We start from the raw sequence: 243,647 nt of genomic DNA on the forward strand, positions 1-243,647 counted from the left end.
AATAACCAAGAGCTCACGTGCCACGTGAAGATAAACTCACAGTGTATTCGAATCGACATCAAAGAACCTCGGATCTTCTCTGCAGTGGTGACAAGTGCTTACCAGAAGCGGACTGCCCACAAAAAGAAAAGAAAACGGATCAGAAATTGAGAAAACGGAAGGAAACACGAATCGATGAACGAATGATGACACAGAAGTGCATGTACAAGATTTGAGGCAAGACTGTCGTTGTACCGATGATGTATTAACTCTTACTATGCAGTTTTCACCCGGAAATGCCAACTTCAAAGCTACAATGAGGAGGGAGGGAAGACGAGTGTTGAAGCAGCTGCTGCCTCACATATCTGTTGTCGGTAGCTATGTGGCCTCCGGGGTAATCACTTAACCTCGTTTCAAAACTACTCTCTGGACTCTGAGGGTCTGACAGTTCTAAGAATCTGCTTGACACTCTGGTGCATGCAAGAAACATCATCAACAACCTCGGCTGCATCACCGACAACCGGGAAGACGAACACCGTGAGTCATCACTCACAACAGCGTCACCAGCTAAACGGACTTCTGCTCTGACGACCGCCGTTGATGCAACCATTTACGGACTTGGCATCGACAGACCAGCCGCTCGGGCTTCCTGCTTCCTGTTTTGTATATCTGGTAACGACCGGAAGAAGGTGTCTCGGCGACAGAGGCTCGCCAGCACTGTGTGGGGATGTGACGTCACTGTCACCCTCACTGTGGCGAGTATTTCAGTTGACCAGCTCTGACAGCCTCGAGAAAACTTCAAAACTGATGTTGGTGAAAGCCAGTAACCCCAGCACTGCAGTGTTTCTGTAGACAAGTAGGTTTTGGAGAGTAAGAAAGAGAGAAAGGAAGGAGAGAGAGAGAAACGCCTCCCCACCATCTATCCACGTGTACAGAAATGTTCAAACTCGGGAAACCACGTCTGTAGACAACCACGCCTTATTAATCCCACAACCAGAAGTGTATGAGATATGGTTCCGGGTCACCCGTTGTCATAGACCTTGACAAGGCGAATGTATCCTGTTGTCTAATGTATCCTGTTGTCTGTGTTGTTGAAGTGTGTGTGTGTTTGTGTATGTATGTGTGTGTGTGTGACTGTCATCCCATTTCTTGATTCATTTTATTTAGTCTTCGTAAAGTTTCTCTCCGACACCGTCCCCAATCTGCACAGTCTCCATAATCACTTTTTTTCTACAGTTTACTGGGATCAGACTGGTGATACAGACATGATCAGACACAGGGTTCCCAGGTCCTTGCAAGGTCCTTTTAAGTCCTTTTAAGTCCTTTTATGTTGAATTTTCGCCAAAAGGCCTTTTAAGTCCTTTTATTTGCCATGCGGTCCTTTCAAATTCTCACACAGGTCCTTACATTTTCTCTGTGACCCTTTTAAGTCCTTTTATCGATAAAATATTACCACAAATTTATTTCCGGAGTCGACTTTGGCGCAAAATACCGACGATTTTTCGCCGCATGTTTTGTCTACACATCTGTACAACACTAGTTGCCCTTCCGTATTCGCAAAAAACACTCTTTTTAAAAAGTCTTTAGAAACTTACTCTTTCTTGAACTTTGATCTTCTAGTACTACTGTGCATAGCTCTATTTCTCTCTCTCTCTCTTCCCGTTAGAGTGTGCGTGCGAGAGAGAGAGACACGTGAACTGACTTTTGTATTACACCAAAGAATGGCTTTCAGGTTTTGCAATTATTATTACTTAGATTTCTAGAAAACTTGGAACATTAACGGTGTATGTTATCAGCGCGCTAAGGACACTTTTTAAGTTATCTAATCTAAATATGGCAGACAGGCATCAAAATTAACTCTTTGATTATTTATTACTAGAAATACATGTATTTGAGAACATAGAGAAGACCACAGATCATAATTAATACATCTTTCCGACCACACAAGAGAAAAACATAAGCATTGATGACTGTCACTTAGGTCCTTACGAATGCATGAAAGGTCCTTTTAAGGTCCTTTTTTGGCACCATCCCTGATCCCTGGGAACCCTGAGACATCTGTGCCAATGCATAAATAGATAAAATGATATATTTATAGCTACAAACATTTGAAGAGGTGGGTGATGATCAGGATAGATTTTCTGTCAGGAGATGCTTTGAAGTTTATATACTGACAATTTGTTTTGTGCATTTATTTTGGGGTGTTTTTTTTCTAAGACTTATAACAACAAGAAAATACAAAAATGAAGTAATCTGTTGCAAAATATATGTTTAATTAGTCTAAGCACATGACTGACAAGCACACAGAGCATTCTGTGTCTGAGTTATCAGCAATAGCAATAGCAATTCTCCAATAGACAAAAGCACACATAAAAGCTGGTGCACACAGAGAACACAGTGGACATGGGTACCCGGGGTGGACGAGCAGATGAGGAAACCAAAGCAAACAGCTCGTTACAAGAGAAAGCCACAACCAAATATCTTTCAGAAGGAAAACTCCTTTTTTATGTTTAAACGAATAATATTTTCCTTTTGGAATAAACGAAATCTCACTACACCCGTACACCTGTCAACTCAACTTGAATACAACTTAACAGCCATTATACACATTATTTATCTCCATAATTATTGTACAGCTCACACAACTCAGTACTCATTGTACAATTTACACAATGCTCGTTGTACAGTTTGCACTGCTCAATACTCATATACAGTTTCCACAACTCATCATGCCACTCACACTTTGCACAACTCCATATTATTGTACTTGTACAATATACAACCCAGTACTTACTGCATGTTGTAGACAACATTTAACTCATTGCATGTTGTATATACTTTAGTACTCTACTGTACCTTCAGACATCCCAGTACATGTTGTACAATGTACATAACTGAGTACTCACTGTAAGCTGTACACTACTCATCACTCATCATATTGTGAGATCAACAGTACTCTTTCCTGTTGTAAATAACTCAGTTCTCGTTGTAATGTTGTACACGATTCAGTACTAGATTATGATGTACACGATTCAGTGTACTTTGTACACTACTCAGAACTCACGGTATACAAACTAGACTCCCTGTCACAAACATGAAACCACTTTTTCAGTCACTGTCACCTTTCAGCAGAGGTTCAAAAAATGTTAACAACATTAGGAATGAACATAAGAACAAAATAGGCAAAAGATATGTAAAAAAAACAATCAATAACACTTTAAAATTATATAAAACATTAAAAGAATAATAACAATTATCATCAACAAATTGTTCTTGAAAGTCCAAAAATGTGTTTAATTATACTATTAGTAAATCAAAGAGGATTGTTATTGTCAAAGACAGTCAGCCAGAAAAAATATCCCAAGATCCTTGTCCCGAATAACCCCATAGTCACATCAACAAGATCCCTTTGAGAAAAATGAGTCACCAAGTTTTCTAGTCAGAAGGTCGGGTGTCCCACCCATTCTATGACCATTGTAAGAAATAATCTCTCGTCTATTGACTAGTCCGCCTGCTCGTCTTCCTTTAGCAATTTTCTCAACACTCAATCCTTACTGTTGGTTCACTGGTTCTTCTGTGTCTTCTACATTTGTTCTTTATTGTCTACATGGTTGCTTCTCCTTCTGTCCTTCGTATGCTGTTCTTGCCTCGTTCTTGTCCCAAACTGAGTGCATGTTTCTTCATGAACATGATCAAGCTCTACATAAATCACTATTATTATTATTATTATTATTATTATTATTATTATTATTATTATTATTATTATTAACTAACCAGATTTTCACCTAAACTCCATTGTAAAAGCTGATTCATTGGTTTCTCCTGTCAAAGCAGCTCAAAAGCACTGGAAGCCATTTCCTACACACGAAAAGCATGTCGTGATACTTCCCTTCCTAGAATGCGGTTTATCTCTAATATATATTTATATGTCTGTTCATGAGTTGACTCAATCACGGACATGGTCATGTTCAAACAGCTCACACACTAGCTGTCTAGTGATGTAACTCACGAGCAGGACGTACAGGAAAGGTTTCATCAGCAATGCACGAAAATAATATTGAATACACAAGAGGAGCGTTCATTAGTTAAGTGTGGTCACAATGCAGCTAAAAATAACTTCCACATCATGATAACCTGATGTAAACAAACATGTTTCGTAAATTCACACACCACTGTTAACAGTCGAATGCGTGCGCTAACGTGAAAGTAGTCCGTAAATATTGTTCAAAGCAAATGGGACGGACTTTTTTTGGATGACATCTTGTGTAGCACAACACTGCAAACGGGATGCAAAGGCGCTTGAAAAAAACCCACACCCACTGTTGCCAAATAAAGTCAGGAGCACATGAAAATGCTCCGAAACAGAAGTTTGTTGTGGCTTTCGACTGAGATACTTCATTGTAGTCTCACTGCTAACTTCATCTCGACCTAAGATGTCAACATCTCTACAATACTGTGTTTCGCCAAAAATAAAACGGGGGGATATATTAATCTGAAATTATTTTCAGGAGATGTCTTATTTTTCATGTGAAAATCGACATTTATAGAAGAACAAAAATCTACATTTATTTTCAGGTTATCTTCTTTTGAAAAATCGTGACAGTTCATAACATTATTTATTAATATCATAACTTCATAATTCAATAGGTCCATCTGTCAACAGATGAACGAAATCCATCTGTCTGGCTGACGATCTTAATTTCCATTAAGGCTTATTTAAGGAGTAAGGCTATATCTTAAGCATCCTGAAAAATCATTCTAGGGATTATTTTCGGGGCAACACGGCAGTAGAGAAAACCTCACAAGCTTCCAAGAATGGATAAACTCTGATATGACTGCATATAAACTACACAATTGTTAGTATTGACTAAGAGAAAAGCACACATAAAAGCTGGTGCACACCTGATCAAAACATGTGGCTATTATGACCTAAACAATCATTACTATCTAACCAAAATGAAAGATTGTCTAAACACAACATATATCCACGGTTTGCCTTATCCAAATTAAACATTGTCTGGTCCTAAAATCTAATCTAGACAACAGATGACAGACTTGTAGTCAAATCATCACAACAATGGCACATCAAGCATCAAAAACATTAATTATCATAAAACACAGTTGTTGTCTAGATTAACCTCGTGCGAATACAAATACAACCTCGGTCTAACCCTCGAAACTTCACAAGCTATTGGTCACGTGTCGCCATGATCTGAACAGGAGTCGGTCATGGCCAACTACTGTTTAATTCTGATTGTGATATACAAAGGTTTGAACTTTATATTTCTCCTTATGTAGTTTATGACACTGATAATGGCTCTTTTGGAACCAAGTCCCTTGTAATAAAGTACCTACAACAAAATCTCAAGAGTTCTACTGAGTATACTATCTGCATCTATGATGTCACGTGCTACCTGAAATAGACTATATCAACAAATTTTTAACACAATCCGATTGAGAGAGGAAGGAAAAGGGAGATGGGAAAAGATATTATCTATATATGCATATCAGGATAATTGTTTTTCAACATTAAATGTACAAATACTTGCATGCTATGCATTATTCCTAAATATGATATATATTTGTATAAACGAGTCAAGTTTCTATGTAAAGCAGGGCTCGGTGGGTGCGAGCTTCGAGGGATTAAAAAAAAATTCTAGGAATTTTTTTTTCCCAGAATTTTAAATGGTCGTGTTTGAAGGTATGTCTAAATGTCTGCGGCAAGATTTAATCTTCCGCCAGAACAGTCGACATATTGGTTGTAGTAACTGAAAACTCAACAGACGAGTGGCTGCGGAATAAATTCTCGGGTATTCAGCGCAGTTCATGCGCAGTCGAGGTGTGGCACTCTCGCCCCTCCCTCGCCAGCACCATTACCACCCCCTGGCACAATAAAGGGTTGCAACAAAAAACATTTCCATCGTCTTCAATCTCATCTAAAGGTCTGATGTGAACAAATCCAGCTCTAAACATCGAGTCAAGAGGATCCATGGGGGCAAATAATGGGACGCAGGAAATAGGTCGGTCAATGCCTCTCGACCGTGGGGCTCCACCTTGACCTTACGACACGGTGCAGCTCTCTGGCCTCTCGCTGCTGCTCTCGGTAACCGACTTCTCGTTGCCGCCCAAAGTGGCTCCGGCGCTCGCCCTCTTCTTCGCCTTCTCCTGCTGGACCTCGGATTTGTCCCCCTTATCACACTTCCCGCCTGCTTCCGGGTTGTCACCCTTCAACGCTGCTTCCGCTTGCGCGGACCTCTCGTTCGAGGGGGCGCCACCGGTTGCCTGTGGTTGATTGGCGTGGCCTTGTTTCGAGCAAGATGGCGTGGCTGCGGTTGGTGGGGTAGGTGGTGGAGGTTTCTGATTGGTGGTCAAAGCCGCTGCCTCCATGTCATCAGGTTTGGCGGATGCCGCGTTTTCTTTTGTTATTTTCCTCGGCTCCTGTTCTTTTTCCCCAACATCAGGGGTCTCTGCTAGTTTTTCAGTGACAGCAGAATCTGCCTCGGGTTCTAGGTCGTTCTTCTTGGTTCTCGCCTCATCATCTGAGCTCTCGCGCTCAAGCTCGTGTTTCTCGTTGTCCTCCAGCTCTTCCTTGGACATGATGAACTCGTCGTCCGACATTGTCTTCGCTTCTTCTTTCTGGTCACCTTCAGAATCGTTCCGCGCCGCCGAGAGAACGAGCGAGGGCTCCCCGCTCCCTCCCTCCACGTCGAACCCCAAAGATTCGCATCTCGCGTAAGTGAACCCTAGCGACTCGAAATTTCCGCCCTCAAAAACTGAAGAGTCCATCCGGCTAACATCTGTCGGAGCCAGAGCCTCGACAAGCTGATCAGCTGCGTCGTCGAAGACTTGCTCAACATCGCTCGTGGCCTCCAGGGACTCTGGGTTCCATTTCTCGCCGTCTGCCTTGCCGCTCGCTTCGTCTGCTTCCAATTCTGACTTCTTTTCTGATGTCGATTGAGACAAGTCCTCCAGGACAGTTTTCTCGTTCTCTCCTTGGCTACCTATGGTTGTCGGCGTGTCATCCTCTTCACCGGAACTTAACACCAGGACAGGTGTTCGTGAACGACCTCCGACACCATTGGACTGGTGCTTCGTGTCTTCTGGAGAGTCTGGCGTGGTCTGGGGAGAAGCGGGCGCCATTGCTATCTTTGTTTTCTGGGGCCGGCTCTTCCAAATGTCTTCGTCCATTTCTTCGTCGCTGAAAAATCCAACGCAGTGGTGGAAGAACGATCCGGCCATCTTAGAGTGGGTGTGTTTGTCAAGGGCGTCAGGATCGATAAAGTCTGGAAACAAAATTTTAAACTGAATGAAAATGTTTTATCTCTAGACTCACTCCCTAAACAAAGGTTGCATGCTGTGTATGGCGCAATGAAATCTGTCGGGTTGTAAAGGATAAATCATGTCCAATTGTCTTCTGGTAAACACACTTCATAACCCTATTAAAAGTTATTTGTTATTATTATTGATCTTTTAACTTATCAGAATGAGTTGCTTTTCGTGGCGACAGTTGATTTGATTTGAAACCGTCATGACGAGAGAAAGTAAGTTTTAGTAGCCTACCTGCGTCCACTAGCTTGAGGACTAAGTGTCCACTACTAGTTGGCTTCAAGTCCAGCAGATTACCTCCACCAGACCACAGATTTTGTGTCCATTAAACTGCCGACAGCTATCATGTCCGCTGTTTTATTTATTAGACTGCAGGTTTTACTGCAAATAATGCTTTCTCCCTTCTTTAATTATTATTATTATTTACTGTCACGGCAATTGTAACAGCAGTGATTTTTTCCACCCATCTCTTTACATCCTTTTATCTGGTAAAAGCAACTGAATGCCTAACATACTGACCCCCACATCCCTGAAGGCTTAACACCAGCATTTCAATCTCAGTCTTATGATCACCCTCCCACCTCGATCCACCCTTTGAGCTAATGGGTGCATTCATGTAATCTGTATCTTCACCCTTGCCACACAATTTCTCATTTCCCTCCTCTCCAAAAATCAGTTTTATAAAAGCCTGTCCTTCAGAAAAATAAAAATAAAAATCAAATCCCTACAGAAAGATTTAATCCCTGACAAACTCCCACACCCCAGTCTCCCAAACCACCTTTCCTGTTTATTGTACAGGTTCCTTATCCGGGAGCTCACAACATCCAATCTCTCTGCCACAGCTCCCAACTCCCTACTTGAGTACATAATCACCTTCCACAACAACAATCACAAAGCAGTCTGGCATTAAAAGATTTATTGCAATAGCATTTCCAATGTGCCCAGCTCGAATACACCAATGAAGAAAACAACGAGACAAAGAAAGCAGCCAGGATTCAAGGGAACATTGTAGTAGGAGCCTTGCAAACGCTGGTATTGTAAAGTTTGTTAACTTGCCAGTACGCATGCTTTAATTTTCAGCCAATCTTTACACGTTGGATCTACACAACTACTTCAAAACCACAACCACTAAGCTCGCAAAACCACATAAATACTATGGATCATGCGCATTCGTTTCCATCGTCGTAAATTTGGAATGAAGCAGCTGATTGATGGAGAAAATGATAAGTAAGGTTTTTATGACTAAATGTCATTAAGGTTGCAATATACAGTTAGACTCTCCTGCATGGGATTTGCATGGTTCCGAGATATAAACTGTACAAGACTGAAATGGAATGAAATGTCTAGAGTTATTTAAAGCGAATTGTGGTTTTTTTCTGAAAAAAATCTAGAGTGTCATCAAAATAAAACAAAGTTATTTTCATTAAAAAATTGCTGGTCAAAGGTATGTGAAAGACGAACTTGGTCTCCTGATGTTCCCGGATTACAATGTATTACGAAATATTATAAAAATAACTACTAGCCACAGACCAACTTCTGGGAACTGTGGTGACACGGATGGTAAATGATGGTCACATATACATTTATGACATTGGTGATGATTTTAAAATAGTCAATTAAAATGACATGAAAGGGAAGTCTGCTACTTCACTCATAAATTAAACAGGACTCGCATTTCTCTTTCTCTTCCAACTTTTCTCTCTCACTCGCTCTCTGACATGCAAGTCTACACACAACAGTCAAACAGCAAACCTCTACCCAGAACGTGCTGATCAATCATCGGAAGCCCAATCCAAAATGCAATGGTAATAGCCAGCAACTAGCTATGGTTCATTAATTACAAACACAAGTCAATGCCAGTCTCACACTAATGTCAAAAACACAGAGCATGTAGCTTTGTTGCTCCTAAAGATCAAACAATCTACTCTTGTATGACACTGTCAACTCTGCTTATGCAAGTTCACAATGCCTGGCAGTTTTCTTGCCTTCTGTTTGAGCAAGCTAAAACAATCCCCTCCCCTGTATGCACCCTCTCACCTCTGTTACCAAACACGTTTAGCTCTTACTGCAAACAGCCATTACGCTACAAATGTCACTCAAGTGTCCATCACTATTCTGAGATTTCTGGGTCAGTCAGCCTCAACATGCCTGGTAAAACCCATTCTAAGGGCAAAGTGCAGAGTTTAGAGTTCACACAAATTTTCACTGACCAGTGAAATATAATAATGGAAATAAAAATATAACATATAAATAAAAACTAACAATAACATGCAAACATGAAGCATGTATCACTCTTGGTTTTTTTTAAAAAAAACTTACGCTCATCTTGGTCTTTCTGTATGCAAAAGGATAGCCACAAATGGTTATGTAATCAATTCACACACTGGACAGCAGCAGGCATAGAAAAGCAAAGGGCACCATACATCAAAACAACAACCAAACAAGCCCATCAGCATCAAGCAAGATCACACCAGAAAACCAAAATATAATCTACAACACAAAGTCCCACGTAGCATAAACTTCTTACATCTTCAGACAGGACGAGTGAAAAATGACATGTAGGCACTTGAATTTCAATACTTATATATTTTTTCCCCAGTAAGCCAAGGAGAAGGAGAAGAGGAGCCTCAGGACAAATGAAGTAAAAAAAATGGTAGAAGGAAGAAAAAAGCTGAAAAGCTGGTGCAGTGCTAAGGAGAGTGAAACTAAAAAAAAAATACATTTCATGACCTGAGAACTGGTTCATTATTGACCTTTAGAATACACGAAAGGCCAGTGCACACAGAACTGGTCACCATAGAAATCTGTAGGTAGCCCCATCAGCATGTAAAGGCATGATACCTCTTTGATCCAAGTAGTTAGGGATTCGAAAGTGTCGAAAATCTCATCCAACTACAGCTAGCCCAGAATGCATTGGGTTCGAATGACATGCTATTTTGCTTGACCTTTCCTTTTTTAATTAAAAAAAGTAAATTAATGGAATATAAATAGAATAAATTGCTTACTTGGTTATAAGCTGAAGGATTTCATACTGTAGATGAAGCTGGTTTAATCAGAAATTCTTGAAACATGCAAGCCATATTCAAACTACAACTCATGCAAATTGTGCCACAATTCATAAAGAAACCAAATAAAAGTTGCATGCATAAAAGTCCAAGAAGTTCTAGAGTAGAAGCAGAGGAGTAGGCAGAGTGCTTACAACATCTTTGACAGACCCAAGAAAGCCTCCAGACAAAAGGATGCACACTGCATAACACAATCTCTATAACCTCAGCGGATGTATGCTAGAATACAGAGGAAGCAAAGTCCCAGAATGTGTGAAAACATTATGAGTACTAGTCATAAAAAAGCAAAAAGCTGTGAGGATAATGGTCGAGTTTATAAAGTGATCATGTTTCCAGGTGAGGTAGTCGCAATTCAGCACAAGCATAATTTTTGTGGAGACGAAAGCAGCAGACAGAAAGCAAGCGCATGCAGGAAAAGATGGTGATGCAAGAACAGAGATCTTGTGCAGAATTACAGTAGTTATAAATACACAATGGTAGAGTTGGGGAGAGGGCACTGTATGTTTTATCTAATTTGCAATGGATACCACAAACAGCTTACAAAAGTTATCACAGAACGAGCACACCAATATAGCCAACTGGAGGTTACACAAGACTAACATTTCATAACCTTTTTTCAAATTAATTTCTTTGTAACATTTTATTTCTTCGTCAAGTTTAAAGAACTTGGACATAAATGATGATATCTGAATATTTCCAAAGAAGTGTAATAGCACCAAAATGTACAGGATCTAATATCATTGACAACGTGAAAATTTACCCCAACCCTTAATTTATGACATCGGAAAAATCCATTTTAGGAGAATTTGTGATGCCTTTGTCCCCAAAACAATTTGTTTATATTCTTTTAGTTTTTCAGTATTAATACCGAAAAAATCATGCAAACTTTAAAATATCAGTTACAATGAAACTGCAAGAAATAGACCCAGCAACAATTAGTATGTCCATTCTCACAAAAGTTTTATCTAATGGCTTGGCATTTTAACAACAGTCATGAGTTCTAAACTATTAAATGTTATCAAAGAGAATAAAAACTATTTTGTACAAAGCCAACAGTTTAATATCACCAAATAAATAACAGTGGCAAGTTACCAAGGTTACTGGAGGAATGAAGGTTCTATGAGCAGGGTTGCATTAGCAACGGAGCAGTTTAGGAATGCTCAATAAACTGTGCATTTTTTTTTAATGTCTGCACATTTTCTGATTTATCATGTTTCTTATCATTCATAGCACATTCAGGATGCAACATTGTCTCCTGGGTCATTGCAATGGTGTGTAGTGCAGAGTGCTGCCCTGAAAAGCAGATGGCACTGAAGCCTCAGAACCATGACCACATCAAAGCACTGAACTTCAAAAAGCAAGGGGAGAGAATCCAAGCCAAGCTGTTCTCAGGGAAATGTCCACAGGCAGTGAGTGACAAACACTGAGTGATGTGCTTTCACTTGGAGGCAGACTCTTTCACAAAGTATCCCCCTCCCTCATGTACACATCTACCTTAAAATGCTTCATACTGCTTTTGTAAAATAAAGCATGATTTTTGGAAATGGATCATCTTTAAAGTGCAGACAGCTTCAAGGTATGATCTTGCATGGAGATAGCGGTGATTCCGACATGACAGCTGACCCTGGCATAAAAACATCATGTTATTTGTGATGGTGCCAGCATGTTAGTCTGGCCTGAGACATTTGAGATTCTGTTTGAGGTGGTATTAATATATCATTGTCTCAAGCAATGGGTTAACAGCTAACACTTCACACTCCATAAACCTTTGTTGCGGAGTGACTTGGAGCCAAACACTGCACTCCATATTGTGTTTCTTCTGCTTTCAAAAGAACAAGCTTTTGTTTAGATTGTTTTGATCATTTATTAAGTCTTATCAATGGTTGATTTCACAATAATTGTTTTAGAACCTACATAAAATAATAGCAGCAACAAAAACTCATTAGCATCATCACTGTGGTAGTAGGGGTGGTGGTGGTGATAGTAATTATTATTAGTAGTATTACTGTTGTTTAGTTGTAGCTACTATTGCAGTTCTGTATGTCTTCATACAGATGTGGGCAATTTTACAGCTCAGAACTGGCTGTATGTTGCTAGCTGCCTATTCCTTACAAAACTGCAGATTTTGCTTCGATGCAGATTCCTTCCTTTTTACCCACATCTTCATTAACTGCTCATCATAACACAAAAAATATATATATTATCTGACTTCAAGAATATTCTACTGAAACCATAGCAGAATGACTCCACAAGATATACATCCTGAAGATGATTCCAAACATGATGCTGATGCAGGTTGTGCCACTCTATGCAAGGTATGATGCTACACCACTGTCTCAATTGCACCTTAAAAATTTTCCATTTCCAAGTCCCTTTTTTTTTAAAATGGCTGGCATTCTCCATGAGTGAGAGGACCAGACAAGTCATCGAGGTACAAAGCTAATGCAGGCTTGATTGCTCCGTCTGCACCGTGCAAGCAGCAGGTTCTGCTCCTGGTGTGCATGACATGACGTGAAACATGATGCATGCTGTCAGGAGGAATGGATGATGAGGGGTGTCAGAGTGCACATGAGCACCATCTGAGAGCAGAGCACACAAGGGATGCAGTACAGTCTTGCCTCAGAATGTTTGTTCGTCTTCGCACTTGTCAGTCCAATGGCCAAACACTGTGCAGCAGAAACAACAAAAAAAAAAAGAGACATGCAAATGATCATGAAGGCTGGTGATGATTCACAACAACGGAAACTGTTAAATGAACATGAGCATAAACATTTCAAGCTCAAACCCAATCAAAACAATCACATTGTACTAAAATGTTAAGAAGTTCATTCAATTTATGCACCAAGAAAACATTTACTTTAACTCATTCTCTTTCATGCACGTATACACTTTGTGGCGGCATCTTAGACATGCAGTACACATGTGACTGACTTCAACTTTATGCATACATATTCTAGCAGAATTTCCAAACACAACTATCTCTATCAGGCCATAAAGGAAACAATGACAGGACGTTTAACACTTTCACAACCCTTCTTTCTATATAAAAATGCTTATGGTCAGTAGTTTAAAGTTGAGGCACCAGACTGCAGAGGCTGGTACCTGTTAAAATCAATATTAAAGCTGGTTTTCATCAGCATGAGTAGTGTTAATTTGTTTCTGACAAGAGACTATGTAAGTCTATCGCCTGCAGCAACAGACTATCAGAGGGTGACATAATCTGCACAAAAGACTTTAAAATTCCACTGAACATACTTCATTCCTTTTGAATTTACCAAACAGTGCACTTTCATGATTGATCTAGGAATAAATGGTTATTTCTGCCAATTTCATACAATGAGCTCAACCCTGTTCTTGTGTCTCCAATGAGTTAACAAAAGCTACAATCTTGATGGACATTTGCACTTTAAATGTGAATGTTAATAATTTGTTAGTGTGATTATTTTGTTTATACTCAAACATGTACAAGAATCACCTCCACATCTTTGCAACTTTTAGCATGATGCTGACTGATGCACCAAAATGCTCACTAGTTCATAAAATTGTCCACAAGTCTTATTTTATCATTCTAGAATGCTTTTAATAAATTTTGTTCATTTTTCTGCACCTTTATTGTGTGCTGCAATCAGATAAAAACCACATTCAACGAGACACCCCTAGCAAATCAGATGACCGACAGGACCAAGACCCAAACTACAATTTTCACCTCTTCACTGCTAACCAAACCAGCATCCCTCTCATCTTGCCTGTTTACTAGTGAGCAATGCCCAGCATCTCTCTTTACTCCCCCCTGCTTTTCCCTTTACTCCAGCTACCTGGCCTTCTGATCAACAATATATCCAAGAGTTTGGCAAATCTATTTACCTTGTTAATTTTAAATAAGTATCTTTTGTTCACTCTTTCCACAACCATCAAACTTATTTGCAAGCAAGGGATGCAAATAAAGGATGCAAAAGTGTGCATCTTTGCAAGCACAACTACTGAAAATACCCTATAGCCCTTGACACATCATGTCAGCAGGACAGCTGAGGTGTTTAAATGGTTTTGCAACTCTACTTAGCTTTACCAGTTATGTAACCAGTGTAACCCAGTCTGTAATTAGGAATGAATACTCACTGTAAAACAAAAAAGGGGGTTCAATTACTATCAATCAAATAATAAAAAATCCTTGCACTTCCATATGCAATATGTTTACCAATGCACAAGATGCATGATTCACAACACATCCACTCATTCATGAAAATGTGGGCTTAAGAACCATGGGTTCTGTCACAGCACTAGCAATGAACTTAGTGTGGGTAGAGCAGGGTAAATAGTAGGTGACATAAGCAAAACGAAGCACAACTAAAGTTCTTTTTTTAATAATTCTGTACCACTCTGGCGTTATGACTCCTTGAAAATTTAGTCTTGCCACCTCACCTACATCCTCTACTTTCTTCATTCATTTGCAGGTGTGCGTCTGCACATCCCCAAAAACATAAACCCTCTCCCCACGCCTTTTCTCACACCCTCTCTTTCTCTGTCAAAAACACACACACAAAAATCCTACCAAGCTATCAAAACATTAAGAGATGTGTACACATTTATGTACTCAGGCACACGTGCCCATTCACACATAGAAAGACCGCATCCACACATGCACATCCACACACACACACATACACACCCAAGATACCAAATCTCGTTTCCTTTACATTAATGTTATATTCTTGGATTATTTATTAAGAAAATGACAGCAGGATTAACATCCAGCAGATGAGACAATCTTCTCGATCAGCTGAGAGACATAGACACCCACATTCTGCCAGAATCTTGGCATATATTCTATTTTACTCACTTACAAAATTCATATTAAAGCATATAAGTATATGAACTCTAAGCAATGCTGAAAGAAATCTTACATCCAGTGCTACTTACATTCACAGATCTCACAGTAGGGCCTGAGAGATTTGCGGTCTCCGTGATGCAGCGATGGTGGTGGGCTGTCTGACATCGCTTGTTGGGGACAATCATCAGTGTCGTGCAGATCAAATTCATCGCATATGTCACAGAACAGGCGAGGTGCTGGTCGAGATCTGCAAATGTACAAAGCCACTTCAAAAGTCAGATGTGTGCATGTCCATTTCCTATTTATTACATTTTATAATGTTCATTAAGTGCATTCTAGTTATGGTTGTGCACATGCTTTCTCTCTCCCTTACACCCTACAACACACACTCCCACAAAACACACATGCACACGGGATTTCTTTTGCAACGACCATTACTGGCAAGCAGACCCGACCTTGAGCTAGGTGTCACGGCTACATATCCATCTTGTAGTCCATCACATATGCCACTCTCCTCCATAGCCTGAAGACGTAATGTTACCTCTTGGTTCTTTCGCTGCAGGTCCACAATCACAGAGTTTAGGAACTCGATCTGCACCAAGCATTGCAGGAAATAAAGTGGACCTGAGAAAAGTGTTCCATAAATCTCAGTTACAAGTTCCAATAATAAAGTATGGGCCTTTAGGTATCAAACAATAGGTTGAAGTATAACTTATCTAATTAGTTTTCTGTTAGTTGTATGATGCAAGGGTTTGAAGGCATCCCACAGTTCTCTTTTTCCAAATCCTACTGTGCATCGTACATTTTCAGCAGAGCACCCTTTATATCAAGCTATAACTTCAAGTGAAACAAATCTCTCCAAGGGACTAAATTACAGTAGGCCTGTAACTGAAGTAGCTTCGCTCAATGTGATTAGAAAATATTTTGATTATATAAGCTTTAATATGATCACCAGAATAGCCTTGCAAGTTGGTCAACCCCTAAGTAACGTGTTGCTTTGGGCAGTTAAAAAATATTCCTTATGCCTTCAAAAAAAAAAAAAAAACTAAATGTATTTTAAACATGTGTTACATGAAACTGCTTTACCTTTGTTATATTTTTAATTTTAATCTGCCCCAGCACTTTCCTATCAATAAAAAAAGCTGGTAAAAATCAAGAGGTGTGAACTTTTCTAGGGGTAGGAGCTGGTGAAAAGTGGGAAGATTAAATGAGCCTTTCAGTCCTGGTGAATGAAAGATCTCGTAGAACAGCATTATAGTCTAAAAACTTCGTTTTCTACAATGTCTTCAGCTTCAGCTGCAGCAATGAATAAATCAACTTCACTCTGTTGCTCTCATTCATGTGAAGAGTACAGTGTGAGAAAGAAGGGAGAGAGAAAATGAAATGCCTTAGTTTTAATTCATTATTTTTTTTTTACTGTAATCTATGGTTATTTAATAGACTAGATATGGGTCTTGAATGTACATAATTTTGAACCGTGTGGAGGGGTTGGTGTGGGGAACCAACCGTGTAAGGGACTATTGTGTGACTGATTGGGACTTCTGTACAACTAGTTAAGTTAAAGGACCACTGTACAGACCTCTTTCTCTGCTGCATCTCTTCCTTCACGCTGTTGGTTAAAGTCTGGTTCTCCTGTACAAAAAATTGAGATGAATGTGAGCTTAGACTGCTGTCATATTCCAAACTGGAATTCAAACACCTTCTGATGTTTATATGTTCTTAAAACTATTATGTATGAAATTGAAAACAGATGGCTCTGAAACTGGTCTAACCCTACTAATGGCCACAGGCTTTTTAGGTGTTCATAAAGTCAGGTACCCATTCTTGACAGCTGGGTCGACTGGGAAAAGGGCATCAAACCAGGGAGTCTCTGGGTTCTTCAAATGACAATGCTCTGACCACTGTTATCCACTTTCCCCTCATCACAAATTCTTGCATATGCACAGACTGTTAGTCACAACTTTCACTATCAGTAAGATCTGTTGGCTGACTGGCTGATCTCTCTTAGCTTCAAAATCAAAACCTTGGGCTTGAAAACCTAAAACCTCTTCTAACTTAACATGGCTTTATGTTAACAGGTGGCTCACAAAAGTCCAAGACTAAACAAATTTCTGAGCTTCTGCACGCCCCATTTTTCTCCTTTTTCTAGAGTCACATCAGCACATTTCAAAACCCAGAGGTCATTTTGCTAGTCTCATCCAGAGCTGTCCTCAAGCTCTTTGCACAGTTGTCACCACTCATGACTCACCTGCAGAACTGGCCCCAGGTTTTGCTACCAAGGCTTTGCTTTTCTTCGCTTGGATCAGCTCAGCCTCCAGCTGTGTCAAGGATTTTACAAGTTTCTGCTGTTCTGCAATGTGACCATGCTGAAGTTTTTCCAGTGATGACTTCTCTTCTAGCAACTTCTGCTTCTCCTCCTTGATCTGATGCAGCTAAAGAAGGGCATATATTTGACAATGACTAGTGGTTCCATTACTTAATTTTTTGCATATGCATGAGAAGATGCATACAGATTTTCCCTCTTCCTCTTGCACACGCAAACAAATGCATGCTTGCACACACTCTTCTTGAAAATCTTAATCTTTGTTCAAAATTTTTATAAATTACATAAACTGCATACACACCTCCACCCACACAAACACTCGTGCAACACCCACCCACTTCTTGTTTACCTGTTTATTTTGCTCCTCTATGAATTGCTGTTGCTTGCTTAGCTCTTGAACAGAGATCTCCACCTTGGCAAGCAAATCTGTTTTCTCACCCTGGAGGGAAGCCACCTGCAGTCTATGGCTGAAAAAAAACCACCATACTATGTGACAGTTCTATGTACAATCTTCAAGTTACATTTCACAGTATTTTTCCCATTTCTCTCTGCCTGATTTCTGAGTGACAACCAGAGTGAGTTTGAAAAACACTTAAAGGCAAGGCATTAGTGTGACTGTTTTAGTGTCTGTACCATCCCTGCTGTTGCCTTCTTTTCCAATCTCTAGTCCTCCTCAACTTTTCACTCTCTCTCACATACTCCCACCCCCAACCCTATGACAAAGACAGAGGTTCTCTTATGGGTCTATCCTTATTTCTTCACCACTGGCTTGACACTTTATAGAAGACTCAAATGTGACTAAGCCTGTACCTCTTCAATGTCCTTAGATTAAGAGATATCATGTATTACAAATATCAAACTTTGATTTACCTACTGTGCTTTTCTAAATACTATGTCTGTTATTTCAGGACAACACACAGTAACTGATAACAACATGAATATGATCTTTTTAAAAATGGACCTATTTGTTGTTGGCAAAAATGTGAAGGAGGTGAAACAAAATTTGAGCATTATGGTCCTGGTCATCAAACGTCACAAGGATCTAACGCAGTGGTTCTCAAAGTATTTCGGACCGCAGACCACTTTACCTAAAGTAAAAAACACCGCAAACCACCAAGGCCTAAACTCCCTCTGTACTGTGAATTTGGAATTTAAATTACCACATTTGTTTCATTATAATTCAAAACTAAATGTAATTTTGTGTAGTATAGAGATAAGTTTACATAAAATTATATACTTCGCAAAGTTCTCTATTAATTAAAATGTTAATGCGAAGAATGTAGTTTTTTTTGATGAGATGTTAGGGGGATAATCTGGATCAATGTTGAAGAGTTTTAGTCTTGTCAGATTCCACATTCAACCGGCTTCTCTTATTTCAGTCTCACAAATTGTGAAAATCCAGTCTCGCAACAGTAAGTTGCTGGAAATGCCAGTAGATGCTTCATAGTGATGTCAGCAAAGTCCACCGTACTCAGATCCTACATGATAATTAAAAATAAGGAAGTGCTATGCGTTACTAAGGGTAACAGATGATGTGGTTAAGTGACACAATGCTCGCACTGTGACATAAAGACTTGGTAAGCAAACGTTTGAAGTGAACAAGCAGTTTGGGCGTCAATAAAATGAAAACTCGTGTGAAATCAATACTGAACTAATTAGCATCTCTGGGAATTTAAACATCACTTTGCTGACATATGATGACTGTCAACCATAGACCACCTGACGTATGCATGCGGCCCACAAGTGGTCTGCGGACCGCTCTTTGAGAACCACTGATCAAACGGAACACATGAATTCAGTCTCTCTCACATTTAGAATTTTTCACACAATGCTCTATATTTACAAGCTACAAGACTCACAGAAACGGCCTTCTATAAACAGCGCTAGCCATAACTACCATCTCCTGCTGCTAATAAAACCCAGCACAGCAAGGTTACAATCACTAAAGCTTGCAAAAGAAAAAAAAAATGTTAATTTTGCGCTCTCAACAAATAAATCTCAAGAGTTCTAAGAGGAAAAAGCAAGTTTAAAAAGATGCGTGCTGATGGAAATAAAAAGAATAAAGACTAAGAAACCCATCTGTTGATGTGAACTTAACAGCACCTTCGCTTGATCCTCAAATCCTCTTTCTAGCAGTAAATAACACCAAGCTTACATTTCTCTAAAGAAGAAGTAAAGGAAATATGAAGTGGCATCTGCTGTCATACTGAAATGGAATTAATGAAATGAATCTAACCCAAGGAAGACCAAAGAGCAAAACTAAGAAATCAAGCATGCAAATGTAGAAGGATAAACACAAAAACTGTTCTGGATTGACTGCACAAGCACACAACCACATAAAAATATATAATTTTTTCTTCTTCCTATGTCTTCAATACCTTTGCTGTTTGGTGAAGCCATAACCACCACCAACAGCCAACAATAAATAGATAAAAAGCTGATAATCATGTGAAGTAATAACACTAATGTTTGCAATCATACCTCGTGTTTACAGTTCAAAGAGCAAAAGCTACAACAGCAAACACATTCCATGGATACAATCTTGTTTTTCTCTAAACACCTTTGTCTTCCTTGCACATGCATTAACTAAAGGGTACTTCCACAATGGTACAATTTAGAGAAAGCCACGTTTACATACACAAAAGATGAAAAGGACAGAGGTCACTAATGGCCTGACTACCAGACAGACTATATATGTTTGTGCACAAAAGCACAAATATGTTGAAATCCAAGATCAAAATGCAACTTTGCCTCAAGATTTTAAGCGATATCAAAGTACTGTCTAGAAATACCAACTACAGAAAAGCTTGAATCAGTGTTAACAAGCAAATCAGCTGCTCTGTGCACGCAATGCACTAATGGTGGGGGCAAAAGTACTTCATGTTATCTTACCATAAACATTTCATAGTCGGGACGTTTGTTGTGCAGAGGAAAGGACCTCAGTCAGGCAGTGTAAATGGAAAGACAAGGTAGAATTTAAACACATCAAGTCACAAATTCTGCTCTACAATATCAATGTTTTCTAAACACATTTAGATATTAATGGACTGTGTCTGGTATTGACCACCGTTTAAATGACACTGAAATGTTGAAAATAACAAATGTTAATGTTAAGATTGTTAATTTCAGCTAAGAATAATATTGCCTTAAGTGTTAACAATTCAAAAAGATAAAAACTACAATTCTGAAAGCTGAAAGTGAAGATGTTACTTTTATAACAAAATGATGTTTTTGAAGAAGTCAAAATAAACATGACCACAGGTATTTTTTTTTTAGCAAACAGTGTGCCTCAAAAATAGATATGATTGTTTTAGCAAAAAAAAAAAAACCCAAAAATCCCAACCAACAATGCAGATTAATAATTTAAAATCAAAAGCAAACCATCCTTCACGCATAAAAAGATAAAAAGATTTAAGAAATAAAAGGGACATAAGGTACATAAGGTAAAACATAAGGTACAAGATATTTATCAGCTGGTTAAGGATGTGACCGGTGAAGATCTGCTTAACTTTGCTTCTAACTGGTCTGAAGCCAGCTTGTTTTGCTAGCCGTTCCTCCACGGTGGTGCTGATGAGGTTCTGTATTACTTTCAGCAAAACTTTGCTAAAGTGGATGACAAGGCTTATGGTTCTGTAATTCTGGCACAGTTTGCTGTTTTCTATTTTTGGGAAGGGTATGACTAGTAACTGTGTCCTGCGTAACCGGCCGCCTTGCCTTACCCCCCACTATGGTCTGGCATTGGCTCTCGATTCTTCCTTTCTTCATTCCTTTTTTGATTGCACAGTTCACTTTGTTTTATTTGGAAGCTACATAACTTAGTCTCATGTGAAAGTGTTTTTGAAAGTTTCCTTTGCAAAAGTGTACAAAACATGAATGCCTCTGATAACATGCAAAAAACTGAATTTCAGACAGCACTTTGTAGACAATTTATTTGAAACCTAACATTTGGAGTGGAAATGATTCAGAACACCAGAATCTGTCATTTAAGCAAAGCTTGACAATTCCATAAAAACTTAAATAATCAGATTTATCATAATTATTCCTTACCTTTCTTTTAGTTCTTCCACATTTTTCAGCAACTCTTTCTTCTGCTCTTCAAGCTGATATTTAAAAAAAAATTCACAGCATGTTTGAGAATAACACTGCCAGATTTTAAAATTTTAGAATTATGAGATCTGTGAAATTGGTTGTTGTAGAAATTAACTCAGAAATTTAGGAGAAGACCTATATTAATAAGTACATTAAAATACTGCAAATATTAATAGTTTATGGGCAGGAGGAGAAATGATATATGGAAGTGAAATCAGTTTTGTTGCTAAAGAAACAGAGACAGGCCTACTTCCAGGAACAAAATTTTAGTGTACAAAACTTACTCTCTGTCTCTCCTCTGCCTTTAACTTGGACAGCTCTAGCTCTGTTTTCAGTTTAACCAGTTCAGCCTCCTTCTGCTGTAGGCAGGCCTGGGTCTCATGTAATATTTTTTTTGATCCTTCCCTGTGGATATATGGAATGCATAATGTCCGCCTTTTAAAACCTCTCCCAGACAATATGCTCTATATTCTGCCCTATTTATTGCACATACTAACTCCTAACATCATCACTACTAACCAGGCTTTTCTACTTTACAATTAACCCTTTATTTTAATTCTTGACTATTTGAATAAACTGCCAAAAACAGCATTAGAAATGTACATCTCAGTTGCCAAACACTACGGCTTTTTATAGTTAGCCTTTGAGATAAGTGAGTTAAGGATAGTGAGTGCATTTTACAACACGTTTAAATAAGCTGAAAAAAATGGGAGTGAAAATCATGAAGGCAAAGTTTATTTCTGCCTAGTTTGAATAATAATTCTGACTCATCTTCCTGTCATGCTTAGTTTAATTTTAAATATTTCTTTTAATATACATAACAATGCATGGTAACTACCACTCTATCCTCACACACATACACACCAAACACTGCCCAAATACTCACAGTTCTTCTGTCAGCATGTCGGCCTCGGTCTGTGATCGCTGCATCAACTCCTCTCGCGTTTCCTCCGTCTGTCGCCGCAGTTTCTCCATCTGCAAAACATGCTGCATGTGTGGTTCCAGAATAAGCCACACCACACAGGATGATAGTGATGAGATGAAAGACCCCCTTACAAAGCATTCCCTACACAGCTGCAATAATCTATAGGCACATAGTGAACTGGCATGACTCTTTTGCTGTCATTATCACTACACTGGAGAGTTTACTTGTACTTGGATTATACATGCTGTCCACAGGGTATGAAATGTAACACAGCACAACTACCCTGAAAAGCATACTGGTACAGGTGAATGCCAACAACAGCAGAGGGCCATAAACTCGCATAGTATGGTTCCATAGTTGACCATTGCTGTAGGGCCATAAATTAGCATAGTATGGTTTTGTAGTTGACCATAGCTGCGGGCTACCACCTCAGCTTCTCTTTTTGATATCCTTACCTCCTTCTTAATTTCTTCAATCTGGATATCCCGCTTCTGCATCTCTGCTTTCAGCACCATGCTTTCTTCTCTTGTTTTCTCACGCTCTTGAGTCAGTTTCTCCTTTTCTGCCAGTAAGTGGTCTCGCTCTTTCTCAGCCTGTTAAAATAAATGTTAAGTGAATAAACTAAGTGCGTACACATGAACATGCAGGTGAATGTTAGCTGTTTTAACACACCGTATCTCATTTTATACTTTAACACAGGCCATCATTGCAGCAGCAAGTGAAAACAAACTTAGGTGATACCTACAGCCAGATGGTATTAAGCATGTCCACATAATGCAAACATACAGCCTGTTGATGCACTGATAACAGCTATCAAACTTCGCTTTCTGCAATTTGACTTTTTTTAAAACTCTGAGGACACTTCAGTGATGCAGTTACACAAAATGTACAAGTAAATACGAATTGATCTGCGCACACTTGCATGCATTTGCACCTGAAGTTAAACACTCATTTTGTTCATACCTTGTTACACACACATATTTCCCTTTTGCATTTGATATCAGTACCTCATGCCTGTAACGCTGGCTTCGTTCCACCTGCTCCTTCAGATCGTCAATTTGTTCTCTCATCTGTGTTACTTCCTTGTCGGTAAAGGATGACTGTGACTGCATCTTGCTAACATCAACTCGTGCCTGTATCAGCTCTGTATTTAGCGACTCCCATTCGCCCTCCACTCGCTTCAGTGCCTTCTCTGCTTTCACTTTCTCAAACTGTAAACCCAAATTTTTTCAAGTTCAAAGGAATATCTGTCAGTGGTCTAACACTTGCTGTCTAGCACATGAACTATGCAAAGCATTTAGTTTGTTCCAACATAACAGATGAATTATCATTAACAACCAAGCAGAAAGTGGAGGTCTCTGAACAGTTAGTACTGAGGACTCAAACCTGTGTAGGTAACAGTTGTGGTACAAACTACCAGATGTACCATTACCTTTGAATAAAAACTAATACTTAGTTTACTACCAAAAATGTGAACAGAAGATTGGCTTGAATATGGTAATGGGGGTCTATAGGCTAGAGCAGGGGTGGGCAAAGTCTTCTTTTTGTGGGCCGGTATCAAACTTTTAAGCTATGCAGTGGGCCGGTAAAACCCACACCGGGTGACTACACAACAAACCTATTGACAATGGAATGGACAACAAATGAGTACATAATGGCGTTCACTTACCGAATATATCGTGTAAAGTGAAGCTGTTCGAATAAGCTCACAATAAAACTTTAAAAACAGCATTTCCTGCAGCCTCCGATGCTCTTTAATGACTCCATCAGACATGTCAGTTGTGTTATTTGTTATCTTTGTACCTTGTCTGTGTTAGAATGTTACGGAGAGCCGATTTTTAACGCTGTTGTACTTGATAAATTAAATTTGAAATTAACCGAGGCTGAATTAAAAAAAAAAATGAAAAGAAATACACTTTACATTTTGGCAGACAAGCCGGTCCAAAGATGTACACAGGCCGCATGTGGCCTGCAGGCCGTACTTTGCCCACCCTTGGGCTAGAGGCTACAGGAGTAGTAAATGAGGTCCACCATGTCAAGGGCAATGGACTGGGCAGGTGGTATCTAACCCTCTCCTTCTGCTACCTTCCCCTCCCCTGACATAAATGTTGCCCACTCTTGCAGAATAAACACTGAGTGGGCAGCGATCTGAGCTGGCCTTGAACCTACTACCTTATGGTCTGCAGTGGAGTGCACAAACCATTAGGTTACTATGCCAGCTTCCACATGATGAAATGCATATAAATATCACCTAAGCCTTGCTACTACGTACGAAAGTGGACTGTCCTAGCCTTAAGTTAAACGTCTGACTTTCACAGTTTTGATTTTTAATGTTGTTATAATGACTACTATGCACTGATCCATTAGCATCAAAGTGAACACTTGCAGTCATCATGTGTGCATGTTTTTGTGTGTGGGGTGTGTGTGTATACATGCATGCAAGTGTGACCAACTTCTCATGCCTTTGTCTGATGTCCCTATCTTGTTTTTAATATTGTATGTGCTGTGCACATGTACCTACAGCAGTGTGAGCCAGGCTGGTGCTGGGGACCAGCACTTTATAGTGTCATTCATTATTATTATTCATTAGCTGAATCTTGCCACTACCAGCAACAGCTGACTATTCTAGTTTTAAACTAGACTTTAGACTTACTACTTATCACTCCCTCAGCTGGGTTGCACCTGATGAGGTTAAGTCCACATTTTTTGGCCTAACTTCCAGAAATTAACACTGGCTGATGCACAAGTGAGATCTTGAAAACAACAAGTGGCAAGTCAACCATTCAAACCAAACTTAGTCGACCTAAACTTGAGACCAATGATTTAAGACATTATCATTTTCATTTATTTTATTAGCAATAAACCCACGGGGCATTTTTAGCCAAACTTCAAAACAAGAAGAAGCTAACAGATATAAATAATAAACAATAGGAAAGGATGATGAGTACCTTGAGGGTCTCCAGCAGGGCATTCTGTTTCTCCAAGTACTCTTTATGTGCTTGCATCTGCAGCTCCTGTTTACTCATGTCCTGCATCTGAGCTTCCAGCCTTTCTCTCAGCTGCTGGATCTCAGCCTCTTTTAGTCTCAGCATCTCCATCTGCTCCTTCTCTCCTTCCTCCTTAACCTTGGTCAGCTTGATCTGTGATTTGTCTAACTTTACATGCTGTAAACATTTAAGGCTAATGTTAAGGCCTTTCAACCCTAAAATGATGACATTAGACAACAGATTTACAGAATTTCTCCTTCTCCTAACCTGAAAAGATTTATTTTAAAACATGTTTCAAAGTCAAATGAGATGCATAAGAACATAAGCCGGCATATAAAATCCCACATCACAAAATGAATTAAAGCTTGTCCACTTCATATGCAAGGTAGTATTAAAGATTCTTAAAGAGCATGAGATGGAAAAAAAAACAAGAAATTTAGAAGCAATGGATTACCATATCCTCCAGTTGGCTATGTACAGACTTCAACTGCTCCTCAAATTTATATACAATGCCCTCCTTCTCCTTCTCCTTGGCGCACAATTGTTCTTCAAGAGTTTCATTAAGCTTTGCTATTCGCTGAGAAGAGCTCAACAAGTCGTTTTGTAGCTCCCCTAGCCTTCTGCAAAAATACACAGCCAAACAGTTCAGTCTTCATAGATGTTTTAGACCCAGTGTACCCCATTTCTGAAAGAGCCGGATACACAAGGTCTCAGTCAAGATAACACCCTACCAACTTTCAGCACATACAAATGACTATACAAACTCTTTGAGCCAGGAAGTCCATTAATGTTTCACCCCAGACAACGCCAACACATAATAAGCTTATTGTCACTGAAAGAAAACAAAAAACTGGAGAGAAATTCCACATAATCACCATTACATAATGGTCAGAGGCAGTGGACAGTTTTTTTTTTTTAACTGTTATTGCTCTTATGAAATTAAACACACTACCACAAATTCATATTAGACTTGAAAAGTCAAGCAAAAATGTTAGTCCAGCGAACACAACATATACCTCTGCCTGCCTTAAACATAAGAAATATTTTGCAATTCTTTTGAAAAATACACAGCTATGCAGGTACTGCATCTTGCACACATTTGTTGTTTAGCCCACTACATACTTACAGCTGTAGTACATGGAGATATGTATCACCATTTGTAAAAAGTTTAAGATGTAATGGAATTCTTCTGCACAATATCAATGTTAGAAAGATAAAGCCCACCACCTCAACCCCACCAAAGAAAAAAAAAAAACCAGTCCACAAATCATGCTTGCTTTTGCAAAGTTAATGTCCCATGTTTTCCAATTCTATGCCTTCAACATGGTCATAAGCACGATGCCAACAAGGAGGGATGCACAATCCTATGTAAAAAGTCTCAGACATTCAAAGAATGGATTCAAACACAAGCTTTTGCTACTGTGTCAAGGACAGATGACACTGAACTTTGTTTCCATGCAAAGGTCAGCTGTCTTGTCCACGTGCTGTGAAACAAGATCATGCGACAGCAAAATTATCATTATTTTTGTTAAAACTGTCTAGGATTTTCTAGAAGGATAGATGGCCCAATATATTTTCGACACCTGACAAGGTTTGCACTTCTTAAAAGTCATGACACCACACACAGAGGTTGTGCCAGGAAGCAGAAACCTCCTTTCCAGAAAGGTGTGAACATAATCATTTTTGTGTTTACTTTATTAATGAGGCTGCAACAGATTGTCTTCTTTTTTCTTTTTGTTTAGCAAAGGCTTTTATATAAATCAGTGCCATGGGCTTATTATCACAGGTCAGTAACTGCTGTACAAAAAAAAAAAACTGGTGGAAAGTCTAAATATGTCAAGTGTGTGTTGGGTGGGTGCTGTTGAGGGTAATTTCTGTGTGGATACTAAAGTAGACATAGCCTGCAGAAGCAAATTTGTGTACTGCGAAAGAATATGAGAATGCTGATTTGCGTGTGTGATTGAAGGAATGTTGAGACATTAAAAAAAAAATTCTTTATCTACTAGGCAAACTCAAAAGGCTCATTGTAACTGACTTGGTGAGAAAACAAAAGAATGAGAGAAAAAGTGCTTTGCTGTGGCCACAATTTACTCACAATTTATTATCATCTAAAGCTAATTAGAACCTCAAATTTTATAAGAACATCAAAAGCATGCAAGATACTCATTTACACCAAACAAAGCTCTTCTCTCTTCTATCTTTACAATTAAAATAGTCTCTACCACATATAATGCTCACAAGCAAACCCAGTTCATGACTGTCTTCACATGGTAAAAATATCACATTACACTTTCTCATATTTTAGAAGACATGCATTTATCATCTTCCATCAATTACAACTTTCCTTAGTCATGCGGTTAGTCCACTTTAAAGATATTAATTTTAAGATCTCTACAAAAATGCATTAATCAAGCTGTGAAATGTATATTCTGTTGTCCACTGCAAAAATTAAATTTACAAGCACATTCAGCATGCTTAATAATAATAATAGTAGCATTATTTTAAATATCACAATACCATTAATGCAACAAAAAGATAAAGCACACACATTATTATACGGCCTTTTAAACTGCTCAAAGTGTGAGGGAAACAAGCAAGACTTCAAACTCATGCTATGAAACACGGGAAAAAACACATACAACACTTTAAAAAAACAAAAACGAAAAAAAAACTATACACTAAAATTTATGTTAAATCTAGTTTCCTCTGTGAATATGTGTATACTATATGCATCTCCCCCAACCTACTTCCATTTCTGTTTCAACATATATCATTCTGTGAGAGTGTTTTTCTTTTGCAAGCTAATGACAGATTTTCAACAAAGCACGTCTGTCGAAAGAATCTCTTTCTTCTTTTTTTTTTTCCTTCTCTATTTTATTTGCTCCTCAGTTCAAAAACCTTTTGAAATGTTTTAGGACTATTAAAGCTTCCCTCCCTTGTCCATTTCTTTCTCTCTCACCACCCTCACCTACCCCACCCACTATAATTTAAAATAATGCAAAACCAGTGGATTAAACCTAGACCAATATCTTTTTATATATTTCAATATCTCAAAAGCCATTAATAAAATTAAGCGATTCATTTTCCAATGACAGCTGTGGGAAATGACTGGGATTTGACTCAACTTGAAAGGAAAGGTCACAGAAGCCAGTGCAGAAATGAGTAAAATAATCATAGGGGAAGCAGCCTATGAGCAGGACCTGATTATTATCAGTTGCCTACCTTTATTTGCTCCAGTGACTCAAAGGAAACTGAGATCAGACCTCATACTATTTTATAAATAAAACAACAAAGTTTACACTAATTTAATCACAATTAAACACTCAGTTCATTTGGCAACAAACTCAGCAAGGTATTACACAGGTCAAGGACACAACAGTAAAGAAGGCAAAATGCTACAAGCATGAGGTTAGATGTGCTTGCACAATGCAAGCAGGTGACATAGGGACACACGACAGAAGCTTAAGGACTATAATGAGAAAATGGTCAACAAAATATGTGCTTCAAAACTTTATTCTGTTTGGTCACTGACAGCAGATTTCTAGAGAACTAAACCTTGTCATCAACGATCTGTCTTCATCAAAATGCAAGCAAAACACCCTTCCCAAGGGAACACTTAAGTACCCAAACAATTACCACATCAGTCCCAGGCCAAATATTTGAAAGGGTTATGGACTAAGGCAAACGAAACCTTTTTATTCTCAATATTAATTCAAACTTTAATCGTCTAATCCACAAACAAGTGGTTTTACTGTAATCAGATACATTCAAATTATAAAATGTTATGCTGATATTTTGATAGATCAGTGCCACTAAAAAAGAAACACATGTGACTAGCTGAACTTCTAGCAGTGGTAAAGCCATGCTGTTCACATTGTACTCACACTGACCGGCTAGATAGAAGGACTATTAAAAAAAGTCTCAGGTGGGATCTGTTAAAATTGCACACAGTGTCCAGGCAAGCCAAGAAAGACTACACACTATGCTAAGGATATTGCTGATTCTGCTGATTTCACAGCTTGCAGCTTGGCCACTGATTTTTTTTTATTAAAAAAGTATGTTGACTGGGGGATGCCTTGCTGTGGGCTATAAAGTGTACATACGATGCATGTCATACAGATCCTGTAATAGCTGCAAACCAAAGTTTTGCAGCTGTTCACAGGAGCATGGTCAAGGACACAGGCAATATATTTATGCTTGAGCTGATTCTCCCATTTTTTTCTCTCATCTACAAATACTGTTTCATGAGCAGGGATGATCCAAACATTCATGACTAAAATAATCAAGGCCCCTATGCACTAAGTATCCTAAAGGTTTCAGGCAAAAAACTGGAAATCATTCCTTTACCAACTTTCAAAGAACAAAGCCCCCTGTGCTAAATCTGAAACAATTGGCAAAGGGCAACAATCCAGCAAAATGCTGTAGTGGTTTGACCAACAGAAACTGACAAAAGATCACACCAACACACAAAATTTTAAATAAATTCAAAAACATTGAGAACAAAATTATGCAACAACCAAATTGCACTTGATCATTAAACAAGGTCCAAACAGAATATTTCACGTTTGATCACTTTTGCTATCAATAATCAGTCTGTTAACTACTTTTTGAATGTGAGGAGCTTTTGAAAACAAGTTAAATGCATAGAAAACATGATCAGTAAGCTCAATTAAAGAGAACACAGTCTACACAATAGCTAAATTTAAACTAAAAATTTCACAAACTTATTAAAAATGTTAAAGCATGCATAGTTCGTGCAACTTATTATAAATTAAAGCATGCAGCAAGCACAAAGGCAAAAATAAGAACAGAACATTTTATAACATTTTCTGAAGTTTAAAAAAAAAGTCTCTTCACAATAAACTTAGAAACCTTATTTTAAATACTAAAAACCAGGCAAAAACAAGTGTTAAAAGCACACCTTTAAGCAAAGAATATGCACCAGAATGCAAAAGCAGTCAATAAGCATAAGCAAAAACAAGGGTTAGTTAGCCAATTGGCAAAACCATGCAAAAATGCAAGGGTGGCAGTTAGATTGGGTTACTGTTGATACACACAGGTAAGGATGACTAACCTAGTTTTCTCCGCAAGTTGTTCGTTCAAGGTAGACAGCTGTTTAGAATTATCGCCTGAGTTTTTCATCAGGTCGGCTATTTGCTGTTCCTGTTGGTTGCAGCCAGGCAAAACCCAATGAATGTGAAGAAAATGAAATAAGTAGAATGAGAGTAAATGATAAGTTGATCAAAGGGAGGTGAATCAAGGAGAAAACTGTTGCAGCTCATGTGTCACTTGTTTCTGACACCCTCATCCCCCCTTAAAAAAAAAAACAACAAAAAAAGAAACCCCACAATTACTGCTGAAATAATACTGATAGTTTGACAAAGGATGCATATCCCCAAAATTGCAGGCCTAAAGTCAAGAAACTGAACAACAAACTTGATGACTAGAGTTCTACACTGAACTTCTCAACCCCTCCGAGGCTTCTTTTAAACACTGATAGTTTCCATTTAAATGTTCAGAATTTTTTTTTGAAAGTACAATCTTGCCTAACACATTTTTTCCCTTTTTGTTTATGCTTTGTTTTCTATTATTATTCCCTCTTAGTCTTCGGAAAATACTAATCTGTCGACTGATGAGTCTTCTTGAAACAAAAATTGAATGCATGTTTGCACCTGTGTGCATGCATGAATGAATGTTTTAGGGGTGACAGTGGAGGTAATAAATATGTGCATCTCACACCAGTTCACTAGGGTGTAAACTACAATTTTAATCATCCAAGGGACTAATTGCCTAGATACTTTCCTGCAACACCCATTATGGACTATAAGAACTGTCACATCTAACCCCTATTGCTAGCAGAACTGATTTTCAAATAAGTGACTAAGCGACACATGAGCTTCTGTTCTGATGCAATCCATACTTATTAGAAAATCTAGATGAAAGTAGCTGCTAAACATGAAAAATTAAAACACAAAACAAATGCCATATAAAGCATATCAGTAGGAAGGGCTCATGTAATGACTGTATAAATCATCATGAGTCATTCAGCCGCTCACTCCGTCATTCCAAATGCTCACACACAATGAACTAATAAAAAAAAAAAAAACCAAACTCGTTACACATGAGCAAGGGGTGAATTTTGCAGCCTCCAGCACATCAACACATAAAAATGCAGCCATGGGAGACCAAAGGAACTGGCCAAAATACATACGTGGACAATAATGATATGATGCATGATAGCAGACCACAACATCAAAGTGGCAACTGCTACATCTAATGACCAGGAGCAAACAATCAAACAACAAACAGTTGGGGTCAAAAGTCTGGTTGATACAAGAATAATGCTGTGAAGGCAATGCACAACAGCTCTTTAAGAAATGCACGCACGCACCCACGCACACATACATACAAAGCACACACAAAGTAAATGACCTAAAGGTGGAAGCCACACTGACCAAATGACATGATCTGTGTGGTCTGGTTAATAAGATTATTATTAAGATGAATATGGATCTCACACCAATACACTTAGGTAAATGAACATGATGCTAACAACACACTATTATATTCTGATGAATTTGCCACTCATAATCATATACACATGTAATGGTGCATGGGTGTTAATGGACACCTGGTAACATGTCCTAAACAGTCACTTTCAACTAATGATTTAATAACTACTATGACCAGAAATGGAAAATGGAACATGAGAAATATGACCAAACCCCAAAAGTCAAAACATCAGCCATGAAAATAAGAGTTCTGGCAACTAGTCCTTCTTTTCTTTCCTTTCCTATTGCTTATTGTCAAGACAATAGCATTATTAGAGCCTTAAAGAGCCAAAAATGCTTTGTATAGAATGAAGTGTAGTTAATATAAATGTTCCTGAACCTATTTAAAAGTTTTGTGCTGAAAAGGAACATCTGAATATTTTCTGCATGGCAGTTTGACATGCACACTGGAATATTAGCAACAGGAAGGAAGCAAAATAGGGGGGAATACAACCAAATGATGCCACATGAATAATGAATAAAAGAATTTTTTTAAATTACATTTGGAACAACCATTAAACATGTTTCTATGCATAGAAATGAAGAGTGAAAATCATGTTTACACTTATATTACCTTTATTTTGTATGGTGCAATATTATGTTTGGAAAATATATCAAAAATAATTTTTGAAAAGAAACATGCAAGATCACAACTCAAACATTAAATAACTTTTTAAAAGTAGGAACTACAATTTATGCCATAATGCTACTCAAAACATAAAGAAAATACAACAGCAATCTCCTGCTGTCTATAAGACATCTGGACTGGAAGAAGTATGAGCTGGACACATAAATCTTTTTATCATGCAACGAAACTTTTGTCTGTGTGAATGTATGCACATCCTCAAATATATTCATGAATGTTTTTAAAACTCATAATCAGATAAATATTGAAAAGAAGACATACTTTGTGTTATTTTATAAAGGCAGTATTAATTGCAAAAAAGAGAAAAAAATTGTAGATTCTATAAAAATAAATTTAGACTTTCATATAAGCTACCAAATGTTATCGCTATTTACCTACCATGAAAGGGTGCAAGTGAAAACTTACCACACTACTTTGGTTTTTGGTTTTTGGCTTGAATGCCAAGGATTAAACAAGAAAAATAGCATTATGGCTCTGGTTATATAATGAGCATTGCAGGCTATGAGGCCAGCCAAGGGCCCATTGTGACAGAAAGGTGATCCAAAAGTGAAACAAAGGAAATAAAAGCTTAGAACTCACCAGCCTGTTGCGATCTTCTGTCAACTCTGCATTTTTCTCCTTATTGGCGGCCAACTGCCTCTGGAGGTCTGTTAAAAAGAATTATTTTTTAAAAACTTAGTCTTTTACATACACTTTATGAGTGCAGCATCACTTTGGTCACTTCCCATAAGACAAGTGGATCAGAACACAAAGGTGAATGATCACATTCTCTTACTGAAGCCAATTTTTTCCACAGTGTATGGACATGACACTTTTTTAAAGACCAGCTGAAAGGATATCACCACATTCTTTTGCTGATAAGACATGATCTTTAATGTTTATTTTCATTGTACAGTTGAGACTTTGATCTTATGGATGTTCTTCAACTACTCATGCAAGATGCCAATAAACTTCCATCAGGCTGCCAATTCTGCGTACCTGCATATAGGAAGAGCAGATTTAGGCTATCCTTTGTTGTTTTGGCTGTGCAACCTCTGAACGCTGCCGTGTTTGAGTAAATGTAGATCATATGTAAGCCTGAACCATGATTGTATGAGTCTATTTGGACGACTAGACATAAATGTGTTGTGGTTAGTTGTTTATTGTTGTGCTTCCACACAGACCTGTATCTAATTGTCCTCTGGGATAAATAAAGTCTTAAAGACAAAAGACTGGAGAGAAGTGTGGCTCTTGTAGGCTGTATATTACCTGTACAAGCAGCAGGTTTTATTTTCTTTTTCTCCAACATTCTCAAGTTCTCTTTCCACATAGGTTTCTGCTTTATAAATTACAGAAATTTGCCAAACATTCTTTTAACATACCCGACGTGTTTGATTTCGCAGTACGCAACTCATCGTTGACTTTAGAATGGTTGACTTCCACTGCCTGCACTTTGTTAGTCAACTCTGGAAGGGAGACAAAGCCACAGCAAAACCGTTAGCTCTGCACTTCACTCACAGCAACACAAGGCAAGTTAGTAAATAAATTAGAAACAACAGAAACAGATATTTGCCAGTGCTATAATGAGTTTACTTTTTTTCATGAGAGCACATACAAAAATGTGTCAACCAGTTACCAGTACATTCACACACTACATCCAGTCTAGGTGCCCCTGTATACTTACAGTCATGGATGCATGCATGCACAAATATATCCTTTATCTTTCAAATTTCTAAAACAGTAATTCAGTAGATAATCATGCTAGAGAATAATGAAATTCTTTAACTGCTCAGGTATGCAAATAAACTCTTTAACAATTTTATACAATAGCCAGAAACAGTAACACTTAAATGATGTCATAATTTCTGTTTACAACCCTATAAATTGTGGAAAACCATGACTTTATATCTATAAACATTTGACTAGGAAAACTACTTTGCAACAATCTCTCACTGGACTGAAATCACTAAAACATGTCCATCAATGCTGACATGTATTTTTGCTCATTATGGAGTGAAAGTTGTGGGTGCCTGTTCTTGTGAGATTGTGTGAAAGAGCAAGATTAACACTATTTTTGTTAAAACTGTATAGAATGTTCTAGAAGGGCAGATGGTCCTATATATATGAACCAACTGAAAGCTTTGCACTTCATCTAAAACCATGAAACCACACAGACTTTGTGCCAGGAACCAGAAGCTGTAAAAAATTCCAGAAAGGTGTGGCAAATATAAGCATTTTTTGTGTTTACTGTTATGAGGGCACAATTTGAAACTGAGTTTTTAATTGTGATAACATGATTCATGGAAAAGATATGTGAAGTTTACTGGTTGTTGCTGTTATGGTGTGTCATTTCTTCTCTGCATATTAAATACAGACGGATTTAGCTGTTTCTGTGTAGTGTTAAGGACACACAAATATCAGACTGCATGCCTGGTTGAGAGGAAGAGTGTATAAGAGCCATGACAATCTATAATTTACAATATTCTACACAGAAGCCAAAATTGGGCAGAAAGCAGGCAGCTTATGTCAGGGGTCACTACACTGGATTGCTGGCCTCGTGTCTTGACATTTACGTAAAGTTCACTACACTGGACCACATGTCTTAATAATGTGCCTTAGTCTGAATTTATCTGTGCTTCATATTGATTCATACATTCCATGCATGTCCTGAGACAGACATATGAATGAAAAGGGCTTCAGCATTAAGAAGAGTTTTCTGCTCTATTTATTATAATATGATTTCTATACTATGTAGTACATTATAGTATACTTCCACATATAGAGGTAAGATCAATTGGCTTCACAAGAGATGAAGGCAGTAAAGGAGGAGGCTGGATGAAGAGATGGATATTACCATCAGATCACAATAAGGCCATACTCACATGCTCAGTTAACATTTAGCTATACTGATTATCTGGTCACTTCTGCTTTTGAAAATGGTGATATATGCATCATGAGAACGCAATCCTTACAGAGAAACAGCTTTCACCCTTTGCAGGACACAGTCCGCTTTATGCCACAAATAAATGATCCAAATTATGCAGAAAGATCTGCCAGAAAGTGAGCACACACACACAAATACCTGTCCCCCCAACACACACACACAAAGCATAATTACTTTTTTTTTTTAAAGTCAAGCTTGACCTAAAGCGATAAACATAGATCACACCTACCTTCCACACATTCTTCCAGCTTCTGACATCTAGCATTTCTTGTAAGGAGCTCTTCTTGCTGAAAAGTAGCAAAAACATAAGCATTATGAGATTTTTCACTCAGCATGACAACTAAAAGCTCTCTCAAAGTGACACAAATATGTAATAGTGACAAGTACTCTGGGTACAAAACCTGTTTCAATTTAAACTTGCTCGTCTGCCCTTGCTGTCTAGCCCTGAGAATAACTTAAACCCTATTCTAGCAGCAGCTTTTGCCAAAAGCTAGCTTTTGCCATGCAAAGATTTAAATTATAAAAAGGGAATTACTATTGTAAGAAAATAAAAAAAAAAAAATTAAATAAAATAAAGTTGCAAAAGTGAACATTAAAACAAAAACACCTTTCCTTTATTCAGCAACCAGATCTTTAAGGACCTAACTTTCCCATGGAAAAATTACTTTAAAGGAAAAAACCCTTAAAAGATGTTCTTATTCTTTAAGTATTATCTGTTTCCCTATCTTTTCTTTTTCATGTAAGTTTTAAATAAAAGTATCATAACAATTCAATCACTGAAAGCTGTCCTAATCAAAATAGGACAAAATATTTTGTGGGTTTCAGAGGAAAGCATGCAAACAGGCCACTGGGAGAAAAAAAAAAGCTAAATGTGAAAATCTGTTCATAATCCACACCTGCACTGACGGATTCTACAGTTTTAAGTAGAATAATACAGCCCATAATAATTACTAAATAATGAATAAATACAAATACTTAGTAATATAAAATACGTATCAGAGTTATCTGATGATTTTGTTAGCTACATGTCAGATGAATGCAAAACACTTCCAAATACAGCCTACTTCCTGTCACCCCCAAAGCACATTAAAACCTTAAGAACCAATAGAGGCATTTTATTTTCTTTCTCTTTTAAATGCAATAAGGGAGAGACCACACATTGAAAATAAGTGGCAGCACAGACTGTAAATAATGAAGTCAACACCAAAACTTAGATGACAGATATCCGTGTCAGAATCCCCAACTCAAATGACCTTCACCCAAATAAAGGCAATAAGTATAAAGCATGCATTTTGCAAAGAAATCAATGGTTAGCAAATGCTCAATAAATAAGACCTATAAATCTCAAGCAAGCTTTCAGCAATAAACTAAAAATAAACACACACCTGAATAAAAATGACTCGGGGACAGATGCACATGGATGGACACACACACACATGCACACACACAGACCACAGCTGTACACTTCAGTTATATGTAACATCCCTACCCATACGATGTTCAGCTTCACTATAATGATTTGCACTTGTTTCCTTTTCTAGCCAGAGGTGTAAATTTCATGTCTTCCATCAGTCTAATTTCTTTGTAATTTTTCTTTTTTGAAATACAACAAAACCCGAACCATCTGTCAAACTATCTTTTGTGCCTACCAACATTATTTTCAATAAAAAAAATGGAGATCTTAATGTCATTAACTAAAGTTGCGCTTCCTGTTGAGACATAAAATACTTAAACTTAATTATTCCATAACCAAAGATGTGTCTTAGCGATTAATACCTGTGTAAAGCAACAACAAAAAAATTCCTTAACCATGTACATTTTAATATTTGCAACAAAGGGATCTTTGATACAGGCTGAGGAAGCAAATTTATTTGCTCTGAGAAAATAAATGTAAAATCATTAGCTAGCATGAACATAAACAGGGAATTGTGGGAAGGAAGAGAGCTGCTTACAACATTTTAAAAGAAATAACTAAGGTTGGACTCAACATGCTTTCATTTTTACATAAAAGATACTTTTAAAATTTAATGGTACAGCTGAAGCTCTAACAATATGAATATATTGAAAAAAAATTTCTATTACATTGTGAAAATAAACAGCATCTTCTTCCTAAGTTATGATAATAATAATTCTTATATCAGGTTTTAGCTCGAAGCCATGCATAATGCGGTTACAATACCTGATCCTCCTATACAAAACATGCATTTACATATTAACATTGCTATACTATAAAAAAATTAATACCAGTGTACCAAATACTGTTAAAAACAAAAACTTTTTAACATTTGTAAATAAACATATAACTCAACTGACTGTTTGATTTTTAGTTTTTGATTTAGAAAAATAATGTAGATGCTTAAGCTTTTAGAATGCAAAGGATACAAGCCAAACACTATGCAAACAAAGCTTGCAGGTATGAAAATATGAAACAATTTTACAAATCAGCATTTTAGGAAAAAAAAAAAAAGGCCAGCTACTCAGTACCTCTCATGTGTGGTCTTTCCCTTACCTCTAAGCCTAGCCCACAGTGCAGGGCCAAGCACGCCGAATCATGCCACAGTGTCGGTGGGAGACGACAGTGTTAGTGACATGCACTTGCTCATGTAGTGTTGGAAGCGGCTATGATGAATGTTGGGGCGAGTGGATGGGCAGACGGGCAGATGGATGGACGGACAGACGGAGATTTGCAGCTAGAGACTAGGTGAAGGAGGAGGGAAGTTTTAGCAGGTCCTGAAGCTGTCGTAGGGACGACAGCTGCCACATCACCATACACCAAAATATCATGGCCAGTCACAACAATGTAAATTACAGCTTTAGGAAAAAAATGGGCCATGTCTCAATCACTTCTTAACATTTCATTGCCTACTTTTTAAAAAAAAAAACTTTGCTACAATTAAATTCCAATAGCATACTGTGACAAAGCCTATCTGTCATTTCCTCCTGTCCCCAAAAAAGTATCTTCGTGAATGGACTGCCTTTCAGGAACAAAGGGAACTAAGCCTGCATCCGTGTAGGGGCAGGAGTCAAAATTGACTTCAGTAAAACCTCTTTATTAAGACCTTTCCAATTATCACTCCTTATTAGCTATGACCCGAAAAATTGTCACAGATGTCTTTTGCTATATGAACGTCATCTCTATTACATCTACCTCACCAACCTGACTTGTGACCTACAGTTTATGCTCTATTATGAGATTTTTAATGAAGCTGTATGTTGAAAAAAAAAAAAAGACGTATATTTTAAAAAGATTGCTTCGGGCCGATCGTTTACCCTATATGATGATTTTCTGCAGAAATCACATAAAATAAATTTCATTTTAAAAAAGATTGGTCGTTCACTGGATCACCAGTCATGTCAAATACGCAGCCCACAGGCCGTATGAGGCCCTTTGCAAGAACATCTGTGGCCCACACGAAGGACACTGTAGCGATTTGCAAAATCTGTTCATTGGGTTTAGAATTTTAAATACTGCACGCAGCTGACTAACGACAAGGCATGATGTCTTCTGAATATGTGTTGGGATGTCCATTGTCAGGACACGCTTGCAGCTGGCCAGTGCAGGAGCTGTCAAATGTTAAAGTCTGAGTGACACTTCAAGCTAAGCATTGTCGAGAGCCAAAAGGGGATGACCCCGTTAATGCATCACAACGCAGGTACAAGGGAACGAAGAGCCTTGCATTAAGTTAGAGAGTTCAGTTTAAAGAGAAATACAGAGTATGCAGTGCTTTGCAAGTACACCTGCGGCTCTCAAGAAAGTCATAATGGAGCAAAAACTGTCTGTCGCATTGAGGACATAGTCATAATAGAGATGACATTTATATAGCAAGATATGTCCATGAAATGTTTGGGTTGCAAAACTGAAAGTCTTAATGAGGCTTTATTGCATATCTTTTCACGTATTCTTTTATCAGTCGTTGCCTATTTTAACTACTGGTGTGTATGGCAGCAATGTACACTTTCCAACAGTCTGTAATCTATGCCAGGCTTGCCCACGTCTTGTTATTTCTGCTTCTGCTTAAGTGTCTTGTTATTTGCTAAGCTGGCTTCTGCCTAAGTGTCTTGTTCATTTTTGTGTGGGCGTCCACTTAAGGCAAAGGGGAAGTAGCCATGGAGACAAAGCATTACAAAGTCCTTTTCACACAGTGCAAAGAGAGACAATGAAATGAAGAAAAGCCATTTTGTTTCTCTTTGTAGAGAGGGAAGGAGAACTTGGAGAAGTAGAGAAGAGTAGTTACGTTTCTCTTCCCATAGGGCAAAGCTAGAAAGCTATTCAAACATCATTCCATATTAAAACAGTAACAATAAACTCACACAAGACTTTTCTTTGACCATCTGGTTTACATGCTGTTAGCAAGAAGCATGCACACACACACAGCATTCTTTCTGAAGCTCTTGTCTAGGCCACTTTAATATCCAAACACTTTAAAAAAAATTCCTTGTTTCATAGCTACAGCTGTTAAAATCAGGAGATTTTTTTTTTTTTTTTATCTTTTGCTCAATAAGATATTCAGACAAAAGCATTTTAGTTGGTGGCAGACTTTGCTCCTTTGATTTGAAACACAGTCCATTCTAAATATACAAAAGACTGGGAAAAAAGCATGGAAGGCAGAAAGGAAAATTTTCAAGCCATCCATTTCTTCCCAAGGAAAGAAAAAAGGACAGAAAGGCTATCCATATACACAAGGCAGCATGTATGCATAAGTTTTAACACTATACAAAAGGCTGCTGCAAAAAGAATGCATCATTAAACTATAGCAATCTAGAGTATTTGACTGATTTTTATCAACAAAAGAAAAAGCATCATTATGTGCAATTCTATGTTATCTGCAGTTGCAAACTCTCAAGAAGGTATTCAAGAAAAACCCCAACTACTATGAGAGAAACTATCAAGATATTTTTTTTAAAAACCCCAACAAACTGATGTACACTTTACTGAGACAAAGGATTTCAGAATCAGTACCTCCCCATACCCCATTAAATGTTCCTATTTCCTCAGGAAGGCAAGTCTGTTCACATGATTGTTAAATTGCTAAAGACAATCAAGCTGTTTCTTTATGAGGTTCTACAAGTAAAAGCCATTATAAAACACTATCGGATGTCAGAAAACAGTTAATTTCAAATTTGAACAATAGATCTGCTTCTTGGAATGAAGTTGTTGGTCTGAAAAACTGGAACATTATATTTCTATTCACAAAGGTATTAGGTTCATTTACACTTTTTGAAATAACAAGGTGTACTTAGGTGCATGTAACTGTTTCTAGCCCTCTCCCTTTGTGTGTGCATGAGAGAGAGAAAAAAAAAAGAGAGAGAAAAAGAGAAAATAGCAGAATGAATGCATGAAACATTTCCACATAATTTTCACCAACACCATCATAACGAACTATCTGACAGAAAAAATCTATGAACAACAGAATTTCTTGCCTAAATTTCAACAGAATCAAGAAAATAAGGCTCATGCTAAGAACACCATGCCTGAGAACAAGCAGAAAGAGAAATTATTTACCACTTCCTGCAGTTGATCATGTGCATGCTTCAGTTCCTTGCGCTGGGCATTAACCATGTCCTCCAGCTCATTGATCTTGTTCATCTTCTCCTGAAGTTCTATGTTCGACTGGCTGACCTGCACAGTATGAACAAATACTTCCATACAGATAAATCAACAAGAAATTTCCAAGTAAGCTTATGTACCTGTAGGTGATTCCACACATATAAAGGCACGTACATATCATAATATCACAATTGCATGTACACTTATAAGCATGTACACACACAAGAAAAATTAATGTATTCTTACTTTTACTAAAAATGGTAAAGAAAAACTAGAACAGAAATATATCCTTACCTTTGCTCCCTCTTGAAGGCGTGCAGTCTCAAACTGTTTGATGCGGCTCTCAGCCTGAGACAATTTGTGTGTTAGCTCCTCTATCTGATCAAGGTAAGTGGCTTCTGATGATTCTGCTGTTTTCAGCTTCACTTGTTGTTTTTCATATGTGGACTGATTAATGAAAAAGAAATCACTATCCCCGCACAAAAATAGATTAAACAATGCAGAGTTTTCATTATTTTAATAAATAGAACATTTTACATCTTTAAAACATAATATCACAAAAATGTGCTTCTTTATTTTTTTCCTAATTAGATATAGTCTTCAAGCATCAAAGGAGAAGATAAGGAGATAAAGTGCATTCTGTAACAGAAACATGAAAATGGAGGTGGGGGCTGAAGGAACAAGAAGTACAGGGGAAATGGGAGAAGGGAATGCAATGTGACTAAGACTTTCAAAGGCCAATTAAAAACACTGATATACATTATGGTTTTCAGTTAAATGCATTGCAGTTCTCAGTTTAGTTTACCTAGCACAATTAAATACACAATGGTTCTCAGCCCAGTTTACCTTTACAATTTCTAATTCTTTTTCCAGGGCAGAAGCCTTTGCTTTTTCCTTGCTATAGTTTTTCTCCAGTTCCCGCATGCGAAGTTCATCTTCCTCCTTTGTAGTCTGTTAATTAAAAAAAAAACAACTGACTCATGCTATTTTAAAAGTATTTACTGCTAACAGGGTTCACCGCGCTCAAAGTGATGTAGTCACAAAGACAGTTATAGTGGACAACAATCGATTCAAAGACATCAGTGCATTTATGGAAGATCTATAACCTTGTAGTTATTGTGCTGGACACTGGAGCAAAATGTCCCCCATTTGAGATTTGTTGGGATTGGTAATCTTAGACTACAGATGGGTTTTTCATCAGAGGTGGTAGAAAGTGACTGAATTCTGTAAACATGGAGTAAAAAAAATTATTCAATAAAAATCTTAAAATAAATACAAATACTGGAAAGTGGTCCAGAAGTCAAAAAGTAAAAAACGTTTGTAATCACCTCGAGGTCATCTTTGCAGATTACTTCTTCTTCAATCTGGAACTGAAGATCTTCCACTCTCCTGCAAGCACATTCACTACAAACTGAGAGAAAATCTTGAACAGTCTGATTTACTTTCTCAGACATGCAAAAGTCAGTCTGTATATAAAATGAAAAAACCAAAAGCAGGAAAACTAGAAGGATTAAAGAAGGAAGGAAAGAAAGAAAACAGTACTTATTTCTCTATCTCTTCTATAATAATTGAAGGAATATTCCAATGCCTTACTATATTACCCATGCAACAAATGACTTGAGCAAGCCTTTGAAATTATCTGCTTTCCCCTTCTGATAATAAACAGATCTACCTGTCCAGAGCTTATTGCAACTGCAGCTGCAAACAAAGGCTTAGAATCTAGCTAAAATGCTTTTTCATATATTAGTAATTTAGCCGACTGGCATTAGCATACTCTTGCTCAATATTCATGACCTGAATAATACTAATAAAAAGTCATTTAATCAAAAATTAAAGAAGAGCGTCACATTGTAAGCTCCCGCACCCTAGGTACCATCAAACTGCTCACCTCTTTTCATCCTCTAGTCTGGCAGAAAGGTCCTCTTTCTGTTTCTCCAAATCTGAAATCTGGGCTTTGAGCCGAGTGATCAGCTCTTCTGCATCACCACGAAAGCGTTCTTGCTCTGTGCGCAGGCTTGTCAGCTGAACTTCAGCCTGTTTATACTATTTCAATTAGCTTGAGGCAGAAGCTTAAAAGTAATTTTACACAGATCACCCTCAAGTTCATGAAGATGTCTCACACATTGGAAAAAGATCAAACACATTTACCAAAAATACACACACATGCAAGGGGGTTACAGTCAATTTTAAAGCAATGTTTTATAAAACGCATAGGATTATTAAAACAACAAGAATAACCATCACTACAACCACTTCCACCACTTCACCATCATCATCACAACCACAACTATAAGCAACTATTTTTATCAACACAACCAGCATCTGTTTCAACTCGGATATCAAGAGATTCTTGCACTTTTTTCAAGAAATGGGGAAAATTAATGCAAACTATATAAATTTTTTTTCATCATCTTAAAACACCAAATACATTTTTTCTTCTACACACCTCATCAACCTGAGCAGCTGCCCTAGCTACTTCTGACCTCTCAAGATCCCTCTCTCGCAAAAGCTGTTCTATGTGTTCTTCTTTCTCCTTGAGAGCTTTCTACAACAATTAACAATTAGAATATAAACTAAGCAAATCTATTACATCAAGATCACATTCACATAAAATTATTACTAAAAGTCAAATAAATGCAAATATTTTTAATGACATTAATAAGTGACTACATTCTCTCTCTAGGCTGTCCTCTTCTTGCTCTCTTACACCCGCACCTTCAGTTAAGCTTAAAAAAAAAATGCTGCTGCCGTTAACTGCATTATGAGATTATGCTTTCAGTATGACCATGCTGAACAATAAAACACGCGAGAAAATACAAAGTCAAACTTTTCTTCTGAGTAGAGGTTAATGTAAAAATTTAAAAAATTTAATGTAACTTAAATTAGCCTATAACTCTATGTTGCTTTAGTGTCATTAAAGACAGTAGTTTATTTATTTTTTAAATAGTAATAATGTAATTCTGTGTAAATGTATTCAGCTCTTCATGGCAGACACTTAAGAAATAACCTTTACACAAATGAAAGATTCCAAAGTTGAGTGAAATGACAAAAACTTACCTGGAGGGCAGCAGTGGTAGCAGACAGGTTTAGAGTGCTGGGTCTTTGTCCAGGTTTACTGGTCTGTGAGTTATTAAAGTGAGCAGGAGGTGTAAGTTAACATCAAGTCCATCATTGCAAGCTAATATATGCACACTTATATATACAGGTAGTCCTCGACTTACGACGTTGATCCATTCTTACGCGGCGTCGTAAACCGAATTTCGACGTAAGTCGGATCATACGTTCATATAGTACTGTACCATAATAACAGAACAGTACTGTACTGCAAACACTTAGCCTATCCAAACAACTATCCTAACACTGTACCCTACATAATTATCAATAAACATAAGTACAGTAAAATATTGTGCAGTACAGTACATGACTTCCGCCACACGTGGAATGAGGCGCACGTACAGTTTGACTTACAACGCTAAACCTCGTAAGTCAGAATGAGCGTCGTGTAAAGCGTCGTAACCACAAAACGACGTAACTCGAGACCGTCGTAACCCGAGGACTACCTGTATGCAATACTAATGAACAAGCCATGGTATGCTCATTCAATCACTCAACTTTCATAAACAAAAGTTTTTAAACAAAACTAACCAGTGTTTACTGTTTACAGATCAGCTGGCTGACATATATTGACATCTTTTTGCTTTCACTTGCAATATTTGAATGTTATTTATTTATAAGTTAACACATTCACAACACCTCGGTCATTGTTTGTCTCACAAATTTTGTTTCCTTGCACCCATTTTACACAATATTTTTTGAAAAAAGAACCTATATCTTCACTATTTCTGAGATGAGTTGAAAAAGAGAATCAGTTAGGGCTGCTCATTTCACAAAAGTAGCAGTAGGCCAAGATATTAATGGGAAGCAACATATAAAAGTGCTACAAATTTAAAATTTAATTTTACCTCCAGGAATGTTCTATTTTTATCAGAAGGTTAGAAATTTTAGCTGAAATTAGATTTTGCAATCACGACACAGAAAGCTAGAAGATTTTCTCATTACCAAATCTAACACTGAAATTGTACAGGTTTCACAAGTAAATGGAGAAAATCTAATAAACACCATTCCTGAATCAGATAAACTAAGTTGCTTCCCTTCATAATTTGACCTGCTGCAACCAAAATGATTCCTTTAGTGACCCATTTCAGCTGCAAACAAACATCTTGTTGATGAGCTTTAAATGTGCTAAGCTAAGAATTATTTTCAAATCCTATGGAGTTTACTCTTTGTGTATAAAACAAAACAGTTTCCTTAGGTGCGATTTGGTATATTTTGAGTCCAAATAAAGAAGCAAGTAAATATTTGATATGACAGACATCTGCATGCACACGCACTTGCACACACACAAGGATGCATGTGTGCAAACATGCTTGCACACATGCATGTCTTGAATATTTAAATTATCCAATAAGAAAGAAACTGAGAAATCATGGTTATTTCTCATAACCATACCAAAATACTAGGTTACAGTATGCTACTCTTTAAAAACAGGTCAACAACATTTTGACAAGATCAAAAAAAAAAAAAAAGAATTCCTAACATTTGGATGCAACTGAAAGGAAACTAAATATCATTAAATGTCAGAACAGCATCTCATAATAATCCCTATGACCAAAGTATTTATCTAAAAAATACTGCTTTGAAAATCCTTGTGGAGTTTTCTAAATAGAAGAAACCTAACTTGTCACAGATTAGTGTTAAGTTAATGGCATTAAAAAAAACCTTTATAAAGCAGTTTGCCTACATTTCTCTTTGTGTGCATTGAGTTAGTGAATGCTTGAACATGTGTGGCAGTCGTAGACTAAATTTGTGTGTGCAATTTTCCCACACCAAATAAAAAGTATTAATTTACCTTATTACATAAATGAGAAAAGTAAGATATAAAATCTTCATTACGACTTTTGTTAGTTTAAAAACTGATTTTTACAATAAAATAATAATAAATTGCTATAATATTGATTGTTGTGGAGGCTTCCAAGCAAACCTTATAATTATTTTAACTCAGATTAGCAAGGTTATATTCTAGTCTAGTCTTCCTGAAATAGTTATGAAGCAATGCATTTCTATCAAAAGCTATTTCGAGAATACTTTAACCTTACAATGGCATTTCAACCTTTAGAGCAATAGTGAGAAACATGACATTCTCTGCTTGAAAAAAAAATATATAATTGTTTACAGATATTAAATTAGATAAACTATCAAAAATCTTTTTTTGAAAAGATGAGCTGCCTTTGCTAGAAATCAAGTTTTTATATTTATACCCTAATCAGCAATACCCCTTGCTTCAGCTACAACTGGAGAAAGGGGAAGTGGGAGGATGATTATGAAATTATCGAAGACAAAACTAGTGGACAGAATGAATATTACAAAAATGAGCAGACTGATTAATCTAATGAACATAACATGACAGAGAAACAAGCCAGCAGCTTGTAAGTAGGAAAGTCATTTACCTAAAATATTATTTTTGCTGTGGTGCATTATAGTATGAAAATCTTAGTCCTTTAATGGCATGTAGCAGGAGAAAGCCCAATATAAAACAAGCATTGAAATGGTTAAATAAAAGAAGCTCCCCAACAAGCTAAGTCCCCGATGTATATTATTACAGAGAAAACCACTAAAACAAAATCAATCTGGGCATGCATGCAGCTCACTGACGCATAAATCTGAGCAAAATATTTTCTCTACAACAAAATGCTCCAACATAACAATCACTAACAACTTTCACATTTTCAACTATTAGAAGCCACCGTTGTCGCACTTTTTAACCAGCAGTGCAAAATGCACAAAACCATAACGATTTTAAGACCTTTTAAAAAAAGCAAAGAGACACAAACAAAATCGTGCCAATGAAACAGAAACATGTCACTTTTAACAGCTATGACCAGACTTGAGAACAGCAGATGACCTCTGGCTCAAAATGCAAAATGCAATAAATAGGACACTACGGCTAAACAGCCAACAAAAGCCACATTTGGTAGAGTTTATCTGTTTACAGAAATGTTGATGAAAAGTTATATGAATAACACATAGACACTACAGGTATTAGGACATTTAAAGCCATTAATAAGGTAAGACAACTTTGCAGATATACATTGTATGGTTTTAAATAAGCGATTCTATAAAGTGTAAAATAATGGTGTAAATGTTACTTTTACTGAAAAAACTATTTTTCATATTCTGACAGTATTCGTAATCTTTCTTTTAAAGTGCTTTTGTTCTCTTTATTGTATGTTGTAAAGCCAGCAACAGTTTTTCAATCCACACAAAAAAGATTTTACTCTAATTCTATTCTTGTGAAAGGTATTAAACACACAAAATGAAGCATAGTATTCAAAGAATACTGCAGCATTTTTTAAAATGTACTATGTCAAGAAAAGTGCTTGCTACTTTTTCCCCCAGCTGATTTTGCAATTTTCTTTTAAAATTTTGCACTGGAAAATATATCAGACTGACAAAATGTGAGATAACTTTTGTAACCTTTGAGTCTGCACAAGAGGTGTGCTTCATGTTATAAGCTAAAAGAATTATTGTCATTGTAAAAAATACACACAACTAAAAATTACAAATCATTTAATAAACAGAAATTTATGAATTTTTTTGCCAGAATGAAAATGATGAATGAGTTCCAATTTAATAATTAAGAGTAAAGGAAGCAAAATATGTGAGTGCTTCACAATTTAAAAGCTATAAACAAAGAGTGAACTCTACTCATAAGAACATCTGCAGCATCTCCAGAACATTAAATTCTCCTGAATTTCCTGCTCTTGAATTTTCAATGACTTATAAAATAAAGTTACATGTTTACTTCATTATGCAGATCATGTTTAACGGAAATGGAGCAGTGCTAGAATGTTTTCCCTTTACTATCTTAAGGTGTTAAGGTGCCGGTTGAAACAAACATCAAACACAAAAACCAGTTAGTGATGCCACATCAAGTCTGGCAACAAAAACTAGATTGGAAAAAGTACAAAGCACTGCTAATTATATCAATAAAAGACTGAATGCTCTTGCATGTAACATCTAATGTAAGGATATTATGTTCTTAAACTGGTCAGTTAGAGCACATTTAACAACCACATAAAAATGTTGCAAACCTACTTGGCAAGAAACTGAGAAGTGAAGATCTCTTGACGTGACAGAATGAGCTAGTGTTGCTACAAATGGCATTCTACTACAACAAAAGTACACTTAAGGTGAAGAAAGCCACTGCTTAAGTGTAATGCTTACATTTTGTATGCAAACCACATAAATACTACAAGATAGAAATTTAGTTATTTATAATCATTTATGATAAGAAAAGATATCTGTTGAGACTGTTAGCAACACACACTAATCAAAGCTGATATAGACACTACAGTCAACCAAACAGGTGGATGGTTAGCATGTATCAATGGCATGCTATGGTATATGTCTCGAAGGTTACCCAAGGAACATTGTTTTCAATGTAGCAATCAGGGGTCATTTGATGTGTTCAAGTCTGGTCTTATTCAATGGCAAATAAAACAGCTAACATCTCTTTTCTGTCTGCTGCAATAATCTGGCTCAAACTTATGACATTTTACTAGAAAGATATTTAACTTCAACAGCTCAATTCCTTTATTACATGCACGCAAAATTGGAATAAAATGCTTTGAGGAAACTTTGAAGGAGAAATTGCAAGTTCTTCTCATTTAAAAAAAAGAAACCCCTGAATTTTGGCGGTGATTTAAAAAAAAAAAAAGCAATCCACTGCAGCATGATTATATTAAGAAGACGAATGTGCACTTGAAACACGAAACATCAGGACCAAAGTAGGTCGCACTCTTTAATCCACCATAATTTCACTTTTGGAAATTTCTTATTATACTCAGTCTTAGCCATGTGTGGCATCATTCTTTTGTCATTGTTGAGCCAGATGGAACAAATGCAGCAACAGGAAACAGGTTACGGCAAAAACGAGCATAAGTGAAGCTGCATATACCTGATTTGCCAAGGATGTTACGCCCAATCTTACCCGGCTGCGGCTTACGCTACTGGCAGAGGAGCTGATTGAGCTGACCGACTCCTGGCTGCCAGAGCGCTCACGAGCTGAGCGAAGTCCTGAAGTGAGTGAGCGAGACTGAGGACTCGGGGTGCTCAGTGACATGGCCCCAGCCAATCTAGTGATTTTGTGCACTGGGGCAAACAGCCCATGCATGGCTTTACAGTCAAAGTAGCTATGAACAGAAGGAGGAAGAAGTGACACAAAAAGAAAAAAAAAACAACTTGTGAAGTGAAACAAAATTTGGCTGTTTCATTCAGATTAAACTTTGACCACTCATAATGTAATGTATAAATATGTGCAGTCCCTTCACAATACATATGCAGATGTTGCATATTCAATAATTTTTACTCCAAAACAATGTAAACAGGGACAAAATCCAACATTTGACTAGGTGAACCATTTGTGAATGCAGTTAATCTCTTAACACAGAAATAGGAAGAAGCTGGTTTGAAGATCTACATTTTTTTGGGGGGAAGTAACTTTCTTTTAAAGAATAAAAACTATGACAAGAAGAGGACACAGGCCAAGAAAGATGGTAACATTTTTCTTCATTTTGGAACCTATTTCATACACCAAAGTTATTTTTCATCAACATAAGTTATGTTTATTTATTTCTATTCATATTTATTCATGTCACTGCGTGACCAGCCAACAGGACTAGACATTGCAATCAGCAAATATTTCATGTAATACCGCATCCAAAAACTATTTTTTAGACCTGCCATTAGGCTATACACAAATTCCTTTGAATTTACAAGTGATGTTTCACAATGGACGGAGATAGGTACAGTTTATTTTGCTTACTTTAAACACTGGCTATAATTTTGATTTGTCCTCCTGTCACGTTCAATTTATTTTTCATGACTTTTTTTTAAATGCTAAAAATTTACCATTTACTTAAATATCTATTGTGAAGGATAAGGTCACAAAGCCTATTTCCATTAAAAAACTAAATTGATCTAGCATCAAGCCCTCAAATTTGATTTTAATTTAAACTGGCAGTAGTCACATAATGCCAAAACTCAACTTTCTGAAGACAGTAACAATGTTCACTACACTTTTCCCCTACATTTGCCAACCCTTCTTTCATCATTTTACAAATCACAAAAGCTAATGAAACTTGAGTGTTTTTTAAAATCGTACCGTTTGCCTGCAACAGCACCATCATTTTTTCCCAGAGCCTCATCAAGCTCCACTCCTGCCCAAACACCCTTTGCAAAGTCTGTCTCGCCAACATACTTCAGAACCCCTGGCTTTGACCCACTGACCAAAACTCGGTCACCAATTTTTAGCCCAGGTTTGACACCAGCTGAAGAAGAAGAAGGAGATGGAGAAGTCTGGTGAAGGTTAGTAGTAGAGGTAGGAGGTGAGGCCTTGTGTAGGCTTGAGGAGGAACCGGAGGGGGCTCTGCTGCCCCCTAACCCTAGCCTGGGTGTGGTAGGCCTTGCTGTAGGAGATGTAGCTGCTGATCCATATGCAGATACACCATTTGTAGCAGGTGCCTGAAAAAATGAGAGAACAAATCACTTTCCCAAAAAAATACTTGAAACCAAGGAGAACTCAAATAGCATAAAGGTTTTTGCAGCAAACTACTCACTCTCACTGTCTCTTCCACTCACTGGTTCTATCTTAGACCTCTCAGTCTCTCTCACTCAGTCTCTCTCTCTCACACACACACATATATATGTTGACTTAATCCTAAATTCTTATTCAATCCCATCTTCAGCGATTGGTTGAAAGAATTAATGTCAAGGAAAATAGACAAACCTGGTTTGCAACTGTGTTTATAGATTGTGTGCTGGTACTATTGCTTGCAGAGTCACTGGCCTGTGACTGCTGTTGTGTTTTTGTCAGTTTTGACAACCGTGAAAACACCCCACGCTTCACCTCACACTGAGATCAAAGACAGATGTGAAAACATGATTGTCAGAATAGGATTCACTAAGACTGATTTTTACCTGCAAGGCTTTCAGATGAAAAGCTGTTTCTAAATTCACATTAAAAATGCTGTAAGAAAATGTGTAAAAAAGTTTTTAACATGGCACTTCCTTTTCTTTCTCTCCCACTCATGCTCTCATGCATGTTCGCATGCACTTACACACCCACACACACTCTTTCTCCTTGAAATGTACAGGCTGCCAACAAGAAAGAAAGCATTGATGTTTACCTGGAAATACCTGATACCCATGACACTACCATCATTTTTGCCGACAGGGTCATCTAGAACAACACCTGCCCACTCGCCAGGAGCAAACTGTGTATCCCCAATAAAAGCAATGATGCCTGGTTTACTTCCACCAACCCAAACTCTGTCACCAATTCTGAAATCATCACCAATTATGATGCTGCTACTATCCGACTCAGGGCCTGAAAAAATGACAAACAATAAGGATATATTAGGAACAAATTCAAAAAATATTTCTAAACAAGAACTGGTACCGTAATATAGTAGATTATTAGTAATAGAACATATATATATATATCATCACATAGTTTATTAAAATTATTACTCCATTTTAAAATAATCTGGATAATTTCAGAAATATTTAAATGCAATTTAAAATCATGCTTTAAGAAAGCAAAAATGTCCAAACCCTAAGAGGTTTATAATATGCACTAACAAATGCAATGAAAAATTATTATTTGCACATATATATGTGAGGTTTTAAAGAAATCTAACAACACCTGTATCTGAGATTTAAATAAAAAATAAAGGAAAATACTTTGTCGGAAGACCTTAAAGCCTGCTGGCTGTATTTTTAATACAATAAGAGATACATGCTTTGTTTTTCAGTTGAAAAATAAAATTCACCAAAATTCTGAACGTCTCACATCTCCACCTAACATCTTTATGTGTACGTATGTGTGAGACAGAAAGAGCATATAAGTATGCAAATATGTATACATATGCAGACAAGCACATGCCAGTTTATATACATGTGCATGCAAATACATATACTTTACACATTTATGTGCACACATGCATACGTGTATGCGCGCACACACATATAAAAGTAATTTTACAGTTCTGATATAAATGGAAGGTATCAATGTAACTGGCTTTGGGAAGATAAGCTGCCATTAGCAAGGAATTGGAGCTAAGCAGGCATGTGCTTCTCTGAAGAATCCATAATAGCTTTTTTCATACATAAGCAAAAAGCTCCTGATTTCCTTGATATCACTTCTTAAAAAGACCAAAATCCTCAAAAATTTTTCATCCTTCACGAATTTATTTAGTGTATCATCTTATCTGTCTCTTGTCTCTTTATCAAAGGAAACTTTCTATCTTTGATCACTCTATCTCTACTAAATTAACAAGAACAAAATTTCTCTCTAGTACTCAACCAACAAATATTGAACAGATACTATGAATGTCTGAAATTATTTATTTCTAGCAAAAATGTCCTTCACCATCATGTTAAGAACTTAATTTAAAAATATGAAGAAAATTACAACTGTCAGAACTATTAACACATATTAATACCCAAATTTTATTTTAGCAGACACACTCTTTCTCACTGAGGGATACACAAGTCACCTCGTAGTAGCGGTAAAATCTCGGCAGCGTATCTCTCTGCTGAAGACGAAGTAAGCCCAGCAGCACGGGCACTTTTTGCTATTGCGTCTTCAAACACATGCAGGGAGGGGCAAAAACCAAACCAATCAAAGGAAAAGCAACATAAGAAAGTCAAAATAGGTAATTACAACAAAAGCAAGAAAAATGGTGAAAATAAATTTAAGGGAAAAATGCAGATTGCAAGACAAAGGAGAAAGAAAGCAAAAACCAAAAGCAAAAGGCAGGGAGGATAAAAATAAAACAGTTCCTCTATTAATGATGCCTTACTAAATTTATATTGTCAAAATCTTCAGTCTTTTTGCATTAAGAGGTTTGCATCTTGTCCAACATTTACTTATTTGCACAAAAAATCTTTTCATCTGCAGTTAGGGTACTTACCAAATTTTGTAATAAAATTATGTTCAATTTTCTCCAGTAAATGCTTTATATTTCTTTGTACACATTATAGCACTCTGGCAATATGAAAGCATTTGCTCTATTTTGCAATGCACATACACAAAAGCACTCCTCTTTATGCATGAATGTACTCTATGGATTTGAATACAGGCAAGTATGCACACATACCCACCATCCCATAAACAAATCTCTAAAACTGGCCATGATAATATTCTTGACCAACGCTGAAAGAGTTTTAAATGCTAATCTAGGGAAAAAGTAATGTGAACTACATTATATTACTTTTTAAAATAGATTAAACAAGACGCAAGAATCATAACTGCCTCTGCTTCCCTTCACCACAAGTGTTCCATGCAAAGGGTACTATGCTCAAAGGATGTGTTTGACAAACTGGAAAATAATATAATAGCTTAATGGAAAAAAAATATGGTTTACCTGGTCTTGTTAATGTTTCTTAACAAATGCACAGAAAAAGGTGAAAATAAATTTATTAAAACATGCAGGAAACATTCTATTTCAATAACATAGCCAAAAACAACAAAATAAGTTTACAAAACACTTGCTGTGTGTGAATAAAATTGGCTCATCAAGGAGATGAAGTGTAAAACATACAAAGCAAGCCACATCAGAAACTTACAACAACAAAAAAAGAGACAAGGAGAATGAATGTTTTAATAATTTAGCAAAGGCCACTTTTATTAGATGGATGTTTCAACAATTCAGAAATGCACTATTTTAACAGAAGAAAGAAACACCCAGAAGCTAAATTTGTAGCTTAAACATTTATGGATACAGCACAGAGCAGATGGTTTCAGGAAGGACAACTTGCTGTACACACAATTACAGCACATGCATTCTGCTGACAGCATTTATTTTAAAAAAAATAAAATTGGTGTTTATGCCAAGTCAAACAGCATTGGCTACATCATGGAAAAGCAGCCAGTCCTGCAAACAGGTGCCAGACGCAGATAAAGTATGGTATCAGAGACAAGATGTGAACACCGAATCCCCAGAGACACTGGCCTGGAAGAAAATGCTTAACCCGTGTCGCAACAAACCACCCCTGAACAATTTCAGCTATCATGAATGACCAGTGTATATGAAGGCAATAAAAATAAACCAGTTAAAACACACACATGCATACAAAAACCTATCAAACAAAAACTACTCAACAAAAAGCAAAGAAACATCTTTCTGACACTGGAAATTAATTTCTGCAATTTAGATCACCAGTTTTCACGCAGATTAACATTAAAACATGTATATTTACACTTGCATTCATATTCACATGCTTATTAATGCACTTTTAAGAAACTTCCTACTTTGTGCTTTGGCAGTTGAAGGAATGCCCGTTGGAATGCCCGACTTTGGAGTTGTTCCTGTTGCCGGGAGTGCAGAAGCTCGTGCGATCTTCGATGGGGCCTTTAGCCCAGAGGGTCGAGGTAGACTCATGCTTCCTCTTTTAACGGATTTTACTGTTTTATTCCACAATTTCCTAATGAAGAAACAACATAAATCAACAAAGCATGATATGCTGGAAATGAAAAAGTGGAGAAATATTTAATTTAATTAAGCAACTGCAACAAAGCAGAATGGACAATCATTATAGCAGCCGATCAAGTAAATGAACTAAAATAAAGAAAAACGGTCAATATCTTATAGCAGACATAAAAGAGACCAAAAAAAACAAAACAGAATGGACGAAGTTCAAATGTGATACGTTGTACTTTTCAAAAGCACTAGCTGTACAACAGCCAAAAATTAACCATTCTTTCAATAAATAAATGTAGTATTTTAAAACAAATTCCTTCTCTTTCAAATTCCTACTGAGCAGAGGTTTAATCCCAGTTAGGTATGGATACAATGGGCCCAACCCAAACCTCACAAAACTACACAATGTTTGTGACTGGACACGTTTGCCCAAGCTCATGCTAGCACCTGCACACTGAAACTGGGAGTCTAAATGATTGCAAAAGCAATTTTCAAAGCAGTTACCAAACCTAGCCTGAGGTAGAAAGAAAAAAGTGAAGAAAAACCTGGTGCCTGAATATCATTAGGCATGACTCAAAGAGAGATAGAGGTGAGAAACTGGCTTTTGTCTGCTTCACCTCCAAGAATTTTTTTTCTCTTTACCAGTCTTTCCTATTACCCAATGTTTTAGAGTGTAGATATTTGATTGCTAGAAATGTGTACACGTGTGTGGATAAGCGTGAGAAAATGACACAGCACACGTACCAGCCTTATTCTTTCAGAAATCTTTGGTTCTTCTTACAATCAATGAGAAAATCTTTCCAACAGTAGTGACTTTCCTATTCCTAAACTATAAATTTTATAGCCATTTTTTAAATAGCTCATCTGATTTTGTTGTTGTAATAAAACAAAGACAGTAAAGACAGTAGCAAGATTCCATGCTTCTCATCACTGGAGGAGCAATCAGAGCTCTCCCATAGGTCATGCTCTCTCCAGGTGCCAGGCATTCCATCTTGAGAATAGAGTGAAGAAAACACCAGTGGTATTCAGCCACAGTTTACAGCACGTGAAAGCAAAAGTTTCACACAGGATGATGCCTGGCAGTAGGCAGAGAGAACCAATGCTGAAGCATAAAAAGCACATTCCTTCTGACAGCATGGATTCCCTGCAAGAAGATGGTATGAAAGCATGCTGCTAAACGCTCTGACTTTATAAAACTGCTAGGACTCAATGAGATGCTAAACTGCTATTCACCATTGTGTATCCTTAAAGCAGTGAAGTGTTGAATCACAATTTGCTACAAATGAAGCCTTTCATTTCTTGGGTTGTAGTCTGTTATTTGATGTGACAGTACTTTTCACTGGTTTTCAGGAATAAAAACTAACCCATGATCTTTAGGTAAGAAAAACAAAATATTGCATACAACATGCAATGCTAGCAGTCTGTAAGGCAGTGTTTTCTTGGTACAAAACACAAATTAACAGATTCAAATAAGGTTGCAAAATAATAACTTTTAGTGGGTTAACTCCCCATCAAGCATCAATATACAAACACAAACTCTTGCTATTTCTATTTTCTTTGTATGCTATCAACATAAAAAAGACAAAAGAAACTTTTTATAGAACAAAACATAATACCTTTTCCACAGGTTTAACAGCCACATTTTGAAAGGCCTTTTTTTAAAGTAATATTTAAAGCATTTTTTTCACCAAGTCAACTTACAGTAATCTAAAAATAAAGTTAACAAAATAATTATGTTAAAAAAAATGCTTACATAAAACATCACTAAATTAAAATGCTTAACAGTATTTTGCAAGGAGAATAAAAACTGTGTGTGTTGGGGGAGGGTAAGAATTTATTACACTGTACATCCATGACACTTCCATTTCCTTATATCTGCACACCATACATTTGTGGTTTTCCCTATTTCTGAACTATGCACACACCAATAAACATGCACAGAAAAGTACTTTAAAAAACCCAAATGCCTCACCTTTGTCGCGTTTACCTCTTTAGTTCTTCTAATTGGATCATTACCCTCACCCAGTCTGAAACAAAAACATTTCCACACTCCTTATACAACTCACACACCAGCATGCTCTTTTGATTTCCAACAATACTACTAAAATACAAAGGTCAAAACAAAACAAAAAAAAACTTTGTTCTTAAAACTTCTCAACTTTATGTCAGACTGAACTTTGGCATGACATCATTTTTGATATTATGATGATAAGATTGTTGTGAATGAATGACTGATATGTTTTGAGAGATTACTGTGGTATGAGTGCTTACTAGAAAGATTTCTGTAATAAATGTTACTCTTTTTTTCATGATAACTGATACTGTCAAAATAAAGATATTAAGAGAATATATGACACTACACACATGAATTTAAAAAAAAAAAAGGACACTGATTAGTACAGAACAACTTTTGTGTATTACTTTCAGATGTATATGCACAGATGGCTGCACATATACATAAAAAATATATATTTAAACATTGTATTCAGGTATCTCTCACACATAAACAAAGCCTGCACATAGCTGTAGGAGGGAAAAGAAGGGCCAGTGGGGCAGAGAAGAATGCAGGACTGACAAAACCCATAAGGCTGCTGAGGGCAGACAGTGGAGGCAAAAAGCAGCTGCCTGGAGCATTAGACCACATCAAGAGTAGGTAGCTGAGGCAACTGGCAATCATTCCAGGTGCTGTACCGCTGGGGAGCCTCAGGGCTCCCATTTTTTTACCCAAATATCAACATATGTTTCTAGCAATCCTATCCTAACCCTCTTGTAACAGTAGTTGTTGTAGCAGCCACATGCCACAGTGTGATGCTTAACAGTAAACTCGCATGTCACTATAGCACTAAATGATTTTTAATCCCTGCTGTTTTCTTAATATACCCGCTAATTAAAGCATTGCTTTCAAACAAACAATCCTACATGCCTCTCACAAATAGGCAAGGATATCGTGCTTTTCCTTTTGTCAAGCAGGCTTCTTTGGCTAAGACAACACCTGAGTGCAAAAAATGCTGGATGTAGTGCTTCAAAAAGTATTGGTAACTTTTAACAATACCAATGAATAGCTGAATTCATGTAGTGATTCTAATGTGTACTGTAAAGATAAAGACTCTCTCTTTTTTCCCACATATACACACTCTCTCTCTCTCTTTCAAGAAAGCCACATCCATACAAAGAAATGGAAATGTCTGCAGGTTATTTTATGCATATATAACCACTATTTTAAATGCCATCAACTGCAAGTTCTGTGTTAGAATAGCTGCATGAATCTAGTTCAACATAGTGCATTATCTGTTTACACATATTTTAAGAAACAGCTATTGGACAACGCCACATTAGTTAAGCACTAAGAAGCTTGATATGTTTGCATACCATTTTGCTAGTAGGACTGGCCATTTTGACTAACCTGATTTGTTGCTGCATTCAACTTTAACACACAAAAAAAGTATTATGGGTTGAAAGTCTACCCACTGTTTATAGTGTCACTGTCATTAAAATGACAGCTCTGCTGCATATATCTTACCTGCACTGCCTATACAATAGCACAAGGACTTTAACCAGAGTTTCTCAAAGATAAAACCACTGCACATATCTGACTCCTCCTTACATCTAACACTTTTATGTCCTTAAGCTACAACAGGGCCCTAGATGATTTAACCAAGTGACTGGGACTGGTGAGTCATACCAGAAAAAAATTTTGTGAGATAAAATCCTTAACACATGCATACACTTATTGATCAGACGTGTATTTTGCCTGCTTACAAAGCCAAAGGTACAACAGGTTGAATGAAGTCATAAGTACTTCATATCTATTCTGTGATATATGCAAGAAACTTCTCCCGATTTATTACAAAAATGCAACACTGAGTAATGTTTATTCTTTCTGAAATTTTAATACATATTTAATTAAAGCTAAAGGATAAAGGAAAATTAAACAAGTACAGAAAGTCTGATCATACCTGTAAACAAAGTGCAAAATACTAAAGACGGTCTTAGCTGTGCCCATACTTTCTGCTTAAATTTGAGTGTGAGAGAAAGAGACAAAACAACCTCAGCATCTTTTATATTCTTCAAATTAACTGGAATATATTTTCCTCCATTTTCATTTTACCTTTTCATTTATTCTTTGCTCAGGATGTGCTAATACAATACCTGAAGGCTAGGTTATTATATTAATGCTTGAATGAAACTTTTGATATCAGGTATGAATTGACAATACCTTAGTTCTCAACTCATATTTTCCTTAACTATACAAAACAATATTCTACAAGGACACTGCAGTAATGTGCACTGCTGGTAAACACGTAAGTTATACATGGTTACACTTTGCATTCTACTTTTGAATGTAGAATCCTTAGCATTGTTTAAAACCTTGTTATTATTATTATAATAAATGTCCCATTATTTGCTTGAGTTAAATGCATGCTGTGCTATTGCAAAACTGAGAAAAAAATTCAATAAAAATGCAATGTAAAGCCTTAATTACTGTTTATTGTGAGAGGTCATAAACAAAAAAGGGACCTACACTGATGAAAAATTATGGACAAAGTACATTAAATATGATAAAAATTGTAAGTACTGGCTATGAAGAGAAGATGGCACCTACATCAGCATTATTTCACCATCAGCCTTTGTAAAACCTGGACCACTTCCAGTCAAAAGACCACATAAAGCTGTGCTTATGTTTCTAGAAGTTTCACTATAATGATGTGTCTTATCCAACAACCTTAGCCTTATGGCTTCAGGCTTGATTCTCCGCATTCTTGGGCTTTTCTACATGGATCTAATTACCTTTCAGATTTCAGATTTGCTTTTTTTATCATCTGCTTCAGCTGATGTACATTTTTTATGTCAGCCTTGCCATTTTGGACTACTGTGATAACTTAAAATGAGACTGACAATATCAACACAGAATCATGGCGTGCTCCACTGATCCTAGATTTCTGCCTTCCAGCCATGGAAATTGTTGTGGGTCTGCACTAACCTCTCACTAGTGATCTATTTGATCATTTTGCTCAATCTGACTTTGTTCTTTGCCTGTTCCTTGCATCAATGTTACATTAAAGACAAACTCTTGGATTTAGGCAACAATACCCCATCTGACAATATCTGATGTCTTTCTCTCATTATTGTCATGTCTCCTGACATGATATTGCTGTCTGCTGCTATCGCGTGTTTGCCTGCTATCAACTGCATTGTCTACAGCAATGGCTTCAACCAAAGGAACATAAAAGGCATTCAGGGACTGTGATCAATGAACCATATTACATTTGACACTAAGCCCTCAGTCTTAATCTTAATCTCTCTCTTTTCATCCACCTAACAAGACTATAAAAGTAATAACATTTAGTTTCATGATAACTTATTTAGTGTTATTTATGGTATGTGCATAGGGATTGTCTACAATAATTCATTAAGCTGTGGACATATCTCTATAATGTGTGTTTCTGGGAAGGGGTTGGTGCATAAAACATAGTTTTTCTCGTAAAAAATTATGCAGTGTACAAGTCTAATTATGTAAATTAGGTCTGGCCATACAAAGAATCCAGCTAAAGTGTGATATTTTATCATTTATCAGGTTCTTGAAAAGAAGAAGCAAATACATTTATCCATCATTCTTTGCATCGTGTGTGTGTGTGGGAGTGTGCCTCTAGGTAGTGATATGCCGGCTAAACAACACATTGGAAACAACTATAACACATTCACAAACGACTAAAATGAATCAAAACATAAATATTTTCGTTACCTAGTACATGTGTACTTCAACATTTTCTCTCTATCGACAAACGCATTTTGTTATTTCCTGAGATTAGTGCCAGATTTCGGCAAGTCGCCAATTTACACGTCTTACTGTTTATTGACAGTCTACTCCCCATAGGTGCAACGGGCAGAATGTATTTCACACCATTAAGAAACAAACATCTCACAGATACAAAAGCGACAGAGCACTTTTGATGTCCATTACGTAATTTAAAGTAAATATCTTGCAGTCTGCTTAATAATTCCGTGTATGACTAATCCCAACACTGTTAACAACAATACTACTGGCCCCCATTACTCCGAGTTATCTGCACTTGAAATGCCATTTCCACAATCAAACAACACGTTCGGAAGCAGAAGTGGTAAATACATTTTCAAGCAGTGTGACAATCATAGACGATTTCTCTCAATTTAAGCAGAAACGACTTACCAGTCTGCTTTCTGAAGCTAAGAAACGCATAGCTCTTCCTTCTGCTTATCGTTTTGCAGCTCCTCGGCAATGGCTGCCACTGAGTCATGTGCGCATGTGCAGACACTTTCCCAAAATAAGGAGGTGAGTTATGCCGGGCGCATATCGTATGACTTCAGCCAGCGTGGGAGAAAGTGTTGTTATTGTTGTTATTCTTGCTGCTGTTAATGTGTGTCTGTGTGAGATAGAGAGAAAGAGCTTCGACCTCCAAGACTGGCCAGTTGAACATGCCATCTACACTTTTTTTCATACGCCATTTTTTTTACCACTGCGGAATTCCCACGGTTTTATATACACACACCCCATTTAAGATAGTAACTCCACAAAATTCCTAATTGACGAAGTTCTCGATGAATATGAATACTAATATAGAAATAAAATACAAATGCCTAGAGAGCAACATAATGTACATACTCTCAATTTGTGTTCGCATGAGAGAATCCATGTGGGGCTTTGAACTGTCATGTTGGCGTTCTATGGAGTTTTTATATTGATTGTGCACCAATATATATATAGGCGATGGCTATTAAAAGAGCACTCAAAGTTCACTCAATACTTTTTATATAGTTATAGTTTTATATGGGTATATATAAAGTTGGTCCCTGTTTCATGTACACCATCGTGAATTCGTGTACCTCTCCGACCGTGTGTGGGATGGAGATTGTTTGAGATGCATATACTGTACATGTGAAATACGTTCACAGAACGGCTGTGAATAAATACTTCAAAAAAAAGTAAGGTGGAGATGTTATTTTGCCTTCACACGAGCAAATAGCGACATGGACCCTAATTTTGAAGATCCCACCAAAATGTGAACCTCCCACCCCATCCGTCGGAATGAACAAAGGAACAATTACATATAGCTTTCTTGATCAATATTGGCTGATGAAGCATATGGTGGTCTAGAAGTCCTATATCCTTCTAAATCTTGTTTTGAATTCGTTTCTTTACCAAGTCGGACAGTATACTCTCCCCCTCTACCCTTCACACACACAACACTGCTAAGCCAAATACTTTGCGGTACTCGGGCATCTAGCTGTTCAGTATGCACGCCTTCTGCGTTTTAAACCCTTTGTTCTTACAACTTTCTTTCTCTGTTTTGCGTTCTCTAGTTGGCAAAGCAACGTCGTGAAGCTGATGGCTTCAAGTGGAGTACGTTTAGTGCCTCTTGTGCTAATTGCTTCTTTCAGAAAGTATAGCATCTACTTGCAGAAACACGTACATACACACACAGACCGAGTGTCTCATGTCAACAGTCATGTCAAGAACGTCGTGGGTGGGTATGATTGATATAATTTTATGGCGGTATATGCTTCAATATATTACAGTTTGCATTGTGTTCAGTTTAGTTCGACACTGAAACATAAGCTAATTCCTTTTTCAGAATCAGTAGGACAGTTCATTCACGGAAGTCAGTCACACTGTATAATGTCGGTGTGCGCACAGCATCTGAATCAGCGAACTTTTACCTAAACAATTAAACATTCATCTATTGTTTGAAGAATGTTAGTGTGCGCGTGGTGTCACAGCACGAGCGTACGTGTGTGATATGTCATGCCAGATCATCGTCTAGTAGCAAGTTTTATCTGGCGAACGGATCGACTCAGGGTTATTTTCCCAAACCTGAATGACCCCACTTGCCCTTCTCGAAAACGCTTTTAGAAACATCGCAGGACGGTCAGAAACTTTCATACTCAAATACCCAAGGACACGTTTACGTCATCAAGTCTACAGCCAATTAACGGATTTGACTGGGTTACCCGTGGATACAGAGACGTCATTATTTATTTTATTTTATTATTATTTTTTTTTTTTTTTTTTTTTTTGCTGTACATGGGGACGTTTGTATCTGTGTCCTCTACCTCCTTCCTGTGCCGTGTCGTGTAGTAGGTACAACGTAACAATGTATATGTCATGAGTTTTCCTGGGTTCTGAATGTATCCTTTGGCATTTCAGCGCGAAGCTCAAGCGGTTTCAACTGACATCCGTAGTCCGTTTCCGCGTATCCTTTTGTTTCGTGCTAGTTTCTTCTTCTCTATCTTAATTTCTGCCCCAGCTGCACGTAAAGTTGTTTTTTTTTTTTAATCAGGAGAAGGTCGGGCTGTTATTATAAACTGTTTACTCACAACTTGATAAGGGTAGAACCTCGTGCAATGACGCAACCAAAAGAGTAAACTGACGGGAAGCTACTTCAAGGAGGGGACTGGTTCAAATGATTTCTTTTGTAGATGAGTGGCTTCTTTCTCTCAGACAGACACAAGGTTTGGTTGCATTCAAAGCAATGTTTATAAATTATTTTTCAACTTTTACCTTATGTCATTTGTTTAATTTCTTTGTGATGATACATATTACCGAATTTGTGAGTTCAATTATGAAAGAGAAGCGTTCAAGTACATAATAAATAACAACAGCAAAGCACAGTCAGAATGAGCAACTATTTCAACTGGAGTCTGCCTTCCGGGGGTTTCCAAAAAGTGACATCACGCAATGCGTCCGTCTGGTTGAGGTTGAGTCATAGGTAAAAGGTAATCGAACACAGGTGTTAAACAGGACAAAAAAATTAAACAAAACAAACCCCCCAGACAACGGGAATGTTACATACATGTTTTAAACGCAACAGCTTGTTTATCCATCAAACACAAACTTGGCCCTGTGCCAGCACCTGCTCAACTGGCAGAAGCATTAAAAGTCTTCAGGATAAAGATCGCGCATCTCGTCGACTGCGAGAAAAGGTCAAAGTGTGCCGACGTTGTCGCCATTGAAGAAAGGCGGTTACTATGGCGGCGAGTTGAGGAATGCCATAATGTTACTATTTTTTTGTTAGATGTTAGTGAAAGGGCTGAGAAGTGTAATCAATGGCGTACTCTGACCCTTACTATAATAACTGGCAGATAAAACTGTTCTGCGCCTTTTTATTTTTTAATTTACGTAGTCTGTACTGTACTATCAGAGAAACCATTACATTCCTTTTTCCAACATAAACTTCATTCTTCTAATTCGCACGGTCGTCCATGATCTAATTAAAACAAGTATATATACTTCTGCGATTATTGTAGGATTTCAATGTTTCCCTCAATTTCACTGTCTTTAATTTCTACATATTTGGTGGGGGTGTGTGTGTTTCAGTAAGCTCTGATGGATGCATTTATTATTTTTCAGCATTGTAAGGGTGTACAGATTGTCTGCTGTTCTCTAGAACACATCTAAGAATTGGTTATTGGTCTCATCAAAACACAAAACTAAAGTAGCTTAGAAAATTATGCATTATGTTCATATTATCAACTTCTCTGTCATACACTAAGTAATACAGTTCTGTCCTTAAGCTGTTAAGGCCTGCCAGATCACTCTCAGACATTATTCTTGAACAAAAGATTTGTTATAGCAGAGCTTCTGCTAAGGCTAAATTCTTTGGGGTCCCAGGGACCCCTTCTTCAGATTTTTAAGGGGTCCCTGTTCTTCGTCCAAATTTGAATGGGACCCCATTGACGAAAATTGAAGGGGTCCTCCGAACTTTTAATGTGTACTGTACGCAATTTTTTTGCGTAAGCAGAAGCCCTGTATAGTAATTGTTTGTGGCTTCTAATAAAGCATGTTTGTTCTATGCTGACAATTGGACTTCTCATTAGATATCTTAGACTATATGCCACTAGTGCAAACTAAAAATATATCACACACACACACACACACGCATGCATACACACGAAACAAAAATAAATATTAGTTGATTTATTCATGAAGAAACACCTATTTAAACCAAGCTAACTGGTTGTACACAAATGTGTGCACATTGTCTATAGCTTTGTAAATTAGTACACTTACACTCCACAGGGTTAAATAAATATTCACATACAAAGTACTTAAGTATATAAACACTTGCACATTCTCTCTCTCTCTCACACACACACACACGTGCAAACAAACAGCACGCTGCTATCTGTTAGTAAATTTGATACCAGTTTAAGTAAAGCATTCAAATAATTTCAGAGCAGTAAACTTCAGTCTTCACCACATTATCACACTCCGGTTGTTCAGAATTATGATATTTGATAGTCTGACAGGACTCTCAGTTGAATAAGTCTTTCACAGATAATGTCACTTTTTGGTATACTGAAACAAAGTTTTCACAATCCTCTGTTATGGTTTTGGAAAGCAGTACTGCACTAATGTGAATCATAACGATTCAATAACCACTACAGAAAGCAAAGTTTTAAAAACGTCCCACCTTTATATTGTTATGCTTTACATATCATCTTGCTATTGTTTAAAAATACTTTTGCACTGACTTAAAGTAAAATTAAAAAAACAGGGCATAATTAATTTGTATATTTCACTTAATGAAGAAAAGAAGCTTTAATATTGCTAAACATTACTGCTGCAATATCTGTATAAAAGAAAGAGTAATTTATTTCTGAAGACTAAGTCCTATACACATTAAATAAACGTACTTTTCTTAAAAGCCACTCTGCATCTTCCACAGCTCGCATTATTATCTGTTTTATCCGCCCAACATCTGTTTCGTCTGAGTGACTGCGAAAACCCTGAAACAACAAAAGGGCGAAAACTCAACATGACTCCAACACGGACTTCTCAGAGGAAGTCAGTCTGGCATTGTCGTATTACACTTACAATTAAGTAAAGTTTTATAATATTCCTACTAATTTAGACGACGTAGAGCCCAAGTGAAGTCAATTAATTTTGTGGTTTCGGTAAAGTTCACGTCGTTGCCTTGTGAAGACCTCACAACGTACCTGTCGTATGTAACCCTTGTAATACGCTTGTGATTCGTTTGGTAGTTTTCTCACACATTTCAGAAGATGTCTGTATAACTGTATGGGAGTTTGTACAGCCATTAGTGAAGCAGACGCCGTTCAAGTTAAACGAAAGTTTTTCGCGTGTTGTGTGTTTTGTTTGCACCAAATATTATTTAGAGTGGTTTCCCTTGGATTGATGTTCTGTCAGGGTGTACCGATACCTCTCTCTTTTACGATACAATGGTATATCGATACACTTGAATCGATGAGGTTTCAAAACTAAATATCGTAGATTACGGTCGATTGAGCTAATCTGTAAATCTACATTTTTCACAAATAAGCGAACAGTTAACTCTGTAACAACGTTAACAGTTAACACTTTAACATAGAGCTCTTCGAAAAATTAATTGGAATCCGAAAAATCCGCGAACAATTAAGTCACATCGCTGTTTAAACCGCAGGGTTTAAAGACCAACCTATAACCGGTTTGCGGTTTTTTACAGACGTCAGAAGATATGGGAGAAATAAAACTAACCTGTAAATTTCAGCCTCAAAATCCCATCCGTTAATTAATTATCCGCTACGTTTCGCACCTGCGATCAACGATCCCTGATAACTGAACTATGTCACACTAGTGCACTATTCACAAGGTTGCCAGCAGTCAACACCAATCAGAGAGAGAGAGAGAACGAGTGACCGTTTGGATTATTCAGACGGTGACGGTCTCACCTTGTTGAAGCAGCACTATGATCGAGGGCCAATAAGACTAAATAAAGGACAACGGTCACTTGTCTGACATCTTCCTCATCGACAATGGCGTTAAGAAAGACTGCGCGTCATCGTGTCCACACTCTTTGCCATCTTTAGCCATAATGCTCAGAAAAGCCAAAGAAGATCTGTCAGAGGGTATCTACATCACAGTCAGCACTGCACTGATGGGAGTGCATTCGACTCCCGCCACATCCAAATACACATCAACACCATTGAAAAGCTCTCCTCGCCCTCCTCGCCTGAATTGTCTCAGGAAGTCCTCGGGCTGATACAGCCTCGTTATCGAAAATCCTTGTCTACTATAAGAAATGTAGGATTTTTCAAACCCTATCTTGTTTTTGGAACAACTAATATGATCCAGCTTTAAGAAGCTGGGATAGGAAAATGGGACTTGACAAATGGAAATGTGCATGAAGTGAGAGAAATTGTTCCATACATCTGAGTGTCGGATATACGGGTGCAATAAGAAGTGGTTAGATGACAAGTTGAGCCACATTATGTGCCTTCATTTTATATTCTACACTGGTGTGGTGACTGCACTGGTCGGTGATGTCTTACTCGTTTTGATGATAAGTGATGAGAAGATTGTAATGGCTTGAATACGTTTCTCTCATCTACATAAAAATACTTAGTAGTTTTTTTTTCTCTCTCTCTCTCTCTCTCTCTCACACACACACACACACACGCACACACGTGTACAGGTGCAGGGATGATGATTGTCACCTGTCGGCCTCCGTAAGGCCTATCGATCTTCACGCACACAGACCATCGCACACGTGCGCATGCCCAGACCAGCGACTTCCGTTTTGTGGAAGCTGGTCATTAAGCCTCTTACGTTGGCGAGTGTCCAGCATCGTGCCAGTCTTGCTGCAGACAGAGCTTGTGTTTGGATGGACGGCTTCATGGCAGGACAGTGGACACATTGACGGTATCGCTACATTCATCTTCTTCACATTGATAACATTTGTCTTCTTTTTCTTTTTCCCTTGAATTTTTTTAATTTTTTTTAGCGGTTTCTGTATTTCTGTACCTTAATGAATATCCACTTACCAAAACACTTTGTTATTATTTACTTTAATTAGTTTCTCTTTAATATGCTTAATTTTTTTAAGTTTTCTTAAGTTTTTTCTTGAAAATATGAGTAAGAGAATTTTTTAATAATATTATATGCACATCAGAGAACACACACACACACATTTTAAATTTACAGTGCACGATAAGTGGAATTGACTTATCGTAAAACACAACGACTGTCGAATATCAAGAGGAGCTGTTCATACCTGAACAACCCCATCATCTCGAGTTTCTGTGCTCGATGTAATGGCTCTTGATGGGGCGGGGTGAGGGCAGGGTAAAGAGATGCAGGAGCTCAAAGCTATTGCCGAAAACTGGAAAAGCATTCTATATGTATAAGAAAAGTTAGAGCCCACATTTGAAAAGACTTTTCGAATTCTTTAACAGCTAATCGTCTGAAAACGGACTTCATTCCTCCATGTTCACTTTCCGTTGGAGATGCTGGTAGTGTTTATAAAGGTTGTATGTTCTATACGTTCTATTGGATTAATCTGGAATGACATTTCGGGAAGTTAACGGTCGCAGGTATGTCCTGTTGTGCATGTTTGTACTGCCTTTTCTCTTTATGTCTTCATTGTGGCAGACATAAATGTTCTGACATATCAAAAAAGTAACGGGCGTTATTGGTACACAGCTTGTGAAAGAACTCAATAAAAAGCTATCTGTATTTGACAGAACTTTTTCTTTGGTATTCTTTGAATTTTTTCTTTAATTCTTCGGTATTTCTTTGTTTTGTGACAGGTCTTTGTCGTGACATCTTGGGTGACTCCACAAAAAGCGACCTCGGATGTAGGCACTGGTACCAGTAGAGACAGGGTGACCATGAAGAAAATGACAGGAGGTGGACACGTTCACGGATCGGACTATGTGCAAACTTGGAAGAAAAATTCGATCGAGGAGCATCGTCTGCAAGACAAACTGCGAGATCTGGTTGCCAAGCGCAACAGTTGCATCCAGCACCTCTGTGAAAAAGAAAAGGAAGTGCGACTCAACGTGAAGTCGCAGGGAAGGCTCGGGACTTCAAGACTCCCTCAACAGAAAAGCCTGGAGTCGGATGGCATCCTCACTGACACATCATTTGTGAGCTATGAGTAAGTGGACATTTCTGTCATTTTAAGATGGCCTGGTGGTGGGGTCGACGACGACGATGATGACTATGGTGATGATTAGTAGTAGTAGCTTAAGAAGAGCAAATGAGTTATGTGGATGTGATGGTGGGTTGGGGGTGTTCTTGATCATTTGCTGACATTGGTTCCAATTACATATATTTCCTTCCAATTCAGTCGCCAACGGCGAGCCTCGCTGCAACTGGACCGTCAGACTCTGAGCACCATCAGACCCGCGGACGCCCGCACCAACGACATGAACGACCCATCATCATCGTCTCCATCATCTTGTCATCGTCGTCGTTTTTCTATTCACCACGAATCTACTAGCATGGGAACGTGGTTCGGACCGGGCCTGGCGGAGCACAGCAGCACGAGAGACGCCGGGTCGCGACAAAGACGAGGCAGTCTGGACGGAAGTATACCATCTGGCCTGACCTTTGGTAGTCCTCCAGTCAGAAAGCAAAGTCTGACCCATGGGTTTGGTCTACAAAAATCAATGGACACAACGTCCCAAGTAGGTGCAATTTATCTTTTGGAGGTCGCCGGTTCGATTCCTTGCCTGGGCCTGTTGTTTGAAAACATCCTTTTCTCCCCTCAAATGTGTGTATCTGATTTATCGAGGAAAGAAAAAATACGGCGGAGGAAGAGGGTTAGCTTACGCATTGTATGCGCTGTACTTTAGAGACAGTGGACCACTTTTATTTCCCTGCCCTGATAGCAATCGAGTTAAACCTCTTTTCGTAGACAAAAAAATCTATTAAAAATATCCGCTTCCAACATAAACAACCGGGAAAACCATGGACCTAAAAGTGCGCGCGTGCTGTTTTGATGCAAAAGCAAAAATAGCTTGAGGTGAAGAGTATGTTGACAACAGGTAGAAATGCTTGCAGAAGACGAAATCAATAAGCAATTTCCTGTCTTTATTGACAAGAGCGGCAGCTTCTTTCGTGCCACCAACGCTGTCGTAGCTCGAATTAATGCTTTTGCAATTGCTGAGCCGATTCTGGAGCACTAAGATGTTGGTTTAAATGAGTTACAACGACAGTGGAACAATCAATCCCTCTCTTGATCATGTCCCTCCAGAGGTGGACAACAAAAGGTTTAAAGAACACGCTGTTAAATATTTCTTTTTTTTTTCTCTCTCTCTGCATCTAAATATTGTCGAGGTCAGTTGGTCAATCCAAAAGTTAGGATGACCTGTGCATGATGCAAGGGAAAGTATTTTTAGAATGCAGGCTGGTTTGTTTCCCTTTCTTTATTTTCCCACCTTTGTGTCTTGTTTTGTATTCGTGGTCCCACGACTATATATAGACGCCTGATGGCATGCCAAAAATCGAAGCAGGGAAACGGAGATTTGTTGACTGACTGGCTGAGAGGCAGACTGGTTGATTGATTTTAGCAAGCATATCTGTATCCTTGAAAACCTATAAAACAAATTGGTAATTATATTTCTCTGTGAATTTTTTTTCTCAGGGTTCCTCTCCTTCAACACCAGATTCCAAATCACGAGATGGCCATCACTTCGTGTTCCCGCCACCAGCTTTGCCGCCATCGTCACATTTACGTCCGAGTCAAACACCAAACTCACAGTTTCTGCGAGATTTCAGCGAGACCGGTGGCGCCACCCCTCTGACCTTTTCGCCTCACGCATCGGGTGCCTACCATTTCTCCAGGCACAGTCGGAACTCCCCAGCGAAAAATTTGCTGCCAGGAATGGCTGGACACCGGAAGCCAGAGAGCGGAGGCAACAAGATGGCCATCATGCATCACGTGATGCAAAACTCCGCCATCTTTGCCATGGCGGGTGCAGAAGAGAAGGACCGTGCCACGAACAAGTAGCACAGGCTCGCAGTGTCCTGTATACTAGCTGTCGTGTTAGCTCTGTGTAATGTGGATGTAGAAGGTACCTAGCCTCGGTCAAAATAACCAGTCAAGTGCCTAAAATACGACATCATCTTAAAAAAAAAACAACAAAAAAAAAACAAACAAACAAATTTTTTTAATTCATTTTTGAGGAATTAAGACTAGGCTTTATTTTATTCGAAACTGAAACGTAACACCAGGTTGGTGAGCACTGGCTTTCCACGATATTTCGTCCACCCGACTTTAAATCCCAGTTTCCCTGTTCTGTCTGTCGGTTGAGTGAAGGTAGTGGGGTGAAGGGGTGAGTCCCTCCCTTACAGCCATACCCTGCCAGCCACCACCCCTACCTACAACCTCCTCCATCCTCTCACATTAATTGTGCATTCTTGTTCAGAAGCGATTGCATTATACTTTCTTACGGGGTGGATTACATGCAAAAGGCTTTCAAAGCTATTTGAATATGGATTGTGCAACCGCCTTGATGAAAGCTAGGTCAGGTCATGTACAGGTCAGAAAACCCATTATCGAGTGTTAAAAACAACCCCTAAAATAAATGCGGTATTACATTTTCAGAAATAAAAGGTATGGCGGTAAGATTGCAAATATTTCTCCCAGTATTGTTTCTGAAGTATAAAGACTGCTTCTCTGTCCTTTTTAGGAAGTGTCGTCATAGAAACCATATCTGTACTTAGCTATTACCCAAAGAAATCCCTCACACCCTCAGCTTTGTTCAGACATCCTGGAGTTAGATTACACTGCCGGGTAGTGGAGACCTTTATCAAATGTAAATATGCATCGTCTTGTTTATTCATGTTTGTGAAAACACTACAACATTACTGTGAGATTTCAATGTAGTCAGATTCTTAACATTTTTTCAATATTTGGAGAAAAGAACTTAAATATTCAGTTTGTTTGGTGTTCTTATTGAATATTTGTGGAGTAAAATCGTGCAATTGTTGTTTTGTTGTCAGGTGACGAGAGTTTTCAATGTAATTTAGTGTTGCTTCTAATTGTAGAAACTTTTATACCCACCCACCCACATCTCGCTTCGTACCCACAGTCCTAGCTGACCAGGGTTAGGTGGACAGGTCTTGATGTCCACAGCACCAGGTAACAGTTCTAAAAGGTTAGGTAGACAGGTCTAGATGTCCACAGCACCAGGTAACAGTTCAAAAAGGTTAGGTGGACAGATCTTGATGTCCCCAGCATCAGGTAACAGTTCTAAACGTCTACAGCAGCAGGTGTGTTGTGCAGTTCAGTACATTCACATCACCAGGTGACAGATATGCACACCTGCAACACCAGGTAACAGCAAGCTAATCAACAGGCTTTATAGCCCGCGGTCTTGTAAATCTCATCTCAAGAGTTTCAAAAATTTGGGACAATGGCTAGGGAAAAATATTACTCTTTGTCCTCAATGAGTTTTAAGTGACAGAATGTAGGAGCTGGTAGAATTTAGGACTGAGGAATGTTGCTGGCGATGGGTATACAGGGCGTAGCTTACTTTGGAGGTAAGTCTGTTCTCAATGACATCTTGTGACTGGACCACCCCCTCAGCCCCCTTGTTTACACACCGCCGTCATATACTTGATGTTGTGTGGTAAAATATTATCTACTCATATGGAATGGACACCAGCACTGACAAGAGTAAAGTCATGGCCATTGGCGAGTGCCTTAAGTACTTGAGACGTCCACCATCTCCAGACCTGCTCCACCACCAAGACCTTAGTCTCACCCACTGTACAACCCCCTAACCCTTCCCCCTTCCCATCCCACCCATATTTCTAATGACTAACCGGGGTAAAGGCGAAAGACGGGTACATGGGATGGGAACAAGTACAGTGCGCACGTGCCGTTGACCTCCCGACCTCTGGCCATCTTGGCATTGTAGTCTTCAGCTTAACTGCATGCAGTCACGCGGCGTACAGTTGCACTTAATTGTCGTGCATCTTGCTCACCCCAACAGCATGATTGTGGCATGATTCTCTGTGGGTCTGCCTGGAAGTTGTTGTCGATATCGTCAACCACCGACTACGTCGCCAGTGGGTCGTGACGACGTAATAGTCTTCGAACAGAACACGTTCCAAACAGCGGTTATTGTCAGTTATTCAATGCGGGCGGCTGTTTTGTTCTGTGTATACATGGTGTAAAATAAAAACACAACAAAAGCTGGTGAACAGTTATTGTTACAATGTGAAAGGAATTTTTTTTCCCAGAGTTATATAAATATATGTCAAGAAAATCTAAAGATAACATCGGTAGATAAAGTTTGATGGGAAACGGGATCATTTTTAAAAATCTTCCTGTTGGTAAGTGCCAGCCGAAAAGCTTTGCTTTTGAGATATTCTGTAAACTATCTAAATATCTTCAAATTTCACGTGAGCTTTCCTCCTAAAAGAAGACATAAATATAGGCAAACTTGTCAAGATAAGTACGGACGTGTAAAAAAAAGAGTGTACCTTTATCGTGTATCATTCGATACTATTTTGCAACTATTTCTGAAAGATGTTCCGGTCTGATTACCTCAGTATACTAACCCAACCATGACCCTAGCAACAAAAGTGATGGCAGAAACGACAAAATCTAACCAAATGCACTTTAAAACACAAAAACGAATAAATTTAATTAACACTCACTGAGGTCGGATTACAAAATATATAACTTTGAAGTTTTCATTCAATGCAAAGACATAACCGCTGGATATGATAACAAGACTTTATGTCAGGTGTATGTAAAGTTCATGTAGACATGACTAAAGTAGGTTAAATTCTTATCCTCTCTCTCTCTCTGCTATAGGTACCCTTGCACCTATTTCCGACCTACATTTCAAGGCCTTGTGTGCACTGACCACCTCAGGAGAGTGGATTGTGTAATGTGAGGTTTGGGGGGAAGGGGAGGAGAGGGTAATTGGTTTACTCTAAGCATACAAAATGTAGGAAATTAAATCTCATTATGACATGAAACAAGATACGAGACGAGGTTTCAAACTCATCTCGAGCAGGTACATGTAATCGAAAAAAAGTATACAGGCTGTCACGAGGGAGAGTCAAGATCACCCCCGACTGACGCATAGGTCTAAAAATAAAGTCCACAGATGGAAATGAAGCCTGCTTGCACGTGGACTGTGTGGCAAACTGGAATGTTAATCAGTTGCCGAGCATGTGACGCTAGTAAATTCTGCTAGAAAAACATTGTTGTTATCAGGTATGGCTCAGTAGTAGCTTGGGGTGGCCGAGCAACTTGTGGTCCAGTATTCTAGCTACTGTCTCCTGCACAGCCAAGTGTAGCCACTGAAGGTAATATATATAGAAAGTAATAAATATATATAAACACGATCTATCTTGGACAAAAGAATGTTTAATTCAGAGTACAGACAAGACTGTGTCAAGACAGACAAGCAAACAAATCGACAGAGAACAACAAAACCCAGACAACAAGCAAAACGGTATCAGGTCATGACCTCGTAATTTCTCATCGTGTGCGAGAAGGAAATGCTTTACATGCATGATTTGCGATTCCAACAATAGGTAGTTAGAACTAAGGAAGGACTAAGAAACTTGTTTCTTTTTTTATCTTTTCGCAATTTCTCTTATTTGTCTATATGAAGCTTTGTCGTCTGGTGTCTGGATTTATCCCCCCCCCAACCTGTACCCATTGATGCTACTTTTCTGTCATCAATTTTTAATAATATTTTTTATTATTTGCATCTTTTAAATCTCTTCCTTTAAAATCTGTACTTTTTTTGCTAATTTATTAAAAATGTTGCGATTTCCTTTAAAACTTTCCACAGATCAAGAGAGTGCCCCAAGTGCAATGACCGAAAAAGAGAGAGAAGCAACCTTTTACCCGCAGCAAACAGCATCACCACCCCAATATCAGACCAATGTGGGTAGAACGGTGGGAGTCACCTCTCCAGCTGTCCCAGGCACCTATGGAAGCAGCCAGGTTGGAAATGGAATGTATCCATCAGCAGCGGCGACCGCCACCGCGACGACGACGTCTCCTCCAGTGAATCCAGTGCAGATACCCTATCTGGAACCTCATAAAAAGTCTCTGCTGGAAGCTTATCTGCTGTGCATACCGCTGGGCTTTCTGGGAGCCCATCACTTCTACCTGGGTAGGTGCTCCAGAGCTGTAAGTAAGCCTCAAATAAAAGGCATTCTGTGAAAAGCAGTAACGCCATAAACAATAAAAATAATGATGATGATAAGATGATTACGATGATGATGATGAGGAGGAGGAGGAGAAGGGGGGGGAGGAGGAGGAGGAGGTTTACCATTTAAAATTGACATTTATTTCGATTTATTTACACAGCGATTGAAGTCAGACTATAAGCGCTTTGTAAACAAGTAGACATGACAATGGATGGATGCAGTTACACTATCAACAGACATCACATAGGTCTTACAGAGTAACTCTCAATCATGTCACAAATGTATAACACACACCCACACACACCCAGGGGGCCTCTGCCATTTCAGATGTATTTCGCCTTTTTATTTTTGCTGCCATCTGCATGTAGTAAACATCTAACGCTTGCGACACCTGTAACTGATGTGCCGGTGATTTATTGCGTTGTGTAGTTCACGTGCATCATATGTATTCCACATGTACATATTCTACATTCAATATTTTATAGTACTGTATATTTCTATATATATATAGTTTGTATATTTTCCGTATAGTTTGGTGTATCCCCCGTATAGTTCTTTATCTTGGCATAATATTTGTTGTTTTCCGTACATTGAAGATATTTCCAGAAAATTTAGAGTATTTTCCGTATATTTAACGCATAATCCTGCAACTAGCGTCTATTCCGTATATTTGACGCATAATCCCGCGGTTTTCACATATTTTTTCTGATGCGCAGGTCGTCCTGGCTTTGGTGTGTTGTACTTCCTGACCCTCGGCCTGATGGGCTGCGGCTGGGTCGTCGACATGTTTCGGCTGCCGTGTCTGGTGCAGCAGGTCAACCGCAGGAACAAAGAGAAAGCCGTGCAGCTGGCGGAGACCCGGATGCAGCGACTGCAGCAAGGGCTGAGCGGCGCCGTGTACCCGTGTGCGGAGCGGGACCCGAGAACTCTGGCCGATGCCTACGTGTTGTGGTTTCCTCTCGGCCTTCTAGGTAGGGTGGGCCACCCACACCGATGATGCACCTGGAGGTTCTTGGCAGAAGTCTCTCTCTCTCTCGCCCGCGCGCTCACACTCTCTCACTCACTGAACCACTGCTCGTATTCCTGCGTATCTATCCTGCTATCTTTTTGTGTTTGTGTTCGTTCGTATCGTAAGGATATAAATAAAACAATAAAACAGGGGTATAATCGAATCACTATTTGGTGAGAGGTGAGGGTAGAGAGAAAACGGGGGAATATATCATCCATAACTAGCGAATCCTTCCGCCACCAAGTGCAACTGGCAGTTAACGAGATAACGGGTGGCGCGATAATGAGATGAGACTTACAATCAGACCCACAGCTAGATAAACCCATTTACAGAGTTCTGGGGCAGTGTTGATGAAGCGAGGATAAGTCGTTGCCCATGGTTTAGATGGGGAAATCAAAGAGAAACTTCTTGTCTACGTAGACGCTGCACTCAGTACTTTACTTCATCCCGGGGAATCTTTGCTTTATAACTAGGGTCTGCTTACCCTTCATTTTTTTTACGGGACATTTAGTTTCATAAATGCGGTCCGTTGTGGTAGTAAAGGATGGAACAGGGTAGGTTAGTGGAAAGGGCGCTGTACTTTCTGTCTTTGGAACTTCACTCATGTTTCCAACCCTCAGGTGCGCACCACTTTTACCTGCGGAACTACGGCTTCGGCGTTCTCTACCTGTTCACCTTCGGCCTGCTGGGCTTCGGGTGGCTCATCGACCTGTTCCGGATGCCGCACCTCGTGAAGATGGCCAACGACAAGACAGCTCAGCGTGAGTACCACTCGTGCACGGCGCACATCCTGGCCGTCAGTCCCGCGGGTCTGCTCGGGGCTCATCACTTCTACCTGAACCGCCCTCTGTGGGGCCTCCTCTACCTCTGCACCTTCGGCATTGTCGGAATCGGTAAGCGGAAATTTTCCTTTCTTTTTTTCTTTATTTATTTCTTCACTCTTTTTTTTTTTTTTTTTTTTTTTTGTGTGTGTTTTTTTTTGTTTTTGTTTTTGTGTAATTTTGTTCATTTTATTATTATTATTTTTTTTTGCTTACTTCTTTCCTTCCTTTATTTGTTTTTTCACATTTTTATTTATTTATTTATTTGTTCTTTCCCCTTTTCCATCTTTTTAATTTTTTATTTCAAGTTTTTCATTCATTTATTCGTTGTTTCTTTCTTCTCAATTTTTTTTAAAGTAGAAGGGAGTTTCTCCTTTCTTTTGCTTTTGTTTACACTAAATGAAGTTCAGTTTATCAGTAACTTAATAATTGTTTTACTGAAGATATATATCAAAAAGAAAATTACAGTAGCGTGGAACGAAAAGAATGAGCTAAACTCAAAAGGAACTTAAAAATCAGCTTTTATATCCTTGATCTGTCTGCAGGGTGGATCGCTGACTGGTTCCGTGTCCCGGCCCTCGCCCGTCGTGCCAACCAGGCCGCTCGTGGAGAGACGGACCCTGAGACTGTGTACATGGACGACGCGTACCTACTGTGGTGTCCACCACTAGGCCTCCTCGGCTTCCACCAGTACTACTTGCGTCGACCCTGCTGGGGGGTGGTGTACACTCTGACCTTTGGCCTCTTTGGCATCGGCTGGCTGGTGGACCTGTTCCGTTTGCCCTTCATGGTCCGAGACTACAACGCCAGAAAGGATGACGTCAGAAGGAAGCTTGTCGACAGGCTGTCGTCACCAGGTGGCGCCGTAGCAGTGTTTCACGGGATCGGGGGCAACGAAAGGGTCACGACCTTCTATGGACAGTGCGGATATCAAGCGGGTGGCCCGGTCATGGTAACGGTTTCTCGCGCGCCACCCAGTGCACAGCAAGCAGGTGGCCCGGCCCCGCTGGCACCGATTCCTCAAGGACCGGTTGTGTATGGGCACCCCGGGTACCAGAATGGCGCCTACGGTTCAGCCTTTGCGTACCCCGGTCCCTACCCCAGCTATTACACACAGCCGAGCGGACTACAACCCCCAGGAGCTGAGAGTTTCGGTATTGTTCATCCACCCGCTTACACCCCGGAGGTCACAAGCAGCCCAGGTAGGTAGAGAACATATAAGTGTGAAATAATATTTTTTTTGTTTTTAAAGAGGCATGGAAAGGGGAAAACATTATGTATCGTGTTTATGCTTCAGTGACCTGAATGCAAGTCATGTGATTTTGTGACAAGGAAGGCAGAAGCAGTAAAATCAGTAAACATCGTTATGTTGAAAGATTAGAGAGCATATATACAAACTGGAGAAAATATTTGACAGTCGTCGTTTTAGTCTTTTTTCTTTTTTTAAAAAGAGTTCAAATTTCTCGTAGCTTTATTATAATACCTGTGTTAAACATAAGGCGTGTGTCTTACAGGACTGAGTATCGAACCTGTGTATATCAGGTTTTAATTAGGAAGAATATTTCTGAGACCTAACAGTAGAGAGATGTAAAGCGTTTTGTGGTGTTAGTTATTGGTTTAAAAATAAATATTGGTGGCATTTTCTTTTATCGCTTCTTTCTTCCTTGATCTCCTCCCCTTCCTCTCTCTCTCTCTCTTACGTAGATCTGATGTTATTTCTGCTCTGTTATTTCAGCTCAACCCGCCATAAGCCCTCCATCATACGAGGTGTCGGTTAAGAAAGACCTCCAGTGACACTACCCTCGCCCATGAAACACGAGACCAAGGAAAAACTGATCCAAGGGAGGCAAGCTATCCAAAGAAGAACGTATTAAAGAAAACGGAATTCTCTCCCATGACCAAAGTCCTTTCCCTCAACGCCCTCCTTTTAAAATAATGATAAATTCATGGCTCAGCATATCAAAGAACAGAGAGTAAGGATACACACTGGAATGTCTAGCTTTAGAGAAAAATAGTTCGATGGGGAGAAGTTTCTCATCAGGTAGGCGTCAATGTTCATGTCTCATTCTGCGAATGCGTGACAAATCAGTCTTAAGCCGTTGTTGTTTTTTAAGCACGTTACTTATCATATAATTTAGTTGTACTATTTTGATTTTTAGATAATCTATTTTGCTGGACGCGTGAACGGTGTTAAAGTGAATTCTCGTGAGGACACAAACATGTACCTGAATGTACACGTGTAAGAGAATGTGCACACGGCAGCGAGCCTGTCACTGCGAACAAGATAAAATATTTGTTCCTTGTTTGTTACCAATGTAAAAGAAATGTTTGTGTTAGACATTTTTATGTGACCTTTTTGGTATGCACTTAAACTCTTGTTTGGGAACATCCTGTGGAACGTGTCTCATGCTAACCTTTGAGATGCTTGAAGTACTATTCACAAGATGGATGGGGTTGGGTGTGTGGGTGGTACTGCGTGGCAAATTTCATGCACAATTGCAGATCGTAGTATTGTCAAAAAATTGAAAATCTTATTGGTAGAATAAAGCTTGTAGGTTCTAGAACCTTTGTCGATGGTTTATTGATAAGCTTCCAGCGGTGTCGTTGACCTGCAGTATGAGAGAGAGAGCAAAAAGAAAAAGAGAAAGGAAGGTCATGGAAGTAAGAGAGTACGATACATTATGTTGATGGAATGTGATATATAATGTTGATGGAATGTGGTTTATAATCAAGAAATAATTTAGGTTTAAAAATCTCATAAACAAGTTTTATTTTCCGTATGCCTTCCAGAACAAAACAGAATGAGATCTTTCGTAACTAACACCAAAACTAAAAAGGAGTTCAGTGGCAGGAACATCCCGCCATATTGTAATTAAATAAACGGGGCAGTAATTGTGTCGTCCCTTTGTTCACAGGGTGACCCACAGTTTTTACAATAATGAGCAGCACGTGTTCAAAAAGTGTTTAAGTTAATCACTTTGCAATCATTGACTATATTGTGGAAGTAAAAGTCAAACTCAAAGTGTTGAAGTTACGGAAATTGGGGAGGAACCGACAGCAAGATGGCGCCGACTGCACGTGAAGACGTGTGGCATAGACTGGACACAAGGCATGAGGTGTGACAGCAGAAAATGGACTTTCATTCGGCACGAAGTCAAGTTCAAACAGCAATCAGTAAACAGTTCGTTGAAAAACGTCTTCAGATTGTAAAACATTGATACTCAACAGGTGTGTAGTCAGCAAGACTCGGGTTAAACATTTTTGGACTCATCATCCGAAGATTGCAGGGATGAAGTAACATGAATCTGGTCAGACAGATAACGAAGCCAGCCACACTGAGTTCCGGGTCAAAAACAAATAAAGAAACAAATACACACGTGAACAAAGTACGGCTTAGCGGGGTAACACCTGTACAAGAAGTATTGACACCTGGGAGCATCAGCCTGGACCTTGGTACGAGATCGCGAAGCTCGTCGGCAACACTGGGTTCATCAGCAAACTCTCATGACAACTCAAGGCACTGACCTGCAGAGAAATAAAGCAAAGAGAATGAGCTAGAACAACCACCTTGCTTGATGCCCTGGTATTACAAGTTTAAAAAAATGATTTGATGTCAGCAACATAATAATAATAGCAGCATATGTAGAGTCTACATGTCTCTGTCGGTCTTTTTTTTTCTCTCATTTTTTTGACACATACACATACATATACAACAACACACACACACACACACACACACAACACACACACACACACACACACACACACACACACACACACACACAAACGCACGCACACACTCTGCTCGTGCATTAGCGATTAAAGCGATTGCCACCGGGATTGTGAGAATCGCAGGCTAGAGGTTCAGGTCTCGGTCCTGGCAAACACCATTTCTGGATGTAGCTCGTAATTACCATGCCGAGTGCTAGCTCATAGTCTTCAATTTCTGATTTGAATGAAACACGATTCAAACTCAAGCTAATACAAATAAATTACCCTCTCTTAGTCTCCCTTGCTTTTCACATCCTCATCTTTTGTCTTTCTTGTCCTACACGCTTATAAATCCAACTGTCAAAGACTCGGACTAACCAATACACAGACAGGCGGGGAAAATGATGGAAAGGATGAAAGAAGCACTGAAGGAGAACGGTTTCAATATCTCCATTTATCTGCGACTAATCTTGTCTAGCGCCTACACTTCGCGATAAACAGCACCACGTCATCTATATTGATGCTCAACAAAGAAGCCAAGGAGCAAGAAACAAAGAAAGGGAAACGGAAAGAGAAGACAGAGTGCTGCAGAGCGAAGTCGCACACCCCAAAGTCTTCCCCGTTTGGGAAAAAAAAATTATATCATCTTTGATTAACATCACCAGGACTCCTTCACAAGAACAGACGGTGGTGAAAACAAAGACAACTTCTTGGGAGGCTGGGACTGCAGGATGTGGTGGCCCTGCCTGGCAGCCTTTCTCTGCATCGCAGTTCTACAGTGTGGAGGTGATGAACCCCATTTACTGGTCCCTCCCCTGTCAGGACTACCCGAAGTATACGACGACTTGAAACAGAGGAGCAAACACATCGACTACTACTATATGGGGAAAACAGAAGGAGGTTGGTGAAATTTTTTGAGGCTGTTGCAGTTTGGATGAAAACATTGTGAAACATGGACTTTAAAAGTTGTTAGTAGCTATAATCATTTTTGACTCAGGGGAAGAGAATAGTCTTTTGGTTAGAATTTATACTTCCAAGACTGGATTTACGATGCAGGATATATAAGTGAGAGTCTGGTTTTACAATGTTAGATAGCTACATACGGGTTTTTAGAGGGGTTGGAATGGGGAGAAAAGGAGAGAGGGGAAAAAAATGAGATGATTTGTTAATACTTCTGTCACCAATCCCCGTGAAGATTTGGAAATCCCTGTCCTCGTGCTCTCGAAAGACGCTCGGGAAAGATCGCTGGTTGGAGTCCCCAAGATCTGCTTCTTTCCAGCAGTCAGCCCAAATGAGGTGGGGAGATCATCCATACCACATCCACTAGTTAAGCCCTCATCTAACATCAGTCCTGCTATCAACCTCTGTCATCTGCGAACATCAGCTGAATCATCGTCCATCAACCCTGCCATAAATCCAGCAATCTTCTTGATGTCATCACTGTCGCCGTCTCATCATCTGAGTTCATCGTGCTTGTAATATTCCATCTGTTATCTGATTTCTATTTTGTCATCTTTCTTGTAATATCCATTCTGTCAGCGCAGTGAGCTTGCCTGTTGGCCAGGAGACTGTTTTAAACAAATCATCATCACCATCATCATCATCACCATCTGCTTCTTCTTCATCAGCAAGTTTCTATTACACGGCTGTCCAGTAGTTCTGGATAAGTGGTCACTCACAACTTTATCTTTCGTCGAATAGGAAACTTGCTTTGCTGCTGGCTCTCTCTTTCTCGAGAAGAAGAAGACTTAAAATATGCTGCTGGCTCAATGCATGCTTGACCTCTGACCTGGTGCAGGGCTTTTCGCGGAACCTGATGCTGCAAATCGTCTGGAAACTCGCGAAGCAGGAAAACCAGCTCATCACCTCGCTTATCACCCAGTTTGCCCTGCACACTGTGATGACCATTGGCATCCAGAGTGATGAGATGTAGGTCTTATTGCCTGTCTGTTTGCTAGCTTGTCTGCTCGTCTGTCTGTCCTTTTGCCGGACTGCCTGCCTACCTGTACCTGTCGTTGTCTGTCTGCTTGACTTACTGTCTTTGTTTCCTCTCTATCTTGTATATTCTCTCTGTTTTAAAGAAAAGTTTGTGTTGATTTCATCTTCCCTCCCTGCCTCCAGCGACTTCAAAGGTGTGTTCGACATGTTTCCCCCCACATTTCTGGAGTCTGAACCGCCGGAGTTCTCCCGAATTGCTGCAGAATGGTTAATCAAGACCAGGTGCCTCCTGACAATCGCGTTCGGTGGTTATGGCAGAGGTGTCGCCATTCCTTTCTTCAGCGACCCAGGTTAGCATGTGTTATCGTTTTATTTTTAAAATATTATTTTCTATATATAGTCATGATAGTGTTGTGTTGAGTGAGTGTAAGACAACATTCGAATTTGATGGATGGATTGATTGATTGATTGAATGATTTTCTTTCTCGCCATGGACAGCCGATATCTATGCATTCAATGCTGCTGGACACGTTATTCGCGATAGGAGGGAGCTAGAGAAAGAAAGTAAGAAAACCGTTAACCCAAAGCTCAAAGACTACGATGAAGATTATACTCCACCCGAATACGATGGCTCCATTATCCAAGATATCCCTATCCAGAACATTCTAGAGTCCTCGTTCCTGACACCTGCAGACAGGAATAGAACCAGACGGTCGTCCACCTCCTTGGGGTCTGATGGTGACGGCCCACGAGGTAAGACAGGTGAGGACAGGTGTGTGAATGCTAGGTGGGTGAGAGAGACAGAGAGTAACGAGAGAGACAAGGAGAAAACGGAGAGAAGAAGTGTGTGAGAAGAGAGATTCAAGTCCATGTCATGATGTCCTGTGGTTTGCGAGATGAAAAGAACAGAAAGACCAGAAAGTGGTGCAACATATACCACTGGGTAGAACAATAAACATCGACGTTAGCTCTAAAGGTGACACTACATCTGACGTCACGTCTAAATATATATATATCTGACATATTGATATTAAACTCTGACATTATCTATCTACATTCTCTTGCACGTCGTACGTCCGTCAGTCCTCAACTCTGAAACTGCCGAAGACAAAAAGACCTGGGCACAGAGAAAGTCACGTGACAAGGACCTCACTGGCTCAGGGAACTCGGCGACCGGAACTGAACACGCGCTCAACGGAAACAAAAATGGAAGCGATGCCATGACACGGCGCCATGGCAACGGGAGCCAAAGCCTTGACAACATCACCAGCCCCGACGATGGCGCGTACGGAAAAGCGAAGCGATCCCTTGAGTTTCCGAGAGGTGGGGTCTGGGGACCTGGGGACCGGGAGGTGGGCTTCCAAAGAGGTGGTGGAGCTTCGGAAGAGGGTGATGGGAATAGACGAAGTCCTAGAGCTCCTCCAGGAAGGGGAAGACCTCCCAAAAGAGACAAAGAGAAAGACAAGAGAAAAGATAAAGAAAAGAAAAAAGAGAAAGAAAAGAAAAAAGGGGATGAAGGGAGCGAGGGAGAGGTAAAAGTGTGCTTGAACGACACACGCACGCACCCACTTCCGCCCTTTTATGCGCCTGACCACGAAGACCTCGTCTACCTCGCCAGCAAGTTCTCCGACGCCTTGCAGTCCATACACTACCCGCAGTGCAGCCTGGACGACAAGACCGTCTGCCTGCCATTGAACAACACCGTCTTCACCGGCCGCACCTGGAGATACGTGGCAGGTGAGCGGTAGTCCACCTCCTTGTTTCCAACAAAACCCTTCAGTGTTTCGTGTCCTGTACTATCGGGTATGTCGCACTTTTAGCAAAATAGGATTTGAAAAAAGGTTGAGGAAAAAGAACAAGAACAAGGACAAAAGCAAAAAAACAATAACGAGACAAAGCAAAAATAAAAAAGCCAAAAATAAAAGACAACCAAAAGAAAAAATAAATAAATAAACAGAAAAAACAAACAATAAGAACCAAAAAAAGTCAGAATCAAACAACTACCAAAAAACCTAGAAAAAACATTAATCAAAAATAAAAAATAAAAAGAAATGAAAACAAAAATAAACGACATAAAAACTTACAAAAAAGATGAACAAAATGGCAATGAACAGCAACAATAACAAAATATAGCAACAAATACAAAAAAAAAACAACAACACAAGAACACAACATAAAAGAAAAACAAGAAGAAAAAAAAAATCAGAAAGCTTTAGACTAAACTTATTTACTTTACTACTCTGCCACCCGCCTCTGTTTATTTACCCTGTACCCTTGTCAGTCAGAAACAACTGGATTTTATTTTGTTGTTTATTTGCGGGAGAGGACTGGGCAGATGCCCCATAGTCTTCGAGCTGTAAATAATTAACGGCATTATTTGTATGTCATGTCGGACAGGTGGCCTGGCGGACTTCGCCTACATGAAGGCGGGGACACTACCCATGACGATCTTCGCATACTGTGCCAGCGATGTCACCGGCTTTGGTTTAAATCCCAGTGTCTTCGACCAGGTCGTGGACGGCTTGACATCCCTCATCCTCTCTACGCGCTACGGCACGTGACCCTTTCTCCTGTCATTTTATTGGCTGTTTTTCCGCCAATAGGAAGATCAGTTCAAGAGGTCATACTTCAAAATCACGCGAGTCGCAATAACGGAACTAACAACCGATTGCTCTGCCGTTGCAGGTGTGCGAGGGATAGTCAAGAACACCAAGGACGAACCCTTGATCAACGTGTCCTACACCGTTCTGGGTCGCGAACAGGTTGTCATGACGACAAACGAGCACGGGGAATTCTCGCGTCTGTTGTTGGGCAAATACACCATTCAGGTAAAAACCGTTTTCCGAGGAAAGATCCTGAGCTTGAAAAGAGAATAGGCTTTTCTGACGAAACAGCTAGGGTAACCCCTGATGTATATTTCGGGTAAGTAAGACTCAAGGGATAGTGTAAACAATCTGTTGACAGTTCCGCAAGGACGGCTACCACGTGGCCAACAAGGTCTTCGTCATGCCGGACAGGGAAATCCTCCTCAGCAACGTGACGATGTACAGGTTGGACGAACGCTCCCCTGACCACAACAAGGACGAGAACGAGGACGAGGACCAGACCAGGAACGGCCACTCCATGCCGGCTCTCGCTGTCGCTCCACTCGTCGCTGGCCTTCTGCTCTACATCGTCATCGTCCTCCACGATGACTGACTGTCCTCGTCGCTCAACGTTGCTGGTGGCCTTTCGGTCACGTGACCGGACACTGTCGTGCGATGAGGAGAAAGTCGCTACTATCCTCCTTGGAGAAGGGTTTAACCTGACTACACAACCCGGGTGTAAACATACGTTCACCGTGTAAACATAATTTTTTGTTGTGTAAACATTTGTTTACCGTGCCAACATTTCTTTGCTGTGCATAAATTTCCATGACAACGTGTTTGTTTTGCACAAAAAACTCATGTGGCAGGTGACAATATTTGTTTATTGCGTGTAACCATGGGTTTATCATGACAGCAAATGCGTATTATGCGTACAAATCCGTTCAACGTACTCAGAGGGGTGTTTATCAGGAGTTAACATGCATTTATTGTTAGTGGGTAGACATCGTGACTACATACACGAGTTTCGTACGTACACACGTGACGTGTTCGTGTTGCTTTGAGACATGTTTATAGTCTGTAAACACACGCCTAGCATGCACTAATACCTGTTTATCGTGTGTTAGTATGTTTACGATGTTAAACGACGCGTGTATCATGGGTAAGTACAGTTTTTTACGTCTGTATATAAATACGATAAACGCATGAATGTCTGATAAACTCCTGTTTATTGTGCCTGTGCGCTCTGTTATGTCCTCAAACATTTACAGTCCCTCTCTTAGAGAAACCTAGCACACACACACTGATTCCATCATTGGAGGGGTGACATCCTTCTTGCCAGAAGACACATAATCACGAGTTTGGAAATGTTAAAAGACTGAAATTCGTCATCGAATTGGAAGCAGAAATTTGTGAAAATGTACGTGGAAATAGAATAATTAGAACTGTTTGGAAATACTTCATGGAAATTAATAAAATGTTGTTTTTAAAATACGTTTTACTCATGCATTCACTTCTAAAGCACTTGCGCAACACTCGAGGAGCTTTCCAGGGAAAAGAAATGAGTAGAGGAGGAGGTTAGAGGAGGTTAGGTCCCCCGCGGACTAGCTTTAGCTTGTTCGATACCCGTTTGGCGATGCCTGCTTTTTCCAGTTGACATTTATATGTTGACTGGCTCCGTACAGAGTTAGCAAAGAAAGGCAGGACTAAAAGATGGATTATGAATGTCTGTCTGTACAAATATGTGTATTATTTATAATTGAGTATATATGAGTGTATATGAGTATATATGAGCAAGCATAGAGGGAGGTAAGTAGAAAAATAGGCACACATGTAAACAGTAATACGTAAACAGTAATAGCTAAGTATAACTACTTCAACATCAAGTTGATGTACCACCAACAATGCTTGACTTACCTGCCCCTGTAGGGTTGGAACACACTGAATCTCGGCAAGGGCAGGTATCGACCCCACAGTCTGTCGGTGAATCAATAAACCAGTCAATCAATATGCAGACACAGACACTGTCAGATAGGTACAACATAGGCAGATGGCGGGGAACATTGGCAGAAAATAGTATGACTGAGAGACAGACAGACATTTACCTGGGATAGAAAGATAAACGGATACATAGGTAGACAAAGATATGATTAGAGATAGGTAGACGACTACTGATATTGGAATGGAAGGATCAACTCACAAATACGTGACACGAAAGACAGGAAGGAAGGTAAAAAAGAAAAAAAAAGAAAGAAAAGAGAGAAAAAAGAAAGGAAAGAAAAACTGTAATTCACAAAAAAAGGACAGAAAAAAAGTTATGGGCCAAAGAAAGACAGAAAAACGAGAGAGAGCAACAAAAAAGCAAACAAGAAATAAAAACGCTAGAACAAAACAAAAACAAACAAACTAAATGAAAGAACAAAACAGAAAATAAAGAATCAAACACATAAACAAAAAGAAAGCAAGAAAAAAAAAAGATAGAACAACAACAACAAGCCTCACCATCTCCTGCAGCAGGACGCAGACGACACTGCACGGCTCTGAAGCAGCAGAAGAAGGTCGTGTCCAGACACTGAGAGTCCTTTGTGCACTCGCCGACGACGACTGGCGTCGTCAGTGATGTCGTTGTTGCTGACGTAGCGGCGGCTGTTGACGTCGCCTTCAATGTTGTGTAGAATGGCGACGGCGACCTGTTGGTGGTCGTCGTCCTCGCGGCTCTGCACAAACCTGTGAGTGGCAAACATCAAAGGTGTGTGAGCATCTGGCGAACGTCACGCGCTGCTGTCACGTGACGGGCGAAGGGTCACGTGGCTTGTTTGTTTGCTTGCTTGCTTGTTTGTTTGTTTGTGTTTTTTGTGTTGATACCTAACCTTTTTTGTTGTCTCGCGGTGAAGCCATGCACAGTAACCCAGGCGAACAGGGACAGGTGACAGGCAAGACTTTGTGCAGGTAGAACCCCAGGAAGCAGGCTGCAGAGAAAATTTTAAAGTGGAATCGCTTACTAGGTGATCTAAAAATAAGTTATTTGAAAAAGAAATCGGATGCACTAAAATAGTTGTGTTGATGTTATTGTTTGTGAGATACCAGAGGCCTGTGGTGCCTGCTGTAAACTATCGAAACATTATGAGAAGAATATATCTCATTCAAAGGATAAACATTAGGATGCTGGAAGATAGATAGTCATAATAACAACAAGAATAACGAATTTCCTAAGCAGATTATAAAAAAATTCTGTTTGGAAATTTTTATCTACACTTAAAAATATTGGATGAGGAGGAGGAGGAGGAGGAGGAGGAACAACAATGACAAAAAAATCAATGAGAGAGCTTAATAATAATAATAATAATAATAATAATAATAATAATAATAATAATAATAATAATAATAATAATAATAATAATAATAATAATAATAATAATAATGGGTATTTATAAAGAGCAGCACCACGACCAAGACAGATCGCACACCAAAGAAAACGATTTTGAAGACTGTTTACAACGGGACAGAGAGAAGAAACGATGAAAACAAGGAGGAAAACTATTTACTCACAGTCGCCCTCCTTGCCGTAGCCGCTGCACACGCCCCGCTTGTTGTGGTACCAGTCCACGCGACAACACTCTCCCGGCATGCACTGGGCGTCCGACAGGCAGTGACGTCGCCGCACGCACAAACCTGTCAGCCAGTCAAACCCTTCGATAGATGGACGTGCGACCCGATTTGACCAATCAAAACATTTGATATCTGAATGCGCAACGCTAAGCAACCAATCAGACGTCACTAAGTAGCTAGAGAGAGAAAATTTAATTCGACAAATTATTTCTAAGATAATGTAAAGCTCATTAAAAGTACACATCTGTCTCTGTGTGTGTGTGAGAGAGAGAGAGAAAGAGAGAGAGTTGTTAAATCGACAGATAAAGATTCTCCTTACATTTATTTTAAATATCGCAGCAACCAAGATGATGACGAAAAAAAGGAAGACAATGATGATGATATTTATGAAGAAGACGAAAAAAGAAACAATAAAACTAGCAATAAACCTATTCCTGATAGTGGAAGCTTGTGTAATATAATTATAAAATTACAATTACAATAATTACAATACAAAAGTTCAAAAGGAAAGAAAAAGATAAATTCACTATTTAAAAAAGCAACAGAACAAAGCTAAGCGTGTAGGAGAGGAGGACCATACCTTTGCGGAAACTCGCAAAAGAAATTTCTGTTCCTCTGTGGGAAGCGAACTTACGAGTGTTTGTGTCACGTGCCTCGCAATGGCCCTCCACAGAGAAACTGGCGTGTGACACCTCCATCTGGCAGCAGAAGCCGGGGTTGCAGTCCTCATCCCCGCAGCACAGGCGGCGGTTGAAGAGCCTGCGGACCCCGCACACGTTCCAGAAAGGTACGAACCCCGCCCCCTCCTCCATGCTGCCGGCGCCAGGGATGGCGGTCTGAAGACAGAGATAGAGACAGAGATGCACGTGACTGCTGTGAGTGGGTCACGTGAGCGCACGAGCTCACCAACTGTGTCCATCTCTCCCACGTCTAGAAGTATTGTAGTTTGAAGTGTTTCCAGACCAGTCATAGTGGCACATTCATTTTTTAAAATTATTGTTTGTACTTAATAATGACAAAATGATGCATTGACTATTGTTTTCACTGTTTATGTTTAATAATTAACAATACAGTAATTATAAAGTACTCACTCTTGATACAACCATTCATTTCGCGAAGTACTTACTCAGATCTGCTCACGCACATTTCCCACAGACCAAAAGAATGACAAAAGAAAAACTTCTTTTTATCCTTTCTCTATTTTTCCCCCTTTTTTGGAGGGGGAGTATTATACCTCTCCTTCTTTTGTGGAGGGATAGAGTTTGGTATGGTTTTTTTTTTAATCTCTTTCTGCCAGGACACAAGACACATGGCATTGACGATGACCAATAACAAGACAACCTCTGTTCTCTTTTTCAACAACATCCTGTCAAAATTTTCCGAACGTGAGACTTCTGGAATGATTTATGTTTGAATTCACAATTTTTTTTAGGCAATACTTTATGGGACAGCTCAGACCTTGCAGGGACCGTATTCATGAAGCTGAGGTACATCGTTGTCCCGGGAAATTCAAGAGCATCCATCTTGTCTCCATAACTAGTCCAGACTTCGCAGACAACAGTTTACTCCTCTGACCCTAGTTATAAAGCAGGTGGCAACGATTCACTGAGGTAAAGTAACATCCTGCAATACCTGCCGTGTGTGGATACTCTATTGTAACTACAGCAACAAGAGAGTTTGTTCTTGATGTTCCAAGTTTACTCCTGGGCAACGACTTACCCTCGCTTCATGATTGCGGCCCCTGTTTTACTACAGCAACTAAACAACATTACATTTTTTTAAAAGCAACAAGGAAGGTTATAAAAATGTCCGATTCCTGTCAAGGGAATTTTGGATGAGCTCACATCACTAAAGCAGTCGTCTTCATTTCAATTTTTTTAGTTTCCCGTATTTTGAAAGAAAGATTTTTAAACAAATTATGGATGAGCTCCGTCACCTCCTCTCTTTAAAAAACTGGCTATTTATAGACATTAGAGTGGTTGTTGAGAGGCTGTGAGCAATGACTGACAACTTGATGCTAAATGCCCGGATCTTGAATGCACCGAACACTTTTACTGCGGGGTCATAGGCCTTGCAGGTGTGAGAGGAGAAATTCATACATTAAGTTCAGACTTACATTTCATTTTTTATTCATTTATATGTGTATATCCACATGATACTTAACTTACATGTCGGATTCGCTGAAGATTGATTGATTGATAGATTAAAAAGCAATTAAAAATTTCAGACATTCCTACTTTCTTATAGGGTACACAGCATGATGTGAGAAAGTTAACGATTGAGAGGAAACAAGAGAGAGAGAAAAAGAAAAAAAAAGAGAAACAAAAAGAGACAGAAGTAGAAAAAGATAAAGAAAGGCTAAGAACTGGGTTTAGAAGATGAAAGCATAACTGCTCGTAAGATGGTACCAGTTGAAGAATGAATGAAAGAACTAGTAGGTAATTATGTAAAAAAAAAAAAAAAAAGTTGATAAGAAAAACATTGTAAATGAGTCATAGGATCCTATCAAGGAGACATTGTGTAGACAACACTTTGACACAACAGGAAATAAACAAAAGGAATAAGTGGACAGCAACAGAAAAATAAACACAGAAAAGAGATATGTAAGAACACAAATGTGTGTTTTTGTAACAAGACAATGACACCATCCTGGCAGTGTTCAGTAAGTAAAGACTTGTGAGTACAACTGTGGAATATGTTACATAACCACAACCACAACCATAACAATTTAGGGGAATTTATGAAGAAGAGTTGTATTTGGTATTAGTAGAACTTAGAATGTTGACAAAAGTTCATTATTCTTCTAGCAAAAATTTTTAATTATAAATGCAGATTCCTGAAATCCATACCAACAGTGGATAAGTTTAAACCTTTTCTAAAGTCAAGAGAAATATTATGTCATCTATTAATAGCACAGTCATGTAATTTCTTAAATAACGGTATTATTTGGAATTTAAAAGTAACTCGGGGTAGTCTCCAGATAACTGAGAGTAGGGTGAGATGGCAGGTTAGTAAACTTTTGCCTATATTGTAGCAGATAGATTGCCTTATTATTTGCTATTCCTGTTATGTTATGTGTATATTATGTTGTGTATATGTATGTTGCTTACATTTTGAATTATTTATGTATGCATTGGGAAATAAAAACTTTAAAAAATATGGTATGGTGAGAGACTGGCACACAGTAAATTTTCAACTGCTAAAAAATTCGAATGATGTGAAAATTACGTACGAAGAAGAATATGATGAAGACTGCAAAGAAGAAATAAAAATACAAAAAAAAAATGTGAAGGAGAGCAGCAAAAATGTGTTCAATGTTTGCTCACCGATAGCAACGCAAGGATGTAACAGATTCGACCGGTCCACATCGTGTGTTTATAACACGACCACTTGCAGGCGACGACAGGTAGCAACCAACCGTCGACAGGTAACAACTCACCAGTCTGTCTAAAAAAAGTGTCACTCTTCCTGACAACGCCAGACGTTGACAGGTGAAAACAGGTAACGACTCACAAGTCTGTCTAAAATAAAACTTCCCACTCAGGGACAGGAGTCGGCAGGTAACAACAGGTAACCCAAGAGTCAGTCAGCGCACGTGCTGTTGTTGTTTACACCGCCACAAAACCAACAACAGGGGGTCAAGTCTGCCACGTCCACGTCTCCAGAATCAGATGCCGACTTGGGTGAAAGCAGGTAAGTGTTTGGTGGAGTTTAGCCAGTACTCCAGCCACTCTTTTCAAGAAAACAGGCCAAGTCAACTTCAAAGGCCACCTGGCGGTTCGTGCACCCTCCCCGACACGCATGGCCGGACACAGTCACTTGCAGCGCGAGGTGATGCGTGCACGCGCGTCAAAACGGGTTAAAGACCAACATGAGCGCAAAATTATTGGCAACTGCGCCATTGTAAGATACTCAGCTTAGTTCCAGAGGTTGCAAACATCGAGCTTGGGCAGAAAAGGTCAGGGTCTCAATTACTGGGATGTCACAAAAGTAGGTTTCATGACAGTTCATTAGCATACGATCAAAGCTCACTCATTGGCCACCGTGTTCGGTGACGCAAGTAGTTAGAATTTAGGGGAATATATGTCTGTTTTTTTTTCTAAAAAATACATATTCATATAGCTTATATTGTGAAACCTTGCAAAAGTGGAATGTTCTCTAGACCTTCAGTAACTTTCAGTTCAACAAGTTTAACTCGCTCTTCTCTTCATGCCACCAGGGTTAGTCCTCACTCGCCCAAGGGTAGGCGAGGATGTTGGGGGTAAAGGATGGTCTGTGTGTAGATATGTACACATGTGTGTGTGTGAGACAGACTGACAGACTAAAAGACATGACATAAAATAAGCAAGCAAGCGAGTATGGTAATGGCTTCCCTCAAAAGTTGTGCTCTAATTGTCAGCCATGATCTGTCAAGTTTAACAAGGGGCATCAAGAAAACAAGTGTCTCGATGTTTCACTACACCGACCGACGCCAATTATGAACAAGCCCGACTCAGATAAAGGAACAGATCGACTTTGGAAATAAAATCCCAACTGGAAGAGTCAACCTCAGAAATCAACCCAGGTATGAGAAAACAAAACCCGAAAACAATTTCGCCTGTCTGAATATTGGTGAGCCGGAAAGACTTGTAAAGTTATTCAATGCATCGATGAGGATTTGACTGACAGACGGTGTCGGGATGTAGGAGGATGCTACACCTGTCTATTGACGTCACTCATTTTTTCACACCTTTCCTTGACAGTTGGCGATAGACATCTGATTTCCTCCCGTTAGGTGACGCAGTGGGCGAGAGAGAACAAGGCCACGAAACTTCCGGTCCAGAAAAGGTGACGCCCCAGACCCTGAGGGCTTACAGACCAGGGAGAACAACCCTCTCCTTCCATCGCAATTATCGCCCTTGACATAATCAGATAATTATTTCAGTTTAGCAGTGGATGGTCTTAGTAAGTTACACTCTTTGACCTTATTTCAATCGAAACTTAAAACAATTTTTTTTGTCGTGATTAGTCGTCGTCATCATCATCCTCATCCTCATTCTCATCATCATCATCATGCAAACTTTCACGACAGAGTCGGTGAGCAGGTGGAAAAGGTTCCTCGATCATAAATTGACTAAACCATCATTGACCACAAATTTTTATTGCGTTTTCATCGAAGCGGAGTGAGGAAACAGACGAGGAAAGTCATCGAAGATGTTTACTTCCAAGTTTGACAAGAATCTGCCTCGTTGACACGATCCTTGCCTCATCGTGACAGGTCAGCCCGACTCATGGCATTGAGTGAAGTGTGCGTGCTCATCCTGTCCACAGATCTGTATACATGTCTACCCTCCCTAGCCTCCCCAACCCCTCGCCCCTCGCATCCCGAGGCTATGACCTCTGGCTCACTAGTCTTCGTGTGACCCTGTTTGCGTGTGCGTGCGCACGGGTGTTATCGGGACCTTAATGACAGTGAAAGAAGAAATTTTTTAGTTTTTTGAGAGACAATTTGGAAGGTATCAAACCGCATGAACCTTTCCTAACTCTCATTGGTTCAGACAGAAAGGGAGCCAATTTTCACTTACTTAAGAAAAATGGGGGGTAACCCTTCCCAGATCAAAGAAAACCCCTAAAAAAAGAAGAAAAGAAAACAAAAACGAATAAACATAAGAAAACCTCAAAGGTCGTCACTGTGAACAAAAAAACAAAGCGAGGGCCTCAGGCGCAAACCTATTTACGCACAGAGGTAGACATGTTTATCACAAATCAAACCGTTATCCCAGTTTTTATTCGGAGCCAAAGGGAATGCGATGAAGGATAAGCATCAAGCCGGAACGCCCCACCTGGGTCAACCAACAGTCACGTGATCTCCATCTTGCACAGCAATGTCAGCTAGGAGTGACGTCACTGCACCTTGTCCTCTCCTCAATGGCGCCTGGATTTGAGCGCACGTCGCGTTCCAGAAAAAAAATGGTGTGTTCTGATTGGCTGATATCGCTCTTCTTTCTTTTATTGACCGGTGTTTATAGTTAATGATTTCAAAAATGTAATGAAAGAATCTCTCTCTCCCTCTCTCTCTCACACACACACTGTTTATTAAAAAAATTCACTGAAAACAGTCATAAAAACTCATTTTTATCTACATCATTTCCTGACAAGCACAAGAAAATTCGTAGTAAATCTTTGGAAACAGCATCGAGACAACAAATTTCGAACTTAAAACCTTAAACGCAAAAGCAAAGCAATATCTCAAACATTGCTATATGTAATGTACAAGTCTCACATCCTAAGCAGAATAACAATGAGCTGTAAGTCGTTTATTATGTCTAAAGCACGAATGTGGAAAGCAAAGCCCACCTCTTAACCCCACTACAACTGATTGGTTGGTGCCATCGACACATCTAGAAAATGCTGAAGGAACCGAAAGTCAGAAATGTTTTACCAAAGACGAATTGATAACAGTGAGCAAAAAATATTTGTTTAACTATTAAGCCAAATAAAGCCAAAAGGGTTAATAATATCCTTGTATTCATCGTAGCCTGCTTGGGGTTAACAGTGATTATTACTCGTTTGGAATTTTTTAAAAATAAAAAACGGTTCAACCAGGTTGAACCCAGATGCACCGAGGGTGGAGGCAGTGGACTGGAGATAGCTCATGGCAATGTTTTTGCATATTTTAACGGCGATGAGGCGAAGCGTGACGTAAGCAGGTCAAAGAGGAAACGACAGTCTCTACCTCAGGCGCACACCACATTCTGGGTCACAGCCGCCACCACGTTCGGCACCACAGATGCCAGTTGGTCGTAGTTGTTAACCAGAAAAACCCTCGAGCGGAACTTCTCGGACGACGGGGACTCCCTCAGCATCTTAGCGATGCCGCTGCTGTCGTTGCCGTCCCCGACGCCCACGACGATGACGTTGACCTTCTTGAACATGGCGCGCATGACCTCTCGGTTGGCGGGCATGACGTCAGCCACGGGGGAATCCAGCACGAGGAGGGCGGCGCTGGACAGCGGGGTGCTGCGGTCGTTGGGCACGAGGTAGCGCAGCTTCCTGATGAGCGGTGCGTAGTTTCTGCCGCCGGAAGTGCCGCCGGTTACGGGACAGTCGTTGAAGATCTGCGCCGTGCGGATTCGCCAGGCCGTGGTGGAGGAGAGGGTGTCGGTGATGGCGCTGATGAAGGACAGCACCTTGTTCTGGTCCGTGGTGGACATGGTGCTGGCGTCGACTCCGGACAGGAGCAGCACTTCACACAGTGCTGGAAGGTAGGGAGAAAAAAAATGCTAAAACGGTATAAATAAATAAATAAATAAACGAAAAAGGAGTAGAGGAGGAAAAATACAGCAAGAGATAAAACTGGGCAAAATTATGAATGAATAAATGAATGAGAGCAGAAAAGAAAAAATATGGAAACAAATTACAATATGAAAGAGTTTTAAGAAAAAACGAATTAACTAATGGTTTTCAGAAAAGATGGACAGATACACAGAATATTAATCTGCTTCCAAAAATAGTTCCTGTCTGAGAAGTTTCTCTCTCCTTCAGATTTTGTTAACATAGCCGCTCTTCTGTTACTTCAGGACACAGACTGTAAAAGAACTCTAAGTAATGCAGTGATATGACCGGTCCGCAGTTCTGGTCCTGCTTTAAGGTCTAAAATGGAAATAAAAATGTCTTCCTGATGGTACAAGACGTTAAGAAGCATTGAAATAAATGCTTCAATGTTAGTTATTTATGTGTAAGGCCAATCACAACAAAATGCTCGAGTATCAGGTTGCCAGTATTTCCGATGTATTAAACCAGAATAGACAACAAACCTTCGTTCTCTGCTCCGTCTCCTTGCGGTGGGATGTAATCAGCTGCAAAAATTTTTTTCTGTCAGATTAGTTCAACTGATGACAAAGATGTTAAAAATAAATCTGTTTACATAAAAGAGGACTGCTCACCCAGCAAACGTAATAACAATTATGGAAAAGTTTATAAACTTTTTTTCTAAGGGTATTCACACCCCACTATCCTCAACTCTGTCCTTCTCACCGCTCTCCACGACCTGCTATTCACTCCTCCAGTACAATAGCCACATCCTTTCCAACAATTCCCGAGTCTCATTGGCACTAATAATTAGTGACCTATAATTTTAAAAAATAAAATAAAATATGAACTAGGTGTGATCCACACGCCACACATTGCCGTTCATTCACCTTCGCAAGTCAGGGAGGCTAGCTGCAGTCTGACGGACTCGAGGGCATTGTAGTCGGTCAGCTGTATCAGGTACTTAGATGTCGGGGTGGAGGCCACGCTGGCGAGCTCCGATTGGTCGACCTGTGATCCTATGCCGATGACGAAGGTCGCGACCCCTGCGGCGTGCAGTGCTTGTGCGGCCTCGATCGTCTTCTCGCGGTTCTGGGACTGGCCGTCGGTCAGGACCAGCGCCACCTTGGAGACACCAGGTCGCCCTGTAAAGATGGCGATTGACAAAGTGCGATTGTGAGAAGGTGGTTGTTCACCCTACGTTGTAGTACGTGAAGTGCGTTTATGAGATGGTGATTGTGCACACTGTATGTTTACAAATAACTAACGAAAGTTAAAATAACAAGAACTATACAAATTTTCTTTGCCATAAGAAAATATAAATAAATACTAAGCTGAAATTATGCAACAAAAAAAAATGAAAGGAGAATGAGAAAGTTATTCAAAAATAAAAACAAAAATCGAAAATTAATCAAAAGTTAAATAAGTTACCAAAGGCCAGAAACTCTTTTTCCAGGACATATTTGAGTGCGTCACCAGTGTTGGTGCTGCCACCTATGTAAGTTATTGCCTTGATCGCCTTCAGGGTGGAGGCCCTGTCGAGAGTTTGGCCCATGCTCAGCTTCGGGTAGATGGCATCGCTGAAGAGGGTCACGCCCACGCGAGTTTTTCCGGGTGAGAGGTCAAACATCCGGACTACATTCTCTGTGAATGAGATCTAACCAAAAAAGCAGTTAAGCTAATACAGTAAATGTAACAATATCTACAATAAATGTCTTTTCATTCGTTTAGCTCACCCTCTCAAACCACTTTCTCATCCCTTTACAAATATGGAGACAAGACACTTGCCCTTCTTGTTGCCCCGGGAGTAATGTTTTGCCCTCACTTAATACGAAGAGTGCAGCTATGGCCTCTGGGTAGGGATAAACGGGATTTCAAGAAAAGGGAGATGAACGATACCTGCTTTCGAAAATCTTCGGGGAGGATGCTGCTGGAGGTGTCCAGGATGAAGACAACGTCTGCAAGTTTTCCTTCACACTCCCCTGCAACACCAAGGTGTGATGGATGGTAGTGGGGTAGATGATGATGATGATGATGATGATGATGATGATGATGATGATGATGATGATGATGATGATGAAACACTCACACATATACACGTTCTCTCTCTCTTTCTCTCTCTCTCTTTCTCTCTCTCACACACACACACAATTTAAAAAAGTCCAGTCCACTACGTTTCTCTACATGATTTGGCCTGCTCACCCCCGATAGATGTCTGTCCGTATGACACCTGCAAAATGCACAGAACCTTAATTTATTACAGGATATGCACTCCTAAACGCTGAATTAATAACAAATAATAATAATAGTGGATAAAGATGCGGAAACAGCTGTATTCGCTGCAGGAGATACAGTCTGAAAATCATATTAAAACCTCGGCAGTTCCTGATAAATGAGGGAACAGAGACAAACGAATAGAAATATTTGTAAAAATGTCAATAAACACAATTGCGACGATGTTGGATACATGGATGGAGGGAGTTGTGGAGAGGATAAGTTTCAAACTTTGAAGTAAGACATGTATATAAACAAACTAACAAAATAATACAAAGGATGATTTTTGAATATTTTAGTGTGTGAATAAAAGAACAAATGGATGAAAAAAAGAGAAAGAAAGAAAGAAAAAACAAATTAACGAACCAATGAAACAGTAAAAGCAAGAATATATAACCAATCTGAACAAACTCACCGAGGGCCATGCTGCCCACAGGGCCACCACCATGGACAATGCACGAGCATGCATGTTCGTCTTTCCGGTCTTCGACAAGATCCACTTCTTCAGTCTTGGTACCGAACGACTTCCCCCAATTTATAAGCTGGCCTAATGGCCGCGATGCAGACTGCAGATGACATTTGGAGGCGCTAACGACTAATTAGTCTGGAATGAGCTTAATTAACGCTGCATCATTACTGCGACAAACGTTTTGTCGTTTGAAGTCAACAAGATGGCCGCAGTCGCGAATTATGGTTCTCACGGTTTGCCACAGTTGTAATCTTCCTTTTAAATAAAATAAAAAATACAAAAATACAAAAATAATAATAAAGTACATATTTGGGTGGAGGCATGGTCTAGCGCCTTGGGTTGGCGTGGGAACATTTGGGAAAAATTTGTAGTTTGTATTCTTCGGCACCGAAAATAATGGCTGCAGGATCTTCAGATGGATCCTTCTTGTCCACAGCTTCTGTTTTGCGTCTTAACACTCCTGGCAGGTACTGGAAGCACAAACTGTAATCTGTTTATTGTTTCTGTTTATTGTTTCTGTTTATTGTTTCTGTTTATTGTTTCTGTTTATTGTTTCTGTTTATTGTTTCTGTTTATTGTTTCTGTTTATTGTTTCTGTTTATTGTTTCTGTTAAAGAGGGAGAAGAGAGACTTTCAAGACATCCGCGACAGTTGGCAAGTTTCTTTGTCTCCTCATTCACTTCTTTCTTTGTATCACTCTTTTTCGTTGTCATTATCATGCTCCTCGTTATTTTCTCTGCCTCCTGCTTGTCTGTTTTGCTTGATTCTTTTTATGAAACAATAGTAGTTCTTGTTTTACATGTTCACCTTTATTGACAGAAAGATATACAACTGACGTGTTCGTTCTTTAATTAAATATATGACTTTGGCTGTAGTGTTGGTGACCACCCACGGACACGTACTCAAACCAAGCCACAACATGTCTGAAGAAAATCTGATAAAGTCATATATCAAGAGATAAGCATCCACAGACACATACACATGTTGTGATAGATGGGAGCAGTGACTAAAGTGTCTATCACTGCGACAGTGAAGTATCGGTGTTGTGGGTTCGGATCTTGGCTCCGACAGACGAGAGGACGGTGGGGAGAGAAAGAAAGATTGAAATCATCGTCGTCATCATCATCATCGTGAATAATACTGAAAGGCAAAAAATAGAAGCATAGTAGAAAAATTCTTTAAAACAGCCTAATCCTATCACGAACAACACGATTCTATAATCTAAGCTTACATTTAAAAAAATCAGATGAATTATTTTGTTGTTGGGAGCACCGTCTGCATCCTTTGTCCTTTCGAACTCATGCACAAACAGCTTTGCAGGAAGCAAATGGCAGACAAAGGAGCAAAGGAGATAGACAGAGGTGATAACCAAACAAGTCCTAAGCGTGGGAACAACCCGTTCAAACTCCATAATAGTTCGTTTAGTTTGTTTTTGTTTTGTTTTGTTTTTTGTTTTGTTTTTTGTTTTTTTTTTTTGTTTTGTTTTCTGTTTTTAAACATTTATTCCAAGGCAATGTTGTTCATGAACACAAGTCACAGTTCAACCGCTGTAGAAAACGACATTTCAAGACGAGTAATCCAGCTTTCGATTCCCATGGCGCAGGAATAGGAAAAAAAAAAAAGATTTACCAAGGATTTACTAACAAAGTATTTGATTCCTCGCCAACAGACTGGCAAGTAATTTAGGAGTGTTCCCTAAATCAGAGCTCTTATATAGTTATCCTCCCATTAATGCGTTTAGACACACGGTGTCAAGTGAAATAAACGAAGTATTCACGACCTTTGACCCGAACATAATATTTTGCCGGGCTCGAAATTCAGCTTGCCCGACCTTTCCTGCGTCGTCTAAATGGCAGGGAGATGAAAAGTGACGATAAGGATGCACGCCCATGCTCTCCATGTTCGTTAGTGTAGGATTTCGGGATTTCCAGTGTGTATGCACACTTAATTTGACTTCTGGAGCCACTGAAGGCTTGGAGGACATGCGGCATTTGGTAAAGTGCGACTGTCTCCGGTTCCAGACTCCAGGTTGTCGTGCAAAGGCTGGCTGGAGAGGAAATAGGAGGACTGAGATGACATCATGGTATGACAAAGATAAAACCCATAGCCATAACTTGTAAAGTTTTGTCCTGAGTACAGAAACACATGTACATCATCATCATCATCATCATCACACACCCATCATCATTTACCTGGTCTTCTTACTAATGTATTTTTATACCTGTGTCCTCCCAGCCCCAGGATGTCTCACATCCTCCCTATCTGACCCCACACTCACCCGCCAATCTCCTTTGTCACAAAAGCACCAAAAACAGATTGGGGTTTTTTTTTAGGGCTACGAGGATCGTGACCCGAGCAATGGCTACAACTCATCGCCTCTCTCCAGACTGACATTTGAAGTCAGCTTCTTCTGTCATCCACGGTCCTGGCCTTTCTGTGACAGATAAAGACAGATAACCCGTGGAATGGGAGCGGTGACGTCCCATACCTCACTGTCCACCTCCTCTGTTCTCTCTCTCTCTCCGTCTCTCCCACCTTCCCTTTCTTACAATCATCGGCCTTTCATTCCCGTATTTATTTTGTTTGCGACACTCACCTGAAGACATCTGCAAAGGGACGACCAGTAGCCAGGTAGGACTGTCCACTTTCATTTGTTCAACTGGTGTCTTTGGTTTAGTATGTGAACCTTGCCGGACGGAGACAAAGGTATTTTATTTAATGTTTGAGTTTCCTACTTTTGATTACATACATGTGGATGGATGGATGGATGTCCTCCTGTTTGCATACAAAAGTGAGATTTATTTGCAGAAGAAGACAGTCTTTGTCCCACGAGAGTTGTCCACGTGTTGCTCTCTGTTGTGAGGAACCCACCAGCAGCGATGACAGCAACAGTTTGTGTCCTCCTCACGTCCTGCTTCTTCCTTCTCACGTTCTCCACCACGTTAATTACGTCACAGACGTGGAACTTGCCTTTTGGCTCATCGTCTTCGTTACGTGAGTTCTACGTCGTTTGAGTTACATTGAGTTTCAACCCTGTCTGCTTGTCTGCATAAGTGGCGGCTGTATAATTTTGTATATGTGCATGTTTTTGTTTACATACACTATGTGTGTGTGCTTTTTTTCTTTATATGTGTGTGTGAGTGAGAGAGAGAGAGAGAAAGAGAAAGAGAGAAAGTAGGATGGCCTGAAAAAAATGACACAAACGTCATCATTCTTATTAATCCAAAAATGACTTCTTGATTTTAGAAAGGACAGACAAAATTAACAAGGAATGAATGAACCAAAGAAATTACAAAGAAAAGAATGGAAGAGAAAAAAGACAAGTCATTGAGAGGATTAATATGATCACTCATTTCACCGACTGTGATTAATCAGTTGAAGCCGACTAGCGGCTGAGTGGGTTGGTCTGTCTGGGACTGATGTATAGCTCTTGACAGGTTGTAAAGAACAGTGATCACTCTTGTTTGCTTGCCTGGTCCAAAAATGTTTGACCTTTCCTACAGGGTCACTTACCCCGTCTGGGTCGTCTTTTCAAACATCATCATAATGATCACCATACTGAACATCTAGTGTGCAAATAGCCTGAACTCGGGGTTGGCTGGAGGTGGTGGAGGGTGCAGCTCATTTTTATAGGAGCAGTCCCCCCTTTTTTTTTTCTTTTTTGTTTACTGAACTGAGTGATCCACTGTTTCTAATATGCACCTTTCAGTCCATCAGTGCGAAGATAAAATTCACGATAATGACATGAGAGTGTAAGAAGGGTTTTCAGGGCGGGAAAAGTCATAGGGGATGATATTGATGATTAATATTGAAAATACAATTTTATTTATTTTCACTTTTTGGGTAAAATGCGTGAAGACAGACCGCTGCAGTACAACTTAGGTGTATAACACTGAAAAATGCAATTAAAGGTCTAGTAGGGTGCACATTATTGTCTAACGACTAATGTTCAGTACAAGATACTGTTTCCAAAACTGTTTAAACTTGAACATGGAGTGTTACTATGGTTGTCACTGTTTTTATTTTTGCTGTATTTTTGTTTAGGAACGATGTTCAGAAACCCTAACATGCTGTCAAGTAGCCTAGGCGACCCACCGTCCCGCGGGCAGATGGTCATCCCTGTGACTCGAGGAGTTGTCGGCGTTCGTAACCAGCTCTCCCCCATGCAGCAGGAAATACGTCAGCGACAGCAACAGCTGGCACAGCTGCAGCAACAAAACACTCAACAGTCCTTGCGGTGACTGAATATTTCTGAGTGAAAGATAAAAACTTAAAAAAGCCACCAGAAAGTTTGTCACTTCAGCAAGCTCTCTAAATTTCAAAAAAAAAAAAAAATAAATAAAAAAAAATAAGTAGAAACACAGTAAACTGTAATCAATTCAGGTTTTTTGTGAAAGTCAGTGTCTGTACAAGAAAAATTAATCTTTGAATTTGATGTGAGCTTTAGTGTTGATGGCATCTCATATTTTTATGATGTTAGCGTACGCACGCAGCCCTCGGGACAGTTCGACAGATCACGTGACGTAGCACGGCCAACGTTCGCCCAAACCGCTGATGTGCAGCAGTTCAACCCAAATGACTATAGAGGTCAAGGTACTTTAGTTCTCAAATTCTTACTGGTCTCCCTATATTCATAAAAAAAAATCTGTATGATAGTGAATCAGATTTGAATGGAAAGCAAAGTGTCGTTGCTTTTTCGGGATATTTTTTCTTTTTAATTACCTAAGCTAAACATAGACGCATGTGTGTCTGCGTGTATGTGTATGTGCATGTGTGTGTGTTACTTGCAGATAACATCGCTTTTCCAAGAGACTTTCAGCAACAGCAGCAGCAGCATCCACGCCAGGTGCAGCGCCGGCAAATGTCGGAGGCTGGGTTGCAGTACGAGGGACCGCAGTCTGTCGACTATAAACAGGTTTCAGTGTCTGTTGTTCTCGCTTGATGACAGTTTCTCAAATGTCTATCATCGTTACATATCGAGAATGCCATTGGCATTTTTTTTCACCCGTTTACAGCAGCCATCTTTACTATTGTCATTTTCTTATATTTTTTATTTTGTCTACTGAGATATTTTATTTACACTTGTGCGTTAACAGGTTGAAAGGTTTGTGTTTAAAGTCGTTATTTATTTTCTTTATTTTTGTCAATGTTCAAACTGTTATGTGGCTTATGTCAGCAGCTGCAACGGGATCAACAACAACGGTTCCCACGCCGGAAAATCTCAGAAGAGCCGCAGTTGCCTTTCTCTCCATACTCGGATACATTTGCTCACCGTGTTCACAGCAACAGGGTTGGTGAGCAGGTGTTCACTGAGGCCAACCCTTACGTCACTGGACCAGAACCGCCCGTTCATCCAAATCTCCGACAGCAGTCGTTTCAATCAAGAGAAGATACGGTTGGCATCTATGTTGTGGTAGTTGTAGCTGGGTGTGACTTGAGTCCAACATCAGGTGTGTGAAAGGATAGAATGCCAATGTGTAAGTGTGATATATATGAACACTTCCCCACACTCTATGGAAGTAGCTTGGCGTGGTTCTGTGTTCTGTCCGACATTTTAAATAATTTCTTTGTTTGTCTTGATGTTGTCTGCTTTCAGATTCCGCAGGTGAATCCCAGCAAGCGGGCTTTTGAACAAGGCAATCAACAGGTGCAACAAAACAGTCTCACCTCACCATATCAAGGTGTGTCCGGTTCTCAGACGAATTTTGTGGCGCCACCTATACCTGGGCAACAAGTGGGAATAATGCACAGTAAGCAACGAGAGATGAAGTAACTTTTATATACATGTAAGCAAATATATAGATAATAGTATGAAATAAATAAAGAACCTCTGTGTGTTGACGATTAAGCTCGTCGAAAACTTTTTCATTTACAAAGAACCAAAATACGAAAATATTTTGCAACATCATTCCCGCTTGTGGCAGCAGCCATCTTTATTGTCAGTTATACAAGTTCAGGAAAATTCAGATACATAGATTGTCGATCCACACAAAACCACTTCGTCGGATCAGGTTATTAAGAAGGAAACTTGGACTGCCTGAACCCAGAGTTAAAACACGAATGATTTCTCAGTTAAGATGACATTTCATGAACTCGAATACTTCATTGACCTGTGACCTGTGACCACGACAGGTGGCCAGGCAGTGCAAACATACCAAGCAGGTCCAGGGTCTCCGGGAATGGTTTATCAAGTTCATCCAAACCAGGTGATGGCACAGCCGCCCTTCCCTCCCAGTGGACCGAACGTTCAGCCAAACGTCCCTCAGAACTTTGTGGCAGGTCCGGTGCAGCAACAAACTCACCTGTATACACAGGTATGTTGTTTCAGTCCATGGCCTTCTAACTAGTTTCGAGAAAGTAACCTTTGTCATACAATACTTTAATTCGCGAAATAATTTCTTTATTTTATCATCGATTCACAATATCCTAAGCATTGTGAGTATGCAGAGAGATACCCCTCATTATATGCTTCTCGGGTGTTTCCCATTGTCTGCAGCCACAGCCTGGTCAGCAGCCGCAGTACAGTGCGATACCCGGGGTGCCATCCGGTCCGTTTCCTAACGTACCCCAGTCTGGAGGAGCGCAGGGAGTTCCAGCTTACGCGATGCCAAATCCAATGGCTATGTACTCGATGAACCCTGGGGGCATGGGGATGGCCATGCAGCCGAGTGGTATGGGAATGCCGATGAGCGGCGGTGGAGTAGGAATGCCGTTCAGCAACCCAAGTGAGTTTACTCAGCGATCTCAGAAACAAAAGATCTTCGCCATCTTCTGTCTGTGGCATTGTCCGTCTTCCTACTTTCGAGTTTTTCTCTAGGTTTTCCATTTCCGGATTTTTTTTGTGCCTGTTTGTCTGTCCTTGTATCTGTCTTCTTGTCTTTCGAGCATACAGACATGGGTTTCGTGTTTATATATATATATACCTCTAGAACAAGAACACATATACTCACGCTTGTCATTGCGCAGATAAACGTAGTCACGTGTGCAGCTGTGAGATCTGACACGTCACAATAACATCTGCAGCTGTATGCAGCTGTCGAATTTGACAAGTGCTAACGAGCCTTGAAGTGTTGATGTCTTGGTCCGTTCTTGCTTTCAGTGTTTGGCATGCCCATGGGTGGCTTTCCTTTCTGGATGGACATGGAAAGCCCCGACTCTCCGGGTACGTTTTGCTCTACTTCATTCACGTTGGTGTTCAGATAATAATCGTTATCATGGAGGACGACAACTTGAGGCATTTGAAATGCAGATTCAAATCTGCAAAATAAGTCTTGTTCAGTGTTTATTTGACAGAATAAATTATTTTTTATAAATTCGTGTTTCTGCTTTGTAAATAAATTGTTGTATTGAGAGCTCTCTTTCGATGACTTGCAGATCCTGTACAACCAGCTGCTCCTGCCCCACCACCGGCTGGTAAGATAAAACATTAGGAATCTGAGTATGAAGGTTGTATGAACTGTCAACTGTCAGTCTGATATATTCTATGGCGCCACAACCCCTGAAAGTCTGATGTAATCTAAATCAAGAAAAACTGTAGAACAAAATGACTGAGTGATATAAATCTTTGAGTACATATAGAAATTATTTGAATTTTTTCAGGTTAACACCCGTTTTACTACATATACATTCAGAGAGTGTGTGTGAAAGAGAGAGAGGGGGTATTGGTGTAAGGTCGTGTGTAAAACTCAAAGATGCTGATATGTTTTTCTAGCTGCTCCAGCTTCCCCAGCCTTGACCTCACAGCCGGTCAACACAGCCCCACAGGTTTCTCAGGCTGCCCAGCCCTTGTCCACACTACCACAGGCCCCAGTGCCAGCTGCGGTCGCCATACCAACGCCTGTTGTTAGTGACGTAGCAGCGCCCATAGCGGTAGTGCCAGTGCAAACCGGAAGTGGATCAGGGGCAGGTCCTTCTCAAGTTCAAGTACAAAGCGGAACGCCAACGATTACTGCCCCTGCCACCGTCGTGGCGTCGGGGACCAGTGCAGCAGTTCAAGGGTCTGCAGGTAAGTAGAACAAACACTAGAAAACTGCACACACGTGTCTATTGGCCAAAAGTAATTTGATTCACGTGGACAAAAGATCATATATACCTACATCATCATCATCATCATCATCATCACCACCACCACCACCACGAACGTCAAGAACATCAACACCAACACAAACACAATAATCAACATCAGCAGAAGTACCCCCAACAATGTCGTAGGAAACAATACCTACAGCAACAACTTGTCCATCTCCATCTCTGTCCTTCTCTCTCTCATTTCCTCCCTCCTTTTTTGTCCGCCTGTCCATTGCTCATTGTTTCTCCGAGGTGAACACCATCAGCTTCTCCCTTTGCAGCGTCTGGGACCCTTCCTTCCGGTCCAGCAAGCAGTCCAGTGCATCCATCAGAAGGAGCGACTGCTGCTGCCAGTCCTGCAGGTGTGGGGCCTGTTGCCAGCAATCCTGTGCAAGGGCAACAATCACACGCAGCAGTTATCAGCCCTGATCCAGCGTCTCACCCAGGTGCTTCTCTTGTCGCAAGCTCTCCTCCTCGACCTTCCGTCTGAACCACTGACCTTTGTGCAGCGAAGTAGAAATATATTTTCTTTACAATGTCACGGAGCAAATAGCTTACTTGAGGAGAGGCTTGAGAAGTATTGTCTCACATTTTGTGATCCTTTGGATCCTTCGGGCAGTGACTACATGCAAACACTTCATGGCAACGACACTTGAAGAAGTGTCAGGGATATGGAAATTTTTACCTTTAAAATTATTTAGTGTGTTTAAAATGTATTTTATCTTACAACAGCAACAAAAACATCAACAGCTGTAATATGAGGCAATGTTTGCGCCATTAGTATCTTTATTTTAGTCGATATTAATAGAAAGATTTCAGTGTTGAGAATCATGTGTGAAATATGTCTCCAGACTGAAATGTCAAACTTTTTTATCATTAAAAAGTGTCTCCACGTTACACTTCTTTGGCTTTTGATTCGTTTTCAAACTTTTCTTTGTGCGCATGACTTTTTGGTACGAGAAACGGAGTCCGAGAACTCAAAGTGTTTTTTGAGAGTCTGGGGAGAGAAATTAGAATGATATTCACTTTTTCTGGAAACCTAGTATAATCATTCGCATTAAAAAATATGGTGAACCTTAAATAATATTGCTGGACAATCAAAAGTGTAGCGTGGACTCACTTTGTGCCAGGAAGGGAAGTTTTCAGGTTATTGTTTTTATGATTTTGTTTTCACCTGCCAATTAATTTATAAATTTAAAACTTACTATCAGGAACTGTGACCACAACTCACCACCTTCTCCACTATCATCAACACCACTGCCATCAGCAACTTCCCCTCCAAGACATATTCAACATTCGGCTCACCCCGTTACAACAACAAAAGGATCTGTTCCCAATCTTCCTGGCTTGCACGATCGTCACAACTATTTTTTTAAAGAGATGCCTGAACAGTAGATGTTGCAAACCTCAAACACGTTGACATACACATGGATTGCTGCACAAGAGAACGCTCGCACGCGCGCAGACCAGTGGCAGTGTCTCTGGTTGCACATCTACAAGCACACGCGTTAAGCGGGTGGGAACGGGGTATAGTATAGTACCAGTCATTAAAATAGGGGGGGCGGTTGGGAACAACACCTCTCAGGCATAAATAGCTCATGTAGTCTTGAACGAGAGAGGTAATTTATAGCTGCTGACTAGAAACAAATAAACAAACAAAACAGAACATAAAAATAAATTATTGTCTTTGCTTATCTTTTTCCTCGCACTCCCCCATCCCACCCGGACACATCATCTCTCTGTCGGCTGTGTACAAGCCATTGAGGCCACAGTCTCGCTTGGTGCGTTATGACACGATGGTCGTCTGCTTTGTCCAGGTACTGTTGCCTCTGAGGGCAGCAAAATGGCCGTCAATGCCTCAACTAGTAACATACAGCAGACAACAGAGTCGCCGACGTCGTCTACAACAGGTAAATAACTATATTTCTACAGGGATGTCACTTGTGTTCCCTTTCTGTGCCCTTGTTTTTTGAAATCGTATTATTATTATTATTATTATTATTATTATTATTATTATTATTATTATTATTATTATTATTATTATTATTATTATTATTATTATTATTATTATTAAAATGGTCGTGGCTATCAGTGTCTTTTTTTTAACATTATTTTTACAGAAGAATATGAGGCCGAAGAATACGAATATGAAGACGGTACGACTACGTCCGCAACTACAACGACGACCATCAGAATTACGACAGCTCCTCCTCCAACTCACAACCCGATGCTTGCCATCTCGGAGCTTGTGAAAGCAGAATTCGGCAGAAACAATTCTAATTCAGTAAATCAAGGAGCAGATGCTGGGGGAAGTCATGGAGTAGGTGCTGCCCCTGTGTTCATCTACTTCCTTCCAAAGAACGGTAACTCGTCCGGACACGACGTCGCCTCCCCTGTCCTGGTGAACTTGGCAAGGGTCGGTCAGGATCTGATGCCACTGCTGAGTAAGTGACCAAGATAAAGCTGATTGAGGATGATAATGCCACTACTACTATTACTACGACGACAATGACGACGCCGACGACGACGACGATGATGATGATGACGACGACTACTTTTCAATAAAGTTCTGTTCTTTATTCGTATCCAAATTTTACAGATATCGGAGATATTGTCAAAGGGTTTTCGCTTGTGAAGCAGCAGCAGCAGCAGCTCCAACAGCAGCAGCAACAACAACAACAACAACAACAACAACAACAACTAAAAGGTAGATCAATCTGACAGATAAATGCGCTTGTGATTTGTTCTCTCATACACAGAGAAAGGTAAAGGGAGAGAAAATGTAAAAACAAACAGGCTAATGAGTTTATGTTTCCTTTAATTTTTTCTTTCTCATCCATTCTTTTGTTCTTGCTCTAAATATATTTATACATGTGTGTGTTTATGTTTATTACATTGACATAAAAAAACTTACGTTTAACGGGAAACAAAGGTTCTTGTACATTTGTCTTCTTGATATTTGTTTAATCCTATCAACACAGTGACCAGCGCCACAGGGACAACCGTGAATCCTCCTTCCCAGATTGTAAGTGCACTGGTCAATGTCTTATCCGCCGCCGCAATCAAAAGGTCATCTGACGCAGTCATGGCAACGCCTCTACCTGTCATGGCCACACCTCCAGGTGTCCTTGTTTCAGATGTTTATAAAAGCCATCGGTCGCCTTCTTCGTCCGAGACTGCATCCACCTCTGTCTCAGGGTCAGGTATGTCCTTCCCTTCCTCCTCATCACAGGGTCAGGTATGTCCTCCTCCACCACACAGGGTCAGGTATGTCCTCTCCCACGAAACAGGGTAAAATTATGCTTCTTCAAATTCTTTGTCAAGTTTTGTCCATTAATATGATGCTGCTCCTTTGAAAGGAGTGTCTTGCATGTATGTTTATCTAGTTGTGCTGGTTATTTTTAGTTGTACAACATAGAAATCTTTGACAGACTTCTTTCATCCTCACTGTCGTATAGTAAGGTCTGTGCACGTTTGCTGTCTGTGGCTTTCTGCTTCATTCTGATTTTGTAACCTTTCTAAACAACATTCCCTGTTTGTAAACAAACTCACTCTGTCAGCTAACGCTCTCCTTGTTTACCTGCAGGCACCACGGGTAGCTACCCGAAAGAATGGCAGACTCATTTCGACTACTTCTTCAAGCTGTACTACAGTTTGGGTGGCACGTCTCCCCAACCACCTACCGCCCACCCCGTGATGTGATCTCACGCATGCGCAGTGATGTCAGGGATGTGTGAACACAATATCAGACTGTTTAATATTCCTGAAATGCCTATTTTATATGCATTCTTATGCCTTAGTATTCCGATGCACCATACCTATCTGTTAGTTGGTGCTGTTTACATGTTGGCAGACTATTTCTCCTCCAATCATCATTTTTTTTTTATCTCTTTATCGCAGGAAGATGTACTTTATTTACAAGTCAAACATTTCTATAGTATTGTCATAAGATGCTTGAGTATGTGTATTTATGTATTTGTTGTTTCGGCAGCTTTGTTGTCACCAGTTGAACTTGTAAGAAAAAGGCAAACGGTTTCATGTTAACTTTTTAGTGTTCAGTATTTTTATCCCTCTGCCTCTCTCACCTTCTCTCTTTCTCTCTGCCTGTTCTTAACAAGTCATGCGTCAACACTAATAAATAAAAATTATTAACACTATCTCATTGTGTAATTTATCAAACCGACTTATAGATAAATTTGCTGTCTCATTCTTTATTTTCCAGAATTAGTGCTTCTGTTGTTCTGTTAAATTATGTTAGTGCCGGTGTACGAAACTGTCTGAGTTTTGTGATCTCGCAAATTTTTCTTGTATAGATATCATGCTTATATTGCCATCAATTTGTTACTAAATATTGTAAGTATGAAAAATCTATTTTTATTACAAAAGAAAAAAAATTCTAAAGTAGCTTCGATATGTCAGAGAATCATCTTATAAGATAATGAGAGAAAATGAAAATAAAAACATTATCGTTAGTGCCATTTGGTTGTCTGTTTGCATTTCTCCTTTCCTTTATTTCTTTAAATAGGTAAGTCCAGCATTAAAAAGTTAAGATGTTTGTCTCCATGACAACAGACCGTGATGATGCTGAGTGAGCATTCAGACAAACAACCTTTTTACTAAACTGACACTGATGTTCTTATGTTTTCATCTTTAGAAGAGTGGGAGGGCAAGATGTATCACAAAATAGACATGAAAAACAGCAAACAGTAGTTTGATTGACTGACACGTGACACTTTTAATTGTTCTCGTCAAAACAGTCAACATCCAGGGTCTCAAAGAGTCAAAATGTTGTCTCTCTTTCCTCTATTCTCAAACTTCTCTCCTACTCTTTCTCACACGCTCTCCACCCATCATCTCACCACTACCCACCCACCCACGTTTAATCAAAGAATGCTCTTCCTCACATTACCATCCTCAAAAGACAACGGTCACCAAAGGTCATTGAACCAGACCTGATAAAGTGCTGCGCATGCGTCAAGAGTCCTCCATCACTCCTCCCATGCGTGACTAGAAAGTCTCACTCTTTCTTGTTTGGTGACAAGGCTGTACATGAACATGCATTTGCGACCAGTACTTATTCATGAAGCGAAAGTAAGTTGTTATCTAAGGACAAAAGGAGGAAATCGAGGAAAAACTCGTCTCCGTGTGGTGGAATCGACTATAGAAAGGAAGTGTTCGTGGTTGAAACGACTTTATTATCGAGGGTGACATGATAAGCAAAATATGAACTTTTTAAAGTCTAGCCCTCACCCTGAAGGAGAGAAATATATTAAACTACAAAAAAAGAGAAACAATAAAATTAACGAAACGATAATGTATAAAACGTTAACATAAAATTACATTAGACAACAATTATATTTCTGTGTATTATTAAAAAAAACAGATTGCATAGAACTGTGATGTGGACAAGAAGAAAGAAGGAAATTGGCAATGACAATGGCAAGAAGAATTATTTATTTACGAGGACAATAATATAAGTAATAGCATCCTTCCCCTAAAAAAAAAAGGAAAAGACAAAGTACGTTAAACTGCTTAGCTACTAAATAAAAGAAGTTTAAAACATGGGGGTGTTGGACGGGGGGAGAGAGAGAGAAGCAGGTACACAGGAAGAAAAAAGGTCAACATGCACGTGCCAACATCTTTTCGCTCAGTTCTCTCACATCTCACGAACCTTTTGTATCTTAACAAAATGGAATCTTCAGTACCTTGGTCTTTATTTATTTTGTGGAGTCGATTGGTCATCTTCAAAACCAGGGGATGAACGACACTTCATGACCCAGAGTGATTTGATTACCTTTCATCTCCCAACTGTTTGACAGACGGGACAAAGGCAAAAAGCATGCAGTGGCATCCGTCAACATAAATTGTTTGACATACAGTAGTAACTCATAGTCGCTCCTGTCACTGCCTTGCAAGTTTATGACCTGAGGCCCTTATAAGACATGCAAGGACCAAGGTTCTCTACTGCCTGACGACCGCCCAGCAAGCCACAGGTACGTCCTGCACATCATTGCTTTGAGATACTTGACATGATAGTCACAACTTGTGAAATTTCTGGAAAAAAAAACTGAAAAATAATAATAATTTTTTAATACAGCACCTTGCCCCACCAATAATGGCGGGTTCAAGGCGGTTACACACGTGAAGTCGTTTAAGATATTTGGCAGTTTGTAACTTGCCCTCGCCCGTCCTGTTCTCTGTGCTTTCAAGACTAAATATGTAGGAATTTGTGCTTCGTCAAAAAAATTTAAGGAAATAGCGTTTCATTTTGTATCCTTTCAGATTTTTCAGTTGTTTTCTTTTTTTTTTTTTTCTTTTTTTGCTTATCTCCACTTCTCTGTATGCTGCTTCCTTTTTCGAAATTAATCGGCTGCAAACTTTTTTTTTCTTCTCTATTCTTCCTTCCATTCTTTCCTCTTTCTTTTTTTTTTTCTTTCTCTTTCTTCCTTTTCTTCAGGCCTTCCAAAATTTTTTAATTCCTTTTTCGTTACTTTTATTATTTCTTTCTTTGGTGTGTCCTTGCGGAAATGAAAGGGTTGAGTCATTTGTGAAAATAGATACTGCTTCTCAAAGCAGAATAAAAGTTTCTTCAAATTTTTCTGCTCCTTTTATTTATTATTTATTTATTTTTATTATTTATTTATTTATTTATTTATGTTGCATTACATCTTTAAAGAATGTTGACATTTTTTAAAGTCTGCTTTTGGTTCCAGAATCAAACACAATGGCTGCTCTTGCCACGCTGTCGCTGTGTCTTGTAGTTGCACTCACCTCTTCACCAATCACCGCCACTTTCCTCCCCCCGTTTCCTCCGATTCCCCCAATCGGCCTGCATGGACCACTGCATGGACCATTGAATGGACCACTTCATGGACCACTGCATGGACCACTGATCCCTTTTCCAGGTAAAAGCACCATTTCTCTTTATTTCAAGTCAATGTCTGTCTGAAGGATGAGGTTATAGCCAGAGGTAGGAAGTGAGGCGTCTCGGAGATGAAGCGAACTAGTTTCTGGTAGCCATGGGACGCACGCACGCACGCATGCATGCACACACACATACACACACACACACACGCACACTATGCTGAATGAGCTACATTCCCACACTTTCATGTATGACATCTGTTTCGCGTCTGATGCAGAGCATTTACAAAACAATGTTTTTGCATTCAGTGCCTCCATTCTGGAATCCACCCTTGTTGCCCCTGATGGAACACCAAGCCTTCCTCGGCAAGCATCTGTTGTTCCCTAACATCCCCTTCCCATGGGTCCCCCCGCACGGTGATCCCATCATCTTGCCTCCTCTTCCTCTTCCCAAGGTGCCACACCCAATCATCCCCTATCCACACCCGAGAGTCCAGGTCTCTGGTGGTTTGCCCACAATCACGGGTATCGACGGAGATGTGAACGTGAGAGGGCCTATCATCTCTGGTGTCATCAGCAACATAGACGGCGATGTGAATGTGAAGGGAAGAGGATATGGTTACCCTCCCACCTTCAAGGGCCCTTCTAGTCTGCCGGCCGTCGTCAAAAACATCGACGGTGATGTGAATCTACGGGGGTCTGCCCTCCCTCGCTTCATCGGCAACATCGATGGAGATGTCACGCTGGGTGGGTCAGGCATCGGTGGCCTCGACAACGGCAACGGGTACAAGGACAACGGCAACGGGTACGGGGACAACGGCAACGGGTACAGGGACAACGGCAACGGGTACAGGGACAACGGCAACGGCAACGGCTACAGAGACAACGGCAATGGGTACAGAGACAACGGCAACGGGTACAAAGACAACGGCAACGGCAACGGCTACAGAGACAACGGCAATGGGTACAGAGACAACGGCAACGGGTACAGGGACAACGGCAACGGGTACAGGGACAACGGCAACGGCTACAGAGACAACGGCAACGGGTACAGAGACAACGGCAACGGGTACAGAGACAACGGCAATGGGTACAGAGACAACGGCAACGGATTCAAGGACAATGGCAATGGTTTTTACGACAATGGCAATGGGGTAAGTTTGCGCAATATGTCCGGTGTTATGTCCATTGTGCATCAGTGTTATCTGCGCATCTGTTCATCGAATGTGTGCTCCTCCTTGTCTGCTTATACTTCCCTTATGCATCCGAAATTCTATCCATTCCTGATTGCATGTCTGTAATTTGGTTTCTCTTTGCCCAATCCCTCTACCTCTCCATCTTTTACATGTACCATAGGGCGTAAGATCAGGATCTCGTTTACTCAGAAACTGATGGATGATTGGCTGGATGGACAAATGACCGATGGGTGACTGACCGGCTGGAGAAGCGGCGGACGAGTTGCCAGATTGTTGGGTGGACTTGATCGGTCATCATAAAGAAAAATCCTCCCTTACTCGATGTTCATTAAAACTAGTTTAGTAATACATAAAATGCACTCAAAAATGGAAAATGATTGTTCCTCCGTGCAACCCCTCCCCCATCATCTTCTATCCTGACGTTTGCTCTCGTGTAAAAAATTCCCATCGCAATAAATGTGTTTTAAAGTTCCATTAATTTGTTAATTAATACATTTATATTTCTTTAACTTCTTTCTTTTTTCTTTCGTTCATTACTTTATTCTTCATTACAAATCTCACAAAAATACTGCTGTGATCAGAACAGTTGATATTTTTTTCTTTTCCCAGGGCGTGGGCCACGTGTACTGAAGGGTCTGTAAAGGACCTTCAACTATTTTTGTTGCTGAGTTTGAGGTATGTTAATCAGAGACAAGAAATCACAAAAATACTTTCTTATCAGCTTTTTTGTGTTACTTTCTTCTCTCCTTTCTCCAATGTTTCTTTCTCGTACTCCGTTCCTTTTCTCGCTCTGTTTTACTACTCCTCACTTTTTTTAACCAATTGAACAGAGAATATAACATCATGAAAGGAATCAACACTGTTTGTTTGTATATAACACAACTGTTTTTTTAAAACTCGTATTGCAGGTAAACAGTTGCAAGAGTAAGAAAAGCTGCTTGTGAACTTTTCCTCCCTCGAGACCAGTGTATGGTTAGCATGAGGTCAGAGGTCAAAACATAAAAGCGTTGTTTTTCGTGAAATATATATTACTTTAGAAAGCTGATGATGTTTGTATGATTGTCATGCATTTGCTGGGCAAATGTTTGGAGACAAATAAATTCAAAGAAATTCAAACATCTGTCAGTTTATTTGTGTGGATGCTCCGAAATTTGACAATAACACCGTACTTCTACTCCTCTTCGGCTTGTCATCATAGATCCTGCTTTCTTATGTTTCACCTCTTCCTTCTCCTCGTCTTTTTTTCGTCTTTTTTCTCTTTCTTCTCCTTTTTGTCCTATTTTTCCTTCTCTTCGTTTTTCTGTCCATCCTCTTCTATCGCGCTCCTTTTTTTTCTACTTTCCCCTCGACCTCTTTTGGGTGTCTGAGGAACGTGACCACGTGATGCTGACAACCGGCGTTTGATACCCAGCCTGCTGTACAATCACGATATGTTCTCCGCGAATACTACAACTTAAAGTCAATCATACATTATTCCTGCTTTATCCAAACAATGCCATCCTAGCTAAACCACTTTGCTAAGAAAACATACCTCTGACACTTGACATCTTGCCTCTGACCTCCCAGGCTCGTGACAGGATAAAAGCCTGATGTCTCCTGACAAACTGTGGACGTTTCAAGATGGTGGCAATGGATGGGGGACGAGAATAATTATGCAGGTTTGGTCGGTAGCAGAAGAGAAGATGGGTTAGAAGACCCGACAATGGACGAAGAAATGATGGACATCGCTGTCAGCTTCAAAGGACAGTCAGGTGAGCCCTTGCTTGCCGCCAGACGGCGCGGGGAACGCCAGGTGGTCGCTGACGTCACTCAGCACGTGGCCTGGCTCGTCGACGATGGTTTGAGTACTTCTGGCAGTGAAAAATGCTGGGAGTCAACCAGAAAAAGATATATCTTGCATTGTTTAGCCCTGAATTAAAGGCGAACCCAAGCACAACATTATTTTCACATTAAGATAAATTAAACTTATACTAAACTCACAGAACACGTGACTCAGCTGTATTCACAATGTGCAAGCATTTAAATATCAACTGGATTTCAAAAATGAAATAAAGACCGCAAGGTCAAAAAATGTGGTTGCTGACTAGTCGACGACTCTTTGTACACATGCTCTCAATTTCCCAGCCTGCAAAGGCTTTGGGCATTTGAACGGCCCCGATAGGGAAGTGAGACTTTGGGATGGGAAGCGTGTAATTCGATCCTAAACTGACGCGTCCATCGCGCTTTTTTTCTTCAGCCGCTCTCGATTTGGTAGCCACGTGATCGTGTCGCAACCCTCCACCCGCTGTTTCCCTCCCCCCTCTTTTCCCCCACGTGTACCTGCGACAAGGTACGGGGTTAATCAGAGGTCACATCGGCCGGTTCAGCTTTGACCGGCGCGCGGACATTTTGAACTGTACGTCCATCTTCAAGTGAAACACCGCCGATTTCTGAAGTAAGTCTTAATAAAGTTAAGTGAAAGATGCCATTAAAACAACTATACTTTATAACAGTGGATAGTCATGAATAATTTATGATCATATATAAGTATTGTAGTGCTTTTTGTGAAATGTTTCACGTGTTGTACCCGGCAGGTATCATACATACTACATCCGCTAGCAACTCGCTTTTACATGACGCTGTCTTCTATATGTGCTGTAGATAATTTAAATGGTTTAACCATATCCTTCTTGTTTTAATAATCAAATTGTTTAATCGTATCTCTTGCCTACTAATTGCACGTATTTACTAATTACAGAAATGAAATGTTGAGCACGAATACGATTGGCGGAAGCAAGATGACAGTGCATGATGGGTTCAAATCAACTAGTCAAGAGGTAAAGTACACACACACACACACACAATCTCTCGTATTATTGATGATTAACTTCGAAGTTGAAATCTATGACAGTGGCGTAGGAACCAGGGGGGCAGCGGAGGCAGCCCCCCCCCCCAAGGAAAATACAGGGGGGGGGGAATATCCTTGTGCCCCCCCCAATATTTGAGACGTAATTTCTCACAAAGAGCAAAGAACAGAAGAAAGGTAGGGGAACGTAGAGAGGAGACGGTCATCACCGTGCGAGTGTGAACGCCGTTCACTGTCAGCAGGGAGTTTGCCCCCCCCCCCCCCCAACGCCGAACATCTTCCTACGCCACTGCATTACTGATCATTACCCATAATTTGTCACCAAGAGGCTAGCCGGGTGGGAGTACGGAAAAGAAGGTAATAAAAAATAAAAAAAGGTGTGTTGGGGACGGGATCTGATCTCACGGCTACCGACAACTTATAACTTCAAAGAAAGTCCTTTCCTTGTTGTCCTAACGATGGCGCCGTCAAATATACTCGGTTTAGAAAAAATCCCGAGACTAAGCTAAACATTTGTGTTTGTCTCACCTACTGGTTGCTAAAGAAAGGAAAGGGTGCTGTACTTTGAAACATTGTCTGACGGGAAAACAGTTCCAGTCTCGACCCTGGCAGTTCCCCTTCTTCTCAGATTTTATCTCATCGAATGTCTCGCTTCAACAAAGGCTTCATGACCAGCCCGCCAATTTCCGGTAAGTGGATTATGAAACTGCTATCTTAGGAAATAACGATGATGATACATTGAGTGGGCTAACTGTGAGTGGTTTACTGGCTCTAGGCTCCTAGAAGAGCTTTTTCTTGTCACTGGGCCAAGCGAACGTGGAACTGAGAGCTGCTATGAAGTAGTAACCACAAGGCTTTATATCAGTTTCATAAGGCTTGATGTAATTTATATCAGCTGCAGGTAATTCTTTTCCGAACTGAAAAGGACAAAATGAATGTCTCTGCCCTGTGACTTATATGTCCTGCATGTCTCCTTTACAAACATTTCGGAACATCTGACTGCAAAGGTTCGACAGCCACAAACAAATCGCAAACGTCCTCCACACAATTAAAGAATCACTGAGAGAAAACCTCTGTAGATGTATAATTAACTTGATCCTAACAGAGAAATTTGCATGTTGGCCATTGTCATGAGAAACTCATCCATTAACTTGCCTTTCGAGCACGATTTATTATATGATCGTCACTACAAGAATGTTTTATGATCTCAAACCAAAGAGTGGGTACGTTTGCACCCTGTGAGGGGCTCCCATACCCAATCGAGAATCGTGCGCGACCTACTGACCGGAAATGATTTGTGTTTCGATGATCGTACATGTAAAGCTGCTTTTGGCCATTTCCCGTGTACCAAAGTTATTTTTCCTTGCAGGCTTCGCCATTACACTCATTTCAAACATGACAGTATTTTTTTACATAATGCGACATGGCACATTCCTTCCACACCAATGTCTCTGGCTGCTTCTCCATTGACGGACAAAGCTTATTAGTTAAATAACCAACTTGTTACTGCCAAACAAGTGGCAGTCCACAGACATTCTCACACAAGATGATGTTGACATGACATTTAAAGGTTTGATGCAGACTGAATATCAGCTGGACCGTTTTCATTCATCCTTAATTTAGTATTTCACCACTCCATGAACACTACTCACTCTCGTGCCTTTATGTCAAAAGTTTAGACATTGTTTTCTTTTTTTCCCTTTTTTTGTTGTTGTTGTTGTCTGTTTGGCCAAGAGTGTTGATGCACAAAAAATTATTTTTAACTACAAAAGTTCCAATTTTAAATAATCATTATGTTAAAATTAAAATAATACAAGATATGTAAGTTGCAAAGTCTTTCAGTGGATTAGTAGCAACAACCTCTACCGACAGGACGCCAGATATGACTCCACTTCATGATTTGAGAAATCTGTTTGACCAGACGTTTAAACAAAGAAAGTAATAATAAATGAGATTGAGGTATGTCACAAACCTGCTGCGCTATATTTTTTTAATGTTTTTTTTTTTTTTTTTTTTTTTTTTTGAGCTAGGAAGGAGACAGGGAAAAAGTAACTGGAAGGGGGAGGTTGAAAGACAGCAATTACTGTCTGAGTGCGCGCCACACAGGGATGGCCGGCCGGGCTTTGTTTTTTTGTTGTTTTTTTTTTTAATCAACTGGTGTTGATAGGTTGTTTTGTTCGAAGAACAAAGGAAAGAGTGTTTGAGTGTTTGGGATGTTGTTGTGTGAGTTTTTCCTTGACGGGGGCGGGGAGAAGTAACAGTCTCCTCGGTGTCATCAGTGTGTCATCAGTTTTGTTTGCAACAAGTCTTGAACCGACTTGGTGTTGTAGTCCTGACTGGACTGTGCACATCCTGACCAGATTTGTGTTATTTAACAAGTCCTGAACAGAATTGGAAGTTAGCCTTGACTGGACTGGGCACATCCTGACCAGATTTGTGTTATTTAACAAGTCCTGAACAGAATTGGAAGTTAGTCCTGACCGGACTGTGCACATCCTGACCAGATTTGTGTTATTTAACAAGTCCTGAACAGAATTGGAAGTTAGTCCTGACCGGACTGTGCACATCCTGACCAGATTTGTGTTATTTAACAAGTCCTGAACAGAATTGGAAGTTAGCCTTGACTGGACTGGGCACATCCTGACCAGATTTGTATCTTGGAGGTGAGTGTGTATCTTTGTTGATTGTTCGGTGAGCGTGTGTTTAATGTTTGAAGAATGTTAGTTAAGTTTTGAACTTGCCATTTAGCTAAAGACTTTTTTCTCCAGGTTTTTGTGGGGGTTTTTTTCTCACTTTTGTTGTTTGATCTTCGCTTATTCATCGTATCCGCCTCGGGCTCACCAACCAGAGCTGAATTAGAAATAACTTCAGGAAGAGCATCGGTGTCAGTGAAAACTTTGTGTTACTTTCAAGTGGACATATTTGTGTTACCTAGAAGTGGAAACTTGGTGTTATATTCAAGTGGAGACTTGGTGTCATTTTCAACTGGAGATTTTTTTTAGGGGGGAGGGGGAATTGAATGGTCGGAAGGAACATAAGATGTGTTGTGACAGTGGAAGTGTTCGGACTGTGGGTTCGGAAATTTGGAATTTGTTTTTTTGTGCATGGACCAGCTGTGGAATGTGGCAAACATATCTCACATAAAATATGATAGAGAAGTCCGACATATTTTTGCCAAACACATCAACTTATCTATTGTAATTTAACAGCATTGATGCTAGAAAGCTCTGACAAAATCAACTTTTGAAAAATATGTAACAATTTAACATCTACATGTCAGTCCAAATTTTAAAATGACAACATGACGAGGACGATGTAGTTTAGCTTATAGTTTACTTATTTTATGAAAAAATAATGTATATTTAAAACAAACTTTACCACAGACAGTCACAATAATGTCTGGGTTTACTGTCGTGTACCTTGCTGTATGTAGGTGTTAAATAATTTATTGTATCATTTGACACTTTGACACTAATGACCCAGCGTGTCTCTTCACACCATTGAAAAATCTGTTTCAATACAATTTGCTATAATTTATATCTGATATCTGATATCTGGCATCGACATTCTCTCAAGATACCGTTTTTATTTTTGCGTTTATTCTGAACTATACGTTTGTCTTTTCTTGGAGGTGTTTCTCAAATGTAAGTTTTATTCACTCCTTAAAGATTATCCTTTTCTCTTTTTCTCTTTCTCTCTCGCACGCGCGCACACAGATGTGGGTCCCGCTCTACAGTCTGACAGAAGCGGGGGGCGAGGGCAAACTGCTCGCTGGTTTCCTCCGACAATGGAAGAATAAGCTGCGGTAACCTAGTCAATGATTGCCAACTGGTGTGTGAAGGCGCCATCACTTTCATGCCACTTCCGGCGTGTCATTTTCCCGCGCACCACTTCTCTTTTGCCAGGGGAGGCTATTGAGGATGTTTGAGGCTGGGTGGGTGCACGGGAGTGGTACATCGGGGGACTCGGACCCGAGGTCGGCGGCGTTTGACGAGCTGCTGCAACTTTTGACGCCGCACAACAGCCCGACGTCAGGTCTGGTGCACGGGCGCCCCCTCGCGGCACGAGGCTGACCGCCTCATTAGGCGCACCGTGTCGCCACGCGTCGCACGTGCACTGGCGCGGTCCTCGCGCGGCACACTTGTTTGACTTGCGGTCCGCCCGCGGCCCACTGGGCCAAGGTGCAAGGCTCGGCAGCTAATCGCCGGCACTCCCCGACCTAATTGGTAACCGAACCCCTACCGCCTTCCGCTGATTGCTGCGCGCGCGTCTGATAGGTCACGTGGTGTGTCGACTGGTAAATCACCCATTTCTTCACCTTCTCAACTGGCGCTCCGATTGAACGCCGCATATTTTACGACCGGGTAGGTCGCCAGGCCAGTCACCACGGTCACGTGACTACCCTCGGGCAATCAAAATTGAGCATTCTAATGTGATGCAAGCCAAGACTGCATCGATATTAGCCAACTCTAAAATGTCTGGATCATCACTTCATCTGAGTTAGTGTCACTGACATTGTTCATTTAACGTATTTTTATTTTTTATCCAGTTTTTCTGTCATTTTAAATGGAATTTTTTATGTTAGGATACAGGAGTCCATGCCAGTAAACTACTTCGCTCATTTATTCATGTTTATCTGTTCACCCTGGCCATGCCAAGCATTATGCTAGCACAGGGGTGGGCAATTAATTTTCCCAAGGGGCCAGATGAGAAACTGGGATGGACTAGAGGGCCGGACTAATATACTTAACTCAGTTTTACCCAATACTGTATATAATCTATATATAGTATATTTACTGGCGGGTGGGCCAGCGGGCGGGCCGGTCAGAGACAGGAGGCGGGCCGGATCCGGCCCGCGGGCCGGCGTTTGCCCAGGTCTGTGCTAGCACATAGCTAGCTTGTTTGTTTGTCTGTTCATCCTGGCCGTGCCTAGCATTATGCTAGCACATAGCTAGCTTGGTTACGAGTGCTTGCGTTGCTCAGTACAAACTCAAGCCAAAGGCATGATGGACTAGCTGCTTGACTAGCCACTGTGTTTCCACATGTAATGTTCCATCAGGTAGTGTTTGTAAGCATAAAGCCAGCCATCTGTTCATGTGTTTGATGTGCATCCAGATGGCCGCCTACAAGTGACCTCAGGTCGGTTATTTTGATGAGACTGATATTTTTCAAACTCTGATGTGATCTCACTTGTTTCGAAAATCCTAACAAGTGATCACTTGTCATGATGGTGAGAGTAGAAAAACAGTCTTCATATGAATGCTGACCCGCAGTCCATCCCTTTCCACATTCTAGAATTTTATGCGGTTACAAATCGAAAGGTGAATAATGATTTAGTTATTTATTTATTGGGCGTCATCACGGATTTCTTTTAATGTGATCTTGCTCTTTCTTACACACACATGCGTGCACCCCTCCAGTGAGACTTGAAAGAGAGAGAGAACGCTCACTCGCTAGAACACACACACCCTCTCTCTCTCTCATCCACGCACGCACGCACCCACACACACACACAGCGTTCTGTCTCTCCGGGGGCAAGCGAGGCCAGTCAGTTGGAGGTCTCGGTAAACTCAGACCCCTCTTTGTCTCCGCATCTCTGAAAAGTTTGTAACTGTCCTGGCCTAGTCTGCTGGGACAGCCAGTCCCACGTCGACCATACATTATCTTCATCATCCAGCGGTCCTCTTCGACCCGCCGCCCTGCAGCCGCGGTAGCATCGTGGGTGATCGCGTTGTTTGTGAGGAGAGAAAGAATGTGTGTATATGTGCGTGTGATTGTGTGTGTGTGTGTGTGTGTGTGTGTGTGTGTGTGTGTGTGTGTGTGTGTGTGTGTGTGTGTTTGCTTGCTTGTTTGTTTGTTTGTTTTTTTGTTTTGTTTTGTTTTTCCAGGAGAGGAGTCTTTCGATTTGCAATAAATAAAATTCTTTTACCAGCTTCATTACGAAAACGTGCTCACCAGACACCATTGTGGGCAATGCGAATCTGGGGATAATTTAATAGAGAGAAAAAGAGAGAGATAATCTAATCGGTGTGTGTGTGCGCGCGTGCAAAATGTACATTTGGAAGACAGCGTAATGATAAAAATGAGAGAGAAGAAGGGGTGAATAGGAAAGCACTTACACACAAATAAACAAAATAAAACACTACACACACGCGCGAGAATAAGTTTGCTGTGGACTCCATGTCTTGCATCTCTATTGGTATTGGTACAATATCATCATTTGAGGAACCGTGAAAAATGGACAGAGCTGGTGGCGAGGTCACCGTTGGTGGAAGCAGCACACACACACACACACACACACAAACCCACTTATCTTTTTAGTCTTCTTTGTCCTCCTAGTGCCGCAACCATACCACCCAAGCGGATCCGGTTCTGGGCCGAGGATCGATCTCCTGGTCTGTCTCCGAACCCTGCGTTTCATCTGTGGGTTTAAGTGCAGAACTTGTCTCGTTAAACTCGGTGTCAAATTGCAATAAAATCAAATTGTCAACCGTACACTGCAGTCTATGCAAAAACTTATTAAATACATTTTTTACTAAAACAAGGATATCGGCCGGCAGCTCTTCCTTGCGATGTAAGTGTCGAAGCAGGACTGAAGTATCGTTGGAAGTCAGAGAAACATTGCAGTGTACTGCTGACGTCAAGCAATGTCTGTAAGACACAATAACAAACACGTTAATGCTTTGTACAAAGCCAGGATAGTGTGTTTTCACGAGCAAACCTTCGATGTCGCAGTTGAAGATGTGAAATATTTTCACGGGTGAGTCCCGTGCTGTGTCCTGGTGACCGTTAGCACGGACACCTCGTGTCGCGTAGTCACTGGGTCAGTGCAACTTATTCTCTCCCTTGTCTTGATTGTGTCTTGCCGTCCACACAAAGTCCCCGACATTATGGGATAGAAATTGTCATGAACTGTGGAGGACCGGCCATCTTGTCACTTATTTCTTGTTGGTGTTCTTTGTAGGGTACTGTTGTCCATTTTCGATGTCCTCCATTGACTGGGCAGACAACTCTGACCACGCGTACAATGATGTCTGGAGGGGAGAGGATCGGGTAGGTTGTTGCCGTCTGTCACTCCGATCTTGTTCACTCCATTGAGTATGACGTGTGTGTTCCTGGCAGTTGGAGGGACCTAGGGGGATAGTAGCAGAGTGTTTGTGGTCCGTCGTGCACTAGTCATCTTCGTTAACAGCAGCCTCGTTGTGGATGACGTCACCGGTTCTGGGGCGTGTGCGTCTCGGTTCAGCGGATTTGTTCATTGTTGTAAACGGCGAACTTGACTTCTTCACGAAGTTTAGACACGTTAGTTGCTAAAGGCTGTATAGCCTGGTGGCTACCGACGAGGTCTGAAGACTGAAAGGTGGTGTGTTCAAATCTGACAGTGACAAATAAAAAGAGTGCGTGAGTGAGTGAGTGAGTGCGTGCGTGAGTGAGTGAGTGCGTGAGTGAGTGAGTGCGTGCGTGCGTGCGTGAGTGAGTGAGTGCGTGCGTGCGTGCGTGAGTGAGTGAGTGAGTGAGTGAGTGCGTGCGTGAGTGAGTGAGTGAGTGAGTGGGTGCGTGCGTGAGTGAGTGAGTGCGTGCGTGAGTGAGTGGGTGCGTGCGTGCGTGAGTGAGTGAGTGCGTGCGTGCGTGAGTGAGTGGGTGCGTGCGTGAGTGAGTGAGTGAGTGAGTGCGTGAGTGAGTGAGTGAGTGCGTGAGTGAGTGCGTGAGTGAGTGAGTGCGTGCGTGAGTGAGTGAGTGAGTGAGTGAGTGAGTGCGTGAGTGAGTGAGTGAGTGCGTGAGTGAGTGAGTGAGTGAGTGAGTGAGTGAGTGAGTGCGTGAGTGAGTGCGTGCGTGAGTGAGTGCGTGCGTGCGTGAGTGAGTGAGTGAGTGCGTGCGTGCGTGAGTGAGTGCGTGCGTGAGTGAGTGAGTGCGTGCGTGAGTGAGTGAGTGAGTGAGTGAGTGAGTGAGTGAGTGAGTGAGTGAGTGAGTGAGTGCGTGAGTGCGTGCGTGCGTGAGTGAGTGCGTGAGTGCGTGCGTGAGTGAGTGAGTGAGTGCGTGCGTGAGTGAGTGCGTGAGTGCGTGCGTGAGTGAGTGAGTGAGTGAGTGAGTGCGTGAGTGAGTGAGTGAGTGAGTGAGTGAGTGAGTGAGTGAGTGCGTGAGTGAGTGCGTGAGTGAGTGCGTGCGTGAGTGAGTGAGTGAGTGAGTGAGTGCGTGCGTGAGTGCGTGAGTGAGTGAGTGAGTGAGTGAGTGCGTGCGTGAGTGAGTGAGTGAGTGAGTGCGTGAGTGCGTGCGTGAGTGAGTGAGTGCGTGCGTGCGTGAGTGAGTGAGTGAGTGAGTGAGTGCGTGCGTGAGTGAGTGAGTGAGTGAGTGCGTGAGTGCGTGCGTGAGTGAGTGAGTGCGTGCGTGCGTGAGTGAGTGAGTGAGTGAGTGAGTGCGTGAGTGAGTGCGTGCGTGAGTGAGTGCGTGAGTGAGTGAGTGAGTGAGTGAGTGCGTGAGTGAGTGAGTGAGTGAGTGAGTGCGTGAGTGAGTGAGTGAGTGAGTGAGTGAGTGCGTGAGTGAGTGAGTGAGTGCGTGCGTGAGTGAGTGAGTGAGTGAGTGAGTGAGTGCGTGAGTGCGTGCGTGAGTGCGTGAGTGAGTGCGTGAGTGAGTGAGTGAGTGAGTGAGTGAGTGCGTGAGTGAGTGAGTTTAATTTTGAGTGAATTTTTAACTATTGACTTTAATTTTTATGTAAATAATTGGATGAATGCTTATGTTCAAAAACAACTTTAATGCTTTAAATAATGTAAACTGTTAAAATAGTTTTTTGTTGTAAATAATAAAATTGTTTAATGATATCTCTTGCCTACTATTTATGGGTTGTGAGGAAAAGAGATTTTTGAAAAGCTGTTGAATGTTTTCTTCATGGTGTGCAAGCCTGTGTACCAGTGTAAGTAAAAGTGAGAAAGGGTGAGGGATGCAGCAAGAGGGGAGTGGGAGTGGGGAAGTTGATGGGAAAACACGACTTCTCATGGGCGATCGGTGGGTTTGCAATGGTGCTTTCGTGGGAAGGTGGGTGGGTCTTTCGTGGGAAAACATGGGAACCCGTGGGAATTCCCTAAGAGGTCCCCTTAGGGTCCCGCCTCCAAAACCCGATAGGGACGCAACTTTCTTCCCGAAAAGGTCCCATGAGGGACCCAAGAGTTCTTGCAGGCTGGGTAGCAGGCAGTGTCTGAACTTGTTGGTCACCGCCCCCTTCATCGCAATGCTGGCTCTCGCCTGTATATTGCACAGACACATGAAAGGGGTGCGCAAGAAAGCAAAACCATCAGCAGACATGTTCAACACTCCACAAAACGCCAACAACATATACATATATATATTCAAAAATCTCGTGCCCCAATATTACCCCACATCACCACCACCCTACATAACGAGGTCTTCCCTCAAAAGAGGAACAACAGCATCCAGATGGATCCCAGCTCTTGAATTTTTTTCTTCCTCTTCTAGCAGACGATTCAAAACCACGCCGATGCGTTTGATGGTTTGAGATTCGCGACGCGTAGGAAAACCTTGTACTGCAACGCCAAAGGCGCCCCTCTAGGCTTACTCGTTGTGAGAAAGCGATTGAGATTTAAAGAAAAACATGAACAAGTTCGTTTTTGAAGATATCAGTCCCGAATCGTCTGTTGAAGGACGCCATTAATTTTTTTTCCGATCTCACTTTTAGAAAAGCCGCAAATGGTCACATGACCAGTGGGAGCGCAAAATGGCCGACGGTAGGTTACAGCAAGCAGTCGGAAAAGAGGCGGGTGCATGCTACACTCGTCCTTTTCTGGCTCCTGGTAGTTCAGCTTGAAAAATTAATTTTAAAAAAAGGTCGTATTAAAAGACGGTGCCTCAGTTAGCACCAGAAAGCTGTGCATAAATGCTCCTACTAAAAACTTTTCTGGTTTACCATTGTAACTGCGAGACATGTATACAGCTCAGCCGTAAATTGTTTAATTTCGAATTATGTGAGAACCACCGCCAAAGCAAATAATTCTATCCATGCAGTTATGTTTAAATATGTGAGCACATGGGTGGCAACCAAGCCAGCCAGACTGCATTTGTAATGTCTGATTTTCCCAAACACTAAAATATTTGTTTCGGAAGACTTAAACGCCGGACTAAGTCTTTATAACTATTTCCATTCATTTTGCTTAGTTATTGAAAAGAACAAGAAGTATCATCACACTATCATTAAGGCAAACACTTTTACTGGGATAAAAGCGTTGCGTTGGCCCTTCCTTAAGGTGCTACATTGCTGTATGTCTAGGATTGCCATAGTAACACCCCACCCACCATGTTCTTTTATGATTTATGCTAACAGTTACGTGCATATGTATTGTTTGCGTTTCTTGAGGATCTTAGGAATAGTGCTGTACAGAGCCGAAAAATCGGTAGTCATACAAAATAATAAAGATATTTTGTGATGAGAACCATCTGTAGGAGACCAGTTATTAATGGATGTGTATGTGATTGCTGTTGTGTTGCTGTTCCTAATGTGCAGAAGTAGTCAAGCTACAGAATCATCTAAGTCTACTACGTGAAGAGTATGTGAAGCTGCAAAACCGATATGCTGATTTAGAACGTCGCTATCACATGGCCATCGCAGCCAGTGGTGATGGAGATAATGATGGAAGTTTTGTTACTCGTCTCTTGCGAATTATATCTGAAATGTACAACAAGGAGCAATACAGGTATTTTTGTAACTACTACCTAATTCTATTGCTATGTAATTGTGCATTATGGATGCAAGTATTAACACATGATTGATAATAATAATGTTCATGTTCTACCTGGTTCTAGCTAGAAGCTAGTCAACATGCACAACACACACAAAAACACGTTTAGATAGATATGTATAAATACGCAAGGTAGGAAATGTTGTAAATTCCCCTTGTGTGTTTTCAATAGCTTTAAATTAATATTCAGTTTCATTTAAAACTCCATTCTATGGCATGTAAAAGCCTGGCATGTAAGCAAAATGCACCCATCTCCACATATTTCTGCATATTTGCATGCATTCCATCTTACACACATGTGCGAGTGATGACACAAACATGATGCACACACCTGTAGTCATTAAATCTATGTACTACTCATGCTGTCTGATCACCATCGAATAAATGATGCTTGGTTCTTGTCTTAAGACAAAATCATTCTTTAGTCAGTATATATTAACACCTAAGTGTGAGGTTTCCCTTCAAAATTTCCCATACTTTATTTAAGCCTGTTTACTGCAGTGATCTCCGTGTGCTCTTGGAAGGAGGTCATCAGGTTCATGCTCACAAGTTTGTCCTGCAGGCGCGTAGTGAGGATTGGGCTGCGACCTGTGACTTAGGTCATGCTTCTGAACTTGACATGTCAGGTGAGATCTTGAGTCTATTTATTAGCTTTCCATAAAATTACAAAAATTTAATCACATTTCATATCACATTATCTTACCTTGATGAACAAGAAATGGCCCTTTGTTGTTCATCAAGCTAAGATAGTGTGATTCAAAATGTTAATAATTATTTTTTTTAATATGCAGATGTTAGACTGGAAGTTGCACGAGCACTGCTACGGTGGGTTTATACAGATGAGATCAACATACAAGCTGAGGATACATTCTTGCTAGAACTGCTTCGTGCTGCCACTAGATTCAAACTTGAAGCACTGCGAAAAAGGCATGGTCTTTGTTGTTTTTTTAATGTGTATTTTTTTTTCTAGTTATTGTTTTTCAGAAAGATGTCAGAATTGAGTATTTGATAGTCATCTGTAACATTTACATTCAAACAAAAGAAAATTTGCAAATCGATGCATTTTAATTCAGCTGTTAAAAGGAAAAGAAAGCATAGCAAGATAATCTCTGAAGGGCAGTGTGGTGTCTTCTCATATTCTGTTATCCATTCTTACACAGTAACTTCATTATAGAGACCCAACTTTTCAAGCATGGACTTTAAAAAGTGAAGGGTTAAAATTTTTTTGTGTGTGGTTCAGATGTGAGAATGGCCTGGTCTCTTTTGTGAACATGAAGAACTGCATCCAGTTTTATCAAACTGCAGAAGAGATGAGCGCAGAGGTTCTGAAGAAACATTGCTCGGAACTTATATCTAACCACTGGGTAAACATGAATAACTGATTTTTTATATATTTCACTTCCATATCTGCTCACTTGTATTAGCACTGTGTGCTTTTGCCTCAAGGGTTTACATAACTAGACATGTATGGTCAAATATGTGTTTGTCAGATTTTTCGTTTTGGTTTTTTTTACTTTGTTAATTTTAATACACAATTTCATTTGAGAGATTTGTTTTCTTGCCATCTTATATTTTTTTTATCAAAGCGAAAATCCCAGGGGTAACTCATAATTTAGCATCCACACTTTCACTTTTCTCCTCACGATTTTGTTTTATTTTTTGGTTTCGAAGAATGAATTCACCAGCGAAGATTTTAAGACAATGCCAGCACCTTTGCTGTATGGAATCTTTAAGACGAAGACAGAGTATCCTCTGCATGCAGCTATTAAGGCACATAGGGAGGATGTGGTTTTTCTCTACCTCATCGAGTATGACTCTCAGGTGACTGTTCAAACTGTTTTAAAGGCCCACTTATCTTGCAGTGCACTTGGAAGTAGGCAGTTCTTTACGTAACATAATGTGTTATTAGTCTCCCATCTGATCTTCCATTTAATCTGTAGATTTTGTGCCACTAATTTTACACACGTCTGATTGTGACTAATGTAGAGGGGGAATCTGCATGAAAATATCTACAGTATTAATAACAAAGTATAATAAATTCATCATCAGAGATCTGGTATACATGCGTGCAAAAATGTGCATGCATGCACATATCTACATACATAAGCATGCATCCAGAAATGTATAAACACACACATGTCAATGCATTGCATGCACACACACACATGCACGGATATATTTATATGCATAGAAAGTTTCTAGATGAAAGTTTCAGAGATAATAGGATCAGCTTGACCACATGTTTAAAGATATTGAAATCTTTCCAATTTTCTCATGTAACTTACCATTAAACACCCATCCTTTTATTTTCCAATAGCTGCAGGCAAGGGTAAACGAAGTAGACAACAAAGGAGACATACCCTTGGATATGGCTCTTCAATCAATGCAGAAAAGTATTGCGCAGACTCTTGTGAAGAACCATGCTGACATCAACCGCAAAGATAATTCAGGGAAATGTCTTCTGCACAAAGCCATCAAAAGAGGTTAGCTGTGGGATTTGATTTACGGCAGATAAAGGTGACAAAACTGTTCCAAGATCACAATATTTTTTTAAAAGTGATGAGTGGCTTGCTTATATAAAGGGTTAAATATGATGTCATAAACTGTTTTGTTGGCTGAGTGGTTTTAAGCTGTGAGATGTCATCTTCATTTGTAAGTGTTCTTTCCATTCTGAACTTATGCCTTATACAATCAATAAAGAATGATTGAAAGACTGATGCATATCACAGACCTGGAAGAAAAATATAGTTTTACAAATTTATTTTTACAGGGGATGAGTTTTCTGCTCGATTCCTTATCAGCAACAAAGCTGATGTGAACACAACAACATTTTTAGACAAAGAAACACCATTACACATGGTGGCTTGCTTCAATCCTGATGTAACCCCACCATCCACATTAGCTGGAATGGCAGACGTAGCACGTCTTCTGCTTGAGGCTGGGGCAGATCCTAACGTCCAGGATGCTTCTGGCAGGTGAGCTGCTCCTTGAAAAGTTGTGTCTTGCTATGGCAACCTGCTGTAAAAACTCTCAAGGGTCATGACTACGTTGTTACTAATTAATGAATAATTTGTTACTTGCTGTTTTCACTCTCATTACAAAGAATACTATTTTATATAAATATCTAGCTATCCCTTGGACACTGTGTCTCTCATGTCAGAAATTCTGTGGCAAATAATTCTTTGTACTTCTATACAGACATCACTTCATTACTGGAGTAAATCTATACTGAGAGAAAAAATAAAAATGGCTCAAACAGGTACATATCAAAAGTGCAGAGGATAAAATATATATATATGCAAATATGATTGCATTAATGAAGAACAGTAGATTTGTATTGTGACTAAATGCGTTGAGATGTGGTTTTTTTCTCTCTCTGTGTGTGTTGTTTTTTTAAAATAAAACAGAAGTGGTCAGACATTGCAAACTACTTTTATGATAGGTTTCTTTTTGTATTTTCTGTTCTATCAGCACACCTCTCCATAATGCTATATTCTGCAAGAATGGCCCTGTAGTCAAAGTCTTGTTGGAATTTGGAGATCTTAATTTAGAGATGAAAAATGCTGATGGACACACACCTTTGTGGCTGGCCCTTCAACAGGTAATGGCAATGTAGAGAGTGAAAAAGTCTTTATCCTTTATATCTTTATACCCTATGCTAGTCTCTGATCTAGATGATTAATGTGCTTTGGCTGGTCAGGAATGTTCAAGTTACTTTTCCAGACCGTTGGGGTAGATTTTACCTGGTGTTCACATCTTTTTTCTGTATGTCTGCTTATTTTGTTTGCAAATTTACAAGTCATTATCTAGCCCAAAGCTTCTAAAAAGGGTAATTGTAATTTTGAAGTACTAAAAAAGAAAATGCCATTTTTTTATGTTAGAGTTGCAGATTTAAAATTGTTAACTTGTGTACTGAGGTTGGTAGAATTTGGGCAAGCGTGTATGTATGTATGAATGTGAATGGAGAAATACATTGTCTGTTTTATCCTAACAATCGCATAAATTACAGAGACAGACATGAGCCAGTTTCACCCTTTCTTTCTGAAGGTTAATGATTCACATGCCAGTGCAGAGGAGGCGTATGGACACAACAGTTTTGCCCAGCAGCTAATTCGAGCAGGCAGCTCACCAGATGCAGTCGAGCCAGAGTCAGGTAAAAACTGATGGATTATATTGCTGTTATTATTGTTGCAATACACCATCTGAAATCTAGAGGATTATTCCTTAGATGCTTATTTTCTTGTGGAAATCTGACTTCATTCAGAACGAAGTTTCAGAGCAACTCACTGTGAGGTCACAGCTGCTTTGACTTTACCAAATGACATAATCTTTTTTTTTTTATTTTATAATTATTCAAAGCTGCATTAACTGCTATAAACAAGAATTGAGCAATTACAGCTGCCATGTGTACTGTTTATTGGATGGCAAAGGAAGGTCTGCCATTCTCAAAATATTTCAGTTTAAATCAATTTGGTAAACAGCAGGTATAGGAAGAAATTTTACAGCTGTGTCAGGCAGGGCATACTCTTCATACACTTCATGTAGCCTATTATCTCCTGTGGTCAGTTTCATAGAAAAAGAATCTTTTGTTTTAAAATGATCAGAACAGAAAGTGGAGAAGTTTCTAAAAGACCAAAGTCATCAGAAATGGCCTTGTTAGCAGATACAATCAGAACTGCTGGATTTATTTCATACGATTTTCCTCTGCCCCTTGCCTGAGTCACATAATGAATGCAGTGTTAAGTCTGTGACTGAAGGAAGTCTCAAGATTATCCAGCACCTGTGTACTGCGTCAGAAATTTGACTAAAGCCAAGTCTCTTCATACTTGTTTACCACATACAGGTAACTCTCTGCTGCACCTGGCATCAAAAAGTGGGAATCAGGCAGCTGGCATATTTCTTGCAGAACATGGGGCAACTGTCAACCATGCCAATACAAAGGTATGATGCCTTGATCTTAGTTCTGCCAATACTTTCTTCTGCACTTTTTCTTTTTTTTTCCTTTTATTACCACCGGTTTGTTTTCCTCCAGTGTTTTATAATCAACTTTTTATCTCTATTTTTTAACCTTGTTTCCAGCAGACCGTTGTATCAGAGGGCAGTATACTTTAAGTCTGTACTTTAAGATGACCATCTGATATTTGATGTCTCTGTTACAGGGCGAAACACCTTTGCATTTTGCATGTGAGGCAGGACTAACAGAACTTGTAAAAATATTGCTGGAGAGGGGAGCTAACTCCAATTCTCAGACACTCAAATCTTCGGCGTCTTCTCTTGACACTGAGCTAGATTTCTTGGGTCTTGGTGGGGAAGGTGCTCAGCCAATCAGCAAACAGACACCACTCCACTTGGCATTAGCTAAGGCCCATAACTCAGTAGTTCAAGTTTTTCTTCAGTATAAAGGTAAGAGTGCCTCTTTATTTGCCTTAACATGCTTATGTAAGGGTCTGAGTAAATGGAGAACTGTTAAAATTTTCCGCTTTTAATTTGTGATCCACCACCACAGAAGTAGTCTTAAGTCAGAAATTTGAAATTTTGCAAGTTGTATATTTTTCTAAATGTACTCTAATCAGACACAATCTATGTTTTCCATCAGCTCAGGTACAAAAAAGTCCGGATAACATGCGCATCATGCCCAACTTCAACCTGAAGGATTCTCAGGGTCAGACTGTTCTTGGCCTGGCTCTGTGGCAAGGACTGCATGAAACAGCTGCTGCGTTTCTCAACGCTGGGGCCAACATCAATGAGAGGAATGCAGCAGGACTGACACTTCTGCATGAAGCCATCGAGAAGCAAGATACCATCAGTGCTTTGTTTCTGATTGAGCACCATGCCGATCTTGAAGCTGAGTAAGTCATATTTGCTTTGCTTTGCGTGTTGTTCTCTTTCTTACTTTGATTGGCAGGTTGGTTCTGATTGCAGAAGATAAGATCAGGAAAAGTGCTTGGATTGTAAATGAAGGGTTATCTTTAAGTATGTTTTTAGTTGTCATGCACCTAACATTGGGAAATAGCTGCTGACATGATGATGAAATGATGATGGAGCAAAATTCATATAAAAATGACACTAGTGCTGAATTATAAGTTGTCAAGGTTTTTTTATGGCTTGAATGTAACTTTTTGGCGGGGGTTTCAGATCACCAGAAAAATTACGCCCATTGCAGAGAGCTATTGCGCGACACTTGCCAGTGATAGTGGAGACGCTCTGCGGTCGTGGTGCAAACATGAACATCATGGATGGTGATGGTAACTGCCCTTTGTGGCAGGCCCTCGACACTGGGCAGGAAGACATTGCACAAATTCTAGTGAGGGAACAATTTTCAGTAGTGATTAACACCAGAAGCTAAGGTTTTTGTCAGTGCCTCTCTTGCCCCAGTATATCTGAAGATGTTTGTTCTGCAGTATACACTTGTGGTTGCATGGCCTCAAGGAATTTGTTTTGTGTCATATTGTAAAGTGTTTTTTTTTTTTTTAATAATAAGAGCTTATCAAGTAATGGTCCTGTTAAACAGAGGCTACTGAATAAACCTCATTCAGAATATTCTGTCCAGCCAAAAAAAAAAAAATTGAGTTTTCTTCTGGCATGTTTTTAAAGTGAAATTATCTCAAATCTTGAGCAGACGTCAAGTTCACATAAACAGATTTCATCTGAAGTGCTGCTGACTTTGTGGCAGGTTTACCACAAGTGCGATGTCAACCTGTGGTCACCAGGGCCAGGTAACTGCCAGCAGACACTGCTCCACCGTGCCATCGATGAGAACAACGAAGCTGTTGCTTGCTTCCTTATCAGGAGGTGTGTGGGGCAAGACATAGTGGGAAGTCTTTGAGAGTGTTGTGCTGTCTGATTCTTTACATGTGCTGACATGATGGCATGTTTCAGCATTATCTTTCCTTTTATTGTTCAGCCACTTGAAGTTCACTGTGTTGAGGCCTTTATTTATTTCAGTGTGCAGCAGGCAGGCTTTTACATGAACAAAGGGATGTCAGGTGTTTTAGGCCTGCTGACTGCGTAGGCTATGAAAAATATAGTCTTTTGGTCATCGAGAAGTGATGTGTTTGAAACTGCACGTATCTCTGGGCCAGCTTTGTGTGTGATGATGGGAGGGAGGCCCACTTCCTCTCTTGTGTTGCCTTTATCCCCTAACTCTCAGAAAGTATGTAATAGTGACCTCGTCTTAATCATTTGTGGGGAAAAAATTGCATTAGACCTTTCAGCTTCTTTATCACATGTGCCAAAAGGGAAATGCATGAGCAAGGATATACACTATACTGTACATACGCATGCAGTCTTTTAACTAAATAGTTAATTAACAAAACTCTTTATTTACAGCCATTGTGACCTCAACAGTCCCAGGCGCCCTGGAACAAATGGAAGCGTGAGTGAAGAGGCAAGGTAAGCTCCCTCCCCTTAAACCCCCCTCCCCTCAAAAGAAACAACTAATAATCAAGATATTTTTTTCAACCACTGTACGATTTAAGTAGGAAAAAGGCCACACTGAGGGTAATGTGTATTTCATTATATTTCTTCTAAAAACTTCCTTGAAGTGGTAACCATATTGAAATAAGAGAAAAATATTTTTTGTGGAGCAGACACAAATATTTACATTTTAAAAAATGTGAGATTTTTAAGTTTTTAAAAAGGTGTATTCTACAACTCTTTATGTATATGGCATTGAAAATTTGGCATTTTCTACTGAGAGAACAAATTATGTTGTGGATATGCCATGCTATAACAAAACATTTAACTGGAAAACCTGTCTTGGGCTTTCAACAGAGTTTTAGATAATGTATTTGTATTACGCCAGGCAGACAAAATTGCAGTGTATGTTTATATTGTGTTTGAAAGCCATCCTGCATGAAAATAATTCAGAATCAACACATTCAAGAAAAAGTGTAATTTCTACTTGAAATGTAATGTCTAACATAATTATGTTATTTACAGGGATGGGCAGAGTCCGCTGCACCTGGCTTGTAGTTGGGGTTTGGAGCTTGTTGTGCAGTGTTTAATGGAACACAATGCCAATGTAAACCAGCAGGTGAATGAGCTACTGTATCTAGATAAACTCTCCTTGCACGTGTGTAACATGTTACATACATGATATGGGCCAGATGACCGTCCATAAACTTAATAAAGAAATTATTATCACACACCCAGTTACTCATCCTTGCACATTGTATTCAAGGATATACAGGTTAAGAGTATCAGTTTCTAAAAATAACAACACAGTATGCTGTATTATTTTACTTTCATGCTTTGCATGGTTTCAGTAAGCCCTTGTTTTGGCCTTAGCTTTGCCATCTTCATTCTAAATCTTACATGGTTGAGCTTTTCTTATTGACATGAAGAACATACTGACATTGATTAAAGTAACACATCTACTTTCTTGCTGTGGCATTTTTTCCTTTATTGCCTTGCATACATTTGACTTATTATGAAAGTTTTATTAATTTGTTAATTTTATTAATTTTTTTTCTAAATATGTGTTCATCCTTTTCCCTGGCATCATACAGGATGCTGAAGGCAAGACACCCATTCACCTGGCTATTGAAAACCAACACCCTGTCATCATTTCCTTGCTTCTTTCACATCCGAGCCTCAACCTGACGTTGAAAGACAAGCATGGGAGCACACCTTTTGTGGCAGCAATGATGACACGCAACAACAAGGCAGCACAGGCCATTTTGGACAGAGAGCCTACAGCAGCTGAGCAGGTAAGCAAGTTTACTTTTTGTGACAGCAAGTGGCTGTGCTGTGCTGGAAGTTTTTCAAACACAGGCATCCACCATGGTCTTCACTTAGTGTGTTCATTTCCCTGTGAAGCAGCATGCACATTTTTAGAAAGTAAAAATGTAGCTATTTTACATTTTAAAAAAATATGAAAAATAATTAAATAATTAATAATTATTTAGAAAATCTATTCATACATTTCTGAAGCAGGAACTAATGAAAATCATTCTTTACACTATTATCATAGTACGGCCATTTGAGCAAAAAATCCAAAATTAATGAAGATTATCTAGAATTAAGAAAAATCACAAGATACATAATAATTATGGTTATTCATGCACAAATTTTTTGGGAAACACATGGAGCATCAGCCATATAGATATGCACTTGTCAATTTTAGTTAGTCTTAGGGAAGTAAATTGTAAAGAATTGATTCAGCTTTTATAAATGCAGCGTTTATTTGTTGTAATTTATGAATTTTAAACAAATTTAAAAACTCGACAAACTTTCCAGTGTGTTAGCTGCAGCACAGCAAGAATTTAGTATGCAGTATTTTCACTCAGCAGTTGTCAAAAAGTCTTGCGCAGGGTTCTTGTTTGTTTCAAATGACAAATGACCAACTTTATTCCTCCCAGAGGGCACCTATATTCTTCTTTCTATGGGTCAGTCCAATGTATCCAGCTTAGTCTTTCAAATAATCTTTTAGATAATCTTTCTATGATTCAGTCTAACTTACAGGTAAACATAGTTGTTTAACTTGTGACAGGTGGATCAACGTGGACGTAATTTTCTCCACACAGCCATTCAGAAAACTGACATCGAGAGTGTTCTTTTCCTCATCAGTGTGCACGCCAATGTCAACTCCCGCACCCAAGATGCACACCACTTGAGCCCTTTGCACTTGGCTGTAATGGCAGGCTCAGAGATAATTGTCAGAAACCTGGTAAATTATCATATTTTTGTTTTTACTCTCTGAATTTTATTAATTTAAAGTCTGTTTCTATCGTGCCTACCCATACCTGTGTGCTTTAATAATAATAATAGTAAATACACTTTTATAGCGCTTTTCCCTCTCTGTGAAAGTGAGGTAAGCTTTCTTTGCAGACTGTTAATAACAAATAATAACAAATAAATCAGATTGTTTTGGTATGGTGGCCCCTCCGTGGATGGAAATCTACTTATTCAACTTGGTTTTAGTGCATAAAACATATTTCTAGTGACAAGTGTGATGGGCTGGATTTGTACTGTAAATCTAATAGTTTAAAGTATTTTGGAACATAAATTGTTACAAGTTTAGAAATTTCTGTGCCATGAAACAGCAATATGTGTGTGTTTTTGTGCATGTCTATGTGGTCATATGCGTGTATGTGCAGCTTCTTGCTGGGGCAAGTGTGAATGAAAAGACAAAGACAGGTGAAACAGCTCTGCACCTGGCGGCCGCACGTGACCACACCTTAATTGTCTCCATCCTTGTTGAGAATGGTGCTGATGTAGATGCTGTTGATGAAAATCACAATAATGGTAAAAGCTATTCTAGACCTGGAATTCTATCTGGTCTGTGCTTACATTTAAATCCTGTCCTTGATATTGGAACATAGATGTCATCAATATAAAGGTTGATGGGAAAATATTAATCTTTTCGAATGAGAATTGGCTTATGCTTCTGTCACAGAGATACTTTTAGAGATAAAAAAAACATGGTTAGAAAGAAAACCAAGACCATGGTATGTATGGCTGAAAAAGCTTCTTTTGACAGCCTTTAATTTCTGCTGTTGTTCTTGGTGTTCTAGCTCTACATGTAGCTGTGCAGCATGGAAACCTGTCCACAGTGAAGGCACTCCTAACAGAAAGTCACATCAACGCTGAGGCAGTAAACTTAAAGTAAGGGTTTATGTTGTTGACATTTATGCTTTGTTCACTGCATTGCCTCACAGCACACTAGGTGATCATTATAAAGTCGGTTAGACGTTTGCATTGCCAGCATTTCCTAAGTTAACACATTCAGTGTTGTGTGTAACTAAAGACAGTGGAGCTTCATGTGCAGATCAATATTATTTAATAATTTTGCTTCAAAGCTATGTGAATTAAAAAATCCTTTGGATCTGCAAGAAAGGGCCATTTCTTCATTAACTGTACAGAGCTTCCCAGAGGAGCTCAGGGGCTACAACTGCTGGAAAATCAAAATAGTGTCATCAGTGTAGTGAGCTCCCCTATACCTAGGTCCGCCTTTGTTTACTGTATAAGGCTGTGAAAAAAGAGCGTCCTTTGTCTTTGCACCTCCTGAAATGGCTGTGACTGTCACTTTCCACCCAGATGTTGACCCAGATGCTGGTAAAGCCACTAACCTCAGCTTCCATGGAATGGTAACTCTGCTCGATTTATAACATGTTGGCACTCTGACTCAACCTTCAGGTTCTGCATTCTTTTCAGCCAATCTTGGCCACACAGCGTGCCACATCCTGATATTGCTGCAATTAAACTAGCCCATGAGCTAGTGCAGCATTGGTAGAGCCCACCTCCTGATATTCTCCTAACAGTCATCTGGCAAAATTAATAAAGAAAGGAAATTTTTGTGTGTAAATTCTCATTCTTCCATTCTTACCACTAGATGACCCAGTGCAGATGCCCTCCAAGCTTTTGTGTCTACGTGGAGAAGGGTGTGTGTGTGGGGGGTGGTGGTGTTGGTGTTGGTGGATGAAAATATTGCAGAGTTCTTTATACAGAGCTTTATATAGCTGTCAAGGGCAGATGCACGTAGGTACAGTGGAGCCCCTAGCAGCCAGGGCCACAGTTCATTTAACTGTAGCCATTAAACTTATCATAGTCAGATCACCTGGTATCAAAGAAAGATGTTCACAAGGAAAATTTCATTTCAGGATAGATTGAGGAAGGAACAGTTTATTTCTACTTGTTTTGGACTTTCACAATAATCTTGATTTATCATCCTGTCATGGATGATTTAGTTTGTCTAATTTTTTTAAATGCATGGAATTGTGGGTATTTAAGTATTAACATGAATTTCAAGGTCACTTGTGAATTGTTGCTAGAACATGGCAAGCAGTTAGTGTGGCACGTGATCAGTACACTAGGAAATTTCTTGTAAGTGAATGAAGGATGTATCTTTGGGTGAATGCTTTAAATATATTACAGAGGGTTGTTTTGCATTTTGCTTTTTTTGTGATTGCCTTTGGTCTGGCTTGTAGCTTTGCTGTCACCGATCCTGCTGTTATGTACACTGCTGTCACAGTGCTGTCATCATTTTGTGCAGAGGCCAGAACCCTCTCCACCTCCTTGGTCAGTATGGAAAAGACAATGCAGCTGCCATGTTTGAACTGTTTCGAGAAGCCATTCCTGATTATCCCATTGATCGACCAGATGCAGAAGGCAACACAGGCATGTGGGGAAAGGGGATCCATAAAGATGCTTGCTGTTAGGGAGTTGACTGTCCTGTACTCAATGAAATTTGTTTCTTTATTCCTGTACCTGCATTGTTCTCAAAAATTCCAACAGTATGCTTTTAATCTTTTTCATAATTACGTAAGGTACAATACCCTTTCTTGTGTAAATTAACTGTAGTATGCATTACTTATAAAATTAGGCATGCTTACCTTCTACAGCTTTGCTTCTGGCATACGTTAACGGAAATGGAAGCCTGTGTCGGGTGATGGTGAGAGCTGGTGCTTGTTTGGGAACAGTCAACAAACAGGGAGTCGGGATTTTCAATGCTCCAGTGGCAACAAAACAGCTTTTGTTTAAACTTTTAGGTAAGGGGTGCACGATTTAGCTTTCGCAGTTTTGAAAGTTGGTCAAGCAGCAGTCAGCAAATACTTCAGTGACACATGATGCAAAATATCTCACCCCTTTCCCTTAAACAAGCCTTGTTTAGTCATATAGTAAAGAGCAGTTAAAAATATTGCCAGTTTGGCAAAAGAGGCATTAAGTTATCTCCCTGTTTAACCACCAGATGAGTGCTGTTTGATGTGGGTGTGCTGACATGTCTCTGCTCTACAAGTGTATCTTGTCCTCCCTTTTGAAGAGGACCAAGTGTTGTCCCCGGTGATAAATAATAAGTCTTAGGGTCTGAGTTAAAGAGTGAAGACTGGGTGTGCTCATCCTTATGACTTTTAAAATGTATTTGTAGTTCATTTGTGTTCACATGGTGTAGCTGACCCAGTTTCTCTCCCACTCACCAGACATGCTGTCTAAAGAACCACCTTGGAGTGAGGGAGAGTGGTGTTTAGAATGCAGCACCAAGTTTACCATCAAGACAAGAAAGCATCATTGGTGAGATTCAACTGCTAAAGATTGTTCAAATTTTTTTGTCTGATCTGCTGTTAATGCAAAATTTTCTAAAGAGTTAGATTGGCAGTGGTTGGCAAAAGATGGACATAATTTACTTAAACTGAAGCTGTTGTTACCTGTAAAATACTGAAATACTTTTTAATGAATTGTAGCAGAAATTGATACAAGCTTGTTTAAAGGCTGAAATACCTAATGTTCTGACAACCTGTTGCTGATACCTTTGTTAATGAGCATTAAAAAAAAACAAACCAGAAAACAAATTAGGAATTACATGTTGTTAATGTTAATTTTGAGGAATCACCTCCTATATTTAGCAAGAAATGCTGTGGCAGCCATTAGAAAGCTGTACAGAGTACAATAGGTATTGTGAAGCAATGTTTTTTTTTTCCTTATTTCAAAATATTCTCCCTCATTTTGCCTGTCTCTAGTCGACACTGTGGCCGCTTACTGTGTTCCAAGTGCTCTGGGAAGGACATGCCAATCATCAAGTTTGGTCTGGCAAAGCCTGTGCGAGTGTGTGATGTGTGTTTTGACGTGCTGTCCATTGGCGGACAGTTTTAACTTTTTTTTTTGTGGACAGGACAGGGCAGGAGTGTGTGCATAGAAATTTTTGGATGCTTGCCTGTGACGATAATTTGTGGCCGACTTGCTCACTTGCTGATGATGTTTTGTGACTGACTTGCTGACACAGATTCAAGTTATCAAATGTTCTTCATTACATCCCTTTCTCCCCCCATTCCCCCCACACCATGTTTTCCATTGTTACCTCCCTTTCTACTGTCCTCTTCTTTCCAACCCACACCCTGTTTTTCCTCATTTTAAAAAAAGAAAAGTGGTGCCTTTATCCAATAAGCTTTGAAAGAATCATCGTCTTCAAACATTTGTGAGGTTGCTTTTAGGGTATTTTTTTAATTTAGGTAGCGTTTTCTCTTGCAGTAGTGATCCTGTGACATTGTCTGGGCAACTCTTATCGCATGTCTGCATTGAGATATTCTAGAACTATAATGTATGAGAGGGAGATGGTGTAATAACTTCATTAAAGTATTCTTATGCTATAATTCACTCAAAGAGATAGTGGCATTATTACTGTACTTTGTGTATTTGTCTGAACAAGGATACCCTGATATTTAAATTTATCTTAGGTATGCCAGTACATTATAGTTAAACCTGAGATTGTAATTTTATCCATGATAACCTAATATTGTAAATCTTGCTGCCTCTTTATTTTCAATACTTTGGTGTCCAGCACAATAAGTAGGAACGTTTATACTTTTGACCAGATGGCAATCTACCCTTCATTTCAAGATCAATTTTGACATTTATTTAAAGCAAATATTACTTTTTTTAAAGATATAAAATGTTTACAAATATGTATGAAGTTTAAGTTACTTGTTATTCATCTTGAGCAGACACCAAGGTTGCCTGTAGTTAGAGCAGCCTTTTCGTCATTTTTCACCATCGGGTGCATTGATGTGATAATCATATTGCAAAATGTTTCTACGTATTTTATTAATAAAAAATACTTTAGATGTACACAGAAGTTTACCTGAAAGATAAGCATCTGTAGCTTTATCCTATGCAGAAATAAAATACATAGCATGCTGGCTGTTACTTGAGCTCTCTACATCAACATGAGTCTCAAGACATTTGTGCCCAGATATTTTATTACAGATTATGTCCCTTAACCAATACTCCATGTTTAAAAAAAAAAATGGTTACTGTCAAAAAAGTACTGGCAGCAAAAAAAATTATAAAATGCAAAAATTGTTTATCAATAACTGTATATGAATATTTTTTAACTACTGTTTTTTTTCTTTAATATAAAATACTCAAAGGCACCAGTTGTTTTATTTCACAATAAATCAACCCTTTAAGCGTTTTATGCGGTTCTGGCCCTTATCTACTGTTTTAGTGCTTTGTGACTCCAATGCTAAATTTAGATAATCTGACATGCAGTTCCCTGGAAAGTGAAGCTGTATTTTACACGTGTATGCTTGCAAGGACATACATTCATACATGCAAATATACGTACACTTACATATGTACCCTTCCTCTACTTCTGGTAAAAGGTGGTAGTGCCAAACAGCAATGTATTTCAACATTGTACTGCAGTTTTTGCTTTATGATCATCTGGATATTCTCCAGACTAGTTGATTTAGGTGTTTGATTATTGATCTGTTGTGCTCCAGTCCAATGACTGTAGATCTGTCTCTTTGACAACTTGATCTTTGAATATCATCTTACACAAGAACAACCTGATGGTCCCCTAGCTATACAGAATTGCAGGAATATTGTCTGTCTTGTGTTTTTGTATTTGTAATACACAGAAAGACTGGCTTTGGCTAGGATATCATGCTATAAAAGCTCACACTATTATTATTATTAAACACGAGAGATGTACAGAAAAATACAACCTCCTTCATAAGCTATTTTAAGCTTTATGGTGTTCTTTAAAAGAACAGGCCAAATGGCTTGTCTTTTCTTTTAATTTTTTAAGCGTATGACTTTAACTTTAATGCCAGTATTTATTTGAATTTACCTTTGTTGTCAACTGACATTGATCACTATATTTAATATACTTGTATTCATTTACTGGGTTTTAGTGAGTTCTCATTTTGTGGCTCATACTGCGAGAAAATGCAAGCTTTAAAAAAAATCAAAAATTATTATTTATGCACAAGGCCTTTTATTCAAGAACAAAATCTGAGTAAGAAGCACCTAATAGTATTTCATTTTGTTGGTTTTTTTTTTTTACCTTACTATGAGAAACTTAAGTTTTTTTTCCCCACATAGATTATATACTGCTTAAAACAAAATCCCTAAAAGACTGCCTCTCCAAAAATGATCTTTTTTAAAACAAAATTACAGTCCAGCATTTCAGATAAAAATAGTAACAATGAAAACATTATCTTCAGTCCAGTCATCAACTCTCACCAGTCTTTCAGCTTAATTTGCATGACTAAAGTTATGCAAGCACCCATCATGTTTTTTCTATTGAACCATTTTCTGCACACATGAAGATCATCTCAAGGAATCCTCTGAGCTCCTAAAGAAAAAAACTTTCATTTTGTGAGTTCTACAAGGCTATGGCTCACATCTCAGCTTCTCGGTTCAAACTGAAAAACCAAATACAGTATGTTTATTAGATAAATAAACTCTTACACTTTGCATTTACTTGTTCAGTTAGGGGGCATTATTCTCATGGGTTGTGCTTTAACAGTTCCTTGTTGACAGGATTTTTGTGATAAAACCAGATAAACCTATTAGTCTTGACTTTGTTAGTCTTACAACTTTTCAACATCTTTATGAACTTTTGGTGCAGATTCCATTAGTGTTCATCTTTCATCTCCACTCATGAATATTTCTGAGAGGGACTGAGCATGATCACCTTCATGGGCAGAAAAGGTCATAGTACTTGTGTGACCATATTTATACTCATTGCATTTCAGATATATATTAGTATATTTGCACTATTTTTACAAATGATTAACTTTATTAATTCCAAAGGGCAGTTATTACCTGGAAAATGTGCTCAGTTACAAAACTAGTACCCTATAATTACAAGATAAGACAGAGTGGTGCATCTTGGCAAAACACATGGCTAAATAAACATACTTTTACATTTAAAACTATACTCTTCAGACACCCCATCTCCTCAGAGATTTAATTTACTTTTGAGTAGCTTGACTGCTGGGGGTTCTAGGAGGAGGTTTTGATGCTGCAAAAACAATAATTAGTGAAGGAATGGATGTTTGCTTTGATCTTTTTGATAAAGCCTGTTCATATTCTTACTAACACTTTTTTTTTGTACCAAAGTAGTCATTTGGTGATATTTCTGCTGCTTGTGTGAAATGAAATGTTTGCCAAAGCAAAGAGACACGTATGAATTCCTATTACAACATACGTAATTTTGGGAGGATGTGTTACCTCTTCATTTAGTGTATAAGAGTAATGATATTTGCATCTATTTTTTTTTTTTCCTGCAATGTCATAAGAATTGTGCTGTAAGGATGAGACAACATTTACCAAAATAATGTGCAATTTAACCCTTTTTCTTGTCTGGTTAATAAATATTGTCTGTAAATTAAATATTTTGTCTGATAAAGAAATTGAGCTGTGGTGCTTTTTCACAGGAGTTGTCTTTGCATTCCTAAAATTAACAAAATACTGTATGCATTAGATTCTTCTGATACTCATTACTTCTATAACAATAAATTCAGCTTAAATTTAGCATTTTGCGTTAAATTGGTGGATGAGCATGTTGTGAGAAAAGTTAATTTAAAAAAAAATAGTTTAAGGACCTCAGATTTTTCACTTCATGCAAGGAAGATGAACAAGTCAAGTATGACATATGACCTCTGCACGAATCTGCAAATCACTTGTACAATTAAGCTGTTTCTAACATACACAACTTCAGGAAACAGTGCTTCATCATTACTATACCTAGGAACTCAGAATTATTGCCAACAAATGAAAAGAAATCCACACTTGGGGAATTAGTTGTTTGTTTCAAGTACGAATCTAGTTTGCCTCTATTCAGAGCAGGGCAAAGAAATGAAAACAGAACAGACAGCTTGTACCAACTGCAGGAGTGGTTGGGTAGCCAGTAAAGAAAAATGAAGAAGAGTGAGAGACATGGTCCCTTTACCTACTTCTAAACACCAGACGTGAAGGAGCACTGGAGTGTATGAAGAAGATATGCAGGACATCCTGCCAGAAAAAAATTAAAGTAATCAAGCCTAGATAAAACTAAACAAAAACACAGACAAGAGTTGGCAGCATGTGGAAAGAAAATTTTGTAGATGGCGCTTATATACTTACATAGCTCATAATAGGCAGACGGACAGCTTAACTTGGGTCAAGTCTGAAGTTATGATGAAAATGAGATTTTGGACAGATGATGTGAAGGAGATATTGGATGAGAGGTCTGAGGAGCAAGATCGATTTCATCTTGAGCAGAAGAAGAAATCCATTTCATCATTGTTAAGTTTAAATGTGTTTTGTACCATCCAATCTTCGACATCACTAATAGATGAGTAATGAATTCTTTGCTCTCACTATGAGCACCTACTAACAAGAATTTATTAACGAAGCAGACATTCCAAAACCATTTTGTTACTAATAAATCACGGATATTTATAAAACATATTTTATTTTTTTCAATCACAATAGTATGTGCAATTTTAACATGACGAAAGTTTAAAACACTCCGTACATTTGCCAATTTCGTCTTGTACCTCTCATCACGAACACAACAGGTTTAAATTATTCTATGAAATGCAGTTACAAATCTTTCAATAAGCAATCAAAAAATCCATGAAAGGGTAAGGGAGTGCTTCCATTCTAGACTCCCACAAAAAAATAAATAAAATGCACACATACACACTGATAAGTGAATGATCTAGCATTAAAAGAACTTTAAAGGAATAATTTAGCTGTTAAGAAAGTGCATTGTTTAAAGTTTTGTGTGTGTGCATGCATGAAGTCCTCCATTCTAAATTTATTCCTAAAGTAAATATAGCCTTCAAATTTCCTATTCTTTCCAATCCACCACTTCTGGCATTTCATACATGATCTGGTTTGCTTGTTTTTAAACCTGTGACTCAAAATTATGCAATATAAGCCTCCAAATAGCAGTACTGACAAAATTTTAGCAAAAATATTTCTGTGGAATTGGCAAAATGTTTAGTTTCATCAGAACACTCAATTTTTCTGAAACTGACAAAATGGAAATTTAAGTCATTTCTACAGGCTTCCTAGCTGCATAATTCAACAGAATAAGAATCTGCTACAAATGACTTGCACAGCAATGCCTTAGTTTAGCTAGAACAGAAACTCATAAGCAGAGGGTGGATTGTGTTCACCTGAAGACAGACAAATGCCACAGCTGAAATTCAAACACAATCTGCAAAAATCTCTACAGAATGGACAAGACCATATGCACCTTGATTATAATGACAAAGAAAAGAACCATCACTACATTTTTTTAGGACCACCTACATCCATCTCAACATGCACAAGAACGTCTCATATAAAATGCCAAAAGTGTGGAGCAGTCAGGGGAATCAGGAGGCAAAGGCTGAATAGAAGAATAATACAAAACTGTGAGCATCTGTCTACAATCTGCCTAATAGAAAAAACAAACTCAGATTTTGACAATGTCATGCAGCAGGAATAAGTAGTTAGGAAATCAGCACCAAACGCTACTGGGAGCTTGAGAAATGCATGGATATAAATTATCAAGTAGCAACAAAGAAAGAATGTTAAAAGTGTCTAATGGTTTGATGTTAAAAGTAAGGGAGAATGGAAACAGTTAGCAAGCATAGTGTTTTGTCTTGGCATTACCCTGGCAGGTTTAAAGGTTTTGGGGAGAATGGGGGATAAGGCAATAAGCACTTTTTACCAACTTCAGAAATTATTCAAATGTAATGCAAAGATAGTATGGATGGAAGCCACCAAATGATGGAGAAAAAAATTATTACCCTTATAATTCCTTCCCACTAAAGAAGTTTTTTGTGCAGAGGTTTGATTGGCTAATACTGTACTGTCTCTCAGACAACTGTGGCTTATAATATGGAACATTAAAAGGGATGAAGGATTTCGTTTGGCTTTTGTGAGTAAAAACATGCTAAATTTCAAACGTCTCATAAGCTAGAAAGTCTATGTGATAAACATATATAAATAAAACAAAAAAAGTGACCCACTCTACTGTTACTATTGATGCATACTTGATCTTAAGTAGCTAATGATAGTATGATCTAAAACTAAAGATCTGTAACACTACTGGACCCTTTAAAGTTCCGAACTTTTAACATCCTGGGAAATAAACGTAGAAAAGCATTTTCATGTTTGGGTTCTAAATGTACTAACAATTGCATTTTGAAACAAATCGCGGAAGACAAAACACTATCATCTGCACCTGCAGAAGCATTTTCTAAACACTATTGAAAAAGAAAAAGTAGAAAAAGAAAACTTCACTTTGGATGTGACCTATCTACATGAAGAGGATGTCAACATGCATGGAAACTGAGTGGACCTTCTGTCCAAATTTCTTGTCAAAATATGAGACACAATGAACTGCCTCCTTCCACCTTCATCAGCTTAGTGCTCGATAAATTTATATGCTGAGGATGGCTACTAAATTCATCCAATAGAACATTTCTTTCAAAACATTTTATTTGTTTTTGCAAGGTGCACAATTCTTGCAAACCAATTTTTGCCTCTAAATGGACAGGTGAAAATGAGGAGAGCTGATGAAAAGGGTCACAAGTTCTTTTTAATCTTTTTGACAAACTTTTAAATCTTTAAGTAACACAGCACTTAAGCTGTCAAGGACCACAGTAATAAAGCCAATGCAAGGAGAAGAAAATAGTCAAGACCAACAACACTTGCTTGTACATGATACTCTAGACTGCATACATGAATATATTTACATCTGGCATTTCACACATTGAAAACTATCCAGTTACATACATGACAAGCATCCATAACATGCTTGTGATGGACGCTAACACATATACATACGCCCATATATATGCATGCAACCATACTTTATCCATGCAGTCACCTCAACAGCCCTCTCCAACAGCCGGTGAATATCTTTTGCCATTTAAGTTCACAAGTTGCACATACACAATCAAGTAAAATATATAAACATTGTAATTCTTCCCTCATTCCCACCCATCTCTCTCAATACACACACTCTCTCTTCTCCCCCTTTCTCCTCCATACTCCCTACAATATTACTATAATCAATACAAGTTTTTATACTTGTCATGTTATATAATGCTCCATCTTAGTTCTCTCAAAGGCATCCTGCAATCCAAATCATTGTATTTAACAACCAGTTAAGCTTCACAGATTCTTGTTCAAAACCATTTTTGTTGCTAAATGAAGACTTTATAAAAGAGCCCATTCATGAAATGAAAATTCACACACTGCTCATTCAAGAATGAATTCAATCATAAGAATCTTGCAAAATGTGGAAATGAAACATCAGTCACTATTCACCATTAACTGTGACAAATCCTTGCATGGACATAGCAATTAAATGTACATGTTTTTATTTGTTCCAAACATTTTGTTTTAGATGTTTACACTTTCTAAGCCCTCTCAGCTTTGATGACATTTAAGAGATGAGAAAGTCATGAATGAACAAAGATCGTACACCCCAGTCTTGAAATCTTGGCTTGTACAGCTTTATATCAATTTAAGAATATGACACGACAAGCCCACAAGAAAGGTGCAACATGAGGAAAAAAGAAGCAAACTAATGTGTTGTACTTGAAAATAAGGTGGGAGGTGTGAATTTCTGATGTTCCACTGAACAACACATTAAACCATAAGCTCTTTGTCATGCATGTTTTGGACAATTCTCAATTTAGAAGCGAGATAGACACTGTAGTGATGATGATGATGACAGTCCTATCCTCAAATACAAACATTTGGAAAGTTCCTATTGTTGATAAGCATTCTGTTGTTCATGTTGTAGTAGGGAAGACTACTTCATTTCGCTACTGTACATCCAGCTGTTAGACAAGCTGGACATGCCCAACGTCATAGCTGCTGATCTATACGGGATTTCTATTCTTTCCAGGCACCAGCACAGGTTGCCTTTCTTTTGGAAATAACCAAACAGATGTTTCATCTGTAACAGCTGTAAATAAAAGCACGAAGAAGATGAAATTTGTGTTGTGATTTTAAAAAACACCTTTCTCTCATCTAGTGAAGCATTACTGAATGCTTTCTGTAGATTACTGCCAATGGCCTAAGTAACAATAATGTACAATTTTATTACCAGTTTATGGATGTTGATTTATTAAAAATCAATCAATAAATAATGATCATGAGAACACTGGTTCACATCAGTTTCCACACACAGAAATCAAAATGAAAACAAAATAGTAAACTTAAAGCATTTGAGGACAGACTAAAGACCTTTTCTGTCAAAAGCTGGTAGACAACATGATGAACCTCACTGGCAGTAAACCAGAATGTCAATCACCAATTAACACCAGGACATGGACAAAATGACGAAAAATTTTGTGCAAAATAATCAAGAATTCTATTTTAGAAGCACATTTTTGTATTGTTGCTGCTGTTATGCTCAGCACATGGTTGTGAATGTTTTTTGTAATAAGTAGCCATAATGATGTTCCAATCCTTAAAGAACACCTATAGCTGCTCAAACTGAATGGGTCTAGACTGAGCTGCTGAAGCTTTAGTAATTTTTATGACACAAGAAAACCCAAAAGCTCATTGCTTTAATGTCTACCCAGAAAGCAGTGATGGTATTTAATTTCTTAAGGATTGTTATTGAAAAAAAAAAGGATTAAAATTATCAAGCTGTTAAAGAAAATGGGAAAAAAAATGGAGAACAAGTTTGGACGGTTGGAGAAGCTAATGTTGGCTTGTTTGTTTGCAGCTCTTTCTCAGAAGCAAAGAAAAGAGATGGGGCAGAGGGCAGGTATGGTTATCACAACAAATGAGGTATAACAGTACCAGAAAGTCACACATAAAACATCACTAACGCATGCATTCCAATGTGCTTCACCTTGTGCACAGGCAAAAGGGTGACACAAAAGGCATGAAATGATAAGTTCCCCTATCTGCATGCTTATTTCTTTCTGTTCTGCAAGGCAATCTGTCAGGCAGGTACAATGCTGTCATTAACCTGCTGCAGTAACCACTGCCTTTTATTTTTTGGCTGTAAACCCATGCTGAACTAGAATGTGAACCAGAAACGCTAGTTTTGCTCACCAAGTCATCATGTCACAACTTGCAAAATTTTCAACATGCTAAGCTGTTCAGAATTCTACTGTATGAATCATAAGCAACTGGGCAGTTCTTTCATTTTTCTCACAAGTTTTTCACACAATTCCTACAAAGTTCCCTGATATGACATCATCTGATAAATGAACCAGCAATTTATACTAGCTTCCACATTTAAGACATCATAATTTAAACTCACGAAAAAGTTAATTTAAAAAAAAAAATCAACGACATTCTTTAAAAAAATGAAAACTTTTCTGGGTTCCACCACCCCAACCCCACAGAAACTAGAAATATTTCTAGTATGCCTAAAGGCACAAAGCTATCTGCCCCTCAAATTGCCTGGTCCTCTCACTGCTAGTAGAGCCAGCTGGAAATATATCTAACAGCAATTCAACATTCTAAATAACAAAAGCTTTGTCTCACAAAGTCACTCATCGTAATGAAACAATAGAAAACTACACGTTTTGTCAATATTAAACTGATGCTTCGTATGTTGTGTCATAAACACTTCTGCTGCTTTCCTTGCGCATTCGGCGCAGGCGACTGTTCTGCGTCTGTTCCCGTTCCCTCACTTCTGCTGCTTCTGTCATCTGAAGGGCACGCACAAAGGTCATGGGCCGCCCTCCTGCTCGACCATCAGGTCCCTCACCACCACCAGCATTTTGGGGCACAGCTGCACCACTGTGATTTCCTACTGCACTGCCTGCTGAGCCGAGCCGTCCATGAGCAGGTCCCGCCATTGATCCCACCATGGAATGATAAGAGGATATGCTTGCTTCCCGCGACCGGTTGAGCATTTCCTCAGAGTTTGACAAACCTTCCTTTGAACTACTTAGGTATTCGCGTGACCGGGATATGTTTTCTCGAGAACGGTTCAAACTCTCTCGTGATCTACTTCGAGCACGATAAAATGTTCGAGAGCGGTCCCGCACAGCCGTTCCTGGGGAAGGTGCTGCTGGCCTGTACATGAATCCTTCTCTTCCTGGAGAAGGTGAATGCAGAGTGCCCCCTGCAGACAGGGGTGGGGGTGCAGTCACATAAGGAGATGTGACTTTAATTGGCTGTGGCACATGCCCTTTATTACTCATTGCACCCACTGGACCTGCAGCTCTGACATTGGACATCTCTCTTGCATTTCCATCCTGCAGTCGTCCCACGAACCTCGTGGGTGCAGACCTGGATGCCAACCGCTCAGTACTTGGACTTGTTGGCAAACTTCCTCCAGATGGAGAACGAAGACCAGAATCATCTTCATCACTGGCAGTTGGAGTGCGCTGATGGTGATGTCTCTGTGGTGAGGCTGATGCTGCACGATGGTACACTGTTTGCTGGGCATAACCTGGCTTTGGCCCTGCGCTGTGGTTCTCTCCTCCTCGTAAATTATGGCTGCTTCCCCCTTTCAGATGGGCAGCATTGAAAGCAGCACCAACAGAAGTGGTGGAGTTATTGTTGGCTGGTTTGGTACTGCTAATAGAGTTCGATGGTGGGTTTGAGGTGTTAGATGCATCGAAGAGGTTGTTATACGAGCCCAATTGGTGCTTTGAGGGAGGAGAAAATTCACCATCAACACCGTGGCTGCCCTTGTCAAAGAATTCTTGCTGTGACTGCTCTGTGTGTAATGATATCTGCAAAACACAAACAAAAGAAATTCCCTAATGAGCAGATACAAGACTGCTATGTGACATAAATGAAAGTTTAATGGACACGTAACTTATACAACAGAAGCATTAACATATTTTGGAATAATACTAGGATGTAATTCATCATAAGACTGAAAAGCTTCTAAATAAAGTAACATTTTAAAGTAAATAATTTTCTTTCTGTGCTTGATTAAAAATGGTATTGTAAGAATGGCATGACCATGTGATGTAATCTTGCTTTAAAACCATCAAAGAAATTTTTTAAAAGGGATAGCAAAACGAAGACATATAGAGTTTACTTCTAACACCAACTTGTCTTTCATATTTTTTCTGATAAATGTGCATTCTGATATTATAATACAATTTTTAGCAATTAATGCTATTTAAAGGTAGTCAGTTCTGTGATATCATTTCTATGTTTTCAATTTACAATGTGCTTCAGGTACAATATTAATAGGACATATGGCTTAGGGTAAATTAGGAGAACAGAGGACTTAATAGCTACACTAAATTCACTGAGGCAGATATTACTACCACTAGTTTAGTAAGGTCTATAATAAAAACCCACCACTTTTGCTATCTTAATTACAAGACTACTACAATTTTATGTAACTCCTTGATGGCCAAAAGCAAGAAGACAAATCAAGTATTGCAGAAAAGATATTATAATAAATTATCATGGTATCAGACTGCGGCCCTATGCTCCACTGTGTGTGAATAGGAACAAGAATCATGGTATCAGAGGCATGTAAGAAAGAGATGACACAGATTTGAGCTTTGCATGGTATATGTACTGTAATCTAAGACAAGGGATATTTACATCATTGTTTTCTTATGTCAATTCCCACCCATTGCATGAAACAACACAAAATGTACTTTATACATTTTTAAAAATGTTTTTAGCAGTCAACCTTTGTCCTAATTTTATTTTCAGATATGCAAAACAAACATTAACTGAGGCAAAGAAAGCAAACAGCATGTTTTATCTTAGACTTATATCTTATATTTTTAGACTAAAGCAAGATAATTAAGCTATTTAACAGGAATTCCTTATGTACACTATAACAAAAAAGCAATTTCTTTTCCAAAAAAAATTATGTGGCAATAAATTTCCTAAACGTTCTTTTTTCTTTTGCTACCAAACCCTCTCATCACTTCCACGTAGATTTATCAAGTCTACTGATCCAGAGTTCAAACTTTCTATAATTCCTTTTAATTTCAACCTTTTTCTTATTCTTCTGTTCTTCTAGCCTTCTTTCTCAGTCACTCAAACAGGAACATCCTAATTATCTTTACGCAGTTGCACTGATTTTATTTTGTCATTTCAGCTTCACAACAAATAAATTGGTTATAATACCAATAACTGACACCTAAAAATACCTCTTTTGTGGTTGAAGTATATGCTTTCCAAAATCTATCACATTGTTTGTTTTTTAACCTATCCCTCACACTCCTACCCTCTACCTCCGACCCTATGCCTCCTCCTAACTTCTGTCAAAGTAATATTTCACACAGAAATATCAATCCTTGTTTCATCAAAAAAAACAAAAAGACAAAAAAAAAAAAAAAAAAGAAAAGTCAAATATGCTTCAGGCTGAAACCAATGCATAGACAATAATATGCATTTACCTCATTGTTTGAACAGAATGTTGAGTAAGCTATACAAAGAATACTATGAATAAGTTAAAACTCTTTCATATTATGCTAAGCACAGCAATAATATATTGCACTCATTGAAATTCACCTTTCAAAACCAAAATACCAAAAAATTTAAATAACACCTGGTATATATATTTTTAAAAAAACTATTATCACTAGCTTTGAAAAAAATGTGATGTATCCTAGTTTAAGTGAAAATGCATATTTACTTCTGATATTTAACTTGAAAAGCATAGTGTACCTTATCTGGATTGGCTAACTTTGATGCCAATACAGGTCTTATGTTCTTAATATTTTTTTTTAATATACAGACATGCATTTGAGTATATGCCTGTATACATCTTTTGTCTTCATGCATTGTTAAGTGAATGCATGAGAAGAAAGTGTGAACATGCATCCCCACATAAACATGCATATACAATCATGCACCTGTACAGCTATCTAAATATATCATTAAGTTTTCTTCTTTTTTTTTTCTTTGGCAAAGCGTTGCTTCAAATAATGGGTGGCCTTATAAATATAACCTCAGATTCAGCCTGGTTATTTCTAGGCTGATCTGTTAGTAAATTATCCAAAATGGACAGTGTATGTGAACTAGACAACAGTCAAATGAGGCCACATTAAAAGCATGCTTGGAAAATTAGAAAGGTACAATCTGACTGAAAAGTTGAAAAACATTAACGACTTTATGCCTTCTACTCAAATAAAATACTATATGTGTATTATAATGCTTTAATGGGGATAGCTTAAAAATTGTAACAAGGTTTAGAACAAGCAGTGAGTAGCATTTCATGAATTATGATCTAATACTTAAAAAAAAACCCATTAAACAGCTTAACAAAGTCACCATTCTAGACAATAATGACTATCACACGCTTTCAAACACCATTTCCACAAAAAGTTCTGTTAGCTAAATCATAAAAGCCATAATATGGCAGATAAACTCCTTTACAATCGGAACTTTGATAAAAACTCCTCTTCAATGGCACTGTCTGATGCAACTACAAATTTACCAGGACAACTAATTAAATAGCCATTTGATGCAATCTTTTCTGCTATCCACTCTTGTTATAAGCTGCTTTTTTTTTACTGACAAACAGCTGTGCAATCAAGTTTGAATGCATATGCAATGCACGTTTTTATTTGCTCACAAATGATGGATGTCATGGATTTTTTCCCCTTTAAGAATTTTAAATCATACAAAACCTTTATAAGCCTTAACCTCTTTCTTTTTTTATTAGTAGTAAAAATAACAGTCATTAAAAAGGGTGAGTAACCTGCAGATGGGTGACAGGTAACAGTATGAGAATAAAGAGCATATAAACTGTAGAGAAAATCATACAGTTGGCTGCAAAGATTAGGACAATAGGCAAACATAGTCCAAAAAAAAAAAAAAAACTGGGCTGCTGCCACCACAGTGGTGGACAACACTTAGCATTTGCACATGCAAAAACCTCACCATGCTCGAGATGACTCTCTGAGTCTGAGTCAATGTCTGATTCCTAGAAGAGGGATGAAAGCATAGATATTTTTGCAACATTGTTTCTTGTTTGCTTGGAAAACATTTTAAGCATTTGGAATTATAAAGTCTTTTTTGTTTATTTCTGTCATATCATCAAGTCATGTATGGTCATTTGAATGTTAAGGTATTCTAGCATCAAAATGAGGATGTTAAATAAATAATAAAAAAAAAGATTAAAAAATAACCAATCCCAAAACCAAAATGTATTCTCATCTCATGCTTGCTGTGGATGTTCCTGTTTCTTCTGCATGCAGAATACACAACAAATCAAAGTGTGCAGGTTTGGGGTGCACAATAAACAAAACCTGGAGCATCACACACCACTCAGAAGAGTTTTTCTTTGTGAACTAAATGCTTCAGACGAGGGACATATTTTGAGTGCAGAAAAATTGTTTATTTTTAAAAAAAACTGCACGAAAAATAAAAGAAAGAAATGTCACAATTCTCATACCACATTACTTCATGAGCATCAAGGGATGCTGGCACATACGCAGAGGAAGACGAGCAGATTCCAGCCAGCCTGTTATACACGAGTTACACATGGCACAGATGCCTGGGATGCAGCACAGCCAAAAGGTAGATACAAATGAGACGCCAGCAATAAAACCAAAACTGGTATACAACCTTATAATTTACTCACGCTATTGTCGACCGTGGAGTTGCCATGAGGACGCACACCATTCGCTTGCTCCATATTTATTTTTACATCTTTATCTGCTGCAACGTATGTGACTTTAGATGAGTCTATCTGTATTGTGCGGGTTTTTGGAATATAAGAAACCAGCCTGCAAATTAAAAAGAGTCATTTATATACATAAAACAATCACAGAAAGGTGAATATTAACCTTCACAAATCATAGCAGTATGAGAACATTTTTTTAATGTTTTCATATTATAAACATATATAGCTGAACTAAAAAAAGGATGCAGTTTGGCGAAAGTCTTGATGGAATGAAAACTTACTTCCATTTGAAATTGCTATTCCATTTCCAAAAAAATCTAGAATGAAATGTCTATGAAGCACATATTGCTCACTTACTTTGGCCAGTGTGGACCACATAAAACATAGGTGCAGTTTTTACAACAACCTCGATGGAAAGGATTTAATCCCCCTTTAAATTTTCCTGTTACCTGAAACAAATATGGAATAATTTAAACTCTTGTTTACTGGTCTGCATAGTTTTAAAAAAAAGAGAGAGAACACTACATACTAAAACAAAAATACTGCAAATTCTGAGTCCTACCTTGTGATAACTTGTATCATCAACAAATCATCTTTAACATGTATATTAGCATAACCCATTCATAACATGTTGACACTAAATCCTGCTGATACCAGCCCTATAAAAAAATAAAATTAGGACTGCATTATTCTGTTATCATAAATGCTTCCACCATTTAGCAGAAAACTTTTACTGAAAGAAATCCACTTCAGCTGAGACTGTCAAACAAAGACAGGTACTAAACACAGTGATTCAATTCGCTGTCACTTCTTACCTGTTCATTGGTTGTTCTACCTCTAGATACCAGCATGATATGAAATCCAGTCAGTCCAAACACAGGAACAAATGACATTGCAATGATGCAGACAACCACTATACTTATAGGTGGTCAAGAATAACATTCCTCTTTTAAGTTTTTTCTTATGGAAAAAAAAACCCTGCTAGACCAATGGGTACACACTGAACATTGCCTTAGCAGGCCAGAACATTTTTAATTCATCATCCCTCTATAGTAGAAAGTGGGGGATGAGGCCAAGAGGAAAATGTTGGAAATTGTTGGGATTCCAACATTTTCCTCTTCTTGGCCTCATCCCCCAGTGAAGAGTGTAGAGTGTAGAACAGTGTAGAGTGAAGGTTGTGGAAGCATATTTTTGCTAAAGAAAGAGAGAGACTGTATGCTTAGTGTATATAATCACCACAAGCTATAAGCATGTATTCTTTGAGGGAGGAATACATCTTTTAAAAAAATGTGCACTATAAACTTTGGGTCGGCCAAAATTTTTAAGTAATAATAAGGAAAAGCTTCATTGCAATCATTGACAAAGTGGTCAAAGACAAGACTAATTTCATCAGCATCTCACTATAATAACTGGCCACAACATTGCAAATGCACTGTGAAAAAGTAAATGACAACACATGGCTGAAAACTAACAACTGAAATGCAACAATGAAGGCCACACAACAGTGATTCAACTTAAAAGCTTCAGCCATTGCATCATGTTTTATATCATGCAAAAAGTCAATCTTTTGCACATTTTAGAGCCGATTTTGAATCTATTGTATCTTTAAAGAATCTAGGGGTATTTCTAGACAGTGAAAGGATACACAACAATAGGGCCTGGTTCTGAAATTTTGTCCTTATGATGAAGGATGTAGATGATGCTCTGGGAGAAGATGCTGACCATATGTATGGACAAAGAGAGCAGCATCATGAAGAAAAAACGATAATTTCGCCGTCCAATGCAGTTGTTCAACCATGGACAGTGGTGGTCAAAAGTCTGAACAATTCAAAACAACAAAATGACATTTCAGAAACAGCGTAAGGGGAAATGTGACCTACCAGAAAGAAAGATACTAAAACTTTCTTCATAGCTTGTATTTTATTTATGCAACCTTAAAGATTTATTCCCAGGTCTCCTCTACACAGTAAATGTAGAACAGACAAATCGAATCATATGTACTATACACATTTGACAAAAAGGTAGCATGTTTTTAATATATAATCAGTGGAGATGAGTTATGCAAAAAGTTAATAAAGTTAATGCTGTTTTATTAAAAAGTATGCAGAACATATCCCCTTAATGAACTTGCTGAGACCACAACACCTCTAGCTCTGACCTCAATGCAGTTATTGCAAACACTGCAGTGGGAGCACCGTGGTGGGCGATAAAACTGACAAGTTGTGCACCATTTCATTCGGACCATCACTCCCTTTATCTCGACTGTCTTATAAAGTGGTGCCCGGAAATCGTCACTCACTTGCTCATCTTCATGGGCTGTGGCAAACAACAACAGTGCATTTGTGATATTGTTTGCTTCCTGAATAGAATAATATTGGTCACTTACACAAACTTCTCACGTAACTGGCTCGTTCTACTTATTTCAAGGTTTAAAAGGCTTCATTGCTATTAATGAAAATATGCTCTACTCAATAAAATGTACCTGTCAATAATGACTCCTTAGAGGAATTTAATGACCACAGTATATATTTTCTTTCAATACCTCCGGTAAAGAAAATTTAGTAATTCCTGACAATAGTTGACACAGATTAAAATATGTGCTTTATCGACAAAGGATTTTATTTTTTTTTTAGTGCTGGGAAATGACTGTAAATATTGCTAGTTTTGTAAGTTCTCTATCAAATTAATCAGTGATTATATGAAAATGCAAGATAATTGAAAGTCTCATCAAAAAATGCAAAGTAAGGTAAAACTGTTGATTGTGAATGTGTGCTCCAGAAGCAGGTTTAGGCCCAGTCCTTATAGAATAAATTTTACTCTACTATTTGCTGTTTTCAATTGACTAACCTTTGGGATAAATGCCTGGATCCATGAAGGTTGCCAAAGACAAGTTGAGGATGACAAAAAGGGATAGCAAACCTTGGAACACAGGGAATGCATAGCTGTAGGTTTGCAGCAGGTAACGGCAACTGCAACAAAAAACTGGCATAATTTAAGAAAACCACAAACCAACTCTGTGTACATAGAAAAGCAAATTGGGTGCTTATATATATTATAAATATAAAATAGGTATATCTATATGCAATATTTATGTATATGTGCACATACACAGAGGGTTGCCATTTGCTAATTATAAATATGCAGAGTTATAAAATAAATGGTGCAAAATCACTTGTGTTGTGCCTGTGTGCGTGAAAGGGAAAGTGGGTAAGAGAAAAAGAGATTTAAATTTCAATTAATCTGTTCTTAATACATGCATGTGTGTGCATGCCAACATGCATGCGAGAGAGAGAGAGAGAAAAAGAAAAAGTGTGAATGTTTTCTTATAATCATTTATAGCAAAATTACACAAGAATCCAGCTGAATCAATGCCACAAAACAGTGAAACTCTCTCCATTTCCATATATGCCATCTACCCACCATTGAATCCTTTAAACCTACACTAAAAACACCTCTCTTCCATGAGCACTACTCCTAACAACACTTCACATAATCCTAGTCCATCTTCCAACCCTTTTCTTCATTTTTTTCGCTTATTGACTAGTCTGCCTGCTTTTATCTTTTAGATTTTATCTTTTAGATTCATGAAACTCTCAACCCTTACTGTTTGTTACCAAATTCCTCTTTGTGTCTTCTAAGTTTTGTCTGTTATTACTTATCAGTCCTGTTGTTTATCCTTTCCTTCTTCGTATGCTGTACGTCTTGTTCTTGTCTCAAAAAAGAAAGGATACTCGTAAATAAAATTATAACCCCCTTGAGATTGATTGATCTCAAACTGATTGACAATATTAGTGAATTGCTATCTTGTAACCTGTCACTCTCAGCATTGTCCTGTTTGCTATGTTTTAATTTTTATGGCTGGATCCTGCCCTTTCTCTGAACTTCTCTTCCCTTATATCCCAGCTAGACAGCTACAGTCTACTGTCTCATAACTATTCCTGTTACTAGAACAAAAAACATATGGTTACATTATTTTTAGTTATTGTGCAGCAAAACCATGGATCTCTCTCCCTTTTTATATCTGCCACCCACCCACAATTGAATCCTTGAAATGTGCACTGAAAACACACCTCTTCCTTAAGCATTACTCATAACAACAGTCCACACAACGGGTAATCCTTTGTCACACCCTTCTCCCACTTCTCCACTTACTGCTACTTCCCTACTCGTCTTCCTTTGCAAAATCACAATGCTCTCAGTCCTTGTTACTTGGTTCCTCTTTGCATTCTCTGTATTAGTCTTTGATTCACCACCAGGACTGTTATTTATTGATTTGTCGTTTATATGTTTGCTCTTCTGTCCCCTTGTTTATTGTCCATGTCTCGTTCTTTAGCACTACAAACATGCTCCTTACGAGTGTGAATATATGTTATACAAATCTTGTTTTTATTATTATTATTTACCTAGCAATTACTTCATACAAAAGAAATATTTAGTGTCTTAAACTTTTTCCCATTGAGTATTTTTATAACTCTGCTTATTTTATTTATACAATAACTGCTATATACTGCTTCATATAATAAATGATATTAAAAAACAGATTATCCATGCATGTCTTCTGACTTACTTCTGTGATCAACAACTAGTTAGGAAAGCTTCCCGCATTCTGTCAATACCTGAACATGTGCTAGCGGGGGAATTTGTTTTATTAAGTTCAAGTAAACGGTATGCCATGCCAGTATGCAAAAGCAATAGGCATCTTTTGTGCCATCAGCAGTCCAGCTACTCAATCACAGATGAACTGTCAGCGGTGTGCGTGCGTGTGATGTGTAGGTGTGCATGGGAATGATTTTTAAAAAAAAATATATATTGGAAATCGAGCACACCTCCCATTTAAATTGCCCATTGGGACTAATAAAGTTGGTTGTTATTGTTATTGCCTTTTTCCAAACATATGCTAAGTTAACGTTGCAGTTCCCAAAACATTAATGTTTTCTTTCCTCTTTTTTCAACTTCTTTCATGGTTTCAGTTTCACCTCATGATACAGCTAGGTGTTTTTATATTACTAGTGTTACATATTATATCATTATAAGAAATGGTGTGATACATTCTTAAATATATATGCAAAGAATGTTTCCTGACCTTTTCAGATCACTGGGATGTGATTAGTATTAGACTAATTAGAGACTTCACTTTTCTTGGGGCCAGCTCTTTGTGAGGGTGGTGCCAATCACCTCTCTTTCACTTCCATACTTTCTCAACTACCTTTAGAATCAGGAACCCATTCCTGAAAGCTGAGTCGACTGGAAGTTTGCTGTGTTACACGGACTTTGAATCATCATACCATTCTATTCAGAGGCTAGCGCACTAATCACTTAGCTATTTCCCAAACATATTTATGACCAGTAGGATAAAAGGCTTAATTAATCCTGATGATGCTGTGCATAACATGCAGAAACCATCTATAAAAGTATGTGAGTTTTGTACAATCATAATGATTTATAAAGTAAATTTCTCTGTGTGGAGGTGAGCTCAGTGCACCGAATTATGCTGTTTACAAGGTGGTGGATGAAAGATAATCTCTGCTACAGTCAAATCTCCCTACTATGCCACCCCTCTACTATGCCACTCTCGGTATTATGCCACTTTTGCTCGGTCCCGACTATAAATTCAATGTAAAAAAAAATTTACTATGCCACCCCTACTCTCGCTACTATGCCACTTTTGTGTGACTGTTAAAAGGCACAAGTTGTGAAATTCCACGCAGTGCTCGATTATTATACTCTATGGTAGTGTGGGACATTGCAGTTAGGTGGATGGAACATAGCACGCACACAGGGAGGGTGGAGGCTGGCGATGGGGGGTGGTCACTGGCCGGGTGACATTATCGTGGTGAGGGGAGAATGAGAGGAGACAGCTAGCGCCAGCAGACGATTCTTGAGAGCTTTGGATTGACGGGTAACTTGAGCAAATAAAGCCGTTTTTACGAACCCTCCGTATTATGCCACTCTCGCTACTATGCCACTTTTGCTCGGTCCCGGTAGGTGGCATAGTAGGGAGATTTGACTGTATATTGTTTTCCTTTGATGCTTTGAATATTTAAAAATTGAAGTGGGCAGCTAAGAGAAGGGCAATGCTGGTGAAATAATTCATAATGCATTCTCAAAACAGTCAGGGCAGTATCTATATCTGAGCATAATTATAACATCAGTCTTACAGTAATGGCAAAGCATCACTATGAACATACACCAACTTCCTTATGAAATACCACTACCTATGGGCTTCATTTTATAAAAAAAAAAAAAACAACTAGATTATTCAACGTTTCTAAGCGACAAAATTTTAAAACATTTAAGAATTCAAAAAGAAACTACTGCATTGTACTCTAGGCCCCTTTTGCAGTCTTTGATGAGGTTTTGTATATTTAAGTTCAAGGTCTCTAACTCCAAGACACACCCAACATGTTGAAAATAAGTTCGCAGAGAAGCTGCCAGATAACAAAATATATTTTCCTATACATTTAATAGAAATGATTTATTTACAGGTTCCATAATGACACGACAACTGCATCATAAGGAAGTCTGAAATCTTTAACCAGTCCGACTGTCGTCTGTCTGGCAACTGCATGACTGCCGTTAGGGAAGGATAGATACTTACACAAATGCGAAGTAAAGCGAGGTGCAGCCTAAAATCAGCGTCCAGGCAAGCGTTACGGGAATAATCCTTGTTGAAAATTCACACCGACCCATCTCTAAATTAGCTTAATTACACACATGGAAATAATTTTCTTTTCCATGGAAACACATTGAAAATAGCATAGTTCTTCCTTCGGTGCCGCACAACAAACTCATACTAGCGATTCCGCTGCCGATAAGTTCATTCTTACTGCTTTATTCATTACCATTACTATATACTATACTAAATTACAATAGAGAAAAACTGATTGATAACGACAATCTCTAATGCTGACGGCAGTTAAATAATAAAAACTTGTTCGAAGATCATAATCGAAGCTCTCAGCGTATGAATACTAAAATCACTTATAGATGCGCGCGCAACCTATTCTTCTTCCTTTCGAAGAATTTCTTCCGGGCTGGTCTTACTGATTTGTTTTGATTTACATAGTAAAGTGTAAGATCTGTCATGGGGAATGCTTTAACTCAGAAACAGTCAACAGTCAGCGTTGATGAGAGTGCCTCTGGAGAAGAACTTTCTGGGGCATCTTCAATGACGTGCTCAACATCAATTCTGAAACTTTTTGAGGTAACCATTGCTTTCTGTTTCTTTGCCATTTGCTAGAGACAGCATAGCACGAGCCTTTTTGGTGAATGCAACTTTGACGTAAAGTTTCTTCGTGAAGAAGAAATTAAAATTAGAAGAAATCTTTTTTGTTCTTACCACTGATACGAGACCGATCAGGAAGTAGTGGAAATGCATCTTAGTCGTAGTAAGAACTATCATTTGTTTAGGCCTCGCGGCCCATTGAACCTCTCATAACGTCACATGCATGATTACTGTCTGTGTCTGAATTTAAGCAGATTACAGTATATTGTGTTCACCATCAAAAACTGTAAAAATGGTCTACAAATTTTGGATTGTTATTTATAGAGTTCTTCATTATCAGTAATATATTTCACTATTGTATTTCTCACCACACTATCCAAAACCTTGCATACTATGCATGTTAAACTTACTGGTCTACAGTTACCAGGATCTGACTTCGGTCCTTTCTTAAACAACCCTATTACCTCTGCTATTTTTTAATCTTCTGGTGGCAAGTCACTAAATCTTAATGACTTTAAATAATGAACACAATGGAACAGATAGCTTTACACTTAACTCCTTTAAAATCCTTGGGGGTATCAAATCTGAACCTTGCGATTTGTAAGGGTTTTAAATTCCTCAGTTTTTCTTGAATGGTTAAGGGTGTTACTCTTATGTCTATTTAAAAATCTGCCCCCCCCCCCATCCAAATGATGACCCCCTCCCCACTCAAGTATGATTAAGCAGATTAGTTTAGGTAAGGTGACCAGACGTTTCGGGAGCGAAAGCGGGACACGTGCCGAAGATGGTGTTGTCACCGACAAAAAACGCCGAAAAAAGTGGGGGGAGGGGGCGTATCAGCGTACGGTATTCAGATTTTTACAGACAACCGGGACATTTGATGGACTTCCAGAAAGCCAGAAAGCGGGACATTGGGCGTTCCGCCCGATATTCAGGCGGGACACGAGGTCAAAAGCGGGACTGTCCCGCCTAATGCGGGACGTCTGGTCACCTTAGTTTAGGTAGAAGCAGTCAAAATTTCTTTCTGATGTATCACTTTGAAATGTGACGTGAGATGCATGAAAATACAAGCAAAACAGAAAAATATATCTCTTTTTTTTTAGCAGAGGCTTAAATGCGCAAAGTTTTTCTTTATTATATTTCGTTCCCCCCATGAAAATCTTTTGATTAAATTTTATGCACTCTATGTTAATTCCAAAGGAAAATGCAGTTTTACACATTTTTTAAAAGGCTGTATTCTCTTATGTTCAATTTATAGGGGTATGTTACATTGAGTTTTGAGAGATGTCACTTGAAAAAAAAAGTTTTATTTTTTTTCCTACTTTTAAACTATCATGTGAATTTTTTATTAGAAACTAGAGCTCACAGCCGATGAAGGAAATACACATCCAGGAGAGCTCTCTCGTAAAACTTTTGAGGTAAGTGATGTCTAATCAATTATTCTCTGTCCTTTATTATATTTTGTAACCCAAGTGTTATTCACCTGCATATAGGAACAACAAAGCTTAGCTCCAGTGTGTGTTTTATTTATGCATTGTTTCATCTTTTTATGTGTTCACTTTTGCATTATTGTTTCTGTTACTTTCTGTTGACACCATGTTGTCTCTCTGTGGACATTTAAGGCCATTTACCTTACATAACTGCCCTCTATCAACTGTACATAAGGCTCTTTTACATAAATGGTCTCTGGATGTGGATAGGTGCTTGACTTTTAGTCTAGATTTTAATTGTGCGAGATTTTCCAGCCCAACTTTTCACATGTAAAGAGATAAGGTAAATTTCATGAGTCATAAGTTTCATAAGTAAAAGTCATGTTATTCAAATATGTTGTTAAAAATATTTTTAGGAAAGTTAGAGCATATATTATTTCTCTAAGAGACAGGGCTTCTGCTTACGCAAAAAATTGCGTACAGTATGCATTAAAAGTTAGGAGGACCCCTTCAATTTTCATCAATGGGGTCCCCTCCAAAGTTGGGCGAAGAACAGGGACCCCTTAAAAATCTGAAGAAGGGGTCCCTGGGACCCCAAAGAATTTAGCCTTAGCAGAAGCCCTGAAGAGAGACTTTTTTTATATATATAATCATGTATTTTATTATCTTTTCTAGAATGCATTTCATGGCCCTCTTCACAAGTTTGGAAAACTGATGTTTAGACAAATGACCAACAGCCATGTAGAACGGGACAGAATCACACGAGAAGAGTTTGTTACAGCAGGAACAGAAATAGTGAACAAATTTGATGTGACTGATCAGAGAAAGTACTACATAAAATTGTTTGCAGAAGGGAAGGATTATCTGACAAAAGAAGGTAGTTTGTGATTTTTAATATCTGGTAGAAAGAAAAAGATATTGCAGATAGAAACAATTAAACTCTGCATATAATCTTCTTCAGCTCCTGTAACAAACCTGTACAGTTCTGTAGGTTCTGTGAGGTATTCGATGATAAAATTGTAAGGATGTTGGTCAATGAAACACCCTGCCATGACTAAACTATCTCATGCAAGACCATAATTCTTGTCCCAAAACCAAAAGTGGAATTAAACCAAGCCTAGAAGACGAATTGATCACTCTTACACAAGAAGCTATTAACACCTGTTTGATGTTAACTGGGTTTCTAAAGAGACATTTAATATGAACTTCAAAAATTTAGAATAAATAATAAAAGGAAAGTCATGTTTATGTGCGATTGTAAGATTTATGTTTTGAATGTGTATTACCAAGAGGCAATTTTTATTTAGTAAGATGGTGGCTTAGCTCCATTGAACAATGCATGGCTGTGTTGGCAAGATTTCACATTGATAGCCACTTGTGTCATTAATGACTGATTTTGTCTTTTGGGCTTGGAATAATTCGAGTTTCAGTGTTGGGATGATTTAGTCATGGCAGAAGTCAATCTCATGGATGGATTTCATAACGTTTATCCTTCCTTTAAAGACAATCAGCTTAAAGTTGTAATAAAGCTTTTTACCCTTTTGGTATCAGTTAAATTTAAAGGTGGTTTGAGTATGTAAAGTCTTTACTATTCTTTTTTTGGTTCAGATGCACATAGGATATTTACATCTCCATTCCTGTGGTGCAGATGCGTTTCAGATGGTGCACGTGTCCTATGTGCTGACAGTGTCAGTGTCAAAAATTTCTTTCAAGCATGATGATCGAGATGTTGCCCTTTTTGAAGGCATGGTCACCAGTATGGTATGTTTTTTTTTTTAATTGCTATTTTTAATAAAATTTTCCCTTTTTTTATACTTTAAATTAGCTTATATGTTGACAACTTTCCTCACTTATCTTTATTTCGAATCTTAACCCATATGGGTTTTAAATATATATATAAATATATATTTTAAATATATTTAATGGAAAATAGTTTCAATCATTTTGAAGTCATAATGGCCTCAATGCTTGATTCAGTGTAGAAATTGTATTAAAGCTAAATAATTATTATTTCCCTCTATAGTCTCATAAACATACTGCACCAGTGAATACGTCACTCTATACTCTGACTGCTGTTGCAGCAATGAGCACCAACCAGAGGTTGATATCCAGAACCAATCTGTTATGTACTTAACTTCACATGAAAAGGCTTTTCACCAAGAGTCTTTTTAAAGAAATAAAATCTTGTGCAGAATATATGCAGATATGTTTGCCTAGGTAGATCAATCAGTCCATTTTCTTTTTCTTCGTGTCATCACATTCAAATCATTCAGGAATCCATGGGTTTTTTTAATTACTGCCAGTTTGGAATTGAAGATAGAATTGGATTCAGTCATACAGAGCAGTGGATGGTGACACACTGCCCCAATATCTTCAGTGGAGTACACAGCTGGGTCTATATGGTCCTTAGTGGCTCCAATCTGCCATCTGAAATGGTAAGTGACACTTATTTAAAGCTTCTTTATGGAAACATAGAAAATGTTTGACAATAATGATCAGCACTGTAAAAACAAAACAAAAACATAAAGAATGTATGAAGCTATTGAAACAACAGTATAAAGGAAGAATACTAGCAGAATGCATGTTTTTCAATCTGTTTTCCCGATTTTTAAGATGTATTTTCTTTCTGTTTGGTCATAATGTAGTTGTGAGGAAAAATCTTATATTGACATGTTCACCAAATGATAATAATCTGGTTGTCAAAAGGAATATTACCTAAACATGTTCACTTAATGACTGTCTTCACCTTTCGTGACATATAATGTAACTGTTCTCATAAATAACACCTGATCAAGGCTAAAATATAAGACTATATATTGAAGAAAAGAAAATAATCATTACATCAAAATACAAAGTAAAGCTACCGGAGTAGAGCCCCTCCACTGACAAGAAAATATTACCTAACATACACAAGCATTTATGTACGCCCCGAAACAAACTAATGGTGTCTAAGTGGTTTGGCGCGACACTGAGTGTTCACTATAACAACAAAGCTTATCCGCCTCCCTGACCACTGCCTGAGGCAATGCAAAGCTGACGCCACCACGCCCAGTGACTGCGTCACACCCTCACCTACTGCCCTGCGGCCTGGTGATTACACAGTCCGTCCTCTCGACGACTTGAATTTTGGCACCTAATCGACAATTCCATACAGGTTTAGCCACTCTTTGGTAGTCAAGAGCACTCCATCCTCAATTCAATGACTGACGGCAGTCTGTCCACACTTCGACAATTAATGTCTCTCCGGCTACCTTCTGAGCCTGTACAAAGCAATGCACATGGATAACACACTCTTTGGCCATGCATGTATAATTACAAAGCTGGCCCCTCAAGCGTGTGTCTTGTAACATTTCGTTAACAGTGTCGTCTGCTACGATAGACGGAAAACCCTATCTACACAAAGCAAGCTCCCTAATACACTCTTGGTCGCTAAACACATGTCATTAACAATACAAATAAAAAATCCCCCATGATATAAACTCAGCAAAGTCCTGTAATGCAGATGTTACCCTCATTTCTTTTCTTAAATACACAGTATGTAACCCCTGTTTTCATGATTGTCAGGAGGCTCGCACAGCACATGTGCCACAACTGGAAAACTTTATTTCTGGTCAGCATTGTTTGTCTTTGGGAATGGCCTGGGTCCTATCAGCTGTCCTGCCTAATTCGTTCACCCACACAACCCCTCAGCCACAGACATCTGGAGCTCAGAGCAATCCCATGCTGACCAACTTTCAGCTCTATGTCAGCCTGGTCGGTTTAATTTTATAGCTTGTAAATGGTGTGTATGCATGCTTATATATGTGTGTGTGCGTACCTAAGTAATCTTGCCTGACTGCATGAACTATTGCACATGTGCATTGATATGCAGATATAAATTGGAGTTTTTCATTGGTTTTTTTGTTTGTTTTGTTTTTGCATGTGTCAGAGTTATACTACATATTTTTATTGACACTGTTAATGGTATGCAATAAAAGTTGATTTAGTAGTCTGCATCCAAGTGTGTGAGTGTGCATGCAGGCTATAATATATATTTCCCTTAATTTTTGAGAGAACTGACAACAAAGTTTAACAGTATCATTTTCTGTAGGCACGATTACCACGTGTTCAGAGCTGGGCTTTGCTGTATAACAGTGAACGGGATGGTCTTTCTCGAAACAGGTAGTTATATATATGCTTAGACAATCAGTCTGTTAGTGTGTGGATACTTTGTGGATGTCACCTTACAGTGTTATTGATTGCATGCATATAAGCACAATAGTCAAAGGATGTTAGACTATAGTTTTATACCATCATGGTGTTAACTAATCCTTGCCCTTACATGTTTTAATTAACTGAATGCTTTCAAACATAACCTTTTGACTGCTGATAAAAGTTTGGGTCTGCCTGAACTTATAGAAAAGAAATCTGTTTGTATAACTTGCTTTGTGTTATTAATAAAAGATAAAGCCTAGTTATTACCCTTGTCGCTTAATTGTAACCATTCTTGTTTTAAGTCATTTCAAGACAATATGGGGAATGTTATCGCATTATCTGGAGAGCACATTTTCCATTTAAAGACATCTGACATTCAGAAGTCGTGTATTATGGTACAGAAAAGGAAGTTTGAAATATATATTAAATATTTTTTGACAAATATTGCAGAGATATGTTGAACAGTTTCAAAGGCTTTAGCTTTTTAATATATATTTTTGTATTTAATATATGTTTTTGTAAGGCAAGACCACCAAAATTTAACACAAAAACAGTATATGATATGAATTCAGGTTTGCTATTTTTAGTTATATCCATGATTTAAGTCTTAAAATACTTGTTTTCACACATTACAATGGAAAGGATACAAAATGGTACTCTAAAAATAATTTTAAAAGCATAACTTCATTTCTATTGAAGTAAATCAACTTATTCCATTTTTTGCCTTTATTTAGAGAATATCGAATCTCAACGTTTATGTTAGGGGAAGGACAACTAAAGTTTTAGCTACTTTTTAATGTGTAAAGTGGTAGGTCATTCTATGTAAAAAAAGTAAATTTTAATTTAACACAGCTATTCATTTATTTCATAAGCCTACAGTGAGTGCCTTTGTTTGAAGTGGAATGTTTTTTTCACCATCTGGCTAAGGTATAATACACAGTGTAAGGTGTAATAGAACTTGCTGAAGCCATAATCTTCTTTAAGGTTGTAATGTCATATAAACCAACATGGAACACGAACAGTCTGTCTCCTGCCTCCTTAGTTTTTAACACAAAGAACTAAAGAAGTTCAAGAAAGCAAACGAAAAAAAAAATGTAGCATTGACCGTTTAAGAAAAATCAGTCAGTTGGGTACATACACATACCCAAATGGTTTTATGATACAGATGTTCACACAGTGTGGGGACATGTTCAGCAGTCAAAATATGCCATTATCTCAGAATATCCAGAATTTAAATTTTCATTAAAATTGCACTTCCTTGGGGTTTTTTTTTTCTTCCAAACCCTCTTCTCTCGAGTTAGAGGTATTTAACATATTAAGCGTGAATTTTCACTGTAGTATAGATCTGAGTGACTATTATTTTATAATACATTGCATGCATTGTTTATAATGGGCAGGTTTAGCCACCACATTTTATCCTACCATGGCCACAACTTGACATTTGTTGGTTTTGAAGGCAGAAACCTGTATTGTCTAGCCTTGGATTGTGGGTGGAAGTAAGTGAAACTCTTCAAAGAGTATTGTCCAGACCTGCCTACTACTATCTATTTAGACACTACAGTCACGTGTTTTAAAAAAACACTATGGATTTTCGGTTACAGACCTACAGTTATTCAAATATAGTTTTATTCCCTGGTTTTAGTTGTTTTTAAACAGCAGTCACATGGTAGATTTCCATCCTTTTGCACTGGTAAGTGAACTCTTTCCTGTGGACAAAATTTTCCCTCACTTATTTGAATGAATATTCCATTTTGTTTTTTATTCCGGAGTTTATTAAAGTTAATATTTATGTATTTTATGCGTGTTGTGGCAATGAGTCAAAAACTACTGCCAGTGACAGTTATCAAGAAAAAATGTTGCAAGCCATGTTGCTCAGATTTTTTTCCATGCTCTTTGTGTTGGACAAAGGGCTAAATGCTACTGTAAATTGACCTTCTGAATGGGAATTCTATAGATGAGAAATCTGAAGGGAGGCAGGTCTGCCTATTCTATAAAACCTTTTTCATCCACTAAGTATATGAATTATAATTTGACAGAAACATCATTTCCAGGCTAATTGAAGGTCTCAGAAACCATAAAGGAAGATGCTGAGATAACATTTATTTTAGAGCACTGTTTAAACAGTCACTAATATTGAGAAAAAAATTATCTACAGTTCATAAACTTAGTGTGCATCACATTTTATTTGTTTGTTGTTTTTTTGTTTATCTGCATGGTGATCTAGAAAACCCTCATTAACATTTCTAACAATTCCTGGCACCAGCTGCAAGTAGTGAATAATGGTTGTCTTGAACTTGATGAGTTACTTATCTACAGGGAGAGTTTACAGAAGATTGGTGGGCCAGATTGTCGTTTGATTCAGCTTCTCCCTGTTTACAGAGTAATTCAAGGTATTATTAATGTGTTCTATTAACTGATAGCTATCCATGTAGCAGGCTAAAAAGAAGTTGCTTCATTTTCAGGAGCATTAACAGTAAAACTTTCTGTTAACAGTACAAGCGGATTCCAGATGTTTTACAATAGATAAAAGCCCATTGTCATCATCACCGGTTGACAATTGAACAATAGGAGTAGTAGTAGTGATAATCTTTTATAATCATTAAAATTTAGTAGGGCGTGATAAGCTTTAGAAAGCTTACTTCACCTTAAAATAATCCAATTGTCACTCTTCAAAGTATACCTAACTAAACTAAGTAACAAATGTTTTAATGTGAACATACAGTACATATTTTAAAATCAGAGATTAATTCCAGAAGAAGAGCATACAGATAGGTTAAAGCTTGTTGTAATTGGATGTAGTTGAATATAAACACCATCATTACTCATATTCTTAGTAAATTTACAGCTGGAACTTGATGTTGTTCTCTTCAGCTGGGTCTAAGATGGTATTATGGAACATGTCATCTCGTAACTTGCCAAAGGGGATTCAGGTTGGCCAGGATGGCAAGCCTCTTGTTCTTAAAATCAACGATGAATTTGAAAGCGTCAGTCACTATGGCGTGCCATGCGTGTTTCACAGGATGGAGGTAGGACTAGCTTGCAGAGTGTATCATCATTACACTCCTTACATGTTACATTGTGCATATCATATTCAAGCTGTAAAACTCTTTACAGTTATTTATAGTCAGACATTTACATTTACTGAATTGTTGAGCAAGAAACTTTGCACTATAAAGAATTAACCCTCATGATTTTGATTTACTTCTTGCCACGTTGATGTCACATTGTACATTATGCACTGAAGAAGACAATTGTCTTGCAGGTCTGGGGGTGTGGAGGGGAGGATGTAAAACGTGCACAGGTCAAGCAGAAACAGTGGGAAGCACAAGAAGTGGAGAAACATAAATCACAAAAGGTACTGTTTAATGTTTGATATTTTTTCATATTTAATACTATTTCCCCTTTGTTTTTAGAGGGTGGAAACCTTTACAGATTCAGGTAAATAATATTTCAATTTATCTTTAACAAAAATTCCATACATTTCAGCAGTAGGATGTTTAGTAACCTCTCCCATTCAAGTTGATAATTGTTAGAAAATCTGTTATGCATATAGATTTGTCCAAGCATGCTGAATACTGTTTGTTTGAAACAAACCACTTTTGCAGCTGCGGCTTGAAGGAGACTGGCGAGAAAACCCAGACAAACAGATATTGGAATGGGGAGGTGTACGAACAGGCAGTTCCTATTCCGAAAAACGATAGCAAAATATGAACCAAAGGACTATGCTTTTATCAAGAAACTTTTTAAACCAATGCATTTACTGTATGACAAGAGAGAAGACACCATGTCTATATGCTGATAATTATTGCTAAGGAAGAAAATTGCATTGAAACTTTTTTTAAATTTTTTTATGTGACGTCTTCACATGGTGAATATGTGAGACGGGATATAGTTTGGGTTTTTTTTAAGTTCTGTACTATCTTTGCATATTACTCAGAGAATTGAAGTATGTGTGGGTGATGCTGAAAGATTTAGTATGTTTAATTCATTTTGTGCAAACGTGTATGGTAACAAGTCATGTTAAAATACATGCACATTCCCAGTATGTCAATTATTGAAATCTTGAATTATGCAGATGGATGTTGCAGCTTTTGTGTGTGTGTGATTGAGAGAGTGAAATCAAGAGAAAGAGCACCTTGGAGGTATGCTCATAAGTCTTCCACTGAGAAAACAAAGAGATGTATATGCACATATATTTTGGGGATGGAGATTGTCTTGATACTTGCTTGTGGAAGGGGAATGAGCTGGTAAGATATATGTCCTTTAAGCCATCTTTTAAACACATTTAATTTGCAGAGTTGGTATTGCAATGGTTTATATTTTGCCGAGGAGTAGATGGTGAGTTTCCTGTGTACCCATGTATCTGGGTGAAGAGAGGGGAGAAGAAAAACTCGGAAAATGAGAAACATTTTTCTTTACATCCAGCATCTTTTTCCATGTCTAATATTCAAAGTTGGTCAGCATTTCGAATTTGTAAATCTCATATGGCACATACTATATTCATGCATAATTTGTAAATAACATTAAATGAGCAGATTTCCCTCGTTTGTGTTAATTCCATTTTCTCTGTTTGCTGCCTAATGCAGCACATTTACTTTCCTGCATACATGCAGGTAGATGACTACATGTCCATCAATTACTTGTGGGTGCAAGAAAGAAAATAGAAATGGGACAAGCATGCTTGAGAGGAAGAATGCATCTGTTTCAGTTTTTCTCCTCTGCTGTCAAGAACATAACAAAAATTCAGAAGAGTTGTGTGTGGATCATTTATTTTGTGCAGTCATAACTGCAGATTCATTTAGGCGCGTGACCTAGTCATGTACTGGTTGACTTGTACTGGATGACCATAGAGACAGCAGCGGTGGACAAGAGGCAAGAGGTCTTTGCTGAGCAGATTACTTTGGCAGGAAGAGGCTCGAAAGATTTTTATTAAAAAAAACTAATATACAATGGCCTTAGCTATGATATTTATATTGTTCATTATTGTTTCTGTGAACAAGACTTAAAAAGTGAAGGAAAAAGGGTAGTTCATAATTGAAGATTTTTCCAGATCTAAAAATTTCTGTATAACCCACCTGCTAATTTGTTTCCAATATTTACAGGAAGAGAGGATATTGGGAACTAAGGATTACTGATTGCCTTTCTCCTTATTTTTAAAAAATAATGGGTTGTAGTTTTATTTTAGGTGGGAGGAGGGGGTAAATGTGACCATTAATCAGTCCAGGTCTAATTCTAAGGGTAGCTGTTGAAAGTTTGGTCTTTATTGATATGTAAATATCTGTGTATGTATATACAGTGAAACCTCGGTTAACGAACACAATCCTTTCTGGTTTAATTGGTTCCCAGCCCCTGTTGACTCGCTAATATTTGAAAGTTACAGGCTATATAGGTTTTTTTTTAATAAGAACAGTTACAATACAATATAAATGGAGTTAAATAAGCATAAAAACATTAACGAAAGCATTTAAACATAAGAAAACTTGCCGTTTTGACGGCGTGGGTGGATGGAGGTGTGGGGAGGAAGGGGTTTTCGCTTTGAGGTTAAAGGAAAAAACTTGTCCAGTGTCTGTTCCTTCTGCCTTTTTTGTAAAACTCTTCGGTAATACGACATCACATATCCGACAGACGCATGCCGCCTTCATATTTTGAAATTTCCTTTTTCAGTTCATTTGTTGGCCGCTGCTTCCTTGTCATAACCTCACTACTATTGCTCTTAATCTTCTTTGGAGCCATGGTTGAGGATTATCTGATTTAAATAAAGCACAAAAATCACTAAATAAGAAGGATGCGCATAGATAAGGAACGACTAATCGTAACTGTGTCTCGAGCGCGAATGAGGACATGCTGGTCGGTCACTTGTGGTTCACGTGGCTGTTATTCAACATTTTGTTCGCTATCCGAGACACATTTTTAACGAAATTTTTGTTCGTTATCCGAAATATTCGCTATCCGAGGCGTTCGCTAACCGAGGTTCCACTGTATAAGAGTGTGTGTGTGGTGGGGCCGATTTGATTAGTTATTAAATCTCTAATGAGCAATAACATGTGGGCATAAGACTGAAGCTTATAAAGTATTTTTGTAATCATTTTTGTAAAATGAAACAGAATTTTACTGTTCCAAACTAACCGACTTAAAGGATGCTGGCAGTACAAGAACTCATTGCTGAAAAGGTGTTTCCATTATGGAATACATTTGAGACATTTAATGAGAACTTGACAGCTTTCAGAAATGTGTATCCAAAACATCTGCTCTCAGATAAGCACCAAGAAAAGCATTAAGGTTTATAGCCTGTGTTACTTGTGGATGCATTCATCTTATATATTTGTATGCAATTTTTCTGTATTATACAAGATTTTTGGGTAGAAAATGTTTTTCGACAGGACCGGATTTGTAAGATTTTTCAAGTTTCTCATTTCAAGAGAAACTGAATACCCTTTTTTTACTGTAGTTTACATATCTGATCTGTGATCAGCTATCATTTTGTGATATCAAATTGCATATCGTTATCAAATTGTTTGGTAGAAATTAAAAGAAAATAAACTTATGTACAACAGCTTTCATAAGCAGTTTGTTGTTGTGACATGTTCCTTTACCAAGCAGCCAGGGGAGGAACGTCCTTTTTTTATTGATAGCATTCCTGACACCTATATCGCAATCTTAATTTCACTTAATTGCTTATTGATGAATACATTTTGTTCAATTGTGTGGATGTCAGACTAAATCACTGATCCAAAATGTTTGATCAAGGTTGTGGTTGTAGTTAGACGTTTTTGGGAATGCGCTTGACCCGAGGAACAATGCTCTCAGAAACAGGTGATGATCCAATGAATGAACCGCTAGCAATCACACCTCTAGCTTTTTTTATAAAAAAAAAACCGTCATGTGCAAACTTTGCCAGTCCTGGTCAAATTAACTTGAGTTCCTCATTAGAGGTGTGACAAATGTTTGACATCTCATATAAATTTTCTGATGCATAACAAAGATGCATGCACAAAAATAAACTCAAGGACACACCGAAAAATAAGTTTTGCTAGCATTTATTTCTGCTCCTGCTTAATACCTCACATTGTTTAGATATATACGCTTCTAGCTATATTATACTTCACAACACCGTAACTGAATGGAGCAGGAGTGGGCAAAGTATTTATCGTTGTTTATAAATTATGCTTATCTAACTTAGGTTAATTTGGTTGAAAGTTAATTTTTATCAAATACGACTTCGTGTGAATCAGTCCGTAGCATTCTAACTGAAAAAAAACACAAAAATAACAAGGCGGCTGATGTGTCTTAACGGAACTATACGAGGACATGGGTGGCGGCTGCCTTCAAAGGAAAAACAATTTAAATTTTTATTGTGAGTGAATGTAAAGTTTCACATTAAATTTGGTAAGTAAATATCATTGTGTACGCATTTCCATCCCATTATAATAAATTTGTTGTGTAGTTGCGGCGAGTTTTTGGTATATTACCGGCCCACCGTTTAGTTTAGAATTTTGAGACCGGCCAACGAAGAAAAAAACTTTGCCCACCCCTGGAATAGAACAACGAATATAAAAATATTCAAATTCAACTAATCGGAAACCAAAAACAGCATGAAATACCAAAAACTAAGTTGGTATTATTTTATTCTCACAGGAAAGAAGGACGATCAAGTGTTCAAAATCACGAGCATCATTGCATGTGCATGAAAAAGAAAATAATTGAAAGAGGTGGGAAGACTAGAAAATTCCAGATGTTTGTTTCAAATGCTAGTAATCAGTTTCCACAACCAAATAAAAAAATTAATTGGAATGATTATTTCCACAAATGTAAAATAATAATTAAAAAAACCAACCAAGTGGAATGTGTTAGGATACATGCTCAATAAATCTGTGTAAACCATTGCACATACGTTTTATTGCAAGAGAACAATCAAAAGAGGTAGAAACAAGAAATTGTATGTTCGCAAAAGAAAAATAAATAAATAAAAAATCGACCGTACAAACGCTTAGTTAAAACAACTTCTCTACTTCTAAAATAAAAAGTCTTCTCCTTTCTCCTGTTGTTATTATTATTATTAAAGTTGGTGAAATAGGAAAAAGGGGAACAAATATCGTTAAAGTATGGCAGCAAGGGGTAAGCAAGTGGGCACTACCCTCATAAAAAGCTGGGCCCAAGAAAGGCTTAACCTGTATTTTCCTTGGACTTGTCCTCTCAAAAGAAGCATTTTAGGGATCATGGTCGATGTGGTGTGATCATTTGGGACAAAATGGAGACCTCGCTGGGACGAAATGGTTGGGGAGAAATGACCATCCCTCCCCCTAGTTTTGCCAACGTACATATATGGCATCGCCGATACTTCCACTCATTGTATGCTTTACTGCACTTACTGTCCTCCATGTATCGCCGAAAGGGGGCGAGTATAGAGTAGTTAAGGAGCGCTTTCATTCACCAACATTGAGATTTAAAGCAGATTAACTTTTACTATTAAAACAAACGATGAAAACCTTAGGCGTAAACATCACAAGACGTGAAGGTTGTTTGGCCTCCAGCAAGGTTATGACCTTCATTTGCATATCGAGTGTTACGTAACGAGACTCGAATGCTGAGGACGAGGGCAGTCATACAGTCTAGGAAATCGCTGATTGGCCGTGGTCTATAATGAATGTGGGAAAACACAATCTGATTGGCTGTGGTCTATAATGCGTGTGGGAAAACACAATCCGATTGGCTGTAGGGGCTTGACATCACTTTCAAGTTTGATGGCCGCGAAGGCACGAGAATCATCAGCCAGACATAAGGTCTCGTGACGGAGAGCGAGACTGGGTTGAAGCAAACGAAAGAGTCCCGTTACTAAATTGATTTAGCAGGAAATAACATTTTTGCACTGAGTTTTACCCAGTCGTTAGAGAGAGAGAGAAAAAAAAATGGTGCCCCATTAACGTCTCTGGATCACTCTAGCGCTGCGGTCATGTGTGGACAAAGGCACGTGACACCGATAGACCACAGTGAAGACTTCTCTCGGATCGTCGCTGTTGTTGGGGTCGGCCAGAGCTTGAGCAACGGGCGCCGGGCTCCAGATGATGTCATCGCTGCCGTGTTTCAGGCAGCGCCACAGCTCACCCACCCGCTTTTCTTGGAAGGCCGTGATGAAGATGTGGCTGCCGGTGGCTGGGGTGTCGTGCAGGCTCACAATGGCAGAATAAAGGTAAACGCGTCTGATGAGCACTGTGTCGTGAGCAGGGCCGTGCTTAGGGGCAGGCGGACGAGGCATCTGCCTAGGGCCCCGCGCTTCAAGGGGCCCCGCGCTTTTGATTGTAACCTATTGACGAACGTTGCAAATAAATTAATCGTAGGCTTATGTTGTAATGTGTATGCAGCGTGCTGTCAATGATAAAAGACGAGATATCTCTGAGGAAAAAAGTGACTTTAGATCCCAACTAAAACCGTGTGATCGTGGCGTGAGGGCCCCGCACATGCCCTTTGCCTCGGGCCCCGCGGGGGCTAAGAACGGGCCTGGTCGTGAGGGTCGGTGATGGTATCTGGAATCCAAAGTCAAGTACTTTGTTGACGTTAAAGAATGTCAGTGATATAAAGTATCGAACACATTTTTTGTCCGAACGAAAGGTTACTGGAATCAAGCAGACTCTTGTCTGTGATGGACGCGGCTGGAACTTGATCGAGTAACTTCATTAACAGTCCTTAAAGCCAGGCATAAGACGTTCCTTCATCGCTGGGAACATTTCTTCCACCAGCCCTCCATAACCCAGATCTGGATCATCAGTTTCGTAGGAACAATCTGAAAAAGAGAAGACTGCATCTGAGATGCTTTCATGGGACCACTGTCACGAACCAGAGGTAGCGGTGCCTAAAGTTTACCCATGGTGCAGTGCTGACAAGTGCTATCATTGAAAACAAGAAAATGGAAACCTAGGACGTCGGATGGTAGTATAAAAGTTTCCGCCTTGGGTAGGGTCCACAGCTATGGCTTCTTAGGGTAGTGAGCGGAGGCAGAACCAACGCTGGGACATGTATGTGCCTCTGCGTCACAGCCATGGCATTAGATGTTTCACAAACCATCTCGATCCCATTAACCTCATGCTTCATCAAAGAAGAAATTATTCAAAAAATTCCAGATTGGACGACTTTCATAGAATTCCAACCTTGTCGTCTTGCCATAAAAGTATCTGCCCTAATTATTTTCATGTTGTTAGTGGTCTAAACTCTTAGGCTATTACCTGTAACAATTTCTACTTCATAATCCTAGCTCAGATTAAACAGACTTATTCTAATTGTTTTAAATGGTAGAATTTGTCCTGGCTTCAATATAAACTACTTAATTAATAAGCCTTATTTAATGATTTTTTTTTAGCCCCTAATATGCTATTTTAAGCTTTTCCCCCATAAAGGTGGATTGTAGTCTTAAAATTCAATTAATGTGTTTTAATTGATTTCCTTCAATGTGCAGGCAAAAGATAAGCAATCAGGTCTAACCTGCCTTATGAGTGAATGAATTAATCATCACAGCACAGTGATTTAATGCATGAGACACTTTATTTTAACACAGTTTATGTTATGCAATGATGAACCATACATTTGTACACAGAATAATTTGTTTTTTAATCAGAAGAACAGAACACACCAAAATTAACAAACAATATTGTCAAATATTTATAAATTTCATCACAAAACAATATTGTCCAATATTTATAAATGTCATCACAAAACTGGCATCATTGGAAACAATGCACAATCACTGCATAACCCTTCTTCCCATTAACACTCTTTTCACCTCTGCCCTCCCACCCCAATGTTAGTCAAGGAATTGTCTCTAACCCTGACCTAGATGATCCTGAGGGTTAGCTAGAACCTATGACCAGCTGTTTAGCACAGTTATATGCCCAGTGGATTGCAACAGAACTGATCTTTGGGTAATTGGCCAACCTGAAAGCAGCGGCAGTCTCAATAAGTATCTGTTGCACTTTACTGATGATGCTCCAAACCTATGCTTGCTACTATTATTGCTTACTTCTATTTGCAAGACTGTAAGGTAAAGGTAATCCTCTGACATTATCAGGTCTTTTAGAGGGGGTGAGGTGTGAGAGACCTCGTTTTTCTTGAGGCCAGCTTTAGGTGAGGGCAGTGCCTGTCTTTTCTCCCTCACTGCCTTACCTTCCCAACCTTCTATGGAGTCATGTACCCATTCCCGCCAGCTGGGTCGGGAAAGTTTTACTACATTATTCAGGTATTAAACCAGCATGCTCTCAGTTTGAACACTAGCGATCTAACCACTACGCTATCCGCTTCCCTATAAGATTGCACAGCAATGGCAATATCACTTTTTCTTTGGCTCTCTCAGGTGCTTCCTGCTAACTAAGGCTTTGATTTTCAGTGAATCACTTCACAAATCTTTTACTTCCTTTAAGTCTAAACTTTTCAGAACGACAACTTCAGTGACTCTGTCCTGACCATAAGTGTGCATAACGTGTGTCTTTAGTTTACTTTGATTATGAGTGAAAGGTGTAGAAGTAAGCATGTCTCCTATATGCAAATATGAGTGAATGGTTGTTGATGATTTAGTCTATATATTAGTCACGTAAGTGTTGTTGCAGCCCTATGCTCCTCGAGGAGTAACAAGGACTAAACTAACCTAAACTTAGGTAAAGCACTCTAAGCAAATTTTTGGAAAGGTGCTATATAAATCTTCCTTATTAACATGATTTTACAACCCAACTGCACAGCCTTCAAACGTCAATGAAATATTTATCAACTGTTGTCCATCTGAAGCTCTCTCCCCTCCATCTAAAAATTCAGGGGTCAGCTCACGGAATGTCATGGCCATCCTAGTGGAGGAAATGTGATGGCGATGGATTCCATGCTTCCAGACATTCCTTGCTTCATCAGTCACAATTATCAATGATCTCTGAAGGAGTGGAACCTGCACTTCAACACAAGGATCAGAATCATTTGTAAATGACAGAATGGAGTCAGATATCAAGTTCAAGGTCACTAATCTGTCTCCCCATATCCAGAAGTCATCAAAGTGAGGATCTATGGCAGCACCACGCTCTGAGCTGTATTCCAGGTTGCAGAGTTCTACTGGCTGAAAGTCCTGAAGCTCAGCAAGAGAATGCATCCTCTCTACAAGAGTCCTGGCGTAATTTGGCAAACCAGTGAACTTCTCCATGCGCAGCTTTTTCTTCTTAAAATTCACTTTTGGCCCAAAGTCCTGCAACATTATGCAAGATAAAAGTAACGAACACTGAAAAGATCTCCAATGTGATGGACAAATCGTCAAATCATCATAATAGGAAAAGGGTAAAAACTCTTGGGCCACAAAGTATCATTGATTCCTTTAATGTCATTGACAAAACAACAAAGTTTTTATGTTAATAAAATTTGAATCTCTACATCCCTCAGCTCATGTCTCCTGTCTTGTAACTTTATGCACATAAATTTACTACTAGTGCCCACCACACACATAGATGTCTACTATAAACTAACCAAATACCATATTACTGGGTTAGATTCTACAGACATGATGGGCATACCATAACAGTAAACACATTTATAAGCTACAATTCATTTCCTTCATTGATAATTCACTAACTTTATGGCCATTTGCTTTTATCTTACTTTATCTCATAAACTTACTTGTTTATGTCGCCCAGACTGAGAAACAACAAATGGCGTTTTATAAATCTGCTGGCAAAGACCCTGTTCCTCTTCCTCTGTTATAAAATTGGTCACAATGCTGATACCAGGAAACGGAATGCTCTCTCCCATGGCATGACTGGAATGGTCTAACTCAAGAAATGCCTTTCTACACTCCACGCAGTAGAAATGAATTGTATGATTCTCTGGCTGAGTGAAACAAAAATACAAATATTTGTAAACTATTCTGTTGATGCAATCCTTTTAATTTAGTCTTCAAAAGATACTTTTCATTCATTAACTGAGCATATATACATGTGATTAAAATTGAGTGTGTGCATGTATACATCTGAGAAAAAGGAAACATGCGCCGACATGAATGTACGTGCCACTACACTGATTGAATGGGCACTCTGTTGCCGACCCTGGTAAATTTTTCCATGAAAATGCATCATAGCTACAAAAACAAACTTGTCAAAACTTAGATTGAAAGTTCTCGAAAGAGGAAGAGGACTTATAGTGGTTACTCTGCTTAACTTTTGAGCTGGTTGATGGCTTGAGACGTGATTAAAAATCACTCCCCACCTAACGACTCAGCATATGAATATCATCTGATTTATCAGGGAAGGTAAAAGGCAACGGATGGAAAGGGGGTGTGTTCCGTCGTACCCTGACAAAGTGAACCGAACCGAACTGTTCACTACCCTTCAAGGCTTGTACCTGTGGCACCCTTTACCTTTAAATGTTTACTATATCTTTAACACCAGCAGGTAAGAAAATGATTGATGATCACTGATTCTATATCACCGAGGCTAAATCAAAATTCTATGTAGAAAATTCTTACCCATGTAATAATATCGGTATTTTGTGTGTTTATGCCTTCACAAAGCAAACACGATCGTATACCCTTACAGCCACACTTTCTGTCAGCCATATTCGTTTGGGACACGCAGTTCTCTCCCCATTTCCGCCTCGTCGGTGCGAGAAAAAGAAATTTGTGATAAAAAGGGAACAGTTTCAGCCTAAACGACAAAATATCAAAATACTTCAAAGAATAAAATACGAGGAAATATTTTTCAATGAGTATTTTCCATTCTTTTATTTTGTCATGAGTAGGCTTCGTCGACAGATCGCGGAAGTCCGAAGCGGGTGCGTCATGGGCGACGCGTCTTGCTTGGTCTCATGCTGATCGGAGCAGTCTCCTTTCCGACCATTCATTCCATTGTTCGACTTGTTTTGACAGCACAGTTCAGAAAAACTCTATCATTAGGTGACATTTTCTTTATCAGCGAAAAGTGAGTGATTGCCATAACAGTGGCTCAAGAAAATTAGACGTAAACATTTTAGAGTGCGATAGGAGTTATCGATGTCTCCCAAGTCGAAAAACTAACTCCACCCTAAGAATCACTTATTTACACACTTCATCAGACAGTGCTTCTTTATCGTCCACTGGTACCCATATATGACGCTGTATAGGTGTCGTGGGGAGCTGGGGACGGCGGCTGATGGCTCGTCCCGTGACGATCTCGGTGACGATAAGCTAGGCCCTCGATCTGCCACCCCCTCGTTAAAAAAGGAATCGCGCCCTCTTGCCAGAACATCTTAGAGACTTAGATTGTAGGCTTTCATGTCTTGCAACCGCTGTCGACCTTTAGCGAGTTGTTGTTGTGTTTTTCTTTTTGACAACGATCTGTTCCTTTGAAAAAAAAAATGAAAAAAAAAAGGAGTTAAGCCACACACAAGCTAACATTATATACCCATAGTGATGACATGGTATGTATATATACACACATGACCATCTTTAGATATATATAAACAGCACATTCCTGTTCCAGATGTACATCCAGTGTCCAAGCAATAATGTCCTTTCTAGCTGGTGCCATCATTGTGACAGAAGTCAGCAACATAATGACAGCTACGTAAGTGAATTACCAACATTCATGATTCACATTTATTACAAGTGGAAATTGTACAATTTGGCATCTGCAGGCTGCAAAACTTATTTTAGTATTTAGTTATTGATACATATCTGAGACTGCACATAGACTGAAGTGTATACATATGTCCCTCTGGGACAAATAAAGTCTTATCTTAATGTTTCATTTTCTAATTCTAGGATATCACACAAACTACTAATTTTACTAATTTTAACTACATCATTTTAAAAAGGAAAATAATGAAATGTCTCCTGGATATGATCTGATGGAGTTGAACATCTTACATCATGTGCTAACTAACAGATATAAGCTCACTTTGCACCATCCTGCATAACTACAAATGCCGCTGAAAATGATCTGAAAAAACTGTAACCTTTGTTACCCAGCAACCTTTGTTAAGTTGCTATTGCAGCCATTTGGTGATCAAGATTTACAAACATATGCATGTTCTGTTGTAATGCCATTTTCATAAAGTTATAATTCCATCTTTTATAGTCTAGGATAATTATATAATTTTATGTAAGAACTAGAACTATGCTTCTTTGTTCCACAGACCTAGGTGACATCTAGTCTATGCATGTAAAAACATGATTATACAGTAGACACTCAGTTGAATGGCACACATCAGGATTATGGTTGATGCTGGATAAATATAGCTTCTAGTTGCTTGAATCAGCTACTGATATAGACCTAATTAATGCTATGCCCCTTAGTATACCATACCATTAACTCTGTATTGACTTAATATTAATATTGAAATACAATAATTGTGAATGCAGTGTGTAATTTTAGTTAAATGCCAGTCAGGAAACTTTTCAACTTAATGACCTTCACTACCACAATTTTTTTAAACTCCAAGTAAGTTAGGAAAAAAAAAATAGGAAAAAAAATAACACACTCAAAAAACTGTCACAGTAAGGGTAGAAAGTTTACTGGGTAAACATCACAATAGGATCATCAAGTTTGAAATTATACTTCGACCAGAAATTGATTTTATTCTAATTTTTATTTAAAATATTGTTTCTACATTTTTTTATTTAAATGGTATGTGTAAAGGCTTAGGCATAAGACATAATAAAATGCATTTTAAACTCTTTATTCCAGGCACTGGCTAACAAATGCATATGCCTGGTTTGCCACACCTTACTTTGGATATGATGTATGGGCCATGTACAAGACATACATTTGGAATCGAGCTGATCAAGAAATACATTTCCTTACAGTAGGCCAGCGTCTCAAGTCTTTCATCCACAGCTCCGTCTTGATGTTGCTTCATCATACTGTACTTCCACTTATTATCTTTCCCACAATCATTGTAAGTTATACTGAGAAGTTCATCACTATCTTTAAATGGATCATCCTTTCATTACCACTTTTATGATAACAAGTTGGTTCAATTAAAAATAATGATCTTAAGTTTCAATATTTAACCTCCAATGTGAAAGAAGCAGTTTATTAGCATTATCATTATGATACAATTTTTAGCTTTGCTTGAAATTTAAAATGTCAGTAATTCGAAACATTTTCAATGTTTATAAAGGTAAAAGCAGTTCTATAAACTTTCAATCACTGTGAAGCTGTTAGAGACCTCGCTTATCTCCAGGCCAGACATTTTTTTGAGGGCGGGGCTTATGTTCTCTTCATCACTGCCTTACCTTCCCCAGCCCTCAATGAGGTCAAGTACTCATTTGACAGCTGAATTATTTTTTTACCATGTCAAGGGACTCCAACATTATACACCAGCCTAACTGTAAAATAATCCTGTCTCAGTTTGCTGTACAACAGTATATTTTAAATAATTAGTATTATTTGTGTGTGTGAGAGAGAGAGAGAAAGTGTGCAAGGATGCATATGACTGCATAGCTATAATGAAGGTGTATTTGAAGCCCTGGAATTTTAGTTTTTCAGGAAGAATTTTAGGAGACTTTTTTGTGGGTACATTTTACATGATTGAAATCACCATTCCCTTCATTGCAACTCAAGCTGTTCTTGCTCAGGTTGGTAATTTTTGTAATCAAATTACTATTCAAGGCTTAAACTCAAATGTCTGCCTCATTTGCTTTGACTTGATTACCTTCACAATTGTCACTGACTCAGCGATGATGGTGATGATAGAATGAGGACTGGTTCACTAATCTAATGCAGCTTAGGTGTCTTCTTTTAATGTTTAATCTTTCTTTATGGTATGGCACTACTGAGCATGGTTTTACCTTGAAGCAGTCTGCTGGTCATGATCTCTGTGTCAGCAATTCTTCTTGCACCCATTTGGTTTAGGTATGTGAGAAGCACTGGGTTTGTTTTTGAAATGCAGCTGTTGCACCTGAGGAGTTTTAAACAAAATTCTTTTCTGTTCTCACTAATATAAGCCATTAGCAAGATTTTTGTATGTGGGGTGGCAGTCAAGCTCTACAGATTATTTGATAAGAATTTAAGATGAAGGGACTAAGTTTAGAATTTGCATATAATTGACAGCATTCAAAAAGAATTAAATTGTTTACTATTTACAAGTAATACCTGAAATTTGTGAGCAATTTTGTTACCTTTGTCTGCAGCTGAAGTTAAAGGACACACCATACTACATTGCTGCAGGCCTGCTGATGGTGGCTTCATTTTTTGTTGCCCGAATCCTGGTGTTCCCCTACCTTTTCTGGAACTATGCACACCATGCCAGCATCCCTGTTACGTCTGTGCCATTTAGTATCCCTGTCAAATGTAACTTAGGATGTCTGTTGATTCTCCTCCCACAGCTCTATTGGTTTGGTCTAATGTGTAGAGGTACTTGTAGGGTGTTTTACAAAATCTATACACGACACAAGCTAAGTAAGTCCTGTTGATGACTAACTGCTGCTAAAGTTTAAACTGAAAGATTGGTGATGTATATAATAGGAAATGTACAAGGAATTAACAAACTGGGAGTTTATTTACATATGCTCATCAAGGTGCTGTGAATATACCATTATATTTCTGTATGATATTGGCAATTTTTGTGTTAAGCTCATTTTTGAACTCTATAGACATTCATACTTATATACTAGCACATCACTAGATGTGAGTTTATTGTCCTGTCATAATTAACTCATTGAGAGGTTCCATTTTTGCTCTCCATCCTCAACTGACTTTGCTATCACCAGATGCAGTTTTTGGTGCATTTGGTAGTCTTGAAAATCTAATGTCCGAATAACTGCATCCAAGACAAACATGATTGATATTAATGTTGAAAATACATTTTCTTGAGGTACCAAAAAATCCCTTGGCCAAGATGGGTCTGCTTCATTTTCTTTTCTTTAATGTGTAAAAGAGTATTTCTCAATACATAAATACCAATTGTATTAACTGCATTCCTTCCCCAGATCCCATATGTAACTGCTGCCTAACAGTTCATAAAGAATGTTAAAAACATTTATTCTTATGTATTATCATACTTTTGTAACATAAAAACAAATATATTGATCCATTGTGTGTTAGTGATTTACACCAGTGTCAAAGACAGTAAAGTATGTGCTGGATGGAAGGGAGTATTACCTGCCTGCACGGATGCTTCAACTCACAATGTTTTGACACTAAAACAGTCTCTGGTCCCTAAGCATGGGTTGGTAATTGCCCAGTCCTCTGTCACAGATCTATTGAGGTGAGTAAATTTCACAGATCTGTTGAGGCAAGTAAATGTTAACAAGACTCCTGGTCCAGATGGGATCTGTGGATGCACCCTCTATTAGTACGCCAAACAACTTAGTGGAGTTTTACAGCATCTGTTCCAGCTCTCTATAGATTGTGGTAATACTCTTCAGGGAACCGTGGCAGGGGAAATGTCTTTCATTTCATATTTGTGTTGTTTGGACTTAACCCTCCCTCGCTTGCTCTCTCACAGTGTGATTATATGCACCTTGTTTGGTAAGGCTTTAACTTTGTAACCCTCTGCTCATACCAAGCTCCTTATTTGTGGTTTCCAACTTTCTAACCCTATAGCAAAAAAAGTATTCATGATTTAAGCCTACTATTTTTTTTAACAGGACCCCTACATATTTTTCCATTTTGGTAAAATAAATTGCAGCAACAATTCAAGTTTGTATCCCTACTACAACAGTGTCAAACCAGTCTTAAAAGGACACAGAACCCCTCCTTTGTGACAGGTAATGATCAAGCTCATGCCCTTGTAGGCTAAAAATAATGATTCTTTAGAGCAAAGATCATATTATGATGCACCTTTTTGGACATGAGCATCAACAGAAATTGCAATTTTTATATGCCAAGCACTGTGCTAAAATCAGATTTTAACTTAAGAATCACTCTTAGTTTTGGCTTTTTTTTTTATTGTTGCTCAAAAATAGGGGCTGCAAGGAGTGGAATGGATGATTAAATGATCACACATTTGGGAATTATTTTTAAAATATAAAACAGAAACCTATTTGCAGTTTTGAAGTCCAGTTTGTATCCTGGATTTGCAAATTTAAAAATGTCATCATTTCATTAGTTTATGCTTTATGTTTATGTTGTTATTTCATGACTGATCTTTTCAGTATGGTCTTTCATATACTTAAAAGTGTTCACGTGTACCAGCAAATATAACACAAACACTTCAACAAATATATAATCTTTGTTTACTTATATGTGAAACATACATCAGTTTCAACCCTAAAGAAGCGATGCCCACAGTTTATCACAAAGTAATCTTTTCTCTTTTTGTACAGTAACCATAGCTATCAAAGCAAAACTAATCAAAATTGAAAATTACAGTAATACAAAACTGATCCGCTAAACAAATACTTATATCTTGGCTGTAAACATTTTTATAATGATTATGAAGAAAAGAACATTTAGGCTTAAATCAGCCATCAACAATGTTCCTTTCAGTAGTCATCAGCTACACAAAGGACAGACTGACACATGAGATCAGAAAAAATATGCAACACCATGCAAATAGTGTATAGTAAGAAACATTTAAAACTTCAAGAAAACAAACTTTGTCATTGTGCAAAAATGTAAAATTACTACAGATTCCCCTTATTTTTAAATGTGTGCAAGTTAAACACCATATTTGTTTAGCCTTTTATCCAAAACATTGCATAATAAACACTTATGGTTCACAAATATTTCACTGGGAATTATAACAGTTCCAGTCCTTTTGGTCTCAAAGAGAACTGAAATGTTCCAGACACAAGGCAGACATTTGAAGTTTCTTTGCTCAGGCTCCTATGATCTGCAGTATTGAAGTAAGAAATGTTAAACACTGATACTATAGCACCAGCATAATTGTTTGCTTGGCTATAATAAAACACTGTCAAACTATCTTGTCTAACTATTAAATGCAAAAGTCCACAAAGAACATTTAAAATCTCTTTGCCTAAGCAGATTACTTGTGCAATGGTTATCATAATGTTCTGGTAATATATATAATGTACTGTCCTCCATCACTTTGTTCAGTTCAGCAATTAAACTGCACCCTCATCTTCTGTACTAGTTATCTGTAATCCCTGATCCACTCTCTTTTTTATGTTCTCACACCTTTAGCCCAAAATAAGCATTTCTGAGGTGAAACTGAATATGTGTGTGTAAGAGAGAAAGTGTGTATTCACATGTACAGCATGTGCTGTGCTAAGCAAATACATTAAAATGTGCACTGTTGTTATTATTAAATAAATGTTTAAAAACTCATATGGTAGATGGAATGTTGGATGCAATTTCTCACTGTGAACACCGGAGAACGCATTAAAGCAAAGGACAAACTTTAGAAAACGTATGTGGGTGATTTCATGCACATATGTGTGAATGTGTATATATGCATGAACATTTACATGTGTCATACATGATCTTGAAACAAATCAAATCAAATCAAATCAAATCATATATCATACAGTCTTCAAGACATGGCCAAAACTAATTTTCTCGAGAATCCCAATGTCACCAGATTGCTAGTTTTCTTGACAGACATCTCAACCTAGACACACCTGCAGGATGTACTACCATCAATTATAATTTCTGATGTAAGATTCAAACTTACTAATGCCTTACTTGTATCAGTGAGGTGGATTACAATTAAGCTCTTTTAAAGATGCTTAAAATTGAGTTGATAATAATAAATGGAAATTTATAAGGCGCATGCTCACACTCCTAAGGAGTATGCAATTAGCAGTGCTTAAGAACAATAACGAAACATGGACAGCATATGAGGGACGGGAAAACAAATAACATATGAAAGAATAAACAACAGTACAAACGAAGAATATAATCAAATACAGAAAAACACAAAGAGGAACCAAATAACAACAACCAGACCTGAGAGTAACATGATATTGCAAAAGGGTGTGAAAAAGGATTAGCATTATGGGAATGATTGTTGGAAGTAATGTTTACGGAAGAGGTGCATTTTCAGTCCACATTCAAAGGACTCAATAGTGGATAGGTGGGAGATATGGAAAGGGAGTTCCATTGTTTTGCTGTGGCTGTATGTTTTGTTCTGGTGACAGAAAGAGTAAGGAGACAATCATCGGACAAGGAGTGGAGTTGTCTAGCTGGGATGTAAGGGAAGAGCAGTTTAGAAAAATAATCAAGACAGGTGCCAACAAAGAAATTAAAACACAGCATGGACAGTTTGCACTGGATGCCAGAACGGATGGGTAGCCAGTGCAGAAAATGAAGGAGAGGGGTGGCATGGTCCCGTTTCCTGGCTCTAAGCACCAGACATGTTTGTACTGAATATGAGAACGGAGTTCTGTACTTTCTGGAGTTTAAGAAGAAGGTATGCAGGACAACCAGCAAGCAAGGAGTTGCAGTAATCAAGTCTGGATAAAACAAACACACACAAGAGTGTTGGTAGCAAGCTCAGACAGAATGTTACGGATGGTGCTGATCTTGCGTAGCTCATAATAGACTGACAGCAGCTGTGACTTGTTTAGCAAGAGTCATGTCTGACTTGACAATGAATTCCAGATTCCTGACAGAGGATGTAAAAGTGATGTTGGTTTCGCCCACTTTGATGTGATTTGGTGAACAAACGAGTGAAGATGATTTCTTCTTAAACATAGGAGGGTTTCCATTTTATCATCGTTGAGTTTAAGTTTGTCACCATCCAGTCTTGGACTTCATGAATATTGGCTTCTATGGTGCTGGTAGCAGTGAGAATCAGCTGATGGGGTGGAGCAGTACAGTTGTGTTTCATCAGCATATGATTGATGAGGTTTCTTTCTGCATTCTTAGTATGATAGTTTCTCATTGCAACAGTGACAAATAGATGATACTGCTAATTCCCTTTCTTGCTTCTGTTTTTTTTTCAGGGAAAGGACTGTAATCACTCTTGCTCAAGCAATGATTTGAAAACTTTCTATTAAGACCGAATGATAATATTTATTATTTAGCAAATACAAAGAATTTTTTCTCAATCTTTAAAAATACATGGATTTAAATGATATACATTTTTTGCATGCTTTCATCATTAAAAAGTTGTGTGACAGACAATTCATGCACTATAGTTACAATAATAAAAGAAATTCTAATATTAAGGAAACATGCATTCACAGAACATGCATGTTATTTTGTCCAAAAGCAAGATTGTTTAATCAATGCATTCACACAAAAAGCTCTACTTGGCAGAAGAAAGAACCCCTTGTTCTCCCAGAAAATAATTAGATCAAGCCACTCTAATCTACTTTAGGCATAATATGAACTAAAAATACTGACATAGAGAAGGATTGGAAGGCAATGTTACCTATTAGCACCGTTCTGTTTGGTTTAAAGACTATATTTCTGAAAAGAAAATTGTGATGGATAATGGGTATAGCTAGAAGACATGGACATTGAAATAACACAAGAGGGACTGAAGCTGAGATGATGGGGTTATGGGGTAAACATGAAATTCCATAGACAGTTATATCAAAGGCTTCAAACAAAATATTTACTCCATCCAATATATATGAGAACAAAATACTATCATGCAATGTAAGCTAAGGTAGCTGTTTCATTCAGTTAAAAAAAATGAATGCCGCACAACCATACTGAGCAACCAACGTGAATGCTCTATTTTGTGGGTAAAAAATGTTTAGTACACATACACTGTGGAAATTTTTGAAGAGTTTACCTTGTGTATTGGATCCTAAAAACAAGGGAAGTGTCCTAAGTTGTTACATGTAACTCATTTACAAAAACAACCAAAAAAACCCCATTGCATTCTGAATAGGTGTTACAAAAGAGACTGATCTCTTTCTTCTTTCATTTCCCTCACAGTTATTTTTGTCGTTATAATCAAAATTATACAATATAATTACCATTTTGTTAACAAGGACAATTTTAGGATGGGGTGAGAGAAGAAAAGGGCTGCAATGAAAGCTAGTGCCTTGGTGGTAACAACTAGTACTATCATACAAGTACATGCAGAAAAATTTGTACTTAGAGGTCTCTGGAGCTCTCCCACAAAATACCTAATACAGCCACATACAAAATCTGTATACAAGATGACATGTGCTAATGCTGTTTAGGCAATTTGTTTTGGACAGAATTTTGAAGATGCTCTCCACCGAGTCTATTTCAAAATGAAATAGTTTAAGCCATCTGTTAAACAGTTTTAATGCTGCGATAGGAATAACATCCTTTGTTTCATTTTCTTTTCCTTGCCTCAACAAATCTGTGGTCACACAGATGTAAGTACACAGGCACATACATACAACCACATGTCTGACATACCTCCCATTAGCTTGCAAAGACATAACCAATTACTGTTAAACTATTAACATCTTTTTCTTCATCTAACAGATATGCTTTATGTTTGAGGGTAAATGGAAAAATTTAACACATTCTCACCTTAAAGAACACTGCCAGAAAAACGCCAAGAACCACAAAAGGGAAGAATCCCAGAAGTCCAGTGCGCCGAGGTTTCTGAACAAGAATCCACTGAAGCCAGCCCAGTTTCTTTTCATTGTAGGGAGGATACCTCAGGCTAAATAATTAAAAAAAATATGCCATCACTGATTAGTAAATAGCATGCAATCTTCAAGAGAAAGTACTTTCATGGAAGTGACTTGATGAGCCAGGGAGAATGGTTATGGAAATAATCTAAAATAATAATAATCATAATGATAAAGGCAAAATTTATATAGTGCATACTCACTCCTGAGGAGCGTGTTGTCAGTACTTAAGGACAAGAATGAGCAGGGCTTCTGCTAAGGCTAAATTCTTTGGGGTCCCAGGGACCCCTTCTTCAGGTTTTTAAGGGGTCCCTGTTCTTTGCCCAAATTTGAAGGGAACCCCATTGGCGAAAATTGAAGGGGTCCTCCGAACTTTTAATGCGTACTGTACGCAATTTTTTGCGTAAGCAGAAGCCCTGATGAGACATAGGCAACAGATGAGGGACAGAAAAACAATCATATGAATGATGGAAGAATAAACAACAGTACCGATGATGAATAAAGACAAACACAAATAAATGTAAAGAGGATCCAAGTAACAAGGACAGAGAATATCATGATTTTGCAAAAGGAAGACGAGCAGAAAAGTAGCAATAAGCAGGAAAGGAGGGAAGGGTGTGAAAAAGGACTAAAATTGTGGGAACTCATCTTAAAGTAATGCTTAAGGAAGAGATGCATTTTCAGTACACATTTAAAGGATTCAATAGTGGGTAGGTGGCGGATATGGAAAAGGAGAGAGTTCCATTGTTTTGCTGTACAGTAACTAAAAATCTTGTGACCATATGTTGTTGTTCTGGTGACAGGAATAGGAGATGGTTGTCAAATGAGGAGCAGAGAAGTCTAGCTTGGATGTAAGGGAAGAGCAGTTCAGAGAAATAGGGCACAAGCAAGCAAACAAATTAAAACACAGCATGGACAGTTTGTACTGAATGTGAGAATGGAGTTCTGAACTTTCTGGAGTTTGTGCAGGGCAGCTAGCAGGCAAGGAGTTGCAGTAATCAAGCAAAGAAAGAACAAACGCACAGACAAGAGTGTTGGTGGCGTGGATAGAGAGAATAAAGCAGACACTCATCATATGAAGCTCATAATAGGCAGACTGACAGACAGCTGTAACTTGTTTATCAAGTCAATTCTGCAGTGGCAATGAATCCCAGATTCCTGACGAAGAACGCAAAGGTGATGTTAGTTTCACCCATCTTGATGTGATTTGTCAGACAAACGTGTGAAGATTGATTTCTTTTTCTCGGGCATAGGAGAGCTTTGGTTTTATCATCAATGAGTTTAAGTTTGTTTGTTACCATCGTTGACATCACTGATACAGGCTTCTATGATTTTAGTAGCAGAGTGAAACTCAGCCCGTGGAATGGAGCAGTACAGTTGCATGTCATCAGTACATGATTGATGAGAAACCTTGTGAGACTGGATGCAAGGTGAAAGTGGTTTCATATACAGAATGAACAGAACTGGGCCAAGTACTGAGCCTTGAGGAACACCACAAGAAAGTGAAGTAGGGCGAGATGTTTGACCATCAACAAACACAGTCTGCGTCCTATCAGTGAGATAAGAGTTGAACCTGGCTAGTGCAGGTCCAGAAATCCCATAGAGGGTGTGGAGTCTATGAAGGAGCAGAGAGTTGATAATGCTGAATGTAGCAGACAGGTCCAGTAGAGTTAAAGCAGAAACATCTCCACTGTCAAGGACAGATAATATGTCAGAGGTCACTTTAATTAAAATGGACATGCCAATGTCAAGGGCTTGAGAAAATCTTTGCCTAATTAGAATGTGACACTTTAAAAGTTTTAAGCACTGAAGCACTCATATTCACATTAGCTACATAATTCAACCTATCAGAACAAAGGCTACAATCTTCCCAACCTATTATCAGATGACAAGAGTAGGCATGTGATCAACCATCTGCAATGTAGCTTGACAAGTCCTCACCTGTTGAAAGACTCCAAACCCAGGCTTTTTTCCAGGCAACCTCGCTTATGACTGAAGGTATCAAATGTGAATTTGCCATGGTAAGCCCCCATTCCACTATTGCCAACACCACCAAATGGCAAGGTTGGAACTGCAAGCCAAACAAAAAGTTCCCAAACTGCAGCAAAAGGTAAGCATTCTAAAGATTAAAACAACAACTTGACATGGCACGCTCAACCCAAATTTGCATAAAGAACGTAAACTTTTCCAATGGAATCACTTCATCCCCGAACTCACCTTTTGATTTCAAGTTCAAAGTATCTAATGTTTTCAATCCTACTAATCATTTCCTTAAGGTAAAATTGTTTTTAATTCACTCACTTGATAGTACCTATGATGGTTAAAAAAGGAATAATTATAGTATTTGTTAATCTATATGTACTTTTTTAAAATAGCACTAGCCAACCTGCTGCATGTATGAGAGTGTCATTAACACAAAACCCCCCACTGCTGGTGCTCTCTTTGATGGTACGGACCAATCCTTTGTCAGTGGAGAAAATGTACATCGCAAGAGGTTTTTCCCTGCAAAAGATAATGTACAGTTTAGCACCAAAGACAGAAGCTACAGATTAGGAAAAGAAGAACAAATCAGAGGCATCTTATTATCATGAAGGACCACAATTTTGCTGTTAATGTTAAATTGTTGGCTGGCTATTGCAAGGTGTGACCGATCTAACCCCACTCCCGCTTCTTGATGTCTTGGCTAGCAGGTTTTGGGTTGGTTCTCTCCCACAGGTCTGTATTGGAGATCTCAGGCCATCTGATGTTGAGGATGTGGCACAGACATCTGTTGACTAATGTCTGAATCTTATTGTTAATGGTGTTTGCCACACGCCATGCATTTCATATTCATATAGCACGGGCAAAACGGTATCAGAAAAAAACAACCAAATTTATAAACATCAATGCCCATTTCCAAGAAAATATACCTTACCTGTCATTAATAATTTCAATGGCCTCTTGGTGATCCCTCACAGGCACTATTGGCAACAAGGGACCAAATATCTGGAATAAAAAAAACAAACAATACTTTTACTATAGGCAAAAATAAAAAAGGGTAAAGGTGATCCCCTAACCTTTTCAAGTCATTGGGGAGTAAGAGACCTCCCTTTTTTGGGGGCTAGCTTTATGTGAAGTTGTTGCCCATCTCCTCTCCCTTGCTGCCTTACCTAAATTTACCCATATTTACTTGCTTGTAATAATAACAACAAAATTCATTAACCTCCAAGAATGTGGCCATGAAAGAACTGACAAACTGTGGATGTATTTACAGCAACAACAACCAAAAAAAAAATCTTTATTGCAAGTGCTAAATCAGCATTACCTCCTCTTGCATGACTGGGTCTGTGAGTTTGACGTCTCTCAGCACAGTAGGGGCTATGAAGAGGTCACTCTCATCTGTCTGACCACCAATTGCAATGTTCGCACCCTCCATCAATTTATACACTCGTCTGTAAACAATATTGTTTTCTACAAAACTACCATTATTTGTTACAATGCTGTTGAGAAGTGGTGTTGTAATTATGAAGCACTACTATATTATAAACACATATTACAAAGCTGCTATATTTAATTGGCGAGAGGGGAGGTAGAGAGTTGCCAGAAAAAATATGATCTGCTGCAGTACCAGGTAACCTCCTGTACCCTCTGCTCTATGAGCTCCTGTATGATAAGCATTACTGGACTGCTGAATGTTGTGATGTATCTAAAACCTGCATTTCAACACTAGAATATGGAGTACCATTTCCAGTTGTATTATTACAAGGCTTTTCTGCTGTAATCTGATCATCTGCCATGGACTATGGTTTAAAGTGCTTAGTTCTTTGAAATACAATATTATCGATTATGCTATAGAATATTTTGAAAGCAATGTTTTGATAGAATTAACAAATAAAAATAGATTATGCAACATAGCATGAGCATAATATCTTAAACATTTCTTCTGCTATTGCACAAAGAAATCTCCATGTCCTAGTCTTTTGCAAGGTCATATGTCCACTTCCATGTAGATTTTCATGGGGGGGGGGGGGGATGTGTTTTACGCCATGTCAGCAGCTGAGGCTATATTACGGCCATGCAGCCAGCCCTGTAAACAGATGTCACGTGCAGAGAAAGAACAGCGTGCCTGAGACGAGAAATGAACCCTGGGCAGCCAACTTTCACTGTATTGGTGACAGGCGCTAACCGTTGCGCCACAGGACCGCTAATTTTCATGAAGCAATGTGGAAAATGGATTAAGGCCTAATTTCATGCTGCAATTTACTTGTACAAAAATGTAATCTTGGTGTGCAGTGTCGAACAGACACATAATTCTCCCGAAGAGAAATCATGAGAACATAGTTCTCCTCCGACCACATGGCCATTATTTAAAATGTGGAGGTAAAAAGGAAGCCTACTGTGTTCAAGCATTCTGACTGGCTACAGTCCTACCATGTAGGTCGGCCTAGTGAGAAAATAGAAACGCGTGCTCGAAACCTAGCTACAAGGCCTTTCTGCGTGCCATGTGCACAACTTGCTAAGCCTTTTAGGGGCTGCTAACCCCGCTAAGTGACAAATATTGCAGCGTGAGAATAGGCCTTTAACAGCACAATGACATCACCAATAAAAGTATGCAAACATAGTACAGATCCTCCTAGACTATCACTATTTAAATCAAGCCTTTTTTTAAAAAAAAAGAGAGAAAGAAACTAGAAGCTTTAATCTGAATCAAAAGTTCTTTACTAAATTTCTATGCATACAATATATCCTTCTAACTTAAATATAAATAAAAGTGTTATGGTATCACTCACTGAAAATGTCTGGCATTAATTATCCGCCCAAAGCTCTCTGATGTCTGGGCATTGGTTGTATAAAATTCTTCCAGTACAACCTTCATCTTATCAAGCAGCTTCTCCTGGTCATGGATCATGCAAATGTTCAACAATATAAGAAACAAAAGAAATAATGCTGGAGCAACAAAGTTTCAACTTTTGTACAGAAACACCTATAGTTAAAAAAAAAATTGTTAGGCTGACAAGCAAGAGACAATGATTTGCAAAGACTTGGAAAAACCTAATATCATTTTGCACATACATACACATGCAAATGCTGACAGACATAATCACTGAAAAATATAAATAAAGCATAGTAGTTAGGAATGATGACAAGATTATAAGGACAAAATTACATGGTAGACTTCCAAAGGTCTTATTTGAAATCTTTAGTATGGCAAGGCTTGGCGGCAGGTTTTGCAATGAATCAGCTATTAAATATAGCGACCATTTCAAATATGATTTATAAATTTGCCAAGACTAACAAACCTAGATGTTTATCCAAAATCTTCAGAATAAAAAAAAAACATATTTCACAGTCAACATTTTAGAGAAGTCGAAAAACAAATATCTCTGCATTTATAGTTTAAAAAGAAAAACAGTAAACTTTCCTGTATACTATATGCAGCCAGCTATAACAGAATAATAAAAAACTTAAGTATACCTGAGTTTCAACTGTGCACATAACATAGTCAGGTGCTATGCATGTCTGCCCTGCATTACAGAACTTGCCCCATGCTATTCTTCTTGCAACAACATTCATGTCAGCATTTCCATCTATGAAAACTGGGCTGAAAAAATACAAAAACAAATTCATGAACATGTAAACACATGAAGCTAAAATAACCAATCATGTATTCAAATTATCCTACTGGGCTAAACTATTTTAAGAAAAAAGAATTTATATTTATAGTTCAGTAACATCCATATCACTGATATATCCTAGACAATAACTGTGATGAATACTGACTAACACAGAAAATGGTTCTAAATATTGTGAAATTGCATTAAGTGATTCATTTCCCCCACCCTCTTCATTTTTTTCAGTTTTACCAAGCAAGCAGCCAAGATGTTGTCTGATCAAAGTCTCACGCAGCAAAGTACAGGACCTCAGTCTGTTCCATCCATAGAATGCAAGAGGTTTTCAGAGTCCAAGTTAAAATTATTTAGGATTTTGCCGAAAAAATCACACTGATGTACATGTGCTAATATTATCATGATCTTCCCCTATGATGTCATGATATTGATGAAATATCAGCATTCATGTCTGATTTATTATATGATGTCTTAAAACCTGTTGTATATTTTCAGGTTTTTATACCAAATCACTCTCAGATCTTACGTTCACTGGGAAGGGAGTGTGTGTGTGTGTGTGGGGGTAATTGGTGTTTTATGCAAGCAACTAAGCTTATATCACAGCAAGGCAGCTAGCCATGTAAACAGATGCTACATGCAGAGAAAGAACAGTGTGCCCAAGACGAGAGCTGAAACCAGGACTGCCAATCTTCACTGTATTAATGACAGGGGATAACCCCTGCACTACCGGACTGCCCTTTGTATATTGGGAACTGCTTGCTTCAAAAGAAAATTTAAATCTTAATGTGAGTGCAATCTCTCCACTTAAATAAACCTCATCATAATTTAACCAAATGTGCTTTCTGAAAGTGAGCTTTGTTTGGAATATAACTTTATACACATCACACAATGGTGCCTTCTGCCTCTTTATAGAAAAAGAGGTTGCTCACAAGATCAAAACAACCGATACTCTAAACCTCCAACCAGAAAATTTAGCTTGGCACAAACCAGTAAGTCTTACCTTTTGCCCCCCAGCTCCAGAACTACAGGAGTGACATACTTTGATGCAGCAGCCATAACAATACGCCCAACAGTAGTGTTACCGGTGTAAAAAATAATGTCAAAACGTTGCTCCAGCAAAAGTGTTGTCTCTGGGATCCCACCATTTACAACTTTGATGCATTCCTTAGAAATGTAAACAATTCAAACTAAATATGCAGGAAGTTTTCAGGACAGCTTTAAAACAAGACAAAGATCACTACTTCATCTAAGAAATATGAGAATGATGAAGGTGGTGGAAGTGATGATGATAAAGATAATGATGACAACACTGATGAAAACAATGGAAGATAACATAACTCACTAAATCTGACATGCTAACCTGTTGGCATAATTTCAGACAATCTCAAGGTTTTTTTTTCCTTTAAGTTGCATTCCACTCACTCTTGTCTTATGCTTGTTTACTTCCTGTGTTAATACCAAAAATATTTGAGAGAAAAAAAGACACAAACTTGGTCTAAATATTTTGGTATCAGCTCCTCCAGCAATGTGGCTACTTTGGGGGCAAGTTCTGATGGCTTGAGCACAACACAGTTGCCTGATTTAGAAAGACAGAGGCAGACCCATTATATACCTCATCCATACTGACCCTTTAGCCAATAAATTATATTGAACTAACTCAAGAATAATAGCTTTGATGCCACACTTTTACAAAAATATAAATGAAAATAAAACCATAACCTTTAAAACACCTGTAAATTTCAAAAGGTCAAAGATTCAAAAATGGAGTTACTGATACTATAATAAAAACAGGGAGACATTATTTATGAAGAGAACAACTATTTATCCATATATTTTCCTTTTAAAGAGAAGGATTATGCAGATAAGACACTGATAATATTTATTCTTTGACCTGGTAATGACAAAAAACCCATACCAGCAGCGATTGCTCCAATTAGGGGCAGTAAGGTGACCTGTATTGGATAGTTCCAAGCCCCTATAATCAGAGCAGTTCCATAGGGTTCGTAACGGATGTAAGCATCATCCATTTTGTTTAAAAGCCCTTTGGGAACCTGGCAATTTCATGCATCCTTTTAATGTAAAGTGAAAATGAGCCCTCCACTATCAGGCATAACCAATGCATTTATTTATGCTATGTAGACTTAAAGATATGTACGATGTGAAGTTACTCACACATCTTGAATATACACTCATTTCACATAAATGCAAATTATTACATAAAAATTCTATCTGAGCTGTTTATTGTCTTTACAACAGATTCTATTACCTGCTGTGGCTGCATCCAACTTCTCAAGTTGTTTATGTTGAATACTGCATCATTTTTGCACATGTTTATTTCCATCACATATGACTCCATATTGTGCTGTGCATAAAAAGAACAAAAAGTTAAAGCTTCTGCACTCCCCCAACCCCACTCCCTACCTGCATTCTCACAATCAGGCACCGGCACCATCTATTTTACCACTTTATTTAAGGCTTTTTTTTGTTTTACTTTTACATAATACATTACAATGATTTACTAGTGCCAGAACGATGCTGCAATTTTAGAATCTCTTATAGTTATAAAGTGGTTGCAGACTTCTTCATCGATCTGTATCATTTGATCTCCTTTAATTCTTGGTAAGAATTAAATACACAAAACAAAACAATCTACCTTATGAAGGTCTTCAAAGAGAGCCTGGCAAATTTTCTCTCCATTTTCATCAAGCAGTTTGATCAAGGAATTAAGCTGGGCTAAACGCCACTTTAAACTCCTGGTGCGTCCTGTTCTGAATATGGACCTTAAGCCCTGAATCATCTTTAAAAAAAAAAAAGTTGAAGTCAGGTGAGGTCAAAAGTTGTCAAAATGACAAGATAGTCAATGATCAACAACTTCCAGCAAGAGAGATACTTATCCGTTTATCAAAAGATCACCCACAAATCTGTTTTATCTTTATGGAATCACAGATACAACACTACTTTGCAATGCGATTAAAAACATGATGGTACATTACAACCATACTGGGTCCTTGATATATGTATGTGCTGTTGAAGCTATTAATGCTTGAGACACCAGTTGTAACGCATTTGTTTCAACAAAACAATTGAATGTCAAAGTATCATCTCCAAATAATCATGACTGTCAGATCAGGCACATGCCATTATTTATTCATTGTTTGCTTGTTCTTGCAGTGGCGTAGGAAGATGCCCGGCTTTGGCTTTGGCCTCCTCAGTATCTTTTTTGAGGGGCTTTTGCTATCTTCGTAAATGTATCAGAGAGTGTACATCAACTCTGACTATTCTGCAATTGGACTTAGAGCTTTTATTGTGAAGGACAGGAGAAAAATCTGTACAATCGTTAGTGAGACCCAGGAATTACGCAATTTGTCAAACTGATAGCCTCGTTAGGTTGATGTTTACAATTTTAGCACAAAAGTTATCTTTGAAAGAAAGAGCCTTGCGGTGGGCTTTCTCGACTATATTTAATGAACGCAATATTTCTGCTTGGCTAAAATAATGATTTACTTAATAATACCTTGTCATATCCTGCCATGTTAGTAATGAAGGCCGCACACTACCACAGACCAATCGGTTGATATATCCAGTCAACGATAGCGGACAACAGGACAAAGTGCAGCCTGTGATCACGAACTTTATAGTCTAAACAAAGATAACTCTTACGAACCAAGGCCAGCTCTTAGAGTTACGAGCCCTTGACACTAACTGTTCTAGTGACTAATGCCTATCACGAGTCAGGTGCGAGTCACGAGCTTAGTTTAGAGCAGAGACCTTATGAAAAGGACATCGAACTCTACGCGCGCGTAGTGGGACAGTGTTGACTCAACTCGCGCCCGCTGTATAGAAGCTTAACTTATTGACAGTGGTATTGAGATATTAAAAAATAACATACATCCCCGATGGCATTTCAACATTTTATAAACGTTTTCAAAGGGTTCATTATTTGTAAACGTTTATAAAATGCTTAAATGCTATCTGGGATGTTCATGCACATTCCTATCTTTATAAATAGTATCTATTATTCACACACACATATTCACTTGTTGGATTATGACAGCTAATATTAAAAACAAAACAAAACAAAACAGCAGCAGTAACAAAAAAAAAAGATGGAAAAAAAAAATTAGGAAAAACAGAGAGGAAATAGCGACACAGCTGAATGCAAAGAGGCCGAAAAACGTTGAGTTTTTTGTTAATTAGAATGCTGTATTTCCTAATTTTGTTAGAGTTGGATCATGAATGTGTGTTGGTGGATTGCTGTCTGTCTGCGGGACCAACACTTTTAGCCTTTTAATTGCCATATCTTTCTCCACTGTTAGTCTCGGCGAGCCTAAACAAAGAACGCACGACTAAACCGGAAAATTGTACAGAGATGCCTCTTTTTAGTAGTTTATCTGAAATGTGAATAGACCGGAAGCTTAATTTGTACACATTTGCCTAGTTTTAGTAGTTAACTGGGGAAAAAAATCGTCTGCCTGCAGTCCAGCAATACAAGTTCGTGATGAAATCGTGATACAGGCAGCAATTAAGCTATAAGCTTCGACAGAAACATGCAATTGGTTTAATAATATCTCTGTCTCTCACACACACGTACGAAGGTGCCTGCACAAAAAAAACAAACAAACAAAAAAAAACAAAAAAACAACATGCTCATGAGTCATGCATGATAACAATTAATATACCTCAATCACGAACCTATACGTACACGTCTGTCTCTCATATGCTTCTCGGAGCGAGACTTCAAACAGTTACTATAAATTGTATATTTCGTACGTCTTATCAGCGCCGTGTAAAGAAGTCTCGTTGATTCTCCAATCATGTATTTGGATGTTATCTTAACTCTTTAATTTTTCTTTTGGAAAACAATATCTCAATCCACTGAAACTTTCGAGCATTTTAGCGCTGGTCTTTCACTATATCTTGTTTTATCACGTCCATTTAATTCTCTGCTCATGTGTAATAGCTGATCGAATTTTCGTTTCGTTTTGTTAGGACATTGATAGTTTAGAATACAATTTTTTCTTATTACTAATAGCACATCTGAAGTAAATCGAATGAAAACCATGGCATTTCGATTTAAGTGAACTAACCTTTGCTGAAACACACAGATCCAGACAGCAGCATTGATCTGAACGTCCGATCTTGACTTCGAAAGACAAATGGGACATTGTGTGGTAAGAGATCAGGTGATACCAACCGCTGACAACGTTGTCAGTGCACGTGCTGGTGCAAAATCTCCCATGAAATATTACTATGTAGCTGTTGACACCACGTGAACGTTATAACAGATCGTAACACCGCTGTTTTCTGTGACCCTTGACCTCAGCCCATCTCGCGTGGAAAACAACAAGGCGTGAAATGAAATGTGAGAAATGAAGTGACCAAATTAATTATTTCCAATTGGGAATTATAACTTGGGAAATGTGCTCAGTTACGAAAACAACCACAAAGAAAAAAAAAAAAAGAACGATTGGTAATTACAAGAGAAGGCAAAGGGTGCACATAGTCTGGATGAGTGAGTCCCCTTGACAACGATTAAAGACATATATTTCAATTTTGTTTTACACGTTTTGATATGTTAAGGGATTTGTTTTGTGTTTCTATTTAAGTGAACATGCAGTAATTAAAAAATACCCTACTGAATACTCATTTGGTTCTCTGTTAACAGAACCTATAGTGTTCTCAGCACAAACAACAAACATTCGTCATCTCTGTAGGATGTGAATCTCTTCCATCTTCACACGACTAATAATTTCGTTTGTCATCTGTATTCGACAATCACTGTGCACTATCTCATTCCGTCAGTGTTCTCTATTAGCTGTAACAGAATGACAAAATTTCAGTGTTTTCATGGAAACAAATATATTACTAATGAGAGCGTTATTTTCCCAAATCAGAGGTATAGTCAAAACACAAAGACAAATGGCTGCTGAAATTATTAAAAGCATGATAAATGGTTTAATGAAAACAAAAGGATATAAAAATGCGGCTGGTGGAAGAAGCGGCATAGAGACTACAAACTCTTAATAATGAAGATCTTCGTTGCTCTTTGCCTCCTGTGTTTTGTCGTCATGGGTAAGTGTGTGAAATCGTTCAAAGTGTGAAATCGTGGACTGGCATCTGTAGTGTGCAGCTTGAAGTGGCGATGAAGCGCCTGTGAGGTGGCATCTGAGATGATTTTCAGGAGTGGAGGGAGTTTTTGCAGAAGGAAGGTGTTTTCACAGCAATCACATGTGTAACATTTATTGGTCTGTGCGAGTGTTTTGTTAACACGTGTTAGAATATATGTTCGTGTATAAGAAAAAAGATGTCGGCCACGTGTGCTCTCTCTTTTTCGTCAAGACTACGAGTGGTTTGATTATCGCCCTGTTTACAGACTCCTTTGCCAGACGACAGAAAAGCAGACGATGAGTGGAGCTCACTGCAGCCCCTGAGTAGAGTCGTGTAAAGCAGGTAAGCAACTTGTGAATAATGCTGAGTGCAAATAAATAAACAAACATGAGAAAGTCTGTTTAGTGTGAATGAATATGTTGTGAGGTTATTTTTATCGAGTTGCCCAATAATTGCTCTCTGGGACAAATAAAATGTCTGTCTGCATAAACGTTGTTTCAATTTATGTATATATGATATAAACAGTGTATGTTAATTCTTTTAGCAAATTTCAGCATCATTTATTTTGTTTATTTACAGCTGTACGTGCGTACATAGCGACACACACACAAACAAAGCGAATACGAATTACTTAAATTTGCAGGTAATTTCAATGTTGTAGTTTATTTTATCTTCCTCTTTTCACAGATTCCATATTTTCTTGACAAACACGTTCAGAGCAGATTCAGTACTAGACCACACAAGACTTGACCGTGTATATCAAACCTTTGTGTATACAGTGAACATGGCCAGAATCAGATGACTGTGTGTTTCGGTAATGTAATACATAGACAGGAAGTTGTCAGTCCATCTGATGTCGTTTTTAGTCTTTGCGACAAGCTCCGCAGTAAACCAGGTCAAGTTTAGGGCTGTAACATAAAATAGTGTATCCTTTGTGTAACACTACAAACAATGTAGCCAGGTAACAGAAACACAGTCAGGCAGCTCTGTGTAACAGTAGCAGCAGACGTACTGAGTAACTGTCACAATATTCTAATAATAATTAATGTGTAAGACACATCTAGTTACATCTTATTTGAAGCAGCAACTTTGCTTCATGAAGATTAGAAAAATGTAGCTAACCGCTGACTGGTTGACTGTCATAACTGGTAGCAACGAATTTTTATGGAAATCGTAGCCTTGTAACCGCGCTTATGCGCTAACCCTAACCCTAACCCTTACACCTACTCACAAAGATATATATATACACACACTCACCAATACCACTCACACTTACAAATATACACACACACTCACATGTTTCATAGAAATCAGCTAGCAACTCAAAATACACTTCTACGTGTGTGAGAGCGCGCGTGCGTATTCTTTGTCCCTGTTTTTTTTTTTTTTTTATCCACATAACATTTTCATATTTCACTGTGGATTGCCACTCACTAGTTCCCTCTGTCCCCGTGTACCTGTACGACTCCCACTGTCACTCCTTTGTTGTAAATCTCACTTTTAACTTGAAATGTTTGTAAGGCTATTCACTTTTTGCTCTTTCTCTCATCAACTTCCTGTTCATCTTACTATGTGACCCACTTACCTGTCGGCCTTCTTTGTTACATATCACATCTAACATGACCTTTATAACCTCTTTCTTCCTCCACTCACTGTCTCTCTCTCTATACGTTCTCACTGTCACGTGCTCAACTCACTTGGACGACTGCAGTTCGGCTTTGAAGGTACACCAGTTATCGTAGGTGCGACCGTCAGACCCACACACGGGATTGTTATGCTCATGGCAGGCTCTGAATGGATTGCATCCTCGTGTCGAAGTAACTAGTCAATAAGGAAACAAATAATACATAAGACAAAAATAGCAAAGATATGATAAAAGACGGAGAAAGAGAGTTTTAAAACCCACTGTCATCTACTCATATTTATGCTGTATATGTATGTTCCATCTATTGACCTAGTGTACCTAGCTACAAACACAAAGTTAACATGTAAATAGAGATATTTCCTGTTCATCTTGCTGTGTTTGCTTCAACTTCACTATATATTTCACTTGTCTGTATTTTCCTCTACTGGCAGTACACAGTTTAATACACCGTGAAATCATTTCTCTTTTATTTTCCTACTTGCAAAAGTAATTTTTGAAATTTGTTCTTCTTGTAAACCGAGAAACATTTACAATAGATCTTTGTGTCAAAAATTAGTGGCCAGGGTTTATTCCGAATACAAGCACAACCTGTGTTCATTATATGAACGACAAGATTACAAATGCAAATGTGAACTCTATGTGTGTTCTGTGACGCCGGAATCACAACAACTGTAATCATGTACAATAACCTACGCGGTGTCACATGGCGAGAGTTTAGTGAGTGGTGTTCATCAATGTTCAGACTTACCTGTGAATAAACACAGGAGGCAAAGAGGAAGGAAGATCTTCATTGTTAATGATTTCAGTCAGTTACAATGAAATGGTGTGGCTGTCTGTGTGAGGTGTCGCCTGCTACCGTCAGAGCTGTGATGCTGGATGTGACCCCGCCTGACCTGCTGATGACAGACGCAAGTCCCTCCACCATTCTAGCACGCGCGTTGAGTGACTGAGAATGACGTCAGCTTTGGTCACTGGAATGTTCGGTGCGAGAGAGTGTAACGAGTAGATGCTGGATGTTTCGAGATAACCTTTGTACATTCTATAATAATAACGGGTATTTATTATGCGCAGCATCACGACCAAGATGCGTAGACCAGTTATGATAACTGGTAGCCGATGAAGAGAGTGAAGATGTTGTGTGACATGTTCACATTTGCGAATACAGAAAACGAGACGAGCGGCGGAGTTATGGACTCTCTGATGCATAAATGTTGTTTCAATTTATGTATGTATGATATAAACAGTGTATGTTAATTCTGTTAGCAAATTTCAGCATCATTTATTTTGTTTATATATAACTGTACGTGAGTACATAGCGACACACACACACACAACACAACACAAAACACACACACACACACACACACACACACACACACACACACACACACACACACACACACACACACACACACACACAAAGCGAATACGAATTACTTAAATTTGCAGGTAATTTCAATGTTGTAGTTTATTTTATCTTCCTCTTTTCACAGATTCCATATTTTCTTGACAAACACGTTCAGAGCAGCTTCAGCACTAGACCACACAAGACTTGACCGTGTATATCAAACCATTGTGTATACAGTGAACATGGCCAGAATCAGATGACTGTGTGTTCCGGTAATGTAATACATAGACAGCAAGTTGTCAGTCCATCTGATGTCGTTTTTAGTCTTTGCGACAAGCTCCGCAGTGAACCAGGTCAAGTTTAGAGCTGTAACATAAAATAGTGTATCCTTTGTGTAACACTACAAACATTGTAGTCAGGTAACAGAAACACAGTCAGGCCAGCTCTGTGAGAGCGCGAGTGCGTATTGTTTGCACTTGTTTCTTTTTTTATTTCTAGTTCCCTCTGTCCACGTGACACACTTACCGGCACTATACTACATATTAACCTCACATTACAAGGGTATCACCTTCTTTGTCCTTTCACTCACATGCTCCATCTCCACTTTACCTGTACGGCTCCCTCTGTCACTCTTTTGTTGTAAATCTTACTTTTAACTTGAATTGTTTATAAGGCTATTCACTTTTACCCTTTCACTCATCAACTTCCTCTTTATGTTACTATGTGACCGCTTACCTGTCGGCCTTCTTTGTTACATATCACATCTATCTTGACCTTTATAACCTCTTTCTGCCTCCACTCACTCACTCTCCCTCTATACGTTCTCACTGTCACGTGTTCAACTCACTTGCACAACTGCAGTTCGGCTTTGAATAGACACCAGTTACCGTAGGTGCGACCGTCAGACCCACACACGGGTTTGTAATGCCGAGGGCAGGCTCTTAATGGTTCGCATTCTCGTGTCGAAGTAACTAGTCAATAAGGAAACAAATAATACATAAGTACAAAAAAGCAAAGAGATGGTAACAGAAAGAGAAAGAGAGTTTTAAAACTGTCATCTACTCATATTTATGCTGTGTATGTATTACAAACTTTCCATCTATTTACCTAGTGTACCTCGCTACAAACACAAAGTTAAGATGTAAACAGAGATATTTTCTGTTCAACTTGCTATGTTTGCTTTCAACTTCACTATATATTTCAGTTGTCTGTATTTTCCTCTACTGGCAGTGCACAGTTTTATACAACTTATAATCATTTCTTTTTTATTTTCCCACTGGCAAAAATAAGTGCTGAAATTTTTTCTTCTTGTAAATTGAGAAACATTTACAATAGATCTTTGTGTCAAAAATTAGTGGCCAGGGTTTACTCCGAATATAAGCACAACCATGTGTTCATTATATGAACGACAAATCCAAATGTGAACTCTATGTGTGTTCTGTGACGCGGGAATCATGTACAATAACATACGTCGTCTCACATGGCGAGAGTTTATAAATTATAGTGAGTGGTGTTCATCAATGTTCAGACTTACCTGTGAATAAACACAGGAGGCAAAGAGGAACGAAGATCTTCATTGTTAATGGTTGCAGTCAGTTACAAATGAAATGGTGTGGCTGTCTGTGTGAGGTGTCGCCTGCTACCGTCAGAGCTGTGATGCTGGATGTGACCCCGCCTGACCTGCTGATGACAGACGCACGTCTGTGACTAGTCCCTCCACCATTCTAGCACGCGCGTCAGTGAGTGAGAATGACGTCAGCTTTGGTCCCTGGAATGTTCGGTGCGAGAGAGTGTAACGAGTAGATGCTGGATGTTTCGAGATAACTTTTATACATTCTATAATAATAAAGGGGATTTATTATGTGCAGCATCACGACAAAGATGCGTAGACCAGTTATGATAACTGGTAGCCGATGAAGAGAGTGAACAAGTGGTGTGACATGTTCACATTTGCGAGTCCAGAAAGCGAGCCGAGCAGCTGAGTTATGGACTCTCTGAAGCTTGTGGACGAGGTGCTGTGGACAGCCAGCAAGAAGAGAGTTGCAGAAGTCTAGTTTAGACAGAAGAAATGAAAAGAAAATGGAATTACTTAGCACCAGAAAAATGTCAAAAATAATACATAAAATATAGTTTTGTCCTCGTGGCGTACACTGGCTGTGAATGAAGAATTGACTGCAGCATCCTCGTAATAAAAACAAAGTCTTAAATAAACTTGGTGTGGTGTCGAAGGCCTGGGTCAGGAGTGAGAATTAATATTTCATGTATCTGCACTTCTCTGATAACAAGGTCGACGATGATTTGTCTCACTCGATTTATTACTGTTGGCCGCTTTTTTTCTCTTTGTAGCCATGAATCAAGATCAGGATGTCAGATATATGTTGCTGTCTGATGCCGTGCGTGTTAATACAAAAAGATCGAAACGGACTGTCAGGTTTATCAATTCTGTATACATTTGAACCAAATATTTTATCATAAAAGATCGATGTTGTAAAGAGAAAAATTAGAAACGTAATCAAGATTTTACACATTGGTGGAAATAAAAACATAAGTGTAGTTGATACAGAAGTTTTACGAACCTGCAGAGAACTTAATCAACTCAACTTCGGTCTAATTAAGAGATCGTGCGAAGATAAGGCTATAATTATGGAGAATTAATAAGATTCCCTCTTATAATCGTGAGACCGCATCTACTATATGCAAATGTTATTGGGAGTGTAGATTTGTTTCCTTGTTTGTTCGTTTGTTTGGTTTTTTTTATTTGTTTGTTTGTTTTGTTTAGTATCAAAGACTGAAGCAAGTTACCGCGACATGCAGTGGACATAAACCCATCAGTCACACGAAACGCACTTTGACCCCCAAGTCACAAGTACACGGGACATACGGCCTGTACGGTGATACTGTAGGATCTATATAAACGACTTGAAAACAAGAAGAAAATAGATATACACACATCCCTCCCATTGTCGCCTCCTTTATCCCTTCGGACACACGTGTACATTATTTCATCCTTACAATGAATCTTCGACTTTTGATATTGTATATTATTAACTATCGGTATTGTGTATTATCATCTATCGATATTGTATTACTATCTATAGATGTATTTATTAACTGCCCGATACTTGTTAATTTTGGTATTTAATGTGTCATAAACGACTGCTTAGGTTGTCGACGACACTTTCAAAAGAAGATAAAAAGTCAAAATTTACTGTACAGTAAATGTCAAACCCGAAATTGTTTTCCACAAAAGTAGTTGTCACATAAACACCATATCTTTAAATCTTTTTTATTTTTTGAAAGATGAGGTTAAACCGTTGATTTAGTATAGATACTTGCTTGTTCATTTGTAACAAACAATTTGAAAAATGATGTTAGTTTAACATGTTATCGTGTGAAATAAGGGGACCTGCTACCAAGTTTGGACGTATACTAATCTGTGGCAGATTCTGATTCTTTCCTGTAATGTCTTTTTTCATACTTTCATATGATAAAGCTTTGTGTACTACTATAATGTGTAATTAATTCACTAATGAATCTAGTTTACTTACAGTTTTGTGTAAAATCTCCTGTGTACTTTACGATATCTTGTGAATACAAAGACGGGTTCGTATCAGTCGGCAAAGCATTGTTGATGCTTTAAAATGCGTTAAAATATGTTGATATGTATTGATAGAAATAAAAGATATTAAGAACAACTTGTAGGTTTGCATGTTTTTCTTGGATTTCTGCACGGATTATGTATTTATGATATAAGAAGCGTATGTTATCTAACAACTTCAGTATTTATGTTGTTTATATGTAGTAATTATACGTGTATTTATTCACACACACACACACACGCAAGCATTACTTAAATTGGCATCTGGTTTCAATATTTAAATTTATTTGATCTTGCTCGTTTCGATTACATTTAATTTTTGTTGATAAACATGTTCAGTGCAGCTTAAGGACTACACCACACAAGACCGCGTTCATCAAATCACTTTGTTCACAGTGAACATGGCCATAATTAGATGAACGTGTCCTCAGGTGATAACTGGAAGCTGTCAGGTCCATCTGATGTCCTTAGCCCTGTCGACACTCTCCACAGGAAGACAGCCTTAGGTTAGGTCTGTAACACACAAATATTGTATCCATATGTCTGCTTTGTTCTTCCTTATATACATGTACATAAATTTATAAAGCTCTGTGGATTGCCACTCACTAGTTCCCTCTGTCCCCGTGACACACCGGCATTAGTACTGTATATTAATCTCACATTACAAGGGTATCACCTTCTTTGTCCTTTCACTCACATGCTCTATCTCTTTCACTGTACCTCACCCACTGTCATTCCCTTATCTAACTTCTAACAAGAATTGTTTGTAAGACTATTAATTTTTGCCCTTTCACCTATCAACTCTCTGTTTGTGTTACTATGTCACCCACTTAAATGTCAAGCTTCTTTTGTTACATCTAAAATCTCACACCTAACATGACTTTTATAACATTCCTTGTTCTTCCACTCACTGACTCCTCTCTCTACACACGTTTTCACTGTCACGTGTTCAACTCACTGGCACTCATCGATTTCGGCTTTGAAATGACACCAGTTCCCGTAGGTGACACCGTCAGACCCACACAAGGGAACCACTCGAGCGTGCAGGGTTTAGTAGGCACGCACTCACCTTGTGTCGAATCCACTAGTTAAAGAAGAAAAAAACCCAAATAAAAGGTTAAAGAGAGAGTTTTAATCAAAGAATTACTTTGCAATTATGTTGTGCAGATACATTAACTTTATACACCGTTCCATAATTCCTTTATTGTTTTCATACTCTCAAAAATAAAAGTTGAAATTTATTCTTCTTGTAAACTGAGAGCATTGAGAATAGATCTTTGTGTCAAAAAGTATTGGCCAGAGTTTGTTCCGAATATAAAAACACAACCGGGGTGCATTATGTGCACGACAAATTTATAAATGTAAATGTGAACTATATGTATATTCTGTGCCGTGGATCACAACAACTTGTAATCATGTACAAGAACACACGCGGTCTCACGGCAAAAGTTTTGTAAGTGGTGTTAAATGTTCAGACTTACCCATGACGATGCACAGGAGGCAAAGTGCGACGAAGATCTTCATTGTTAAGAGTTAATTGTAGTCTCTTTGCCACCTTGTCCACCAGCCGTACTTTTATAGGACTTTGTCCTCGCTTTGTCATTTATTATCTCCTTAATTAGTCTAGATGAGATTAATGTTTTTGTTCTGTTATGTCCCGTGTTCCTCACATGAAGTAAGAGGTTAAGTAAATAATAAATCTTTTATTAAGGATTTGTGATTCTGTGAAGTCAGCAGCTTTGTCAATCTGCTACAACACTACAATCTACAACACGGACAGTAGGAGCTGACACAGATTATGAAATAAAAATGATAAATGCATATTGCTGGGGTCTGTCTAATTAACAGATCGTGCGAAGATATTATAATAATTCAGAATCTATGATCTTTTGTTTTAGAATTGCGAGACCGCATCTGCAATATGTAAATGTTATTGGGAATGTCTAGTTTGTTTTTGTTTTGTTTTGTTGTTGTTGTTGTTGTTGTTGTTGTTGTTGTTGTTGAAGGATAAAAGTAGAAATATTTTCTGTAGAGGAGCAGAATCTCTTTCAGCCAGCTAAGTTTATTAAAAGTTGTAAACACTCTTCTAAACAGACTAAGAAATAATGAAATGAAATAAATTCGTGCATATTCTTTCCAATCAGAAAATTGATACATTTTTTTTCAACGACGATACAATAAATGCAACGTTCAATCGTCGTTAGGTCTGACAGGAAGTGAACTTTGCCCAGTAGACTTGATGTATTGTTGACTTACAATATTTTTGTCAGCATACTGGGGTATGGTGTTGCAAACAATGTCAGTTGAGGTTTGGGGTGTGCCTGTGTGATCTTGCACATATGTGAGAGTCTATTGTGTAGTAAACGATGCTTGGACATGACACACGATTTGCTTTTCCAACTCTTCTGAAAGTCCTCGTGTCTCCTAACAGTCAGCATTGTAATTGTGGAGTGAACTTCCTGTGATTCTAAAGTCTGTTGCATGTCTTTTGTGTTTGTATCGTTGCTGCTTCAAGTAGGATTTGACCAGGTGTGTGTGTGTGTGACAGGTCGTATTGTCTCATGTACCAATGGAGTCTCGTGTCTGACGTCTTCTGTGCGTCATTTGTTCCACGTCACTTGAAAAAGAAAAAGACGTCACATATAAGAGAAAGCAGTTGTTCTAAAAATAGCCTAGTGATTGAAACAACGGTCTTCTCCGCCATCTTGTTTATGAGTCTCTCAGTGACATTCCTCTGAACTTGTGCCTCTTCGATTTAACTACAAATCTCGTCATCGTCATCGTCATCGTCATCGTCATCGTCATCAGCGGGGCTCGTTGAGCGTTGTGTTGTGTGTAATACGTCGTGCGTATGCAAGGTAAGTGTATGTTCATCCTATTATAGAAAGTGTTTTAGAAAAAAATAGATAAAGCCCTGGAACGAGCAAAATAAAATTAACTACAACATGGACATTACATTCTCATTTAAGTAATTGTGTGTGTGTGTGTGCGAGAATGCGTCTGTACAATCATGCCTTTCGGAATGTGCACACGTAAGTGCGACTACATGTAAACAAAACTATGAAGTTGCTAACGGAATATACACTGCTTAAATCATACAACATTCACGCAGAAATACATGTGCAAACGCCATAAGTCGTTAATAACACATTAAAATTAATAAAATATCGATAGTTAGTAATACACGATATCGATAGTCCAAAATGTATGGATGAAAGAATGTACACGTGTGTACGAAGGGATAACGGCGGCGACAATGGGAGGGATGTGTGTATATCTATTTTCTTGCTTTCAAGTCGTTTATATAGATCCTACAGTATCACCGTACAAGCCGTTTATGTCCTGTGTACTTGTGACTTGGGGTCAAAGTGCATGTCGTGTGACTGATGGGTTCCTGTCCACTGCATGTCGCGGTGTGACTTGAACGGGAATATAGACGCCTCTGATCATCGTGATGTAAGAGAGGGACGCCACCAGGTGTACGAGCTTGAAATATTTGGACTGTGGGTGTGTCAGGTGTGATAAACAAGCTAGACTGGCAACATGTGGCAAGGGCCACTCTCTTCTTTCGAGTTGTCACCATGGCGAGGACGTACATATGTCAGAGGTCAGAGCGGTAACAGTGAAGTAAAGTATCTGCTTTGACTAATAAATAAAAGTGAGGGTTTACATGTGGTATATAAATGTCAGTGCGTTCGCACGTGTGTGTGAGTGCGTGCGTAAGTATACATGTATATAGGTAGATGAACTAATGAATGTTTCATTATTGTCTTTGGCAACGTGTTAGGTTGTTATTTGTACCCGAGCGTGCAGCACTGAGTCGTCAAGAGCAGTATGTTAACACTCTAAAGAACCAGTGTAAGTAAATGACACCTGTCAACGAGATTTGTTTCACAAAAGACAGTTAAGTTCAGACAGATATGTAAATACTCTCTACTCTTAGCTAACCCACCTGACGACATTTTTGTCTCTTTTCTGATCCAGATTTAAAATAACTTAAGACCTCAACATGTCAAACTGGCTCCAAACACAGTTGGTGTAGTTTAAAAAAATCCGATTTAAATGTTTTACCTTTACCAATAACAGATTTTATGTGCTCACATGTAGACGTTCTGTCTTGAGTGTGAGATGGAGGCTGAGGTTGTGAGGTAAGTGGAAAAATATAACAAAGTGGGGAAGTGACATTTTTAACAGTTACTCATGTTCGGTGACAATTTAGTATTCAATAATTTCCAGCAGTCGACAAGTAGTAAAGTGTTTTTGCACGAGAACTTAAGGCCCAAGTAGGGGAGATAATTAACTGCTGCTCTATGACTAGTAAACTAAAGTTATCTCCCTTAGTTCGGCCTCTAAGAAGGGAAAAAGAACAGAAAGCCCGATGTTAGATTAGCGATCGTCACATTCCGACGTACTACTAATGTGTCTGTGAAGGGCAGACTTTCAAATTCTGATCTTTCCCTGCTTCATTTCCTTTTACCTCTCAGTTCCTTGTCTTTTTTCATACTTTCATATGATAAAGCTTTGTGTTCTATATCATATTTACAATGACAGACACTCTATAAATGCTCTTGTAACCAATTCATTAATGAATCTGGTTTACCTACAGTTTTCTGTAAAATCTCCTGTGTAGTTTACGATATCTTGTGAATACAAAGACGGGTTCGTATCAGTCGGCAAAGTATTGTTAATGCTTTAATCGTTAAAATATGTTGATATGTATTGATAGAAATAAAAGATGTTAAGAACAACTTGTAGGTAGGTATGTTTTTCTTGTATTTCTGCATGGATTATGTATTTATGATATAAGAATGCGTATGTTATCTAACAACTTCATTATTTATGTTGTTTATATGTAGTTATACGTGTATTTATTCACACACACACACAAGCATTACTTAAATTGGCATCTGGTTTCAATATTTAAATTTATTTGATCTTGCTCGTTTCGTTTACATTTCATTTTTGTTGACAAACATGTTCAGTGCAGCTTCAGGACTACACCACACAAGACCGCGTTCATCAAATAACTTTGTTCACAGTGAACATGGCCATAATTAGATGAACGTGTTCTCAGGTGATGACAGGAAGCTGTCAGGTTCATCTGATGTCCTTAGACCTGTCGACACTCTCCACAGGAAGCAGCCTTAGGTTAGGTCTGTAACACACAAATAATGTATCCATATGTCTGCTTTGTTCTTCCTTATATACATGTACATGAATTTATAACGCTCTGTGGATTGCCACTCACTAGTTCCCTCTGTCCCCGTCACACACCGGCATTAGTACTACATATTAATCTCACATTACAAGGGTATCACTTTCTTTGTTTTTCACTCACATGCTCCATCTCCGCCTTACCTGTATGGCCACTGTCACTCTTTTGTTGTAAATCTAACTTCTAACAAGAATTGTTTGTAAGGCTATTAATTTTTGCCCTTTCACCTATCAACTCTCTGTTTGTGTTACTAACCGACCCACTTACATGTCAGCCTTCTTTTGTTACATCTAAAATCTCACACCTATCATGACTTTTATAACACTCCTTGTTCTTCCATTGACTCCTCCCTCCTTTCACTATCACGTGTTCAACTCACTGGCACTCGTCGATCTGGGCTTTGAAGGTGCACCAGTTCCCGTAGGTGCGACCGTCAGACCCACACAGAGGGAAGTAGTCGAACGTGCAGGGTTTAGTAGGCACGCACTCACCTTGTGTCGAATCCACTAGTCAAAGAAGAAAAAAAAAAAAACAAATAAAAGGTTAAAGAGAGAATTTTAATCAACTGCAATCTACTTATAATTATGTCGTGCAGTACACATTAAGTTTATACACCGTTCCATCATTCCTTATTGTTTTCATACTCTCAAAAATACAAGTTGAAATTTATTCTTCTTGTAAAACTGAGAGCATTAGAATAGATCTTTGTGTCAAAAAGTATTGGACAGAGTTTATTCCGAATATAAAAACACAACCATGGTGCATTATGAGTGCACGACAAATTTATAAATGTCAATGTGAGCTATATGTGTATTCTTTGCCGTGGGCATCACAACTTCTAATAATGTACAATAACATATGCGGTCTCACATGGCAAATGTTTAGTAAGTGGTGTTCAATGTTCAGACTTACCCATGACGATGCACAGGAGGCAAAGAGCAACGAAGATCTTCATTGTAAAGAGTTTGCAGTCTGTATACCACCTCGTCCACCAGCCGCACTTTTATAGGACTTTGTCCTCGCTTTGTCATTTATTATCTCCTTAATTAGGCTAGATCAGATTTATGTTTTTGTTCTGTTATTCCAGTGTTCTTGACATCAAGTAAGAGGTTAAATAAATAATAAATCTTTTATTAATGATAAGTGATTTTGTGAAGTCTGCAGCTTTGTCAATCTGCTACATCTAGTACACATACGGACAGTACGAGCTGACACAGATTATGAAATAAAAATGATAAATGCATATTCCTGTGGTCTGTTTAATTAACAGATCGTACGAAGATACTATAATAATTCAGAATCTATGATCCTTCGTTTAGAATTGCGAGATCGCATCTGCAATATGTAAATGTTATTGGGAGTGTCTAGTTTGTTTTTGTTTCTTTTTGTTGTTGTTGTTTGTTGTTGTTGTTGTTGTTGTTGTTGTTGTGTTGTTGAAGGATAAAAGTATAACTTTTAAATGATCATAAATTCATAGATTCTGAATTATTATAGTATCTTCGTACGATCTCTTAATTAGACATACCCCAGGAATATGCATTTATCATTTTTATTTCATAATCTGTGTCAGCTCGTACAGTCCGTGTTGTGTACTAGATGTAGCAGATTGACAAAGCTGCAGACTTCACAGAATCACATATCATTAATAAAAGATTTATTATTTATTTAACCTCTTATTTCATGTGAGGAACACGGAACATAACAGAACAAAAGCATTAATCTTATCTAGACTAATTAAGGAGATAATAAATGACAAAGCGAGGACAAAGTCCTATAAAAGTGCGGCTGGTGGACGAGGTGGCAAAGAGACTGCAAACTCTTTACAATGAAGATCTTCGTCGCTCTTTGCCTCCTGTGCACCGTCATGGGTAAGTCTGAACATTGGAACACCACTTACTAAATTTTGCCATGTGAGACAGCATATGTTATTGCACATGATTACAAGTTGTTGTCCTATCCACGGCACAGAATACACATAGAGTTCACATTTACATTTATAAATTTGTCGTGCACATAATGCACCCCGGTTGTGTTTTTATATTCGGAACAAACAATAATTTTTGACACAAAGATCTTTGTCAATGCTCTCAGTTTACAAGAAGAATAAATTTCAACTCGTATTTTTGAGAGTATGAAAACAATAAAGGAATTAAGTCACGGTGTATAAAGTTAATGTGTACTGCACAACATAATTATAAGTAGATTGCAGTTGATTAGAACTCTCTCTTTAACCTTCTCTTTTGGGTTTTTTTCTTTGACTAGTGGATTCGACACAAGGTGAGTGCGTGCCTCGTCAACCCTTGCACGCGGGAGTACTTCCCTTTGTGTGGGGATGACGGTCGCACCTACAACAACTGGTGTCTCTTCAAAGCCGAAATCGATGAGTGCCAGTGAGTTGAACACGTGATAGTGAAAACGTGTATAGAGAGAGAGTCAGTGAGTGGAAGAACAATGAATGTTATAAAAGTCATGTTAGGTGTGAGATTTTAGATGTAACAAAAGAAGGCTGACATGTAAGTGAGTCACATAGTAACACAAACAGAGAGTTGATAGGTGAAAGGGCAAATATTAATAGTCTTACAAACAGTTCTTGCTAGATGTTAGATTTGAAGATAAAGGAATGACAGTGGGTAAGGTAGAGGGAAAGAGATGGAGCATGTGAGTGAAAGGACAAAGAAGGTTATACCCTTGTAATGTGAGCTTAAAATACAGTACTTATCTTGTGAGCTTAAAATACAGTGCCGGTGTGTGACAAGGGACAGAGGGAACTAGTGAGTGGCAATCCACAGAGCGTTAAAATTTCATGTACATGTATATAAGGAAGAACAAAGCAGACATATGGATACAATATTTGTGTGTTACAGACCTAACCTAAGGCTGTCTTCCTGTGGAGCGTGTCAAACGGTCTAAGGACATCAGATGGACCTGACAGCTTCCTGTCAATGAATTTCATCACCGGAGAGAGTGATGATCTAGTCCTGAAGCTGCACTGAACATATTTGTCAACAAAAATTAAATGTAATCGAAACGAGCAGGATAAAATAAATTTAAATATTGAAACCAGATGCCAATTTAAGTAATGCTTGTGTGTGTGTGTGTGTGAATAAATACACGTATGACTACATGTAAACAAAATAAATACTGAACTTGTTAGATAACATAAACTTCTTATATCATACATACATTATCCATGCAGAAATACAAGAACAAACATACATACCTACAAGTTGTTCTTAACATCGTTTATTTCTATTAATACTTCTTCTTGTCTTGTCTTCTTGTCCTCTTCGTGCATCTGGTTGCACATAAGGCCTCGACCAGAGTCCGCCACCGATGTCGATCGGCTGAAACCCGTTCTAGGTGACCCCATGTCCAGCCCTTTCCTTTCATCTCCCTTTCCATTGTTCTTCTCCAAGTTTCCTTTGGGCGGCCTCGTTTTCTTCGGCCGTCTGGAGTCCATCGCAGGGCGACTCTGGAAAGGTCTGCTGTCTGCTGGCGGAGCACATGTCCAATCCATCGCCAACGCCTTCGTTGAACCTGCGTGGTGATGGACTCGGTTTCAGTTCTTCGTTGGGGATATTATTTGGCCAAAAGATGCTAAGTATGCGCCTGAGGCATCTGTTTTGGAAGACGTCAAGTCTTTTACAGATGGATTTGGTCATCTTCCATGATTCGGATCCGTAAAGGAGGGTGCTGATCACAGTTGACTGGAAGATTCTCAGCTTGATCTTGTCTGACTTCCATGTTCTTCTGAGTGAGGCGAAGGCGTGGCTGGCTTTTGCCAGTCGGGCTCGAATCTCCACCTCCGCATCCCCGGTGTTTGACATTTTGGACCCAAGATATGTGAAACTGTCAACGTCCTCAATCTCTTCTCCATTTAGTTTGATGCTGTCTTGGACTCTGGCGTTCACTCTCATACTTTTCGTTTTCCTTTGTGCTGACCTTCAAGCCAAGGTTTCCAGCTGTTCCTGAGAAGGCATTTGTTTTTTCTTGCATGCCTTGATGTCGATGCGACAACAGGGCAATGTCATCGGCAAAGTCCAAGTCTTCCAGCGCTGTTGTTGCTGTCATAGTCATGGTCCATCTGATCCCTCTCTTCTCACTGTCGGTGGAAGTCTTGATGATCCAGTCCATGGCCAGGATGAAGAGAAACGGTGACAGAATGCAGCCCTGCTTCACCCCAGTACTGACGTTGAAGGGGTCTGTGAGCTCCGTGTCACAGACAACCTGGGATTGGAAATCGCTGTACAACATTGCAATGACCTGAAACATGTTTTGCAGGGACACCATCAGTGCTGCACGCTGGGATACAAATAACAACCTAACACGTTGCCAAAGACAATAATGAAACACTCATTAGCTCATCTACCTATATACATGTATGCGTACGCACGCACTCACACACACGCGCGAACGCACTGACATATACCACATGTAAACCCTAATTTTTATTTATTAGAGTCAAAGCAGATACTTTACTTCATTGCTACTGCTCTGACCTCTGACATATGACATATATCAAAAAACTTCTGACAAAATAACGTTTACTTTATCAACTGCATCAGAACTGTGCATCTATTCAGTGCTGTCATTGCTAAAGTAGTCACCATCGCTGATGTTTATCATAAATCAACAAAACGTCACGACCAAAAGATTGAAGTGGAGGAGTGGAATAGATGGGTGGAATTCAGGTTTAATCAAAGAAAATCAGATATAAAGTAATATGGCCTAAAACATAAAACGAACTTCATGCCAAACCCTGTCGGTGAGCATCATTCTTAACAATACGTTCCTAGCAATATGTTTGCATATTAGTTTATATTGTTTTTACCTACACACTATTGAATCTTGTAAATGTGCACTGAAAACACATCTCTTGTGTAAACATTGCTCTTAGCACCCTTTCCCATAATGCTAGTCCTTTGTCACACCCTTACTTTTGCTATATCATGTTACTCTCAGCTCTTGTTCTTGTTATTTGGTTCCTCTCTTTTTTCTGTATTTGCTTTTATTCTTCGTTAAGTACGATTGTTGATTCGTTTATAGTTCATATGCTATTTGTTTGTTTGTTTTCTTGTCCCTCTAGCATGCTTCGTTCTTGTTCTTAAGCGCTAAGAGCATGGTCCTTAGGAGTGTGAGTATGCGCTTTACAAATTTTGCATTATTATTGTAATAATACTCGCTGACTAGATGCGACACGCTCTCCATTCGCCATACTCTGTCCATCTCAACCACCTAGTCTGCGCAGCCAGCGCGATCTATCTTTGCAGTTGGTCGTGATACTGCGCTTAATAAATACCCGTTATTATTGTATAATGTACAAAAGTTATCTCCAAACATCCAGCTCGTTACACATGCGCTCTCTCGCACCGTACATTCCAGTGACCAAAGCTGACGTCAGTCTCACTGAAACACGTGCTAGAATGGCCATACAACATTCACTCAGAAATACACGTGCAAACGCCCTAAGTCATTAATAACACATTAAAATTAATAAAATATCGATAGTTAGTAATACACAATATATATAGTCCAAAATGTATGGATGAAAGAATGTACACGTGTGTCCGAAGGGAATAAAGGAGGCGACAATGGGAGGGATGTGTGCATACCTATTTTTTTCTTCTTTTCAATTCGTTTATATAGATCCTACAGTATCACCGTACAGGCCATATGTCCCGTGTACTTGTGACTTGGGTCAAAGTGCATGTCGTGTGACTGATGGGCTCATGTCCACTGCATGTCGCTGTGTGACTTGAACGGGAATATAGACGCCTGTGATCGTCGTGATGTAAGAGAGGGACGCCACCAGGTGTACGAGCTTGAAACATTTGGACTGTGGGTGTTTCAGGTGTGATAAACAAGCTAGACTGGACAACATGTGGCAAGGGCCATGCACTCTCTTCTTTCGTGTTGTCACCATGGCGAGGAAATACATATGTCAGAGGTCAGAGCGGTAACAATGAAGTAAAGCATCTGCTTTGACTCTAATAAATAAAAGTGAGGGTTTACATGTGGTATATGTCAATGCGTTCGCGCGTGTGTGTGAGTGCGTGAGTAAGCATACATGTATATAGTAAATGTAAATGAAGGTTCTAATGCACAGTGTGTTCATGACCTGTCAACGATTTGTTTCACAACAGACAGTTAGTGCAGACAGATTTGTAAATAACCTCTACATCTGGCTAATCCATCTGACGACATTTTTATTTCTCTTTTCTGACCCAGATTTAAAATAACTAAAGAACTCAACAGGTCAAACTGGCTCCAAACACAATCAGTCGACAAGTGGTAAAGTGTTTTTGCATGATAGCACGAGGCCTAAGTAGGGGAGATAAGTAACTGCTGCTCTATGACTAGTAAACTAAAGTTATCTCCCTTTGTTCGGCCTCATAGAAGGGAAAAAAAGAACAAAAAGTAGAATTAAAAAAAGTCGATCAAGTCCTGGATGCAGAAAGCGTGTAGAATCAGAATACGGCTCCTCAGTCAGTCACACAGCCTGATGTTAGATTAGCAATCATCACATTGCGACGACACTCGACCCTCTGGAGAGAGAACATGGGTAAAATGGCGACGCAAGTAAAACGATGCCTACGAAAAAAAAAAAAAACAGAAAAAGAAAAAAGAGGCAGAAACATGAGAAGTTATTGTCAGAGACTGAATGTGAGAAGCGTTGGCGACTGCAAGACAGCCATGATAAAGACCGACATCGAAAAAAAAAAAAATTCAAAATGATTAAAACGGTAAAATAAAGTAAGTATAAAATGTTTTTAACAACACACTTTTATTTGAAATGCACTATAGTATTTTTTCCCTTATGCTGGTGAAATAAGAAAGCTTAATCTGAAATTTGTCTAGAAAAATAAATCTATTCTTTAACTTCAACTGAACCTACCTTGATATTTGTTTCTTAAACTGTTTAATACCATTGTTAACTAAGAAAAGTATCCTAACATTAGATAAGTGCCCTCTGGTTTAAAATTCATAAGTGAAAAAACCAACTGTAGTTATTACCAAGAAGAAACATTTGTAGGAAAATTGTCTTTGTTATCCTTCAACTCAACTGCAACTTTTCCTGTGCATAAGAGCGTAACTTCTTCTAACTCAAAAACACTCACGTATATATAAACAAACAAACATCTTCATCCATACCTTTATTTATTAGATTCAAAACAAAACTCGGCTTCGTTGCTGCCTCTCAAACCTCTGACATGTACGTCCTCGTCATTGTGTGAGCAGGAGAGAAGAGGGTGGCCCTTGGCACATGTTGCCTGGGTACCTGTCTAATTTGTTGTCTGTCAGCACACCCCCTGTAACAGTTTGAACACCTTAAACATCCATCTTCATCATGGCGGTGACGAGTGTCTACATTTCCATGCCAGTGAGACACCCAGCTGCCAATTGTACTGAAGCTGGCACTAAAACAATTAATCCTCTCTAATTTTCCTTTGAAGTGATGAGAGTATTAAACAAAAGGCAACAACTTAATGAATACGTATCGGCGAATGTCTAGCTAATTTTCACAAACTTTTCTAATCTTTATTTTCCCATTTACTTCATGTCAACAACACGAAGCAAAAATGGATCGAATAGCTAAATCTCATGTAGACTAATTAAAGACAATGAATGACAAAGCGAGGACAAAGTCCTATAAAAGTGCGGCTGGTGGAAGAAGTGGCATAGAAACCGCAAACTCTTAACAATGAAGATCTTCGTCGCTCTTTGCCTCCTGTGTATCGTCATGGGTAAGTCTGAACATCACTGAACACCACTCGCTAAAAGCCATGTGACACCCCGTATGTTATTGTACATGATTATATACAAGTTGCTGTGATGCCCACTGCACAAGAAACACATAGAGTTCCCATTCACATTATACATTTGTCGTTGATATTAATCACTGTTTGTATTTACATTCAGAATAAACTTTGTCTAGAAATGTTTATAAATCAATATTCTTTTGTACATGTTCTTGGTTATTAACAAGGAAACTTTCAAAAATTATTCTTACGAGTAAGAAAAGAAAAGAGAAATGATTATACGATGTTTATAAAGTTAATGTGTACTACCAGTCGGCGAAAATCCGAGCACAAAATATTAATAATCTCCTATTGGATTAGATGACAGTTTTAAAACTCTTTCTCTCTCTTTTATCATATCTTTGCTATTTTGTACTTATGTATTATTTGTTTCCTTGTTGACTAGTGAATTCGGCTGAACCAGGATGCGAACCAAAAAGAGCCTGCCCTCGGCATTACGATCCCATGTGTGGGTCTGACGGTCGCACCTACGGTAACTGGTGTCTATTCAAAGCCGAACTGCAGTTGTGCAAGTGAGTTGAACACGTGACAGTGAGAACGTATAGAGGGAGAGACAGTGAGTGGAGGAAGAAAGAGGTTATAAAGGTCATGTTAGATGTCATATGTAACAAAGAAGGCCGACAGGTTAGTAAGTCACAAAGTCATTGTGTCTCCTAACAGTCAAAATTGTAACTGTGGGGTCAAGTTCCTAGGATTCTAAAGTCTGTTGCATGTCTTCTGTGTTTGTATTGTTGCTGCTTCAAATAGTATTTGACCAGGTGTGTTACAGATTAATTATTATTAAAATAGTGTGACTGTTACTCAGTACCTCTGCTGCTACTGTTACACAGAGCTGGCCTGACTGTGTTTCTGTTACCTGACTACACTGTTTGTAGTGTTACACAAAGGATACACTATTTTATGTTACAGCTCTACACTAAACCTGGTTCACTGCGGAGAGTGTCACAAAGACTAAACACGACATCAGATGGACTGACAACTTGCTGTCTATGCATTTCATTACCAGAACACACAGTCATCTGATTCTGGCCATGTTCACTGTATACACAATGGTTTGATATACACGGTCAAGTCTTGTGTGGTCTAGTACTGAATCTGCTCTGAACATGTTTGTCAAGAAAATATGGAATCTGTGAACCGAGCAAAATGAAATAAAGTACAATATTGAAATTACCTGCAAATTAAAGTAATTTGTATCCTCTGTGTGTGTGCGTGTGTGTGTGTTGGCGTGCTTGCCGGTATTTACACACGTGCAGCTGTATATAAACGAAATAAATGATGCTAAAAGTTGCTAATGGAACATACGCTATTTATATCCCACATGCATGAATGGAAGCAACATTTATACAGAGATACATTTTGTTTATCCCAGATGGTGAATTAGATGAATTGATAACACGTGTGTGTATGTGTGTAAATGTAACTAAGAAACTATATATTTGGATGGATGAAAGTGAGTTTGGGGTAAAGAAGTAGTAAAGATCAAAGAATGTGTGTGAAGGACAGTGAGAGAGAGGGAGGGAAGAGAAAGCAAAAGCGCGTTTATCCTTTGTTTACATGTGTTAATATACTTTAATTTACTTGACTACATATGCAGGTATAGACTAAGAGGCTGGACGAAATAAAGAATGAGCGGATGATCTAAAGAATTTGTGTCCCTTTTTATTTTTGTTGGTGTTTGTACTGTTGTTTTCTATTGTTATTGTTGTTTATCAGCAGGCATAAAGCCACCAGTGAGAGGGTGTATGTCGTTAATAGATACTATTTATAAAAATATGAATGTGCACGAACAGGTATGGATATATTTTGAATATCTTAATACCCCTTACAGGGTGATGTAATAAAGAATATTGAATCTTGCAAGCAGAGGAAAGGTGGGGACATTTCGTTCTGTGAAAATGATATTTTTACTCAATATTCATCGCTGTAACAACAGACTATCCTTGCAACCTCTTTCTCCCTCCTTGAATGCGGTCTTGGCGACTGCCTGGTTCACCTGTTGGTAAAACCGGTCTGTCCACAAAACACACAAGCTCTCACTCACGTACACATAAACAAACAAACATCTCCACCCTTAGTTTTATTTATAGATTCAAAACAAAAAGGCTGCTTCGTTGTTAGCTATCAAACCTCTGACATGTACGTCCTCGTCATGGTAGGAGCAGGAGAGAAGAGGGTGGACCTTGCCACATGTTACCTGGGTACCTGTCTAATTTGTTGTCGGTAGCCACACCCCCTGTACCAGTTTGTACACCTTAAACATCCATCTTCTTGATGGTAGTGACGAGTGTCTACATTTCCACGTCAGTCAGACCGCCAGGTGTACCGAAGCTGGCACGATAACAATTCAATCCGCTCAAATTGTCCATCAAAGTAATTACAGTATTAAACAAAAGACTACAGCTTAATGAATCCGTACTTTGTTGATCTTTATTTTCCCATTTACTTCATGTCAACAACACGAGGTAAACAAGGAACGAATACCTAAATCTCATCTAGAATAATTAAAGAAATGAATGACAAAGCGAGGACAAAGTCCTATAAAAGTGCGGCTGGTGGAAGAAGTGGCAGACAGACTGCAAACTCTTAACAATGAAGGTCTTCGTTGCTCTTTGCCTCCTGTGTATCGTCATGGGTAAGTCTGAACATCACTGAACACCACTCGCTAAAAGCCATGTGACCCCCAGTATGTTATTGTACATAATTATATACAAGTTGTTGTGATGCCCCCGGCACAGAAAACACAGAGTTTACATTAGCATTTCTACATTTGTCGTTGTAATGTGTACTTCCAGTCGGCGAAAATGCACACAAAATATATTGAATATATAAACTGTGAAATTCAAGAAATATTTGGTGCATAATCTTCTATTTGAGTAAAGGTGTACACTGTACAGTTGACAGACATTAATATATATATTCCAACACAAAACACTAGAGACTCCGTCTTGTCACAAGAAATGTGTTGTAACACAGGCAGCACACCAACACAAGTGTCATGTCTCCAAGTATCACATTCAGTTCAATATTTCTTCTCACATTCATGTAACAGCCAAACTCCAAACACATCTCATGGAAACAAAAGAAGGACCAAACATAGCAAGGTGAACACAAAACATCTCTACTTACATCTTACTTTTATGTTTGTAGCGAGGTATACTAGGTAAATAGATGTAAAGTTTGAAATACATACACAGCATAAACATGATTGGATGACTGTTCGTTTTTAAACTTTCTTTCTCTCTCTGTTACCATCTCTTTGCTATTTGTGACTTATGTATTATTTGTTTCCTCTTTGATTAGTTCATTCGGTAGATCCAGATTGCGAGAAAAAGGTAGTACCCTGCACTCTGGAATACTATCCCTTGTGTGGGTCTGACGGTCGCACCTACGGCAACTGGTGTACCTTCAAAGCCCAGCTGCAGTTGTGCAAGTGAGTTGAACACGTGACAGTAAAAGGTATAGAGGGAGAGTGAGTGAGTGGATGAAGAAAAAGGTTATAAAAGCCGTTAGACATGAAATGTAACAAGGCTGACGGGTAAGTGGGTTACATAGTAACATTGTTTGCAGTGTTACACAAAGGATACACTATTTTATGTTACAGCCCTAAACTTGAGCTTTCTCACTGCGGGGAGTGTCGCAAAAGCTAAAAAGACAACAGATGGACTGACAACTTGCTGTCTATGTATTACATTACCGGAACACACAGTCACCTGATTCTGGCCATGTTCACTGTACACAAAGTGGTTTGATATACACGGTCAAGATTTGTGTGGTCTAGTATTGAAGCTGCACTGAACATGTTTGTCAAGAAAATTTTGAAGCTTGAAAGGAGCAAGAAAAAATAAAGTATTACATTGAAATTACCAGCAAATTCAAGTATTGCGTTTGAACGCATGTGTGTGTGTGTGTGTGTGGGGGGCTATGTACGCACGTGCAGTTGTATAAATGGTGCTGACATTTGCTAAAAGAATTAACATACACTGTTTATATCATACATACATAAATTTAAACAACATTTATGCAGAGATACATTTTATTTGTCCCAGAGAGCAATTATTGGGCAACTCGATAAAAATAACCTCACAACATATTCATTCACACTACACAGACTTTCTCATGTTTGTTTATTTATTTGCACTCAGCATTATTCACAAGTCACTTACCTGCTTTACACGACTCTACTCAGGGGCTGAAGTGAACTCCACTCATCGTCTGCTTGTCTGTCGTCTGGCAAAGTAGGCTGTAAACAGGGCGATAATCAAACCTGGTGTTTGTCTGCCGAGACCAACGCTTAGACTCTTGGGAAATTTTTCGCTGGTAGACTCGGCGAGCCTAAACAAAGAATGCGACTAAACCGGAAGCTTTGTAAAACCAGCCTCGTTTTAGTCGTGAACTGGAAAATCGTCTGCTAGCGGTCCAGTAATACAAGTTCGAGTCCAGATGATTTTATTTAAATGACGAAAACAATTTCGACTACCATAACTTTTCTGTCTAGCCTAGTTATCCGTTAGGACTCCCAAAGGTGTTTGTTGCACAGAGGAACTTAACCTACCGTGCCGGCAGTGGTGGACGTCTAACCTCAAGGATACACCAGCAACGACTGCGACTGGAGTAAGTACACCAAATGACAGTATTACAGAGAAGATAGTGCACCTGTCTCGGATTACCCTGCAGTTTGTCGTCGTACACCAGTGGAAGTAAGCCCCCACGTACCCGAGAAACCCAAAGATAATTTTTCACACTAACAAGACTTGATTTCGTCACACGATTTTTGTTGTTTTCTGTGTGAAAGCCAACTAGACAACATGCACTGACTTGATTCACGTTGATGGTTATGTAGCCTTCTACAAGAATCGCAGCTAATTTGTCAGAAGATTGGGAGGTGTTCGTATGTTAGAGAATCATTCGCCCAATACATATTTTTGAAGAGCTCTCTGAGAAAAATATTCTGGATGAGGATAGTATGCATTATTAGTCTATTGTTAACCACAGGATGAACCGACATACTTTATTGTTAAAAGTTAAAAAGGAAGACATAGGTCAGGATAGATGTTTGTGTGCACGTGCATGCCACCTGAGGGGTCACAACATGTAAAGTCAGATGTATTTCGTGAACTCGAGCACACGGACTTTGCCCTTAACGAGGAGCATATATGTATTATGGGAGACCTGAATGCCAGAGTAGTACAAATCTTAGAAAACCTGAGTGATGAATTACTGAACCCTGATTTTAGCCTCAGTAATTATTATCACCTGCCAGAATATGTCTCCCAAGATAAAAGTACCAACAACTATGGTCAAAAACACATTGAATTATGTAGAAACTTAAATCTTGCAATTGTAAGTATAAGAGAGGGACCCGACAAAAACACAGGAATGCTTACCTGAAAAAACTCTGGCATCATAGATTTTTTTTATATTTCTGAAGAAGTTGAAGGGTTTGAGGTCCTAGAATTTAAATAGTTATATTCTGAGTTTTACTGCCCACTAGAAATTCACCAGAAACTATCAGCCAAACAAAATGTTCAACCCCAAGTACTTCAGTCAGGAAATTGTAAAGAAGGGTACAATGCCAAAAAAAGCCAAAAGGAAAAAGTAGAATGAAAGATGACTTTAATAGTTTTCTACATTCTAACAACACTAGCCAGCTAACAAATAAAGTTAATAGGTTGTTACAGAAAAGTCAGGAAGAAGACAAACACGATTGATGCAGTAACCTTAGAAATATGTAATATTATGCTGGATAGTGCTAACAGCTGTGGTCTGTTCTCTCACACCACCAAGCCAATGAAAAAGCATGTCTCTAGTCAAAAGCATAAAACTAACCCCTGGTGTAACTCTAGCTTCCACATGAAGAGACATGAATTTTTTTAAGCCCAGCATGTGAAGGCCTGTAATAACCTGGATTTCCAATCCTGCATGACTAGAGCTGGATGTGACAACAAGAGAGAAAGAAAAAAGTAGTTTAAACTCTACAAGCAGCAATGGTTTAGGAAATTTAGGTTTCTAAGATGTAATGACACAAAAGCTTTACAGAACATTCTAAACAAGAATTATAGTGATAAAAGAAACAAAGGATAAGCAGGAGAGAAGAAGGTAGACCTGGCCACATGTTACCTGGGTACCTGTCTAATTTGTTGTCGGTAGCCACACCCCCTGTACCAGTTTGTACACCTTAAACATCCATCTTCTTGATGGTAGTGACGAGTGTCTACATTTCCACGTCAGTCAGACCGCCAGGTGTACCGAAGCTGACACGATAACAATTCAATCCGCTCAAATTGTCCATCAAAGTAATTACAGTATTAAACTAAAGAGACAACTTAATGAATCCGTACTTTGTTGATCTTTATTTTCCCATTTACTTCATGTCAACAACACGGGGCAAAAAAGGAACGAATACCTAAATCTCATCCAGAATAATTAAAGACATGAATGACAAAGCGAGGACAAAGTCCTATAAAAGTGAGGCTGGTGGAAGAAGTGGTAGACAGACTGCAAACTCTTAACAATGAAGGTCTTCGTTGCTCTTTGCCTCTTGTGTATCGTCATGGGTAAGTCTGAACATCACTGAACATCACTCGCTAAAAGCCATGTGACACCCGTATGTTATTGTACATAATTATATACAAGTTGTTGTGATGCACATGGCAGAGAAAACACATAGAGTTCACATTAGCATTTCTACATTTGTCGTTGTAATGTGTACTTCAAGTCGGCGAAAGTGCACACAAAATATATTCCAGATATATAGTGAAATTCAAGAAACATTTGCTGTATATCTGCTGCATAATCTTCTATTTGAGTAAAGGTGTACACTGTACAGTTGACAGACATTAATATATATATTCCAACACAAAACACTAGAGACTCCGTCTTGTCACAAGAAATGTGTTGTAACACAGGCAGCACACCAACACAAGTGTCATGTGTCATGTCTCCACGTGTCACATCCAGCTCAATATTTCTTCTCACATTCATGTAACAGCCAAACTCCAAACACATCTCATGGAAACAAAAGAAGGACCAAACACAGCAAGCTGAACAGAAAATATCTCTATTTACATCTTACCTTTGTGTTTGCCGTGAGTTATACTAGGTAAATAGATGGAAAGTTTGTAATACATACACAGCATAAACATGATTGGAGGACAGTTCGTTTTAAAACTATCTTTCTCTCTCTGTTGCTATCTCTTTGCTATTTGTGACTTATGTATTATTTGTTTCCTTTGTGACTAGTTACTTCGACAGAAATAGATTGTGATAAAGCGATACCCTGCCCGCTGATCTACGATCCCATGTGTGGGTCTGACGGCCACACCTACGGTAACTGGTGTCAATTCAAATACCAACTGGTTTGCAAGAAGTGAGTTGAACACGTGACAGTGAGAAGTATAGAGTGAAAGTTGGTGAGTGGAGGAAGAAAGAGGTTATAAAGGTCATGTTAGATGTGAGATGTAACAAAGAAGGCTGACGAGTAAGTGGGTCACATAGTAAGATAAACAGGAAGTTGATGAGTGGAAGGGCAAAAGTGAATAGCCTTACAAACATTTCAAGTTAAAAGTGAGATTTACAACAAAAGAGTGACAGTGGAAGCAGTACAGGTAAAGCGGAGATGGAGCATGTGAGTGAAAGGACAAAGAAGGTGAAACCCTTGTAATGTGAGATTAATATGTAGTATAGTGCCGGTAAGTGTGTCACGGGGACAGAGGGAACTAGTGAGTGGCAATACACAGTGAAATATGAAAATGTTATGTAGATAAAAAAAAGAAACAGGTGGAAAGAATACGCGCGCTTTCACAGAGCTGGCCTGACTGTGTTTCTGTTACCTGACTACATTGTTTGTAGTGTTACACAAAGGATACACTATTTTATGTTACAGCTCTACACTAAACCTGGTTCACTGCGGAAAGTGTGACAAAGACTAAAAACGACATCAGATGGACTGACAACTTCCTATCTCTGCATTTCATTACCAGAACACACAGTCATCTGATTCTGGCCATGTTCACTGTACACACAATGGTTTGATATACACGGTCAAGTCTTGTGTGGTCTAGTACTCGAGCTGTACTAAACATGTTTGTCTAGAAAATATGGAGGCTTTGAAACGAGAAAGATAAAATAAAGTACAAGATTGAAATTGCCTGCAAATTTAAGTTATTCGTATTTGCTTTTGTGTGTGTATGTGTGTGTTGAGGGGTAGTGCCGCGGTATGTACACACGTGCAGCTGTATATAGACATAAATAAATGACGATACTTGAACACACACATTTTATTTGTCTCAGAGGGCAACTATTGATCAACTCAAGAAAAATAATATCAATTATACAATCGTTGTATGCTAAAATCCTCAAGATTGAGCATGTAATGAGCACTGTTAACACAAACCGTCAACTTCATCAGAGCCAAACGGTTCAATCCCCGCCTGGTTCAGCCCTTTGTGCAAGAAACATTCACAGTGGGGCGACATGCGTATCACACAGACGTGAGGTGGACAAGTCGGGGCAAAGTTCTCCCTCGAGTTTTTCAGCTGATTGGGGAAATCTGTCAGTTCATGGACAGCAGAGGAAAAGACTCCACAGTCTTGCAGGATGAAAAGTGGAAATGTGAGTTGGCATTTCTGTGACATAACCACTCATCTCAACGCCTTGAACCTGCAGCTCTAGGGACGGGGCCACGTGATCACTGACCTGCACGATGCAGTGAAGGCATTTCAAGTGAAGTTGTTCTTATGGGAAACACAAATGAACCAATGCAACTTGTTTCACTTTTCTTGCTGCAAAACAGTGATAGACGAAGATGTCAAACGTCCACTTCTGACAAAATAAATATAGTAACCAAAACTGTTAAGCCTTTCTTGTTATTATTTTAACTTCGTTTTAATCGATGACTTTGTCTAAGTGAAATTAATTACAAAACGCTTAGTTTTCTACTGTTCAATACAAAGTTATCAGATTTAAAAAATAATGAAGTATTCGGCGCGCAACCTTGTGTATGATGTGATATTTGGTTCCCTGTGTGATTGAGTTTGACACCCCTGAAATAAAGAATTAATGTCCCTTTTTATTTTGTTGTTGTTGTTGTTTGTTGGTTTGTACTTTGGTTGGTATTTATCAGCCGGCGTACAGCCACCAGTGAGAGGTTATCTGTCGATAATAGATACTATTTATAAAAATAGAAATGTGCATGAACAGGTATGGATATATTTTGAATATCTTAATACCCCTTACAAGGTGACAGAATAAAGAATCTTGAATCTTGCAAGCAGAGGAAAGCTAGGCACATTTCCTTCTGTGAAAATGATATTTGTACTCAATATTCATCGCTGTAACAACAGACCATCCTTGCAACCTCTTCCTCCCTCCTTGAATGCGCTCTTGGCGACTGCCTGGTTCACCTGTTGGTAAAACCGGTCCTGTCCACAAAACACACAAGCTCTCACTCACGTACACATAAACAAACAAACATCTCCACCCTTAGTTTTTTTTTTTATATATTAAATTCAAAACCAAAACTCGGCTTCGTCGCTGCCTCGTCATGGTAAGTGCAAGAGAGAAGAGGGTGGACCTTGCCACATGTTGCCTGTGTACCTGTCCAATTTGTTGTCTGTCAGCACACCCCCTGTACCTGTCTGTACACCCTAAGACACCCATCTTCATCATGGCGGTGACGAGTGTCTACATTTCCACGTCAGTCAGACCGCCAGGTGTACCGAAGCTGGCACGATAACAATTACTCCTCTCTAATTGTCCATCGAAGTAATTAGAGCAGGGGTGGGCAATTAATTTTCCCAAGGGGCATGAGAAATTGGGATGGTTTTATAGGGCCGGACTAATATAGTTAACTCAATTTTACCCAATACTGCATATATTGTATATATACTGGCGGGCGGGCCAGCGGGCAGTCCGGTCAGAGACAGGAGGCGGGCCGGATGCGGCCCGCGGGCCGGCCTTTGCCCAGGTCTGAATTAGAGTATCAAACAAAAGACGACAACTTAATTAATCCGTACTTTGTTGATCTTTATTTTCCCATTTACTTCATGTCAACAACACGGGGCAAAAAAGGATCGAATACCTAATCTCATGTAGACAATTAAAGACATGAATGACAAAGCGAGGACAAGGTCCTATAAAAGTGCGGCTGGTGGAAGAAGTGGTAGAGAGACTGCAAACTCTTTACAATGAAGGTCTTCTTTGCTCTTTGCCTCCTGTGTATCGTCATGGGTAAGTCTGAACATCACTGAACATCACTCGCTAAAAGTCATGTGACACCCCGAATGTTATTGTACATGATTATATACAAGTTGTTGTGATGCCCATGGCACAGAAACCACACAGAGTTGACATTTGTATTTATACATTAGTCGTTGTAACGTGTACTTCCAGTCGGCGAAAATGCAGGCAGACTGTATTCGAGAAACATAGTGAAATTCCAGGTATATTTGCTGTAAATTTGCTGCATATTTGCTGTATATTTTCTGTATATCTATTTTGTACTTATGTATTATTTGTTTCCTCTGTGACTAGTTACTTCGAGAGAAGTAGATTGTGAACTAAGGGGAGCCGATTGCATTTCGAGCTACAATCCCATCTGTGGGTCTGACGGTCACACCTACCCTCACTGGTGTGACTTCAAATACCATCTGATTTGCAAGGAGTGAGTTGAACACGGGACAGTCAGAACGTATAGAGAGAGTGAGTGGACGAAGAAAGAGGTTATAAAGGTCAAGTTAGATGTGATATGTAACAAAGAAGGCTGACGAGTAAGTGGGTCACATAGTAACATAAACAGGAAGTTGATAAGTGGAAGGGCAAAAGTGAATAGCTTTACAAACATTTGTTAAAAGTGAGATTTACAACAAAAGAGTGACAGAGGGAGCCGTACAGGTAAAGCGGAGATGGAGCATGTGAGTGAAAGGACAAAGAAGGTGAAACCCTTGTAATGTGAGGTTAATATGTAGTATAGTGCCGGTAAGTGTGTCACGGGGACAGAGGGAACTAGTGAGTGGCAATCACAGTGAAATATGAAAATGTTATGTAGATAAAAATATAAACAGGTGGAAAAAGTATGCACACGCGCTCTCACACACGTAGAAATGTCGTTAGCTGATATCTATGACGCATGTGATATGTGTGTATATATTTGTGTGTAGGTGTGAGTGGCATTGGTGTGTGTGTTACTCAGTACGTCTGCTGCTACTGTTACACAGAGCTTCCTGACCGTGTTTCTGTTACCTGACTACATTGTTTGCAGTGTTACACAAAGGATACACTATTTTATGTTACAGCCGTAGACTAGAGTTGGTTCACTTGGGAAAGTGTATCAGAGGCGAAAAACTACAGCCGATGGCCTGACAACTTGCTGTCTATGCATTTCATTACCGGAACACACAGTCACCTGATTCTGGCCATGTTCACTGTACACAAACTGGTTTGGTGAACACGGTCAAGTCTTGTGTGGTCTAGTACTGAATCCGCTCTGAACATGTTTGTCTAGAACATATGGAAGCTTTGAAAGGAGCAAGTTAAAATAAAGTACAATATTGAAATTACCTGCAAATTCAAGTAATGCGTTTGTACAAACGTGTGTGTGTGTGTGCCGGTATGGACACAGATACAGCTGTATATAAACTAAATAAATGATGCTAAAAGTTGCTTAATGAACTAAACAGACTTTCTCAGTTATGTTGGATTCATTCGCACTCAGCATTAATTAGAAGTCGCACGGCCGAAACAACGGAGAACAACATCAGTCTGGTGAATACAACACGATGCTAGCTGCTCTTGTCTTTCACACAAACTGTTGTAGAAACAGATAAACGAGGACAACATGCTGTCTATGTCCGATCTTTAAAAGAGCGGAAGAAATTTCTGGGAGACAGAAAGACTTCAGCTGCCAGAGAAGGAACAGGAGCTGTTCATCCTTCTTTACCACAGTTTTAGTGATGGCATCTCAGCAAAGTCGACTACCGAAGATGGTGCCTCCTTGTTGTGGATGACTCTTACAGGAAATCAAAGACCATCTCTTTGGTCTTACATAAAGTTCTCAGAAATTGTCATCGCACCAGTCAATAAATTCTTGTAAAGATAAACCATGGGTATCTACTGGCCCGCTAAGGAGAAGGAGTAGAGCACGGTCATCAGACAATTTGACGAGATATGGACTCTCATAGTTACTTCGTCAACTGTTGGTAAACAGAATAAACAGATGCGTGGATAAAACACAGCCTTTTAAAGTCATTGAGATCATGAGTTGAAGCTTTCTTAAGCTTTTGCCATTTCCACCTTTCTCTGGCAGTTTGAAAACTGTGCTTTTTTACATTCATCTGGTGTCTCTCCAGTATCCCACATTTTCAAATCCATCAAAACAGTTTTGGTCTTTTCTCTGTTTCCAACTTTAACATTTCACTTTAACACAGCAAGTCGAGGATGGACCCCGTAAAATTCTCTATAACAACTGTATAGTAACTACAAGTGTGGTCCTTGGTTATATTATTTACAAGTACTATACACTTCTTAATATACATTTAATTTTTTTAACATATTTCTCTCTGTGGAGGAGGGCATAGAGTGCGTGACTGTACTTGACACGTGGTTCTGAGTAGTCTTCTCTCCTCTCGCTTTCTTCTTCTCAGCAGTTCCTTTTTTCAGAGTTAGCAACATCCTGTTTACATCATATGATTTTAGTTGTTTGTAGGATTTTTAAGCTCACTCACCCTCAAATATTCTTAAGTGGGAGTATACGAAGACAACACGAATTAGTGAGTCATCAAGGAAGCAAGGTTCAGAGAGTTTATTGCGTTTTTTGTGAGTGTACTGGGTCATGTTGAAAAGAATTTAAATGCCATCAACATAGATGTGGTTTAAAACAGGAAAATGCGTAGTAGCACTGGTGGCTATATTTACCACCCAAAAGATGAGTTGTTTGTTCTTGCTCCCTTCCCTTTCTCTCCGTATAACCTTGAACTCTTCCGCTAAAAAAATAACCCTGTTGACATTAATGTTCTTTAGAGTGTATCATTGTCGCATCCGTCAATAAGGGAGTTTCGTATTTGTCTACTGCCACGTTTACAGACTTTTTAAATTGAATAATTGGGTTGGAGAGGGCGAAAAGAGACTATATATAAGGTGTTGGTGGCGTAGTCTGCAACACACGTCGACGTGGAACTGAGAGACTGTGACCAAAGAATGAAGAGCTTCATCGCCATTTGTCTTCTGGGACTGGTCATCATGGGCCCTCGTGAGTAGAGAAAGCAGTCTATGGTTTTCGTCTTTGTGTGTGTGTGTGTGTGCACGCGCGCTTCTATGTCAGTGGGTGAGTATGTCTACATGTATGCAATAGGTGTTTACAGATATTGTCAAGTAAACGTAAATATTGCCTTTGCCCAGTCCTCGCAGTCCCTAGCTGGCATTATACGAAACACAGATGCCAGTTGGTCCTCACAAAATGTCAAGGTGGACTTTGATACATGGTCTGGAACAGAGGAGACTGTCCCTCGTATGCTGTCTATGTTTCGTTCTTGTTCTTAAGCGCTAAGAGCATGCTCATTAGGAGTGTGAGTATGCGCTTTACAAAGTTTTGCATTTTTTATTATTATATTATTAAATGGCGTCAAGAGGTTTGGTGTATCCTCAAGCGAATAACGGAATCCAGGAATCGGGTTCTTCAGGGAGAACCTGCTGTAGAAAACATTTTCATGATCAGCCAGCTCGCAGGGACAGTTCTTGATGGCTTGAACGTTTTGTTTGTAATAAGTCACCTGCCACACTTCCCGCGTGTTGTTAAAATAAAAGTCTTTCGATCTTCTGACCATGAACCTTGACGATGAATGTTCAGGTGAAGATCAGCGTTGGTCTGTTCGCACCTTTACACCTCACCCGTTGTGTTTTTCTTGATTAAGCGATTGAAGCCTGTGGTTGCCATAGAGATGAACAGTTCTACAGAGCATGCAGGTCTTTTAGCAAAAGGAAATATAGTCCTATATATTCTGAATAAAGGACACAAGGACTCGTAGGTCTACTGGCATCAGTTACCTATTTGTGAGTGAGAATGTGTGTTGCGGGTGTGTATTAAATGTCTGTATGAGTATATATGCCTACCTGTCATATTATATATGTTATGAGCAAAGAAAAATTTCTGTCTTTAGTTTCCTCGACAGACAATAAAGTTTGATTTGATTTGATTTGATAGTCTGTAACAGTTGATGTAAACTCGTTGAGGTTACCCCAGTTAAAGTGCTTTCATCCACTTCCTAACAGTCTTCGTGACAGCAGAAGATATTCACGAGTGTATTAAATAGCATTTCCACTTCTATTACACAAGACAACAAACAAACATTAAACAGCACGGTCACACAAAGTCACTTTTCTTATCCGCCGCCATCATGAAAAAATAAATATAATTATATTAGTGTATGTTTGTGGCAGTAACCATCGATTTTGTTTTGAACAGTGTTATACTTAAAACTTGTATGTGAAACATTGTTCTCTCCTTATTCTCGAATGCTAGAGGAGGCAGAGTTGTGTATTCCGCCACCAGTCGTCTGCCCGGCTGTTTGGTCCCCAAGGTGTGGGAGTGATGGAAGAACGTATGGTAACGACTGTGATTTCCAAAACCAGAAACGTTACTGCGAGTGAGCTCACCTTTTGATATTTTGCAAACTGACCAATCAAAGAATTGTACAATGTAGTGAAGTAAAAAAAAAAAAAAAATGGAGTGTGTGTGTGTGCGTTCATGCGTGCCTTCTAGTAAGTGAGCGAGAGAAGAATTAATCTACACACTTACAGGATGTTAAAAAGTTTCATTTACTACAGAACTTTTCTTGAACTCTTTTTCAAATTCTTTAAATCCCTTTATTTGAGCTTTTACGCACATTCTCGATCAATTAAAAAAAAAAACGTTAGGAGGCAAAGGATGTTTCCTTGATGGACAATTTCTATAGTCTTCACGGCCCTTGAAGACGAAAGAATGAGGCATGGTTGGCTAGACGTATGGATGGTTAAAAATCCTAAAGGCTTATTTCTTTATTTTTCAGTCCTTTACTCACGGTCGTCAAGTATGAACCTTGTGGAAGTATATTTGTAAATGTATGAGACCTGAGGAAATCTCACCAGAGGGACGCAACAGCGAGTAAACCTACAGAAACACTCATATAAACCAGATATGTTTGTGTCAGGATCACATTGTGTATGCTTTTGTTGTAAGATGTCTTCATAACAGAAATTAAATGATGAAAACTAAACATGTTTACTTTGTATTTTTTACACATTTTTAAAGGATTAATTAAGAAATTAATTTAAATAAATAATTAGTCGCAAGACACTGCTCTGCTGGAACTCTAGAGGCCAGGTGAATCACTCAGGAACTTCTTCGTGTTACCTAAACATTGTCTGGAAGTCTTCAAGCCCATCATTCGTTGCAGCGGGGTAGCCGTTGAGATGTCAAACGACTTCTTGGACGTTAGGTACAAATACCGGGCGACCCTCGACTCCCTGGGAATGCTGAGGGAATGCTGCAAAGACTTCTCTACAAGATCCAGGCTGTTGACCTGCAATCTGTACAGGAAGAGTTCGAGGAAGCTATACGTAAAAGTCATCAGACGGTGAGCGATGTTCAGCATGGCTGACGGACATGCTCCTGTGTATGGGAGAAAAAATTTTCCCTAAACCGGCTTCAATCGATGTTGAAGATGTTTAAAAAATAGTAAAAAATAGTAAAAAAGAATCAGGGAATGTACAAATGAAAGATTTCTGCGCCCGCTGTGTTACAAAAGAATAACTGATTGTGAGACGTGGTGAGTTCTGCTTCTGCCGACTTCGTAAACAACTCTAAGCTTTGGTGAACACGGGCCAGGTTATGGCCTCAATGAAACAAAAGGACAAAAAAAGAAAGAAGGCTTCAAGTTCTGAAGAAAGTGCGATGGAAAGCTCCAAAATAACGGACGGAGAAGAGAGAACAGGCCGTCTTCGTGAGAGATCGGATAGTAAGTCCAAAAAAGGTAGGCCGTCGCAGTCTAGAGACAGGCAACAAACGCTACTTACACAGGCCTTTCTCATCAAACAAGGTGACAGTGCTGCTATTGTAGAAAGACTCGAGGCCTTACAGAAAACGACCGATTCGATGAAACAGCTGATAGAAAACAGCAAATGTTCACTTGCTGAGCAAATTGATAAAAAATAGAAATTCTTACAAGCACTTTGTTTGAATTAAGAACTGAAAACGATCTGCTAAAAAAATCTTAGAACAAACGCAAAAACAAGTAAAAAGCTTGGAGGAAGAATCACAAAGTTTGAGAGTACAATGTGCAGAGCAGACGGAACAAATCAACGTGCTGGAACAGTACTCACGACGTGAATCTGTACGTGTGTTCGGGATACAGGGAGACAGAAAAGAAGAAACACCTGCAGAATGTGAAAAAAAAAATACTGCATATGATTCAGAATGTGCTTGGTTTGAGAGATATTGATAGTGCCAAAATTTCAACACTTCATCGAGTGGGAGAGTGACGACAAACAAACCTCGACCAGTGATCATAAAATTCGTGTCGCGCAAGGACAGAGATCAGGTGATCAAAACAAGAAATAGACTTAAGGGCTCAAATGTTGTCATCACAGAAGACCTGACTAAATTAAATGTACAAAGACTAAATCGTCTGCGGCAACACGATGGAGTGTTAGATGCCTGGTCAGCGGCAGGAGGTCGTTTATTCGTTAAACTAATAGACCTATCCATAATGGAAATCAAGAACGGAGACACCAACCCCATAGAGAAGAAACTGGTGGGGGTTACAAGAGAGCAACAGCGACCAAGCAGGGAACCAAATAGACAACAGAGATATCGTCAGGGGGAGCAACGACGGCAGCAAGACCAAAGACAACACCATCAGAGGTCAGGACGGATGGAGGACGACCGTCATGGGGCCTCACCGTCACGTTCCTACTTCTCCCCTACCACCTATTCGACGCCTTCAACTACCTGGGTACATGCGCCGAAACCTGTGTTAGAGACAGATATGGTCCTCCATCAGCATGACGCTAACAAGGAACAGCAGCCTTCCGCAAGTGATGTGAGCAACATTGATATGCAAAACACAAGCAGAACATTGGATAATCCGCCTGTGTAATTGTGAAACACTAATGACAAAAAGCAGTAGATACTCGGTATGTAGAAACTGAAAATTCATGGATATATTTGATTTCCCCTCAAAACCAGTGTGTACTGGTAAGTAACTTTCATATATATATGTTCTGTACTCTTTGAGACCTTAATAAGGGGAGTGAAGAAGCAAGTAGGAATACGCAGAGCCAAGGATGGGTTACCTTTTTTTTTTTTTATTTTTTTTTTTATTTAAAAATAACTCACCTTTTGAGATTCTCTCTATTAAATAAAAAAGTAAGAGACAGTTATTAGCGCATTTAAATTCTAAACTGCACGAATTCTTACTACTTAGAATCGAGTGTGCTTTCTTTCCCCCCGCCCATGTACTCGCATAAAGAAAAAGTACGCAGCCGTAAATAAAGGTAGCGCTTATGCACAGCAAAAAGCTCACCGACGTAAACATAGATGCACAGTGGGACTTTTATGTCATCCCTTTCTGTAACAATATGCATCATCGACATCAATACATCGGTGAATACCGCTCATGGCAAAATGCTGTGGCCTTGCTGCGCCACCGTGCCAGCCTCTTTTTGTTTTCTACCTTTGCTTATGTCCTTGTTACTTTTCTTTCGCTCTTTTGTACTGTGTCTACTTCTGTCCACATGTGTCATACCTAGTTTTGCTTTTTGACACCAAATGCATTGTTCTTTGTTTACAGTTAATAGTCAGACCAAGAGTAGAGAGACTGTTAGCAATAAAATGGTATAATATGACAACTGTATTGCTGCTAGAAACAAAATTAAAAATGACAAGCATTAAGATTTGCTCAGTAAATTGTCAGGGACTGGGTAACCTACAGAAAAGAAAAGATGTATTTAACTATATTAGACAAAAAAATTATTCAATATATTTCCTACAAGATACACACTTTGACCCTAAACAAGAAAGGTATATTAGATCTGAATGGGGTACACCTGCCTTTTTGCATCCAACAATACCTCATCTAGAGGTGTTGGAATTTTATTTAAAAATAATTTTGAATTTAAAGTTAATAAAGTGTATAAAGATGAGAAAGGAGATTATATTTTGGCAATGATAGAAACTATGGGAGAGAACCTATTATTAGTCAACATTTATGGACCAAATAAAGATAACCCGGAATTTTATGTGAAACTAGAACACTTAATTCAAGATACGCAGATTAGTAAAGTAATAATAGGGGGTGATTGGAATCTAGTCATGGACCCTAACATAGATTACCATAATTACAAACATAAAAATAATCCGAAAGCCTGCGTAAGGGTAGAAACTTTAATAGACGATTTAGAACTAATAGATATATGGAGATATTTGAACCCAGAAATAAAGCAATACACCTGGAAAAGATCCAACCCTTTACAACAAAGTAGGCTGGACTTTTATCTTATTTCAGAATCTTTACTTCAATATGTAGCTGAGGCAGATATCGAATTTCGATATAGATCAGACCACTCAATGATTACTCTTACTCTCCAGTTTGGGGATAAAATAATACCGCACACTTTATGGAAATTTAATTCCTCTCTCCTAAAGGAAACTTACTATGTAAAGGAAGTACATGAGACCATTGACAGAGTTGTAGAACAATATGCTGCACTCCCTTATAATAGAAACAGCTTATCTAAAGTTACAGACCAAGACCTACAATTAACAATATCAGATAAATTGTTTCTAGATGTACTACTTATGGAAATTAGAGGGAAAAGTATAGCCTACTCAACAATGAAAAAAAAAAGCATCTGAGTTAGAAAGAAATTTAGAAAAGGAAATTAAAGTGCTAGAAAATGAACAAAATAAAAATAACTCAGTTTTGAAAATGTTGGAGGAAAAAGAAATAGAACTGAGATCCCTTAGAGAAAAGAAAATGGAGGGGATCATAGTACGGGCAAAGGCAAAATGGTTGGCAGAGGGAGAAAAAATTAATAAATACTTTTGTAGCCTAGAGAAAAGAAACTATGTAAATAAAAGAATTATGAAACTTATTAAAGATGATGGAAGTTGTATTACAGATGCAGAGGAAATAAGGACTGAAACTAAATTATTTTTTGAAAAGCTTTATCAAAAGAGAGAAATAGAACAGTGTGAAATAGATGAGTTAGTTAATGATATTCTTAAATTGCCCGTCATGGTGGCAGAAACTCTGGAAGGAGAAATCACCATAGAAGAAGCAGGAAATGCCCTTAAGAGTATGAAAAATGGGAAAGGTCCAGGAACAGATGGGTTTACAGCAGAATTTTTTAAGTTTTTTTGGAAGAAATTAGGGTCATTTATCATAAGGTCACTTAACGAGGCCTTCAGAGATGGGGAACTTTCACATCCTCAGAAGGAAGGACTCATTACTTGTATACCTAAGGGTGACAAGGCTAGAGAATTTATTAAAAACTGGCGGCCGATATCGCTCTTAAATGTAGTCTATAAAATAGGTTCAAAATGTATAGCC

At 38.8% G+C, this 243,647-nt stretch overlaps 15 protein-coding genes and 6 long non-coding RNA genes across 39 annotated transcripts; 12 read left to right on the plus strand and 9 right to left on the minus strand.

Annotated features, from left to right (window-relative positions):
- Positions 1-2,231: 2,231 nt before the first annotated feature.
- Positions 2,232-61,072, minus strand: LOC112562327 (CAP-Gly domain-containing linker protein 1-like). 7 transcript variants are annotated; one of them, XM_025235530.1, is made up of 33 exons: positions 60,922-61,072; positions 56,707-56,761; positions 54,566-54,738; positions 53,679-53,696; positions 52,809-52,895; positions 51,438-51,637; positions 51,038-51,163; positions 50,414-50,772; positions 49,241-49,442; positions 44,248-44,310; positions 43,637-43,735; positions 43,079-43,224; positions 42,519-42,579; positions 42,037-42,141; positions 41,485-41,637; positions 41,146-41,262; positions 35,872-35,929; positions 34,081-34,164; positions 33,299-33,366; positions 30,597-30,685; positions 25,977-26,142; positions 25,484-25,699; positions 23,543-23,746; positions 22,991-23,128; positions 22,497-22,597; positions 21,895-22,015; positions 21,569-21,621; positions 17,871-17,988; positions 17,447-17,630; positions 16,778-16,830; positions 15,654-15,790; positions 15,288-15,445; positions 2,232-7,262 (listed from the first exon to the last, which is right to left on the minus strand). In XM_025235530.1, exons 3-33 carry the CDS (start codon positions 54,693-54,695, stop codon positions 6,040-6,042), a joined length of 5,037 nt encoding a protein of 1,678 aa, XP_025091315.1. In that variant the 5' UTR covers positions 54,696-54,738; positions 56,707-56,761; positions 60,922-61,072; the 3' UTR covers positions 2,232-6,039. The 7 variants fall into 7 exon arrangements, with proteins under 7 accessions (XP_025091315.1, XP_025091313.1, XP_025091312.1 ...); XM_025235528.1 differs by having other exon boundaries at positions 22,497-22,585; positions 49,208-49,442; XM_025235527.1 differs by having other exon boundaries at positions 17,871-17,982; positions 49,208-49,442.
- Positions 61,073-67,168: 6,096 nt separating this feature from the next.
- Positions 67,169-71,533, plus strand: LOC112562364. Its single transcript, XM_025235602.1, has 4 exons — positions 67,169-67,410; positions 68,298-68,647; positions 68,840-69,179; positions 70,139-71,533. The coding sequence occupies exons 2-4, from the start codon at positions 68,379-68,381 to the stop codon at positions 70,502-70,504; spliced, it is 975 nt and encodes a 324-aa protein (XP_025091387.1). The 5' UTR covers positions 67,169-67,410; positions 68,298-68,378; the 3' UTR covers positions 70,505-71,533.
- Positions 71,534-73,679: 2,146 nt separating this feature from the next.
- Positions 73,680-79,076, plus strand: LOC112562592. The gene is made up of 6 exons (XM_025235916.1): positions 73,680-73,824; positions 74,319-74,645; positions 75,399-75,653; positions 76,312-76,584; positions 77,058-77,714; positions 78,248-79,076. Exons 2-6 carry the CDS (start codon positions 74,342-74,344, stop codon positions 78,304-78,306), a joined length of 1,548 nt encoding a protein of 515 aa, XP_025091701.1. The 5' UTR covers positions 73,680-73,824; positions 74,319-74,341; the 3' UTR covers positions 78,307-79,076.
- Positions 79,077-79,265: 189 nt separating this feature from the next.
- Positions 79,266-92,227, minus strand: LOC112562594. 2 transcript variants are annotated; one of them, XM_025235918.1, is made up of 7 exons: positions 91,682-92,227; positions 88,990-89,191; positions 88,296-88,418; positions 87,617-87,715; positions 87,249-87,473; positions 86,664-86,723; positions 79,266-80,037 (listed from the first exon to the last, which is right to left on the minus strand). In XM_025235918.1, exons 1-7 carry the CDS (start codon positions 91,721-91,723, stop codon positions 80,015-80,017), a joined length of 774 nt encoding a protein of 257 aa, XP_025091703.1. In that variant the 5' UTR covers positions 91,724-92,227; the 3' UTR covers positions 79,266-80,014. The 2 variants fall into 2 exon arrangements, with proteins under 2 accessions (XP_025091703.1, XP_025091702.1); XM_025235917.1 differs by having other exon boundaries at positions 88,936-89,191.
- On the plus strand, positions 80,519-86,511 carry LOC112562591. Of its 2 annotated transcripts, none has more exons than XM_025235914.1 (9): positions 80,519-81,123; positions 81,419-81,519; positions 82,022-82,152; positions 82,345-82,511; positions 82,660-82,923; positions 83,245-83,898; positions 84,559-84,714; positions 84,847-84,989; positions 85,126-86,511. In XM_025235914.1, the coding sequence occupies exons 1-9, from the start codon at positions 80,955-80,957 to the stop codon at positions 85,357-85,359; spliced, it is 2,019 nt and encodes a 672-aa protein (XP_025091699.1). In that variant the 5' UTR covers positions 80,519-80,954; the 3' UTR covers positions 85,360-86,511. The 2 variants fall into 2 exon arrangements, with proteins under 2 accessions (XP_025091699.1, XP_025091700.1); XM_025235915.1 differs by having other exon boundaries at positions 80,520-81,123; positions 82,660-82,914; positions 85,126-86,510.
- Positions 92,228-94,456: 2,229 nt separating the features above from the next.
- Positions 94,457-98,558, minus strand: LOC112563166 (collagen alpha-1(XXI) chain-like). Its single transcript, XM_025236931.1, has 7 exons — positions 98,335-98,558; positions 97,848-97,875; positions 97,545-97,627; positions 97,077-97,302; positions 96,536-96,790; positions 96,152-96,193; positions 94,457-95,592 (listed from the first exon to the last, which is right to left on the minus strand). Exons 1-7 carry the CDS (start codon positions 98,386-98,388, stop codon positions 95,072-95,074), a joined length of 1,209 nt encoding a protein of 402 aa, XP_025092716.1. The 5' UTR covers positions 98,389-98,558; the 3' UTR covers positions 94,457-95,071.
- A 2,333-nt stretch (positions 98,559-100,891) lies between these two features.
- Positions 100,892-110,926, plus strand: LOC112563215 (large proline-rich protein BAG6-like). 6 transcript variants are annotated; one of them, XM_025237030.1, is made up of 18 exons: positions 100,892-101,019; positions 101,197-101,382; positions 102,433-102,625; positions 102,869-102,981; positions 103,179-103,303; positions 103,565-103,783; positions 103,985-104,138; positions 104,521-104,702; positions 104,885-105,113; positions 105,488-105,550; positions 105,763-105,801; positions 106,100-106,393; positions 106,737-106,901; positions 108,273-108,365; positions 108,576-108,899; positions 109,055-109,162; positions 109,437-109,658; positions 110,042-110,926. In XM_025237030.1, the coding sequence occupies exons 2-18, from the start codon at positions 101,268-101,270 to the stop codon at positions 110,155-110,157; spliced, it is 2,754 nt and encodes a 917-aa protein (XP_025092815.1). In that variant the 5' UTR covers positions 100,892-101,019; positions 101,197-101,267; the 3' UTR covers positions 110,158-110,926. The 6 variants fall into 6 exon arrangements, with proteins under 6 accessions (XP_025092815.1, XP_025092817.1, XP_025092820.1 ...); XM_025237032.1 differs by having other exon boundaries at positions 108,579-108,899; XM_025237035.1 differs by having other exon boundaries at positions 103,994-104,138.
- A 1,418-nt stretch (positions 110,927-112,344) lies between these two features.
- On the plus strand, positions 112,345-115,631 carry LOC112563203 (tetra-peptide repeat homeobox protein 1-like). Its single transcript, XM_025237004.1, has 5 exons — positions 112,345-112,448; positions 113,169-113,360; positions 113,629-114,473; positions 115,125-115,190; positions 115,424-115,631. Exons 2-4 carry the CDS (start codon positions 113,180-113,182, stop codon positions 115,143-115,145), a joined length of 1,047 nt encoding a protein of 348 aa, XP_025092789.1. The 5' UTR covers positions 112,345-112,448; positions 113,169-113,179; the 3' UTR covers positions 115,146-115,190; positions 115,424-115,631.
- Positions 115,632-117,994: 2,363 nt separating this feature from the next.
- Positions 117,995-145,364, plus strand: LOC112562341 (rabankyrin-5-like). 2 transcript variants are annotated; one of them, XM_025235560.1, is made up of 25 exons: positions 117,995-118,049; positions 127,871-128,060; positions 128,607-128,731; positions 128,897-129,032; positions 129,346-129,469; positions 129,777-129,926; positions 130,423-130,588; positions 130,876-131,080; positions 131,577-131,706; positions 132,153-132,258; positions 132,949-133,046; positions 133,265-133,508; positions 133,702-133,954; positions 134,241-134,409; positions 134,779-134,897; positions 135,435-135,497; positions 136,047-136,140; positions 136,616-136,816; positions 137,599-137,775; positions 138,206-138,353; positions 138,623-138,713; positions 140,101-140,225; positions 140,450-140,596; positions 141,026-141,116; positions 141,563-145,364. In XM_025235560.1, exons 1-25 carry the CDS (start codon positions 118,004-118,006, stop codon positions 141,693-141,695), a joined length of 3,531 nt encoding a protein of 1,176 aa, XP_025091345.1. In that variant the 5' UTR covers positions 117,995-118,003; the 3' UTR covers positions 141,696-145,364. The 2 variants fall into 2 exon arrangements, with proteins under 2 accessions (XP_025091345.1, XP_025091346.1); XM_025235561.1 differs by lacking the exon at positions 117,995-118,049 and adding an exon at positions 127,063-127,097.
- Positions 145,365-146,265: 901 nt separating this feature from the next.
- LOC112561678 (palmitoyltransferase ZDHHC5-like) lies at positions 146,266-163,373 on the minus strand. Its single transcript, XM_025234289.1, has 8 exons — positions 163,010-163,373; positions 159,259-159,380; positions 158,570-158,727; positions 158,057-158,229; positions 157,227-157,329; positions 156,769-156,860; positions 156,370-156,514; positions 146,266-152,533 (listed from the first exon to the last, which is right to left on the minus strand). The coding sequence occupies exons 1-8, from the start codon at positions 163,099-163,101 to the stop codon at positions 151,382-151,384; spliced, it is 2,037 nt and encodes a 678-aa protein (XP_025090074.1). The 5' UTR covers positions 163,102-163,373; the 3' UTR covers positions 146,266-151,381.
- A 33-nt stretch (positions 163,374-163,406) lies between these two features.
- Positions 163,407-173,801, plus strand: LOC112561680 (restriction of telomere capping protein 5-like). The gene is made up of 12 exons (XM_025234290.1): positions 163,407-163,615; positions 164,989-165,054; positions 165,742-165,943; positions 166,715-166,827; positions 167,370-167,501; positions 168,631-168,819; positions 169,157-169,227; positions 170,658-170,756; positions 171,577-171,650; positions 172,132-172,286; positions 172,523-172,615; positions 172,866-173,801. Exons 1-12 carry the CDS (start codon positions 163,496-163,498, stop codon positions 172,959-172,961), a joined length of 1,410 nt encoding a protein of 469 aa, XP_025090075.1. The 5' UTR covers positions 163,407-163,495; the 3' UTR covers positions 172,962-173,801.
- Positions 173,802-179,892: 6,091 nt separating this feature from the next.
- LOC112561797 (alpha-ketoglutarate-dependent dioxygenase alkB homolog 4-like) lies at positions 179,893-182,876 on the minus strand. Its single transcript, XM_025234530.1, has 3 exons — positions 182,738-182,876; positions 181,894-182,103; positions 179,893-181,468 (listed from the first exon to the last, which is right to left on the minus strand). Exons 1-3 carry the CDS (start codon positions 182,825-182,827, stop codon positions 180,962-180,964), a joined length of 807 nt encoding a protein of 268 aa, XP_025090315.1. The 5' UTR covers positions 182,828-182,876; the 3' UTR covers positions 179,893-180,961.
- Positions 182,877-183,012: 136 nt separating this feature from the next.
- Positions 183,013-189,558, plus strand: LOC112561799 (protein FAM57B-like). Its single transcript, XM_025234531.1, has 5 exons — positions 183,013-183,188; positions 183,729-183,812; positions 184,935-185,149; positions 185,739-185,827; positions 186,383-189,558. The coding sequence occupies exons 1-5, from the start codon at positions 183,076-183,078 to the stop codon at positions 186,662-186,664; spliced, it is 783 nt and encodes a 260-aa protein (XP_025090316.1). The 5' UTR covers positions 183,013-183,075; the 3' UTR covers positions 186,665-189,558.
- On the minus strand, positions 188,411-203,637 carry LOC112561796 (aldehyde dehydrogenase family 3 member B1-like). Of its 5 annotated transcripts, XM_025234526.1 has the most exons (16): positions 203,418-203,637; positions 200,984-201,127; positions 200,597-200,692; positions 200,246-200,381; positions 199,821-199,906; positions 199,331-199,494; positions 198,179-198,305; positions 197,494-197,597; positions 196,029-196,155; positions 195,639-195,709; positions 195,111-195,226; positions 194,666-194,795; positions 192,621-192,756; positions 191,902-191,916; positions 191,533-191,570; positions 188,413-189,027 (listed from the first exon to the last, which is right to left on the minus strand). In XM_025234526.1, the coding sequence occupies exons 1-15, from the start codon at positions 203,493-203,495 to the stop codon at positions 191,556-191,558; spliced, it is 1,545 nt and encodes a 514-aa protein (XP_025090311.1). In that variant the 5' UTR covers positions 203,496-203,637; the 3' UTR covers positions 188,413-189,027; positions 191,533-191,555. The 5 variants fall into 5 exon arrangements, with proteins under 5 accessions (XP_025090312.1, XP_025090314.1, XP_025090311.1 ...); XM_025234529.1 differs by lacking the exons at positions 191,533-191,570; positions 203,418-203,637 and adding an exon at positions 201,845-202,000 and having other exon boundaries at positions 188,412-189,027; XM_025234528.1 differs by lacking the exon at positions 191,902-191,916.
- Positions 203,638-205,074: 1,437 nt separating this feature from the next.
- Positions 205,075-206,980, minus strand: LOC112562669. Its single transcript, XR_003098897.1, has 3 exons — positions 206,832-206,980; positions 206,136-206,259; positions 205,075-205,346 (listed from the first exon to the last, which is right to left on the minus strand). It is a non-coding gene; the product is annotated as an uncharacterized LOC112562669 (long non-coding RNA).
- Positions 206,981-207,656: 676 nt separating this feature from the next.
- LOC112562502 (turripeptide Pal9.2-like) lies at positions 207,657-217,264 on the minus strand. Its single transcript, XM_025235781.1, has 5 exons — positions 217,157-217,264; positions 216,624-216,750; positions 211,502-211,542; positions 208,279-208,402; positions 207,657-207,797 (listed from the first exon to the last, which is right to left on the minus strand). Exons 1-5 carry the CDS (start codon positions 217,197-217,199, stop codon positions 207,752-207,754), a joined length of 381 nt encoding a protein of 126 aa, XP_025091566.1. The 5' UTR covers positions 217,200-217,264; the 3' UTR covers positions 207,657-207,751.
- Positions 217,265-218,025: 761 nt separating this feature from the next.
- LOC112562668 lies at positions 218,026-219,309 on the plus strand. Its single transcript, XR_003098896.1, has 3 exons — positions 218,026-218,112; positions 218,507-218,634; positions 219,109-219,309. It is a non-coding gene; the product is annotated as an uncharacterized LOC112562668 (long non-coding RNA).
- A 3,098-nt stretch (positions 219,310-222,407) lies between these two features.
- LOC112562670 lies at positions 222,408-228,747 on the minus strand. Its single transcript, XR_003098898.1, has 3 exons — positions 228,620-228,747; positions 228,231-228,399; positions 222,408-223,554 (listed from the first exon to the last, which is right to left on the minus strand). It is a non-coding gene; the product is annotated as an uncharacterized LOC112562670 (long non-coding RNA).
- On the plus strand, positions 226,549-227,933 carry LOC112562666. The gene is made up of 3 exons (XR_003098894.1): positions 226,549-226,699; positions 227,368-227,497; positions 227,669-227,933. It is a non-coding gene; the product is annotated as an uncharacterized LOC112562666 (long non-coding RNA).
- A 1,726-nt stretch (positions 228,748-230,473) lies between the features above and the next one.
- On the plus strand, positions 230,474-232,221 carry LOC112562667. The gene is made up of 3 exons (XR_003098895.1): positions 230,474-230,621; positions 231,307-231,433; positions 231,950-232,221. It is a non-coding gene; the product is annotated as an uncharacterized LOC112562667 (long non-coding RNA).
- A 2,005-nt stretch (positions 232,222-234,226) lies between these two features.
- Positions 234,227-235,622, plus strand: LOC112562584. The gene is made up of 3 exons (XR_003098880.1): positions 234,227-234,294; positions 234,598-234,727; positions 235,359-235,622. It is a non-coding gene; the product is annotated as an uncharacterized LOC112562584 (long non-coding RNA).
- The last annotated feature ends 8,025 nt before the right edge of the window (positions 235,623-243,647 follow it).

The sequence above is a fragment of the Pomacea canaliculata genome, linkage group LG4 (assembly GCF_003073045.1).
Source record: "Pomacea canaliculata isolate SZHN2017 linkage group LG4, ASM307304v1, whole genome shotgun sequence".
Lineage (NCBI taxonomy): Eukaryota > Metazoa > Mollusca > Gastropoda > Architaenioglossa > Ampullariidae > Pomacea > Pomacea canaliculata.

Excerpts from the sequence above, each read along its gene's own strand:
- LOC112562327 (XM_025235525.1), bottom strand. The coding sequence starts at position 54,695 with ATGAGTCTACCTCGACCCTCTGGGCTAAAGGCCCCATCGAAGATCGCA. Across the intron at positions 51,638-52,808 it reads GATTTTACCGCTACTACGAG|GCCCTGAGTCGGATAGTAGC; the intron begins GTGACTTGTGTA and ends TCATTTTTTCAG. Across the intron at positions 16,831-17,446 it reads ACCTGGGGCCAGTTCTGCAG|GAGAACCAGACTTTAACCAA; the intron begins GTGAGTCATGAG and ends TTTTTTGTACAG.
- LOC112562364 (XM_025235602.1), top strand. The coding sequence starts at position 68,379 with ATGAAGAAAATGACAGGAGGTGGACACGTTCACGGATCGGACTATGTG. Across the intron at positions 68,648-68,839 it reads ACATCATTTGTGAGCTATGA|TCGCCAACGGCGAGCCTCGC; the intron begins GTAAGTGGACAT and ends CTTCCAATTCAG. Across the intron at positions 69,180-70,138 it reads CAATGGACACAACGTCCCAA|GGTTCCTCTCCTTCAACACC; the intron begins GTAGGTGCAATT and ends TTTTTTTCTCAG.
- LOC112562592 (XM_025235916.1), top strand. The coding sequence starts at position 74,342 with ATGACCGAAAAAGAGAGAGAAGCAACCTTTTACCCGCAGCAAACAGCA. Across the intron at positions 74,646-75,398 it reads AGCCCATCACTTCTACCTGG|GTCGTCCTGGCTTTGGTGTG; the intron begins GTAGGTGCTCCA and ends TCTGATGCGCAG. Across the intron at positions 75,654-76,311 it reads GTTTCCTCTCGGCCTTCTAG|GTGCGCACCACTTTTACCTG; the intron begins GTAGGGTGGGCC and ends TCCAACCCTCAG.
- LOC112562591 (XM_025235914.1), top strand. The coding sequence starts at position 80,955 with ATGTGGTGGCCCTGCCTGGCAGCCTTTCTCTGCATCGCAGTTCTACAG. Across the intron at positions 82,512-82,659 it reads TCCTTTCTTCAGCGACCCAG|CCGATATCTATGCATTCAAT; the intron begins GTTAGCATGTGT and ends CGCCATGGACAG. Across the intron at positions 84,990-85,125 it reads TGGGCAAATACACCATTCAG|TTCCGCAAGGACGGCTACCA; the intron begins GTAAAAACCGTT and ends ATCTGTTGACAG.
- LOC112562594 (XM_025235917.1), bottom strand. The coding sequence starts at position 91,723 with ATGTGGACCGGTCGAATCTGTTACATCCTTGCGTTGCTATCG. Across the intron at positions 88,419-88,935 it reads TTTTGCGAGTTTCCGCAAAG|GTTTGTGCGTGCGGCGACGT; the intron begins GTATGGTCCTCC and ends ACTGGCTGACAG. Across the intron at positions 80,038-86,663 it reads TTCCAACCCTACAGGGGCAG|GTCAGTGCCTTGAGTTGTCA; the intron begins GTAAGTCAAGCA and ends ATTTCTCTGCAG.
- LOC112563166 (XM_025236931.1), bottom strand. The coding sequence starts at position 98,388 with ATGCATGCTCGTGCATTGTCCATGGTGGTGGCCCTGTGGGCAGCATGG. Across the intron at positions 97,876-98,334 it reads TGTGGGCAGCATGGCCCTCG|GTGTCATACGGACAGACATC; the intron begins GTGAGTTTGTTC and ends TGCATTTTGCAG. Across the intron at positions 96,194-96,535 it reads AGCCTCCCTGACTTGCGAAG|CTGATTACATCCCACCGCAA; the intron begins GTGAATGAACGG and ends AAATTTTTGCAG.
- LOC112563215 (XM_025237030.1), top strand. The coding sequence starts at position 101,268 with ATGACAGCAACAGTTTGTGTCCTCCTCACGTCCTGCTTCTTCCTTCTC. Across the intron at positions 108,900-109,054 it reads GGATCTGATGCCACTGCTGA|ATATCGGAGATATTGTCAAA; the intron begins GTAAGTGACCAA and ends CAAATTTTACAG. Across the intron at positions 109,163-109,436 it reads ACAACAACAACAACTAAAAG|TGACCAGCGCCACAGGGACA; the intron begins GTAGATCAATCT and ends CTATCAACACAG.
- LOC112563203 (XM_025237004.1), top strand. The coding sequence starts at position 113,180 with ATGGCTGCTCTTGCCACGCTGTCGCTGTGTCTTGTAGTTGCACTCACC. Across the intron at positions 113,361-113,628 it reads ACCACTGATCCCTTTTCCAG|TGCCTCCATTCTGGAATCCA; the intron begins GTAAAAGCACCA and ends TTTTGCATTCAG. Across the intron at positions 114,474-115,124 it reads TTTACGACAATGGCAATGGG|GGCGTGGGCCACGTGTACTG; the intron begins GTAAGTTTGCGC and ends TTCTTTTCCCAG.
- LOC112562341 (XM_025235560.1), top strand. The coding sequence starts at position 118,004 with ATGTCTCGCTTCAACAAAGGCTTCATGACCAGCCCGCCAATTTCCG. Across the intron at positions 133,047-133,264 it reads TCAACCATGCCAATACAAAG|GGCGAAACACCTTTGCATTT; the intron begins GTATGATGCCTT and ends TCTCTGTTACAG. Across the intron at positions 137,776-138,205 it reads AGATAATTGTCAGAAACCTG|CTTCTTGCTGGGGCAAGTGT; the intron begins GTAAATTATCAT and ends GTGTATGTGCAG.
- LOC112561678 (XM_025234289.1), bottom strand. The coding sequence starts at position 163,101 with ATGGGTCGGTGTGAATTTTCAACAAGGATTATTCCCGTAACGCTTGCC. Across the intron at positions 159,381-163,009 it reads TCGCTTTACTTCGCATTTGT|TTGCCGTTACCTGCTGCAAA; the intron begins GTAAGTATCTAT and ends TTTTTGTTGCAG. Across the intron at positions 157,330-158,056 it reads GAACCAGGCCCTATTGTTGT|TATAGTGGTTGTCTGCATCA; the intron begins GTATCCTTTCAC and ends ACCACCTATAAG.
- LOC112561680 (XM_025234290.1), top strand. The coding sequence starts at position 163,496 with ATGGGGAATGCTTTAACTCAGAAACAGTCAACAGTCAGCGTTGATGAG. Across the intron at positions 171,651-172,131 it reads TGTTTACAGAGTAATTCAAG|CTGGGTCTAAGATGGTATTA; the intron begins GTATTATTAATG and ends TGTTCTCTTCAG. Across the intron at positions 172,616-172,865 it reads AGAAACATAAATCACAAAAG|CTGCGGCTTGAAGGAGACTG; the intron begins GTACTGTTTAAT and ends CCACTTTTGCAG.
- LOC112561797 (XM_025234530.1), bottom strand. The coding sequence starts at position 182,827 with ATGGCTGACAGAAAGTGTGGCTGTAAGGGTATACGATCGTGTTTGCTT. Across the intron at positions 182,104-182,737 it reads ATACCGATATTATTACATGG|CCAGAGAATCATACAATTCA; the intron begins GTAAGAATTTTC and ends TGTTTCACTCAG. Across the intron at positions 181,469-181,893 it reads AGTCTGGGCGACATAAACAA|GACTTTGGGCCAAAAGTGAA; the intron begins GTAAGTTTATGA and ends ATAATGTTGCAG.
- LOC112561799 (XM_025234531.1), top strand. The coding sequence starts at position 183,076 with ATGCTGATCGGAGCAGTCTCCTTTCCGACCATTCATTCCATTGTTCGA. Across the intron at positions 183,189-183,728 it reads ATTTTCTTTATCAGCGAAAA|ATGTACATCCAGTGTCCAAG; the intron begins GTGAGTGATTGC and ends TTCCTGTTCCAG. Across the intron at positions 185,828-186,382 it reads CTCAAGCTGTTCTTGCTCAG|CTGAAGTTAAAGGACACACC; the intron begins GTTGGTAATTTT and ends CTTTGTCTGCAG.
- LOC112561796 (XM_025234525.1), bottom strand. The coding sequence starts at position 203,495 with ATGTCCCATTTGTCTTTCGAAGTCAAGATCGGACGTTCAGATCAATGC. Across the intron at positions 196,156-197,493 it reads ATTAATGCCAGACATTTTCA|ACGAGTGTATAAATTGATGG; the intron begins GTGAGTGATACC and ends TATTGTTTACAG. Across the intron at positions 195,710-196,028 it reads ACCCAGTCATGCAAGAGGAG|ATATTTGGTCCCTTGTTGCC; the intron begins GTAATGCTGATT and ends TTTTTATTCCAG.
- LOC112562502 (XM_025235781.1), bottom strand. The coding sequence starts at position 217,199 with ATGAAGATCTTCGTTGCTCTTTGCCTCCTGTGCATCGTCATGG. Across the intron at positions 216,751-217,156 it reads CCTCCTGTGCATCGTCATGG|TGGATTCGACACAAGGTGAG; the intron begins GTAAGTCTGAAC and ends TTCTTTGACTAG. Across the intron at positions 211,543-216,623 it reads GCCCAGATCGACGAGTGCCA|ACCTAACCTAAGGCTGTCTT; the intron begins GTGAGTTGAACA and ends TGTGTGTTACAG.